This window comes from Manacus vitellinus, unplaced genomic scaffold (assembly GCF_001715985.3).
Source record: "Manacus vitellinus isolate BGI_N305 unplaced genomic scaffold, ASM171598v3 scaffold_1_pilon, whole genome shotgun sequence".
In the NCBI taxonomy this organism is placed as follows: domain Eukaryota; kingdom Metazoa; phylum Chordata; class Aves; order Passeriformes; family Pipridae; genus Manacus; species Manacus vitellinus.
The window spans coordinates 39,658,634-39,908,187 of NW_021939396.1; the positions used below are offsets into that span (position 1 = coordinate 39,658,634).

Genomic DNA, 249,554 nt, shown 5'->3' on the forward strand with positions numbered 1-249,554 from the left:
ATCTGAAAGACTTTTCTCTGAATAACTCTGGATGATATTGTACTTCTTGTCCTACAATCCTCGGGTATCTTTTTTTTTTAAACTAATGTAGCTTGATACTTTTTTTTAAAAGACTCAAAAGAATGATCATATTTCATCCCTCACTTAACACAAATGACTTTTTTGGGACTTTTGACAGGGAGTTCTAGAGTAGCTGTAACAGGCTGGAGAATCTGTCCTGATTTTTTTATGACTGTGCAGAGGTAGTGAGGGTAAGAATGCAATCTGCTTCCGAAAAAGAGCCACTTCCTCCTAAATAGCATTTCACTTCCTTCTCTCTCCAATGCCCACAAAATGCTTAGACATCTCAGGAGCTATCTTTACTGTAAAGTTACTTTTACAGAAATGCTTTAGTTCACCACAACAAAAAATCTACAAGAACATCAGAGAACAGAAAAAATTAAGCAGGCAGACCTTTTTGTTTTTCTCACAGCTTTAAGATATGAGCTTTTCCTAAGCAGATTTATGGGTGATTTTAATGGAATTTGTATATGTGTGGTTTATTTTGATCAACAAATTCACTTTTGAATCCAAAACTTAATCTTTGCAGCTTGTATTCATCTTCATATTAACATGCACCTCAGTTGCACAGTATTGCTAGTAATCATTTATTGTGCTTTACCTTAAAAAAGCATTATGAGAACAAGCTGCCTACTTTACCAAAAAACCCCCAAATTCTCTTTAATTCCATTTCAAGAGATGTGTGCCATTTATAAACAAAGACCTGGGGTTTAAATTTTAATCTCCTGGCAGTTCTTGGTTTCTCCTACATCCTTTCTGAAAGAAAAATCCACAATTGATTTACATTTATTCTTGTTTCATCATTTTTATCTTTCACTACTGTATGGACATGTTTTTAATTCACTACAATACTTTCTTCTCTTCTTGTTTCTCACTCTTCCATTTTACTCATTTATGATTGCTTGGTGTTTTCTTTTCATCTATTTCTAAAGATTCTATAACTTATTTTGAAGTGTCCCTTAAGGAACTTTGACTTAATACAAAGTTCAAAGTTCTACCCTCTCTTTTCTGTGACTTCTAACACCCTAATTATGTGGTTATCAGTACACTGTGATCATTACACAATGAGACAGGTTACTCTTGTTCCTGTTTATGACTTCAGGACAGTCATTACTGCATGTGACATAGGGTAATCAGAGTGACCTATGCCAAAACTAATACCCACAGTATAAATCTAAAGAGAGCTGGGAATTTTGATGGGTGAAGGTTGGAAGACATATTATCTGACTAGTTCCCTTCTGCCAATTAAAGTGGATATGTCTTATTCTGTCAGTCTTTCCCAGTAGCATTACTCAGAACATGGAGTTTCCACCCTCCCCCCCAAGTTATTTCCACTGAATGCTGTGTCAGTGATCATTTGCTCATAGCCAGCAGTACACTGGGACTTTAATAATGATTTTTTAACAAGCTTTGGGGAAGCAAACACTGAACACTTAATCCCGATCAATGCAAAACTCTTCATGCAAATAGCCTAGAAAGCAAATGAATGTTTCACCTGTTACATAAAGGAGTATTTCCTCATTCCTGATTGTCATAAATTTCATTGTATATTTAATCTGTTTTCCAAATCTACCAAGTGAATGGATCTCAGTACGTTCAGTATACACTGGCCCACTCTGGTCCTGATGTCCAGGCTTCCAAAATGTTCCTCTCTTTATCCTATAGGTTCATCTTCCATTCAAAGAGCCCCAGTGCTGAAAACTGGAAAGTTTGTTTGACCGGTATTCTCCTCCCAGTTGCATTCAAGACTATGCTTTTGACAGAAGTTTGCTCCATTAATGAAGTGTGCTGTTTCTTGGGCCAGTTTTCTCCCCCCAGTTTTAATTATAGGCCCCTCCCTTCCCCCACTACTGTAGAAATCCCTTTTAATACTTTCCTGCCTGTGACAAAATTAGAAAATTTCAGATTAAAAGTCTTTTCTAGCCTTTGATATTTCTCAGTAACTGAAACATTTGTCGCATTTCTCTGTTTATTGAGAGAATTATTGTGGTACCAGGGCACATATTTATGCTAAGTTTTGCTTGTGCTTATGTTTTTGTTGAGGATGCTGTGTAAAGCCTCTAATCTATCTCCTAACTTGTGACATCTTTTATTTGTGCTTGAGGTAAGCAAACACATAGATGCTTGCCTGAGGTAACACCAAGCTCTAAGTTGCTGGCAGCCTAGAGCTTTTACCAAAACAGGGGAAGCTATAATTTATTTTTCTTTATTGTGTTATTGCTTACTTTACATTTCATTAAAAATACACTCAGAATATCTGGTGGGGGTTATGCTTGTTCATGCAGGATCACCTAAATATTTGGGATTCTGCAATAATTTTAGAGATTAAAGATTACTTCCTATATTTTATCTGTATGGAAACACTATAAATGAAAACCTTTGAGAGTGGGAATGAGAGAGAGTGCAAAACATTTTAAATTTACTGTCTTCGTTTGAGATTTATTCCAACATTCCACCCACTAAAATAATAATGATGTTTTGATGCTCTCTTTATGTGTAAAATATATGCAGAGTTTGTATTCAATAGGACTAATAGACAGTAAATATAATCAGAACACTGGATTGAGGAGAAAGTAATACAGAATTTAAGATATTACTCTTCCAGTTCTGCTCTTTCATAGATGTCACTCTCACGAAAGTAAATGTTATTTTAATTCTATGACAAATTTGCATTATTTTTATAAGGAGAGTGCCTAAGATTCACAAAGTCAAGGTGCTGAAACTTGTTCCTGCACACATTCAACATAGAAGTGAAGCTCTCTTGTTAGGGAGAGCGAAAGTCATCCCACACTCAATCATCCAGACCACTTGAGACTTTAGCCACCAGAGCTCTGTAGTCCCACCATGGTGGGTGGCTCCACTGAACTGACAGGTGCCCCGTGTTGACTTCAGACACACACACTAGTGCAGATGTTTTCCCTTCTGGCTCGACCCTAGGTTTCCCTGAGCAGTGCCTCAGGCAGAACTTAACTAATTAATCTGTGACAAAATGCATCTCTGAGCAGGATGCCTCCAGAGAGGGACTCAGAACAAAGAAATGTGGCATTTGTACTCTTACAGTCCAAGTTTCGCGCCCCTCACTTGACAGTTCACACCAATAATTATATTAGGATCAGCAGTCTTCATGTTCTTTGTTGGATCTCTTCATTGTCTCTATGCAGGCTGTTTATTCTCTTATCTCTCAGGTGGCAGCTTCGACCTTCCTTGTTTCCTTATTTTCCGGTGTAAACCAGATTTGGAGCTGCCTTAAGTAGGTAAAAGTTCAGCATATCTGGGTGAAAGTTCACAGCTGGTGGCCCAAGGCTTCAACAGGTCTAGCTACTGGTGCTGTATTATGCAAAGTGACTAATTTCCTTTATTTTTTTTATATTTCTGAAAAGGGAAACTCTTCACATGGAGCCTTTTCCAGCATTATCAGTGGAGAAATTCCTGTTTACATAGATTTGATGTTAAACTGTAAGAGATAAGTCACTTCTAAATCCTTCTGAGCATTTGTAGATATTAGAGAAATTATTTTTGGTCTTATTTGTTAAACTCAATTTTATATTAGACTAGTTTTAGTCATGGCTTAATTAAAAAAAAATGATGAAGGCAATTCTAGTTAATGTTATATGAATTAGAATGTGTGAATGTATCTTTTTTCTCCATCTAGTTATGTTACTGTATAATCATATGATGTGCTTCACTGTTGTTTAAGTTCTGGTGTAGACCAGTTCGGACATAAACAAAATTCCCCAAAACAGAATATGTGAGACAGGAATTTTGTGCTAATTGACAAACAGACATGGACACTGAAACCAGGCAGCTGAAAGCAGCCTTAAAAAAATGCATTCAATATATGCAAAATAGCATTTTAGATTCACAGTTCATTAACCCTTTCCTCTGAAGAGTATAAAATAATCAAGATGGGCTTGACAAAAAAAGACAGTGTGAGGAAGTTCTGAGGAACATAAACCAAGAGGGTTTTCTGAAAGATTTCTATCTTACAAAAATCAAGTATTAAATCAAGTATTAACTGAACTGTTAAGATGTTAATTTCTAAAACATATTTCATATTGAATTTAAAATAATATCAAGGAGACATTTACATTTAATATTCAGATTTCAAAGTCCAGTTTTAAAGCAGTTTACAAGGATATGATCCCAAGAAGATGTCATGAATTTTATTTTCTATTTTCCCTGGAATATTTTAAAAAAATCATATAATTAAAAATCATTTAGCTTGGAAAAGACCCTTAAGATCATTGAGTTGAATAGAAAAACAATTTTTAATTAAGTAATATAAGTTTATTAGTACTGTGTCTACTTTCTGAAGATGTTTTCTCCAAAAGGCAACAGTTATTTGGGAGAAAATTCTCAGTAAGGAGTGAACTGCATTGAGGTATATAAGTTTTTGCAGAGCTGGAAGACTTGAAGTAAATAATAAAGATCACAAAGAGGAAGTGAATGCAAAGTAACCTGCAGGCAGTAAGTAAATCTGTGTACATTGGGGTGGAAGTTTTGAATATGAGTACATGAGAAAAGAAGAAGCTGCTGCTGAGGATAAAGTTGGTCACATGAGCTCAAAGTTTGTGGAAACTTGTGTGTCTGTGTAAGGGTCAGGTTTTAAGATCAGAGTTCTTCAAAAGTTTGTCACTATAAACTTCCCCCTTGCATAGTATCACCATGCCCTTGGAGCTGTTTTTCTAACTTCTAACAAGTAAGAGATTTTTTTCTTTTCTTTTTAAAAGAAAATAAATTTAGTGTGAAATGATGCTATTATAGGTGTTTAAAAGAAGGTGGGAGCCAGGGGAAAATGCTAAAGACAGAAAGGGAAAAGTTAATATGAAACTTAGCAACCTGGTGATTTTGTAATTATAAGATAGAAACTTTAACACTGTCTTTGAGTTTTGTAGATAATTGTAACTAAAAGCTGTTATGTAGATCCAGACAGGAAATTTTATGTTTACAGAATGAATGAGATCTGTTTTTTATTAGATAATAAAACATGAGCACATGACCTATGGTGCTGGAGTGGAAACTTCCTCTTTGGCTATAAATGAAAGAAAGCTGTACTTGTTTTCATTTTTAAGTTTGGTGGGAGGTAGTGATTCAGACAGTGTGAACTGAAATACAAAAGGATTTTCAAAAATGAAATTAATGACTTTACTTTTGTCAATATGCTGCAGTCCCACATGAAAATTTGTGAATACCTGAGGTGGGCAAGTTGCCTCCTAGTCTCCATTTCTTTCAAATGGTTTGAGAAATTAAAAAGATTTTTCTCACACTCAAGGTACAACTTTCATTTGTGGATACCTTCAGAAAAATGTCCAGAATGTCTCCCAGAGAAAACTATCCCATTGTCAAATCGCTTGTCATAAAGAGTATTTGTAGATTGTGCTCTCCTAATATTTTAATCAGCCTTCAGTAGAGTTATCAAAATTTTTTTTAAATATGTCATAGCAGGCAAATGATTGGAGCTATTGAGGAGCTCATTCTTATTATCACATGTCCAAAATATGAGGATGATGAATTTTCTTAGGAATGACTTACATGTGTCCAAAACACTTGTGAGTTCATGACTAGTACAGTACAGTATACTACAGTATCTGGGGACTTAGTGCTGTTAGTCACTTGTGTTGTATGTGTCTCTGTGTATAAATATACCAAAGAAAATATCCTACATATTTATAAACTACTGGACATAATAGCGTATGAAACCAACACAGTGTGTTTTCTATATCTCTTTATGTATTCTCACTGGCAGAAGGGCTTTTATTACCTGTCCATATTAATGTAAAAGGTCTTTGTAGTGTCTCAACTTCAAAGAAGTTTATCATAAGAAAAGAAAGCAGTAACAACTGTCATGAAATCCAGAAATCATTGCTAAGTCCTTTGAGGGTGAAATGTGAAGTGGTTACATTTGGCACTTGGTTTTGTTTTAAAGGATGTCATCTGTCTTGAGTTGCAATTGGGGGTCATGATAAAAAAGATGCTAATTCCCTCCCTCAGCTGTTATTCTTTACTTCAGCCCTAACCCCTTTCAAAGAATTTCATTACTCACTGACAGTAGTTTGTTTATTGGGAGTTATTACTAAGGCTCTAGTCACTGTCACAACCTGTCAGCTCAAAATTAAATTGACTCAGAGCTTCTGCATTAGCAGATACATATGGTAGATTCAACAGTCAATTTTGAAATTGTTATAACAGATTTATTAGTATCTACTAGTAGACTGGCTGACCATGATCAATAGTAAAGAGGTAAGACAGCTTTTCTCCCTCCACCCCCAAAGGGCACTAGAATCCTGCATTTTTATTTTGCTACTAAGACTGTAAGTCTGAGGGTTTTCACTTCTCTGTTGCAGAATGTGGGAGGTGGATGGACATGAATTCAGTTGATTCTTTGGAGTACTTCTTCAGAAATAAAAGTATCCACATCAGTTATAGAGTCTGCTCTACCCTACAGCTTTTTTTCTAATTCAAATAGGTTTTCCATATATGGATTATGTATTCATTTCAGATTTTAAATTTGTATACACATACATTTACTGGCCCTGAATATCTGAGAGATGATTTCTAAAACACTTGTAGTGTCTGATGGCATTTATTAGTTGAAAATACCCTTTCATTTTTTTTCTCCCTCTCCCCCCACACTGTTCTATCATTGGGTTATGCTTTAGTTCTTGTTACCTGTTTTCTTTTTTTCAATATTTTTCAGGGCTATGAGGGCAAAGAGTTGAGAGTTTTGCTGTGTGTTTTGAAGATGGCAAATTTCTGCTGAGTGAATGTTCAGAACTGACAGTCTTCTGGTAAGAAATTAAAACAGAGCGAGAGATCTGTAGTCAAGGTCAAGATCAGGTTTTATACTTGACCTTGGCAAGGAACACCACATCTTCTATCTTCACATCAAAAGACAAGATTGTCAAAGAGAACTGAGACAGAAGGTGGCCAAGGAGCCTGAAATTTCTGGGCAAGTCTGTTCAAGGTCTAAGATTTTGTGCTGACCACAGAAATGCTGCAGCATTTCCATTTCTAGTCTTTTGACTCAGCCTGGCATCATCCGTCCCGCAGTGTCAGGTCCCTTAACATTGTTGTCTTTTAACTAAATCAGTTTAGATATGTGCATGAAGCAGCTGAATCACATGTGAATCATTTAACACATGGATCTTGTCCAGAAATTCCGTTCAGTTTCTTCTCTTCACATAGGAAGTTATCATATAAAATTATCAACTCATGTGGTTTAAATCAAATCAGGATTTAAACATTTTCTGATAAATTAATGACATACAGTTAACTGGAAATCAATTGACTAATTCCAGCCTAATGCCAGCAGTACAGCAGACATGCCTCACTCTATAGTTACAAAACGTTAATGAATACTTAACAAAGTTCTAAATACCCTTTTTAAAAACAATGTCAAAAAATTTTAATCTTGCACATATTTCTTTCTCCCCTGTGTGTAAACCTTATATGAATCGTTACTGGCATGCTCACTATTTTTGGGTTCCCCTATTTGGCTGCCCTGGTGGAGATGAGTTTGCTCCAGCTTTCTGCAGTTCCCAACAACCTGGGGTCTGTGCACTGATGAGATAACAGCCCATGAGCTCATGAGTCCACGAGATAAAGACACTGAGATCCCTTACCTATTACTGTCATGAGCAAAACAGACATAACTTAGGAAAACTTTTAATTAATGAGTCTGTGATGATTAATTAATCAGTCTGCACTGAAAGCAAGCATTATAAATGTTTCATTCTTCTTTGTGTTCTCTCAGATCCAGATTTTGAAGAGACACATTTTGAGGAGGCCTCTGAAATTTTTTTTCAAGCTCAGAGGAAGAGGAAGGAAGCCAATGGCAGCTACAGCAGAAACCTGGAATCCACAGTCTAAAATACAGGTACAGTTGGGTAACAATTAAATTTACAAAAACTATGATAAACCCGCTAGCTAACCCTTCAAAACTGTGCTTTTGTCATGCCTTTTTTTCAGTATTCAATATGTTTCTATTTTTTTATTCCATTTCTTCTATTCAGATGAGCATATGTACTTGGTAGCTTCTTGGCAATAATGTTATATTTGGTTCCACTTGTGCTAATGATATGCTAAGGAAACCTTATGTGTTATTAGCTCCTAATTGTAGATTGAAGGATTTCTACCTTAGTGCTTCTGCAGGTGAGGAAAGGCTCAGAGATTTTGTGTAGAATAAAGTTGTAGGTTGGAAGGAAGTTGGAAAGGAATATGAAGTGACTCTTTCTAGTGAAATGAACCACTGATAAATTTAAGGGTGACCTATGAATTTGAAACTATATTATGGAAACCAAGCTAAACATACTGTGGAAAACATAGCCAAACCCAACATATTTAGGTTCTTCATAAAGAAATAAAAGGGATTTCTAGGATCAGTAGGGGATTAATGTTATACAAAAGGGTTAATATCTATTTCATGAAACTTCTCTTTCAAGAAAAATGCTGTGTTTTTATTTATTCACAGTTCTTCCCTTCATTCTGTCACATCTTAGAGAGGTTGTGTTTGACACTTGCAATAAGTGTCAATACTCTATGGCAGTAAAACAGTAAGAAAAAATATTGAAATGAATGGAACAGTCATTAGGGATTATGGATATAATTTGTCTGTAATATCTATCTATTGACCTCAAAAACACAGTGAATTTAAATTCACTGCTTTTCTCAGATTATAATGCTCTATTTTTTTTCCTTTTTAGAGGCAGTATGCATTTGTGAAACTCACACTCAAATTTAAGTTATGCAGAACCTTAGGCTTTTGGCCATAACCCATCTTTCCTCTCTCTTTTAGTCTGAAATAAATTCTGTATTCTTTGTAATTACCATTGTAATGTCCACCTTGTAGTGTTTTCACTGCATTGTTTACACTACTTTAAACTCTAGAAGTAATTTCTACACTACAAGTGTAGTGTTTAGAAAGTGAAATCTTTTTACAAAACTTTCAGAAATATCTTATTGTTTGTATTTCAGGGCTTCACCTTATTTGTCAGATTCTCTAGCACAATAACATAGTAAGTATATACCTGCAAAAGCATTGTAGAGCTAGTCTGAAACAATTTTTATCACATCAGTATTTCAAGTTTATAATGTAAAAAAATCTTTATTACAAATAGAGATATTGAAAACATATTAAATGAAGTAATTTTCTCTGCACTCTTTACCATTTTTGACTTCAGTTTCAAAATGAAGTGTTTCAGTGGTTTCAAAACCAATCACTCCCATTAAACAAAAGCTGGTCCTGGTGGGGCTCCACTGTGTTGTTTTCTTTCTCCCCTTCCTCTTAATGTATTTCTGTCAAGACAAAACATTATCATATTCAGCCCTCTGAGTAACTTAAAGTCAGCTTTGAACAATTATTGGTTGCTTCAAAATGCATTGCAAAAATACTACATATCCTGGTGTGTAAATATCTCAGCATTCTGCAAGGATTTCAAGAGGCTAATTTATTTGTCTGTTAACAAATGTTTTTGCAAGGCAGAGAAACATATTATGTTAAAGGCCTCTGAGAACAAGTTGAACAACTCCAGAGTTTGTGTCCCCTCTTAAAGAAACACAGATCTATTCCATCTGACCTATAAAATTAAGAGGGGTTTCTGTATTGAAATAATATGCAAGACAAAGTGATTTTTGTTATGTCTTCAAACATAAAATTATTGACCATTTTCCAGTGTTATCTGTGTACTGATTTTTATAGAGAACTTCATTCTCTTGAAGAATTGGAGAATATAAAATAATTTTTAGATTGTTAAGCTCAACATGGTGACTACAGGGAAGTTTCTGAATAATTCAAATCCACAGTGCTTGTTTTACTTTCTATCTTTTCTGCTTTCTGTCTTGCATTCTTCTTTCTTTCCTGTATTGTTCAGTTTAGTTTATTAGAAATTACACAGATATTAGTTTCAGCAGCAGCCAGAGCAAGTACAATCTCTGGTTCACCCTTGTCAAGTGTCAATGCTGAATTAATTGGTCGAGTTCATGTGTTGCTGTCAACACAGCTGTCCAACTCTCCAGTGTTTCCTTACCTTAGATACTGGTTTGCAAATGCTTCAAGATGTAGTGCACCTTTTAGTCCATTCTGTGAAGTATTTAACCAAACTGAGCTACACTGCAGTGCTGGAGAACAAATAATGCTAAAGTTTATTTGACTTTCAGCTCAGAGCAGCTGCAAAAGTGGTGGAGAAATGAATTTTGAGGCATTGCTCTGAGCCAACCCAAATTTATAAATATCCACACATCAAGTGGATGTTCTTTATTCTTGAACATTGTAAGTTGTTCTGTTAACAGAAGTTTATGTACAAATGACTAATTATGAAATTTGGTATCTGTACTAACACAAAACACCGTCATCCTTCTAGCTGATTTTCTTTCATTTTAAAGTTCTAGAAGCATTCTTTCTTATCATGGCAGCTAAAAATACCTTCCCTTAAATAAAATGCTGGTCCCATAACTAACCTAATTTATACAACAGCAAGATTAATTTAGTGGGAACTAAATCATCTTTTCCACTTCTAATTTCCTAGGACAGACTCTTCTTCTCAGAGAAAAGCTTAGAAGTTCAGCATTTGTATTATCTCCTTGGAAGGTTACTTAGGATTTTCTTGCATATTTTCTTCCTTCTACATCAATGAAAGCCTAATATCCCTGAATTTTAACTCTTTTTTCTATAATGTGGTGTGGAGTAGAAACTCCTCTATGCCAGCCTGCTCATTTCCAGAACTAGTATTATATACATGAGAGAGCAAATGGGCTCTTCTTCCTGAGATAAGTAATTTACAGGATGTTAGTCTTTTGCTTCATTTTAAATGAAGAAATTATGTGCCTGTGTCTCCCTCTTGTGGCATGAAGATACTTTGACCAGAAATTGTTAATCATAACAGAACCATTGGAAAAGAGCACAGCATTTTGTGGTTTCAGATTTTTCCATTGCTATAAATTTTCTTATGTTCCATTTGTGTGCTCTTTTAATCGAACTGTTAAGAATTCTCCTTGAGGTGCAGTGAAAGTTTTAAGTTAAAATTTTGGCCAGATTTCTTAAGAAATCACTGCTACATAGTTGACTATAAAGAGTGCCCAAAAGAAATCAAATGTTTGCAAGCGCAAAGTTAATTGATCTGTTGTGCAACAGGAATTATAGTTCAGAGGCAAGTGAAGACACAGACTTGTCATTCAAGCATGAGGCTGGTAAGCATGAACAGAACTTAACAGCAGCAAACTCTTATAGCCTTATATTCTTATATTCTGTAACCTGACACAGAAAGGATGCTCCTGGGAACCTCTTCTGACTTTGAGGCGTTGTGTTTTGTTTTTTTTTCAACTACATGAGATAAGCGGCAACCCCTGAAAAAGGAAAGATGGGCTTCAAAACACCTTATTACAACAGAAACAAGAGTTTGAAGTTTCTGTGTCTCAGGTGAATGCCTTAACCCCACAGCTTTAAAGTAGACAGATGTCATCTTGTCATTATCATAAATAGGATAGCTTTTAACAGAAGAGGCTACTAATGAGCAAGTACAGGATTTCTAGTCTGGTAGTTAGAGGCATTTCAGAAGTCTAAGCAACACTTTCTCTAAGTCAGATTAAGTACAGGTTTGGAAACAAGAGTAAAGGCTTCAAGGAAAATGATCTTATTTGCAGTCATACATAAAGGATTTGCACACCTGTCAGACAAAGAGGGGGAAAAAATTTCCAAATTTCCAGAAACTTTCTGTAAAATCTGACATACCTGGTCAGAGAACTGGGATTACTGTGATTTGGTAGTGTAGGTGTGAGAGACAGAGTAATATCTAAATTAGCATGAGGCCATGGAGTAGTTGTGACTTATGCTGTGAGCAGTTTAGGTGTTTTGGGATCAGAACTCTCCGCTTTTGAGGATACTATACTCATCTCAGTGCTTTTGCAAGCCTGAATACTCAACAGCTATTATAAGCATTCTTATGATAGCTTATAATCTTTTTTCTCATCTATAAAATATGTGAAAAAATATTTTTGTTATGAGAGGTCAAAATCTAAATCAAAGTAAACATTTTTAATACTTTTTGTGAGAAAAAGTTTTCAATATTATTGCTTTTTTCCCCATTCACAGCTTGGTAAGAGATAAGTTCTTTTATTTTGTCCCTGATAAGTTCCACTTTCTGATTCTTGTATACAAGGAGGATGTTTGAAATACTATTTGAAATGCTTAAAAATAAAACCAGTCAGAAAGTGGTCTTATGCTAATTCTTGGAGCATAGCAAAATACCAGATTGGAGTTAATAGAGAAAAAAATTATATAGCACCTATATAAGTCAGTGTACCTGTTGAACTGTGACTAATTTTTGCTTGTCAATACAGGGGATTAACATTTCTTTCATATCTGTCCTGACAAGGTCAGATTTAGATGTTTTAAAGGAATTTCCTCTGTTCTTGCTGTATATTTCTATAGTACATATTTTGCTAGTAAAATTACATTACAGTGATCCCGCCTGTGTAAAAGCCATATATTACGTCATAAATAGCAATAAGAATGCCAAATAAAATGTAGAATAAAAATTATGTTATGGTTGAAAAAATAATATAAAAAGTATTTTGCATAATTTCTTTAGGAAGTTTACTCAACAATCAGTTTTTACCCTACAGAAACTACTACTGCAGATATGCAAGGCAAAATTTCAGTCTGACTCTAAGATTCTAGGCTGGCATCTAGAAAAGTCATGTTTGAACTTCTAGATGGAATATATTGATCCAGAATAACTGATGGGCACTAAGAAATAACATCATTAAGGTGTTCCTTTTTCTACTATTGGAGAGCTAGAGAGCTGACTGTCCTACTGTGACTGGGAAGCTAAATCAGTACAAAATTTGTACCTGTCTCCACTGGGTGGCAGCCCAAGCTTTTCTCAAACCCAAAAGGGAGGGATTTCTCTTTAGCTGAAAAAACCAGCATCACTCAGCACTTTGTAAAACTCATGAGACTTTTCTGTACATCTAGTGGGTCAGGTATTGGGCCCTTCATCTTCAGGGAGTCTCCAATTACTTCATAGCAAGATGGTCTCTCTTCTGCTAATGGCACTTCTAAAGGCAGTTTCTATATTGTATTTAATTAGATTGTGATTAGTTCACACAAACTGTTTATTTAAAATGAGGATTCTGAAATTAACATCTTCACCTTGAACACTCCCAGAATTCACTGGAGATATCTAATGGATTTAAGTAGCCTGTCTGAAAATTATGGGGAAAACCATGCACTGTGTTCTCCACACAGCCTTATACTTTAAAGAATACTGAAGCACCACTGAACAAAGTGAATCTTTACAGCATTGAGATAGCACTTTTGATCCTCTATTCTAGGAGGCTCATGGTTGTGATTGCAGTCATTACTGTTGTCTGTTCAGCTGTATAGTCTTTCTAAGTCTCTCCAGTGGTGTTCCTCTCCTGCTCTGCCTCCTGTGACGCTGGTGAGAGATGCATTGCTAGGATTCCTTCCTTCCAGCTGGCAAGAAACAAAGGTCACAACAGCTTCAGGTGACAAGGATCCCATTGCTTTTTCAGGATGGTGAAAAGAAATTGTAGTGTCCTGGCCATGCTTTATAAAATGTAAATTTCCTTTAGGGACTGGAAGTTGTTCTTTATTTTCTGCTGGATGCAGCTTCATTTTTCTCTCTTTTCACTAATTTTAATGGATTTTAAAAAGAGTTTCTTGGCCTCACACCATATATCACAATTTACTCAGTCTTTCGCAAAAAAACAGCATGGTATAAGAAAGAAAATTTTACATGACTCTGGTGTACAAACCATCTTCTTTTAAATAGGTTAGTTTAACCTTGGATTATTTCAGACACTTTCAAAGATTCCTTTAGGAAATATTACAGTGTACATATAAGGTAATGGTCCTTTTTTTTCTATGGACAATCCCAGTAAACTATTTCACTGAAATAAGACACCAGCTTTGGAGTTTGTCCTGGTTTTATCTCAGAACTGAGATCTGTGCTAACAGCTTCAGAGCTGTGTCATGCAAAAAGATGCATTGTACACGACTTTTCAAAATCTTTTGCTTCTCCTGTACTGAAACATAGGACCTGAAAGATTTACAAAATCAAATCTAGGCAAAAATAACCTGTTAATGAAAAGAATAATCTCTGAAGAATTTATCGGCACCTTAATCTATAGGATTTAGGTTACAAGTTAGTGCCTCGGTTTGAGAACCTAAGAGTTCTTGTAAATGTGTTCAGCAGAGTTTATTTGGAAATTCTTACTGAAATGAGTGTTTCGTACCAGAAGACGTATGAAGGACAATTAAAGTTATTTTTAGTTTCACAGGATGAAATTTCAGTTCTGAAACAGAGGTGTTTCTAATAAACCTGTCCTTGGGAGTTGGATTTGGGTTTTTTTGTTGCTTCCAAGCTACAATGAAAACATCCTCTTGCATTAGTTTCTTTCTTGCTCTTAACAGATGGGAAGTTGTGATGCAGGCTGCCTCAGAGCCCAGTGGCTCTGATAGTGCAACCTGATGTAGCTGATTGTAGCCCACCAGAGAAGGTTAAGCTCTTCACACTCATTCCTTAACTGCACAGGAATTTCTCATAGCCGAAACAGAGATACATCATTCTTAATTTCCAGGAGTGGCTTCATGAGCTGTGGAAAAAATCCAGTCAGAACAAACTACAGACCATCCTCTAGCACCAGAGGTCACCGTGGACATGCCACCAGTGGCAACTGTACCGAGCCCCTACTGTGAATGCAGAAGCTCATTTTGCAGCTTTTACTCAGATTTGCATGAGTTACCTGGGGGTTTTGTGATCACATCTGTGATCACATGCTGACAGCATTTTGAGAGAACAGGCTTTCAAACAATAGCAGTTTTTGGAGGAATGTTTTTAAGAGTGAGACCTGGACTGTAATATTTGCTTCTAAGAAAAAGGAGAGTGAACAAGGACCTCAGCTTTATCTCCAGATATTTTGACTGCACTTGACATGTCTTCCACCCAGACAAATTACTTAGTGCCTACAATGAAATAATGCATCGTACCAAGAGGTAGACTAACCTTTCTGTGCCTGTTGCTTTGCAACATGGTATGCTGCCAAAGAGTCTTCTGGTCTTCTGGAAACAACCTGGTCTCTGCCTGCATGTAAGTCAGTCTGTGTGTCTCACCTACCTCATGAAAGAGGGCTTTCACAGTTAATTTCTGTGAAGTGCTTCACAATTACTATCTGACAGATGCCTAAATACAGACCATGGTTAGTATGATAGAGTAACTAAAACGACCTTTACAAAACCATTTTTGCTTTAAAAACCTCTCCTCTCTCTCAGTGCTCTCTGTTTTAATGTTACCTCCTCTTCTTTCCATTTAATTCTCATCTCATACCTTTTGTTTCTTTTCACTGGCCCTTCTGGACAACTGTTTTTGGGAAAGCCTTTTTATATATCTCTCTTTCCCTTCTCTCTCTAATAGATACCATCATCTTTTAAAGAGCAGGCACTCCCTCCCTCAGCTAAGTACTATCTTGGCAGGCAACTGTGGAGGAGGAGTCTTCTTTAAAAGGCTCTGAAATTGTGTTGTTAAAAAAAATATATAAATAAAGCAACAAACCTTTTAATATGGCTTTGAACAATCATCCCTTTCATTCCCTTATGGCCTATTGTGCTTCTGGCTTTTTTATTATTTAGTGTGCTTCAAAAAAAAAAAAAAATCTAAATGTTTTATGTTAAGCCATTAAGAGTTTATTTGGGTTGAAAATAAATAAATAAATGTGGTGCTAGCAGTTGGGACCGTAAGCACATAAACAGTTGCCTGGCAAAGGCAACCTATAGGAGGCACATCAGAAGGCCAGAATAAGCTTTAGTAAAAGACCAGAACAAAAGCATCACCAGCATTTGTTTCTGTTAAAGTACTTTTGCATGAACCTGACTACTGGAGTGGCTTACCCAGCTTTTATCTTTTTCAAATTCACCTCACTTCCCCCACCCCTCTCTACAGCATCACTCCAAACTGTAACTCATGGTAATTATGTGGAAAAGAAGGAAACATGGGATTTTTTTGAATCTTCTTTTGTTTTATTTTTTTTAAACCACCTGATGGGAGCATGTGACTGGTTGGTATCCAACATTGCTCCTGGAGTTATTGTTCACCTAACTAAATGTTTTTTCCATGACCTCCCTGAATTTCTTTCTTTTGTGTATTTAATTTATTTTTTAAAATGTTGGGTGTATGTTGCAAATAGCCAGAAAAAGTGTTTTGTTCCTTTCTTTCTTTATAACCCCTTCCATTTTTGTTTGCTTGTGATCCCCAGAGAATTCTGTATCAGACTGGTGACTGCAGCTAGGTCTCCTCTGTGTGCATAATTGGTATCTTGCTTCGTCTCAGTTCCCTAGTGGAGCTGTTGGGGAGAGAGAGAAGAGTCTTTGCCATTAAATGCATTATTAGGTTCACATTTTAGCTCCCATGTGACCTAGATTTGGCAAATCAACATCACAACTTAAACTTTCTAACCCTCTTTCTCCATGAGATTGAACTATATAGTAGTTTTTGAAAAGCACACATATAGACTGCAGCTGATTTCATTAAATTAGTAGATTGCAAGAGGTAGATAGGAGGAACTTCTGAGAATCTGAGCTTGATTTTACTGTCTTATTTTTGAGACTCCTTGTGAAGTTGAATGGAGTCACTAACAGTCCAGATCTTAAAAATTAAGAGCACAGGTGTCTGTCACTAGTCAGGCTCCAAAGGAAACACAATACCTTCAATTAGTGCCATTTTATGTGTGGGACATAGAATGTCAGGTTGCAAATGACAAAAAGAGTTTCTAGCACACATAATCTCAGGTGCAGAAATCCACAGCACAAAACAAGAGAACATGAAACTGTCTTTATAATACAGTGACATTTTCATTTTTTCCTCTCTTGTAACAGTATTGCTGATTTTTATAGAATCATAGAATATCCTGAGTTGAAAGGGACCCACAAGGATCATCAAAGTAAAAAAACAAAAGTTCTCTTGTAATAATAGGAAATAAGGAGAGTGATCTGAACACAATTTTAATTGCTAAATTCCTTTGACTCACATAGTTTGGTAGATTTCCCTGTAAAAGCAAGGTGTACCTTTCAAAATTTTGTTACTGGATCAATAACAGAGAAGAAAAAGTCAGTCAGATATTTGGACTTATGAAACTCGGTGTTTTATAGACCTGGCTCTTGTGTACAGTCTTATGTACACAAGACCTTGTGTACACTTGACCTATTCAAAAATAGGTACCAGGGCTCAGAAAATGCTTAAGAGGAAGACCTAACTCAGGTTTTCCCAGTACATAAACAGGGATTATAAACTTTCTGACCTCATAGTCATACTGTGAAAATAATCAACCTACTGTATACTGCAGTATTTTAGTAGGCAGAGTATGTGTTCCTGAGATACAGATAATTAAGTGGAAAAATGAGGTTATTGGGAAAAAGGAAGAATATATATACTGTTCTATAATGTACTACTAATTTTAATGAGATGAGAAGAACTTGTAAGATAAACTTGGACTAAAAATTTAAAAAATATATACAAAAATCAGTGGAAAACTTCCTATTGGTTTCAGTGTTATTTAAAGTCTACATTAAAAAGTAATAGCAACTGGTGTGGTATGTGATTGCTTTTGAAGAATGGTAATGCTTGACAAAGCACAACAGCAGCCTCTGACCAAAGACTGGTTGTTTGTTGACTACTGAGAAACAATCATATTTGTTTTAAAAATCCTGTGTTAGACGATTTTTCTTGCAAGTTCACTCACTATTCCCATTTTAAAGGCATTGTTTTCAACTATTGATAAAAGAAATGTAGCTAAGTGTTTTAAGGTTTTGTGTATTTCTAGAAACCTTTTACATTTTAAAAGCTATACTTTTGCCATCCAGTTATTGATCATGAACCATTCAGCTGTTGAAATATATCAGCAGTTGATTGTGCTTTATGTCATACCTGGAATGATCCCTATTCCTGCAATATAGGTTTGGGAGAATCTACATCACAAACCTGTGAAAGCTTATAAAGGTGCAGATCCAGACCACACAAAAGGAAATGCAAACTCATGTTTATTTTACAACATAATGACACCATGTCTAGTATTTTCTTCTCGCAAACATACACCACAGGTGTTTTATAACACCCATCTTTTAGACCTCTGAAAACATAAGAAAAACTATTTACTAGGGAATTGTTAAGGGAAAAAAAAATCAAGCGTGGGAGGGGCTGCCTTGTAGATAAGAAGTGGGGATGGTTTGGATTGTGTGACAGAAAGAGGATTCTGATGATGGTCTGACAGTTAAAGAATGAAATTACAAGGAGAATAACAAGAGCAATTCTTATCTTTCCAAACCTGGAAAGAGTTGTTTGGGATTTGTTGTGAGTATAAAGAAAAGCACTGGAGTGGCTTGGTGTGAGTAGAGGCCAGTGGTCAGTACTGGGAGTGCTGGGTCTATACAGTGATTCTTTTCCCATAGGGACCTGAAAAAGACATCTACTTCTCTGACAAGGTGTGGCTTTGTAACTAGTGGGATAAGAGATTATAAAGAATAGACAAGTTCAAAATAATGAAAGTGGGTGTAGGGGGTTTATGATTTTGGGAACACTTGAAATTACCAAACTGAAATAGTGAAGTTCCTCTGATATTTAGAGCAATCCCAAATTGGTTTAGGAATTTGGTTGTTCAATGAAGCAAAGTAATAAAGTTGGGTCAGAATTCCCACTTTGAGTTATAGGAATACTGAACACTTGAATCTTGTGTATGGCTTTTATAACTGAGAATTATTTCTTTACAAATTAATGCAAAGGGTGTGACACGTGTTTTGAAATTTGTTGGGCATTTGTTGGGAAGTAGAGTAAGTCATGGATTTTCTCTCTGTTTCTGTGATGAGTCTGGAAGAGTCTGAACTAGCTTCTGCTGCTTAACCTTGCTGCAGGTTTCCAAATCTGGATCCTGCACAAATTCCAAGTGTTCGTTTTAGATCCCTTCTAGAAGAATATAAATGTTATAGTGAGGGAAATCTTGTGCAAGGACTATAGAAAATACACCCAGTAGACTAAGCAAGACTGAAGTTCTGCTTCAACATGATAAAGCTAATAAAGCATAATGTTAAGACAGAGAAAAAGTAACACCCGCCGCCTCCTCCTCCTCCTCTGCACACACACAACTTGTTTACAAAAGTGCCTTGTAGTGACTGCTGGTGGTGTCACTCCGTCCCATGCCCCAGAGCTATCACCGGGCCTCATGGGAGATGTGACTACAGCATCGGACATGGGACTGTTTGTTCACTCACTTTCTGTGAAGAGAGTTTTGAACTGTGTTTTGAATAGACAGCATTTTCTTTGTGTGGTTGGTAAATAACACTGAGCAAAGTTAGTCAGCAAGTTGCATAGCTTCTGCATTCTGATTCTTTGGAGCCCTTTTGTACCAAGCTTGACAGGATGTTTTTAACAGAATGTGACCTCACTGGGATACCAGAGGTAAGGAAAAAAGTTATTGGGGTTGTTGTGGAATATTTTGCACAGAGCTGACTGAAAGCACTGCTTTAAAATGTGTCTTGGAAAGAAGATGGTTTCATGATGATCCAATCAACACCTTGTTCAGTGAAAGTGTCTTTCACTACTTTGTAAGTTATAGGAAGCCTTAGCAAGATTTTCTATTTCCCACTTACGGAAAAAGATGCTGATTTGCAGATCTCAGACATATATGTATTTGCTCATTGAGCAAAGGCCCAGTTCTAGTGACAGAACATCAAAATGTTTTCTTTCTAACACAGAACAAAATAAGCAGATCAGATCCAGTTGTTCATCCAAGTCCTAGAAGCAGCAGTGTGAGAGTCGGAGCAGTGGCAAGACCAGGCGACAGCAACCTTGTGGACACCCATCCTCAATCACTGGGTGAAGGTAAGAAGTAAAAAAGACAAAAAGCAGTATCATTGCGCTTTCTGGGTAGGAGCAGGTGTGGGTTTTCATCACAGACATTGAAGCTGAGGCTGCCGCTTGTCGTTGTGCTTGGAGGTAGAGCAGAGGGGGCTGCGGTGCCCTGGGGGATGCGGGGTGGTTCGGGCACCCCCTCTCCTCCCTCTGCTGGCCAGTGCCGGGGAGGAGCGGGGCGGGCGCGGGGGGACCGGCACCTCTCTGCCGCGGCTGCCTGGGGGGAGCCCTGAGCGACAGGGGCTCTCCAGGGCTTCCCTGGAATGCACTGACAGACTTAGGATGGAGTGATGTGAGGTTCAGCTGTGGTAAAAGAAAGGAGAGATATATGAGTGTTCCACAAGTCAGAAAAGATGATTTAAAATAAAATAAAATAAAATAAAATGTCAGATTCAGATATTTATTTATAAAGTATAAAATATTATAGATTCATGCTGAATATCTGAGTAATTCTTTTATATTCAGGATCTAAAGAGGTTTTCATGAAAAATGAAAGAAAAATGCATTATTACACAAAATAGCTTAATGAATAATAGACATCTTGCTATTCTGAAGTTGAATTAAAAATTTGTGATCTCCTTTACTATCTATACCAACAGATTCATTGTTTTTGTGGTCAACAATCATTGTTTTTTTCCAGCCGGTACAGATGACTTTAAAAAAAAATTAAAAAACTTGTTTGGAGTAGTGCAGTGAGAGGAAATGAAATTCTCATGATATGTAAAACTGTTATTCATACTTAAAGACTTGCATAACAAAGAAATCTAAAAATATGCTTTTAAAATTGGAAAGTTTTGGGTGTTGCTGACAACGAAAGTTCTTTGGTAAAGGAGGATGGAAAAGTTTGCTCATTTACTTCTGACTAACTAGAGTTGCTTTTTACTGTAAGGCACAAAAAGAACTGGTTTTTATTGTGATCAGCTAGAAAATGGATGGTTTGAACTGCATTTAGTGGTATAAAATATGTGATGAGTGCATCACTGATCTCAGCAAGACAGGGTGATGACTTTGGTTTGACAAAACATTTACAGTGATACTTTCATAATGTCAAACTTGCTACTGTATTTGATTCACTGGTGTGGGGTAAAAAGCTGCAAGCTCTATCCTAATTAAAGAAAATATTTCTGAAGAACCTTCTAGAGAGAAGTGTGTTCTGTGAAGCAGAAGTCTGTCAAATGGGGATGATTGAATATGGTAAAATCATATTCACAGCTTTGGTATTTGTGTTGCACTAATACTTCTGCTCAGATGCTTGGTGTTGTACAATACATAACAAGATTTTATAAAGCACACATCTAATGTGACATGAAACATAAGACAGCAGTTGAATAAAAAATGAGACACATTAGTCATAATAAGAAATGTGTTGAGAGTTTTCTGATTTTAATGTCTTTCTACAGCTGTATATGTATTGTTAGGTGTTTTTTTTTAACATATTATTTTTCATAGTGTCTAGTCCACTACAGATAAACTGCCACCAATAGCTAGAAGCTTGCCTGTTTTTTGGCCTCCAGTCAGACAGAAGTTAGCAGGGTTGTATACAGTTTACTTTATCCCTGAATTTGAAGAAAAGAGTGCAAAAGTTTAATAAAAATGGGTTGTTTAATATTTATGAAAGCTACAATAGAGAAACCAGTAGAGGTCAGTGCAGAGTGCTGAAATGGAAGCAGAGTGCCAAAGCTTTGTGTATTTATGCTCTGTACTTTTGATCTTTAACTTTTCCTTTAAAATGGGGTAAAGGCTCACGGTGTCTTACAGTCAATATTCCTGTCTTATTGAAAGATAGGTTAAACATACTTGTGATAATATGATAATGTTACACTGCTTAAACAGAGCAATTGAAGCAACAACATACATTTCATTGCATGTTATGGCTTGCAGAGATATTGAAAACCTTATTTTGTGGAATCATTATTGAAACCCATATGTAATACTTATTACATATATTTCAGTGGTAAATACATCTACCTAATGGCTATGTAACAAAAGAAATCATAGAAGAAAGGATAATTTTTAGGAAACAGGTTTTCAGATACTTAAAGTAACAACCAATTTTTTGTCATTTTTACTAACAACTTTGGATAATTATCAGTATGTGTTGTTTTAAAAGTATTTTCTTTGTGTTATACACATATATGCAGGGTAGGGAGGCAAACAAACTCTGTATATAAAGTTGAATTATCTTTTGTTTCACTTTTTAAAGCCATTGTTTGCTCGTGGTTTCCTTTTGTGATTTAAAGCAAGGAAAAGAATCACCCTGTATAGTCTGCACATGAAAAGATCCTCCAACATATATTAGCTGCAAAAGCTCTCTGAAAAGCTTCTGTTCAAGCTACTTTCTATGAATCTAGAAAGAGCCTGTCCCCATTCTGTTTCTTTGCACTTTAACTAAGTACTTTGAAAAGTAGCTTGCTATTAAATTGCGATTGTCGAATATTAAGGAATTGAAAAAAATTATCACCAGATAAAAGGGATCATGTTCTATTTTGATTTTAGTACTAACTTACATCTGCTGTCAATGAGTTTAGGGAGAAGTTTCCCATACCTTTAGAGAGAATAGAGTTATACAGATAGTAAATATGATTGGAAGTCCTCTTCACTTGTTCTCCTTACCTTTCATGTACTTCTTTAAATTGATTATAGAGGGATTGGAGAGAATCCATCACCTCTGAAAATCATACTTCCTTTCCATTTCCTTTATCATGCTCTTAAAAGTGACAAGAACTAGACAGAGACTCTGCAACCCTTTCTCCCAGGCACTTGTTCTGTGGAGTCACTAGAGTCAGATGGGTAAGTGTGAAGGAAGCTCCAAGGGCTTTAAAGGGAGGATTCCTGCAGGGGAGGGATTCCCCAATAACTGTAGTCAGTATTAATTCAGGAGGGAAGGAGACAGATGTTATAAACTGCTGTTACATATCTGACCCATCGTGCATTTTTGCTTTACTTCTGTCTCTGTGATACCACACATATGTCTTTCAATGCAGTACAGCCAGATTTTCATGCAAATAACTCCCCTTATACATGTAGCATAAAGCCCTGAATTTGGTGAAGCCAATGAAGTCCTGATGTTTGAATCAGTGGTGAGGTGAGGAGCTCTACAAGCTTGTTTCAACATTTTTTTTTCCCTAGGACATAAGAAACTTAGAAATAATCTCATTTGTTTCATAACACAAGATTCAATCTAATAATGTGGCATACAAATGATGGCATGTTAAATGGCAATTTCCATTATGAGTCCAAATTTTTACCAAAAGCTTGGACTCAATTCCATTCAGTTTAGTTCAGTTCTTCATTTAAATTGGAGAAACGAGACTCAGTACTGATTTCACCACCAACTTTGATTGTGTTTTGAAAAATAGGCTTGAATTCAAAACTAAAATCTGCTTTCTTTCCCCATGTAAACTTCTATTGTCCATATTATTTTGTCATGCAATATTTTCCAATTCCCTTTTACATATTGTTCTCATTTTTTGTTGGTTAAAAAGGATGTGAGAAGTTGTGTTTAGCTGAGCCACAGTGGAAGTGCTCATTTACTGTAACTGATTTTCTTCATTAGCTGGTGTTGGGAGGGAACCCTCCTCCTCAAATGCTTTTCCTGAAAATTAGTGTAAAGTTAGAAGTTAAAGTGCTTTTATAATACTCAGTGCTCTGGTTTTAGCCAGTCAATATTGAAGTCCACGAGTCTAAGTATTTCTCCTGCTTCAATTAAGTTTGCTTGAGTGTTAAACTCCACTAACATCTGGTCTGCCTTTTTTTTTCTTTTGCTTTTCCGTCCCCAGTAACGTGTTAAATGCAAACCTCCAAAATTCAGAGACCAAAATAATATTGCTGGAAATGTGTAGCTTAGTCAAGTATAAAGCTACGCTAGAAGTTTGCTCTTCTTATCTGTATCCTGACCAAAGACACAAGATTGTAGCAGAGCTGTTCATGACTAAGAAGCAGAGGGCATATCTTATCACTGAAGTTCCTGATCTCTCGTAGATTAATGTTTCATATTTCCTTGACTGTGGTATTACATTCATACACACTGGTATAATAACATTATGTTCTCATTTTGTCCTTTGGATGTTTTTGATAACATTTTTTTTTGCTGGTTTATAAAAATTATTCCCTACAAAGTAGGGTTGGTTAAATTATCCTGCCACTATATAGCTATATTTTTTGTTTGTTTAATTCGGGGATAATTTTTTTCATTCTCAGTGTATATATGTGCAGGGGTGATTTCCAATATTTTTATGTTACCTGATATGAAGGTGTATGTCATTTGTCTATAAAGCTGTGTATTCTGTTTAAGCAGGGATCAAAAATTGTAAGCTTGTGTCCAGATGGGAATAGTACTGCTTCAGTCAGTGGTGATCAATGATCAGTGACTGAGATAGCAGCACTAGTGAAAATCTCTTCATATAAACAGTGAAACTGTGGCATTTGCATCAGCAATTAAACAAATTCAGACTCCTTGCCAGTTATCAATCTGTAGATAATTATGTTATCAATCTATAGATTGCAAAATAAACTTAAAAAAATAAGAATCAATAAATTAGAATGATAAATGTAGACAAATAAGTTGTAATTTCAAACATTCAATAGATAGAAAAAATACAGATTCCTTCACCCATTTTGGGAATTAAGGGGTCTAAGGAATTCATATAATTCTGGAAATTTTGGACATACATCACAAGAAAACATCAATATAACAGTTTCGATTTTGGTGGTTCTATCATTTTACTGAAACATATCTACAGAGGCAATTTTACTTCTCATGTGCTTTAGGGATCAGAAATGGTGATTTTCCCTGACTGTATTAGATTGGACAATATAGATGGGTTTGGGTGTTTTTCATTTTTTTCTGGAGTTCTGTTGGGAGTTTGCTGCCTGTCCTTTTCACTGCGTAGCTCAAGTCAAGGCTCTTTTTCACTTTCTTACTTTTTCATATGTCAAGAATAAACTTTAGACTCCAATTTCTTCTTGATAGTCTTTGCCTCCCACTGACATCAATAGGGTGCTGATACAAGTCTTGAGTGTCTTACATATCCTGGGAACAGAAAAAAATACAACCAATATGGCTAAAGCTGAGGAACTGTAGCCTTAATGATATCAACATTAAACCTGAGGTATATGTGGTGTTAAGGCTTTCTAGAAACTCTGAAAATCACTTCTTTTTCCTAGAAAATATCTCAGTTTTTTCCTCTTACACCTATGTTTTTCTAAGAGGTAAATATTCACATTAACAACTGTAAATGAAATAAATGTGTATTCAGTTTTTGTAGTGCATATTCATCTCTGTGTTTACAAGCAAAATCACTTCAGAACATCTTTATGCTTTTAACAAGTCTCTTCTAAAATTAAATCTTACATTTGACTTTACTGTACAGAATAACTCTTCTATGAACACTTTGTAACACATCAAGATCTTCTGTAGTATACATTTGTCATCAATCAACATAGTGCAAGGGGTTATTAAGAATAGACTTCACAGAATATAAAATATTGAACAAGTAAAAAGTTTTACTTTTTCCTTTTTTACTTTAAGGGCACATCTCAGTTTCAACTGTAAACTGTAAAAATAAAATGAATAGCAATGCTATTTGAATACATTATTTGACCATTCTTTGGGGGTTTTATGTCGGTCCAGAAAAAAAAAAAAGTGCTTTTCTGAAATCTTTTTATCTATTTTTATACACATTGTATTTTTATTGACACCCTCATATTTTATATCTATATATGTATATGAATTTTACAGAACATTATGAAATTTCTGCATAAAAAATTATTAAGAGCTCATTAATAAATTTTATGATCTCAACAAGTTAATGTGGACATTAATTTTTCCCAGGAATTAAGATGTTAAACTTCACAAAATATTTAATTAAAATTAGATGAAATATAGATAAAAGTCTGAAAAAAATACTAACTGCAGCTTTAAATGGCACAAAACTGAAACATGTTACCCATGAACCTGACTCACAGAAATATTTCATCTATTTTTCTCAGTAATAATTTTATTAACAGTGCTTCTATAGATGTGTTAATCATGTGATTGCATGTGTCAAAAATATTCCATTTTGCTAGCAGATTTGTGCTACTTCAGAGAAAATATATGAGTAAAGATTTTCTGGTAGCTTAATGTTTGTGGTAAAGATAACCACAGAGAATATGAATGCTTTTACCTGGTATGCTTATACCAAATTCTCTTACAAAAAAGTGATCTGGAGTGGCATGGGTTTTAATTCTTTACCAACGTGGTAACATTCTACAATGAGATGACTGGGTTGACTGGATTCATACATGTTTAAAGGGAACAGGGGATGTCATCTGCTTTGACTTAAGCAAGTTTTTCATCACAGTCTCCCACAACATCCTCATATTGATGCAGTGTACTTCTGGACTAGATGGATAGACTGGTACGTGAGTAGAAAACTGGATGGATCATCGAACTCCAGGGGTAGTGGCTAGACTTTCATACTCTGCCTTGTCTGATTTCCTTAGTGGACTGTCCAGAAACTGGTCCTGTTCAATAACTTCCCGTGTGTCTTGGTGGACTGTGGGTTAAACAGTGTATGCTGACAGTGACAAAGGGTAACAAAGCACTGGGCTGTGTCCACTAGTAGTAGATCAGAGAAAGCTGAGATTTTTTTTTACTTGGTACTAATTAGGCCACATCTAGAAAATTCCAGTTCTGGTTACCTCCACACAAGTAGATGTTGATCAACTGGAGCAAGTTCAGCAGAGAGCTTGGAAGCAGGAGCATATGCCCTGTGAAGAAATTCTGAGAAATCAGGCCTTAATTAATTTGGTGAAGTGATGCTTGCAGGTAAAAAAATATTTTTTAGGCAGAGCAATCCTGAGAAAATAATAGCATTGCAACTTGTAAAGTAACATTTTCCTTGTAAATGAATAGTGCCTCCTGCTTCCTAAGGAGGATCACCCATCCATATGCATCAGATGAGCTTAGGTTAAGGAGCTCTAATGAATCCCTAAATATTGCAAGAGATTTCTCTGAAGTTAGGCAGTAGATGTAGTGCTTTACTACTTCGTAAGGGCAAAGTATTGTTTTCATATGAGTAATAATGAAAAATATAAAGAGTTGGCATTCTAGATTTAATCTATGGGCTTATCCAGGTCTCTAAACCTCCTAGGTTTGCTGGAAGGATTCCTCCTGCAGAGTAGTTCTTGGTGTTGCTTCTGGAATGTTGGAAATTTACTGAGCACAGGTGTTTGGCCAGGGTGGTGAATGCTGTTGCTAGGGAAGCGATGGCCTATGGATTCTGAATGGTGCCTTGGTTTGATTTCATTCTGCTTATGTCCTGTTTTTGTTATTTTCCCCTGAGAATATTTTTGCTTAAGGAGAAAGAACTGTGTCATGCCAAATGCATAAGAAATCTGATGCATTTTGCTTGAAAGTGAAAATAGTACAGCCAAGGGAGTGATTAACAGATATTTGTAAGTCTACCTTTTCCTAATACCAAATCAACATGACCAATAGTGAGGACTGGGAGCTAAAAGTAAAAGGAAAGGAACCACTAGCTCTCTTGGGTTGTTGGTAGAAAACACTCTACATGGGAATGTAGAATACATTGTAATCAGTCTTTTACTGTATGGATATCTGTATGGATATCTGAAAGATATTAGGAAGTGCTTGGTAAGATACCAAAGTAATCAGTTCTGGAGTTGTGCCAGAATGTTCGATCTGCCCCATCCGGATGTTCTCTTGTTAGGCCAGGGAAAATACCTCTGCCCCACTTGGTTCCTCCTTATTGCAGAAGGAAGTTTGATATGTGCATTGCATGTTTACAAGTTTGTTTTGTAGTCCTGACTCACGCTGGGCTGATCAAATGCAGGACTACCCAGCAGGCAGCACTGCTCACAGGACTTGTATGAATTCTCATAATTTTTTCTATTTCTTATCTTTTTCCCCTTCTATTTTTGGATGTTCCTTTTCACCTCTCTGGTTAACTGTTTTCTGCTTCAGTCTCCTCCCAAAAAAAACCTGCCCCAACTTCTTTCTCCCCACTGATTCCAGGTTTGCTAGATCACTTTGCCAGTTCGGTATTTCTCAAACCATTGCTAATTCCACAGCCTTGCATGGAATTTCTTCTTCAGTTCCCTGGTCACTGTTGGCCTTGCATGACTGCACTAACCAGAAGGTCCCCAGTGGTGCCCTTCACCCCTCTGTGGAGTCTGGCCAATGATCACATAAATTCACTACTGCCTGTGAAATCCAGCCATTCTTCACTGCCTTATCTATACAGTTTATTAGCTCCTCACCTTGTTATCTCTCAATAGTTTCTTATTTTTTGTTCATGTTTACATAGATGGTTGCAGTATGTCCTGTTCAGTTAGTTTAACTCCAGGTGAGGCCCAGGCAGAAACCTCACTGCTTTCCTGAGCCCTAACACCAAGAGAATGCTCTTGGTGTTGCCATTGGTGCACAGTAGCACAAAAGGAGATCAGGAAATAAGGGCATGGGCAATAATGGCTAGTGATGGATGGTTGAAACATCTTTAGGTTCATTCCATACATCTTGGCACAGGAACACATCCGTCAGGGCTACTTCGGAGTTACAGTGCGTGAATGGAAATAGGAGCAAACTCTGCCTAATTTCTGAGCTAATAGGAAATGAGTAATTTAATACTCTGTGTATCCCCACAGTGACCACGATAAGTAAGCCTTGTTGGAAGGTTGGGTATGGTGTCACATTTATTTATTTCTGTGGTGGCTGTACGAGACTTGGCTGGCTTGATATATGGCAGAGCAAGGTCTCATCTGCTCACAGTTGCACCAGCAGACCTTGTCAATGAGAGAGGACCTTTCTTCTTGTCACTGCTGGTCATTCCCCCTGAGGACAGGGGGAAGCAGAGCAGATAGGAGCAACTGTAGTCAAAGCTGTCAATGCAACATTAGTGTGGGAATAAACACTTAGATGGATGCTGTAAAAGTCTCTAGTTCTAATTCATGGCTAACCCAGACAACTTCAGACAGTCAGCTGTTAATCAAATGGGAATGTGCTCTGGTTATGAGACTCTGGACCCCACCACAGCTGGAAGGCAAAACCCAGAACTGAAATAGTATAGTCATCTGGTATTCGGTAAAGAAACAGATTTTAAAAGTCACTGTTTACACTTTTTGATCTTAAAAAACAAACAAACAAATAAACAAAAACAAAAACCCAAACCAAAACAAAAAAAACCCTTTTCTGAACTGTTTTAATTTGAGACTTTAGGAAAATGACCTTGATACTGTCCATTGTTATCTCTTGCAGATATCATAGCCAAACCCTTGTTTAGTGAGTATGTACCTCTTAAAAACTGTACAACTCAGGATTTTTTTTGAATGATTATTTGATATTTTGGAAATAACAATCAGTTGACTCATTTCTGTATTATTAGATCTTTACAGTACTTGGCTGCAAGTACAACAAAGAAACAGCGTGCGTAATCATTTCTGTGATCATAGCGTCTGCTACCCACTTACAAAAACTGTCCAGAAGAAAGAGAAAATGCAGCACAGCCTATTCACCTGCTTGTACAACTTTATAGCTAGTGCTATTGCAAAGGCATCAGGGTTTGTTTTCATTGATTCTGGAGGTCAGATTTCATGAGCAAAGTGAACGAGGCACAATGGACAATGCTGACTAGGATGGGAAGATAACACTTATTCTCGTGGCAAGGAAAAGTTCAGGAGATTTTAGTATCGACAAAAGTACTTGTGTTTTTGAAACAAATGAATTGCCAAGAATTTCAATGGCATTAAACAGTTGGAATATGATAATATTCTTGGATGGGTATTGTTTCTTTGTTAAACACTAACCAACAGCCCATCAAAGATACAAGCATTTGGTTGTGGTTTTAGAACTCTTTTGTACGTGCTGCTGAAGAATTGGCATCCTTCCTTTAATCATCTAACAACTTGAGAAGTGCTTGTACAAGTTTTACAGCATCATGGCTAGGCGTTGCGAACGAAGATTTGGGAAAGGCTCTAACCACATTTGTTACAAGCACACTGGTGGCTAATAAGGCCAATACAAGTTTTACAACTGCATCAAAGAATGGTTGAAAAGAACAAACTTGAAATTATGACTTCCATAGGTTTGAGATGCAGTTGATTTGATAGGTAAAGACAAATTCCTGAAGTGCCGGTGTTTAGTGCTTATTTCACTTGGATAGGCTGTCCTTAGAACCCTTTTTTGTTGTTCTGTTCCCATTTAGCCCCAGATATTTGATTACTAGCCTGTGGTAATTGTGAAAGAAGAAAACGATGAAAAGTTAAACTCTACTATAAGGTGTGTTCTGTGGTGTGTAGCCACTATTATGCACATAATCTACAGAGTAGTGAATGTATTAAAAATACTTCAGTGTGCTTTTCAGAACTTCACAATATGTAACTTTCCTTTTGGTTTTTCTGGACTATGAGAGAGGGAAGCACACTGTCCTGCTTTTTGTTATGCTTTTTAGTATGGGAACATTCCTCAAACAGGATATACTTGAAGCCTAACATTCCATCTCCAAAGGGAAAACACATTCTATTCTCAACACACTAGAATGAAGAACTGAATCTTGCTTTAAACTATTTCCCTTTTTGCCAAAATAACTGGTAGGTCTATTTAACTGAATAAAAAAATGAACCTGAATGCTCAAAGTATTTCTGTGAAATAAAATGTATGTACAATGACAGCGGGAAAGGAGGAAGCAGAGACTGCCAAGGACATTCTGAGAACATTTATTGATTGGAAAAAAAAATCATTGGATTTTTTTGTTTTGTTTTGTTTTGTTTTGCTGGATTGTTTTTTTCTTCTCCATATTATGTGAAGTGGTCTCTATCTGGGTGTAATTTTTACTTTTTAGTGCCATCTGCACCTGTGGCCTTTGGACTTAATGTTTATGACAGATGGACTGGACTGTGTTTGCACCATTTAGTGTATAATCCTTCTGTACGTATCTATGCCATGCTAGGCAGTGGCACTGGCCCAATGGGCATATTTATTAGTGCAGACTTCCTGTCTGCTTCCATTGTTCTGTTGCAGTGTCCTTTGAGCCTAATGGACCTTGCTTTGTGCTGGGCCCACCTACAAAATATTGTTTCTGATTCATGCCAGATTATCTGTTGCAGACTCTGATTTCTTTTTTTTTCCTAACACATTTGCCAGATAGAATGCTTAAAATGGATCAATTCCATATTGTAAATGTTCTTCCTCTTCTTTCAGCCTGTAAGCTTCATTTTGGAACAAGCTTGCTAGCTTTGTTTGCTAGTATCAACATACTTGATAAAAAAGGATAACCATTTCCACTGAAAAATATCACATCTCTCACTCCCTGAGCTCCTGTTCTTCCTACTAGAAGTAGAAGTTGTTCCCAGTGAAGCAATGACCCCTGTAAAACGGGATGCAATAAACATAGCCTTAGCCACAGAAGGCTGATGGCTGGCCCATGGCCTGCAGCCTGGAGCTGGGTGGCACATCCCATTCCTGCTGACTTCATCGGCTTTGTGTGATGTCGGAAAAAGGACAGACTACTGATGAGAAAGAAATTTTGCCTTCTGTATCAACAGGGCAGCAAAACAAATGCAACATTAGGGCACTTGCAATATTTTAAGTCCTCTGAACATTTGTGGACCTAACAATCCACAGATGTGATATCATGAAAACAAAGAACATTCAGGATTCATCATTTATCTCATGAAATCATGAGATTGCCTCTCTCAAACTTGTGGGCCTGCTACAGAAAACCATGAAATGAACCTCACAGTTTAGTTGTAGTCACATCAAAATTAGTGGCAAATTTCAAAGAGACATTTGAGAATCAAACCCACCTTTTTCTGAAAATATATCTTTTTTCAACATATATAATCTTAACAGTTTAAAAGCATGTTTTTAAGTATTTTTGTAGAAAGTAATCATGCCCTTGTAAACCCTCTATGGAAAAATAGATCACCTATATTACTTATCACATAGCAAGAGTATGCAGTCTGTGCTCATATTATCATGATCATGAAAAAAGGAAACATATTCTGCATCAGACACTTGGGATAACAGGGATAGATAGTTTCCAGCATGGATATACTTGCCAATCAGATTTCTGTAAGATGAGAATGAAGGTCTGGGAGGGAGAATTTATCATTTCATAAATAGAAAAGAAATTATCAGCAACAGTTTCATGACTAGAAAAGGCTTCTTCATAATTCTGAAGTAAATCTGTATAGTAAAAAAGAAAAGAAATTATGATGGTGTATTCATGATTGAGAAGTAAGCAGAATTTTATTTTTTGATTCAGCCACTTTAAAGCTGGCATTTCTGGTTTGCTGTAAAAATGCAAACCATAAAATATACATCCTGAATATATTAGTTGTGAGTTTGGGCTTGAGAAGAAAGTATGTAGAAGTCTATATACAAATACTGATGTGTGGTTTGTATGTCTGCCTTTTTTTGGTATATTAGCTTTAATTCGGTTGAATACTTACCACTTTTGAAGATCAAGTACCTGAATTGCAATGGTGAAACTCCATATAGGCATTTGTTGAGAAGGAATGTATTTATTTTCAACTCTGAATTTAACACTAAAACACGATTGAAATTTGAAAATCTCATGGCAGCATATTTTGCAATCATCTTTCACACCCCAAGCAACTTATATTTCTTTCTTTTTGTGATATTGGGAAGAGTTTCATCAATTTAACCTTGTAGTTGCGTATCTTGAAAGAATATTTTCAAGAATGCAGTGTAAAAAATGTGCAGGCTAGTTGTGGGCAAATCCTGTTTAATACCCTTCAATTTTAATTAGCTGTGTGACAGTTCTGAATGTTTTCCCTCCATTTGCTGTAGCAGTATCACAATTTGTTGCTAATAGATTATTGCTCACCTACCCTATGAAAAAGCAGTTTTTTTAGCTGCTCTTCACTGCTGCCAGTCATTGTGATGATGAAGTATCTTCTCAAAACTACCATAAAAGCTTTAGTATCTCTTTATTTGTAAAAGACTCTTTATAACTTTTAAGGTGAGAACAGAAACTGGTGCAGAGGATAGTACAGAGGTATATCAAAGAGGAGATAGGATATTATTAAGTACTTATTTTTATTTGTTTTTTCTTTTGCTTTATGGAGTTCATAGACAAAGTTCAAGACAATAATAGAGATATTATCCAAGTTTTCCAGAACAGAGAAGTAATCTTCTCCCACTAAAGTCTGTTCGTTACATGATAAGATTAGCTTTAAGGTTATTGCAGTGTTTGAGTTTCTGATTGGAGCCCTCTGCAAATAATGACCTGAGGGGCTGTGTCATCATGTAGACAAGCTACATGACCATTCAGCTGTGATTATCCTAACTTCAGTGCCAGTAATGTACAGTGCCCCAGAACTGTGGAGCTAGGTATCATGTCCTGCAAATGGAATTATTCAGTTAATCACGGAAGAGCCTGGGGACTGAGCTGATGGAAGCACATAATAGCAAGGTTATGCCTATCAAGGATATGCAGCCTAAATCTCTCGACTGTGAGGCACAGTAGAGACAAGTGTTATGTGACGGCCCTCCCTTGTGGATCATCATCATATCCCTTCCCTAGACAGTACCTGGTTACTAGCCAAGCCAATATACCAAACTGTCATCATCTACCCTGGCATCTGCAGGGTTGCATCTGAAATGCACACAACCAAGGGGATTTTTCATTACCCTGAACGTTACAGTCAGCCTTAGCCGGCCTTGACTGAATTCACAGTTCTGCTGGAGGTACTGCAAGCCTGAAAAGCTTGCAGAACTTTCAAACTGGGCAATAACTACCTACATGTCCCTGGGGACATGAGGCAGGAGATTGTGGTCATGTGCAAGAAGATAAACTGGTTTTCCTTATCCATGACTTTTCAGGGTCTGACCAATGAAATTAGCCACTAACTTCCTGATGTCTCTAAGTGTGTTTGACTTTGATCTTTAGGAAGACCAATCCCATGACCCCTAACCCGCTGGGGGATTCCACTGATGTCATTCATTGTCAAGACCCCGCAGGAAAAAGACCCTTCAGATTACTGTGAGTCACACCTGGCATCTCCTGGAGTGATCCTGAGCACTGACTGATGGGTGAACTGCAGCTTTCTGCTTCTCCACCAGTTTTCTTTTCTAGTATATCTGCACATATTATTTAATGCCATTACATTGTTCTGTCTTTGCAAGTTATTTTTATTGTTAATGCATTTCTGATGCTTTATACCTAGATGTTGAAATGACTTGGTCTCATTTGTGTTGCAATTGAATCAGTCTTCATATCTGCTCCTTACAAAATCAAAGAATTTCTCCAATGTTGAACAGTAAAAAAAAGGATATGATGATAAATTCATAAAATGAGGTAGGCACAATACAGCTCAAATGGATTTTTTACAAATATAAAGTAGTGCTGCAGTTGCTTTATTTCAAAAGTAAATCTGTTTGTGCACTCCGGAAGCATACTTAAATTCTGAAAAACAGTTCCTAGTTGAAATAGAAATTAAAAATTGTATTTCATTTATGAGTAAACAGTGTAAGACAAAGTCATTTGTGCCCCTTTTTACTTTTTTTGGAAATAATATATTTTGTTTTTTCTATTTTATTCTTTTTCCTTATGGACTGGTATACACAGATGACAATATATATAAAAAATATTCAAATTATAATGAAATCATTTGAAAAATTAGAGAAGCAAATATCAAAAACCTGCAAATACTGGACTAACAAATGTTAAGAGAGTAAAATTAATGTATTTATAGAAAGCTTTTGTTAGAGGTTTGCTTAGTGTTATTTTGGGTTTTTTAAAGGTCTTTCTATTTAAAGACCTCAAGTTTTCATTGGTTCTGTTTCTCATTTTGTTAAATATCGTCAGGTCCTGCCTAAAAAGAAACCAACTCTCTGCACATACAAATCTCCCATGTTTACATTCTTTCCTTACAAACGGTGGTGAGCTCAAGCATTGAATAACGTGGAGTGGGAGCCTATGAACTAGTTGGAATCACTTATTTCTCTTTACTGGGGTTTCGTAGGCAGAGTTTGATTAGTTTCTTTAGTCAAACCAACCCAGTAAGAAGTCCAACAACTTATTTTAAAATCTGTTCTTGTGGTAGTCTTCAGTGCTAGGAAAAGCAGTTTTTCAAGTATTTGACAGTCTCACATGTGAACCTTACAGCACAGCTTTTGCATGTGACTCAGATCAGTATGGCCAGCAATGGACTCGGTGTGGGATTATTTCATTTGTCCCCCTCACTACTCTGAATCTTTTCCTTCTGTCATTTGTATTCCCATTCCACCAGTTAATACTGCGATCAGTGAGAATGAGAGAGTAATTCACCCTTTGTACAGGTTTTACGTCTTTCTCCCATCTACCTACATGTTTTCTCTAAACCCTGTGATTCCTCTGGAACTAGCAACAGAGACAGATGGAGGTTGTCACACCTACATGCAAATGATGAAGAGATGATGGCTGTTGGCCATTGACTTGCAGTGACAGACGCATCTTTAACTTGTACATCAAAGGAGCCCTTTCTAAGGATAATCTCACTATCACCAGTTGCTGAAAATGGAAAAACAGATCCTCAGCTGTCATCTACTCTTCCATTGATTCACTGTGTTACAACAGCAAGACATTTACACAACAAAACTATTGCTAAGCCGAGAAAAATGTGTGAGACTAGGGAGGTGCTTAGTACATATTGAAAGTGTCTTGTGACATCTAATACTAATATAGAAATCTGAAATAAAACATACATTTCAAGTGAGATAAATTTTAAGGCATTCATTGCTATATATTTGTATTACTTAAAATCTGACTTTGAGAATAAATGACTACCTAATGTTTCCTTAACTGAGGCTGATATGAAAGTCAAACTCTTTGTAACATTACTGACAAATTTTATGAGGATCTAGATAATTCAGTGAAGATGTCTTCACAAAATGATAGGCTAAACTTGTAGATAAAGATGTAACTGTATTTGTGTAACATAAAAAACCACAGCTGATCTGGTCGCTGCAAGGACTAGCGGACCAAAGCATTAATAAAAGGTCCAGAATTGACTGCTCGTATTTATGTTAAGTAGTATCTTCATAGATTAATAGTTACTTCCATTTAAAATGTTAGCTGTATTATGTTTTCACTTCATTAATGTAAAAAAAAAAAGGTGTACTTGGGGGAAAGGGAGGGAAGGGACCATCTAAGACTTAGAATTTCCTTTAATTAATCAACTTCATTATAGAAAAATAATGGGTGAAATAGCATGCAAAATAAGATTTGTGTGTATGTGTGTGAAATAAATGCAAATGTATTAAAAGACTGATTAATGCTAAGTTCCCAGTGGTTAATACTACTCTCTCTCTTTGGTACTATGATATTTGAGTTTATAGAACATACATTCTCTTCCTTCTGACTACTCTGTAGTAATTTCTGTTAATTATCATCTGAAAGACTATGTAGTCCACTTCTTAGTGACATAAAAATGCAGTAACTCTCAGAAATTGTCCCACTGATGCCTATGAAGCTATTTGCAAAAGAAACTGCTGGCCAGAATAAGCAAGGGCTCCATTAAGAGGTTCAAATGGAAGTTAAATTTTTGTTTACTTGATATATTCTCATTCTCTAACATTCATTTTGTTTAAATCCTTATTTCTTCTTCTACTTATATTTCTAACTCCTAACTCTTTCTCTGTTTCTTCCTTTTTCTTTTTCTTTTTCCTCTTTCCTCCTCCTAATATTCCATTTTAACAAGATTTTGTGAGTCACACTGATTCCAGGCAAACAAGCTGCTGTACTGTAAAATAAATAGCCTTGAAATGCTACAAAGTAAATCACTTGCCTTCAAGATTAAGCTTAAATGTTTGCTTCAGCTTCATGTCAGAACATCCTTCCACTTAACCAGATGATAGCAGACTTTTTGCCAACAAAACATATCTTTACTAAACCAGGGCCATCTTTCAATAAGAGCAGAGCAGTATGATGCCCTCTGCCATCAAAACATGCCTCTAGCCCTATTTATTTATGAGGAGCTTTGTACTGGATACAAACTGATCATGAATGTTATCCAGCTTTATATAAGACATCACATGGTATTGGTAATCTGATACAGGGTTTTAAATGGATAGCTACACTGCCAGTTTTAAGTGCCAGCATTTTTTTCCCTTTTGCTATCAAATGCATGTACTGCTAAGAAATAGTCAAGCTTTCTCTAAGTTTATGTTTCCTGTCGGAAAATTGCTACGTCTTTATTTTGCCTTTTATTCTTCTAAATGAAATAAACTATTAAGTATTCTCCATAGAGCATTATGGAAATGTATTGTTTTAGAAAGAATAATCTATGTTTTACTCCTTGCACTCAGATGCATTTTTCACAAGCTTGTGTTTCAGCATCTGTTTGTTGTATGTTTATTAACATAGTTATATTTTACTGTTATAGATCTGGAGAGTCTTAAGAAACAGATATGGTTTCAGACAAGAAATGTTGACTTTTCTTGGTGTTTATTCTCACAGAATTCTATTTGATCACATATACTTGTTATTGCAAATCTAGAGAATCAGCTTTATATGTGGATTAAATATATAATTGACATTCGCTCCATGCAGGCATGGAAAAATCTAACCTGGTGTGAGAAACCTGAAGTGTGACTAACATCCTGAATTTTTGCTTTGCAACATAATCTAGAGAATGGATGAGCATTAACATGGAAAATCTAGGCTTTTCTTCCCAGAGGGCACCTTTGCATTATTGTAGCTGAAATGCTTTGTGTACTGTATCACTTTGATCTGAAAGCAAAAATCTGATGAACAGTTGTTTTAGTGTTTTAAGACTAAAGTTAGTAGCTTTGATCAGTCCCTTGAATCCCTAGTTTAGATCGTTTTAAGACAATTTAAAGTAAGATTCTGGAGCTGGTCTGTGCATGCTTAAGGGAAGGAAAATTGGCTAATTTGCACTTGACTTACTAGAAAACAGGTATGGGAAAGAATATGGCAGAGGAAACATCTAAAAAAGTGAAGAGAACCTAACTGAAAATTACGTAAGCAATTAGATGGTAGTATAGATAAAGGTGTCTCAAACTGGCATTTCAGTACCCAATTATTTAGCAAATATTCATTTGCAATTGAAATAGCTTAAGTAGAGATGTGACTGGGGGTGGGGGATGGAACCTGTAAGGAGAATTGCATGCTTAGTATTTGTATATATGCTTCTTCTACCATGAGAGAAAGACCTGTAGTTTTGTATGCTTCCCTAAGTTTGCGCATTAGAGAAACTGAAAAGCATGACTGAGTTTAAAAGGGGTGACATTAATGTGAAGTCTAAGGATTCTTTATGTGCATAAAACCATGATGGTTCGCTCCATTAACAGCTGCTAGCCAATAAGCCCTTTAAAAAGCCTTTTGGAGGTGACACTGAAAATCAAGAGCTCACACTCTCACTGCAGGATTTGTACACTGAATTTTCAAAAATAGGGCATCTCCAAATACATGTTAAAGGGCAATCTAAATGCCTCTTTGGGACCTAATAGGATATTAATTGTATATCCAACTGATGTAGTTTAACCCCAGCCAGCAACTTAGCCCCACATGACCACTTACTCTCTCCCCTCGACTGGCACTGGGGAGAAAATCAGAACAGTAAAAGTGAGAAAACTCATTGGTTGAATTGAAGACAATGTAACAGATAAAGTAAAAGCCACACATGCAAGCAAGGGAAAACAAAGAATTAATTCACCACTTTCTATTGGCGTTGAGCCATTCCCAGGAAAGCTGGGCTCCATCATGTGTAACAGTGACCTGGGAACACAAATGCCAACACTCAAGTATCCTCTCCTTTCCTCCTTCTTCTCCCAACTCTACAAGCTGAGCATGACACCATGTGGTATGGAATATCCATGTAGTCAATTGGGGTCACCTGTCCCAGCTGTTTCCCCTCCCAACTGGCTGTGCACCCCCAGCCTACTCACTGGTGGGGTGGGTTGAGAAGCCAAAAAGGCCTTTGACACTGTGCAAGCCCTGTTCAGCAATAACAAAAACATCCCTGTGGTATCAACACTGTTTTCAGCGTAAATCCAAAACCTAGTCCCCATACCAGATACTGTGAAGAAAATTAACACCCTCCCAGCCAAAACCAGCACACCAACATACCTTTGAAATTACATCTTTACTCAGTACCTAATAGAGAAGTTGTACAGTTTTAAATGTATTTAAACATAATTAGAGGTCTTCGAAACTGCTTTGAGTTGATCATTTAATCATCCAAATTTACATCTGAGTGAATCTGTCTATTCAGTTTTTTTATTCTAGACTTTGTGCAGGCTGCAGAACTATCACTGTTTCAACAAGCACAGAATGATGCATGTAATCGCTGAAGCCCACTAGCGAAACTATGTTAAAACTTCTACCAAAAACCTTCCACTGAGCTATTTATGTTGAGGTTATGCTGTAAGTGTTTTGGGGGAGACTCTTCATTTATACTCTACCTGCACAGTGGTTCTGATTAGTGATTAGAGCTATGCTATAAAAATTAAATAATAAAATTTATCGATTTGCTTGTACTTTGGGCAATTGCTGAAGATTCCCCAGTAGCACTTCTTTTCTCCACTGAGAGAAGCTTAGATATTAAAAATGTGGTCGTGATAATCCAGAGGAAAACAGATACAGCCTATTTATAATGTATATAACTACAGAAATACAGAATAGAAAAATGAAAGTAAAATGTTAAAAAGCTTCCTCCTCTCTTTCTCTGTTGCAAAATTTTCTAGGAGCTAAAGGATGGGGGTGCTAGTTGCAAGCCACCGCAAGTGTTGAATGGTGGTGGAACTGTCCATAGAAAGGAACATTACATTTGAAGGTTTCTGACCTTGTACATTCAACACTGAAGATTAAGAAGAACATATATTAATTAAGAGTTTAATTATGGAGAGATGAGTGAAAGCTGGCAAAGCTACTACAACCACATGACCATTGTACAAATATAAACATAATCAACATTTATCTATACCTAAGCAAGATATTTCAAAATGTGTTTCATTTTTTATTAAGTTAAATCTATTTAAATTGTAGGGGTTGTGGGACCGGTGTCCTACATGTCCTGAGCAATGTATGGGAAGAAAAATTATATTTCACTTTAACGAAATTATAAAACATTTCCTTGAGATCTGATCCTGTTGCTTAATAACATTGTCTCATTTCATGGACAACTTAGCTAATGGTGTAATCAGAGATGGCTGTTGTAGCATGAGTTGGAAATACATCATTAAGAATGCAACAGCTGCAACTTTTGTTTAAAGTTTGTTTATTATGTCTTGAAGTATAAACCTTCAAAATACAGTTTAAAAGAGAATAGAAACTTTAGCTAAGTGACTTTCACCACTGAAATAGAATTAATAATGGTGCATATACAACTTCGATTGAACTGACAGACTCTGTTATACAAACAGCTTTGTGCTGCACATTAGAAATTTGTCCCATTGAGTTTGATGACTATAGTTATCAAGGCAGGAGAGAAGATCTTTAATCACAGGCTTAAAATATATTTTGTGTTTCCTTTTGCATACTTGATTTGGCTCTTGTATGCAAATATATTTGTTCCATATTTGAAAATGTGTCTTATTAATCTGCATCGATCTTATTTTCTTTAGCAGATTGACTAACTTGCTTTGTGCAAGTTACACTGTAAGGACAGCTTTAATAGTTGAATTAGTGGGTCTGTTCACTTTTTACAGTACATTTTATTAGACTAAATGTACTATAGGCTTAAAACCAATACCTACAGGTATCTTTTCAGCAGAGTGCTCAGGAAATTAACCATGGAGCTCTCATTAGCATTAATGGGTGCTTAGTGGTTAATTTACTGTGCATCACTCTAAAAACATACCCCCTAGGGTGCTTACCAGGCTGTGTGGGAGATTTCTCCATGCTGATGGTACTGTAATTGTATTTTATTAGATCAAGTTGCAAATGAAAGATTTTGATTTCTATTACATCTATGGCTGACTCTGATTCAAAGGCAAAACACACACACACCTGTCTTCACTATGAGCCAGCTCTGACAACAAGATAATCCCTCAAGGAGTTCTTGTAGTAAGATACAGTAGAAAAAAAAATGTCCTATCAGTACTTCCAATTTCTTGTAAACAAGGAAAGTTACAGCTAATGTCTTAATTTTATGACAGATATTAAACATTAAAAGTGTAAACTTTCTAAATAACTATTCATAAATTTGGAGTGGCTCTTGAAATTTTAGCTTAGCCCTATTACACACGTGTTTTCAATTACAAAGGGAAAACTTAAAGGAATTGAGATAAATCAACTGAAATCAAGAGTTTAGGAACTTACGTCTCTAAGAAGTCAGTTTTCTCAATGGTGCAAAAACTCCCAGGAATTCACTCTCCAGTTCAAAACAAAAAACTGTTGGGAATGCTCCCAAATTCTATTCTGGATAATGAATTTTAAAAGAGCAGTAAGCTTAAGCAGAAAACTATAAGAAATGAGAGAAAGAGAAAACAAAAAAAGAATCCTGTGCTTCAGTGGGATAAAGCAAGACTTAAAGTCAACCTGTGTCTTTGCTCTAGAAAGAAGATTCTTCATTTCTTAACAAAAAAGGCAGATGGTTGCCATGTGTTTGAAATTATCTTTTACCCAGAACAGATTCAAAATTATATGTGTTTCACTTATTAATGGGACCAATCCTGAGTACAAAAGCAAAGGCAGGCCTCCTAAGACAGATCTCACTAATCTTAACATATGTTGTATGCAGGAGACGGGGAGAGAAAAAGATTACGTCCTTCCCAAAATATTGTTACATAAAATCTCAATCACACAAAAGGTGTTAAGAAATATGACTGGCAAAATAAAATTGTGGAGTAATATATATGCTAACAATATTTAAGACAAGAAAGAAAATAGGTAACAGATTAATAAGGATTTTTAAGTGTGACTCAGTCAGGAGAAAAGTTAGAAAATATTGACAATACAAAAGAAATGAAAGCAAACAGCATAAAACAAAGGGCTCATAGATCATGTCAGATCAATCTCAGGTAAGAAAATTAATTTTTTTGTTAAGAGAACTAGAAGTCAATCTAATTTATCTGGACTTCAGAGAAGTACTGGTTACATTGAGAAAACTAGGGATTTGTAGGGAACCCTGGAGTGAGTAAGGAATTGTCTAGAAAAGAGATTAATAGATTTTGCTTTAATAGTAATACATTGCTTTTGTATTGCTGCCTGTCTGAAAATATAGATTTCTAAATGTTATTTATCTCACAGCTAATTGGCCACTGTTTTTTTTAAGATCTTTTTTCTTTACCTTTGTCTATAATGCTGAACTAAAGAGCACCTGCTACATTGTTTGCCACTTAAACTTATGTCATGAGTGTCACAGATTCTCATAATAGTAGTATCATTCTTGTACAATACAGGCTTTAGCATCACTAGTCTGTGATGCCCAACTGTTATTACTTTTTTTACAGTAACCTTCTTGCTCATTATTGCACAGATACGTTGCCAGTGTTATGTGACCTGTTTATTCCCTGTGTCAGCCTCACATCAAAAAGGTACATCAAAAACATTCAGGACAGTGCTTTGCATTCTAATAGCTTCTAGGAAAGTTATGAGTGAAACTGAGCTTAGGTAGCCTTTTTAAGACAGGGAAAGTGGTTGCCTCCAGAAAAAAGGTCTTTCATTTGTTTCACATATGTTTACAGAATATCTTTGTAAACTGTGAAATTATATTTAAAGTGGGTATCTGCCCCAGGATAACTAATAGATATATTACATTCTCCAGTTGTGGGTGAACAGCAAAAAATGCAATGAAGTGAGTGGTGCAGGAAAAGCACAGGATAAAATATGATATATCACAGTTGGAAGGCTAATGTTTTTTCTTTTCATGAAAGAAAAAGTAGTTCACATGTTCACGCATGTAGTAGTTCACAACAAGAAAGGTAAACATGGTTTCACTTGAAAAGGGTGATTCCAAACCAGCTTTTCTGGGCTGGGAATAAATCAGTTCTAGTGATATAGAAATCTGCAGGTCTTGCCTACCTTTCCCTCCCCTAATGTAACATTTGTTGCTGTGGTGTAGGTGATCACAGTCATCTGTTTCAAAATTTTTCAAAAGAAAATGATACAGTGTAACTATCCACTGTGTTTTATGCTTGCTATAAAAATGCTGAGAAAGAAACTTCTACCTCTTATTTTCAGAAGTGTCTGTTATTTAAACACTGCCAACCTATCAATGAATGTTGCTTTGCAGAACTGAGCCAAACTTTTGCACAGGGAAAAATTATGACAAAATATATTAACTATTTTAGAAGGTTTGTGCTTGTGCTACTCAAGAATTTAGTTTCCATCTCTGTATTCTTCAGTATTAGCAGTTTTTTAAATTTATTTCTTTTTATCTTGAGGGAAGATTGAAAAGCTTTGTGAGTGAGTGAGACCTCAAGCAAATAGCACCTTTACGAAAGGTTAGCGGGAAACAACCTGTTCTTAAACAGCACAGGAGGAAATTAAAAGTGCTACATTCACCACTATTATAAAAGACCTGAAAAGAACAGACTATCAAGAGAGGCTCCAAAAATTGCAAAATAGTTTCATTATATCTGAAAAGACTTATGTATGGCAAGATGACTAAAACTGTTTTCCAGGAGGGAGGCAATCCTGGAGTAGACTCTGTACAAAGGGGCATCTCTAGCTCCTGGAATATGTCCTTCCTTGTTCCCACTAGATGAACAGGTCCTGTCCTTCACCAGATGTAAAAATCAAGTTCTATGAAAGGCCATAGGAAGGCTTAGATGCTTCTGGAAAAAATAATAATTCCAAAAGTCCATAGGAAAAAATCCCAATCCCACTGAAGGATATGGAAACCTAACCACTGGCAGCTGTAAAGTCTGATTTTTCTCATTAGCAAAAAATCAACTGAAAATGCAGATAGGACTTGATTCACTTCTTGAGACAGACCTAGTTGTTTTCAGCTTTTAAAGAAAGTGAAGACTGCACTGTTTGCCATAAAAATCAATCCTTAACTGTGCAAGGTGTTGGACATGAGATGATACAACTAATGATATACAGAAGGGTGTAGTATTAGTCAGCATAGTTTTTACATTCACTTTGATGATGAGGAATCCTAAGGATCAAAAAAACATTTAATGAATCTAGCATTCTTATACTTAATAATTGCAAATACAACTCTGTGATATACTTTCATCTTTTACCGAGATACAAGAGTTCTGATGAGTTTAGAATCTATTAGAAAAAAAATTCAAATATTTTTCCAGCAGAAGCTGTTCATTTAGTGAAATTGAGGCATATTGTGGGGATGGACAGATACATGCCAACTAAGTTTCTCTAATTCAAGACATTGAATTGCACCTACACAGTATTTTTTTTTCCAGATTGCTTGATAGTACTTCACAAAAAAAAAGCCAAAATAGTTAATTGTAATGAAAAAGTCTATTTTCATATTTTTTACATTTTCCTTATGTTATTGGTTTTGACTTTGCCTCCTCTTTCTCTTTTAGTTTCTCCTAATTAGATTTCTGTTGTTTCTGGCTGTGTTGACTTAAAAGGAAACTACCAGTTTTCTGATAACCCAGTTTCTGAGTCTTAAGAGTTCTCAGTGTCTCTCTTAGAAGACTGTATTGAACCTACTTTCTGTGAATGCAGGCATTCATCTTTGTTTTAATTCGTGGACCTTCAGCTAGAACATAAGATTGAGTAAACTTTGTGGTTTTGACATAGGGTGTGCCCTTGTTGTACCACAACTGCTAAAAATTGTTTTCCAGTTTCCTAACAATTGCATTTTTTTATGTTCAGTGATAACCTAAAGAAGAATTCTTTACCTGATCTCATCAGTGCCTGATATATCTAGAATACAGAGGTTGTTGCTTGGGAAACATGCATGATAATGGGACGGCTTCTGTACTGGAAACACCCATAAATGTTCAGTGGGCCCCTTAATCCTTTTTTAAAATGCCTTCATGACATACTGCTATCCTACATGAAACTGCCAAAACTTTCTCATAATAGAATCTGGACTGAATATGAGCTGCCCTATACTAGTGTGACTGATGACAGCTGATAACTGTGTTCACGTTTTTTCATGTACCTGCTGGTTATACCCTCATTTACAGTTTCCATATCTAACTCAGGCACATCAGTGAACTGTAAAATATGTGTAAGTTCATACTGCAACACGTTCCTGTACCAATTGCCAGCACACAGATGCCTACGTCTCAAATGCTTCTGCACCTTGGAGCACCTTGACTCAGGTGATAGTTTTCAGATGTCCCTGAAAAGTCTCTGTAACTTAAAGACTGTTGCAGTCAGGCAACATAAACCTATGCAAAATTTCCTTTTTATTCTTACTCCCCTTTAGCCCTCTCTACACCACAAAATGGATAGTAGGTGCTATCTTACAGCAGTCAAAAGGAAAAGGCAGGCAATATCATGTCCATATATCTTATGTGTGGTATATGGGCTATATAGTCTCTTAAAATTTTCTAGTCTAATTTTCTGCATAAAGCTGTGCATCTTTTACACATAACCATAGATTTGTGGTATTCTTTCCAATGAACATGTGAACAGTGTTTTTTCTACTTATATAATCTAAGTGATGCTGTAGCTGCATGGTATGACACAAATGTATCTCTTGTATATTTACAGGAATACAGTCTAGTTTAATTATGCAAAAATATTTATCTCTCCCTTATTACCATATCTGAAAAGTGTATTTCCCACTCCCACAGTTAAATGTATCCTCATATCAATTTCTCATATGTACTGCTTAGCACAGTGCTTTACATTTTCAAAGTGCTTTAGAAACATTAACTAATTAACTAATGCATGTCATTATAGGCCTGTGAATCTTGGATGTCAAAAGGCAAAAGACAAGGCAACCAGAGTGAATTAAATAAAACACAGATTAAATTGCCGGCATAGCATCCCCCAACATGGCAAATTTCTCTACCCTGTGCAAAACTCTCTGACCTGCACTGCTGTTTCTTGCTTCTTTCTTCTGGTGTGAGATAACAGATAATCCTTCCCTTCAGTTTAGGTCCCATAATTCATGGGGTCAGTCTCAACCACATGGCACTTGTCTGTTCCTGCTTTAATACATATAAGCATAAAATTTTACTGTCCTTGAGATATGGTTAAGATAACGTTTTTTCCAAGACATGCTCATTGCACAGTCTTAGAATAGAAGTTAATATAAATGCAGCAATCTTGTCTTCTAATTCATAAAAAATCCCATTTATCAATTTTACTTAGAGTCAGTCTAAAAGTAAGACCTAAATATGCAACAATGATAGGGGATATTTATGTCCTTTGATACAGCTCTGATATCTAAAATATTGTCTGTATGGAAATTCTGTTTCTTGGAAGAATGTCCCTCCTATTCTGAATACAGGCCACTAGAAAATAAAAAATTCATTTGTCTCACAGCTTATTAATCATTATTCTCTTTCCTTGGATCTCTTCAGATAGGGACAGAGAGTCAATTGTTGTCTAGATGAACCTTTATGTCTGTTTGCTTCTGGCCTCCTTTTTCCAAAGTTCTTTATGCCTTCCCCTACACATGAATGTAGGGTATGTTCCTCATGTGACCCAGCTACATGCTCTTTATTCAAAGAAGAGTTCCTGATATGTAGTGGTTCTGTGTTGTCATGACTGGAACCATGTTATTCGATATGCAACTGAATGCAACCTTCATTTGACCAAAACACAGACCCTTTTTACAGTGTCACTGGACATACTCTCTTTCAGTAATAACACTGAGTAACAACATTTTGTCCAAAGATTGATGAATTCATATTCGTATGACAGGTGAAAAGCTTGAGCATTCAATGCCTTCATAGGATACAGTGGAGCCATTCTGCTTCAGGAGATAGGTGGATTGTTCAGCACGATTCCACAACATTGTGTTCCTCCTCTGCAAGAAGCATAAAACATCAGGTCTTACATGGTAAACTGATTCCAGAAAATCAGTTTGTATATTGTTCACTAGATTTCACTTACCAGTATAAAAGACCCTAAGAGCTCCAGTAAAGGAGAGAGCTGCAAAGGGAGAAGGAAAAATAGCAGAACAGTGCAGAGAATAGGTGTAGCCACCGGGACAATCACAGGAGTCCTCTCTGTCTTTGGTAAGGACTAGACAGGCAGGTTTGCTGAACTGATGTGAGTTTGTAATATAAAAGGGTTGAGAATTAGTTGCTGTAGTTATTCTTACATTTTCTGGAAAATTAGAATTTACTTCACTGGTTTTATCCTCTTTCATTCAATATCCTCAAGCCTAACTTTTCAGTACTCTTAGGGGGCAAATAAAAGTTGTAGGTAAAAGGCATCTTAATAACTGCTGGATAATAACAAAATCTGACAATTTAAATTGATTTTGTACCTCAGTATTAATAACTGCACAGCCATTATACAGCTATTAATGATGATACAGCTATTATAATTACAGCTATTGTAATAAATGAGGAAATGATTTCACTGGCTTAAGCAGAAACATTATAGTATAATCTATATGAAATGGCAGTTTTCCCCCTCCTGCAGATACTTCATTAGCACAATCATACTTCTCTAGTAGTAGCACCTAAGAGTCCCTTATTGGTATGAAAGAATTCCTGATGGCAGTGCCAAGTTGCCTTACAGTTAATGCGAAGAGGCCTGAACTATAAATATTTTCGTGACCTTTATGAATGCAACCAGATTGCTAATTTTAAATGATAAGTATTTAAACAGGTTGGAAAAGCTGGACTGTACTGCTGAAAATTTGCTATTAACACTTTTTTTCCCCAGAAATGTATGTTCAAATGATTAATTACTTCATGTTACACTTGTCATGAATCTCCCTGGTGCACAGTGCTCCCCCATCTGTCTGTCTCATCGCCACAATATCTCTTGCTCTAGGTGTAAGTATAATTCCATCTTCCCCAGATATGCAGTTAGATAGTGCAGTGGGTTGACCCTGGCTGGATGCCAGGTACTCACTAAAGCCACTCTCTCACTCCCCTCTGCAACTGGACAGAGAGAGAGGATATAACGATGGATTAATGAGTTGAGATAAGGACCAGGAGAGACCACTTACTGATCACCATCCCAGGCAAAAAGACTCCAAGTGGGGATATTAATTAAATTTATTACTAACAGAATCAGAACGAGAGAATGAGAAGTAAAATAAATCTTAAAAACACCTTCCCTCCACCCCTCCCTTCTTCCAAGTTCTACCTCCTTGTCCCAAGTGGCGCAGGGAGGCGTGGAATGAGGATTAAGGTCAGTTCATCAAAGGTTGCTTCTGCTACTGGTCAGAGAGAGAAGTCCTTCCCCTGCTGCAGCGTGGGGTCCTTCCCACGGGAGACAGCCCTCCATAAACTTCTCCAGTGTTAGTCCATCCCACAGGAAACAATTCTTCACAAACTGTTGCCACATGGGTCACTTTTCCACGGGATGCAGTCCTTCAGGCACAGGCTGCTCCAGTGTGGGTCCCCCACAGGGCCAGAAGTCCTACCAGGGAAACCTGCTCTAGTGTGGGCTCCTCTCCCCACAGGTCAGCAGGTCCCTGCCAGGACCCTACTCCAGCATGGGCCTTCCACGGGGTCACAGCCTTCTTCAGGTATCCATCTGCTCCAGTGTAGGTCTCCCCCGCTGGGCTGTGGGTGGATCTCTGCACTCCCATGGTCCTCCATGGGCTGCAGGGACACAGCTGCCTCACCATGGTCTGTACCACAGGCTGCTGTGGAACCTCAGCTCTGGCGCCTGGAGCACCTCTTTCCCCTCCTTCTCCACTGACCTTGGTATCTTCAGAGTTGTTCACATGTTCTCACTCTGCTCTTCTCTGGCAGCAGTCTTCATCTATACAATAACTTTTTTATCATTCTTGAATATGTTATCATGGAGACATTACTATCATTCCTGATTGTGTTGGCCTTGGCCAGCGGCGGGTCCATCATGGAGCCGGCTGGCATTGGCTCTGCTGGACATGGGGGAAGCTTCCAGCAGCTTCTCACAGAAGCCACCCTTGTAGCCCCCCCACTATTTAACCTGACCACAGAAACCCAATACAGATAGGCATCCAGAAAGACTTCATAGAAAACAGAGAGAAAATCTTCATCAGAGTACAATGTGGTGTTGATGGGGTTGTTACACAACAAACTTTTAGTGACAGGGATTGTCTTTTAATGGTGTGCACAGTGCCTCATTAAATGAGCTTCGCTCAGACTCATCACTCTCAGTGAGTTCTCTAATCTCTACCACAATCGAAAAATAACTGTATTCAGTTCCTGGTTTTAATATGTCTAATAACAGTTGATAGATCAAATCTGCCCTTTACATTATGGTTAATAAATAGTGTCCTAGTACAGAGGTACTAAATAAGTTATTTTGCCTGCTAAGGTGGAGACACTTTCTCTAGAGCTAATGAAACTTTTATTAAGCTGGATTGGTCCCTGTCTATCAGATCTTGGGGGAGAATTTTATAAAGTCTTAACGATATAAATGTCTGTGGTTGGTACATTCAAGGACATCTTTCGCAGCTTTGTGAATAAAAGATATTATCACCTCATATAAAGTAGGAAAGAGAGATGATGTGCATGGACCTGAACTATCCATCTGGGGCTAGTTTGAGCCATGGTGCTCTGTAAAACATGATAGTAAAACTAGACTTCCCTAAAGCTTTATTTGGCAGTTTAAAAGAAAAAAGGTTGTTTCACTTCTTCATATAATATATCCACATCTAGTATGTATCCCTAGGCCAATGCTAGATGGAGGGACTTAATTAAGTGGAAACAGTTTGAGATTCTTACAATAACTTTTATCTTAGAAGCACATGGGTAGATGTACTATTAAGCAGATACCTACTTATTAAAAAACAAGCACCATGTTGTACTCCTACTGCAAGCAACTAGTGCCTTCACAGTGCCTTAAGCTCTTAAATTCATAGCTAAGCAGTGATTTTGTCTTTTTGGTCTTGTACAGATCAGCAAAACTAGATTTTTCAACTAGTGCATGCTTGAGTATACAAACACTTCCTGCATACTGCTTGAAAATGAGGGCTCTTTCTCATGGTTCATGTCATAATTCTCTGGCAGCCACTATTTTTCTGTTCCTGTCCTAAAAAAAACCACACACACAGAGAAAAAAAACCAAACAAAGAACAAAACCAAGAAAAAACCAGAAAAAACAAAAAAAAATCTGTGGTACAGTCTGAAGAGGGAAATCATTTGCAATAATGGCAACATACACACAAAGATCTATGTTTCCCATGTTATATTTCTACTTTGTTCCATTTAAGTGAGCATGAAACATATAGTTTTTTCCATTTTCTCCCTAGAAATAGTCATTCTTATTTAACTATACAGTACATATTGAAATGAAGTATGTGTAAATAAGTCTTAATGAAAGCTCTGTTCATAAAAAGATTAAAATGGGATACCAAATGTTTAGTAAATTGTTAGTCTCTTTCATTAGATTCAGGTTGTTATTTTCCTGAATTAATATAATTCTGACAGTTTCCTGTTTGCTTATAGTGTATGTTGCTTGCATTTATATTGTAATTTGCAATATAATCTTAAGGAAACATCAAATGTTTCCTTGATATATAAGGTCCCCTACAGTTAGATTTCCAAAAGTCAAGCTCAAATAAACCATTTGGATTTAAGCAAAGCAAGGAAATTAATAAAAGGAACTTTTTTAAGGAACTTCATAACTTTGAGAAGAAAATCTTTGAAGTCTGTGTTGAACACACCCACAGCTCAATATAACATCCCTCATAATTATGGTTTTGACAACTTACTATGTAGCATTTAAAACAAGGAATTCTGTCATTGACTAGATTGGGGCAAGGTCAACAACTGACTCCACTGGGTCTTCACCTGAATCACGATCTCTCACCACAAAGTTCATTGAACATTAGCAGGACCATACCTAGACATCATCAGGACTTCTCAAGAATGCATTAACTGGCAGACAGGGATTTGATGTTACCAAAATTTCTACTGTGAGGAAAATTTATAAATATCTTTGTCAGAAATGGAAAGTGGCAATGCAGCAGATACTCCACCTGAAATACCTAACTCCCCCAAATTAACAAGTTCCTTATGAGTGTGTAGTACCAGGTTTAGGCTGCCCTTTTGGCTGATTTTGACTGGGGACTGGAACATGGGTAGTTCTGTGTTTCAAGCATGTTATTGACAGGGAATTTTAGTATACCTATGTAAAAAGGTATAAAAGATGAGAGCTCCTCTGCTTGTTTGCTAATGTATGAGTGAAGATATAATCATTCTAGCTCTATAGAGAGCTATGATAGCACTGAAATTCCTAAGACAAACATTTGTCTGCATATATTCGTGTAGAAATGTCCTGTATGCCTGTGTCAGAAATATCTACTCTGCCACCCTCCCACTCCTCACCACCAAGCTAGAGGTATAAATGTGATAAAAATACTTAAATATCCAGTCACTCAGAGAGAAGCCTTCTAGGAAGTGTGCTTAATGCCTGGCCTGTAAAAGACATGGTTTCAATTTGTTGGCCCAAATCAGATAGAAGTTTCAGGTTTCCCAAAATATTTTCTTGTTTTCTCTGTCTATCTCCTTTCCAAATCTTTTTTTCTTCTTTGATTCTTTGTCTGGTTGAAAATAATAACATAATATCCTTAGATACTAAAGATAATTTTGATTTTCCAGGTAGACAATACCAAATATAGTGTTCATACTACATTATGCAAGGCATAAGAACTGCTTCAAGTCACCTTCCAGAGTCTGACCACTCTTCAGTAGTTGCTTGGGGAAGGGCAACTCTATTTTGAAGTTCAGAGCACTTGATGAATCTAGGTTAAATGTGAATACCTTCCTACCGCAAAGTGTAAGAGGTGAACAGTGAGCTGCTATAGGACAATAGGATGGCCTACAATGCAGGCTGAGCTAAAGCAGGAACTCAAAATCAGAAGAAAGAAAGACAGCACTATATATGAAGCACTGTGATTTTAGAGAGGCTTGAACAAAAACCAGGTAGCATCTAAGAACACTGCAGGAAAAATAAAGAACTGGAACTCCTGGGATATTTCTGTGTACATTTGCTGTTTGAGGAGCTTTTGCTTTTGGAATTTTACAAATTATTAAATGCATTATTTTTGCTTTATGATTTCCATTGCAGGAGCATGTGTTGGATGTCTGCCTACTTGTAGCTCCTTTCAGACAGCCATTTCCCTCCTATTTACCGGCTTTTTATCATTTTAATTACATGACAAATGCTACAGATTACAGATTTTTTTCCTGATTAATGTTGCTACTGAGACATTCACTCTTGGAATACAGTTACAAGAAAAATATGTATTTATTCAATCCTTAGGATTGTTTAAATAATAAAAAAAACTTGTCACTTTGTAAATCTCCTCGAAAAACATTTTTTTTGCCAGATCTTATGTTTCATACAGACGGCATGCACCATGCTAACAGTCAAAATACAGTATTACTGTAATATCAATATTTTATACACAGTCATTTCATAAGCAATAACCTTGCAACTTAAAACAATGATTCTCTGTCATAATAAAGATAATTAGGGATGAGCATCCCCATTCTGTTCATTTTTGATCTCCTCCTAATCTCTGTAAGTAAGAATATTAAACTCCAGTAATCCATAGATAATATGGTGGGAGTGACCCACCACAGTTGTGTACTGTGATCAAATTAGTTACCTCAGAGGCATTTCTTTTCCTGCAAATGAGAAAGACAATCCAGAAAAGGAAAATAAAATATCTGCTTTGTTTCCCCTCTGGGCCCCCACAGTCTTTTTGAAAAACAGCTATTTGTAACAAAAAAATAAGTGCAGTTCTGAATTTTATTTGGGCATTTAAATTAATTCCATCACAAAGGAGAAATCAATAGATTGTAGAATTTTGATGAGTCAAAAGCAAAATAAAAACTACTTGGGCACTTTTATTATCATCTATTGAGTACCTAAGTGGGATTTTTTTTGGTGGACCTCATACAATATGTAGAGAAGGGTTTAGGAGATATGCCATGTAACCTTGTAGCTATGAACCTACACATCAAAGACCTGCACTGAAGCTCTGAGGGTATTTTCTCACATAATGCCTGTAAAACTCCATGAAACAACCTACGTTCTCTGAAATTTCTCACTTGTCAAGATAAGCAAACTCAGTTTCTCCAGTCTTTATTTCTAAATCTTGTTTTCTAAACCTAATTCGTTACTGTTCCTTTCCTCTGGACTGTTTCCAGTTGATTCACATCTTCCTGCCAAAAACTCCATGTGATACAGCCAGAACCAAGTAGAGTGGAAGGATGACTTCACGAATCTAACATGACACTCCTATTTGTACACTGTCTCTCCATTGTTGTATTTATATATCACAGTATGATGTTTGCTTTTTCTTCACACTATTGAGGTGCTTTTAAAAACCTGTTCATCTCTTACGCTCCCAACACTTACTCACATGCTTAAATTGACTTGAGTTTAAGGGGGCAATTAAGGTGTTTAAAGCAATGCATATATTTAAGCATTTTAAGGGTCGAGGCCAGATATTCCTGTCAAGGAGTTATTATAAAACAAATTGAAGAGCTGACTTGAGTCAAACACACACACTAAGCCAATAGAAAAGTTCTTTAATGTAATTAAATCTTTTCTGATCTGCACTTATATGGAATCCCATTGTACCATGGTTCGAAGAAGTAAAAACTGTAATAATAATATTCTGCATCCCAGATCTACTGTTAATTCATGGAAAGGAGGAGGAATTATCTCATTTCCAATCCAGTTGCAGTTTACTTTTTAAGTAACTGGAATATATTTTGATTCACTGGCTTGTAAGGTTTTATTAAGATAGTAGCCAGAGTGAAAACAGTCTAGCAATTAAAAAATTTACAGAAATGCTTCTCATATTCTTTTAATAGATTAAGCAACAATGGATTGTTCAAATAAAATGTGTTTATTTCAAATATGTTTCAGAAAAAAAGTCAAAATAATATCTGGTGATCAGTTTACTTTGATTTTGTCACAATTCAATTCAGTAGGTAATTGAAACTAGATAGCATCATTCATGCTATTTCAGGTGTTGCTTCTTTTTTCTTAGTAAATATCATGTTATCATTTTTAGAAACACTGTCAAGAAGATTTTCTTTTCATCACTGATTTGAAGAATATTTAATTCAAAATGTCTTTTAAAATGATATTGATTTTGTTAAAAAATTATTTGTACATTTTTACCTATGTGATTATGTAAATAAACATTTAGTTAAAGATACCATTATTGAACTGCTTTTAAGGATGTTCGGTACACAACAGCTGACCCATCATGATGTGATTACTCATGTTGCCTTCATTTTCATTTCAACCAGAATGCAGGGTTTTCTTGGTCCTATTGTAAGAGCAGAAAAACAATTATTTTATGCATGACTGATGATAGTGATAGAGACTCTATATGGGACACAGCAGGAAGCTGAGAACTGCTTGATGCTTCAAAATACTGTGTACTTACAGCACGTTCAGATGTTGTGAACCATAAGTATTCAGCTTAATTTTATTTTTAACTTTAGAATTTCTAATCCTCTGTATATATATATATTTAATTCTAATGGCGTGCTGAAAAAATATTACTTTTCAAAAAATGTATAATGCTTCAGTTTTAAAGCATAAATGAGTTCTGACTAAGTGGATGCTTTACCAGGCAAACTGGTGTTAGAAGTTAATTGGGTTTGACTAGCAAGTCCAGTTATTGGCACAATTTATAAGCTTTTGCAGAATTGTGACCATTCTGCTATCATACAGTAATATGCACAATGTGAGACCTGACAGTAAGTGCTTGCTGTCTGACAGTAAATAATGAATACAAGTAAAAAATATCCTTATAAAATAGACCCCCTTTTGAAACGAAATGTAGTACAACACTATTTTTCAGGATGCTTAAACATTTATTACATTGGCATGTAATTAACTTTTCATTGTGTTTGTGTTCTGTGCCAAATCTGTTACAGGAATGGTCAGTTGTTGCTTCTTGGTGGAGCAAAAAGCTTCCTGGTGAAGAAAAGATTTTTTAGAAAATATTATTTTATAACTGTAATAATCATTCTTTAATTGGGGAGACTTCTTTGTTCTTTTTGAAACACAGTGCTCTAACTTTAAATCCTAAAGTAGCATTTCATAAATCCTACAGATCTCTTGCAATATAATATTTTTGCTGAAATTTTTGCAAATGTTTAGACATGAAACTGATTTAATCACTTCAGTAGTTCCTTTGGCATCTATCATAAATTTGAAATCACCAAAGAAAATCATTCATATGCAAAGTGCTGTGTGATACATTTTGGTTTTATTTAGTATTGAACTAATCTGAAGAAGAATTTAACCACTGTAGATGTAAACATGACCATGAAGTGCATAAAGTTTTGCAATTAAATGCAGTTTTGTCTAGGAGAAAAATCACTTAATTTACCACTACCTATGTGATGACAATGTTTTTAATTTTGCCTGGGCATTGTGACTATTAGAGGTTGGTAATATATCTATCTCCCACTATTTTTCCTTCAATTATCTGAAGCCTGGAAAAACCTATCTCCCTTGAGAGCTTAACTGTTGTTAAAATCCCTGCTTTCCTGCAGGATAACCAACTCCTGGCAATTGCCCTGGAGCCCAGAGTTTGCCTTTGCAGGCTCATGCGTGCACATCACACCACCCGTCTCTTCCCCTGACTGCCAATTCCATCCCAATGAGCTGGCAGGGTGCTCAAATTCACATCAATTCTGTTCCATGATATTTTCATCAAATTGCCAAGCCTTAATTGCATAAGTGGGCTACATGGGTTTTTTTGTGCTTGCACACCATTGTAAATAGGGCTAGCTACATGGAGCCGTCAGTAGGATATTTTACATTTCCAGCTTCTCATTTTTTTCCTGCGGTATCACTTTCTGTTCACCCCTTCTTAGGATGCTTTTCTAGGTTTCTCCCTCATATTTCACCCAGGGTGTTTAGTTTGTGCTTGATATTACACCTCAGATAGCTATTTTGTTACTTTATCAGAGAGTTCAGACAATTCTCAGGAAATCTGCAGAAGTTCTATTACTTTACTGTGTTATTTCACTGGCACCAAATGCTCTTCTAGAATGGTCCTGATTCACTATTTGCAGCTGTACCTGGAATTGTGGTCTGACATCTCTTTTCCTGTATGTACTCAAGCCTGAAATCAGCTCCTAAGGTGATGCCAACAGCAGTTTTGGTACCACTTCAAGGCAAACCCAAAAGGTTTGAGAAGGAGGAGGGGGCTGGGACATGTCTGTGTGTGCTAACTGCTTAATGGGAGAGACTTAAGAACTAGGGATATATCTTTTTCTGTTTGGCCTCCTAGTTCCAACACTGTTGTTATGAAGTTTGTTACTGAGATTTTTCTTCGGCTCAACATTTCTACAGCAGTAAGGCTAATAACCATGTTGCTGTTACAGTTTATGTGAAGGCAAAATTAGACCTGCAAATTCTGATATTGGTGTTGAAGATGAATTCAAAGACAGAGTTTGCATTTATTTTAATGCAAATAATAGACATTTAATAGAACTTCAGTGTAAAGTTCTGAAGTAGAATTATGTGTAGTCATCTTTAGAAAAGTACAGGCAGAGGTGACTCCATGTTACACATAACTGTAATAAAATGGTGGAGGATTTATTTGGATGCTGATCTAATAGCAAGAATTCAAGAGAGTAGCTTATATAAAACTTAAACACAAGGCTTGTTTGTTCAAAAGTTTTCTGATTCCATTATCCTGAAAATATATCACTACAGGCCTGTCAGACCTTGGCGCCAGGGAAGGTCATGGAGCAAATCATCTGGAGTGCCATCACACGGCCTGTGCAGGAAAACCAAGAGATCAGGCCCAGACAACATAAATTTATGGGTCCTGCTTGACCAACCTGATCTTCTTCTATGACATGGTGACCTGACTAGTGAATGAGGGAAAAGCTGTGGATGTTGTCTACCTGGACTTAGAAAAGCCTTTGACACCACTTCCCACAGCATTCTCCTGGAGAAAATAGCTGTTCATGTCTTGGACAGGTACACTTCTCATCAGGTAAAAAAACTGACTGGCCCAGAAAGTGGTGGTGAAAGGAATTACATCCAATTGGCAGACAGTCACTAGTGGTGTTCCCCAGGGCTCAGTATTGGGGCCGGTCCTGTTTAATATCTTTATTGACAATATGGATGAGGGGATCAAATTCAACCTCAGTCAGTTCACAAAGGCACCAAGTTGGGTGGGAATGTTGAACTGCTGGAGGGCAGGAAGGCTCTGCAGAAGGATTTGGACAGGCTGGATCGATGGGCTGAGGCCAGTTGTATGGGGTTCAACAAGGTAAAGTGCCAGGTCCTGCACTCAGGTCACAATAATCCCATGCAGTGCTACAGGTTTCAGGATGAGTGGCTGGAAACCTGCCCAGCAGAAAAGGACCTGGGGCTAGTGGTCAACAGTTGACTGAACATGAGCCAGCAGCGTGCCCAGGTGGCCAAGAAGGCCAATGGCATCCTGGCCTGTGTCAGAAATGGTGTGGCCAGCAGGACCAGGGCAGGGATCATCCCCCTGTACTCAGCGTTAGTGAGGTTGCACATGGAATCCTGTGTTCAGGCCCCTCACTACAGGAAAGACAGATGATAGAGTGTGTCCAGAGAAGGGCAACGAAACTGGGGAAGAGTCTGGAGCACAAGAGTTATGAGGAGCAGCTGAGGGAGATGGGGTTCTTTAGCCTGGAGAAAACGAGGCTCAGGGGGTATCTTAGCACTCTCTACAACCACCTGCACTGAGGTTGTAGCGAGGTGGAGATTGTTCTCTTCTCCCAAGTAACAAGCGATAGGACAAGAGGAAATGCCCTCAAGTTGTACCACAAGAGGCTTAGATTAAATATCAGGAAAAATTTCTTCATAGAAAGGGTTGTGAAGTATTGGAACAGACTGCCCAGGGAAGTGGTGGAGTCACTATCCTTGAAGGTATTTAAAGACATGTGGATATGGTAGTTAGGGATATGCTTTAGTGGTGGATTTGGCAGTGCTGGGTTAATGGTTGGACTCAATGATCTTAGAGGTTTTTTTCCAATCTAAGCAATTCCATGATTCTATGATTCTGAATAGATAAAATCTAGCTATTATCCACTGGCTGCAGCTGTCTGTAGGCGAAGAAGCTGCTGCTGCCCTGTTATCTCTGGTTACCTATCACTAGCTTTGTAGGTGAATGTTGTTACAGCACCTCAAATGAAATATTGACTTATTAGCAATAGGCAGCTAAATGGAATGAATTGTTGAGCTGAAACATATGCTCTTATGCTGCGTATTGATTTTTAGCTGCAAGAAATTGTTAGTCTGTTTCCACAACAATATGCAATAGCAACTGATAACTTTTCAGTGTTTAGTAACTGTTTTCCTTTGTATTTCTACATTTCCCTGAAGATTTAACTGCTGCACACAGTTCAGTGTTTCCAGTCCATTCATCACTGGGTAGTTTACAAGTCCTAAGACCAGGCAACTGGCTCGTTTAGACAGTGGTACTAAACACCTCATGAGAAGACCATCTCTCCCAAGATACTCCAGGACTGTAAAGAAACGCTCAGTGACTTCAAGAAGTCTAAAAAAATACCATTCATTTCATTTTCTGCTTTTATTCACTCCTTAACAAATACTTTATGAACCACATTCAAAGGCAACACTATCCTTAAAAAAAAATCAAAAATATTGATCTCACAAATATATAGCCAGTTTATTTTCTTCTTATAATTCCCATCTTTGCTCTTGGAGATGTATTTTGAAAACTTACTATATGGAAATTTTTAGCATTATATTCTGAGTCCTGCATAGAGAACTCAGTGCCTCTGGAAATCTGAATGTGTTCAGAAAATCAAGTGTGTTAAAAGGACAAGACAAAGAAATTAGACTGAAGAACGCAACTTGACAGGGTAATTCTTTTTTCCTTTGCAGTCACTGAGAAAACAAGGCGTTATACAAACCAGGAAATGCTCTCTTTACTTGGTCATGTTTTAAAACAATTATTGACTTTTGTCATGCTGATGTTTAGGTGGGGACTATATTTTCTGTACTGTGTTTCTATGGTGCAGAAGTCCTTTTCATGAAAAATCAACTGTTAACCTCTGCAGTGTTGTGAAGATAGAAGCCCATCCTAGCAGTGGCAACAGCTTTGAATAAATAGTTCATTCATTTGGATGGAATATCAAAATGTACAGTAACCTATACATCCACCTGCATCAGTCAAATACATTTCACATGCCCATCGGGTATATCATATAGCACTGAAATGATCAGAGAGACAACCACTGCCTTTATCACTTGTACTACCGTCAAATGAATGTACTCAGATTAGTCAATAATTTAGTTTGGGGGTTCAGATAGCATATAATAGTATATACTCATGCTATAGAAGGTGTGTACTAAAAGGTATAATTATACCCCTTTAAGGTAGTGTTGTTAGTGTAATGAACTACGGCTCTGAGTCAAGTAAAAATGTCAACAGCAGCCACAGTTCAAACCTTAAGTAAACTCTATGTTGCCTTAGTGTTTTATCATGAATTTCATGGGTGGCAATAGTACTAAATGTTTATGTGATTCTTGCGTAACTAGTCAGGGAGCAGCATTTAGGATTTTTTCAGGAGTGAAGTCCTGGCTGGCTGCCCAGCCTTCTCTCTCTTTTCCTGGGGGTTGGAACTGTCAGGGGATTCCCCAATAACAATCAATGACCTGCTGGCTCTTCTGGCAGCATGCCACCAAGTTGTGAAACTGCTGAGAATTACATGTCCTGATTCACCCTCACATATGCCAGGGAGCTTCCAGCCAGGAGATATTCTAACCTGTTAAACAAAGATAATGCACATATTCTACCTCTAGTCAACCATTTTTCCCCCTTTTTAACACAGGGCAAAATACATGTTTTGTCTGTTGGACTCTTGTGCAGGCATATCCTGAGGTCTCCTTTCATGTTGGTTTTTACTGATTCAATAGGGGTTTTATGTAATATCGTTCACACCATTTTTTTCTTTAATTTTCATGTGAATACCAAGAAAATCTAAATTCGTGCTCCAGGTTTTTGTGTTTGTGTTAATGCTAAACAGTTTTTAATAGGTGTAATCAAAGATGATCATAATGGTTGCAGCTATTTTACCTCATCCTTCATTTCTCACTTTACCTATTACCTTCAACTGTCTTCAGGCTACAAATGCCAACTTACTCACTCTGTATACAGCACTTCTTTGCACTTAATTTTTAGGCTACTTTTTCAGTGGAATATTGGGTCAAATAATGACCATCTTGTACTTATCTAGCCTTTTTCTGAAGAAATTTAATTCATGTAAGGGTTGTAGGATTATCCTTTATGGAAATGAGAGTATAATGAAATGTTTTCAGAAACATTGAGGAACAGGAGAACCCACCTGAAAAACATGTGGCCTAAAGGCTGGTGTCATTGGTGGAATTTTGGCTTTTCCTACTGGAAGATAGGAAGACTCTGCAGAGGGATCTGGACAGGCTGGATTGATGGGCTAAGACCAGTGGTATGAGCTTCAACAAGGCCGAGTCCTGCACTTGGGTCACAACAACCATGGGTGATGCTACAGGTTTGGGGATGAGTGGCTGGAAAGAAGCCCTGCAGAAAAGGACCTTGGAATGTTGGTTGTCAGCCAGCTGAACATGTCAGAAGCGTGACCAATTGGCAAAGAAGTCCAAGGGAATCCTGACTTGTAGGAAGAATAGTGTGGCCAGCAGGACCAGGGAATGAGTGTCCCCCTGTACTCAGCACTGGTGAGGCCATGCCTTGAATTCTGTGTTCAGTTCTGGGCCTCTCACTTCAAAAAAGACATTGAGATGATGGAGCATGTCCAGAGAAGGGCAACAAAGCTGGTGGAAGGTCTGGAGCACAGGTCTTATGAGAAGCAGGTGAGGGAGCTGGGGTTGTTAAGCCTGGAGTAAAGGAGGCTCAAAGAGGGAAGGACCTTTTCACTCTCTACCACTGTGTGAAAGGACGTCAGTCTCTTCTCTGAGGCAGCCAGGCGGGCCAACTGTGTCCTGGGGGGCATCAGGCAAAGCATTGCCAGCTGGTTGAGGGAGGCGATTGTCCTGCTCTGATCTGCACTGGTGCAGCCTCACCTTGAATATTGTGTGCAGTTTTGGGCACCACAATCTAAAAAAAATATTAAGCTATTAGAGAGCACTCAAAGGAGGGCTACAAAGATGATGAAGGGCCTTGAGGGGAAGCCATATGAGGAGCAGGGGAGGCCCCTTGGTTTATTCAGCTGGAGCAGACTGAGAGGAAACCTCATTTCAGCATACCTCTTCTTCATGAGAGCAAGCAAAGGAGCAGACACGGATATCTTCTCCCTAGTGATCAGTTAAAGGACCTGAGGGAATGGTATGTAGCTGTGTCAGGGGAAGTTTAGATTAGAAAATTTATTATGAAATATTATTACAAATATTACGAAATTTTTTTCATACAGAGGGTGGTTGGGCGCTGGAATGGGCTCCCCACAGAAGTGGTCACAGCACCAAACCTGACAGAGTTAAAGAAACACTTGAACAATGCTCTCAGGCACATGGTGTGATTCTTGGGGCTGTCCTGTGCAGGTCAGGAGTTGGACTTCGAGGATCCTGATGAGTCCCTTTCAACTCAGGATATTCTATGATTCTATGAATTAGCAACAGGACAAGAGGAAATGGCCTCATGCTGTGCCAGAGGAGGTTGCAGCTGGATATCAGGAAGAATTATTTCACTGAAAGGGTGTTCAAGCATTTGAGTATGCTGCCCAGGTAGGTGATGGAGTCAGCATGAAATGACTGGACATGGCACTTTGTGTTGTGGTTTAGTTGGCATGGTGGTATTGAGTCAAAGGTTGGACTCAATGGTCTTGGAGGTCTTTTCTAACCTTAATGATTCTATGATTTTATGATTCTGTGGTTTTACTGGAACTAGGACTATGATTCCTCTAAAACCCGGTGTGAAACCCTATGTGGCATGTGTTCTGTGAAAGAGGTCTAAGAGAATACTGAGTTGTTCATAGAGATTTAATGACACTTTTTGCTGTGGAAGTTCATGTAGTAGCTTGGAGTTAATAGTTTCTTATCCTTTAGTTTCTGTAGCTTTAGGTACTTCATGAGGGTTCAAAAAGATTTTCCTCAATTTTTTTTTTTACATCTTCCAGAAGAAAAATTATAGAAATCTTTGAGCCCTTTTATGTGACCCTAGAGGTCACAAATAAAACAGGGTGTCATATATCAGTAGATCAATACTTTAGTCTCATACAATCAGTCACACATATCTTGTGCTATTTTTTTAGAACAAATGATTCTGCGCAGAATTGCATTTAACCCTGCCAAATAATTCCTTGAAAAATCCCTTAGAATGAAAATTCTCCACATATTTTATTATGGTTTCATTTCTGGTATAATTTTGTGTTTTAATGTACAGGTTAAAATTTTTATGGCTTTTTAAATTAATGCCAACTGAAAAAAAACCTTCAAAAATCACATGTAAAGCAGTTACCACCTGCTTAAAAATCATTGTACCAGAATTTATAATGTACAATTTAAAACTCATCTAGCAGCAAGTAACAGGTGATCTTACACTTTTGGTGTATAAAAGATGATTCACTTTGAAATTAATTTGAGCCTCTCTAAGGGTGAAGCTACCTAAAGGTGGGTGAACAAGACATATGTGTAACCACGTTTCCTTCTAAACCAGCAGAACGATTAATTTCCCCTTTAAAAAGAGAGAAGATACTAAAGGAAGTGTTTGTTCAAAGTAATTCAAAAGCTTTCAAGACACTTAAGTGATTTCACTAGTCTTTCAGGGTTGTTGTTTGGTTTTTTTCTGTAAATATGTATTTTAAAAGTGTGTTTTGCCTTTTTATGAGTGAAGAAAACTGTATTTCATACTTTTAAGGAAATGAAGGTAGCTATAATCAAAGTGACCACTTTTATTATTCTAACCTATCCAAAATCCTTACGAAAAATCTATAAAAAACACAGATTAAAATGTTGAAACCCCACAAACTGTGTTTCTATGTGGTGATAAAAAATGTGGATGTGGACTCTGCAAGGAGTTTTCTTCAAAACCTTACAGTCTCATTATGCTAGATTTTGGCCAGTCATATAGTGAAAATATAGGTTTGTAAAATCCAAAGCTCTTCTAACTTCCTGATTCATGTTGCAGATATCAGACTGTGTCTTGAACACAGGAGGAAGAGCAAATAGTGTACTCTGCACCATATGTTTTCCCACTGGCCTACACTTTATTCCACCACGAAGTGTTTACCTGTGAGTACTGAGGTCTGTGACTGCATTCTTCTCCATATGGCAGAGTTGATCAGAATTATACAGCAACAGGCCTTTACAAGTTGCCAGCCTTTTTTGTCCCCATACATGCATGGCTGGGCGGGGAATTGTGACTCCATTGAGTCATACCTCCTTTCTGGTGCTGTTCCTCACATTCAGATTTGCCTGAGATGATCTCATATTGGAAAATTCACTGGAGAAATGTTCTTAAAGACACCTCTTACTTAAAGCAGGAAAGCAAGTGGCATCTACCTTTTTTTTCTTTTATTATTATTCTGGCAAATATTCTCACACACAAATGAGATTCACATTTGAATTGAGATTTCATGTATCTGCTTTGGGAACAAAGCAAATGATTAAGATCACCTTGCAACACACTGAAAAGAGAAAACTTAATGAAAATTCTGAACTACTCTAATGTACTGTGACACACACTACATTGGAATAATTGGGTGTGTGAACAAACTGAATGCAACTGTATTGCTGTTTTGCTGTCAATAACAAAGATGGCATTAAATACCTCGGCAGCTTTACACATCTTATCTCTGTTACTAATACTAATGATATCTAGACAGCAGTCCAGAAACATAATTACTTTACTGTCACCACTCCCATTATACTATATGAAAGAAAAACCAGGCCCTAGCTTTTCTACTTTCCAGGTATCACAATACTATGAACATGAAGCATAACTGTGGAACTGAGAAAACATATTGAACGGAATACAAATCAAGAGCTCAATGACATAAGCACAGCTCCTTCATGTGCCGACGAGGATGTCCTCTGTGGTGACTTGCACATGATCTGAGAAAAACACACTTTTATTTTCAAACTCACTTTGCCCAGCAACACAGATGTGAACGGGACTGACTGTGATAATCTGCAGGTATGTGATATTTAGTGATGTATCATAGATATTGCCCATCTAGCTTGGAAAAAAATTTAACATTTTTGAAATATCTACCCTAGTACATTTACTAACTCTGTCATATTACTCTGAAAATATGCTATTACCTATTTCAAAAGCACATGCATGCCCATTGACTAACATCCCAAGTCACACAGCAAGGCTGCCTAGCAGTTATAATGGTAGGGCACACACTTTGTTGTTTACATTCAGACGCGTAATTTCTCTTGACCTCACTGGGCATTCTGTATGCATGACACTTGATGTAACTTTTTCTGCCATTGTAAAAGATCATATTTGCTGCTCAGTAATAATACCTTTGCACTTTGTATTTTTGTATGTGAGTGTGAAACACAATCTGCCTCAAAAATTCAACTGAGAGTTTCTTTTTCTGCACAGGAGATAGTATAGGTGCAATACAACATAATACAGCATACAGCATAGCATGCTGTTCATAGTAGAATTGGATATCAGCCATTTTAGAAGTCAATGCTAATTAAGCAAATTGATCATATTTGCAGTTAACTACTGTAAATGCTCAAAAAAACCCCACCAAGAAAGCATTTTATTCCCCCCTCCACCTTTTTTTTTTTTTTAAGTAAAGAATAAATGATATTTCTGGTTCAGATACCGCAGTGACAAGGACTGTCGAGCTGCATTTCTTCAGTTATCACGAGCCCAGGTGTTAAACATGGCACATGACACCGGTAGGCACCATGCAGTGAGGCAGGGGCACTGTATGCTGACAGAGAATCAATAATGAAGTGGAAAAGACAATGACACTCTATGGCATTGTCTCTCTTCCTGACAGATCTGTTCAGCCCCAAAAGTATTAATTCAATTGCTTCAGTAGCATCAGACTCTTTGATTTCATTCAGAAGTCAGCACTCATGGGGATATTGAGAGCAGCCTTTATCATGCATAAATATGTTTCATGGTTCTTTGTTTGTAAATACTTAGTTATCTAAATTGCTGTTACAACTTTTGAAGCTACAATGTATTCCAATCTTTTCTTCTCAATTATAACCTTTTCTACAGCAGAAATACGATTTTAAGTCAGAGCTCCCCTTGGCTTGACTCCATATTTGGGTATTTTAGGGAGAATCTAGTGACAAATATAGTTAAAATTTAATGAATTCAGTTTAGACAAAAGAACTGTGTAACTAATAGCTATATAACAACAAAGTAAGTTGCATTTGTTAATTTTTCTCTTTACTCTCTCTATTGACTGTAATGACCACTGGGAATGTACAATGCTTTCTATTTTTGTTTAACACTACGAATACAGTCACACTCAATATTAGTAGACTTCCATGTCCTTGTTTCTCACAAAATGACAGACAGCATCCATGTACGGAGAAGTCTCAATCATCAAACCCAAAGCAGGGAAGAGCTGAGTAATATGCTAGTAAAACACATCTGAAGCATACAGGCTGCAAAACTTAGGCAACTTCTTCAATCTACAGATAAATAGAGAACTTGATTGTACTATTTTTTATAGTCTGCACAACTTTCACAAATTGATGTTAATTACTTCAGTTTTAGGTCAAAGTACCTAAACTACATTTAATTTTCATTCATTGAATTTTCGTTATTTGTAATGGACATCGCATGCTTTTAGCATTTTTTTTTCCAAATTAAGCTATTCACACAGATTACTTGATCTTTACTTGTGTGTCTGGCATTTAAGGGTTATTCTCTGAATATTTAGGCCTCTATTTTTGTGTAGGTATGGACAGAGAAATGAGAATGGTGAATTTAGACTACTTCCATATCATCCGATCTGGTAGTGCTTGTGTAATCACAGTGGGCTTCAGCTCTACCATCCATCTTCCTGGATCAGTTTCTATAGAAGGCCATACCAGATATTGTTGCTTCAACATTAGAAAGTAAAAAAAAATATTAGTATTAGAATTGTATCTTAGGATGTATACTCACATAGAAACTTCTAGAAATAATCTGGAATATAAATGCAATTTGTGAAGCATACAGGGCATTCATATTCTTCGCTTGAGGTTTTGTTTTTCGTTTATCTAAATTCTGAAAGCCAAAATTGATGAAAAGGTGTACAAAACCAGCATACCTATCAGTACAAAATAAATCTGAAAAATGTACTTGAATCAACATCTGCTGAAGAGTTTAGGGAGGGAATATGAGTTTCAACCAGTCTTAGTAACTTTATTCAAAAGTTAAAAGGACACGCTAGGGTTCTATAGGTAACTTAAGATCCTGTCTAATTGCTGCTTCAATTTTAGTTGAGTATACTTTTTATTGAAAATATATCCTAACGTGGAAAGAGAATGTCCACAGAGGGATCTGGTTGGAAATAGTATTTCCATTAAAGTTATTGTTGGATGTTTCTCTGAGTGAAACTGTCTTAATGAAGCCTTATTATGTAAGAATTCAGAGCTCTTAAAACCTATAATTCTTTCTCTTGGTAAATCAGGAACTCTACAAGATGTGCTAAAGTAAGAAACCACTTTGAAACCTGACTGAGTATGAAAGGTGGATGTTTCTATAATTTTGTGAACGTGACTCTATTTAATGGAGGAAACCCAGATCACTTTTCACATCAGTAACTCCTTTTTTAAAAATCATTTTGCCTTTATTCACTTTAAAAGGAATCTCAAAAAATGCCCGCAGCGTGACCCACTGATAGGAAGAATTAAGATCACATTGGAAACTGGGAAAGAGAGAAAAGAAGCAGGGAAAAAGTGTGAGCTACTATAATTTTCCTCTTGAATAGACAGTTCTTTTTTCAATCTGTATTCATATCTTTAACGCTTAAATTATTGAAAACTTGTAGATACCTTAGGAGTATCCATGTGCAATCTTAATTCTTGTAATAGAGAAACAAATATTGCTTACAGCATCTGAAGGCTGGGTGTTGCTCTGACAAGGGTTTCATGTCAAACTGAGGAAATTGCATTGTCCCAAATTTTCTCCAACAAGACATCACAATAGATTATCTAGCTGCCACCACTCATCAGGCTGCAGCTGCTACCCTGCTCTGCTTTTCTGTACTGGCTCCCTGTATCTCTGCTGAAGTCAGACGGTGCAGACCATGCTCAGAAGCAGGCTGGATTAGCAATAATAAGTCAGACTGTGTCACCAATAAAGAGTCAAACATGAGTGGTGGTGCAAATCCACAGTCACTCAGCCTTTTGTTTGGTGCTTTGGTACAAGGATTTGTGGGTTTACCCATCACAGCATTAAAAAAAACCCAACAAAACAACAACATAAAAGGGAAAGTACTTTGATGGTCTTGACCTTAACATTATCCCTTTGGTTTAACTTTGTCCTCCTAATTTTGCACCCAAGGGGTGAGGTACTGCTAAAACATGCCAAGAATTGAGAATGTAGGGAGCACTAACAAGAATTTTGTGGCAATGTGTAGAAACAGTGTGTTGCTGGAGACTCTCTCTCTTCAAAAGGTTTCATAATTCTGTAGCTGTATACAAATGATCCATTTTGTTAATCTGAATTCCTAGTGTCATTAAAATTTTTTCTCTCCTCTCTGAAGTAGTTTATTACTTTGAGAGAAAAAAATCAGCTTAAAGCCAGGTAAGGAGGAAAGCTGACAAAAACATAAATTAGAGGAAGAACTTAATTTAAAAAGTGTCAAAAAGGATAGATAGTCTTAGTTCAATAATAAAGCCTGGTTCAAGAGCCTTCTATCTTTAAATAAGGCATTTGAGCACTCTATTACCTGTATACAACCAATCTTTGATTTCCAATCTAAGCCTATTTTTGCTTCTTATGTGATTAGCATACAAATGCAACAAAAAAATATGTAGCTACCCTGATGACACCTAGGATGGGTTTTTGACTTTCACGCCAGTGTTAGTGAGAGATTCTGTTATTTTGAAGGTGAGTCTTTAATTAAAAACTCTTGTTTCTCTTGAATCAAAATATCATCACGACTGAGTTGCGTTATGTTTATACTTCCTGGAATATTTCATGTTGTGCTTTGTGCTCCGTTAAGGAGACACCAAAGAATGTTTAGGAATTTGACCTTTTCTGGGCTACCATATTGTGAGTATTGTGAATGTGAATATCTATTTAAGTCACACATATGCAAACAAGGCAACTGTACTTGGAGAATAGAAACACTATCCAGAATTGCATAAACAACTATTGTTTTCCATAGGATTTAATGCTTCCTGGAGTTCTCACTCATAGAATATCTCTCAGGATAGTACCGGTAAGCTACGGTCCATTATGGCACTCTTGTTTCGAGGTACTGTATTTAAATATAATCAAAGCAACATGCTGTAAACTTGAGGAGAGAGCTGTACTTTGCATTATTTTCTGATAAACTTTTGCTGCATCTGATATTAAAGACTAAGCCTGATTTTGGCTCCCAAGCCAAAGATTGGTTGTAGCCTGTAGAGCCAGTCATCATAACTACTGTGCCATCATAACTACAAATTTTGGGTAACTGTTGGAGTCTGTTGATTTTCTTTGAATATATATTGATTTGCAATGAGATCATTTGTTACTCGGTAACATCTTCGTATTCAAAATAAGGAAAGTAATCCTTTTTGTAATTCCACAACTTGATGTAGAGAGACTACTAACAGAAAAACAAGTCAGTGCAAGCAGTGAGAATTGTGAATTCTTTCTCCGTGATCCATGCCATCAGCTTGCTTTTCACATAGTGGGACCAATTGTAAGGAGGAGAAGTGCATAATTACATCTCTATGGTTTCTTTTGGCTTTTTACAGAGATTGAGACAAAGATGCCTGTTACGATGGTGAGATTTGTGAAGTCTGTCATGCTTCGCAACTGGGCTAAGACAGCAAATATGTTTCACGTAGACTATGCATTCAGATTTTTTCTTTCTCAGTGATGAGAGCAGTGGGGTCTGAGGAGTTTGCAAATAACTCTAATCTTCAAGTCTCTCAAGAAAAACCCTTAAAATTAAAGTTGTTGGTTATTTGGTTATTTAATTATCTTTATAGCAACAGCTGCATCATTTACAAACACTCAAATCTGATTAAAATTAAAGATACTGTATTTACTAGCCAAATATTTCAGACTAAGGATCACTGAAATGGCAGTTAGCCAAAATATTTAACAATTTAATTTCTGGTAGTGCATGCTGTTTGAGCTCTCTGGGATCCACAGTCTCACTTATATTTCATTTATGGTGAGTTTCTGAGTAGCTATGTTACAACACCATGAATCTGGTTCTGGTTACTCTACATTTTTTCTCATAAAGGAAAATGTCTCTTGGGGTTTGATAATTGACTACTTGAGTTGTTGTCTGAGGATACTGAAGGTCTTAAAAGTTCTTTATAACTGTCTTTTGTGTCTCTAATTTTTGCTGTTCTAAGACAAGCTGAGTGTCCAAATGGACCTGTACCTGTGCTCTCAAGATGTTCAGATGCAGTGAGATGACAGCCCTCTTGAGGGAATGCTGAAACCCACTCTTCAGAAACAACTTTTGGTAGGGGCGTACTTGCTCACTTTATCTCTAGACCATCTCATTAGGAAATGTAACTGAGAATGTGATTGCCTTCTACACATACATAGGTAAAAATAGTTTGCAAATGTTCTAAGTTTTTTTTAGGTGGCTGTATTATTGTTACTGTCTGCCTTTGTCGGGCTGCATCACTTTGTTTTCCACAGTTTTATTCTTTCTTTTGCTTTGACTATCTCTTAGTTCCTTAGATCAGGAAATTTGTGTGTTTTTCTGTATGTTGTAAACAGATTTACTGACATTATAAGATGCTCTCATATAGAGATAAATAGATGTTATTAATATAAAAGTCCAAATTATGAATAATGACCTACTTACTTTCTCTCTTCAATCCTTTCATTACTTCACACGTTATTTCATTTATCACATAGTTGCATTTTCGGATATCATGTTTTTTAACATCGATGGTTTTTTTGTTTGTACTATAGCGCACCATGATAATTTTGTTTGAAGGAACTGGTGCTGGCAGATGCACAACCATAAGAAAATGTTCTGTATTTGCAGTGGCAATATACCAAACACATCTGTGTTTTTATATAGGCAGAGTTGTGCTTGTACCTTGAAAGCACCGTGTTGCTTGTACTGGAAGTAAGATCTTTGAGGATTATCAGATTCTGACATGATATTTATGCTGCAGTATGCTTATCTAGACTTTTCTTTACGTGTCCAGTTCTGGTTTCATTGTTCTTATATTTTAAAAGCCTTGTAAAATCTCCATGTGAGGAGAAAGGAAGAGAAATGGAAAGAAAAGAGCACATATAAAGCCAGTAAGAGAAATTTTTAGTGTGTTTTTTTTTCTCCAGTATAATTGGGTGGAGATACTACTTTTACTCTGCTCTGTTCTTACCCAGTTTATAGTGAGCGTTATGCTTACTCTTGACAATTGCACTACTTGTTTGGGGTTGGGAAGAAATGTTTCCCTCAGTGCTGAATTTGTAGATGTGAATGAGTCTCCTCTTTTCAGTAGGGCTTAGCTGTGTGAATGATGAAGTTAAGTTCAGAATAGTAGGTGACAATGATTAGCAGAGATGCTTGTTCCTTTCTCTATAATGCCGTTAAAAAAAAACAACCAAAACCAAAAAACAAAACCATAAGTAAGCTTTCCCTGTAGCACCAGCTCACGAGGCATTACCTGATACAGCAGCTACGTGGCTGTGCACTTCATGCCTTCCATCTAGTCATACCAACCTGTCTAACTCTGAAATTTCCCTCTCTCCAGTATCTTATAAACCAAAGTCAAAAAAGTCCCAAAATCCTTTTGGACTCTGAGAGGCCAGTTAAGGAAATAATGTCTTGGAGGGTACCGATGACATCTGGGTGGCCTTTCCAGATGCATTACTAAATGTATAGCTTCAATAAGCCATATTCTTGGCATCTAAAGGTGCTGCATGGTCAGGTTTCCTGTTGCTAGTATCTTGTAGGATCCTGTGTTGTTTGTGGAGGCACCATCACTTTTTACTACACAATAGCTTCATCTCTATATTAATTAAAAATGAAAAATAAACATGTCCATGTTCTTGAGAGTGAAATGTTTTAAGCAGAATAAGATCTTACTTTAAGTCTGGACATCTAAGTTTTGTACTGAATGCATAGTTAATAATATTAATTTCTGCATTTGCAGTAAATAAGGAAGTTTGTAAATATGATAACCCACCACATGAATACAATACTGCCATGAATAGAGTGTAGAACAGAAAAGAGGGTTAATAAGGCAGACATTACAATAAGTGTATTTTTACGTGTAAATCAAAAGATCTAAAATGTAAAATATTACCATGCACGAGAATTGGCAGTAGAAACAACAAAGCTTTAATCTAAAGTGCACTAATGCAGCTCAAGTATGATCAGGGTTGAATAAATATTCATCATCTGCACTATATTATACTGTACTCTGAAGAGGAAGATACAGAAAAAAAGTACAGGTCCGTATTAGAATTCAGTTTTTGGCTTTGCAAGCTTGTTCAAGTCATTAATTAATATGCAGCTTTATAGCTAAGGGCTGACCAGTATTGCTGCTCAGAGAATGTGCAGTTCTGCCAAAGTCAAAATATTTCACTGAAGTGGCCAGTTTTGCATGAATTCTGTTTGAAAGGGAAAGGTGTAGGGCGAAATTTCATTTCTGTCAGAACAAAAAAGGTTAAAACATTAAGCTGATTTTTCTTGTTGACATTTGGTATTGTGCCTCAATACAAAATAACACGATTGCTACTGAATTCTGAATAATCAGAAATTAGCATTTGAGTTTTTGATTGTGTTAGCCTTTGCTTTGGTTTGAAAAAGAGCTATACTTGCAGTCTTAAATTTGTTTACATAGTTTTAGAGTCCTTTTCAGATTAAAATTAACAGATATCTGACCTTACAAAGATAAAATTAGACTCTTTCTCAAGGCCTGAGAAACAATTTTTTTACTTTTATTATTTTACAATATTACCCTTTTCTTAATTCTGGTTTCCTGCTGTGGTACCAGTATCCTGTTTCTGTTGAGTAAGAGCAGATGCCTTGGACCTTTTAAGTCTGCTTTCTGCTGAGGAGCAGAGAACACAGACAATAGAATTGAGGTTGGTGAAGTGAATCAGCCAAAGATTCTTTATAAAATTCAGTACTATACCAGCTGTCTAATAATAATTAGAGATGAAGCACAGAGAGAAGAGCCGAATGTTGCTCATCTGGGGTGAAGTTGCCCACTGCTTTCCAAGAGACTACAGATACTGTAATGAAAGCACACTGCGTCTTCCAAAGACTGGTGTTGTGTCATAGATAAGGACATTGGGAACTTGACATTTTCGATAAACTGAGATTCCTGATGAAAGGGATGTATTCATCACCTCAGCCCCTGCACTGGTTAAGTGAACTTGAATACTGCATAAATCACCAGTTGCAGGTGGTTTTTCACAGTTTTATGTTTGTGCTTCCAACTGCTTTGTTTTCATGTGTTTCAGGCAGATTATTTTTTTAAAGTGTCAAGTAACATCAGCAATGATAGTTATTCACACTTAATCATTGATTTCACTGACTGATGAAAGATCCCCTCACAGGAACCCTTTAGGAAGCTGAAGTGAGACACCTTGTAAGAATAATGTTTCTTTCGAGCATTCTATTCTTCTGAGCCTCAGTTAATTATACCCATGTTAGTACAGTTGCCCTAACTCAAAGGTAGTTAAAGCTACTTGGTTATTCACTGGACTGTGAATAAAGCTCATAGCTTTGCCTTAGGTGAAAGTAATTAGCTCAGAGACAAGTAATTTCCAGCTAGAGAGGTGAAAATCCTGTGAAAATAATTGATGATAAGACTAAGAGTAGAAAACAGGTCATCTAGTTCTTGGTCCTGTACCTAAAATATGAGATTATTCTTCCTTCTGTGCTTTGAAGTGTCGTCCCATTCATCAAGTTAAATATACAGTGGATTAATGATACCAGTGTGTTCTAGCCAAATTATTTCCTTTTTGAGGTTCTATTATTGTAAATGACAATATTATTTCAGTAAGCTTTCACATTCTTTGTAACAATAACAGAAATTTGGACAATATTACAGATATTCACCACATCCTTTTAATGTAGGTCTGATTTGCAAATTGTTTGTTTCCTTTCTTCTATACTAGATGAATGTGTTACTGGTGAATAAATGTTTCCATTATTCAATTAGTTGTATAAATAGTCAAATAATGTTTAATTATGTGACCTATTCACATTTTTACGTCAATTGACAGTAAAATACTCATAAGTAATTACTTTCATTATTCAACCAACTTTTTAAATGATTAAATAATATTTTTAAGTTAAATTCAATTACTATCAGCAAATAATGCAACCAGTATTAGCGTATTGTTTCTCATTATTTGCTTCAATGCGTTTACCTATGCCATGAACCTGCTTTGAAATGTTTCCCATAAAAATAAAATGTTTTGTGTGTTCACATGTACCACTAATATAAACTCAGACTGAGGAGTGAACCTAATGTACTGGAGAAGTACTGTAGTCCTCACTTCTCCACTGTTGGTATGGAGGTTGGTCGTTTCCCCTGAACCGTGATTCTGTCAGTGGTTTAGCTTTTTTATTTCTCCCATATGAAGAACTATAGACAATTATTTCAATAAATACACTCTCAATATTTGTATTTTAGTGATGTTAATGTTGTTAGTTGGAATTCATTGTTCAGTCTGAAGACAGATTCATTTGAAATTTACAGTCTTTTTTTCTTTCCAAACCAGTTTTGGATTTTTATAACACTATTTTTATTTGGAATATTTTGAATTCAGTCTGATGTGGTGTTCAAAAGCCACTGCTATAAATATGAAAGAATATTAGTGTAAGCACAAGAACTGCAGTGCACTTGACAGATGGAAAAGGTTTACAGTGAATCTATCATTGCCCTATGGTGGAGAACAACTCTATTCATAGATTAATGTTCATTTTATTACCATCGTATCTTACCCTCAATCTGTGTGTAGAAGACTCTCTGAAGTCATTGTGATCTGTATGCATCAATCAAGGGCAGTATGACACTCAGGACCATATTTTCAAATGTCAGTACTTGGCATCTGGTAACCCTATATCTTGTATGTCCAAAATATTTATTTTTATGTGTAAATATTGATGGTTACAGGAAGTTTTTGTAAGATAGCTAATCTGATGGGTTTGAAAAATTCACTGATTAACTATTTGAGTTAAATCGAGGCACAGGCTTAAACCAGGTGAGCTGATTTAAATCAGTTCCACTACTATTCAATTCACAACTACGCTGATAGCAATTTCCACCTGTCTGTATCATTTTACTAATGCAGTACAATCCCCTAGCTGTTTAGGTCAGGATAATACCTATTAAATTAATTATTGAATCTATTAACCCAGTTAGCAATATCACAGTTCTGAACAAAGTATTTGGGCCTTCTGAAGGCTTATACTAACAATTATTTCCAGAGAGTTTTGTAAAATTTGAGAATCTAACAATTTACATTGTTCAGATGTAAGCAACTGCTGTTTATCACCACTGCTGATGTCATATGGTAGAATAAGCATATTATCACCATATGCTGATAATATTGGTAGAAAAGGGGTCCCTGAAACAAGTCTGGGATAATTCATACTTTATAGCATACAGTCAAATGGAAAATCACTTTTGTCCACGCTTGCTCAGTATGACCTCTGCACTTAGTGAAATCTGCAATGACATAGATTGTATTCTTCTAAATTGATATTATTAGAAAAGTCCTCTAACTGTTGAGATTTGAGAGAAATAATTTACCGTCAATATAATTTCCCGTGTCTCCCTTTGTGATGCTGTAATGAAGTTATTATAGTTTGGCCCTTCAGCCTATGACAGATTGAATTTTCCATGACTTGATGATGTGACAAAGTCATTGCTCAAAGGCAAATATACTTTGTAACTGATAAACTAATGCAAATTAATTTATACTTCAAGTGAACTTTATAAAAAGACAGTTTATTTTTAAACTCAAATTAAAAACCAGGCACTATCATAATTTAGTGGTCTCAAGAAAGCAATAAGTACAAACTGTGATGTGAAAAGAAGTATTACTACAGGATTAGGGAAGTTTCAGAACTTAAATCTTTTATTTTCTATACTGTTGGACTATGATGATGACCAGTGTCCTTTTAAAAAACTTAAGCTGTATCACAGGCTGATTTAGGACAGAAGGAAGAACTGGATGTAAAAGTAATTTTCACTTGTCATGTTCATACAAAGAATATGTGAATTATTGCTCTCAACAACAAAAGCTTTACCCAGATTGTCAATTCACTTATTTCATTGCCTTTAGGCCAGAACTCTGGACAAGGGTTTGGTGCTGTCACATATCCTTTTCCATCTCATTTAAGTGATCTGGCCTCTGTTTTGGGAATGCATTTTAATTGTACTGTTAAGCCCTGTATCCCATACATGAATATTTCATATATCTAAGTGCTTTCACTGAATATATTAGCCCCTGGTTTCCTCTATCTCTCTTTTTTTTTTTCCTTGTTTTTTTGGTCATGCCTGTTGCCACAAATAAAATGGTAAGTGTGGCCTAAATATACATAAATAATCCTTTATGGAATAGGAATTTTCAGATGCCAATAATAGCTACTTTGTCAGGTTTTGGCTGGGCTATTGAAAATGTTTAAACAAAATCTGTCCGTCATATTACGTAAGCATTTTTCTATTTATATCTGCCTTTACCAGTCCACAACAAACATAATGAGCAATAAATGAAGCAGTGGCCAAAAGACACATTTATGACTCATGCAGATGCCAAGGGACCATCCCAATATGGGCACTGCTTGGCATTTCTGCTAGCAACAGATCAGAGTGTAACTCTTATTTGACAGTATTTTTTAAGTTTACAGTTAAAGCCCATAGACTTTTCTAACCTTAATGTAAAGTAATGTTTAAGTTACAACAGACTTATTCCACTTAATACAAGAGATAGCAAGAGGCAGGAACACTGGCATAGTAGAAACAAGAACAAAATTTGTCCTGTAGTGTGGTAAAAGGAAAACACATAAGTGTGCCCATTTGCCACTATTCAGACACACCTAAACTGAATTAACATTGGAATTCAATCCCACCTATTTTCTAAGAAATAAGCTTGGCTTCGATAACGGCAAAGATTCATAACACCATTTCACCTATTCTTGTGATGACTAGAATATTTCCCTACAGTGAATCTGCTGATAGTTTATGCAGATTGCATCTATAGAGCTGAAAATGTACGTGCACCTCCCACAAGTGATTTTGAGATAAAGATGGAAATGGAGAAAAGAATGAGTTACTAAAAGGGCAAGAAGGATAACATATCATGTTAGAGATGGATGATCTATGTTTTGGGCCTATGTAGAAACTTCCTTCCCTGGTATTCTAACCAAAGGTTTAAAAAGAATATGCTAGGGGACTTTCAACTCTGTTTTTTCTCCCATTTATCACTGTAATGATGAGCACCTGCTCCAAGAGACGTTGTTGGGACTCTTTGGACCTGGAACACCTGACAGATGAATAGCTATACATACACTTTCTATCCCATTAGACATTTCTTATTTCCTAAGCATAGTAACGTATCCTTTTACTGTATAAAGGGGGCAGTCTCCATCTTCAGAACATGCTGCAGGAACCACTTCACCATTATTTAACATCATGGTAGTCTTCCCTGTAAAATGAAAGCTGTATGTGCAGGGCTTAGAAGTAATACAATGATCTTACCCGTGTGCAGCTCTGAAACAGCCTATTTCTTGGATGCAGAGAAGAAAGCTATGCTGACATTCTGAGCTCTCTTCTGTTGGTACAGGACAGCTTCAGGAGAAGTCAGTTATAATACTTCTGTTTGACAGATAAAATGCTTTATTTAAAGTCCACTTATGCTGATACAAACTGCTTGATTGATTCCCTGTACAATCAAGCAGACTAATCTCCTTTATTCCACAAGTAAACTCCTTCAGCAAGAAGTTTACATGAAGGTGTACCCTAGAATGTGATCTTTTGTTAGACAGGGAGTCAAAGAAGTAGAGATTTTTCCCAAAGAAGGGCTCGCATATTTACCAGCATGCATGTTTGGAATTTATTGACATCTCTGCTTCAGACTGGAGTCTTGCCACCAATTTATACCAAAAGCTTGAAGCATTCTGAGTTCCACAGAACCTTTTTTCATTAAAACCTTGGTGCTGTGTCTCAAGCTCTAAGGTGTCTATTTGTTGACTTTTCAGAAATAAACATGTTAAAAACCTGTTTAAAGGATGAGAAAAGGCTCCATATCACCAAATGAAGTTTTTGTCTATATGTTGTATTTTGTATTTATTTTTCAGTCATCTTCATCTTAACATCTGATTAGCAATTGCTTGTTTAAGAGAGCATATCAGGTTATCTGGCTGGAGATAACAAAGCATGTTTTCCATAGAGGCTTTCAGACTAGAGGCTACACAGATGTGCCTGAGTTAAAAGCATCTCACTGTCTACTTTGAGAAGTGTAGCTGGCTTCTGTGTTTAGAGAAAACTCATCTGAAGCATCATAAAATAAAATGTACGGAAAATATAATATTCCATAATTAAGATTTCTAATGAATTGCCTTGTTAATCCATACAGTGTATGCATGTTGCAAAATTTTCCTGGCTTAATTAGTGCACTTGCTGATTACGTTTATTTCCTGATGTACACACTGATTAAGCATTGTCCACACACTGAGGCTTGAAGCGGGATCAGTCTACAAAATAGTACCTAGTCATTTAACTGGAGACTCAGAATGCAAATAGATCAACTTATGTAAAATTAAATTAGTTCTAATAGAACCCATTTTGACTGAGCAGCTGGTGACACATTATAAACAGAATTCTCTTGTTATATGAGATAAAGGGCTTCTGCTAACAGATGCTTATATACTTTTAAGCCACAAAAATTGTCATATTATGTTTAAGGTCTTAAAGTTAATGAAAGAAGATAAATTCTGAGCTTGTTAGGTTATGGTTCTGCACTGGGTCTCAGCATTGCTATCTGAATAGTGTGTAAGGTCAGGTAACCCTTTGCAATGCTCCATGTAGGAACTTAGAAGTGAACAACCACTAAATCATATAGTCTCACAGCTAGCACACTAAACCTAGTCTCTTTAACAAACAGTGGCTATCAGCTGATTTTTGGGGAAAAAAAAGCTATTAAGATTTGGTACTGTCTTAATTATTTTGTTCTTTTAATAGAAGTGACTACTTTGTGTTTATTACTCTTTGGGAACATAATTTCAGACTGTTTATAGCACTCAAACTAGCCATTGAGAACTAGTGATGTGCCGTTCCTGCTCAATATCTGCCAATGAATTGCACTTTTTTTCCCAGGAATGCTGTCAGACACACTGGTATTTTTGAAGTCCCAGTGACAGGCCTTTTCTTAGTGATGGAAGGTCTGGTGGTTTGTATGACTGGGTTTGGTGTGTCTTAAACTCCTGGATGTACTGTTTATTTATGGAAAGTTTGAGCCTCCAAGGCAAAGAACAAAATAACTTCAACAGAAGTACATAATTAAGCAAGTGAGTAATATATTAAAGGCCTAAATTTCAATTTTCTGGCTTTAGTAGATTTAACTCTGATCATGGATTTATTTTAAGATGACTTTTTGTGAAGAAGACATTATACTGGGACCTACAGGCTCCTTGGTTCTTGTCCTGTGTTTGACAATGCTTACTCTACCAAAATTTCTGTCCTTAACTGACTTTCTAGATGCAGCAGTGTGCAAGTTAATGCATAATGCTTTAAAACATCATAAAATTAGTCATATCTTTGGCAAGTTAATTAGGAAAACAATCAAATGTGTTATTTTTACTACATTCCTGGTGCATTTGTGATTGCATTTTGGTTTTCAGTCAATGGCACCTACTAAGCAGAATTAAAAATATCAGTTGATCCATTCACAGTTTGGTGTTTTTTCCTGGCCTTACTCAGTTTTAATTTAATGCCAGTGGATTCTACGGAGTTAGAGGTCTACAGAGTTTATATCATAATATTTTAGTCAACTCTTGCAGAACCCAGATGAGTAGAGACAGCTGCAAATCATAGCGATTTAAATATCTAATTCTTACTATCATTTGACTAAATGAGCAATAAAGATTAATTCAAAGAATTTAATTTTTACTTATTTTCTTAATGCAAGTTTGAACTATAAAGATGTGGATTTTCAACTAGCATGAGTCATACCACATTTGCTACTTCTTTTTGACAACCTGGAAAATAAACTAGCTTCACATTTGAATAAAATCCTCTGAATGTACATTTCTTCAATTACCTGTTTTGTGTATTTTGTTTGAAAAGGGAAAATTACATTTTTTATTTAAGGGACTTAAATTTTAACTCTTATAATTTGGGTCACTCTTTCTGTGTGGAAATGGGAATTTGATGTGGTATGTATACAATCAGAGATTGCTTTTACATTTGCTACACAAAATTATGGTTTAGATACATTATAACAAGTGCTGAAACATTCTACATTTAGAACTGACTTGTAAAACAAAAAAAGGTATTATGTGGTCCACACGTACTTTGTTTTATGAGCAGTAAATGGTCTTTCACATGTTTTTTCACACATAGACTTGAAGAGAAAAAAAGTGTTATTGATTCTTCAAGACTTCATAATTAATTTTTTTTCCACTTTGAGTCCAGAAAGAAAATATTCTTCCTGGATACCCAAAAAAGCATGATTCCAGTTTTCTCTTCTATTAATATAATAATACTCTTCTCAAGTGTGAAATGTCACACTCTTGTTTTATGGATAATATTTTTGAAAAACAATATTACTGTTTTCATTAATATTTGGAAAAGATAATTTTAACATGAAAGACTACTCATGAATACACAGTAACTAAATACATGGAATATGCTTAGGCAGTAATATTAGGAGACATTTTGTAAATGTGAAATGTAAATTCTGTCTTTAAATACAGTTCTTTATTTCATCATTTCAATTAATAAGTGAGTATGAGAATTAAATTTTTAAACTAATTTCCTCCATAGTCACTGAAGATTTTAATACTGGAGAAAAGAATTAAAATGCATAAATCTTTTAGCAATGCTCGTTGGTACCTTATAGTTCTGCTCCAAAGAGTTTTCAATCTGTGAGGAAAAAACCCTCTTTTGTAAAAGTGAAGTTTTTTGCCTACTGTCTCTAAAAATGTGAGAACCTTTATACCCAGGAGGAGTGCTAGGAAGTGTGGTAGGCTCTTAAATTACACACCTTATGCCCTAATGCAAGGCTCCAATTTAGAAGATGCTCTGACCTATCACCATAATGAAAATATTTAAAAATGTTGGGTTCACTAATCATAGACATAACACAAACACTAGCTCAATGTTTTTTTGCAGATATTAGTAGCAATAGAGCAATAGATAGGAATGGAATTCAATCTGCATCAAAGTTTTGGAGACCAGACCATATGTCTGGATTTAAATGCACCTAAATATTTCCTCCAAGGACATCCTCTTTTGCGGTCCCTTGAAGACATTGAAAAAAACCACACACCAATTTGACTTGTAATTCTTATAAAACAATCCAAACTTATGTTTGCATAAAATCATTCTTTTACTTGCTATTTGTTGGTTTTCAGCAACCTTTAACTGTGGTGAAGCATCCACACGACTGAAAAAATTAATTCTAGTCAAACCTTTGTGCAATAGAAACTGATGCTAATAATCTCATACCTGGGCACTGGTTACTATGATCACAGTTTGCATTCCTGACACCATCTCTGTGGTCTCCCCAATTTTATGCCCAGAAAAAATCAGAACTACCAGCACACATTCCAGACTGAAATTTAAACAGCCAAAAATCATTCTACCATTAAGCAAGAAGACAATACAACACAAGGAAACTAAATCCAAATACGTTTAAATTGCTGCTTTAGCCTCCACAGCCTTTTCATATGATTCATACCAAACCAAAATAAAAAAAAGAAAAAAAAAAAGAAACTAAACCCCCAAACTAAATTGAGATCACAGCTCTGAAAAAGTGCAAAGCTTCATATTTTTCCCTATTTCTAAAATGTGTCAACTGCAAAATGCCAGTGTGTTAGATCAAAATTAAAACCACATGAAGTGAAATATCAAACTTCATGCTCAAAAGAACTAAGAAAGTTCTCAAGACACAACCTCAATTTAAAGAAACAAAATTACAAGAAGTCATGCAGAGCAGTATTCTCCTCCCCTCACTGGAAATGTGCAGCTCTTTATTATGGAAAGGCAGTAGCCTCTCTGTAGTAAGGGTTGCAATCAACTTCCATTATAAAGCCCTATTTTAGCCCCCTGTAACTTTGGCTTGAAAAACTGGAATACAAATTGCCATATTTTCTCCAAAAGAGAAGAAGAGTAGCTGAGGATTTTTCTGTTTATATGGGGAGATGGGGAGATTAGGATTTTTTGGGGGGTTGTTTGTTTGTTTGTTTTGTTTTGAGTGGTGTTTTTGGGGGGGGCAATTTGAGGAAAAATAGTGTGACTGTTACAAAGTTTAAGTCAGTGAGGAAAAAATATCCTGTTTAAATTTTTACTTAGTTTTTTGGTGTTGGTGTTGCCATATCTGCCCTTATTTGTTGAAATTATTTTCAAATAATTTAATAAACCTGACCCATTCCTTTCTCAGTTAGGAGGGATGGAACTAATTTTTTCTGCATATGATAACAGTAAGAATATTTTGCTGATGACTTTAATAAATATAGGATTAGGCAATCTGGTCAATATTTTCAAAAGCAAATCACATCTGGGAGTGTGGTGTGGATCTCAAAGTGAAGTATAAGGCACATGTTGATCTACCTGGAGTTTTTGACATGTGATAAGTTTCCGGACCTCTTTGCATCATATTGGTTGGAATTTTCATCACAGAGGGAATGACTAAGTATTAAATTAAAAGACTGCTTTCAGAAATGCCAGAAGAAAACATATACTTAGTTACTGAGGGCTAGTGACTTTAATCTAGAGACTGCCTAATGACACTGTGGTTTACACTGGCCACTCCCAGCATTCAGCCTTATTTATCACGCCTGGCTCATTTCCTAGGATTAGGTCCAGAATATCCCTTGGCCATATAGGCTCTTCAGCAAACTGTGTAAGAAAAGAAAGCAAGCCTAGTCCATGGAAACATAATTCCCTCTTTTTTCAGGTAGTTGTTATCCCTGTCTGTATCTAAGCATTTTAAATTCTTTATGATTAAAGACCTGGAATTCCTGTAGATTTCATCGATTCACTGAGGGGAAAAAAAAAATGACAAAACGCCCCATATATGGCTCTCCTTTACTTTTGTGTAAACTCTTTAGAAAAGGTTTATAGTACTATTTCCATTCTATTAAAATTATCTCTTTGGTGTTAGAAAGAAGACTTTTTTGCCCTGAAGGCTTAATCATATTATGTATAAAAAGTTGCATATATATGTTTACATGTTAATATAAAATATGCATTTCCATAGAGATACTTGAAACCAGAGATTATTTTACATATTTACACCTATTTATACAGGTTTGGAGAGTCAAAGTTTGTCATGTACTTTGTTATAACAATAAGTATTGTAATTGTTTGTTGCATTAGTATGGTATTTTAAAGTCCCGACAAGATGCATCAGAATATAAAATTAGATGCTATTGTGATCATATACACACAATATTGCATACATGGATGAATCTGACTTTGGATTATTTTCATGTAATGCTTAAGATGCCCTTGTGAGATCACTGTGTCTTATAGTATAACTTAACTCTTTGAATATACTACAGTAAAGTTATTCAAAGTTCAGCAATATTATTCTAATGTTATTAAAAAAACCACTACAAATTTAGAGGTTTTAACAAAAAATGTCATCTGAAAGGTTTTAAAAATATAATAGAAACCTCTCTACTAGAAAGATGGTTCTACTGAACAAATCAGAGTGGTTTTAGTAGGATATACCTGTAAAATAAATCCTAAAAATTTAGAAGCAGAAGGAAAACTATTAATCCTGTGCCAAAATACTGGAAAGCAGGGAAAAGATGCCGATATTTTTTCTCTTTATAGCCATATAAGATAATTTTTTTAATTCTTCTTTTAACTGGCTGTTTTCATTGTGATAATTAAAGTTGAGACCCATTTGAATTTTCTTTCACCATTCAGAGTCCTTAAAACCCAGGAATGCTAATATCACTGTTTATACAATGTCATTAGGGTTTTCTTTGGATAATAAGTGTGTTCTTCACATAAGCAGCAAGGAGAAAAGAAAATTGTGTGCACAATTCCCCTGAAGGAAGCAGCTGTCAGGGATCAGGTAAGGCATTTCTGGCAATAGCTGTTGGAGTTTTGTGTGTGTTGCTGAGAGAGCAGCAGAAAAGTTTACCTAGGCACTTTCTCAAGACATGACTATGGACTAAAAAAACTCTAAAGAACCACAGCTGGAAGCCTAGGAAGATCTGAGGACAAGCATTAGGCTGAAAGAAAGGTGTTCAGCAGATGAGTGTTTACCTGTTGATTTCTCTAATCTAGAAAACTGTGGATTGTCGGCTACAGAAATAAAATCAAACTCTTGCCTTCAGGCAAGTCCAAATCAAAGAAGGAATGTTTCCCAAACAGAAACTGTAATTCTCCTGCTTGGATAGCCATAGGTAGGCTTCAGGAAAAAAATATGTAAGGAAAAACATGAAGGCAATTGAAGGAAAGATGCAGTTGTCAGAGCTCAGATATTTGTACAACTTTGTTGAGTTTTGTACTTCTCAAGACTATGTGGAGTGTGAGATTAGGTGAACTTTGTGTGAATATTTTCAGGGTTAATTTGCTCTGTCTAAAATAATTAGTTTCCCAAACAAGATTTAATCTGATGCTGCAAATACTCATGATGAAATTTTCAGAGGCTAATGCTGAAGGTATTAGAAGTGTCAACCCTACTTCTTACAACATTTGTGATGGTCTGAGAAAGGTAGGAATGGCACACATAGAGACAAATGCTTAAAATAGTAAACAGATCAATAATTTAGAAGTCAAAAGTTCACTAAAGTTGATATAAACAGAATATTTTTGCTTTTTGGATCAAGACTTTAAAACTACTGATTTATGATATGATCCAATATTGTGACTCAAAAAAATTTTTCCAGCTGATCAGTTATCTAAATTGCAAATGAAAATCTGGTAGTATCTATGATAGAAAGTTAAAGATTATTGGTTTTTTATTTATGCATTTAATAATACAATGATTGGGAGAAAAATGTGTTTGAGGTTTTTTTTAATTAGCAGCAAGAGATGAGAATATTAGTTACTCAATATTTAGCCTTATTATGAGAGTTTTTGGAAGGCTTAATCCATATTTGACATCACCTACACCTAATTTTCTGTGCTTATTAAATAACTGCTTTCGGTTACTTATTAAGGCTATATATTAAAGTAAATAAGACTGCAAAGAGACAAATATCTTTTTTCCCCAGTTTTAGATCAGCCTCAATTTCATAGAACTGTCATTCAAATTACAATATTCTACTCTCGCTTTCAGTGAGGTACGAGCCCAACCAAAAGCCCCATTAAAGATTACTTTTTTACATCCTTTGCATGGAGAGTTTTCCACAGTCCTTTGAGTATTTTCATAGAAAGACTAATAGAATTGGGTGCATGCCTGCACTCAGAGGCTTCAAGAAACTCACCTGAAATAGTTTCCAACTTTCTGTTGCAGAATTTTTTGGCAGGAAAGGAGTACTTCAAAATTTGCTGGCTTTCTCTAGGATACTGTTGAGTAAACATTTAAGAAAGAAATTGGCTAGAGAGAAGATGAAATCTTCCTGTTATTTCAGTTAATGAAGTATTTCAGAGAGAACATGCTGAAAACCTTAATATTCCCATGAGCCAATATATAATTTTAATAGGATAATTGTTCCCTTGTTAATATTAGTTCAGGTATCCTTTCTTCTTCCTCCTTTTTTATTCCTTTAGACTGACACTTTTGAAGTAACATGTTGTACAAATATTTCCTAAATGTCATTTCTAAGTTGAATGCATAATGATTTGTAGTTTTTCTGCTATGTATATATCTGGCAGCTTTCCTCAGCATAAGCCAGCTAACATAACTCACTCCAGGCTGATTTATTATTTTATTCAACCAGGTGCTTCCTGGGTTTGGCAACTTTGGCATTGTTGTTGTCTATAATGACTTTACCCTTGGTGCTTGATGATGCCAATGTGTGCAATGAATTTACTGGCACCAGCAGAGAATATTTCATTCCCTTATCTCTTTGTGAAGAATCAAGCTTCGTCTTGCATATTGCTTGCTATTCAATACATCTCATGTAATCTCTCTGATTTCTTTGATACCTCGTCATTTCCAGAATGTTTAGTTATGATTCTTCTGAGCTAATAGCTGTTCAGAGAAGTAGAAATATATCTTATATATATCTCATGTTGAAGTTTCTTTATAATTATTGTCACTGTTTATTTTTTCTCTCATGATGTCTTTCTTTGGTCATCTCTGGTTTTTTTCAGGAGATTGTATCATGTTTTGTCTTTTTAAAATAGATCTGGAATATCATTTGGTAAGATTCAGGAATACACAAAGTACCTCTATTTCTGCAGAGGAAGGAAAACTCTTTTTTTTTTCTTATTTACTGTATCAGTGTCTCCTTTGTAATTGTGAAGATAAACTAAATTCAAGTGAAAAGACTGGAAATTCTATTACTATTTAATAGATGTTATTTATTTAAAGTGCAGTTTCTGAAGTTTTCCCTGAACTTGAATAGCAGTCAGGTAACTGCTGTGCAGTCTACAAGAAAGCTTTCTTTGTCAGTCTGGTTTATCAGATATAGTGCCACAATTTGGTCTATGGTGTTTAAAGGGTATTTTATTTATCAGTTGATGACTATTAAGTCTTGTACCTGAGCATTCATATTAGACCTGCGCAATTTCTTGCTAAGACAAGTCTGAATAGTAGTTGCTGCGTATTGGAATATATTTATTTCATTTTTGTTTCTGCAAAAAGACATTGTTCTCCTATTAGATTTCATGTTTCCCTGAGTAGTAGTTTAAGAAACAGTTTAACTTTTTTTACCTTTTTCTTATTATTCTTGTAAACTTTGAACCTCCTGTTGCTTAGAGGATTAAAATAGGATGACTATTGCAACCTAAAGTTTTGCTAACTTTTGAGCACTTATATCCTAAGTACATATTTGTGTTTTTTAAAGGGATTCTCATTACAATCCAATCTTTGCCAATTTTTCATTACTTACTGGATTGCAAACCATGCAAAATGCAATTTTGCATGTTAAAATGCATGTTAAATCTGAATTTAGGATTGATTTAATGGCAAAGATTTTTTCTTTCTTACTTATGTGTCTCAGTGGAAGACAAACCCTTTTTTAAGTAAAGAGTTTTCAATATACATGGCACTACAACTACAACTATATATACAGTAATCATACAGGAAACAATAATCTGTATCTACAAATTTTACTTATCCTCTCATCCCATGTTCTTCCCATGATTGAGAGGATCGGAATAGCTTTGATAAACAAGCTGCCCCTTTAAGATAAATGAGATGGTTCAAAACCCAGGACTATACTTAACAGAGGAAAAAATAAAGACAGTGACCTAAATAACAATCTCACTCTATGGTCAATTAAGGCCATACACAGCAGATCATAAAAAAAAGAAAAAAAAAGACTTGTAAAAAAGCTCCATCTGGTTCAGAAGACAGTGGCCAGTCCCATAAATAACACAAGCTGTCAGGAAAACATCATTCCTATAGTACTCTGTGTATTGGCTTTTTGTCCAACTACAGATCCACTAAAAGGAGCTTCAGAGCTTTGCATAGGCTTGGACCAAACTTATTTCTTCATCTCGCCACAAGTGACACATTCATGAGTTGTTACCAAATTAACAAGGTGGAGAATAAAATGTACAGAAGTAAAGAATATCGACATATAAAATTCTAGAATCCTATTGCACATGCACACATACACAGACTCACACACACACACAAAAAACTCACACAAAAAAAAGAAAAATTCTGAGTTTTCATTTCAACCGAGCTTTTCTGAAACCAGAAAACAAAACTCTTCAGCAACATTATATTTGGAAAATGTAGTTGCAAACTCCATGCCACAGTGTGAGGTAAAAGAGGAACAACTAGTTTTACTTTACAATTGTATTTTAAATAATTCCGTTGGGAGCTAATAAATAGTTGGCAATACTAAAGACAGAAAGGAAATGCTTCCTGCTTTTACTGGGTTAAAAAAACCATTCATTTTTTCACATTCAGAAGATGTTTTTCATATTGGAAAAGGAGAGGTCATTCAGTACTGAACATTTGGTAGCATCTGTTACTAGGTCAGAAGGTGAGAGTGCTGGGTGCTGTACAGTCGTATGATAAATAAATAAATAAATGTTCTGGAAGTTTATGAAATTGGTACTCGACAGAATGTGCCTGTGAATTTTCTAGATGGAAGTTAAATTTCTTAAAATTGATGATTGGAAATGCTAATACAGAACAATCAACAATGCTGAGGTGATGTTGAGCCCTGACAAAACAGGAGAAGGATCCACAGGCCCAGAACTGCCTCTGGAGTTTCCTATCACTTGCTTCAAGAAAGCATTTTGCATTCCACTTCTCCTCCAGGTAGTGCCACTTGGTGTTTTCTCTCTGGTTTTGAATTTGAGGCTCAGGATGTGTGGTCTCCTACGAGAGGATTGAAAATTACTTTCAATGATCTTACCAATTTTGAGAAATTCACTCCTGTGAGGGTAGCAAGCTTTCTTGGTCCAACCCTGCACTAAATCTCTAGCACATGATGGAGCCACCACTTTACCAGAGTGTTTCATCAGGTTTACTTAAACATCCTCCCCTCTACCACAGAGGGAGACAAAGGATTCTCCATTTTTCTACGGTCTTCCCTAAGGAAAAGAACAAAAGACATACAGTTTGTATATTTTCTTAGTTATATAGTTCAGAGCTGAACTTTGTTTCTGAGAAATCAAATGGTTACTCCAACACTCAAAATATTAAAGCACATGAAAGTTATGACATCAGTGGAGTAAAGATATTTTGTGGATATTTTGCTTGCTCAGAGGTAAAATGGTGATCCATTATTTCTTCACTCTGCTTTGCATTCAGAAGAAAACACATAGAAAATTCACTTTGAAACATTTCCTTAAAGGTGCAAGATCAATCCCTAGAGAAATTCACAGCCTGGAGAGAGCCTTGTGCTTGAGTTTGATAGTGACAGATAGCAATGGAGTGCAGTACTTAGTGCTCAGAACTAAGAGACCATTATGTGTACAACTCATAGTGAGATCATGGCAGAATAAAGCTTTCCCCAGCCCCACCCAGAAGTGTGGCTGGCTTTGTAATTTTAATTGGTCTATGTTTGTGGAGTGGGGCCTCTATTTACTTATGGCTTGGGGCTTGTGTTTACCAAGCCTGGTGGAGGCCAAGTGTCATATCACTGAAGCTTAGTTCCTGCAAGCTCTCCTGCTATATCTTGAGGCACTTTTCTTTTCAGTATCTGTGCCTGTCTAATTCACGAGCTTCTGTGAAACAAGCACAGGAGGGTACAAGGCCTACAGGGAGGAATTACACCTAATTACTCAAATAATTGCTAGGCTGTTGCCTTCTTAGTCACTGAAAATAATTTCCAGGTCCCTGGCTTTTATAGATAGTCTTCTAGAGGCAGGAGGACACAGCCCCCTTTTTAACTCAGCCCATTCACTCACAAAATCAGAACACTCGAGCCTGCAAAATTAATAAGCACCACTTCCATTACATATATTTTAGGTTGTTGTTGCCGTGGCGATAAAGTCAGGGACATTGAATCTCCTCTGTTGAGCCATTGTTATCATCCCTGGCCATCTGCTGCAGAGGAGTGATATTCCATCTCATTTGCATGATGACTGATATATGGGAGGTTTGGAAGGACATATGCCACAGCAATCATGTGATGAAAATTAAAGTGAAAGTTTTGGGCCCAGAGCCGAAAAAAATCTGTGTATGCGCATGAGGCTGTTGATGTGCAAATGTGAATCATATTGAGAAGGTTTGAATAGGGAGGTGTGACGTAAAGAGGGGACACAAACGCAGGTGCTTATCTCTAGGCAGTCAAAGGCGCTGGATGTCATATCATGGGAACTACCTTTCAAAGACACAGCTTTAGTGCACAGTTCAGCACACAAGGGAGGAGAAACATATAAGTTTTGGAAACAAAAATAAAGTAAGTTTAACAACTTTTTCACACTACTCTGAACCCATTGATGTTTAAGCAACTTGTACTGTTAGTAACTTTCTGTCTTTTTTCTTGTTTGTGCTTTTAGTTTGCAAAAAGCAAAAAATCCTGTCCATATATTGATGTTGAAAGCTTGAGAGATTTGTATTAAGAAGTTTGAGGGGGTTTAATCCGTGTTTAAAATGCTCTCTGCAAACTTTTCTTTTTCGTTTAAATGACACTAATGCTGTTTCTTCTACAATGTATGCTTGGTCATTATCTTAAATGCTATTTTGGGCCTCAATTAAAAAATAGCTACTTGTAACTGCTTTCAGAAAGCTTTCTGAATAAAATGTCATGGTGTAATTGCATTTATACTGCCTCAGTAAAGCCTTTGTTCATATACATTTTACAATTGTGCAAATTTGCAGCTCTAGCTATTTGATTTGAGGAAATGATCACAAGGATACTTTTCCTCTCATTTTGAAAAGTTACTGAACTTAAATACTAGCTTTTAAAAAAAGAGAGAGAAAATAATGAGGCGGGAGAGGGAGAGAGTGGGACCAGTGTATTTGTAGGAACTGTTCGATAGAAGCAGGTTCACTTGCAGTTGTGTATTACAGACCAAAGAGCTTTCTCATGATTTTTTGAATGCTTTAAAATCATGCATAAGGTTTTTGAAATTAAGATTATTGATCAAGATATTTATTAGCTTTACTCTACAGGAAATAAGAGTCTTTCAAAGCATGGAATTTCAGTCCTTTAAATTATTTGGGATTCAGAGAGTGAATTGAGAGCTTCTGATTAAAAAAGCGAATACTGTACTTCAGAATGCAGAATGAATATATGTGTCAGGAAAATCTTTAGAAAGTTAAATCACAGTAATATCAGGAAAGGTTGAAGAGTGAAATGGACCTTCTGGGACAACATTTTGCAGGAGGATAATTTTTATGAAATAGCATTTGATGCTAGAGAAAGTCTGTTTAACACTCTGATCAGCAATCTCTCTCTCTCTCTCTGACTTTCTTTTGTCTTTAACAAAGCACTTAGTTCAGATGTTTGTCTTCCTTCATATGTAAATAGCAAGACAATCTTGTGCAAGGTGCTGTGAATTTTTCATTTAAGAGATTAAAAGCACAAATCCCAGATTTTGTCCTTAAACTGTAAAACTGTATGGGATGAACTTTGTCAGCTAAGGATCTTTGTAGGATTCAAAATGACCATTTATTACCTCTTTTCTCAATTAAATTAGTTAAGTTAATTGTGTAGATGTGTCTTCTTTGGTTTGGTTGTGCCATGGTTTTGTAATTCTTGGGGAAAATTACAGCACTTGTGATGAAAGCTTTCTCTGAGACAATAATATATTTCTGCGACAAGGTGACTAGCAAATAATACAGATTTGGAATCAGGAATTTCTAAATATAGGCTTTGCCTTTTAACTTCCCACTTTGGAGCATTTTATTTTGACTTGTAAATATCATCTGTGTATTACAGTACTTTCATGCCTGCAGGCTAAGATTACCAGTCTTCCTTTTTTCCTCCTCCTTCTAAATATTCAATTACTCAATGGTAATTATTATTATGTGGCCTTCTTGGCTTACTGCATTATTAGATTAATATAGATTTCTTGTGCCAAATTAGCGGAAATCACTGTTATACACAACAACGAATCACTTTTTTTCTTTTAAGTTTTATTTACTTTGTTGAATAACAGGAAGACTTTGACATTATGAGATTTTATTCTTAAGACTTTTAATATATCTTTGAAAGCTGAGCGGGAGAGTGTACCTTTTTGTTTTGCTTTTTCTTTTGTAGATTTCTAATAAGTAGAAACTTTGGTTAAATTACAGATTAATTCATTCAGATGTCTATGAATAGGGACCTTTGTGAACGAAATTGCAGTTCAACCCCCTGATCTCTGGTTATCGTGACAGAGGTGTGTAGCAGAGGTGAGAAAACCGAAAATGAAAGACGGGGAGCTGTCCAGGGTACTGCAGCTGACCAATATTTCCTATTACTGCACCGAAAAAAATCTTTGCTGAAGTGCTCACAAAACTGCCACCATTTGTTACTTCTTGTTTTCCTCTCAAAACCAGAAAAGAACCCCCAACCTTATAATGAAGTTAACTATAAAAGACGTGTATGGAAAACTTGACTCAGGAGCATGTCATCTTTCTGTTAATCGGAAATACACCCTCATATCACAGTAGCTTTCAAAAATTGTTTATTAAGATTACATTTTTAGTCAAAGTTTTTTGTCAAAGTTACAGGCAATAAAACTTTTCTGGTCTAAATTAATCCATGTGCATAACACAAACGGTTTCTATGGTAGTGCTGTAATGTAAACAAAACAAACAACAACAACAAAAAAAAAAACCAGATCCCAATCTTGCATTACTTGATTGCTTTTGAAATGAATTCTTGTCCTTATGTGACCTGAAATGTGTGGTTATAAAGCTATAGAAATCCAAACGCTCATATTTGTTTGATATGAAATGAAAAAAAATAGTTAAATTGAAAGTTTAACATCATGAAATTCAAAATCCCAAGCGGTATATAAACATTAAAAGAAACTTTGGACTGCTAATCCTAGGAAATGAGTTTTATGGATTGAATTCAACAAGGCTTCAGAAATGGTTCCATCTGCTGCCTAGCAGCTGGTGAAAGGATAAATTTAATTCATTAATTCATTTGGAAAAAAGGATCCAAGTAGTAAAGACTGCACTGCTCATAATGCACATAGGTGAAAATCAAAACTGAAATTAGGTCCAGTTGATCATCTCTGATAATGAGGGACATTTTCTTTGTAATTGTTATAATTATCCTGATCAGGCAGTTGACAGTATATTGATATATGCTGTTTGCCAGTATTTGTATGTCTCAAAAAGTTGAGAACAGTTCTGAAAGAAGAACTCCTCTTCTGGGAGGAATATCCCTACTTTGTGAGTTACAGATTGTGTAGTTTAAATACTCAGGTTGTTTCACTGAAACAATATTTCTGTCTTTCTATGAATCTTTGCAACTTCTTTCCTATTAACTCAGTTTAAGAACACAAAATACTTCACCACTGAAATTATAAAACAGACTTATGCACAGTTAAGTCACCGTAATAATCCAAATCCAGAACGTTAAATGTAAAGAGTTTAATACTTCACTTTTATGTTAGGGTTACAAGTTTCATCTTTTCTTTCCTGTTTTCACCCATTTTCTTTTTATGGTAAACACTAAAAACTTGGAGTATGAGTGAAAAATATAAGTTAACAACTGAGAAATGGTGATTTTTAAAGATCCAAAGTTTTAAACGCAAAATTGGACAAATTCTTCAGTAATAAATTGACATTTAAATTCTAACTATAAAGTTATCCAGATTGTCACTACCTCCAGATAATTTTTTTAAAAGTTTTTTAAAGGTTGCCTTTACTGACTTTAATCTAAATCACAAGCAGTGAGTGCAGAGTTAGTTAAAGCTTTTGAACAGTGAGGTGGTCAAGCGGTAAAGGCTCCTGTTCATCTTATATCAGGCACACAGGTAAACCTGTGCCTCATTACTTGCTGATGAATACATAGGACTGATGAACCTGTTATCCTGAAACCAGCTAAATGTCTGCCAATGCCTATTTTCAATGTTTCTGCTTGAGATGGTGATTTCATGAATGATATTTGGCTTTTCCCATTTCCTCTGTAGCCCATAGCTCACTGTGGTGGGTTTGTTGGATTTACTATAAAGGTTCTGTTCGCACCCTGTGGGTTGGGTTAAGAATTAGGATTTATGCATTTACTTCTACTGTTGCTTTGTTTATACAGCTTTGGTTTAGTTTTGATCCCTTTTTTTTTGCCTTTGAGGCTCTTCCACAGTGTCAGCTGCTGACTGATAGTAGGAGAACGGCCTCGTGGTGTGAATGAAAGGGACCTAGCGGTTGGTAAACAGAGATAAGGAATAAATAGAGCACAGGCAAAAGGAGATAGTTCTGTGGGAGCCCAGATTGCCGCCAGTCTGTTCAAGTGAGATGCAGTGCCTGTCCTTTTCCCAGATTAAATTAGTGTGCGAAATCTCCAGTGACCTCCTCCCCTTCTCCCCATACTCTTTAGCCAAGCTGAACAGCCTCTGCTGTAAAGTATTCATTTTATCCAGGGACAAGTTGGACAATAGAACTCTCCCTGTTACTTATGGACAGCTGTCGTGATTCATAGGGCTTTTCAGCATTTCATTTTTCATAAGAGTTAAAAGGGTTTTACCTTGTAACTGACGAGAGGTTAGAAATGCAAAGATGCCAGCCCTGAGGTTGCCTGTAGTAAAGAAGTTAATAAATAAATATCACACACACACACACACACACACACACACATGCACAAACACATCCCCTCTCCGGTGTGCGAAAGGCTGTGTTTTTTGTTAGTGCTGCTCTTCTTATTTACAGGGGTTTAATTGTGATAACATGATTACACTGAAGCATGAACTGCATGGAGAAATTAACAAGCAGAGACACAGTGATATGCAGGGCCCCCAAGGTTCCCTAAATTAAAGGTGACCAGTGTAAACTCAGTGAGTGCCCTTTTCTATTCTTTGCCCTTGCTTTTGCCTACAACTCCTATCACTTTATTACCTGCAAATAACTCCCAGGAAAGAGTAAACACTCATGAGATACCTCTGTGGTCTCGTATTTTTTTTTAGTGATTTACTGCAAATATATTCAGCATTTTGACTGATTAAATAGACCTTCGGCAACCTTGAGGGTCACTGTGTAGAGTATGTACATAGAAAATGCATCAGCCCATTGTACCCTGGCAGCTAATGAGATTGGTCGTTAAGTAAATGACACAAAGCCTACAAAAAAAGCTTAGCAGCTCACTAGAGTATCACAGAGTGTCCCTGCACACCACACAACGACACAAACAGTGGACTAACCTAGCCCACCCCTGCTTTATTCTACATCACTGCTTCCCTGATGTCAGCGTGAGAGGCAGAACAAAGGCTAAAAGGCACACGGTAAGTCAGTCTGACAATTATGCCCTAGGGAGAAAGTAGAGCAAATCTTAGCCTAACCATGGGGTTGAAAGTCCTTTTCTAGACAAGTAGGTCATAATGAAGGGATTTTTTTTCCCCCCCGTCACTTCATGAAGGGGAGAAAAATGTCTCTGGAATCAAGGTTGGGTTTGTTTCTTGTTTGTTTGTTTCCTTTTCTCTCAGCCTGATTTGCCAGCTTTCAAAAGTTTCTGGAATTCCGAAAGTAAGGTGAAACAGTATGTTTTGTGAACTGGATATTTCAGTTATAATCTAGTGAAATAAATATTCTTTGTAGGAACTGCCACACAGTGAGCATTGACTCAGATGTACATTATGTCAGATGAACTTTACAGACAGAAAGTTTCTTTTTGCTTCTCTGTAAAAATGTGCTGAAAATGTGTTATATATATGAATACACATTTCAAGCCACTAGCCAGCTACTCTACACCCCTAAATGCTTGGTACAGTTTTTACAATGAAGTTGCTACTATAATTTTGGGATGTTTTTTAAAACAGATTTTTACATCGTGTCTTTCTCAGTGTTGTCTTTTACATGAGCTGAAATTAAAAGAGTTGAAGACTGCTGTTAAGCAGTTGCACAGTCATTACTTATTTTATTTGCACAGCAGCAAATTATTCAGCTGATATCATGGAATAGCAGGTGCCTGCCTGTGTAACCAATGATAAAATCTTTTCTAGCAGTGTTTCAGTTTAGTACCTCAGGACCCTTTATTTTGCTGAAAAATGGCAACAGGAAGTTGCCGGAAAGTCTTGTTTGCATTGCTAAAATGTTTCTGTCTGCTTTGCACTTTGGAGGCTCAGGGGATGTTAGGCTCAAAACAACATGATATTATTGCAAGATGCCTGTGTGAATTAAGTAATGCTTCTCCTCTTCTCCCCACAAAACCACTGAAAACCATATGTTTTAAGAATGTTTTCTCAAATACAGATGGTTAAAGAAGTAGGGTTTAGATATCAGTGTGCATTACAGTTGCTCTCTTATTGGGTCTTTCGGTTGTTTTTCTTTCTGTTTGTTTGTTTGTTTCGCTTTGGGACAGTTATTTAATTTAGAAAAAAACCCTTGTTAATATCTGTGTATTTAGGCATATCAGGATAACCTGTTAACTTAATTAAAACTCTTTCACAGGTTACAGAAGTCAGTTCATTACGATATGTCACTTACCCAGGGACATCCTTTTTTACTGCATGGGCAATAGAATTATCACTTCAGCTTACAGAAGGAGAAAATGTGACATTTGAACATATACATTTGATGATTCCTTGCAAAGGGGTATGTGCACATGCATGTATACAAATCCGTGTGTGCATATTTATATAAAAAGTGTACATGTGCAAAAAACTGTGTTCACCTATATAGCATCCCAGTTTGCTGAAACTCAATATATATTAGGTATATCTGCAGTTATATCTGCTTCTGCATTTCCCAATAATTCCAACTTAGAGAATGTAATAGGGAAGTAAACAAACTCAAGTAAAATTTAGTATTTTATATTTTTTTTCCATATTTTTAAAGTTATATGCGTCTCAGCAATGTTTTCCCTATGCTACCTCAGCAAATATGAGATATGCAGGCATCAGAAAGCAAGCTTTCTTTCTGAGTTAAGTCCTGTAATTCAAACCTAAATGCTAGATCAGCAGAGATTCAGTAAGCTACAGCATTACAACACAATTTTGCTTTGAAATTTGGTAATTGATATAAAGTTTTAAGTTTATTTTAACAGAAAAGATTCGAAGATATTTGATGTTCAGGGGCATCTCTGCAGCTTTTAAAAATTAGCATATCCCTATCACAGACTCACCATGCTTTTTACATACCTACATGAACAAGACTAAAGGGTATGTGAAATTTCAGCATTCACACAGTAAGTTCCACTGTTTATACTACTGAAAGTAGAGAGTGATTTCACAAGGGTAATGCACATGCAGCAGTTACAAAAATCATACTGCTACTGTGATCTGACAGGTTGAGTCTTAGTAAGTTTTAGTAGTTTTTCACAGCTTCTTTTTTTTCTCTTCTCTGTAATTTCCTTGATGCACCTGAGAGAAAAGACAAAGAAAACTTGATTTCTGACAATTAATGTCATTTATCTGATCTCCCGGATAAGCTGTAGCACACCAGATTTCCAGAAACTACTTTTCTGACTTTTTGGACCTTATAATCCAATGAGGACTTTGTCCTTATCTTGATGCACAGTTCCAGTGGACAACAATATGATCTGAAAAACTTTAAGGCATTACATAGCTAATTTTAATAATTCTAATTCAGTTTTTTTGCGTGTTTATAGATTTTCAGGCCAATAATCCCAAGATATCTGATACTCCTGTCAAGCAAGTATCTCCAAAGTCACTGACAATCCTCACAGAAGCCTGGTTCTGTGGCTCCAAAATAAAATGTAGCAGACAATATGTAGAGTAAACTTTATATTCTATTATATCCATATGAATATAGAGCATCTAGATAAAAATCTCTTACTGACCTGATTAATTTTGGAAGTATATATGTGTACCTGGGACTGAGTCACTTCCTTGTAGTTATTGTACGCGTAGTTGTGGATGTTTGAAAACCAAATAAACAGGATCAGTGCTTCTGGATTTTAATTATCCTGAACGATTTCAGACTAAAGACACTGCTTAATTAGAAATAAAAAAGGTTATCTTCTTCTTAACTTTTTTTAGTACTTACATAAAATGTCTTTGTAGGAGAATTACTCTCTTTTATGTTCTGGAAGACTTTTAATGATATAACAATTTTTACCTTTCTAAATAACAGGTTTCTAAAAAAGGTGATAACCTAACAGCAAAAGTTACTTTACAATAAAAAACAGAGTTTACCTTCTTGGATAGATGAACACTGACAAAAACATTTGTACACTTGAGTGATTCCACTGATGTGAGGTTGATGGCTCTCTTTAATAGAGTAAAGCAGGTGGGTAAGTGTTTTGAAGATGAGGGATTATTGATTTGCTTAGGAGATTCAAGTAACATCTAACACATTTTTCAGGTTTGGTTTCATATGTGAACTTTTCCCTCCACTAAGGAATTTTGGTTAAAAAGAGCTAGATTTTCATTTAAACACATGTATTTAAATTCTGCTCCGTGAGGCATTAGATTATAAAAAATGCTTTAGGACTTTTCCAAAACACAATTTCAAGTGAGGACCAGAGATCCCAATTCTTCTTAATGGTATTTTTCCAAGTGGTAGAGTCACTAGGTCAGTTCCCTAAATCTCACAAGAAAATTTGACACTTTCAATGCCTTTCCTGCCCCCAAGTTAGAGTACATGTGCAGCATCTGGATTGGCACAACAAAGTAGTAATGGCTCCAAAGGCACCGTTATGGACTATCAGGTCAATAATCCTTATGCTAAGAAGGATTTACATGATACAGAGTAATGGCTCTGTTGTTTCTGAAGTAAAAATCCACCTTTTAATGAGCATCAAAATATTGGTTTTCACTCTTCACATTGGCAATACTAAGGTAGCTAATAACACTAACACATGCAACTTCCTCATATAAAGGTTTTCATTTAAATGCTTGCATAAAATAAATGTTAAAATAAATGTAGGTAGGTAACTGCAGAATGCCAAACCGAGACTTTTTTGAAAATGTACTTATTATTGTTCTCAACTTTTTTTTCCTTCCCATATTAGAAGAGTTATAGGGTATGTACATCCTATTTTCTAGAATTTTTGTGATGTAGCCTAGAAATAGATTAGGTTTAGGGGCCCTTTTTTTTTGTTTTGTTCAATTTTTCTACTGGGTGACTTTCTCCTACTTCAGGCAGAAGTTTGACACATTCTAACACACATGATCTTGTTACAAAAGCAAGTTTGAAAGTAAAATCGGCTGTCAAAGAAATCCACAGCTGTGAATTTTTTATTTCCTATGGTTTAATTTCTTGTGATAAAAAACTCCCCAACAAAACCTTTCTTAAATTTAACACATTTGGTGAAAAAGTATTTTCTTCCCTAAGAATGTGGTTAACTCAGGCTCTATACAAGGTACGGAAAGCCACCAAAACCTAAAGAGAAGGAACGAGCACTGTGACAAAAATGAAGAGACTAAGTACACATGACATTCAACATTTAGTGAACAGAGTGCAACTGAACACATAAATCACACTAAACAGCACTAACACTTGGTCAAAGGAAACATTTATTTATGGTTCAAGTGTATGCTCAAGCTACTCTATGGAGAACCTTCCCATTATTTCTGTGAGAAACAGTACTGCCTACAAAAAGGGTTAAAGAAAATGCATTCTGTTGCATCTGCTTACTAAATCCCTTACTTTAGTAGAAATTCAAATTTTGTAAAGATTATTCGTTTTATTGATGCATATAATTATAATCACAAGCCATCTGCTGATTTGGCAGGCATGGTTAAAATTCTCTAACTCTCATAACCTTTCAAGTACAGTGCCCTTGGGACTCTATTTCACTTTTATATTTTGGAAAACATGTAGGGACAAACAAGAGAGGTCATCTGCCGAAAGTCAGACCTGTAAAACATTAAAAGAATATAGATCATGATGACTGCCCTTGTTTTAATAGAAAAAAAAAGTATTTTCTGTTTTATTTCTCACTTCAGGAAGGATTATACAGGTTTTCATCGTACACTTTGGGAATTTGAATTTTTTTCTATGGATTAAAGCTCTCTCCTAGCACCTCTGGGATCTGGGTTCCAAGTCTAAACTAAAAGAACAAATATTGTTCAGTTTGCTTGCCACAGGTGAATTAAACATATTTAACCTTGGTCTTAATTTTTCTTTTTACACAATTCTCATTGCATTTCTATTTGAAATGTTTTAACAAACACTATTCTCAGGGGTTTTTTTTAATTATTTACTGAGTTCCACTGAGAGACACCTATCACATATTTAGCTTTTTCCTGTGGAGCTCAAAAGAGCATTTTCATGACTAACATTCTTCACCACAGTCCTTTAGAAACAAATGCCTTTATTTATATTAGCATACCATTGACTAGTGGTTAGACACAGTTGCAAACGTTTGGGCTTTTGGTTCGGGAGCAGTTTAGTTCTCCATTTTCACCATGTGTAGCCAAACTACTTTATACTTGAGAGTTCTTTCTTTTTTTAAAAATCTTTGTTGTTGTTGGCATTGTGTTTCATGTGGTGTTACTCTGCTGCTTCTAGCAGAAAACAACCACAAGGGGAAAAAAACCCAAAAAACCTCTAATGTTCTCTCTGTCAATAAAAAACCAAAAATTATCCCATTTCAATGAGTTTTTTGATATTGCCAATGCTCTGATTTAGGACAAGGGGTGTTTTTGAGAAAAAATGCATGAAGGTAGAAAAACTTGGTGTGGAATGGGATAGTCCAGTGACTTCCTGATATTAGCAGAAGGCAAAGGCAGTTACCCTTCAACAGAGCTGTCTTGGCTAATGCTGTATTGATGTGTATCTCTCAGGAATAAAAGATGCAGCTCTCACTTCTGTTTAATTAGTGTATCTTAAGGCCTGTATGCACCATGCATGCTGCTTTACTCCTTTCGAAGGTTTGATTCTCACCCCACACCCTCATTATGACAAGCAGGAGGGAAATGCACATGTTTGAAAGTGTCTTCACAGCTGAAACTAGGGAAACAGGCCGAGAGTAGCTCTGGTTTATTTCACAACCAATTAAGTATGACATCTGTTGAAACTCGGGAAATAAGTCTCCCTTCCCCCTGTTCATATACTTACTTAAGCTGCCAGTCTTTTGTTTGGATATGATTAATTTTACTAACAAGACTTTTTTTCTTTGGAGTAAATACACAAAATAAAAATAATAAAAAAAAAGACATTAAACTTTTTGTTGGTTTTTTTGTTTGTTTTTAAACTGCATTTCTTTTAGTGCACTGGACACAGCTCTGTCTGACATTCCTAAATCAAGCAAAGAATTGTGATAATAATTATTTGCCTAAAGATTCACCTTTACATTCTGAAAAAAGTGTATGTTTGTGGCAGGCAATGTAGGTACGATAACATTTTCATTTCTGAAAATTTGGCTCTTATAGCTCCCAAGGGTCAGCAAAAGTTGCTAGAAGGAATTTGGGTTTTTTAATTTATTTACTTTTATGGTTGAAAACTTGGCACAGAAGAGAAGACACAAAATAAAACAGGGCATGTGGAATTATGTATGGTTCAAACAAACCAATAAAAAAGAATTAAATGCAGATCCACTGTCACTGGTGACATCAGGTTTCTCAAGTATGCAACAGTTCATAGTAAATCAAGCGAGAAACACAGATAAGCTTTAACAGCAAACTTTATTCATATCAGACAACAATAGCTGAAGCTGAGACACACTTCCCATTTATCAGACACTAATCCAGTGATGCATTTACTTATCAGGACAACATTTATTCCTTCACAAAATATTGTCCAATGCAAATACTAAAATGATGATATTCCAGTCCATAGCAACTCTTAGAGTTCAGTTTCCCTCTGTTGTGCTTAGAACTTGATTGTCTTCTTTCTGCTATATCTAGATAAGAAATATTTGCCCTATCATGCTGACCTTTTTTCTTTGCCTCTTGGCACTGGGTTCTCCTGTGACTCTGAGGCCACACTGCTCATGTCAAAGCTGTGGCTAACTCCACATTTCTGTAAGTTACCCCATCCACTAGTGCTCCCTTTTATTTGTTCATCACTTTCGTTTTGCTTGCCAGTTCTTTCCTACGAGGACTGGCACTGCCTTCGTTCCTGGAGGATGGTTTCCTACTCTGTTTCTCTTGCCTTCTCAACCTTATTTTACAGTACAGCTCAGAGCCACATATCATGCATGTTATTTAATCTATAAGATGCTGCTCAGCGATTGCCGTAGGTTCCATGGTTAGAAATCCTTTGGTGAAATGTCAGTGTGCACAGTGGAAGTGTCCAGACCTGAGCCAGTCATACAGATTCGCTTTGGAGTCAGTGGAAAGAGGCATCTCTTGGATGTCATTCCTCTCATCCTGAAGTAGAGTATGAAAAGAATCACACATGTACATAGCATCAGAAATGCCTGCAGGTTGCCCACAGAGACTGTGGGAATCCAGCATTTACGGACTCAGAAATAAGGATTTGCATTTCAGGCATGTAAAGTTATGAGGATGAATCTTGTTATTTCCATCCAGCCTACAAACTGGACTTTATTTCATCTTATATCTTCTCTACAGAAAAACATACTAGTCCTCATTTTTTCATACAAGACAGTGATATGAATAATATCATATATCTTAGACCAAAAGTCTCCTTTTGCATATATGTGACACTGATGAAAATCTGTGTCTGTTCAGATATTAATGGAGAGCCAAATAACAAAACTGAATATTGTTGTACAACTCAGAGAACCAAATTTTGCCCCTGAAATGTGATTTTTACAAAAGGGAAGGTGTCAGCTACCTGCTTTCTTTTTAGAAGGCATTGTGTTTCCTTTAAGGAAAGTCTTTTTCTTCTCAAAACTAATTCTTAAAACAAAAATTAAAAAGAAAACTGTAAAGTTTTAACAATATCCATTAATTTCAAAATACAGTGAATATTTCTACCTTAAATCAGTTGGCTTTTTTTTAAACATTGGTGATAGAAGTATTTCCATTTTCCTGTTGGTCACTACCCAGAGTCCGTAGGCACTTTTAGGGGTGATTTTTTCTCTTTCCTCAGGCTTTCAAGATTCTGTTTCTCAAGCTTCAAGGTAATAGAAGGATAGATTTGATTATGGTTTTGTACTCTTTCAGTGGATGATTATAGTGATTCAGTATTTCCCATGCTATCATAAAAACTATAAGCAAGCTTTCAGATAAAAATTTTATTTGCTGTACATACTATTTTCTTTCATTTTTTAAGAGATTTGATGACAAGAATTTTGAATTTTACAGAATTATTTTTCATCCCCATGATTTTAGCACATAGATGTGTGGTAAACAAATCTTCATCTTTTGAATCTCTAGGGAGAGGTTCTCAAAATGTCTTCAGACCAAGGCAAAGTTCTTAAATTCTGTTTCTAGGTGGTCAACTCTAAATTCCTTTAGGGTTCAGAACGGCATGGAACTCCACAAATCTGTGCTACCTTATGTAGTGAATGGTCCCTATGGAACAGCATGTGGAACAGTGCTATCCTAACCCATACCATGGAAGGCACAGGTTGTCCTTGGAAGCAGGGAGCCATAGTCAGGTCTCTGACAGTGCTTTGCCTTTTCAGACTCTTTCCTTGAGGGCAGGATAGCCAGAGTAGTAAATTCTGCTGTAAGATAATGCTCAGCTTGATCTAATTTTGAAACAATGAATTTTACAAAAGGGTTAGTAACTAAGTAACTATGTGTTGTCTTCAGTAGCACTTTCACAGGGGAAACTCAAAATCAGTAAAAATAATGCCCGAAATTGTGGTAATGCAGAGTTCATTATGGTATAAGTTGACACCAGTTCAATAAACATAACCCTTGATAATGTTGTAACATTTATCCTGAAAAGCTTAACCAGCTCACATATAATCTCTGAGTTTTCTTCCCCAAAATCAACCCTTCAGTGGCTGTCATTAAAAAGTGTCTCCTTACATATCTCTAACTAATTCTAAATAGTGTGAGAGACTTAATAATTCTAAATAGCATGAGAGCTTTAGCCCTGAATGTTTTGGGCTCAGTATTATTTATAGCAACAATGTTAGCATTACCACTTATTGTTATTAATGTGAATAATGTGTTACTATTTTGTGATCATTGAAGAAGTGCTGCCTTCAAACAGAAAGCTCAGCATGCAGACACCCTCCAGGTCACACAGGTTACTTCCCTATTTATTCTGGGGTGATAGGAATCTATTTATCAGTTGCAATTTAGATAAAACTTTAGGAATAAAGAAGTTAAGTTTATAAGTAAGTGGGCACAATGTGGAAGACATAATGATTTTTGGCACTACATTTTTCTCCTCCTTCCTCCTGAATCTCCAGTAGAGATTCCTCCCAGTAGTAGGACTATCATCAGCCCAATAAGCTCTTTAGAAAAGCTGCCTTCTAGTACTGCAGTTGCTTCTGTGTACAGCGTGAACTCTACTTCTAGTAGAGAGCTAGTAAGTCTGGCTACTGACAGAGGTCAAGTTAAGCAGACCAAATCTCAGGAAAGGATGAAACTCATCCCAAGTCATTGGGGTTTTCTATTCACTAAGGGAAGAGGACTTTTTCCCTATTTCTTGCCTGTGGATAAAGAAGGAATAATGTTCTTGAGAACTCAGGAAACCTAAGACAAGCTAGTAACATGTGAAGACTTTGACTGGGTGAAGAATGGCCATGCTATCCCTGAGAATGTATTTTTTAACATCAGCAGTGAGTGAGATACAGTGTGTTGGAAGAAGGAATAGTCTTCTGGTGAGGGGAAGAATCTGAGACAAAGTGGACATTACATAAAACAGTTTTCCCTGGCCTGACCTGAGTGATCCAAGGTTTCTTTGAATCCTTAAGCCCAACTAATGCACCTTCAGGAAATTCACTTTCACTTAAAATTACAAAACCAAGCAGGAGAATTGCTTCTAATAGAGCAATAAATAAATATCTGTCTATTAAAAGAGCATAATCACACAGCTCACATTTTCTCTCTGCTTGGAGTGTTCAAGCTGTCAATACAGCTTGCACAACCTCAAGTGCCTGACAGACAGAGGTGGATCATTACAGTAATGTTTAAAGGAAAGTACACTACTAATTTTCCAGATGACCATTCAAGTGATCCCTTGGAATGCTGTGGTGCTTTTGCTTTGGTATTTTCAAAAGGAAATTTATTGTGGTTTTGAGCTACCAGTCCTGCAAGTTTAACCTGGAGCGGGAAGCTTATGTTTCTTCTTCCATCATCATATTAACATGACTGTATTCCTGTCTTAAATTTGTCAATTATCATTATCTCATGTGACAGCAAGGAATTCAGACTCAAATAATATCTTCATGAACAGGCCTGTTGCAGATAAAACTGCAGGTAGCTGAGCTCATTCTCACATGATGTGTACTGCGTGTTGTCCCTTTGGTGTCTGGTGAAAATTTACTTTCTCTGCTAACATCTGCAGATCTTACAACAAGGAAAGCTGCTCAGATCAGGGCAACCTCTGTACAGATATTTTCAGCATAAAATCATGCTTCGAAGACAGTGCTAACTTGGAGTTCTACACTTGGTTATATGAAAACCAAACATTTTCTGAATGTTTACCCAAACAGGACTTGAGTTTTGGAAGAGCGCTCACAATACCCATCTTTAACCATAGTCTTTGTAGCCTCCCACGAGAAAGCTGAAATAACCACTAGTGATTAACTGTAGGTTCTCACTAGCTGTGCCCTTACTTTCCTGAAAAAAAAATGGAATTTAGGTGTGAATCGCTTCCCTGTTACCCCCAAAGTTTTATATAGTCCATAAAGAGGACATATGAAAATGATGCATGAGGATCATTCTTGATCTTATATGGTTATAAAGAATACATCCTGTTTACCCCAACCAGAAGATGACGTGTTCTATTTATTTGCTATTGAATTACCTGCTAGAATTACGTAGAAACATTAGCAGATTACTGAAAGTCTTAAATCATTGCCTCATTAGAGTTTGCCATAAAAAATAGTACAAACTCTTTCCTTAAGTGTATTATTTTTTCTGCTATTATCCTTTATACTGCTTAAAACCATATTTTATTAAGAAGTTTTCTATGTCCTAGACTAGCAAGCTATAAATAAACATCCTCACTTATCAATCAGGTAAGACAAGCTAGATGGCTACAGGGATCTAACCTTCCTTATATAAACTATTATACAATATTGCAAAAAAAACCATTTTCATTAGCTTTTGTGTCCTTAGATTTCTACCCCTGTTGGCTAATTTAGTAACCTAGAGAACATGGTGATGGTCTTAAAAATACTGCTGTTTCCATGAAAAGAGACATGGGAATGGAAGGAGTTTTAAGTATTTTTTTTTTAAATTGCTTTGCAAATTCTTTGCACAACAAACCTCGCCAATATGTAAACAGGGCTCTAGCTACTGTGTTTGTCCACAGCTAGAGCTACAGATGAACACAGTGTAGTTGTGTGATGACAGGAACAGCTGACTCATTAGTAGAGAGCAGTGAAAGGTAATTAACCCTGGGAAAAGTACAGCTGCCATACGAGCTGTTCCTTTCTGTAGGATCTGATTAGAAATTAGTGTTAAACCACTGATTCTTTTAAAAAAATGTCATTGATAATTCACTTTCTCTCTCAGGTGTAGCCCCTGAAGGGGGCCTAGGATAGAACTAGTGTACAAAAGGTCTTCTATCTAAAAAGATCTTTTTTCGGAGAAGTGCCCACCTGTTTGGCTGCTTCTGGACTTTTCTTAACCATGGATATTGTCCCAGCTTTCAGTGTTTTGAGGACACCCTCCAAGTCTATGGGCAGTGCAAAGAATGCGCTGTCAAAATGATTTAAGGTAGAACACTGTTGGTTGCCATAATGGAGTCTTTAGTGAGGATGATTATTTAAAAGTTACAGCTATTACTTCTTGTATCAGGACACAGTTCTGATGCAAGATGATGCAGACCTCTTCAAAATAAAACAAAAATCTGTCTCCTGGTTAGGTGAGCACAGCCTATGAAAAAAAAAAAAAGGATTACAGCCTGAGCACAAAAGCCACTCATCACCCCACCCCTTTTCCTGAACACATTTTGGTGTTTGAGGTTCCAACATAAGAGACAGAACCCATGATTTAATGTGACATCCAAACAACAAGCCAGACTATTACATAGATATTCAGACACCTGATAGAGTCCTGTTTATCAAGAATGACATAACTATCACCTAAAATAATAGAATTTCATTAATGTGCTGTTGGAATTTTTAAACTGCTGTTTATTATTTACAGTTGCTACATGCAAAATTGTTTTGGATCGCCTTACTTTGTAAGATCTTCTGACCAGGACTGTATTTTTGTATACCTGTGTGGCTTAACACCAAATGTATGTAAGTGCTTTCACATACAAATAACATGTATTATTGAGGTCCACGAGAGTGTTCTGGTTGTTTTCCATGCAACCAGGCTTACAATAGGGAGTCTGAAGGGTAACTCTGTATAAAGGGACAAAGTTTGTAAGATATCTCTCCATAGGATGATTTTTTTCATCTTGCTGTAGTCATATTTGCTGCAATAGTATTATTATTATTATATCAATGCAAAGTAGTATTACAAATATATGTTTCTGTAGTGTTATTTTCAACTCACTAGTGTTTAGTGGTATCTTGGGTCATTTTCTTACCACACATCTAAGATGTTCACATTGAAAGAAACCTTCCTCTTTCACTTCCTTTTAAAATAAACACAGTACTTGCTGTGTGCAATATTTGAAATTAATGTTACCACAAACATATGTATATATATTTGCACACACATAAATATATGTATATAAGCATAAATATATGCATATATATATATACACCTTACTGACATTTTCAACACCAGGAGCAAAAACAATTAAAAGGAAAACAGTTAAAGATATTTTCTTAGAGAATGTTTCTCTGTATAGGAAAACAAGTGAAACAGATTTTTAAGATAAACATCAAACATGTCAAGAGTATGGTTACCTCCAGATTGCCTACTACATTAGGACAAAAGAGAATGGAAATGTGTTTTCAATTATTTTGTCATTCACCATGTATTAGTTCGTACCTATCCTCCTCAGTATTGTCCTTTTTTGTTTGTTCAAATTTAGTTTTAGTAAAAAAACTTGCAGAGAAAGAGGAAAGATTTTTTTCTTGGAAATCTCAAGTCATACCCTTGAAGTATCAGACTGAGTTTCAGAAGCAGTGAAAGCATGACCAAGCTACTAAACTGACAAATGCATGCTGATAAAAATAATATTCACTACCTTAAAGTATGGTTAGAAATGCACAAAAGCACTCTATGTTTTTATTCTCATTTAGCTGAAAGGTGAACAAACTTGATGAAGGGTACAGAATAGATTAGTGGCAGAGGCAGGAAGAGAGTTCCACAATCTCTTTTTTTCCAGATACTTGCTCAATCATGGTGACTTCTATTTATGTCTGTGACAGAAGACAGGTGCCATTTTAGGAAATAATCTTTCCCCCACTTTAGAATCATAAAAGGCTCTGAGAAGAGTATTTAAACCACCATTCCTGGTGCTGCTGACCTCTCAACATAACTTTGAACAAACTAAACACACTTTTCCTTGCTCCACTTACCTGACCCAAACATATGATGAGCGAAACCTTTCAAAAAAGAAGTCTGTCCTGGGGAACACTGGGTTGGTATCTGACAGTTATTAGTCAAATTTTTGGATAGTCTTCACTACTTTGATTTTCGAGGTGGTATTTTTTGTACTTGGGTTGTTTTTTTCCTGTGCTCTTCAGCATGTTACTAAGATCTTCAGGGCAGTGCAGTACTGCAAGCAAGCCCCATTATCTCTAGCAGTTAGGGTCATTACAAGTCTTTTAAATGGTGGCAGACTGTACTTCACATGGCACTCTTGAAGTTAATGAACGTATGTGATTTGCATGTTGAGGGAAGGCACACTTCTTCCCTTTGTGTGACTTTCCCTTTCTTGGGACATGTCTGTCATGCTTAATGAAGAGAGCCTTGTTGTTCAGAAAGGGCAAGATGAATGCATAGGATAACAGAATGGCAGTTATATTTCTTTTCACAAAAAAAGTTTGTATTTTTAGGTTTATTGTTTCTTTTGACTCCATGTCAGAAAATTCAATGAGCTAATTAGCCATGGGTTTTGTCTAGCATAAGTATTGTGATGTCCTAATTTTAACTATTAATCCATTAAAAAAAAATATGTCTGGAACAGTCAGAAATCACAGAGAAGGAATACAGTAACCTAGATAAGGCTGTAAGTATTTGAGAAGTGACCACTTTTCGAACCTAATCAGCTTCAGTACATCAATAGAAATTCAGTGCAACCATAACAGCACCCCCACAAAATTGCCCTTCAAACCCATCAATTCCGAACTAACTTGCTGAAAGTAAATCACAGGACAAAGACTAATAATGGTGGCTAAACAGCAGGTATGTAGCAACATCAGAGCCAGACCAGGATTTTCCTGATACTGAAGGAAGCTGTAACAGAGTAATTAAAGCAACACAATTTCACTGTTCTTAGTTATACTGATCTGTGTACTCAGGCATCTCCTGCTGGCCTCAATCCTGCAACTACTGAGCATCCCTTCGATGAGCAGAGCATGGTCATCGCTTGTTGAGGTCAGCAGTGATCCCCCCCCCAATAGTACCTCACAAGAGAGATGACTCCACACAGTAAAAGTGATCCTGGCTTTCAGAGTAAACATGTTTTAAAAGGAAACGAACCCTGTGTTCCAGAGTCAATGACGCATGCTCTTTGAACTTTCTTTTAAAATTGCTCTGAAATCATAAGGTTGTTATAGTGTGGTTTTACTCAAAATAATGCATATCATTGTAACACAAGCCTTGAAGTTAAGTGGTTACTTTAATGAAACATAGTTACCATAGTTACCAGAAGGAGAACAGAGAATAACTTTTAGTTCTTTTGAAGCTATGAATTACTTTAAAAAAGAGGAAAAGGAATAAACAAGCATGGAAAAGTTTATTATGCAGTGTTTCATGCCTGATCAACTCTAAAAAAGGCAAACTCTCCCTAGACCAGGGCATTAACATTTTCCAGCTGAAATCTCTAATTGCCCATCAACAAACACAGAAATTACTTTTCAACTCCCTACTTTGTCTGTTTTCATGTTTTCCCCCCTTTTTTTTTTCCTGAAGAAGCAGATTTTTCAAAAGTTCTGCTTTCAGCAGTTTGTTAAGAACTGTCATTTTACATCACCTATGTTGCTCTACAGTACTGTTCTAAAGGCAATAATATATTGCTTAGCACTACTCATGAAATCTGTGGTCTAGCTCTATTATTCGTTATAAACACTATCTTAAAACTGATGAGAGGGAAACAAGAATTTATCATAGTGAAGATGTCTTCTAGGACGAGCTTCATTGTTTTTCAGTTTAGCATTGAGATGTACTCTATCCCTGAAGTGTTAATGGAGGTCACTGCTGTTGCTCTACTTTGCTATGTCAAAGGAAAAGAGTTCCTGCACAGTTGACTATTGAGAAACAAAATGTTCTTTCCAGTATATCACCTTCAGCTTGTGAGCCTCTAGAGCAGCGGTGATTAACAGGACTTTTACAAAGTTTCTGTGTAGTTACAAGGACAGCTTCAATCTTCTGTCATTTTTTTGCATTAGCTATGATTATGCTTTTACCACCAAAATGCATTTATTTTAAAGGTAACAATACAGACTCAGAGAATAGCTTATGTTTCATCTATATTTATCAGCACTCGCTGTACATTTGTGTCTTCATTACCAGGAAATATTAAGGGACATTGTGCCATCTATTCCTGTTTACAGTTTATTATGCAGAGATAGGAAACACTTAGCATGTAAAATGAATGTAGAAATTATTCCTGGATAGAAACACGGACATTTCCCACTCGTTGGCTCTTTCTCCTCCATCACCGGATCAGAGTGTAATTGTCAGTAATCAGGCCTGCTTGCTGCTGATAAAACCACTCTGAATGCTAGCAGCCTTCTTTGTGTGATGACTCAATTATTCCAGAAGTGCCTCATCAAATCTGCCCCATCAGCTGGGCTAATAAATAAGGAGAAGAAACTGGCCCCCCAAAGCAAATTATAAATCCATTTGCATTAACCATTTCGCTGGTCCATGATCTAGGCAGAAATAAGCATGGCAGATTGCGTTAAGCTTATTTGAATATGTTTATAATGTTTACAGCTTGCAACCTTTTTTCTTTTTTTTCACAAGGTGTTGGAATTATCGGTCATGAGTAGCATCTAAATGCAGTTATGTTAATTACAGCAAAGCCTCTGGCTTCTTTGAGGGATAGTTTGTTGCTTAAATCAGGTGAAAGTTAAACTCTTCTGCTAGGTGAAATATGATCTTGCACATGTCACTGGAATTACTGCTCTGTTTAAAAGAGAGGATGAGTGGAAGTGAAGTTCTTTTTACGGGTTCTAGAAAGACAACTGCTTGTATTACCAGCCTGTCTCACACTGCTAATGTGACCTCTATTTATTGCAGGGAAGAAGTAAATAAAATAAAGTTTAGCCTTATAGCTGGGAAAGAAGATTCAATAGTTGAAACAGTAATAATTCTGTTTCCTGTATACTCTGCACTGAATAAAACAAGTGCAAAGAAAAGTACCCTGCCCCAAGGAAACTCCTTTCCGAAGCTCAAATTACAAAAACTATGTTTCCAAGCAGAGTCCTTCAGATTTCCAAGGCTGCCCATGCAGTGAGGCTGTAGGACAAATGAAATTCGTTTACTCATGTGTTGAATGTTATATATTCACTCCAAGATCTCACTGAGGTTTATGCAGAACTTCAGGTGTAAATTTACATACTCCAGCCTGTGCAGGATAAAGATCTGACTGCAGTAAGGAGCTAAATATATTTTTATATACTGTAATGGTAATTTTTGCTTTCACATTTTTTTTCTCGTTTACTAAATATGTTGCATTACTTTGTCTCGAGAAAGAGAAATCACTGTCACTGTAGAAACACAAGAAATGTTTAGGGATCATAATGGTGAGCTCATTGAACTTTGTTTCCTTTGCTATTACTTCTATTCTGAGTTAACAAATCACAAACTGTAGTAATTTTTAATTTCCATATTTGCAATATATCAACTAGTGATGTGGTAAATGAGAGAAAATCAAATCAATCTGTTGGAAAATGAATGTATTATGCTCAAAAAAGCTTTTGGGGTCTCTTACAGATGTAGTACAACTTTGAGTATTGAAATTCTGACAGAGAAAACAATTTCAGACTTCAGTTGAGATAATTTGCGGCTGTACAATATGTCTTTTCTCATAATTAAATTGTCAGGAACTCTAGTAATCTGACCTGAATGAGTGGACTTTTACCCATAGACAATGGGTCAACAAAAAAGGTTGTTTGAAGGGATTTGTCACACACATTTGATGTTGAGGATCAGGACCTAAACTGTGATTCACATCAGTATCCTAGTATGACTCATGGATCTCAGTAGGATGGCACTTCAGAGTCAGTACAAAATCATGTTGCACTGGAAATGGCTATAAACCAAAGAATGAATTGCAAAGGTTCCAGGTGACTTAACTGAACAATTACATTGACAAATAAAGCAACTCATACATTCTATCTTTGTGGTTTTATAAAATTTATAATTTTAGTTGGATTGAGATGTTGGTTGAAAAGGGTGAAAGTCTTCTTTGCAGACAGGCAAGCTTCACCTTCTAGAATAAAAAATATGGTTCAGACACATAGGAAGTTGAAATATAAGAATAATTTGCTGTCTTTAATTCCATTTGAATTCTTTACTAAAAAAGACAAAATGCAAGTTATGAATAGATTGGGCCAAATGAAGATACATGTGGACTCAAGGGGAGTGACCCCACCAAAGAACCTCGACTAACAAATAAGTAAGTTAGCTCTGCTTGATTTCCATCAACAATGATCTTATCATCTAAGTCACCAGTAACCTAGTTAGATGTTCTTCGTGGGCTCTTGAGGCTGAGATATTATTTTTTTCCAGTTGGCATTGCACACTTTTATGTGCACTTGCAATAGCTCAAAATTTGGCCCATGGTCAATATTATAATTCATAAAACTTAATAAAATAAAGAGTTTCTCAATAACTTTAGTGTTAGACCCTGATCATTCTTTGAAATCAGCACTAACCCTTGTTTGCTACCTGAGCTATCAGATCCCAACACTTATATTTGAAATGTAACTTTCCTTTTGCAGTGTGGACAGGTGTGACACATAGTTTATATTCTATCAGGGGTACGTCACATCCCATGACACAGAATAATCCTACACACACTGTTTATAGCATGACAGATACATGACATTGTATTAGACTTTTTATGAAACACCATACCTTCAAATGTGGGTACTCAGCCATGAATCAGCTGTATGGCAGCCAGCACCCTGTTATGTGAAAGAAATCGAAAATAGCACATTTAAACTTACTAACCAGTAACTTCTGTTGTGATTAAACACAGCAGAGGGGTCCAGGTTTTGCACTTAATATTGTCTTGCTTTTGTCCTACTATAACACTTTCTGCCTCATGAAGTTATCTGATGGTGTCGCATGCAAGGCAGATGGGAGTAAAATAGAAAATGCACTGTTGCATGTAGGTTTTCAGTAAAATTTTAAAACCTACTCTCCAGACCTGACCCAGCCCTAACTCCTTTTCAGTGTACTGGTTTATTTTGTAAAGTTAAACGTGAAAAGTTTTGTATATTTTTTCTTGTCCTTTGTGCACTTTTCCAAGTGGATCTCAGCTGTGCTGTCTTAACTCTCGGTCCCTTAGGATGAGAGAGACAGCAGATGGGGTTGGGGCAGAGGGCTGATACTTCTGACAGCAAACGGCCTGGTTGCTGAGTGGAAGCTGTGAGCGTCAGGAAGCTTCTTTTCCCCAGAGAACCAACTAACCACTGAAGAAAGTTGAAAATGAGCCCTTTGAGAAACGCTATTAAAAGTAGTAAAAAATTGCAATTGTGCAGATGATGTGCTGCTGTGTGGTTATTCGGATGCTAATGAGTTTGACATTAGGGAACTCAGAGGGTTTACAGCTACTCCCTTATGTGATTTAGTTCTTTATTGGCAATCTTAAAGAAAATAAATGAAAAAATATATTGTTAATAAATACTTAAAATGATAGAATTTTAGACAAAAATCTGGTAAGTTTTAGGCTTTAGAAAGAGCTTTGCTCACCATTGTAGTTTTCTCAGAGATCTTTTGTTTTAGGTTAGTGTCTTTTGAACAAAGAGGAAGAGGCAGGTAGAAGGCTTTGAGACTCCTTTTGTTTTTTTCATGAATGTTGAAATAGAATAACAGAAAAAGAGGCCTTTGAGGATAAACAGCACCTCTTTCCAGCAACATATTGGCTAGAAAAGTGCTTAAAAAATCTTAACGGTATTGGGATGTTTTGTTCTGGGTTTTCTCCCTTCTTTGTCATCTTAAATCTGTTGTCTATTTCACTATTTGATAAAAGCTTATTTATTTTAAGTAAAAATTATCAATGGGATGTAACTAATATCTACTGGGACATGAGCAAAAATTAGTCATTCAATAAACTCTAGCTTCCCTGAGAATCTGTTTAGAATGAACCTTACCAATTTCAGAAATGTAACATTACAAAATATCATCAGATATCATTAAATGAACAGTTAAAGTTCCAAAAGTTTATCTGCAAACTTTGTCATGATTGGAATAAGTTCAATGAATAGATCTATTTTACAAAATACACTGGATAATATGTGAAACAGAGCTCTGAATTTGCAAGTGATAGCAAAATTTTTATGTTTTGATCACTGGTGCCAGTAGTTATGCCAAAATGAAACTTGTTTTTAATAACTTCTCATCATCAGGTGCTCCCAGGTTGCAAGTGCCTGCAACTTTAAATGTTAGAAAGGTTTGGGTATTCAGTATTTCTGAATACAAGGATCTCAGTCTTGTGCACTCAGATGTAAACTTCTGCAACTCTACTTCCTTCACTGGTACTGTTGATTTAGCGTAAGGTCCCTCACAGAAAAGAATAAAAATAGAGAATGGAGAAACGTCAAGAATTTCCTTCGGTTGGCATGTGCTGAGAACACTATCAGCCTGCCAAAATTTTAACTCCAGTATTCAAAATCAGAAAAAATAAAACTGAGGGATTTTCTTCTGTTTTTAAAATATTTCAGAATGCTTCTCATTTATTTTACAGCATGTACTGAACCATACTACTTCATCAAAGAGGTTCCGATGCAATTAAAATATTTGACTAAGGATTTCTACATATAGAAACCGTGGATTTTTACTCATTGAAGAAGAAAAACTTTCCTTAGTGAAGATCTATTTCATAAGTTATTGAAATGGGCATTAACAATATAAAGAAAATATCATAAGGAAAGAAAAAAATGTTATTCTTTGTGCCTTTCAGAATCATAACTTATGCCTCTATAGCCTATCTTTGTGAAACCTCAGAAGAAAATATTGCACCTGGATTATTTACCCATTTGATTTAAAGAGTGTCTTGTTTCATCTATATTTTATTTAGTATAGCTGGTTTTTGGTTTTCTTTAGTTGTTTTGTTTGTTGTTGGTTTCCTTTTTTCCAGAGAATGAATTTGAAGGTTTTCTGTTAAACCAGTCAAGGCATCTTGGGCTGAGTGACGAATTTGGTCCTTTGGAATCTGCACATATTTTCACCTGGAAACACACAAAGGTGGGATAATTTATTCACAAAAATGAATTTGAATAGAATACTATGTGGTTTTGTGTGTAATGTCTTATGCACTAAGACTACCTTTCTCACATAACATCTGCTGTTTCAAGAACAGTGGTCTTCAACAGTCAAGTATAGTAATATTGAAAAGATGAAAATGTTTGTAAATATGTAGAAATTCTAATTTTTAAGTTTGCAAATTATACTCTGTTAGCCTTACATACTGTCAGTAACACAACTATCTTTGAATCTATATGACTTCTGGAGGGAGAATATACTTCATAATGCACTGCTTAAATTTAATCTTTGATGGAAAGCTTATTTGTGATTTTTTTTAAAAATATGTAATGTTTATTGTTTGATTTTTTTTAAACCATATATCAGTTGGGTGGGTAAACAGTTAAGCGTATTTAAAAAGATCCCAAGGCATCAAAGTATTTTTTTATGAATATTGACACTTTCTTTCTTTTAAAAAATTATATTTAATATATAGTAGCCCGGGAAATAGTGAAAAGACATAGAACTACATCAAAAATAATAATCTGGGGGAAAAAAAGCCTCCAGAAACAAGCCTGTATTGAGATGCATTTCAGTGTAGTTTGCTATATAATTTTTCTCTGAATTTAAAAAAGCTAGCTGTTGCCCCTTGATTTCATAAAGCTGTGACTCTGCCCTCTAAAGCCTTGGTAAAGAAGACTAATAGAAATACTTGGCACACGTTGATTACCTAAGGGAATAATAGAACTATTTGCTGTAGTCGTTTGGCAAAAGGACATAAACATATGGCTTTGGTTTATATTCAGCACTGCCAGTTGTGCAAAGTTGCATGGATGAAGTATACAACAGCAGTGACAACTCAGAAATCAGAAGTGAGAATCAAAATAAATCATCCTCCTTACAAAGCTATTCAAGCTTGCCTCTGATTTAAGGCTTATTTTATCACTGCGTGTTTTCAAGTAGTGGCTTCAACATAAAAAAATCTACTTCTCAAAAATGTCTTCACCATTAAATCACACTATAAAATGCCAAATTGTTGATGATTTATGTGTGTTATAAACATGCTTTAAAGTCTTCATTTAGTAGATGTACTTATTTTAATTCCTGAAAAATTAATACAGCTGAACCAATTATTTCCATGTCATTCAACTTTTTCCTGGAGGAATCAGGCATACCACTGGGCAAACTAAAGCAAAATATTCAATTCAAATTTTCTTTCCGGCCATGAATATGTTATTAAAAAAAAAAAAAAAGAAAAAAGAAGAGCAAGAAACTTTAACCACACTGAAAGCAATGTTCCTAAAAATTTTGTCTTTGGATTTTGGGTTATTTTTACTGCCAGTAATCAAAATTTCCAAGCTTTGTCTAGAAGTTACTATATGTCTTCTTTGCATTTCTTTCTCTTACCGTACTTCTCACTGTCAATCTGTAATTAATACTTCATATTAAACAAATTAACGTAGACTAAGAGAAAGATGCAGTCAGCACACATATACACCAATAGCCAAACAGTGATCTGTACTTCTGGGCAGTCTATAGGAAATCTTGGTTTCAGATTTATTAATATTTTTCTTCATGAAATTATTCTCTTTTCATGCGCTAGAATCTTAAATGAGTTATTGAAAAGAAACATTAAAGTATGAGTACCAAAACCACTGAAAAGCTTGCTCTGAGTATATTATTTATTGTAGGGAGAAGAACACAGAATGTCATGTCTCTGTGGAGCACAGTACAGCACAGTCCTGTTTGTAGTGTTTAGCAGTGTCTGACTTCAAATTTGAAGTTTGTGGCTTGTATATGAGACTTGAGAATGGATTTATGTGCTTTAAAAATCATCAGGGTTTGTTTTTTTTTCTGGCTGAGTTCACTAGGCTAGTGACAGTGGGCTAGAGACTTTTGTCTCTATACAAACTTCAGTAGTTCGCAAATTAAGATAGTAGAGAAAAACTATTCTTTTTCCAAACTTCTCAAAATCAGATAAAGTTTGTCTTAGAGAAATTGTTTGCCAGATTTTGTTTTGAAAATCAGACGTAACTTCTAGTTGAAAAATCACAATGCAATGTTAAAGCTTATACTCTAGATAGTGATTTCTTTTCCTCTAGCTAGTTATGCGAAAGGAAACAGATCGACACTTCAGTAGTGTGAAACCCATCCCGGGAAAGTCAGGTTTATGTGAAGATTACAATGGAAATTACAAAGTGCATAGTTCTTACATTAGCTCTTTCCAGGAGATGCATTTCACTTTTACCTACATCAGCAACACTGGCTTCCCTGTGTCATAGTTTATTTCACTGTAGTGTGCTGTAAACTATCTTACCAAGATAGTAGTATCAAATTAGTTTCTGAAATCCAAATTTAAAAATGTGCAAATAAACTGAAATAGTTACTACTATTATTATTATTGTTATTGTCATTATTGTAATTTATTGCCCATGCCCTTTTTCAGCTGTTAGTCATTTTCTTGTATCCTATTATAACATCAGTACATGCACATGTGCAGAGACAGACTCTAGGCAGACAAAAAACCAAACTCAGAGCCAAATCCTGATTCTCTCACTCAGGGAAGTATTTCCAGGTGGTGCTCTCGAGTCTGTTATCTACAGTGGGATGGTACAAACAGAAGAAGTAACATTTAGTTTTTGCAGCCAGCAACTCTGAATTAGTTTGCTCACAAAGTACGATTGCTGCTATTCCACCAGTAAGTTAATAGAGAGAAACGCAAATACCCTGTAGGAGTCAAATAACAAATTACTACAGTTTCAGCCAGCAGAATTTGTGGTACTGTGACTCCAATCAGTTTTCTGTGATCTAGTTATTGAATTCCTCTTAAGTCTCAACCAATATTGACGGAAAAGTAGAGGGAGGATCAGACTGAAATTCACAAAGTCAGACAGAGAGCATTCATAAACCTAGGGAGATTTGTTGCAACATGGTTTCAGAAAATAATTCAACAAGCACATCCTCAGTAAATTCTGAGATCACAGAAATAGAGTGTAACTGAAGCAGTATTTATTTCTTAGCCTACTTCTTTAACTATTTGGAATGGCATGGCTGCTACCTCTATATCATTGTGTTTCTCATTGTCTATCTCCCACTAATTCCTTTAGAGTCCATTAGCTAGCTTCAAGTAATTTTGAAAGGAAAATGTTTAGATGAGTTTTAAATCCATCAAATCAGAGAATCTAGGTATAAGACACAAAGATTAAGTGGACTTAATTCCACTATTCACTTGCCATTATTTTTGTGGAGCTTACCCTTAAAAAATATGGGACTATAAATTTTCCTGGCAAATACTTTATTATTCCTATGGTCTTGATGGCTAAAAAAATTAGTAGTGAAACACTGTGTGAGGATTTTGTGCAGACATTTTATTTACCTCTTATGGATTCTTCTCTCAAGACAACAAACATATCTAGTGGGAGGGAGAGCTGAGATCCCCCAGCTTTGACAGCAAGAAGCACCTTTCAGTATCCATCCAACCTTTACAGCAAATAACAGTAACAATATATGTCTCAACACCTTCATAACAATTACTTCTAAAAATTGGATAGAATTTCTCAGAATTTCATTCTTGTGTTGTTACATGGGTGATTTGAAAGTTTGAATGCTTCTTGCTGACCATCCTTGGCTGTAATTTGAAGTAAAATTATTGCTATGTAGATAAAAAATGGAAATTAAATACTTCATTCACTTTTTATCAGTATCAGGTAATCTCTGAAAGAATTACCAAACCCCAAAGATGTTGTATTTAAATTTTGAGCAAGAGAGTTCCTTTTGATGACACAATTAAGAGACTTCATTTTTATTAAGTTACTTTTGTGTATTTTTCAAGTTAATGTATGGAACTTTTTTTGTAAGTTAAAGTGGTTTTTATGCAACACAGACATGATGATTATTTTGATGTATGTATGCATCAGAATAAAGTGTCCTATAAATTTTATGTTTGAGTTGATAAAAACATCTCTCATACTTTGAAACTTTTACAAGGAAAGAAAATGAATTGAAAAATCACCTGCATTGATTTTATCATTGTTTTTCACTCTTTGTATGTCTTTTAAATATTCATCACAATGCAACCTGCTGTTTAGACCAAAGTAACTGCTGTTCAGTAGAAGCAGTGGACACTTTTTGTTTCATAATTAAAAGAGCAGCAGTGTGATTGGTGTGGTATTTATTATGAAATGATGACAAAGGAGTACCAGTGGTTTTAATAGTTTTAGCTTACCGGAGCTGTTGTTAATTTTGTCTGTAGAGTTGCAGGTGAAATAATGCACAGTGGATAAATAGTCTATATTGGTTTAACTGAACATAATATATAGTGTGTTCTGGAGTTGTTTGTCTCAATAGACTATAGTAATCAAAAGTAATGAACCTATTATGTGCAGGACCTTGGAGAGCATAGAATGGCAGTAAAAGTGTGGCACATAAAAGGTTTATTAAAGGAAATTAAAGTCCATCATTGCCACACCTGCTCCCCTATTATAAGTCTATGGCAGGTCAGTGCCTTCAATCACAACTCAGCATCAGAGAACAGAGCCATGTTTCCCATTACCATTGCAGTCACATTGTGAAAACTCGTTCTCCATGTTTTGAGGATAGTAACAAGTAAAGACTGCCATCAGCCCTACTACATAAACACAAGACCCTCATGTTCCTTCCCTGCTAATGATCAATATCAGATGTAAATTTAAACAGAGAAAAGATATCACTGTCTGGCTTTGATGATTTCCATCAATTTATACTTTCATTTCAGATATCATTAACGTGTGTTCTAGAATTAGATTTCTTTGAGTCCATGAATACCCTTTTGAAATGGTTGTATTCTCTCCTGCTAATAGGTATTTTAATTCCAATAGCTGTTTATAATGTTCAAACATATATAAAAACAAACAAAAAAAAGACTTCAGGAAATTAGAAAAAATACTTTTTATTCCCTAGAAAGGCTGACTTTACTCTTTTTGTTTCTCAGGTCAATTTTGTCATATTCTGTAATGTTCTTTCTAATAAGACCTTCAAAACATCTCAGTTATTTGAGTCATATAAAGCTAAAAATAAAGCATACTCAAATCTCCAAACTCTATAAATGGAAAAAGGCACAAAGAGATCTTCTTGCATCTTCCCTCAGTTCAGTTCACCTGATCCTCAGAAAGCAAGAGTGAAATAACAGACAGGATCTTCTGTTGACATTGATATTTATCTTGGAGCCTTTTGCAGGGATGCCAGAAAACTTCTGGTATCCACATCTACCTGTCACCCAACACAGATTTATAAATCATATGCTGGTGTCTGCAAATGGATCTGCAGAGGTTCATGGGAGTTGCTTTGTCTAGAGTATACTTGATCACTGCCGTTATACAAACAGGGAAACTGAGATTCAAAGCAAAGACAGGTAGTAAGATTCCCTCAGAGACTGAATAAAAAGAATTCCAGAGTTCCTAATATTTTGCCTAGACAAACATTCCTGATTTGAGAGTCTTCCTTACATAAAAATTAAGTGTTACTTATAGAAAGAAGAGTTTGCCTCCCTGGACATGATCAAAATTGCACTGTTGTACAATCTGCTATATGTCACTGCAGTTCTCCACACCATAACATGAAATCTTAATCCCTTTGAATTTCAGGGGTTTGCAATAAAATCCATGGATTGAAAGCCTGCCCCTACAATTATGTGTCTGGGACACATCCAAGACCAGAAGGTGCATATTTCCAGTGCTGGTTTAGATGTAGCCAAAAGTGTCGTGAGAACAGCTGATCTTGAAAGGACTCTCTTATTTCAGTTAGAAATCTTATGACAACAGCTGAGTTTGGGGGGGGGGGGCATCTGAGCTTTTAAATTTTAGGGTGTTTTGGGTTTTAGTTTTAATTCGGTTTTTCTTTTTTTAATGTGAAATACAAGCCTGGGCACTACATTCTCACAAAAACTCATATAAATCCATAACTCACTGTCTCTAAGCAAAACTTAAAGAAGTAGTTGATTAAGTGGTGAGATATTTCAAAGCTGTACATGTGTAATTATGCACTGTCAAGCAAGAAGCTTTCACATTTTAAGGATGAAGTTGTCAGAAATGCAGGTTCCAACACAGCTATATAGCTGTGCCTCAGTTACAACAAAAATGTAGAGTTCCTGTAGGCACTACTGCTTTCTGGGACCTTTTCTTTCAGGAGGTGGATGCTGAAAGCAGCACTCATGAAACATTACTCTTTTTAACCTTATGCCTTCAGCTAGCACCTGTAGACCTTGTCATTAAACCTTACAGAGTCACTCATAGCCATCACTTTATTAAACAAATCTGTATCATTAAAGGTCTCTCCTAGGTATTTACTAGATATTCACAGATGGCTTTTTGTCTCTTTGACAAGATTAATAAGGCATGATTATTCTTTTTTCTATTACTGTCTAGCCTTTGGAAATGTAAAAAAAAATAAAATAAAAATGGAGTATCTTTTTTTCTCAATGGCAAAAGGTATGAATTAAAGACCCTGTGTTAATATTACAGATGGATGCAGATGGGGAAAATAAAAAGCTGCGCACACGCTCAAAAGGAACCAAGGGTGAGTTAGCAAGCATGCTCCACGACCCTGTGCCCAGAACACCATGAAATATGATAGTTCCTGTGCACAGTCCCTAATGTGCAGTAAGAGAGTGTGTAGCTTCCTTAAGGCTGCTTTTTTAATCAAGGCAGGACACAGACTAGTGGCATTAAGAGGCATGATGTTATGAGCTATGGTTTAAAGAAAAGCCAAAAAAACCTACCGTATGCTATTTTCTTTGAGTTATTTTTCAAAGAAAATAAGGGCTATGCTTTTTATCATGCAAAATAAAGATTCTCCATAGGGAGTAGAACTAGACAATATTGAATGGATGATTCCAAAGTAATGTACCAAAACTTTGTCTCAGCCACCTGAATGTTTTTCTGTCTATTACCGTTAATTATCTGTAAATCAGCTACATAAATGGTCCAGAAGTATATTTACTTTAATCAAAAGGTGCAGGTGTATGTTGCAGAGGAGAATTTTGTGCTTTTTTTTAAGCACTGGTGCTCATGTTTCATTTGCAAAGTTATGGCATAGTGTTGTTTCCCAGAAATTCCTCTCTTTTTGTAAGGAACAGATGGAAATGCAGTACTGAGAGATAAACAGGCCCTTAATGATCTCTACATCTGGAAAACATGATTGACTAGCAATACAATCCTTCCAGTAAAATAACTTTTTATTTTAATTCATACCACTTTTTGTGACTCCTGATAACAAGTGAAAAATGGATATACTTAAAAATAAAGGTCTAAGTTTTGCCTGCCCTGTGAAAATTTTTGCTTATGACTATTTTCAGAGGTGCAAAGTACTCATCCTTCGTTCTGATTTTAATGAGAATTCTATACTCTCAGCATTGTGCAAAACAGACTACTTCAATTCATTGTCACAACTCAGTAGTTCTGGATTTTTAATATTGTGCCTTTAAGTTATAGTCAGAATGAAAAATTAAAGTCTAGTTTGCTTCTCTATTTTCAAATGATCAAAAACATTAAAAGTGCTAGACTTCACTTAGGAAGAGACAGAGGAAGAAGGCTGAATACCACAGACTGACTTCAGACAAGAGGGGATAAATAGAGAAAAAACATTCTAAAAAACATAATCACTGTCATATCAAAACTTCTGTAATATTCTCTGAAATTAATATAAAATTCACGTATATTTCAAAAGCACTAAACCCGAGGGAATAACTCACTGAATAGGGAAGTTATTCACACCTCAGCTTTAGTGTATGTCTTCTCAGTTGGTCAGGCTTGTGAGTTAAAATAGTTTGGCTGGCTTAACAAAAATTGATTGTATTTACCCTTTCACTCAAAAAGCTAATAACACAATTTTAAAACTCATGGATTTTCTCCCTATATATTTTACACTCATGTACACACAAGTATAGCAATTAATATATAAGAATATTTTTCCAGAAATGGAAACAAGAGAAGTTGCCTCTGCAATATGAGTAGTTCTTAGAGACACCTGTTGGCCTTGTCAATAGGCTGTATATCACTTTGTGGATAGGTATTTGTAAGCACCAGCCTTTGGCATTCCAAAATTGAATTTATATTCTGAAAAAGCAGAGATTTGTCTTTCTGTGTTCAGTAAAAGGGTCTCTTCTTTTACTTTTATTTTTTTATTATTATTTTCCTTATTGTTCCTCTGAACACCATACTCCAGGTTTTATGCATTCTAAAATAACTGTGAGAATTATATGTTCGGTTAACATTTGTCACTAGTAGCTACAATCCTGTGGTTAGCATGAAATAACCACCTGTGTTTTGATAGCCACTCCTCTGTCATTACAGATAGGCAGGTGCAAGGTTGCAGAAAGCACAAGCCTGGAAGTGTAAACTAATTAATTCTTTCCTGCTTTTATTAACAGTTCAAGTGGACTCTATAGCTCAAGAGCTCAGGTAAGAACTCATGTTTATTTTTTCAGTTTTATGTTCTGATTATATTGATAAATTCATACCACTGGTATTGCTATAAAATGAAGAATCCAGCAAATGATGTATTATGTAATGATTTAGCACAGACCTGAAAAAGGGTACTTGATGCAGATACACTTTTTAGATATACCAAAAATTAAAGCAAAATGTTAGAGATAACTATACAAGCATAATCAAAAGTAACTGGAAGTGGGCAGAATTCAGGTATGCTGTCTTTACCTTCAACCTGTATCAGGGATACAACAAAAGAATTTCTGGTTGATCTTCAGATCTTTAGTCTTCCTTTTCCTGTAATATGTGTTATAGTATCTCAATATCTGAATACTCTAAGAGATGCTAATACATTTTGCCAAATGGCTTTTAAAAAAAATGAGCTGTAAACTACTGTAAATTCTACATGCATTAATGGCTCATTCTTCCTTAAGTTTTTGTTGAGGTTTCATAGTGTTTGGAAGTAGCAGATTTGCAAATTTGCACAATGTATTGTAGTACCTTCCAAACCGTAAACTACACAAGGATATTCCAGATCACAAATATTCTAATAAAATTTCAACGTTACTACCTTAATCTACCAATGTGTGCCTCAAATCCTAACAACTGATCCTAGAATTTAGAACAAACTCGGGAAAGACTGACAGATTATTCAGTAACAAATCTCCAAGAAAACAAGTATTTACAGGTAGCTGCAAATTCCTAGAGCTATTAATCAAAATTACAATTCACTACAGCTGCAATATAAATACTGAAAACATTTTTGCAGAAAGTTCTTCAGAGTTTTTTTTTTAAATTAACTTATTTTCCCTACACTCACTTTTCATCACATGCTACTGAGCTGCTTGTTTAATCACAGCACGCATCCAAAATATGTGCTTGTGGGTTCATCCATCTCGGGAACAGAAACATCATCATGTGATTTATTTGATCAACCAAAATGCCACTACCTCTTAAGATAGGACATGAAACATTTACAGGAAGTTATTTTGCAGTCAAGACACACAATATTTTAAGGTTTTGTTTTATAATAAAACTGAGGAAATTATAAGCTTCTTATAGATATTCCATGAACAGAAGTGTAGGCTAACTTTTTGGATAAATTATTCATGGTGAGTCACTCATTCAGCTCTACTCTGAATCTCATTTTTCTGTATGGCTTCAGTTTCCTGAGATTTAGTGCTTCTCCTTTTTCCTCTCTGCATCCCTAATTTATACACCAGAAGGATGTATTAATCCGAAGAGGCAGCCGTCCAAAAATGAGGATGGTCCATGTGTTCCTAAGAGAAAAATGTTTGAAAAATAGAGGATGTACAAGTTTCTGCAACATCAGGGAAGCTGTAATTTATGTATTATCAATTGCTACAGCTTTTCCCAAGCAACTTTGTTTTTCCCTGTGAAACACATGCTGTCTTAGCAATTACTCTGTCAGAGATGTGGACTACCTCCATAAGGAAACATACATCGGTTTAAAATAGTGAACTAAACAGCATATAAAGGCGTTGTCCAGTCCTTAACTTGGTATTTCTAATTTCTACAGTACCAAATTCCTCATGGGGTATCTCTGCAGTCAAGGGATTTTACTGGCATACCAGTCAGGTGATCAACTTCTATGAATCTATTTGTCCATGAAAAAGTAGAGGGAGAGAGGCGGGGGCTGCCTTTTGGAAACATAGCTGATGGACTGCATTCCTATTAGTCATATCCATACTAGTGTGGAAAAACCATTAAACATTCCTCAAGAATTAAAGAGTGAAATAGTCTGTTATGTTCCCTGGATACAGATATTGAAACCACTGTGTTTTCTGACCAAGGTTCTAAATGCTGTGTTGGCTGAGAAATTTAAATCCATGCTTAATTAATTTCCCCTTTTCCCCTGGCTTATCCTATCTGACAAAGCACTTTTGCACTCCTTATTGAGTTTCTGTTACGAAGTGCCTTGGGATACTTCTATATAAAAGGCACTACATAAGCTTACATGCTCATATTGTATTATTATTAATTTCATAACATTGATTGGTTCTAGAGCATTTGTTAGCCTTTTCTTATTCTGTAACTTATGTTTCACAAAAGTAGAGAATGAAATAAAAAGCAAAACAAAGAGTTTCAATCACTGATTAAATTCAATAATGCATGAAAATTTCTCTCTTCTAAATTTCAGGCATTGAAATCTTGCTTAAAAGAATTAAATGCCAAAAAAGTCTCTTGGTTTCAAGAAAGCCAAGATTTCACCAAGAAAACTGGCTAATGTTGTTGTTATCATCCACCTTCTTCTGAGAAATAGGACCACCTTTCTGCATAAAAAGTATATTTTTAGAAAAACATTACCTTAAGGGGCAATCTGGGTTTTGGGGTTTTGGTTTGTTTGTTCTTTGTTTGTTTGTTTTTATTGCTTAATAAAATAACTAAAAATTTTCTTGCACTGCAGTGCAAGGAGGAGGACAGTACTTTTCTTCCAGATACTGACCACTTATACACAACTATTTATGTATCATAGTTGCACTGATTTCATCTAATTATATGTCTTAAGGAATCCCAGCTTTCAATATTATAAAAATAATTTTTTCATGCATGAATACTGCTAACACTACTGTGTTATTTGTTCAGATTTATTAGGGTTATTTTACTGTATCTACTACATACCCTGTAATGTTGAAGCATAATATGCTAAATGTCCTTCAAAACAGAACTCTTTCTTCTTTAAGTCTTAGTTATTTACTTATTAAGAACATGGTTCTATTTTTTATTTAGGAAAGTAGTGCTTTGGTGATTTCATTGGTAGTTAAACTACATTAAGCAAAGATGAGCCTTTTTATCACATGCTAAACATAGCAAACAACAATATGTGGTAGAAGCGAGTGCTGGAGCCAGGAGATCTCTGTCCCATACATTCAAGTTTGAAGCTGACACCTTTTGGGCATAGAAGCTCCATTGTATCCATCTTCTGCAAGAAGCAGAATGAAGAGGTCTTCTCTTAGATGATTTAGTCATGGACCACTGAAAGGACCAGGACCTTCAGCTGTGTTCAGGATTAGAATGGAAACTAAAGGAAAGTGAAGAATATTGGAGTGATGTATTCTCATTACTGTGTTTTATTTAACAGATGGGATACAGTACAATGAACCATCTGTAGGTTATGAAGTGGCATCTGGGTCAGACCAAGGAAGAGCAAACTGGATTGATCCAAGCACAGCATTGCAAAAGCATAGATTGGTTTGGCTAAGTCCATATCTGAATAGAAAGGGTATCGTTTCTGAGTTAGATACAGGTGAAAACAAGTGTTTCTGGCTTCTGTCACTAATGATTAATGAAGACTTCCTACTGGTGTTTCAAGTTGTGGAGAGTAGCCCTGCTCTTTAGTGGGAATAGTTGCACATCCCCTTACTCTTTGAAGCATTTCATCACTTCTTCAAAAGTAAGGACAGTCACTTTTTTTATCTAGAACTATTGTTCCAGGTGGTGTGAGAGATTTTAGGTATTCAGAGAAGAACTGTTCGGTGTGAGTGTATAGAGTTATGAGTATCTGCTTTGGCAGAGAGGGAAGTAATAGAGCAGAGCTGTCTGGATGTCTCCTTGTTAGAAGGAGTAAGTGAATACTTCACCCTTTCCTTGCTGTCTATTGATTAGGAAGGTGAGAAGCCAGCAAAGCTACCCTGCAAGCAAAGGTACTGAAGCATTTCAGAAGGTCTGTGTTACTAAAATGTATTCCTTAACTTTACCTGTAATGTTTTAAGAGATATGTCAATATATATGACAGTATACAAGTATGACAGCCTACTAAAAACATTTTTCTAAGTGAAGTGGTTATTCCTTACTCTACAGTGTTGAATATTTTGCTGTTTTTCTTTCAGAACTAGTAAATTATCTGGTTGCAATTATATCTGAACTCTGTTTCAGACAGTAGTGGAAGGGAGGTAGAGAGTTTGGTAGATAGAAGATAATTTGGCCACTCAGGAAAAGTTCATGGCATGAAAGAATGTGTATGCCTAGCTGCATTTAGAAAGGAATGATTCATTGTTAACTCTTTTTCTGAGCTTCATAAAGCAAGCAGATTTTTAAGTACTTGTATGAAAAGGAAGTAGTAGCATGGCAGATGACTGGAGAAGGAGGTGAAAGTGATACTTAGATGATAGAAGAAGTGGGCACATGAAACAAAATCACATGAAAAGACTCAAAGATATTCCTCAGTAAGAGCAGAGATTATGGTTGATTTGTGTAGCTATCATCTTCATAGTACTCTTCATAGAACTGCCTAGAAGAGAGACAGAGACTGAAAGAGCTGTTCCTAGTCCGTACCTGGAAAAACTGTCAGGTTTGTCCTTTGGTCTTGGCTTCTGTTTCCACAGGAGTTGGTCATAGACTGATTTTCTGAAAACTGCTGTGGTAAAGCACATTTGTCATAATCCTGAATAAGCACATTTGGAATAGAAACTGAGGTGGACTCTTGCATTTCCCGTTATCTCATCTGTCTCCCACTGACAGAGAGTGTGGGACCCTCTTAATGTGCTTTGCTGAAACAAGTTGTGTCTCTGAACTCAAATAGACTTAGTAGTAAATGTTAAATGAAGATGGTCAATATTTATAGCTACTGCCAGACATGTTTGAGCTTCACAAAAAAATAATTATTTTTTTTTGCAATTGAAGATTTAGTGTTGATGGCATACACTCCCATCTCTCCTCCTCGGTGTTCCCCATGATGGTAACTGACCGGGGCAGAGTTGTGCCACTTTGGCATTTAAATACTTCTCCACGACACATTAGATTAGGCATTTCACCTGAGTCAAAGATCTGTATCATGCTGTTTCTACTGAAAATTGATCTTCAATTAAACAATGGGCATTAATCTTAAGAGTACCTATTCTCAAGGTCTCTTAAAAGGATGAGTTAAGAGTATCTACTGCTTGCTCTTTAGCTTGGAAAAGGAACTTCCTCCCTTCCCTAGCCATTGTGGAAATGGAAATGGTTATGGGGCTTTGAAAATATTAACCCATGCCTCTTACTCTATGGTTTCTGGTATAAGCAAGTCTGTCATATTGTCATGAATCACACTTTCTTAAATTCCCATTAAATCTTGTTCATTTACTATTCTTTTCTGACAATGCTGTTAAGTTTCTGAGAAACTTTTTCTGGTGTGCTAGTCATTATTACTTTCCTCAAAGAATCTGCTAAAATCTGTTTTTTGCTAAGGAAAAGTGATTTTGTAGTTGATGTTCAATAAAAAACATTGAACATTCAAGCATAAACAAACACCGAACAATCACTATGCCTTTCTTTGAATGTAAGGTAACAAGAACCTCCACACTGTTTCAAGAAATGATAACATATATTTTGGATGACCACAAATAACGGCTTTTAACATTTTGCAGGTTACCCTGAGGTTGACAGGGTATTTTCCTATGTTTTAAAGTAGAACAAGCCACAGTATTATTTAGGTATTTAGTGAACTGTTCTGAATAACCACTAAGATGTTTGAAATAAGAACTGTATCTCATAATCCTTCTGAAACAACTGAGGTTGGAGTTGTTAATTATGATGCATAATTTGCTTGTTTCCTGTACATGTTCAGACCTTTTGATCTATGTACTGTGACCTCTACCTTTTCTTCCTGGATTTATTTAGAACATTTAAAGGTTGTGTTTCGTGTACAGATTTCCATTTTAGTTTAGCTTTAGAGGATACTTCATGTACATTTGCTTAATAGGTGACTTTTATACCTCTATTCAACAAGTGCACTAGATACATTTCTAGCATGTCGTAGGCCTCTTTTGATGTTCATTTCTAGCAACCACCAGCAGTCTCAGTGTCTCTTTTCTCTTTGCTATTACATTTGATTGTGGTTTTACATTTTTTCTACTTAAAGACTCCATTTAATATTAAAAAAATTATTATTATTTCATTTCAATATATGTTTTTCTGTAAGAATTTTATACTATATGTCAAATCCATATCACTCTATTGTGGCTGCCAGACCGACAGATATTTATTTTCAGTTTCTTTCTACCTGAGAGCTTGTTGCAACCTAGAATATTCCTTGCCTTGAACTAAAATTTTTATATTATTAATTATATTACAGGAGTCTAGTCTTCCCCATCACAACTTCTGTGTTTATCAGCACTCAGTAAATATTATCCTCCCAACCCTACACAGAAATTTAGAGTTGCATATGCCCTCATGCCTTCTGCTGCATGACAGAATGCATCAGAACATTATAGCCCCAAATGGTTGTTTCCTCTTATGGCAGACCTTTTCTCTGTAGATGACCGCAAGCCATATAGAGATGGAAACGCCAACCAGTAACTTCTGCCTCATATATATCAATCATGAGTTAAATATTATGGCTGGCTGAATTGCTGCATCTGACTGATGTTAAGGGTGGATTCAGCCAAGCAAAAGCAAGCTGAAACAGACTGTGTACAGCCTGGAGATAGCAAAGAAAGGAAAAGAATGTAGCCATGGGACCCCCTGCTACATTAAAGGGAGGTACTGCTTCCTGACAATGGACTGTTTACAGTCCTATTGTCTGTTGTCAAAAAAGCCCCACAAAGCTTATCTTCTTTATGTCTTCTTTAACCAGACTGTAGTTACCAATATGCTTTTTATTTAAGCAGTTACTGGCGTTAGCAGGCTGACCACTCATGTGCAAGGCTTTCTGGATGCAAAGGTTGTGTGGATGATCTGTAGATTTGCCTAGAAACTTAATCCATTCTAAGCCAAATTCTTGGCTTGGGTCCCACTGGAATTTATTGACCTACTGAACCTGGACAGATTGAGTGAGTAAATGAAAAAGAGGCTAGGGAGGCTGGATTTGGCCCAGATCTTAAGCATTCATTCATATTAGTGAGTTTAAGAACTTGAGCTTCACACAATAAAAGGTAAGCTTCCTCTAAACTGACTCTTGTTAAAAATAACTTACCTGATAGAAAAGGGTCCAACTATGCAACTTTAACCATGTAGAGTTCTTAATTTATGAGCTATATAATGACACTGGGAAGAAGTCATCCTCTTCATTAACATAGCATTTCAATTTGAGGGTTTATATGCATTATTTTTTATGTAATCTGGATATCCTTATGATCCTACAAGTTTGTAAACTGAAAACAAGAAAATCAGAGAAGTTGAATCTCTGCTGTCCTCCTCTCAGTTGTCTTTCCTTTAGGGAGAATCCTGTTAAAAATAGTAACCTAGAGTTTTTAAAAAAAAATAATAAAATATGCTTAAAAAAAAAAAAAAGCCATTTCATGACCCTATTGCAGCCTGAAATTTTTGTCCTAGACCCTCAGGCATCACAGAGACATGAGCTTGAGGCATGGTATATTTCACCATAACTGCATGCCTTTTCCTATATTATTGCTGACTTACCATTGCTCCACTCTTTTACGTGCTTCCTTGCATTTGTTCAATCATTTCACAGTCCAGTTGTTCTTTTTGGTCAGGTGGCCTATAACATTTAGTTTAGTGTCTGAAACACCTCCAAGCTCAGTACATAATGATTCAACACCATTACCCATTTCTCTCCAGTCTCTTCTTACGGGGTCTAATAGATCCTCTTTCACAAACAAGGCTATGACAGATCCTTTCTTATATGTCTTTTTCAAAGAAAATATATCTTTTAATATCTTGCTTCAGCCAGTTTTCAGGTATGTTATCATATTTTCTCCACATTGTTATCTGTCCAATTCTGTTCCTTTTTCCCTAGATAAACCTTTCATTTTTGAATATAGAAGACAATTTAATACCCTCAAGTTACTATTCTTATTTTGCTCTATATTAGTGTTCATAAATATGAATTTCCCTTTTATATTTTTCCCATCTATACCTCATATGCATTCCTTTTTTCTTGCTCCAGCACTGGACTGAACTTCTCAAAACTCTGGCATTTTAGAAAACAGAGCATTACCTGTGTATGGCAGTAAACTTCTCTAGTTGGAGAAGGTCCTTTAACCGTAGAGGCACAGGAAAAGCCTCTGTCCCTTTCACAGATACAACTTGGAAGCCAAGTGTATGAGTTTGTTGTAAAGGGACATGAATTTTTTGTGTTGTGTGTGATGTCTAAAAATGAGAATCAATCAGATTTTCTTTAATTATCTTTGAAGTAAGTCCTGATAGTTCCAAGCTTCATTACAGTCAATTCTCTGTGTCTAAATGAAGAGCAATTTTTTTTCAACACATTTATATTGCTTTAAGTTCTTACCATTTTAATCCTTCAAAATGGAAGGAAACTATTTTTACCTGATGAATTCTTTCACAAATGTATTTTTCAGGAATTCCCAGCTGGAGTTCTTTTCCGGACTGTTTTTCACCTCCTAGTCTGAATCAGTGAAATAAAACACACTCAGTCATGGAGTCCAAATGTTATAAATTATCTAAAAGTACTGTGGCTTAGTTTACTTTATAACATAGAAAAAATCATTAATGTCAATAGCTCTGATCCCAGATTAGCAATCAGGACAAATACATTTTTAACTTCTTGTAAGGGAAAAGAACACAGTGGTCCTTCCCAGGACTAGCCTCCAAAATTTAATTTGTAAAAACTTGTACCAGAGTTCTGTTAACAAATGTCCTTCTTTAATATTTTCACATAAAGCCATATGTTTTCATTTGCATAATTTTGAATGTATTTTAATAATTATAATTACTTAAAATAATTATGAAGAAAACTTTTTTCTGATTTAACTCAGACTGACAACAAATTGTAGCTCAACCCTTGATTACAATTTTCTCAGTTGCAGTCTTACTCCTTGAAGTTCTTCAGCTAGTGTGTGTTGCCACCTATAACTTGCAAAGCAAGATGTTGCTTCTGGACATGCAATCTTCCCACACCTGACAAATCACGCATCTTACTTTTACTTTTCCTAAGTAGGTAAAATGGTGATTTCTTTTATCCCAGCATGTTCTACTATTCAGGGATAAATTCATGGACTTGTAAAACATCTGTAAGCATAGTTTCATATCCCACTGAGTAGAAGAATGTTTGGAAATGGTGAGTGCATTGCAGGATGGAACATCAGAATACAGTGCTGTCGAAATCCTAATGTATTAATTAACATATTAATCCATACTGCAGACAAGATAGAAAGTTTGTAAAGGATCCTTCTGAGATTGAGGGTAGCGGGGTACAGAATTGGATTGAAGTCATTACAGCCTTTTCTTGAACTGCCATTCTCACTGATGAAAAGTATCTCATTGAGTATCTTTCTTAAAAAAAAAAAAAGGATTGATCAAAAAAGTCCTTCTTTAGTACACAAGTAATTTTCTTTATGTGCTTTGTGAGAACTTGTTTAGTTCTGCATCCAGACCCTATATGGATTTTAGAATGGAATAGAGTAAACAGAAATACTGTTTAGCTGTCGTTTTTTTCAAGGACATAAACCTTGTAAATTTTATATTCTAGTATCCATGATCCTAAGTGATGCCATTTACTTTCTTCCTTGTAGAAAACATTCTTTTCTCTCTACATATATATATATAAAATCTATGACTAATTCATGTGTCTTAAAGTCACTTCTATCTAGTTTTCTGAATGTAAGATTTGGGTTTGTTAGATTTTGTGAATTCTTTCATATTCAGTAAATAATTTCATGGCATTGGAAAAATCATCTTAGTCCCTGGCAGCTGAAATGTTCTTGCAGACCTAATGTTGTGAATTTTCAGTCTTTCTGTGGAGAGTTCAACTTCTAGCTATGATGAGACTGTTAATACCAGCTTTCTGTCTGTTATCCCTTTTAGAGCAACTTGAGTGAGAACACGATCAATCTCACTTTCTCTGAGCTACAAAATTTACATACACTCTTCACAAATAATGAGAGTTCATTAAGAAAAGGGAACATAAATCTGACTGGTTTAACCTGAAGAAAAGTCACAGTCATAGTTACACTCCACCTTCCTCCCCAGCCTCTGTTGTCCACCCGAAGTTACTGTAATTATCAACATCCATTTGGGTTTCAATTGCAGTGATGAGACTACCAACACTCTTTCTTTAGATTCTGACATTCCAGCTCATTTTTTTGAACCTCTGGCATTCATGGTTGATGTAAACAGTATCATCAATGTAACTTGAACTGACACGCAATCCATCTTAGGAGCAGATCATCCCCTTTCTGTATCCAGTGTTAGTAAATTCCCCTGATCATCATTTTATGAGGAACTCAAGATTTTTCTGTGATGTTTGGTGATCAGACATTTCCACAGCTATAGTCTAAACCTTTGGAAGCCATTGTGTTAGAGAGTTAGCCATAAAAGAGTACTAAGATGGGGCGATGTTCAGAATTTCTGTTCCTCTTAGGTACCTCTGATTCAGTATCATATATCATATGATAAAATTCAGTATCATATAATCATATGTTAAAATTCTTAGAATAAAGCCCAACCATGACAGACATTTTTTAGTTACTAGTTCATCTTAGAGTGGCAAGTGTCCCTGAATTTTCAAATGCCAGCTCTTCCCTCCTGTAAGGAAAATGCAGTATTTGACTTCTACAGTGTCCTAGGGCATCTGAAAGTTTGTGAAAAAAACCTGATCAAGGTGAAAAGCGTCTGGTAATATCTTTAATCACAATATGATTAAGGAGTGGTAAAACTAACCTTCTCCTTGTAACTACTATAAAGTTAAATGCTTCTGCACATTAGAAGATGATGTCTCCTTTAATTGCAATTCAATTGTTAGGCAAACAGTCAAAATGCAATTCAGGTTAAGAATTTAAAATTATTTTCTCCACAACTAAAATGTATCATGAATTATTCTCGCATGAAATCACATGAGGAGTGAGATTCTCAGATAGCATTAGTGCCTTGATATTCAAAGGCATTCATTTTCTCTCTTGAATCTAAGGAGTGTACACGAGCTGCAGTGTGTTCAGGTTTTATTATTTTACATGGCATCTATTGCAAGCATTAGTAAACACCAGTTTTCAGGCTGAATGTACCCCTGGTTTTACCCACTCTGGCAATTCTTTGCTCTGTTATCATGCTTTACCAACCTGCAGGCTGCTATGAATAAGGAAAAAATCCCCAGAGATCTGGAGGTCTTGCCAGCAGATTGACTGCGACAAATCCTTGCTGGATTTTAACCACCACAAAGTGGTTAAAGGTCGGGTTGAAGGCTTGACAGGCGTATCACTTAAATGAACCAATTACAAAAAAAAAAAATGACAATTTTTAAGAAAATCTCTGTGTAGTTGGGACTGCTTAAAACCTCTCTCTTATTTCTGAGACATTGCTTTGTTGCGAAGAGCCAATGCACAGTACTGCCTGCATACAACCAGTGTCTACAAGATATGATCTGAGAAGAAATAAAGGAAAGAGAAAGACCCAGTAAATTCCCCCCCAAAGAGGGATTTAGGTATGAAATATATACAAAAGGTTCATCATGGGTGTTTTTTTAGTGCTAATGCATCTGGTCCTAAGTGTCTTAGATTTTAACTTATTGACTCACACTATGATAACTGACACAAGACTGGTTTTGGTAACTGAATCATTGACTAAAAGAAATAATTATAAAAAATTTTCTCATTGTAGATAGTATAAAAAATGATTTGTTATTCATGAAATTTAAGTACAGTTAGATTGGGAAAAAAACCACAAAACATGTATTGGCTTTGGGCTCATAACAAAAAGAGCTTCTCCTGTTTTATGAGCCTCAGATTACCAAATAACCTTGACAGCTGAATCAGCGTTCCATGACAACAAGCAGGCCATTGATAAATAGCAACAAAACTATTAGACATTGAATTTAAGAGATGAGTAATAGAGAAACTAAATTATAGGTTTACCATTTGACAAACTACAGCTTGACAAATCTGTGATACCCTACATGTGTGTCTATGTATGAATGCACATAAGAAAAACAGAAATAGAAACTTTTAAAGGCAAAGGTGAAATTGGCATGACGTGAATGTAACAGAGGCATAAATAGATTCTTTTCATAGTACGTAAATTCCCATAGTCCATTATCAAATCTTTAACAAATCATGTGTAAGTACTTAAAAAAGCTACCACTTGAGAAGTTTTTTTTTCTGGTTTTACTTTCATTTTTAATTTTAAACACTGTAAGAAGGTAGAAAAGGAGAGGAATTGCTGATATATTACTGGTCTTTAAACTGGTTTTTGCAAACTAATATATTCCAGTTAAAGCTCAAAACCAGCACTTAAAAAGCCACAAGCAAAAAACAAGAGCTGAAAAATTTCTTCCTGGAGTAAGGAGAGCAATTTGAACTTCCTAGGAAACAAGTGACAACTGTATTTTGTCATCTCCCTGTAACTGGAGTGGAAGGTGTCAGGAATGATTTTTACTAGAATTTGAATCTCATGTATTCACTTCTTTTAAAATGATGGTAACTATAGAGATCTGGATGAGAGGCCACGCATGTACAGAAAAAGATACAATAAGGACAAGTTAATGCAGCCCTTGATTTACTGCTGTAAACTGTGGTGGTTACAGCCTGGTGGGATTCTTGTGCTCACATTTCCCAGAACGGATCTGCAGGTGGCAGGTGGCAGCAGTGCTCCCACACTGGTCTTGATCGTGGTCTGCTGACATCTGAGTTTATCTTTTCCAGTTGTGGTGAAAAAACCACGTGTTTAATAACTGTCATGCCAGTCCACAGGGTGGGGCTTGTAACAGTATGCTACTAGAAAAAGATTGTACTCAGTGAGAAAGAATATTACAATGACTTTACCAGATTACTATGTTTTCTCTTAACTTGACTGGGTTAGTCAAGTCTTGACAATTGGCAGACAAATTACAGGATAAAGGCTGAAGAACTCCAGGAAGTTCTGTGACCTGGATTTCACAGGATGGCATAATACATGATCTAATTGGATCTTCTTTTCCAAAAATCTGTTGATTATGCTCATGTAAGAAACAGCTGTAGATTTGTCAAAGCGGAATTAAACACTGGAAACTCATCATGTCCTAAAAAAGCTCACAGTATCTACTGGAGGGAAACTTGGAGCTTGGCAAACAAATAAGAAAGATCAAAAGCAAACCTAGGGAAGGTTTTGGTTGATAAAAACAATTGTGCATGAAAGGTTTTCAAACTTTTGCCATTTATTCAATTTTCCTGGAACAACGTGCCTGGTTTAGAAAAAAAATATACGTATTTTTCCACACTACATCCATCTCTGATATCTCTTATATGGGCATTATTTCCAGTGAGATACTGATACCACTGTGATTCTGATTTTTAATATGATATTCATGTTAATGTCTATTCATAAACAGAGAAATAACATAGAAACTATATTATATTCAACTACAGCATGTGTTTAGCATCCAGTATTCCCGATACCCATAGCATTTTAACTTTCAGAAGATCAAGCATATCCAGTGTTTGAGATGTGTATGGTGGAATTTTAACAGTCCCCCTAAAATGCAGATTTTTGTATTTCCATATCCTTTATGTTTGCAATGATGGATGCCAAAAAGATGCTTAGCCAAATTTTTTTTTTTAACAAAAAGCTGAAGTTAGCCATACGCTTTCATCCAAAACAATCAGAACCTGAGCCACTTTAGTGCATATAAGATACCTTGTAAGGATTAATTTATGCTGTTGAGCTTGTAATATGTGTAACCAATAGGAGTTCTCTTCATACATGGCGCTTTTTTTTTTTTTTTTGCAAATCTTGCAGCTAAGTCAGTGAGCCAAATGCAAAATCCAACACCTAAGGGCGTTATGTAGATTTGTAATGCACCCTGGGGGTACATAAGGTCGAGAAACCATTGAGTGGATTACACAGATCCCTATGTGTAGTTTTTTCATCTCTGACAGATATAATATGAGCACTATTATTCATACTACATAAATTTCCTAGTATACTGTGTGTGAGAGAAAAATTAAATCATGCCAAATCACTTCCATGAAAAATTGTTAAGAAAAGAGGGTTGAAGGTTCAGGCCTCTTTAGTGACGCGTCATATGTTGTAACATCTATATGCCATACAGATCAACTGCATGATGACAAAGGCTTGGCTAAATATCTGTAGAAACAAATTAACGTGCAGATCAAGATGTGGGTCTGTTAGGAGATTAAAGAAGTATCCTAAACCTACTAAAAGTCTTCCTCTTTAAAATCCTGCCATTTCTTCTTATGTCAGTGATCTGAAAGTTAGGCACCTGGACTGAGTAAGACCTTTCCCAGGGAATGGCTCCCCCTCTTTATCATATTGATCTAATTTAAAGTGAGGTGAGTACCCTTTGGTAGGAACCTTTTCCAAGAGCCTATACAGAGTAGAGCTGAGTAGAGCTTAAACCAGGCGTTTATGACTGGAATTAATGAAATGAAACCAATGCTTGGGACTAGAACTGAGAGAGGGACCTGTATTGCAAAACGTTATCAAGGTACAGTGTGTTTCACGCAGGTTTTATGCTGTTGAACTCTAAGTGTCTGATTGGATATCCATGTTGATATAAACGAAATGAACCCAAAGGCTCAAGATGTTGTAGTATTACCACAACTGGTGGTATAATTTTCCCCTTAGCTGTTTTTTAGGACTATCAACCCAGACTGCAATTTTGTTCATCCTTGCTCTAAGGCTGTTGGGTTATGGTTTCCTTTGGTTTTGTCTTCTGCCTCATTCCCCTATCTCCAAACAGACTTTAGCAGTAGTGAAAAGAAATGGGACTTGACTGTGCCCTGAATTTTCAGTACATGAGCTAAAATTAAATATTCACTAGATAAAACTTGCTGAAACTGCAAGTGAACTAATATTTTCTCAGTCCTCACTTTTTAACTTAGAACTAAACTAAAGGGTGGTGTTACTTTTTAAACAATTTACCCCTCACTTCTCCCATTTTTTTCTCTATTGTTGGCAATTGGTAATTGCAGTGCCTACAAATGCTCCATGGCTAAGAAGAGAAAAGCCGAAGACCAGATATCAGGCGTTCCTGTCAACAAAAGGAAGTCCCTGCTAATGAAACCCCGCCACTACAGCCCCAGCTTGGATTGCAAAGAAGAAAATGAAGACAGGACAGAGTTACAGGAAGAGATCAGTGTCGTTAAAAGCAGCTCAACTCAAGGTAGTTGCTTGAACTCCACTTAAACTTGAATTCCACAGGAAGGGATAAGAAATGGTATTTTCAGACAGGATGCAGGATGTATTTGACTTCTAAGAGAGTTGGAATGGTGCCTTTCTGTCCAGTTTTAACCATCATACTTCCATTTATTTTGTACAATAACTCCTCCTGGGGTCTAGTAAATGCTTTGTAGGTCACACAGAGAGACAACTACTGCAGCAGGTCAGATATGGAGCAGCACCTGCTTCTCCACTATCTCTGTCAAAGAACAAGCTTAAGCCCACGATTGAGAAAAACACATTTATGAAGAACAGATTTTCACTGGAATATATAGAACTCCGAGGAAGAAAAAAAAATAAAAAATGCTTAGCAAAATATTGTTGACTTTAACATTTAGCAAAGCAATTTCATCTGTGTGACTACTGTGTGTGTTCTGTTTAACACGATTATTAGACTCAGCACTTTTATACTTGTTATTCCAACTCTGCTAAGCCAAACAAATCCAACAACTTATAGAAACTTCTACAATGTGCATGCTAGAAAATATCGATGAGGAAGGGGAGACAGAAAGATATAGCTAACACTATGCTTTTATTACTCTTCCTTTCTAATATATTTTTCATATATTTGAGTTGAACAAAAAATAAAAATAAAAATATCAAAAAAAAAATAAAAATTGGTTTCACATATTTGTTTAAGAATATTCTGCCAAAATAGTTAATTAGAAAAGTGAGAAGATATCAGTGGAAGATATCAGGATAGGACCTTAGGAGTCGTCTGTAGACAACAAATTTCAAGATAAAAGCAATGTGATCTGGCACTGGGAAATAAGTAATCATAGATAACATGTAAACATATGAAGAATAAACTTAAATGCCACTTAGTTGTTGATTGCTAGGGGAGTTTAAAGGTATTTTATTTTCCCCTCAGATTCTTCTTACCAAATATTTCTGAAGGACAAGGTGGTAGGTAATCTTATCTAGGGTCTCTTCCCCACAAAAGTTTACACCGAATAGTCTTTCAAGGTCCCTTCCAATCTGGGCTGTTCTGTGATTCTAAGATAAACTGAGATTAGTAGTTTATGTATTTATCCATTCTAAATTGAATTTCCTTAAAACAAAACAACTCTCCCCAAATTTTCTATATGTGAATACTATAAATCACATAAAAGAGGAAGAATGTCTTTCAGATTAAAGAGTTAAATCCTGATTCTACCAAAATCACTGGAAGTCTTTGTGGCACTTCTATACAGCAAAGTTTTCAGTCAGCTGTCACTTGTAAATCTTCTAGGAGTTTCTTCCAAAAATCACTGCGAAAGCCCACACTGTAAAGCCCATCTTCAAAGAGAACATTAATTAGCAAGGTGATACACAATGTCTCCCTCTGTTGGGTGACATTGCAAAGGAAAATTCATCAAGAAAAAAGTTTCAAGGCTCTCAGTGCCTCTTCAGCCTTCAAGGAGTGTTTCTATCTCTTGACACCAGAAGGGAATCTGTTGGAGTAAGACTTGGTGCGTTTGGAGGGGAGGATTGTTGTTTGTTTGGAATTTTCTTTTTTAGATATATGAATTTTAGCAAATTTTTATTGTATTGATTCAACCTGGTTCCTGACTATCCAGAGTTGCCCTCAGTAATATGTTTTTCTTTTCCTTTGTCTGTCCTCTGCACAGCTTGAAGAACTCAATGAAGGGAAAGTACTATGATGGGTGTAAAGGTAGACTCTGTGCCATATACAGATGAACCTAAGTTACTTAACTGATTTTTTTTCAAAAAAAGGGCAAGTGTTAGGCCAGATCCATTGATATAAATGTAGAGCAACTCTATTTGCACCATGCCCTTCAGACAAAACAAAAAAATCCATTTTATTTCAAAAAGATTTATTTGATACCAATATGATATCTCCCAACTGTTTGTGTAAATGATAATACAACCTACTCCCTTTTGCATTAATTTTGCCAGCTACAAAACAAATTTCAGCTAAAGCATACAGTTGGTCTGGCCATGTAGGCTAATTTGTAATCTCTTAGTTTAACAATATTGTTCATTTTATTGTGAACTCATGATTCTTGTCTGTTGATTAGTTAATGCTTCAGTTCATGGATTGATGCAACTGTAAACTAAACTGAGTTTTGATTATTTTTAAAGTAAATTTACAGCCTGTAGATGTAAAAAGCAAAGCTGAGACAGCTGAACCATTAAGACTGATTCAACAACAGATTTTTAAACACAGCGTTTTAAGAATTGCTGATTATTTAAGGAACAAAAATCTGTTATTATTTTTTATCTTTCACACAGAAAAATAACTGAGAAGACCTGTTACCATTAAAATGTTTTCTTTGTTTTGTTTTGAAGGGTGGGATATTTCTATTTAGCTGAATCTTGTTACTTTTTGAAATGACCCATTGATGGGATCCTGTTCTTTTCCAAATAGCAGAAGACCAAATAATAAAAATCCATTTGACTAAAGTTGGTTATAGAGCCATATCACCATCCTTACTTGTTGAGATGTGAAAAGACAGCAGACTTTACCCAGAATACTGCAATGTGTGTGGTACTAGACCAGCTGCTAAAAAGTTACAATAAGGTTTACAGACATTTTTTTTTAAAATACAACTTTATGCACACAGTGCACAAGGCCACCTCTCCCTGCATGAGTCCAATTTTCTGAAGAAGAATAAGAATTAATCAATATTTTCTTTTAACATATAACAAACAGTTGAACCAAACAATTATGTAAACTGGAAATGACCCAAAATGCTAACAGTTTGGCAGCAGTAAAGTGAAATGCATTGTGGTGCACATGTGCATTTTTGTCCCCCTTTTCCCCTCCACAATAATCTGCACTTAATAGGAATATTTTAAACTATGTAGCTAAGCAACAGAGGTAATTGTTGCTTTCTAGAGCTTTTGTTAGGCACTCTAACACAGCCCAAATATGCATAATTAGGTATAATGTCTATAAATCATTATTGTACACATGTGGGTAGTTAAGTGGATTGAGAGAATAGTTCAATGAATTGGACATATTCACTGAAAATGCTTTTTATTTGTTTTCTGTAGTTCATAATACTTTAAAATTATCATAACCCTTTACACTTTCTCTTAATAGCTCACTGTGTTATTGAGAGAAACTTCATTTGCATTTTAGACTATGCTTAATTTATTATTTAAACCTGGAGTTCTTCTGATTCAGGAAAGGACAGACACGTCTTATAAAATACTCTGTGCTTGTTTATTCATCCTCCTTTCTAGGAAGTAAAATGTTAAATTTTTCAGTTTATGTTGAATAGATCCCAACAAAAGAATGTACCCTATAATCAGCATTATTGAAGGGGCTAGTGTTGTGACTAAATTCTTCCCTTCATCCAAAAATGCTTTTAGTTACTATGGCAATATTTACTTGATCCTGGCAAAACCAGTGTTGATTTTAGAGAGATAATTACCAGAAAGGAAGATGATGGAGATGTATTTTTGAGTGTCCTTGTCAGAGGAAATGTTTATAAAAAATTAAATGAGATACAAAAGGCATACTGTCTTCCACACCGACGACCTCTCCTGCATGCAGCCTTTATTACCTGCTGGTTGCTGGTTTTCTTCTGAAGAAAGATGTTTATAAAGACAGGATGCACTTCAGTGGTGTCTTTAACAAGTCCTTCATGAGTCTGTACATAACAACCATTTCTGTTTGCCTGTGCATGACCTGATCTATCATTTAACATGGCAATTTCAGTGGTGACCAGGAGCTTGCCCTTTGTGAAGTATTAAGAATTTTTCCATCAAGGTTTTTCATGGGATCTGGAGTGACTAGGAAAGTAATTAGGGTCCATTTTGAGAAAATATTTGGGAATCTTAGATGAAGGAGAAGTAAAAACAGATTAGAGGAATTTTAAAATGTGTGTGCCTGTATATATATATGCATATATTATATAGATTATGTGTATATATGTAGTATCTATCTACATGAATGTATATGAGAATGTGCATGTGTGTTCTAAGATAATATAGGTCTTCACCATCAGTGAGAAATGGTGATATTTATTTCCCTTATAGTGTTGGAGCTACAATATAAAGTAGGTAAAGCTTCAGGCTTTTCCTGAAGCTACACAGTCATTCCAAACACAGCCTTGGTGTGAGTTCAATCACTTCAGGGCACCTTTGAGTAAAGAAATGGCAATTGGTACGTAAATATCTTCATATCACTTCTACAAGATACAACAAGCAGCTATTCTTAACATATTTCTCTTGCTTTTTTCTCATGCAGAGGAGAGTACTCCAAAATCATCTGAAGAAACCCCTCATTTGGGTGGGCAAGAAAATTCCAGTCAAAGACAAAACAACTACTCCAGCTATCAAGATGCCATGGCCAAATCTTTGATGAACATGGGAAAATTAGCAAAAGATGCACCCAGTCAAACAGTGGCAGAAAATCTAAACGATAGTGGCATTCAATCCTTAAAAACAGAAAGTGATGACACTGACGAATGTTACCTGATTAACTCAGCTGAAGGAAAGGAAAAGACTGTTATTTCTGACCCAAAATACTGTTCATCTGAGGAAAATGAAAGTAACTCTGAAATTATGGACAATGAGTGGGATAGCTCCTCAAATTTCTCAGAAGAAACTAGTGTAAAGCCCCATGTAACTCAGAAGTTTTTTGTAGAGTGTAATCAACCCAGCATCCTGGAAGTCCCAGAAATCAAGAAGGAAGAAGTCGAATATGGTCCTTGTGAAACACTTTGTGATTCAGAAACAGAGCTGAAAGCACCCCAGGAGTCTCACCCAGATCCTTTTGAGAAGAGAATTCAGAATCCCTTCCCTGAAAGCGAAGAAGATGACAACGAGTGCCTGTCAGAAACCACAGATGTGTCGGTTGAGCTGGACAAAACAAAAGGGAACTTGAGTTTGCTAGAGCAAGCAATCGCTCTGCAGGCAGAGCAAGGGCATGTGTTTCACAGCACTTACAAGGAACTGGACAGGTTTCTTCTGGAGCATCTAGCAGGGGAAAGGAGACAAACCAAAGTGATTGACATTGGTGGGAGACAGATATTTAACAACAAACGTAAGGAAGTATTTTTGGCTGTTCTTACTGGCTTAAGCATTTATCCTGTGACTGATAGAGTATTCTGAGCTGGGTTTTATAGCAACGGTAAAGAATCTGGAATTTAGCTGGTAATTTTGTTAATTATGTACCTTCACACTAGTGCCTTATGTCTAACCAGGTTAAACGCTAGGTACTTGGCTTTGTGCCAAACTGCTATGTGAAATGATCAGTAATGGGTACTAAAAGGGCTGTGTAGCTGGCACTGACAGTCCTTCTCCTCCTTTTCCTCCTCCTCTACTTCCTCCTCCATAAGGCACTAATACATACCTCCAAAATTTCAGCAGCCAAAAGAGAAGGCATTAAAATGGTGCACAAGGGCAAGGTTAGGGTGAAAAATTGGCCTCTTCCAAAGATGCCACCTAATCCCTAAGCCATGCATTTTCTGAGTTCTGTCTGCTTCATGTATCAGCATTACATTTTGCTACAGCCAGTACTTCTGAGCCAGGAAAGCACAAGCCATGCTCTTCTGCCCCATTCGCCATCAGCAGAAATACCATTAAGTTCCAAAATCCTTATTGTTTCTGAGAGTTTGAGGCATTCTACAAACCTGTAGGAACATCACTGCATTTTCAGCACTTAAAGTGGAGATTTAAAAGATTTAGGTTTGATTTGTAAACTGGGCTGTCTTGTATGCAACTCCTCAATTAAGGATAATTACAGAACATCAAGAGATGTCATTTTATAAGCACACTCCCTGCTGTACTAAGTAACAATACATTCATCTGCCCTTTGGTTTTTCCTTTTGGCTTTCCGAACACACTGAGTTCACCCCAGAATTGATGCAATTTCTGATTTTGATAAATGATTTACTTTGATGTTTCTAATGTTACTTTAGAGTAGTCCCTGTGGACTGCAAATATTAAAGTAATTTAGTTATCAAAAGTATTTAGAGTGAAAGATAACCGACAGGTTTTTTTAGGGGTTGCAACTGTAAAATATTTCCAGTTGTATTTGGAAAGAAAATGCATGCATCTCAGTTTTGTGTCTCAAGCAGTCTTTTCATTAGCATGTCTTAAGTTGTGCATGCATGGTATTAGTGTACCTTCTTGCTAAACTACATGAACCTTTATTTACTCAGATGACAATGGCATATGCAGGAACTTTATAGATATCCTTTCTTATCCTGAGAGCATCTGTGTTCACCAAGTTCACATTGGTGTCAGTGTGACTTTCTTACAGTACACACAGGAAAGAGCAATGATGTAAGAATGGCAGAATCTGTCCCTTCCTGATTTGTCTCATATTATAATTATCTGTAGTTTCCAGATGAGTTCAGAGGTAACACTCATGGAGAAACACTCTGGGCTTTGTTCAGATTGCATAAACACCATATGACTGCAGTCAATGTTGTATCATGCACACAATTTTTTCACTTTATATAATTAACTGCTTTTATTTCTAAGCAATCCAGCATCAAATCCATCAGCTCTTAATTTTAATTCTTGGATACTAGATTAGAAAAAAATGGCTTAAGTTTATACTTATCCATCTATTTAATGATAAACCTTTTCAATTACCGAGGGGAATGCTAAATCATATTTCAGGATCCCTCTTTATTTCCTCTTCACTATTGCAGCACTTTTTATTTGCAGTGATTGTAAAAAGCTTATGGTATCCTGATGATGTTCAGTCTATTTTCTTTCCTCCCTATTTATTTATTTTATTTTTTACCTAAACACTTGCCAGGAAGTTTAACCCTCAACTGTTTCTGGTGATTCTATCCCTAAGCACGTCCTACCTCACAGTCCAAAAAAATGAGCTTGAAGGAGACTGTGCTGGCTGCAGCTGTTTTCTCCCTCAGCACGAAATGCTGTTGGCAGCCAATCACAGATGTAGCTAAAACCATCCTCAGCAATTTATGCTGCCACTTCCTCCAGATTTCTCACAAGAGAATTTCTGGACCAAAAATCATTTCTTTCCAAATGCAGAATCTTTTGATTCTGCATTGGAAATCAAATAAAGGTTTTCTGACCAGTGCTTCTTGCACAATTCTAGGTGCTTGAAACAAAAAAAGGGGAATGCACTGTGGCCATTACAGAGTGGTAGCTGTGGGTCTGGGCTGAGACCTCACTTTTGAAAGGGTATCGGCTGCTCCATGTTTTGTCTGTCTTTGTGGGCTGCTCCACAAAGCGGCATTGCCATGTGTACCAGAGGGAGCTGCTTGCCTTGCCTCTCAAATGTAAAGTGGCATGTATTCAGTTTCCTAACAAAGAACCTACAGCCTAGAGATCTGTGATATTTAAGGAATGGCTTCTGGTTGAAATGCTTTTTTTGTTTGTTTGTTTGTTTCACACCTCAGCTTTTATTTGGTTGTCCCAGCTTCCTGGAGTCTGACATTAACAGAGCAAAAGATTGTTTCTGCTTTTTTTATTTATTCCTTTATAGATCTTGCTGTTGGCTGACACTGCCAGTTTTCCAGCTTATTGGATTGTGGCTTCTGTCCTGTTTTAGGATCTGAATGGAATAAATGACGCTGCAATCCTAAAGCTATATGGTTTAGCACATAAGTGGCGTATTGGGAGGGGGGAGTAATTGTTTAAAGGACACAGTGTGAAAACCTAAAGTGATGTTTAAGTTGTGTGTCTGTGTTAAAACTTTGCATCGGAATTAAATCTGAAGTACAAAATAGAGAATATCACACTGCTAGGATCACTCAGCTGAGTGCAGACAGGGGCTAAAACCAAACAAAACCTTGTCTGATTTCTCTGCAGATTCACCCAGGCCTGAAAAGAGAGAAACCAAATGCCCCATCCCAGGATGTGATGGCACAGGGCACGTGACTGGGCTGTACCCTCACCACCGCAGTCTCTCAGGCTGTCCACACAAAGTTAGAGTGCCACTAGAAAGTGAGTATCATCACCCTGCAGTTCAGAATAACAGCTGGATCTGGCTCAGTATTGTGGATAGTGTTTTCTTATGCTGGAAAAGAACCCCTTTTTTCTGGGTAAGATTGAAGAATGAGACTGAGAGAGAAGCCATCACACCTTCTTTGCCCTCCAGCTCATAGCTGTAGTTCTACTTTCCACACTTGTGCAGCTCAAGTACTCAGCAGTAGCATTACAAACAGCAGTAGGCTCCCCAGGAGACCTGGGAAGAAAAAGATCAGAGCCCAGCTATTCCCACCCTTCCAGCAGACCCGCACACTGTAATCTCATGAATCTTCAAGATCTTTCTTGCTCATGCCTGTGCTAAGGCATGCATCACACGACAGCACATGCTTGTTTCAGAGCTGTGGCCTCATTTGCCACAATCACATACCGAGGCTGCTGATTTTCATTGCCAACAGCTGAGAGGCCTGGACATGCTTGTGCAGAGATGTTTCCAGTGTCCCCCTTACCACTGAGCTCAAAAAGGTTACTTCCATCAGTACATCCCAGAGCTGGTCCACGGCAGGTCCCTCTCTTATGACAGTATCACACTAATCCTTTTACGTCCAGTCTAGCCTGAAATTCCCTGCTTATTTCTAACTGTGCTGCTCTGATTACATCAGTAAATTTAATGTGAAACTATCCACTTAAACAACCTGGTTAGTCAGATTGTTCATTGTGGTGGTATGCATAACAACAAATTAAAAGCATATTTGCACTTTACCAACATCCTCTTCCTAACTGTACCTCTACATTTTTTAAAATGTAGTACTAAACTAGTACTAAACTATATTTATGGAAACATCTGCTGAGTTAAGCAGGGTGCTGCATTTGGAAGGCCTTCACAACATCACCTTTCTAAAAAGTTAAAATTAGCAAGTCCTTGTTAATTATCACACTTCCAATCACATGTGTTCTGTCCTGCTAGGGGAAAAAAAAAAAAAAAGTTATAATTTTGTTCCTGACAGAACAAACCAGCTGACTGAACAGTCAGCTTTTGTGAAACACGGACATATGTCAGTCTTAGTAAAGATGATCCATGTCAAAGGCATAACAAATGTACATGCCATTGCAGTCACCACTAGGAGTGTAAGCCGCTGCTTGGAAGCACGACCAATTGGTCACAGGTAGTTTCAGCACAGCTCAGAGGATCAGAAGGTGTAAGGGTTCAAAGGGGACATACTCAGATCCTCTGATGAAATGCATAAGCAGCCTTCCTGTGCTTGAGGGTTTGGCCTCCCTGAGACAGAGAGGGACTGCAGCTATATGTAGCATGACCATGTGACCTAGGGCTCCTCTATCACCTGCCTTTTCTAGTCGATTGTGTTAGTGGTGTATGAATCAAAGGAAAAAGCATGTCATGATGTAACATCTTTGCTAACTTACATCTGCGTTCTTTAAAGTTTGTAGAAACAATGATGTGCATGTGAGAAGACAAGTTACAGTAATATAAACTGGTATATGCTAGAGGCACCACACTCACTGTGTTGTAGGTCTTTTTCTTGTCCTCCTCTTCTGTGGTTAGAATGTGACAGAATTGAGAATCTGGGTCCAAAGAGGAAACGTTAATTTTTTTTTAATTATATGTATTTTTATTTGATGTGTGTTAGTATCAATCTTTTTTTTTATTCCTGTTTAGTTCTTGCCATGCATGAAAATGTTTTAAAGTGCCCCACCCCAGGATGTACTGGAAGAGGACATGTCAACAGCAATCGCAACACGCATCGAAGGTAGATCAGAAAAGTTGCCGTCCACTTAAAATTGAGTAGGAGTAAATTGATGGGCACATCTTGGAATTAGATGATATGTACTACTCTGCAGACTGTTTATGAACTGCAAGGGTAGCCTGTGTTATTTATAACAAAAAAATTGTGTTTAATTCCATTATCTAAAAAATGGCTGCAACACTGAGAATGGCAAATTCCACTAGTATTTTTCAGATATGTGATTTAAAGCTATATATTCTTCACAATCTTCACAATGAAAAGTCATCATGTACAAGAGGTAGGAATGAACAAATATATTATTATTGCTACAACTGGGAAACCCAGTGGAAACCAAAAGCTGTTTGTTTTGCATCACATACGTGGCAGTCCTCGGCAGGAACTTCTGATCAAGGCACATTGCCTTTTAGCAAAACAGAAAATTTTAAGTGGAATGTTTTAGAATCCATTTAAAAGCTCCATTTATTACCCTCAGAAATACCATCTTCCTGCTTGGAACATTCCTGTCCGTTTAACCTGCTGCCTGCAGGGAGAAAGTAAAATTGAGAAAAGCCTTCCAGACAGGCAGTTGGGGAATCACAGCTGGACAGCAGGTGAGGCAGAGAGTCAACGCACTCTGTGTCCAGCAAGCCACTGCTGTCAGCACAACTCTTGTCAGTAATGCTTTCTGCTGGAAGCCAGTAAGCCAAAATATTCCATATACTGCTTCTGGAAAAATACAACATCAGTCTTACAAACAAACTTGGGACATAAAAAATTCAAAACCAACTTTCTTTGTTGAACTGAATTTTTGGAGGATTTGGTTTTGTTTTTGCTGCTTGATTGATTGGTTATTGTATGAGGGCACAGAAACTGAGGATTATCATACTATATTACTAATCTTTAGTATAAAAAGTCAGTTTTTTCCAGAGATATGACAAGCTTGTCTACAAGAATATATAAGGAACACCAAATATTTAGTCTTTGTCTTTCTTGTTTTAAATCCCCAGTCATCTTTGAAGCACATCAACTGTATCATAAGCAACCCATAAATAGGATAAGAAAACATGTTCTAATCTAATAAAGCAAACAGAAAAAATAAGCTAGCACAACTTGAAATGACAAAATGTGTTCTTTGGTAGCAGTCACTCACATATCCCTGTTTTTTTCCCAAATTCACTTTCATTTTAATCAGTAGGAGGCTTATATGCATGGTTTAACTGATAAAGTAAATGTCATTTGTCAAAAAATTTACTAGTGACTTGCCAGACGCAAAACATCAAAGCTGAACTGCGGAAAACTCCTACATGATTCAGTTTACAGATATATCACCTAAAATACAAAGATTTCACAGTTTTGCATTAAGGATTGAAAACTAGATGAGTCTGGTCTATAGCAGCAGCAATTCCCATAGATGCACAGAACATCAGAGAAGTTCAAAGTCACTGGATTCCAGAGAACACATTTCTTTTACTTAAGAATTAATTTTAACATTGGTTTTTTTTTTCCTTTTCTTCACCTTTGCTTTTCAACAGCCTCTCTGGTTGTCCAATTGCTGCAGCTGAAAAGTTGGCAATGTCCCAGGAAAAGAACCATCTCGAGTCTCCAAAAGCTGGGCAGTGCCATGATCAGACTCATAGGTAGGAGTGCTTGCAAACCAGCCTCTCCAAAGTATTTATGCGCAAACTCTATTGATTGGTCCTCAGGTCTTTCACCTATTTCAGCTTTCAGTTGCAGTGGTAGCTTGGTTTTCCAAAATGAACCTCTACAAAGCTAAATAACTTGACTGTATCTCAAAATAAACAACCGTCTTTCTGCTAGTTCTTTTGCATGTGGCTGACATTAAGTACAATAGACCTATCTTTTGACAAGCAATCAAATATATTCTACTAAATCTTACTTTCACACAAGTAACCTGATCAGAACAATTCATAGAGTTTCTTAATTTTAAGTTTATTGGTTTAATTAGTTGAATTGTATAATGACATCAAAAAATAGAAACACTTTTTATTGCAATTGTATTTTGTTTGAGTTATATGGACCCTACAGACATGCATAATTTGTACATCATTGGCACCACGACCATTACAACCTATTATATTCAGGTCTATTTGGGGACACTTTAATTTGTGGATTATTGACATGATCAGCTCTAATGGTTCCTTCAGAGCCATTACAGAATATTATGTCCATGTGTCTGCCAACTGCACGTGCCTTAACTCTACATATGAAAAGTCCTTAGGAAATTGCTAAAGACAAGTAGTTACTGAACATTAACTAAACAGAATAACATACCATAAATCATTCATTTCTCCCAAATAGCACAAGCAATTATTTCAGATCATCTTATATTATATTTATACCACACTCATTCACAGTAAAGTGGGAACAATAGTGATTAAAAAAACCTGAAAGTCCTTTAACTAGAAAAAATCAAGACAATTTTTATAAATAAAGGGAGCCCCATCCTACAGAGGTAACCTAGTAGTAAGTTGGTAACTGTCTTGTAAATATCCCAAACCATTAGAAAAGAATACTAAATTTTTTTATGTCCTCATCTTTGCATTTTGAAGTAGTCAAAGTACTCTGACTAGTAGGTCAGCCACCATATTTATGTTGTTTATATCTTGTATACACCTACCAGTAAGTTTTACATGTGACAATAGCACATTTTTTTAATTGACATGGAACCATATGCTTTACCATGTATTTTTTGTCAAAAGGTTTTTTAAAGATATTCCTGTCTTTCTCCTTCATTCTTTTTCTTCTTTCTGTAGGACAAATTTAGCAAAGCAGCCTGAGGTATCTCAGTACAGTTACAGAACTTCACAGCCGGTCACCTCCTCCAGAGGCACCTTGGCAAAGGAACAGGAGAAGTTTGGGAAAGTACCATTTGATTATGCCAGTTTTGATGCACAAGTCTTTGGGAAACGCACAACAGCACCTGTGACACAAGGAAGAAAAACACCTCAGTTTCTTGAATGTAAGCTTGAAATTCAGTTCTCTCTTGGAAAAGGGGCAGAATGTCAGACTTTTTTTTTTCTTTTTGTTTGTTCTACTTTCCAACTTCTAGAATTCTAAAAAGCTCTGTAGGAAGCATTTTTAATCACTTGTGGCCAGAATGGTAAATAGAATTACTAGTTGGTTACATCATCACTACAAGGTTTACTATTTTGATGCTTCTTTTAAAAGCAATTATCAGGGGAAAAGTGGAGTAAAAAGGAATACTTTATGTTTTATCTGTTACATTCCTCTTTGGCTAAATTGTAATATCTTTATGTGATAGGATGTTGTCATGAGAAGTCCCATGGAATGTGTCTTTATAGGACATAATGAACTGTAGTACAAAGAAATCCAAGTTAGGTTTCAAAGGCACTTTGAGTACCTTTTAGATGCATCCATACAGATATTATTCCTCCTAGATGAGCATATGCCTCAGCTGCTTTAATTCCAGGCCTGGACTGAATTTATTTTGCTATCTTATATTACTGTACTACATCATATTTTAGTGCAGACATATCCAATGCATCAAACTGTTATCAAGATTCTCCTGCTTGCATCACTTACAGATCTGCTGAGGTACTACTCTGTAAAAATGAGATACCGCAGTGTGGACACTGATTATTTACTGCTGATTCTCTTCACAGTCTGCATGGGAAACTTCAGCAAGATTCTGTCATTGTGTTGACCATTATAAAATATTTTTTAGTTCAAAGAAACAAATAATTCTGTTGCCATGAGGGAAATGGAAAAGAAAGGTTTCATTGCACCATAATTGGGTTCATAAGAAAATAGATCCAGAACAATGTGACAAAAGACTCTTTAGTTGGCTTTTGTTTTGTTAATTGCAAACAAAATAATAAAGTAAAATAAAATAGGAAAAAAAATATCCCAAATATCCTAACAAAGGAAAACATTCATAGTAAGGTGAACAGAAAAGCAAAAATTTTATATATTCATAAATACATATATAAGATAATTAAATATAGCTCTAATACTATAAAATATTATATGTTTTATATATTTATAAAATTTGTATTAATTTATGTTTATTTGTGTATGTGTCCAAGTACACACAAACACACATATATATGTTTGTAGGTATCTGTTTTGTATGTGTATATATATATATATATATATAAATACTCTGTTTAAAATTGCAAATGAAAAGTAGATATTTATCTGGCCTGGAAAATAGGCTTGTTCAAATGAAAGCAAATATGTGCATTGCCAGCTTCTTGGGTGGCAGATTTTCCAATTTTGTTTGTAAAATTGAATATTCCCTATTAGCCATCTCTTTGCACAGATGTATGTCTATTTCACAGGTTCATTTCAGAGAAAAAATGATTGAAATGTTTTTATACAAATGCAAATACATACATATGCAATTTATGTATGAAGTATATCAGGGCTGAAGTTTACAGCCTGTTGTTCTTGCAAAGATTGCAGTGTGCAGCTATTATTTTAATGGAAAGGTGAAAGTAAAAGAACTGGTGAGTGCTTTAACTATGCAGGTATACAGAAGTTGGCAATAAGAAGCTGATGATGTAGTGACTGATTCAGAGTCCTATGTAAATACATAGCTAGCTGAAAGCCCATCATTAGCACTTTGTGGATTCTGCACTTGTAAACTTGTTTTGTTAACAAAGCATGCACCCTTTATAGCCTGAGGGGTTTTTGTTTGGTTGGTTGGTTGGTTGATTTTTTTATCTTTTAAGGTGGGTAATGGAAAATGTATTTTTCTGCTCTTTAAATACAATTTGAATTTCACTGTAGTAAGTGCTAAAAAATTTAGACTCTCTTGCTTGCACTATAGTATTAAAACAGGGCAGATAAATCCTTTTTAATTTGCACTGGAGAAAGGGAGTACTGAATCATGAGGCTTTCATGTATTGCTCTACTGCGATGCCTCCAGTGCTTAGAAAAATGAAGTATGGCGTTCAGCTACAGTCAAAGCACTTAAACAAGCATTTCTTTTAGAGCATCCCAAGTTTGAGGAAAGATGAGTCCTTCAAAGCCTTGTGTAGCTCCTAGCATTAAAATGCACTCAGCCAAAGCTCTACATCCAAAGGGATCAGAGCCTTGGGGCTCAGATCTTCAGGGAGCGAGCAGATGGCCATATGCAGAAATGTTCTTGGTGTATCTGGGTGTAGGCTGAGAAATCGGATTTTGCTTAGTTTATCTTTGTAGGGCGCTGTGAGAGCTACAGACAAAAGAAGTGATTATTGCTTCCTTAGAGCTGAAATCATGGTGTTGTGTTTTCCCTGTAACAGTCTATGACATCTCAAGCTTCAAAATCCAGAACAGAGAGCAGAGTTCTCTCTACCTGTTTTCGAGTAAGTGCTGCTGATGGAGAAGAAAACAAAGAATGACACATACCACTTTTGCCTGTGAAAGTGCTTTTCTGTTCACCTATTAGTATTTCATTCCAAATATAGCCAACAAAAGACTAAGTCAAGATCATTGGAGTCTTCATTGCCATTATTTTTTAATTGATTGAAGGACAGACTGAAATTTCTAAAAATTTCCACAAAATTAGTACTGAATGTTCCTTACAGGTATTGTTTTTATTTGATTACTCTGATTCATTCAAGGGCCAGGTCTTGTTCTCCTAAGAAAAGCTATTTAAATAACAGACTTATTAATCTAAGTAGGGTAAGCAGTGTTGTTTTAGCTAAGACTGGACAAGTCACTGTTGTTTTTTTTACACAATAGAGCTCTAAGAGGAAGCCTCTATAAGAATACACTTACAATTGCATTTACCCACTCGTGTGGTCAAATCATGATGGATAACATGCTAATGCTTGTTCAGTCTTTCCTTGGACATCATTATTTTTAATGCCTGAGTTAGGGATAAGTAAAATATGAGTAAAAACCTCAGTTGATTGTTAAAAAATGTGTATTTCTTCAAGTAAAAATTAAATTATCGTGTTTTTGAAGCCATTTTTACTGCAAACCCTTACTGGCAATAGGAAAAGGATTGTTTTAAATGTAATCTTTGAATATTTTTATGTATGAAATTGTAGTCTGAGAAACAAAACTATTTAATGGGAAAAATTTCATACATGCAATTGCTAATCAAATCTCTCTTCAACAGCAAAGCATTTTTCAAATCCAGTGAAATTTTCTAATCGACTGCCTAGTGCTAGCGCCCACACACAGAGCCCTTGCCATGCCAACTCTTATAGCTACGGTCAATGTAGTGAAGACACCCACATAGCAGCAGCTGCTGCTATCCTGAACCTTTCCACCCGCTGCAGGGAAGCAGCAGAGATCCTCTCCAACAAACCACAGAGTCTGTCTGCCAAGGTAGGGTAGTCCAAGAACCTGGAGGGTGTGCTAGCTACTGAACTGTGTGAATAAACTGTCTTTCATGTTAATGACTGCATTAAATCCCCCAAAAGGAGGCTTCTGTTTGCATGCTCTTTTGAAGAGAGACAGAGAATAAATCAGTAATGCAGTGACCAGTTCTGATAAAACTAAATAAATAGCAGGAATTATGTTGTTAATTCTTTTCATAATTGAGCCCTAATTGCAAGGGGGGAGTTTTCTGGGAGGAAAAAAGAAAAAGGTTATTTGAAATCCAGCAACAATCTGTGGTGGATAATGCGTTAGATATGTTTTAAGATGAAATGTTTCTCCCTCTGAAACCTGCCATTAGTGATCATTTTGGAGACTGATTTAAAAAAAATATAAAAATCATATGATTAATCAGAGTGATATTTTGCTAGCAATGGAACAGCACTACACCTATGGAGTCTGTTGTGTTTGGAGCTCCTAACAGTTTGGCAAGGCAGAGAGGGGGGAATAACAACTGACTTTGGTAAAATTCCCCTTTCTGCTGGCAAGAGTGGAGAATCAGGCCCACTGCGCTTGGAGATAGATAATTTGGGCAAGTCTGTCATAATGGAAAGCTGCCTAATTTTGTAGATGTTTGTGTGGCTTTCGTGTTTTGATTTCTGCTCTGCGTTTCCTCACAGATCTTTATGATATACAAGTGGTACTGTGTGAACTATGAGCCTTATTTTCTGTGCCATTACCTAATATTATAATGCTGATGAAAATAGACAAGATTTTCTTCTGATGACAGTGGTGTGGGAGCACTGTTGTTTATTATTTGTATTAAAGTCACACATGTTCCATTGCGAAGAAACTTTTGAAAGCTCTATGTAGATGAGAGGGTGTCATCCCAAGATCTTGAGGAGAAATCATTTGGAAGTAAAAAGAGGTACATTTGTCAAAATACAGCGTAGCAGATTCGCTTCTGCTGTGGGCTCTCAGTACTGATGTGTGCTCTAAAAGAGAGATGACTTGTTTCTCTACAAGTCAGTGTCACTCTACCTTATTTGTTTTAGCACCAGGTTCAGTCTGGCTAGAGGTGTCTTCCAGAGCTGTTGATCTACAATTAGGTTGAGTGTTCATTCACCATTGCTAAGAGGTTAGTTGTTATTTTTTGAGTGGAACCATTAATTTTACCACCTGCATAACACCTTGTTAGGTATTCTGAGTCTTGTGCCTTTGCAGGGTGGTATCCCCTACTTTACTGCTTTTGATTTCTACTTGTGAAGTTTTGGACCTTGAAATCAATGTTGAGAGATGCCACAGGGTAGACTCTTTGGAATATGTCCACATGCATTTCCTGTAACTCAGACATTATCTGCCCCAAAGACTGCTCACAGAACATTTCACTATGACAGATCTATCCCTGATATCTGCTGTAAAACACTCCTTCCACCAGTCTTCAATAGAGACTTCTTCTAGTGGGGAAATGGAAACTGATGCCAATGGTTGGATTAAATTGCTGCAGCAGCCTTTGGCTGACCTCAGCAATAGACCTTTGTTGCCAGAGACAAGCAGTAAAGGGACCAGGCATAACCCAAAGATTTTCTCCTATGTACCTGCTTTACAGTTGCCAAATCACGGGGAAGGATTGAATGGAAGTGAACATAACAGTAACGATATGGAGGGACACTTGGGGCACATAGCTTACTCATTTTTCACAGCCAGGAATCCAGCCTAAAAGAAAATCACCTGCATACCTTGCTATCTGCCTGCCTCCACTTTTGCCAGACTTTCTGGAGGGCATATTGCTACAAAACATCTGACAGAAGAATCAGAATTAGCTTCTGGCCAAAACACAGACAAGTAAGCCCCAAACAGATTTAGTGTCCAAAACCACACAAAACCTATTTTTATTTGGTTTTGGATATTTATTACGTTTATCATATAGGATTCAAACAAAAAAAAATTGTGGGATTAGGTTGCCAGGCTCTCTTCAGTGAAGATGCTTTCTAATTTTAAAATATGAAGCAATAAAATAAGGCTACTTGTAAAGAGACTACTATTTATCAGTGTTTCTGAATTGACCAAAAATGTAAATGTTTATTTGCTAGAATACCTTACAAATTTTTATATTTAAAAAAAATCTCTTTAAAGACTTTATTTGTGTTTGAAAGCAAATAATGCAGCACATTACTACAGAGTTAATTATTTCTTTCTTCTACTCCACAGCACACACATTCACCAGGTTTGAAAATACCTGTGTGGAGTGGCTGTGTTCAGAGCCCCACAGTATTAGACCTCTCAGCCCTGCCCCTTGCCACATTTTTTGTTCCTTTGTCTAAGAAAACCTAGTTAGCATCGTCCGTACTTTAGCAGATCAAAGCTCCTGACTTGTAAAGGTATTTGTTGTTCTTTGAGCGTCAGTCAGCCTCCCAGCAATCCAAGCCATAATACTTCGCAGATGGGAGGCTGAGTGGTGTTAGACCAAGGACATGTGAGACTGCAGAGGACTTCTTAGGCTTGCTGGAAATCCTTTGCAAGTTGCACAATTGTCAGAGATGTAAAAATATTGTGCTTCTATTTTTTAAAAGCAGAACTTAAACTTCAAACGTTTCAAGCAAGTGGCATTTTCTTGTATTTGCTCAAGGTGTGCGTATGTTGTCGTGCTTAAACAAGTGAGGAAAACACCAAAACACTTTTTAGCACAAGTGTGTTTCCAAAGTAATTTTTTTTTCTTTCTGTCTCTTAAATTTTATTTCTTGACCTCCAGAGTGTTGTCTCTCTCTTAGAAAGAGAACATTATGCTGAATGTTCACCACTGTCCTGTATAAATAGCTAACACTAAAATGATAAATAAATGTTTTTTACAACACACTTCCAAATTTCAATAATTTAATGGATTTTCAAATATGTATCTCTCCTTCTCTACATATCAGTTCCAAAAGGAAACTCTAAGACAACAAAAGTAAAAGCAAAGGGTAGCAAGGATAGAGAAGTCAGATTATATATTAACAGTATCATTGGTAAGCAAAACTTCCAAAGAGACCTAATGTACAAGGGGATCTGACAAATATCCCAAGCTTAAAAATTATGGTTTAAAATTGAAGCAATTTAAAGCATAAATTTATTCTGAAATGAGCAGCAAAATGAATCCTAAAGCTTCGTTAATTATCTATCAGTTGCATAAAAAATACTAAGACCACCAGATACCTTGATGATATTTTTTTCAAAAATAATGAATACCACATTAATGTTACATTGTCTGAGCCATTCAACCTCCACCTGGGGATGCAGCAAACTGCTCCCCTGACTATAATCCCGATCAGTCAATTCTCATGCAGTCAGTACCCCAAGCCAGTCTCCTGGTTGCATTTAATTTGTAGTTGATGTAGGTTCCTTCAGGTCCCTTAGAAGTCAACAAAAGGGCTCCCCTAGAAGGCTTAGCCTGCAGCTTCTAGCATGTGCAAGAGTCTACATCATCATAACTCCCAGGGATCTCCCCTGTTTACAACCCTTACCACACACGTCTCACAGAGGTAGCTGCAAGCAGTACAGCTTATCTGTATCCTCATCAATACTGCTTGCCAAATATTTTGTTGACTGTTTTGGTGTTTTTCCCACCTGTTTAGACAAAATGGCATATGCACACTATGCCTTGAAAGAAAACAAAAAAATGACACTTGCTAAAAACGTTTAAAGTTCAAAGTCTGTTTCTGAACAAAATTATGTCATCTCTCAACTCTTGGATATTGATGATGGTGATAATTCCATCAATTATTTAAAAATTGTAGTTAGTACTCAGCATGTTTGTCAGGCAGTACTTTACTCCAAATACCTTAAAGCCTAAATACAGGATGAAAAATCATTCAAGGTACCATCCTGTAATAGTGCTGTGCGTATTGCTCTCTGAGTACCTTCTTGGCTAGCTTTTTTTAATTTGTGAACTGCTTTGGGCTGAAATTGAGACTCCGTTCCTGTCTCAGATGTTGCTGGGCTGTTACAAGTTTTCTTGTTTTGACTCAAATTAGTGTTTTAATTTGCTGCAGAAGGACTAAATTGCTTAAATTAAAGTGTGAAGAGCTGAGGACCAGGTGGACATGTTTTTGTTGGCTGGGAATAGAAAAGATTGTACTCTTTTGGATGGACTTGCATTAAGAATAGTATTCACTATATACTATTCACTATTTACTATATTCACAGTATACACAGGGCAAGATACAAGTCTCAAAGTTACTCCCAATACCAGAACTTAAGAGCTTTTTTGAGCTTTCCAAACCAGACTGAACTGCTGAGGGGAATGTGAAATCATTGATCGTGTTGTTTCTTTGGACTTACTTAGTATTAAATTGTATGGCTGATGCCAACCAAATACATACAATCCCTTAAATTCATGATACAATCTCCCTAATGTCACAGGTTTGAAATAAGATCCATGCAGACACAATAATTTACTCTTTCTGATCCAGCTATGAGATAAAGCTTAACTTCTAATCATTACTGGAGACACACTGGAGAATATTAAAAGTTGTGAGTGATCAGATGGACCAAAAGCATATGGAAAAATTCAGGAGAAATTTAGCACAAAACCCCACAATCTTTATTGTCCTAGCGGTTGTAGTACATTCCTAAGTACAAGACTTAATGAAGTACTAGAAAATATTCTGTAATATTTATTTCATGAAATAAAGGAGGCTGAGAAAGACTGACTTTAAAGTACAAAACACTTGTAGTGGATAGAGACCGTGTATCGTCTTACACTCACTGATTTTTCTTCATTGCTTCAGTGGATATTTTCCTGCCTTATGCTAGCGTAAATGTAAATGTAAATAAGAACAAAATTAGGGTCCAAAGATTTACACAGTTGCAACCTAATATTAGTTAGGAAATAATAAGACACACTTGCATCTTTGTTTTGCTTATATTTTTAAGGAAGAGTCAGAACAGTTTACATTGTTTTGGTAGCTATATTTTAAATATGTCATGATAAATGGATAAATATAGGCCTGTTCACACATGCACAAGAGTCAACAGTAATAAGATCTTGCCTCCACTGAGAACACAGCCTTTACAAGCCTGAGCTAAGCATAGCGAGTGCCATTTTCTGTCAGTGTGTCATAACACTGCTCTAGCATTTTTTCCATTTGTCATTTTTGTCTTTTTGGTTCCATTTTAAAATTAATATAAAAATAAATGTGGTAAAACAAGCAAAGGAGACATACTGAGAGGAGGGTAGGATGAGAGTAGGAATACAAACTGGAGCAGTAACTCTGACTTCCTTCTTTTTGCTCTGCCATTTGGAGTTTGCTATGAAGGCAGCAAAGCAATAGCTCTTTTATATCATTCTGAATAAAAAGCCATGCTGTAAACGTGTGATCCATCCTGCAATGGGCAAAGGGGGATATTTTTCCCATGACTTTATTTAATTGTTGTGTGCATCTGTGAGCTCACTTAAACCCCATCTGCACGCTACTTCACAAACACACAACCCAGCTTTCTCTGATTAGAATTAGGTATGTGTTGGACAACCCAACTTCTACATGAATTTCAGGCAAGTGTTGAGAAAGCTTTAAATATCCATGTTAGGAAATGTTCTGCTTATCAGCCAGAGCTCCTTGTGGAGGATAATGGTATCTTTTTCTCAGAGACAATGATTTTCTGATATTGTTCTGTGATAAGTTGCATTGAGGAAGGGACCTTGATTGGTTTTTGTCCTTTTTTGTTGTTGCTGTTGCCTTCCGAGTAGTTGATATTTTGTCAGTGACAGAGAATCTGCACTATTTATTGGTTTTGCACTATAAAACTACCACAGCCCAGTCACATGGCTTCCTTTCCTAAGCCATCTGTCACAGAGGTCTGGAATTTTATGTGAATGTTGGTTGTGCAGACTTAACCCAAGTTTTTTTATTATGAAAAATGTCAGCAACTACGATATTTAGCATTTTACTTTACATTGGTCATTAAACTTGATTACTGTAGCTCTGTTTCATTGCTATAGTTACATGTCAGCTATGAAGCCAAAAAACACTAGGGTGATCATGGCAGAGCTATATTGTCAGATCCTGGAGTGTGCACTTGGCACTGATATAGTTAATATCTTGGATTTTTGTAACTAAGGTTTATTAATGCTGGTATAAAAATGTATTTGATATTATACAGATGGCATAAGATGTTGTGGTTAGTAAGTTATTATCCAGGATAAGCTGCACTGTCAAATTCAGGGCTTAAAACTATCACAGGAGATTAAACTATTTACTAAAAAGGGGTAGAAAGATATAACCAAAGCGTCTTAGTATGAACATATTAGAAGTGTATTTACTTCCCATAAATATAATAAAACATCTCTCTTTTTAAGCTGTGTGATTGAAAATGGGAACTTTGTTATGCAGGAGAAGCAAACATAAGAGGTGCCTGAGTTTCTGAACCAGGGGCAAGCAGATGGCTTGGTAGCGCTTCGGTCTAGGTGGGCATCTGTGTTGGGCTCCTGGATACAAAATGGAGTCAGGCTGTCTGAGGGAGGAGAAGTTGTTGGACCCTAAACTGTTATCTTCTACCAGAATTTTCCTTCTGATTAAAAAGATTTATCTTTAAATGAGTCCTCACTGGTTGTGATAAAAGATAGGAGGGCTGCATGAAGAAAGCTTACACCCGTAGTCCAACTACAGTGACCATGTCACACTTTCAGCACAGGGGGAGAATTCCCTGTTTCAGCACAACTGTTTTTAAGATCCTTGAGCAAGGATAAGTTTCACTGTCCTATCTTTAACCACTAGATGGTTAACTAATCATTAAACCCCAGCAATATTTATTGGGAAGAAAGAGAAAGAGACTCTTTCTGCCAGTGTCTTCCTGAGGAAGAGGTCTAGGAAAGATGGAAAAACTTACCCCCGGACATACCTGTCTCTTTTCTGTTTGCAACACAACTTCTAGGTGATTCACTTACACTATTAGTTTACTTTTAAATTTCTTAAGATAGGAAATCTTGTTTATATAACTGTCTCCTACAGTTATACAGCACCTACCATATCTAGCCCCAAATTCCCAAGTGCTATCTGAGCTTTGTGGTGATACAAATGAAAAATAGTAGTGATGGCAATAACAGGAAGGCAAAGAGCAGTGTTAATTAAAGCATTCTATGTGTAGATGTAGGACACTGCTATTTATCTCCGTGGTCTTTAAATGTTTTCCACCTTATTCAGGGCAACACACTGAACTAGACTACCGAGTACTCATCTAGAAGCCACCTTTTATCTCTTCCCCTACTTAACTTCAGTAATTGTTGGCAACAGCAAGGACTAGTCTTGTATTCATCCCTATATAAAAAAAATCTGTCAATATACAGCATAACATATTGAGCATGTAGGGAAATTTTTTGTTGCTTCCATTAGTAAGCCACACTTTCCGCAGCTTTTTATCATTCCAAGAGGAGATTGTCATCTTTTTCTGGGATCAGGCAGGGTGAGGCAGGATAGTGAGGTTTCCTTTTCTTGTTCTTGTACAGCCAAGCATCACTTGCCCCTTGTTGTGAGCAGAAGCTGCTCTGAAAGCTGATATAAGAGCTTCTGACAGACTGGAAAGAGAAATTGTGTCTCTCCCCAAACTGCACACACCTCTGCAATTAGAGGCTGCTCTTTGCTGTACTTTCCAGGTAGCAAAGGCTTTGTTAACTCATGCAGATAGTCTCCGTCAGGGAGAACCTCCTCAAGATCCTCCTGTACCTCTCACTCAAGTGATCTCAGTACATACCTGTGCCTTAGTGGCCTAGTCAAATTATGATGAAGGCAATATGTTATCTAAAGTGATGTAGAAAACCCTAGTGAAAATTTCTCCTATTGTGTTACTTTTAGACATATTTCTTCCCCCCTCCTTTTCCCCCCATGATGCAGATGTTGTAAGGTTTCCAGGGTGTGGGGGAAGGGAGGATATATAATAGTAATGCTGTTGATGACCTAAACAATGCATTAATGCTTTTAACTGTGAATTGGGGTCATAGTTCTCTGTAAGAGTGAAAAGATCAAGAAGATTTAAAGCTAAACTTTTTTTAAATAAAACTAGATTTAGGGTGTATAGGTTATGGTTTAAGGCATCTTATTTAAATTCTACTTACTGTGTTTAAGCTGAGATGCAGGACACCATTACTGAAGCTACCCTTAAGTCTGCCTAAGAGTTGGACATTAACTGACATAAATCGAAAAGCTGGGTTTAGATTCAGATAAATTTAAATAAAAGCGTGCATTTATATTTATCCTTTAAAAGCACCACATGGTTATTTTACAGCCTTACCATGTCCATATCTAAACATGTCTCTATTTCCTGTTGCATGTCAGGGAGCTGAGATAGAAGTGGATGAAAATGGCACTCTGGATTTGAGCATGAAAAAGAATCGCAGCCAAGACAAAGTTATGCCTCTCACTTCTTCCAGCACAGCACTTCCCACTCCTTCCTCTTCTCCTTTCAAAGCAAGCAGCATTCTGGTAAACGCAGCCTTCTACCAGGCTCTTTGTGAACAGGAAGGCTGGGATACACCAATCAACTACAGCAAGACCCATGGCAGGAAAGAAGAAGAAAAAGAGGTATTTTTTTAGTTTCTGAATGACTTTTTCCCTTGAATGAGGGACCATATGATGGTCTTAGGGACCATCTAGTGCATTTAAAGGGAATCAATTTCCGCAGGTAGAGGCTTGCGAACACTGAGCTGGTTTAATCGTCTCTTGGATATGGCACAAAAAATCATTACTCACTTTGAAAAATCTCTCAGAGCCAGCTTGTTAATGTCTATAAGTCTCTAAGATAAGGGAATCAAAAGTATCCATCATTAGAGGTTGCTTTTTAAATTTTGTTTCCAATGGCTCAGTCCTGTAGCGCATACACCCAAATGGACTAGGGATTACTGGGTAAAAAAGAAAAACAAACCAAAAATAACCCCAACAAACAAAATCAAACCAAGGCAGTTCTTTCATGCTGAAACAAAAAGCAGTTTTTCCACACCAACTCTTCATAATTCTAGATAACTCATAATCTAAGCATGTAAAACACGTGCTTAGAAATTTGCCTGCCATATTCTTTCAGTGGAAAACTTTTTATTTACATTTAACATACTTCAAGAAATCTCTTCTAGTAAGCCTTAGATCTCCAACTTGAAACTTCTATGACTAATCTTCTAGAGTGCCACTTCCAATTCAATAACTGTCTTGATTTTGGTTTTGTTTCTGTTTTGCTCTTACATATCTGTTTACCCTGTGTTGAAACAAAGCAGCATAATCTACTTCAGTCTTTCCTTCGTATTCCTCTATCCTGCTAGCAAGTTTGGATTTATTAATTTCTCTTGAGCTTGACTGTCAGAATATGGACTGCTTGCATTTTTGTTAAATCAGGAAGAGACCACCAGATCTTTAAAAACCTAATAAGATAAAATCCTGGTAATTAACATGGACAAGCCTATGTTATAGCTTTCTGAAACAGACTAAAAGATGTCCAGTTAGGAGGTTTTATACAGCCTCAAATACTTTACTCCCCATTTGGTTTTATATACAAAAGAATAGCATTTGAACATTATATTTATTATGAAATTACCTTTTGTTGAAATATCAAAACTGACACTAGCTTTTAGTATTTAGGGCTGAGATTAGGGGATCCAGGCCTTAATTCCAAAACCACACGAAATTAGAAGATAATTCAGTTGTGTGAAGAAAAAGTCAATCAGCACTGGGTAGTCTGTTACAATGTGACTGCTAAAAAAGCTTACACTTCTTGAAGGCTAGGTTGTCTTGAAAAGCCCTTTGCAGTCTCTTCTTTGGGGCTAATGATGGTTCTTAGCTCACCAATGAGAGCACAATCCCTATATCAGGGTTTTGGAATGGGTTTGACATGAGGTAGGAGGCTGGGGACTCAGGCTCTTCCCCATTCATGCTGGTAAAGGAGCAAGCTTTGAAAGGACTGACTGCCTTGCTGCAGGGGATCAATAGGTGTCACAGACTTGGCAGGGGGCCTGTCATGACACTCTTTCTCCCTGCTGCCACCACAGCTCAGCAGAAGAGCCAAGGCAGGAGCACCTCCACATGCCCCCCACCCATGCTTGGCTTTTGGAAGGCTGTGATGGGTGTCTGGCTGTTTTCCTGCCCAGCACAGGGAGCTGGAGGCAACTAAACAACGTGATAGGACATAATGGCCTGATACACTCAGGCTCTGCTGCCCCTTGCACTCAGTGCTTTGACACTGTGTAGTTTGTCCCTAATTGAAGATCTGGCCCCAGATCTCTGCTGTGAGCTTCTGCCATCCCAGGGAGCCTTGATATGTCCAGTGATGTCAGGGCCAGAGGCTCTGTTTTCAAAATCAAGACTGGCAGTTATCCTCATGCAAAGAAAATGACTGATGATATCTATTTCTAATTCATTGTTATCTGGTTCATATGCACAACAGTTGCTTAATTTTGGTGGTAATTTCCAGAAAATATTGTCTCTCTCCTTCTCAGCAAAATAGCCTGTCCAGATGCCCCCTTAAAAAAAAAAAAAATCTGAATTTGGAAAAAGCTCAAAATCTCTCCAAAAGGAAAGCGCCGAGAAATAACTAGAGCTGTCAGTTAGTTCAACTGTCAGTTCTCCAAAGATTTCAGGGCTTAAAAATGTTAAAAGTGCCAGATGCTATTATCTGTTATTCATGTTACCATTATGTTCTGGTCTTTGCTGAAATCAATATAAACTTCCATCTGTACATTAATGGAGTATCATTGCTTGCTTTCTTTGGTGTGCATGCATGGATATACACATGCTCTTTGCAGGAAATAGTGGTGTTTGGACTAATGGGTCTGGTTCTGATTTTTCTTTAGTCGAGAATTTGTTAGATTTTTGATAGCATTTAACTATAAATCCATTCAAATGGGAAACGAAAAAATTATATATACAGTTGGACTTGACTAGCTGTGACAACCATCACCTAATACACCAGAAAGTGGAAGATGCTAAAGGTGTTTTCCCAAAGGATTATCTAAGCTAAGTAGCTGGAGAAGCACATAAGCCAAGACATGATGCTCTACTCTCAGTCTTAAGTGCAGAGGATCAAGAAATATTTGATCTTTATTTCTGATCTTCTGTGTTTCAGAGATGCAACCCCTTTTGGGCCACATTTAATGATGTAAGGTCCTAGAAAGGCAGAATTTTGGCATTTTTTGCCTACATTTCCTTTGCACTGTGCTACTTTTGCAGCTTCTACATATCTGAAGATTTCATGCTGTTGAGTGATATCAAGTGGTCCCCAAGATGCTAAGACTGTGCTGAAGAAGTCACCTGTTTAAATGTCTATATACCTCTTTCATTCTGGGAAATATACTAAGGGTTGTTAACTAGGAAAAAAACTGTATTCACACTTTGTTCCTTATTAGATTTTTTATTTTTCAAAAGAGGAGTTACCGTAAAACTATTGATGCTTATGTATGTATGTATGTATGTGCATATAGCTATCCATTTAAAAAAATTACAAATCTTAATAACTTAATTCAGGAAATTTACTATTAAGATTTGAAAAAGAAATCAGTATAGAAAATGAAAATACTTCAATTCTAAACCCTCTAGTGTCACTTATACTCGTGGCTGTAGTACAAATGTTAGTTTTCATTGTGAAATCTTATTTTTGTTAAATGACTCAGTGAAACATCATTAAATGAATCTGTGAACTGCAATACTGTAGCATTTTGTCAAGCCTTGATATACATAATTCATAGTCTAGTCTGTGCAACGGGTATCAAACAGTGACATGATGAAAAACTCAAACAAATGCAAGTTCCTGGTCCATCACCAGCAAAAGATCAAGAGATATCTTTCATGTGAGATAAAGAACACAAGTTACATACATGAAAATATTAATATATCCTGCAGTCCAAACAGTTGTGGCTACTCTGGTGTGCTGCAGGTGCCTTCTGAGGTCCATCACACAGCTCAGGATTGCAGTGGAGTGTCAGAGGGGTCTTTCCACCACCACCTACTCCAGACTTCTCTCAGTTCTACATCTGAGTAGCGGAAGAGGCTGTTGTGGGCCCCAGTTTTGATAAGCAGTTAGGATCCAGCCAAGGCATGCGTTGAATTTTTAGAAACACAGCATTGGTCTTCAGTTCAGTGATACAGATATAGCCTGTCAGTTAGTTGTTAGACAGGAAACCGATAAGGTAGCCTTCTTCAACCTCCATTGAATTAAGAGGAAACCATTTTACCTGTGTTTTTTGGAGTTATTTTGACATCTGATCCCTTCCAGCTGGCAACAGAGGGTTACCATTTTGTTTTTTCTTTGGGGAGGTTTTGATTTTACAGTAACTTATACTGGTGATGATCCCTGCTTGCAATTATGTGTTTGTAAGAAAGGTAGGTCAGAACTTGTGGACAGCAGTAGTCAGGAGTTCAAATCCACATTTTGTGGCTTGCAGGGGCAAAACCACCACCATACGTCACTGGAACCAAGATTTAACTCAACTTTGGAAAAGTGTCTTTGACGTTTCTTGAATCTTGAACAAAGCTGACATGCATTTTTCCAGTTTTGTATTTTAGCATTTTAGTTTCCATGTTTGGAGGACTTTCAACCATTTATTATTTCTGTACTAACATTTTGTCAAGACCTTTCATAGTTTTTTTCTCTAATGCTCCTTATATGAAGTTTTCCTTTAGAAATAAAATTCTAAAAGCCTGAGACATATGAGGGGTTTTCTATTTATCTAAAATAATTACTAGATAATTACCGTGAAAGAGTGTTTAGAAAAGCTGAACATATCTATTTTTACTTTCTATATTTGTAGCAGATTAAATTATTCCCAAGCAAACTAACCCCACAAATGTGGTTGCAAAAATCAGTAGTAATCGATGTAGCAATAATATGGCATTGTTTCTATATGTATGGATAGTGTGAGTTTCAGTAGACTGTAGGTAGCCAATAGCAGAAAGCAGAAGGAAGTCATATTGAGGATCCAGCCTCCAAACAGGCAAAGATGAGCTGCCAGAATTGAGGACCATATGGAAGCTTTATCAGAAGAAACACCCCTGCAGAGCTTACAAGTCCCATTAGGCAGTATCTCCATTTTCAGTCCAGATTCTATTCAGCCCTCCACTCTGTGTTAACAGCTCTGCAGACATCCCTGTCCCTCTGTCCTGGCACATTTGTCAGCTGCACAAGCCCAGAGCATCAGCCCCATGAGTTTAGCAGGAGCTGGGACCTTCTCCTTTCAACCACAGGCAGCAGTTTCTGCTCCCACAGATGGTAATCTCTGGGCAATACCTATCTGGGTATTGGAATGGAATCACAAAACCAGCATGAAGTCCCAGAAGGGATTAATAGAGGTTTGATAATTGATGCTATAGGATTTAGAGAACTCTTGAATGATAAAATAGCCACACAGCATCCCTCCAGAAAGGAAATACTTATCTTTCATAAGAATAATGATAATTGAAGGCATTAAGTCTCAAAACAGTATAAACCAAGCTATTTTGAAGTGATCAAAGAGATTTTTCAGAAAATAAAAATGTAATTTCCTTTCAGGACTCCAAATTCCCAAAATGCCTTCCCAAGGGAGTGAACGCTCATGGTTCATACCATTCACCAAACAGTCCAGCAGCAGTGATAATTTTGATATACAACTAGTAGAAATCAAGAACTACCCTTAGCAGCCTCCTACTAAGAAAACTTCAAAGTGGTTTTGTTCTCATGATTTTTATTTTAACAAGAATCTGCTCTCTGAATAAGATAACAAGCCATTCCGTTCTACGGATCTAAAAAGCTTTGCATTTACATATGCTTACGTAAAACAGTAATTTCTTTAAAATTTATGGTTGCAGTTTTATAATTCACAGTACAACAGTCCTCATATCAACTGTATACAAAACTCAGTGATGTTCTTACACAGAAAAAAAACAAGAACATACTTGCCAAAGTCTTGTTTGCCTCTATATATTCAACAACCAGTTTTATTTTCTCTATGTACTTCTCTTTAGCCTTTATCACCATTTTATAAATTGAAACTCAGTTTTCCCTATGTACAGCTTAAACCAGCATTTGCCTTCAGAAATCCTTTCACAACATTTTTAGAAGTCAACCTATTAGAACCTGAAACTATGATGTACTAAGCTTTCTTAATTTCTCTCCATCATTTCTTTTTAATTTCTCTTTAATTTTTTTTTTTAAGTTTTACAAGAGGTTTTCTTCTTGCCATGGCAAATTATTTCTTGAACGCGTGGGACGACTTGAAGAGAGAAACCTTTTGTCACATTCTCATCTAATATTTCAGAAAGATCCAGTGAACTCTCCAGAAAATATGGAGGAAAAGAAGTATCCAGGAGACGTCTCCATACCAAGCCCTAAACCCAAGCTCCATTCAAGAGATCTCAAAAAGGAACTCATCACGTGAGTCACAAAAAGTGCCACATTTTCCTTTGCCTTGGTAAAGACTGACTACACGGTTGTTCTGACTTCTGGTTTGGAGCAGATTTGTAGGAGCTGAGCGGGGAGACTTGCACAGTTCCCTGCAGGTACTTAGTTCCACATTTCAGGTGTGCAACTGGATAGACGTGAGATTTGGAGCTGAGGCAAGCCAGGGTATGCCTGGAGGTCTGGACAGATTCATGACTGACATTATACTGAGTGCCACTAATTCTTCGGATAGATAAGTAACAAGTGGGGTCCTTCTACAAAATACACAGTTTCATAGCATGTTACAGATTGACTCTGTTTATGCTGACATAATTAAATAAACTTTAATTGAGCAATTATCACTACAGATCCGTTGGTAAGCGCTTGCGTCGAAGTGGTCAGGACTCCTCAGACAGGAAACATGTAGAGTTCATAAAAAGACAAAATACAAGATAGAAACTGTCCCAGGTTTTTTTCTAACATGTAGGAAATCTATGTTTATGTCCTTCATCTGTTACCTTCAAAGAAGAGTTAGTTATTCTGTCCTACCGAAAATCCAGTGGATGTCCAAATTCGCACTCCAGGAGAATAGGTTAATACTCTCTTTTCCCAAGTACTGAGATGCATTTGTTCTGTGTTAATTACCAAAATTTTCCTATCTAAAACTGAAAATAAATTCTATCAAATCTTTCTGCATGCAACACCTTGTTTCAGTTTAAATTGTTCACTAAAATTGTTCCAAGCTAAATTGTTCATAAAATTGACCCTAACACTGGCCACTTTTTAAAATCTCATCTAGGCTCTTCAGAAAATCCCTTTTGGTTCATGTCAACTTCATTTTGATATCAATGCAGAGTTTTCACTGTACTAGTCAACTAGGACTCAACAACCATTTTTAGTACATTTTGTCCCAAACTAGAATAGGTCTCTTCAGAAAAGTGAGGTCTGCATCACTTAGTAATGATAGTCTATAACATATCACTGCAGGCTCACCCGTAAATAAACAAGTCACATTCCAGCAACTTGTGTCCTGCTCTCCAGACTCAATGGCACTGAAACAGTTAGATCTGACCATGTCTCTAGAATTTACATTTCCCTGGGGCAAGCTGCTGTGAAGAGTGATTCTTTCACCTCATGTCATGCAGTCTGCATGTTGTCTACTCACCACATTATATCTGCAGTTGTAGTTCATGACCTAAATTGCTACAGGTCAGGTTTGTTTTGCCTCTTCTTCTAAAACAAATGCATACAAAAATCACTGAGAGTTTATTTGCTGGAGACTAATGGCTTTTCTTTTGGAATATTTATTCCTTTGTGATATTGACCTGTTTTGAGATGTCTGTAAAATACTTTTCTACTCTCCTCAATAATAACATACTAGGGCATTGATCAGCTTACAGTGGTTTTACTATATTATTTTCAAACAGTGAGTAGAAATAGGTATTGAAAATGTAGTTGTGCAGAAAATTAAAGAAGTAATTTTAATTTATCAGAAGAATCCATAGGTAATATAGGGATCAGACTGTGTTTCTATGACCCCATTGAGCTCAGAAATCGTACAGAACAATTCAGTACAGCTGGCTCCATCATGAGGAAGTTTTTAAAATGACATAAGCACTTACAGAGAAAAATTTTCTAACATGGTTAGCTCAGTTGCAGTGAACTGTTGTTCGATACCTCCTTCTAGCATTGCTTTCTATTTTTACATGTTAATTCTGTTGCCCATAACTGCATTGCTCAGGTTGAAATGGGCTGTGAAAATGAGGATGATGTCTTCCTAAGGCTTTTTTACAGATTTGAAAAACCTCCTAACATTCTGCCACTCAGAGAAAATAGCCAGGTGAGCTTCTCAGGCACCCCTTGTTCATTAGCATGGAGCACTAGCTAACATTTTTTGTACAGCACCTGCTTGCCCTTTTTATCCATATGCCCAGTGAAATAAAACCATTCTTATAAGCATTAGTGTTAGGATGTTCTAAAGTACTGTGCAAAGGTATATTTAATTCACCTCACCCTCCATGTACAAGTTGCATTTCTTGATATCTTTGCCCTTTTGCAGAGAACTGTATTCCAATTTGATAAATGAATTCAGTGTTATGACTGAAGAAGGGCTGAGGAAAAACAGAAGCTCTAACATCTTCTCCAGGTCAAGCATACCTCCAACTCTTGGCATCTGTTCTGCTAAACGTACATCACTGTCCTGGTTCCGGCCAGGACAGGGTTAATTTTGGCAGTAGCCAGGAGAAGGCATGGTTAGGATCTGGAGGTTATTCTATACCACCTCACATCATTGCCAGGGGCAGGAGAAAGGAAGACACTCCTGAGGAGAAAGGATTCCTTCTGGTAGAGTGTGGTTCAGGGAACAGGGGAATAATGCCAGTTCTGAGCAACCCTGTGTGACTTGTTGACCTATCTTGTACATTTTGTTATTAGTATTGTTGCTGTTACTGTTAGTTTTCTTATCTCATTGCTGTTTTCAGTAAATTGTTCTTATCTCAACCTATGCACCTTTTGTGCCTCCAGTTCTCCTCTCCAGCTCACTGTAAGGGGAGGGGAAAGGGGTGGGGTTGGTGTATCAAGTGAGTAGCACATGGTTTGGAGAGTCTCAATGGGAGCACTGAATTGGGGAGTACCATTCCTAAACCACAACAACCACCTTTGTATCACTTCTCAGTTCAGATCTGAAACACCTTGAAAAACTTATGTGCTCATTCTGAACTTCACCTGTGTCAGCTTGAGGTGCTTTCCGTTCTGCAAGCAACCGTAACACCAAATTTCTCACTTGTATCAGCAAATAAATATTGGATGTGTTTCTAAAGAGGGTCCCTTATTTTAGTCAGAAGTCAAGGAATTATTTTGAATATTACTGTCATCTGACCTGTGTTATACAGGAGGTTAGATCAGAAACTTCAGCACTAACGTTATGAATTGCTGTCAAAATTTCTTAACAATAATGAACTTGTCTTTTTAATAACCCACATTGTAACCAAAATATCTATCCAAAGCATGGTGGTTTAACACGGCATTGATAAAAAATAAGGTTTTGACTTGTTTGCATTGTGGAAATAGGAAAAATTCTTTTAATCTATGCTTCAAGTAATATTTAAAAAATAGAAGTGAAGTTTTGCTAGTTTTTTGCAGTGTCATGATAGTGTTGAAATGTGTAATGACGAACGTGATCGCCCTAAGGATCATTACATAATTCACTGCTGTGTATGGTGAGCTATGTGGTGTATTATACATACTCTAATTTCTCATTGCTTCTTCTTTGCATAGCTGTCCAACTCCAGGATGTGATGGTAGCGGTCATGTAACAGGAAACTACGCCTCACACCGCAGGTAAGAAACAACAGGAAGCCTAGAACAGGAAATAGAGCTGCTTTTAGCTAATGTATCTTTGAATGTTTTTATACTAACCATAGATAAGTATTCAAAAGTAATTTGCAGAAAGTAATCCATACAGAAATGTGGCTGTTTTTCCTGATTTTGTTATATTTGTGAACATTTGGACTCAAACCACTGATGCAGAGTTAAGCAGTATATGCTTATCAGTGTAGCTGCATTTCTTAACTGAGACTTGCAGATAAGTCCTTTAGTAAAGTTTGCATTTCCCTAAGTGTACAAGCAGTCTCTACACAGATGCTGTTGCATGTGATTATAAATGAGGTTTATGCATCTCTCTCTCTGAATGGCTTTGAAATTCATAGATCTGCTATTATAACCTGAGGATGTTAAATATTTTCCTCAGAATAAATAGCCTACTGTCAACCTAGGGGTTGCAACAATAATTTCCTTCTTTTCCTTTGGGAGCAGCATGGAAACATTTTCTGTCTTTACCAACCACGTGGACCAGATCCTCTACCTGTCCTTCATGTACGAAACATAAAAGATGGACTCTGTGTACCATTACCTCCACATGCTAAGTTTTACAGGGGCTAAAAATCTTTGTCCCTAACTAGATAATTTTTTCCAGTTATTTAAGAACCACAGTCTTATATTGGGTGCTCCTCTTTTGCATATATTAGAGAGTATCTTTTTACACATTACAAGTCATAGATTGTCTGGAGGTTGATGTTTTAGGAAAAAACAGATGTTTTGGTTTAGTAAAATATTACACATAGAATTTTCTTTTCAGTGTTTCTGGGTGCCCATTAGCTGACAAGACATTAAAATCCCTTATGGCTGCTAATTCTCAGGAGCTCAAGTAAGTATTGAAAATTGCACAAATGTTATTGTTTTTTACCTTCAATCAATATGTTCCCTATGTTATTTGAAATGCTCTGAGAGCAATGTCAAATGTTTGTCTGAAATGTGAAGTGAATTGGTTTGAAAGCTTTTGAGTGAAATAAAGTTTACTTTTCTCCATTTGTTGTTCTTCATTCTTGTACCCCTTCATTTTCATGAATTAACCAGGACCTGGGGGAAAAAATTGTAAACACTAGGAGAGATGCAGCTCTCCCAGTACTTCTGAATCAGAGAGAAATAGAAGATATCTAACATGTAAGAGTGATCTGGCAAACAACTCAGCCTGATCCAGATAGAATAAATTGGAATTATTTAGTTAGAAATAAATCTATTTAGAATAAATCTAAAAATGAGACTAGAATTACTGCAAATAATTTTTTTATTATTCACTACCCTATACTATGAGTTTAATGTCACTGAAGCAGACATCAAGTCATATGATTTTGTACTGGCATAATTCTCACCATGAAATGTCACTTACAAAAGGACTGTGCAGGCTCTGCTATATAGACAGATGTATAGGGACATATGAATATTTCAAAAATCTGTAGTCAAGAGAGGCACTGGCAACCAGTCATCTAGTTATGAATTGGCTTCGTCAATAAGGATGTGGGGAAAAGGAAAGGGTAATTAGAGTTCTTTCATAGCTTTCCCTCTGCAACTTGTAAATTGGACCCCATAATAGATGGCTTGGAAAAACTCATGAATGCATGAAAAAAGGGAGAATCCCATGACTGTCCTTTCTGTCCTTTATGTTCATCCCTAGTCCAGATATAACATAAATCTGATCATGGCACTATTATGCTTTTTAATGGTGTTAATAGCAGGAGTAACTACATTTAGATTTGACTCAGTGTTTATCTTCCCCAGATCGAATGTTAGTGGTCTTATTCCTTAGTCTGACAACTTGAATTATAAATGAAATGCTGAACTGATGGTATCTATGGAATTGGATGTACAGGAGATGCAGCAAACTGGCAAAGAAAGGCCATTTATACAGAAAACTGTCCAAAGCAGTTCCCAAAGCCAGTAGGTAAACTGGCAGATTGACACAATGCTTCATTTTTTGACACGACTGATTCAAAAGGTATAAAATTGAGGTTCAGTTTGTTTCCTAAGAGCAGAACAAGAAGCAAGGAACTGACTTGTAAAAATGCTGACAAATTTGAAGTAATTTGCTGAGTCATATATATTTGTCCCTGCTTTTGTTGGCTTTCTGCCATACAGAGACACTCACACAAATATTTTGAATAGTTGCTCCTCATGCACCACCACCCCCCCTCCATTCATGTGTGAATAAGTAAATTTGCATACCAATATGGTTATTTTTCCACTAAAGCTTCTAGAGTTTTGGTCATGCCATAAGGAAAGAGGAGCAACAGCATATGACTTAAATGACAAACTGCACACTGTACGCCATGTATAATAAGTGAGTTGTGAAAGACAAAGTCAAAGTTCATGGACATTTCACAGACAGAAATATGTTGCATAACGCACTTAGCATTTAATTTCAATTAACTAGAAAAAGAGCAAAAATCAAAATCTGTTCACAGACAATTCGCAAAAGGAAAAAGTGCTAAATAAAATTATTTTCCACAAATGTACCACCTTATTTTAGCTTCTTGGAAACATAGTTCAGGTGAAATTTTGAACAAAACTCTGCTTTTGGCTAAAAGAAATCTTATGCCAAAACCTGCAGTCATGCTTGCACTGTATAGAATACTACAGTGATATCAATAGTTAATTTCAGTATTGCTTTGTGAGCAGAGGGCATAAATGCTCATAGAATCAGGCCAGGAAAGTACCCTCATGTAGTTAAGCATGAATATGAAAAAGCTGTGTATTTTTTTCCAAATGTTATTCATGTTTAATTTGCCAGTATCAAGATATGATTTTGGCTTTAATTATGAATCTCTATGCCAGCAAAGATACAAGGCTTGCATGTGATCCACAGTTTGGAAATAAGGAAGATCTGCTCAGAAAGTGGGCCTTTGAGTCAGATTCAAGAAAATTTTATCTGAGGATTCTTACTGCTTAGAGCAATCTGAGGTGGTCAATTTAAAACATACTGAACTTGATGATGACTCAGATTTTAAAGCTATAAGGGATAATCGTGGCTGACATCCTATTTCACCAAAGGCTAATCAAGCCTTTAAGAATCTTAATGTGTACTTTTAGAGAGATATTTACTTACGGTTCAGAAACTTTGAGAAATAGGTGGTCAGTCCTATCCTTTTACAGTGGTTAAATGTCAATTTTTAGGAGACATTCTAGCGGTTCTTCTAGAAAGGTTTCACAGAAAACATTGACACTGATACATATTCCATAGGCAGCATGATGTATTTCAGTTAATGGTTTTCTCAGCTGATCTCAATGGGTTTGCCTTAACTACAGTTCATACCCTGTGAGCTTTTGAGGGATCAAAAGAACCAGACATGCTCCTAGATCTGCAGCACAGTATTTAAATTTTACATGTAGTTGTAGTTCATCTTCCTAAAGATAAAACAGACCTCTGGGACAAGGGGACAAAATAGCAGGCACTCAATGCCTATTTGCAATATGAATATGAAATCACTGAGAGATTTATTTTTGAAGAACAAATTTGGAAGAATTGTAAAAGAATTTGTAACCTACACCCACTTGAGAGTTGACATCTTTTATTTTGACCTCCTGAGGCCTCTGGCCCTTCAACATAAATCTGATTTTCTTGGCTTTGCACAGGAATCCATAACAGAGTACGACTCCCTAAGCTGGGGCACCAGTTCAAACTCATCAGCCAGTTAAAAGCTGATGAAGATCAAGAGTATTACTGACTGTAAGGCAATACGTTGTTGATGTATCTTGTGCTGTGGAATTTCACAATCGATACAAAGATATAACCAATATTTGGAAAACCCAACCCAGTGGTCAAGCTTAAGAGTCTTGCTAATGAAGCTTTTTACTGATTTGTCAGTAGTCCACCTGAAATATCACCTTATAATTCCATCAGTATTTGTAATATCTCAGACTCAAATCTTTAATGACCTCAAGAATAGCTTGTATTCCAATCTGGTTGTGAAATGTGTCTGCTGCCAAAAGTGGTAAATACAGATGGGTGATTTAAAATTTAGTTCAGTGTCTTTTTTTAAGTCCACAACTCTTAGACTCTCAGATCTGAATGTCTCACACAAAGAGCTTTTACTGAATTAAAGTCCACCTCCAGTGTATGCAAACAGCTCTTCTATCTGTGATCATCTGATAAAACAAGTAGCCAAAATTAATATCCATGGTATTTGGCAGGTGTTCTGGATTTACTTGTGAGCATTCACACTCTCCAGACATCTGCCCTTGCTGCCTGCTCCACTGACATTGTGCCCAGTCCTTGTCCCACACTCAGATAGGTCAACATTCAGTGCTATACAGTCGAGCAAATCTGGCACTCTGCAACCCACACCCTTACCTTTGCTGTCAGTGCAAGGCATGTCATTCTGCCAAAATATTTTGTTCACAAAATGTCATCATGAAATGTTTTGACATTATCTTTTAAAAAAAAGTCACCCCTTTCTTCATTTGAAATTATTTGCTGAATTCTGCTTGAATCAATGCATAAATTTGTTCATGTCCAAAAGAAATCAGATTTTTGACAAATTAATTGTTCACAGAAAACTAGTTTTAAATAATCTGTGAAGAGATGCACCTGCATACTCAGATGTGCTATTACAATTCTGTTTGTAGGTGTTTTCCATGGCAGCCTACCAATGACTAGATGAAATCACTCATCACTTTAAGTCAGGAAAGATTCAGTAACAACTGAGGCCCTTAAGAGCATATTGAAAAATGAAAGTTTCCTTAATGGTTCAGTACAATATTATTTGGCGCAACTCTTTCTGTAACTCTGATACTCTGTAAAAATCAGAGCATTTCAAAGTCCCTTAGGGGTACTTAGTATAAGAACTTTGTGCTGTATAATTCAGAAGCATGGAAAAGACTGACATATCTTATAAAGTTAAATATTTTTGGTGCTGCTTTGTATGCTGAGGTGTGTTTCTCTTCTCTGAAAAAAACCCAAATCAAACCACCTCACAAACATACAATAGCCTAAATGAAAAAAAAAATGAAAAAAATCTCTGAACTTCTGAGATAGAAAGTGTTACCAGTAAGGTCCTGCTCCAGAAGTTAGTGTTAAGACCTACTGACTCCAGTTGGCTTTTGGAGCATGTTCTTCATGTATGAACAGCAAGCAAGAAGCCCACCCTGCCAGACCACTGGTAAAAACACAGTAACGGGCAGCTTTTGCTTCTTTTTATTGTGTGGATGTTTCAGTATTAAACATTCATACTTGGAAAGACTTGTTTGTTGCACACACACACAGAAACCCCTGAACTATGAGACATAAGCATAATCCAATTGCCCAGCTGAAAACTCAATTGAATCATGTGCTAGATAGAGATGGTCCCATGGTATGCTTACAGTGCTAGAACATACAAATTATTAAATTCAAATTCTGGCTATCATCTGATGCTCAAAAGTAAAACTGCTTCTCTGCTTCCATTTTCCTTTCTGTAAATAGTGGCAAAGTGCTTATTTATATCTGTACCTGAAAACATCATAAAAATAGCAAACAAACAAACACATAGCAGTAAATTTACAAATCTATCAATATCAAGTTGCATTTTTTTCTTTTTGTAACTTTGATTCTGTACAAGGAAAAATGTTTGATGCAAACAGTGTTATAAACTATTCAAATTTACAAATTATATGCAATATATTTCACATTCCTTACTAAAGCTGTTATAAAAAAAAAAAGGCAAAAAAAAAGAAAGCCCCCCCAAAAAAGAATCTGCTCATTTAAAAAAAAATAATCTTCGAGGCCATATTTTGTAAGCTTCCTGTATTGTTCCATAGGTGCCCAACACCTGGCTGTGATGGTTCTGGCCACGTAACAGGGAACTATGCATCCCACAGAAGGTAAAACCCGTCCCATCACATGGGGATGCAGTGCTCAGGGTTCTCGGCTAGCAGCAGGTGGCTTTTATTCTGTGTGCTTCTTTCAGCTTATCTGGTTGTCCTCGTGCCAGGAAAGGAGGTATCAAAGTGACTCCTACCAAGGAAGAAAAAGAAGATCCTGAACTTAAGTGAGTACGGAAACAATGATCCACCACCAGTGGAGGGGGGAAAATAGCCCGTAAAAGTTCAGGACGAGGGATGATAGGGAGATATCCCAGTTAATCTGAACCATGTGAGAATAGTGCCTAGAGCTGGAATGAAACCAAGTGTTTCTGCTTCTAGTGAAGCAGGTGGAGTCCATCACTGAGGAGACTGAACAGTGAGGAAGGATTGCTATATCTGTTTGCATTGGCCCAATTATTTTAAAGAATATTTTAAATATGAAAGTACCACCCAGTTGAAAAAAATTGGCAAAATGAAGGAAAATTATTACTGCCTGAGGTGAAACATGTCAGTTAATTAAATCAGAGTGATACTTTCAAAATATATCCCAGATGACTTAAATATATGTAAGTCTCATGTCTTTATGTATAAATTAGAATTTCACTTAAAGTGGAAATTCAACAGAGATTCACTACATCCTCAGCTTGAATGCACATTCCATTAAAATCTGTAAATGATAACTACCAGAATATAAATGTGAAGACTAAGTTGCTTGCAATGTTGTCCTTAATACTTGCTAATGAAATATGAGAAACTGCATAAATGCTGACAGAACAGCACAAAAAATCCATATCCTTTCTTTGCAAATATTTGCATGGGTTTGCATACAAATTTTCCAGGTACAGAACCCACCCTCTGCTTCATACCAGAAACCTAGAGAGAGAGGAGAGACTGTTGACCTTCCATACAGTTGAAGAAGTGTGATTTATTGCCTGTAATAGAATTTTGATTTTTTTTCTAGTAAAAAACTATCTAAATGAATGTTTTATTTTCTTAGTCTCCACAACTGTATTTTAAATTGCCCTATCTTAAGATCAACTGAACCTCCATAGCTCATTTTGTCAGGAATTGGATGCTCGGGTACAGTGTGCCACCAGGGACCAAGTCTTAAATCCATTAATGCAAAGTAGCAGAGGCAGCTGGAATTATTTTCTCAGACTTTCTTGAGACTGTCTTCGTCTGCTCTCTCCAGCAAAAACAGGGATTCTTTTGCTGTGTTTCTGTAGATGTCCAGTGATAGGCTGTGATGGCCAAGGTCACATATCAGGTAAATACACTTCTCATCGCACTGCTTCTGGTTGTCCTTTGGCTGCCAAGAGACAGAAGGAGAGTCCTGTCAATGGGTCTTCACTATCCTGGAAACTGAACAAACAAGAGCTGCCACACTGTCCTTTGCCAGGCTGCAACGGGCTGGGTCATGTTAATAATGTTTTTGTCACCCACAGAAGGTATAACTTTGTGTTTTCTCTTCTCATTTTTCCTTAACAATCCACTGTTGAATTGGCAACGTGTAAGGTTAGAGCCAGAATAAACTGCGTTGAAGTCTTTTAAATAGCAACATGGTTTACATTGCAGCTAGAGTGATACAAAACAGAATTACTTTGAGAGACTGAAACTTTTATGTCTTTTTCTATGTTCCCATTGCAGCATGACTTTCCTAGGTCTTCAGATTAGCACAGTGCCTACACAGTTTAAAATTAAAGAGAGTTCTTTCCTAGGGAAATATAGATTTGTATCTGCACATCTTTAAAAGAAAATGGAAATATCATTTAAATGTCACCAGAAAAGTTTTAGCCTAACGGCATTCATTTCATGTTGTTTTCATAAACTTTGTATTTAAACAGCTAGAGACACACATAAAAAAAATTAAGCATGCAGAACTCATATGGATTTAAAAAGTTTGAAGTTATGACAATCTTACAAAGAAAATTAACCTTACAAAGAAGGAGTCACACATATAACCAATGACAAGAAACACCAGCTATCACTGTGACAACACTACTATAACCTGACTGTATTCAATCAATATTACTCAAAGAATCTGGCTATAATATCTGAATTAATATCTGCCAAGTTTAGTTTTCTATCTTTAACAGGAATTAAGTCTACATTCTCTATCTCCTTTGCTTTCTTCGTAACACTCTGAACCAACTTTTGCAATACAAGAATGTCTAAGGTGACTTGAATAAATTCTGTCAAGAGTCCAATGTTATCCTAATTTTATGATCTACATCCCCTGTTAAAGTCTTTACATCAGGACACTAGTGTAAATTTTAGCTAATTAAGCAAGTAGCATAAATAGTATTTTAGTTGGCTGCAACTCAGAGTACAGATGACTTCTGTCCTACATAAGGCTGAATAACACTCAAGATGTTACAAGCAAATATAGCTTTGTGATATGATATCCTTTCCTAGGACATTTGAAACCTAACAAGTAACTCATGGCTTTGAGACAATCTTCCAGTTAGCTATCTGCTCTGGGCAGAGATAATAAGCAGTAATTTAGAGCTGAAGAACTAGCATCTTTGCCTGTATAGTTTTTAGCTAAGCCAACAAAAGCTTGCTTGCTTTTGAATTATTTTTTTTTCTGTGTGGAAATGCCATGTCTGTTAGGATTTTTGTTTTCAATTTTTATACACACACACACACACACACACACACACACAAATCAACCATTTTCTTGTGGAACAAAATTTTCCTTCACTCCTTACTTGGCTACATCTGAATACAAATCCTTCTGCCAGTTCTTCAGCATATGGGTATTTCTTCCTTGTTATTTATATAGATAGTATTAAGGCAGTGCAATTCATCTTAGCCCTTTAGTGGGCTATAAAAATTGCCTCAGATAATTACCAGCTGATGAAATTGTAAGCTTTGAAATAGCAAAATGTAATTTAACGTGAACAGTGGTTAAAAAGCAAACTGACTATATAATAGAACCATTCTAAAAAGCTATTACAGCCTACAGGGTATATCCAGAGTTATTATTGTATTGATCATTATTATGTATCAACAAAATGATCCAATAATTATGCACCATGGCAATCATCCTATTAATTAAATTTTTTTAGGATAGTAAACTTGCCGTTTCATAGGACCATACTGTCCCTCTCCTCTGGAGCACAATCCCTCAATAAAAACAATTCATAAGTGTTGGAACTTCAAGAATTCTGTAAATGCATCTTCACATAACTGTAGCTGCCATTGTTATTTTGATTATTTTGAAATATGCTTAAGAGTTGTTTACTTATAGGTTGAGATTTCTGTACCAATTTTCAAGCTGCAATATACAGTTAAATGGCTCTTTATGAGTTATGTCATTCCCCAAAGCTATGCTATAATGGAGATACTGATGTGACCTTAGGTACAGAGGTCTGTCCAAGTGCATGATAATATCGCCTGAAAGGATTGTTGCCATTTTCAAGTGGGTGCTAATGTTTTTTTTCCTATCCGTTTCAGCCTGTCTGGTTGTCCTCTGAATGCACAAACCATAAAAAAGGGCAAAATTTCAGAAGAATTAATGACTATCAAGCTTAAAGCAAGTGGCGGTAAGGAGATTTGTAAAAGACGATGACATTTATTTAGATAGAAGGGCCCTGACTCCCATTTATGCTTATGCCCCTTTATGCCATTCTGGCATTAATTCTCACTACTTTCAGTTGTCTCTAGTAATAAAAAATCTTAAATAACAAAAATCTTTGCATGAGAGATTAAAAAATTATTCTCATTTACGTCATGATAAACCAACGTTGAGGGTATTCTCTTGTCTGAGAGCATTATTTTTTTTTATTTGGATGTGCTTTCAATACTGTTGCTATTAATAAATTATTAGTTACAGATTAGGAGGACTTGGCTAGCTAATGACTAAGGTGAGAAGGGAGAAATATTGTGGTCAGAAGTTGGCTCATCTCCCTAACTTGAATACTACCTGGTTTAGTATCTACACAGTGCTTAGGTAATTTTGCTAACCCAAGTGCAAAGCAACAATTACCAAATAGTTACAGGGGGAAATGTGCAGGAGTCTCCTTTCTTATACAATGTGCTTTAGAAAGTTGAGGATTGAACCAGGATTCAGGAAACTTAGTCTTTAGCCTCCAACTGCTGAGCAAAACGGCTGTGTTATTGCTTACACATTTCCCAAGCTGGCTCCCCAGCAGACTCAGTTCAGGGTTCTAGGTTTTAACAACTGTGGCACAAATCTCCAGGCAGAGTTCGTCTCAGAGTGATCCTAAGCAGAAAGAGCAACATGTATTGCCAGTAGCTGTAACTGCTCTGTATTTTTCAGGACAAGACTTTGATTAAAGAGCTGAATTTTTTATTTTTTTTTTCTATCTAACTTGGTGGAATGTAAAAATCTACCTTCCTTTTTTTTTTTTTCTATAATGCTTGTTAGCTTTCTGATAATTTTGTTTTTGCTGTTACTTAAACTTCACTATTTATCAGATATAACTAAGGCTCTGGTTATTGAAGTTATTCTGCACAGAGGTTTGGCCCCACAGAAATTCTTGCAAGATCAGAAGCAAGTACAGATGAGCTTATTAAAGTCAGCAATTATACCAGTGAAGATGTTATCCTGGAGTGTTTTCTGAAAGAGAAGGGTTGCTGTTATGTTTTTTTAAAACAAACAAAAAAACCAACCCAAGGTCCATACCCAAACACTGCAAAAATGCCCTTATATTTTATGATAAACTTTCCTCTTTCTGGGCAATTTTGCCTTTCTGCACCCTTCAGCTTGTAATTGCATGTTGCAATGGGAAAATAAAAGGAATTGTGAAACTCAAGGATTAAGATAGCCTCTTCTGTGTTTCAGGTCCTATAGATCTTTTACAGGTAGGACACAATTTTGACAGTAAAAGCAAAGTAAAAGACAATTTAAGGATCAAACATTTGATGAAATACTTGTTATCTTCTCCTTGTTCAGTAACAGGTAATGTAGTTTGTTAGTCATACATCCATTTACATATGAACACTTTAAATCTGACATTGTTATTTTCAACTATTTACAGGTATTGAAAGTGATGAAGAAATAAGACACTTGGATGAGGAAATAAAAGAACTGAATGAATCCAACCTTAAAATTGAAGCTGACATGATGAAACTTCAGACTCAGGTATGACATTAATGTGAAAGTTTTACCTTTTCTTATGCTATGTTTAAGCATGATAAATAAATTAGATACTGTGTAAATGCTATGTTTAAACACACCTAGTCTCCCTTGCACTAGTTTTTCCATCGTTCCGTGGAACTTATAAGTACCAAAAATCCTACATGCTTTTTTGTCAAGCTCTTGCTTGCTTGTTTTCTGTAAATCAGCAGCAGGTTCCTGGCTATTGTCTTAAAGATCTGGTGAATGACAAATTCAGGGCAGCTGGGAGCTAATCTTGGCAAGCAGAAAAAAACATATTTACAAAACAAAACATTCATTTTCCTTTGTTGATCAAACGTTTGTTGACCAAACCATGCAGATCTTATGACTTGAGTTTTTAGGGAGGATATTGCCTCTTACTAGCACACTCCAACTCTTAATGCAAGTTGACTTTGTTCTTAGGTGTACCTAGGAAAATCTGCCTAGTTCACTGTCAGTTATCCAAATAGTTTGAATTTTGCCTACAGGCAACACCTGGTAAAGAATGTATGCCTTTTGCTAATTTGTGTAGCAGAGGAGTTTGATGGGAGTTAGAGGAGTTATTCTCTTTCATTATTTTGTATACTGGAGAGGTTAAATTACCTTTAAGATGCTGATAGTGGTTCTATGGAGTGAGCTGTGTAGGTTCATCCCTACAGAGACTCCTACATGCACCTGGAAGCTAACCTAGGTGGACTGTGTAAAAGCAAGAGCAGAAACTTGCTCAATATTTTTTGAATAAGAGTTTAAGTGAGATCTGGGAACTGAATATAAGTCTAAACTGATCTAAACCAAACTGAGTGTAACCACACCCCACTGTATTTGTACCACATTGGAATGCATAGTGTTGATTCGTGCTGGTTTTGTAAAAAACACTACATGTATGGTCTAAATAAAGGAGAAGTCTATGCCACTTTTACTGGATCTAAACTGAAACCGCTATGGGGATATCCATCTCAAATTGCACTGCAGGAGGGCTGTGCTCTGTGCCGCAGGACACTTAGTTCTCTCTGGTGATCACTGTGCTGTTTGTACGGAGATTGCCCAATTTATGCAGTCAGATTTCTTCTCCCCAGACTTGCTCCCTGGTGAAGGCAGTCTGACCAGCAAAGCCTGAACTGAACTACAACAGAAGCAATAACACCCCTACCTCCTTTTAATCCATCCCAGCCAGGTGTTGGGCTGCTATGAACACCCTCCAGAGGAGAGGTTGTGGTGGATGGCAGGCAGGCAGGCAAAAAGGGGTTTCTCACACTGGGGAGTTTTGCTGTGTGTGAGGAAAGAAAATAAAGTGGCCACAGCAGGAGGCAATTAAGTAGTGCAAAGAGGTGCATACTAATAAGGATAGGGTGGGCATAACAATCATGGATGTTACTGCACCCTTATGTGAGTTGCAGAGCTGTGGCTGGGCACAGGGATGCCAGCCCTTGGTTTGGCCCTGTCCCACTGCCTGTTCCCAGGGAAAGGAGAAGGGCAGGAGGAAACCAGGCCCTGCAGTTGCTGTTTATGTTTTTTCAGCACTGCTTTGACATATAAGCCTTCAGAGCTGAATATATTCCAGAGCTCTCACTTTAAAAAGATACCATTTTTCTTCTACCTTGGCTGCTTTTTCTTGCTCTTTTCGAAACCCTTTCGGTTCTGTTGATCAGAGATCATCTTTGTGATGATCGCTGTGCACTCAACCTCTCATATCAGTTTCCTTTCCACTCTATTTTTCTCTTATTGTTTCCAGTGCCAGCCCTGCTGCTAATCCCAGCCAGCCCACAGCTCACCCAGGAGCAGGGCGGGAAAGCAGCACAACAGCTAATACCCGTGCCCTTCCTATTGTGGTCGATCAGCAGGGATGCTGTAAGAGCAGGACAGCAATGTAAACATCAACCCCCTTTCTCCTTCCCTCTGCCGGCCCTGCGGCGCACTCTCCATCCCAGCTCCACAATGACCTTCCCCCCGAGCTGAATTCCCTCCTCCTGCTGTGGGCCACCCTCCAGTGCCTTCCTGCCACAAAGTTTCTCCATGAACAAGCAGCAAAGTCCATTGATTCAGAGCAAATACAACCTCTTCTTTGCCTTGAATATTTGGGGGAGTAGTTATGTCTCTCCTAAAAAAATATAGCTGAGTTTCGGATCTGTTGTAGCCCCTCTTGTAATCACTCAACTTACATTTTGAGTTCAAACTGGAGTTACAATGCTGCCAAGGGTCTGCTTGTCTGTGTGTTTGTGCGTGCCTGTCTTTTAGATTACATCTATGGAGAGCAATTTGAAAACAATAGAAGAAGAGAACAAACTCATAGAGCAGAACAACGAGAGCCTGTTGAAGGAGTTAGCTGGCTTAAGCCAAGCCCTTATCTCCAGTCTCGCTGACATTCAGCTTCCACAGATGGTAAGACCACAGCCAGCAGCTTTGCACCTTCTTTGAGACTGTCTTGCCAGCGCTTGAAGCAGATGAGCAAGCTCAGGGACCAGCAGGAGCACTGAAGCTACAGTAGCAGAGAGCTCTTTTAGCCTGATTTACTTTGCAGAGATGCTGGATCATGAAATCTGTGTGATGGCAGGCACAGTTGCTTCCAGGACTGAGCCAGCACTGGTATCTTTACCCTATACCACACTGTGCAAAGCAGGCTTTTTCCCCGTCTCTCCCTATCTGAACATCCACCCTGCACAAAGAGTGAAAATTTCACACTGAGAATCCTTATTTACTCTGCTTCCAAATCAAAACTTTAAACTGTTTAATACAGGTGATTTTTCTGAAGCCAAAAAAGCTCTACCTTCTCAAAAATTTCACACCTTGCTTGCAAACACAGGCCAAATCCACAGAGGTACTTGGGTTTCCAGTCCCCTTTCCAAATGTCAAGAGTGCCACTGAAAGATTAAGTAAGGACGGTTAGGGGGAATGTCAGCCACAATCTCAGAGCCAAATAAGCAACAACAAAAAAAAGCTACAGTAATCATAATATCTCCAACTCCTTTGCTTGCTTGGAAAGTGCGTGGATCCCCCCAGCACTGCAACTCCTGTCATTTCCACAACCCCTCCATTAATACAGATGGTTGCCCTGTTTATGACTTCTCCCCAGTTGCCATATCGCTACTTTTCCATGCTTTGGGGTTGGGTGTTTGGGTTTTTTTGGCCTAATTTTATCTCTTACAATTATAATCTGTTTTGTCTTCATTTAGGGGCCAATCAGTGAGCAGAATTTCGAAGCATATGTAAATACACTCACAGACATGTACAGCAATCTGGAACGGGACTATTCCCCCGAATGCAAAGCTCTGCTGGAAAGTATCAAACAGGCAGTGAAGGGCATCCATGTGTAGGATGTGAAAGCTGCTGGGCAACAGAAATTACTTAACAGCAGTAAACTCCAGATGGATCTGTTAGGAGTTCATGTACTGCTAAGGGGTGTAGGTTGCCATGCTGCATTTACAATTGCAACATTGCACTAATTTTTTCCCAGCTGACATAAAAAAAAAGAATAAAACCACAACAGACTATTTGTATTAACAGCAATGCACTCTGTTAGTATATTGTATTTATTTCAGTACAATTTCTTTTTTTTTTCTTCTTTTGCACTCAGTTTTTGTAAAGTGAATGTAAAAAGTGTGTGCAACTATTTTTTATATTTTTTATTTATTTCTAATCAAAGAGTTGGTTTTTTTATCTTTTAACAGCATTTTTGCAGCCTGCCATATTTTTACAAATGTGTTTATTAATTTATTTTCCAACAAGATTTTAAATAGACTGAAAGTTATACTGTAAATTAAATAACTTGCTGGGTTTGTACAGGAAGATAAAAAAAACCTATGAAAGTAACAAATGACTGAACCGTGGTTCTAGTTTTATTTTCCTCACATCCTGCTTTTTTATAATGGCTTTGTATCAGAAATGGGTTTGCAGTAACACGAGATGTGAAGATGCACGGAATGAGAAGACAAATGGTGCCCACTAGTGGGGAACTTGGGCTCTTAAAAGCACAGTATGCTGGAAAACAGTGTGTTAAAGAATACGTTAGCAATAATGAAATATAGCAATCAGCAAAGCACTTGACTTGGCTGTGTGATTTAGCCTATGAGAATGATTATTTAAAATGTTTCAAGAGAACTTCAGATTTATTTTACCACTGCAGTTTTTGTTCAGAGTTAGCTCATGAAGGGAAATGACAATTATCTCTAAACAAGAAGGGTAATTAGGCAGGTACTGGTACTTTTTTAGTATGAGACGTTGAGGTTTTACCCAAGTGACCAGTATTGCTATGGAATTGGATTTGGATTTGAAAAACGCAAGCACATCCCAAGCTAAAGGCTTTTTGCATAACGAGTCGAACACATCTCCCCTGAAATGGCATTTAATACTGGTTTGAACTTAACGGCAGCTGAGAAGGCAGCGGACTGGAGGGGAATAATACTCCTCTGGCCTGACGGTGGTTGCTTGTCTCTTGGAATGACTGGTAGCAACGCCGTGACTGGTTTCTCCTATCTTTCTTCACTAAGACTAGGCTGATACTGAGTTTGTTACCAGTCTCTTGGTAGGATACCAAGTGCTACAGAGTGTAAGACAGGTGGAGGTGTGGACAGACGAGCACTTGCACAGAGGTGCCAGCGTGCACCTCGGTATCTGGTTAGCCTGGGTATGGAATTTCTGAGTCCGTCAGAAACTAGCGGTTGCTATAACAGAGGCAATGTCTATTTCAGGGATTGTAAGTAATTAAGCATTGTTTCAAAAGTTTTTTTTATATTTATTTTTTTTAAGAAAAAGGTATAAACAACCAGCTAAACTGCCTTTTTTGTATGCACACACACCTCATGTGCATATGTGCCTCAGTGTAAATGTATACATGGATCTAGCGTGTGTTTAATTTTTCCGTGCTATAATGAAAGTGTTTATTTTTATTAGCCGCATTTATATTTAGATTGAATATGATGGCATTCACAGGCTTGACATATACAATTATATTATTACTGTTTCTGCACAAAAGTACTATTCAGAAGTGATTCAACTCTCATGCACTGTGGTCACTGTTCTGCATTAGGTGGGGCTTGCTTTTTGTTGGGAGGTTGATTCAACTCTCCGATCTTAGTTTAGACAGGGGAAAATGTATGTTCTTAGGAGCTGTGTTTATTTTTAAATTGATTTTTCAAAAGCTACCATACGTGCTGTCTAATATAAATAGGAGAACACCAAACAAAAATTTGTTATTAAAGTTATTGTTCTTGCTAAAAACACAAAAAGCAAACATTTGTTATACTTGTTAAATGCATACAAAATGAGTTCACTCATTACAAAGACTAAAATTTAATTTACTAAATATTTTAACAAATTTGTTATATATTTTATTTAAGTAAAAAAAATCTCTTACTGACCTATGTATTTATTATTATGATTTACTATGGCTTCAGGTTAATTTATCTGTGTTTGGTTGTTTGCTCAGGATGTTCTGTGAAGTATGTTTGTATTTATTTGCCTCCCTTGTACTTGATGTGTTTTGTAATGTGCACTGTTTTTTTTTCTTTCAGTTTTCCTTTTATTTGTGTTTAAATGCATTGATGAGCTATACTGTAAATTAGACCTTTTGTAAAGAGCAATGATGTATGCATTTTTTTAATTTGGAGTAGTTTGTATACTGTTTCTTCATACAATTAATATTTCTTACATCAAAACAACAAAATTGTGTTCTGTGCTGTACATTTGGTGTATGGTAGAAAATAAAATTGATAATGAAATATTGCAGCAAGTTTTTTGGGTTTTTTATCCTCTAGATGTTGACTTATATTTTACTTTCTTAACTGCACCTGGCACTATACAATGTGTCAGATGTTTCACTTGCTTTGTGTACAAAATGTGTCATCCCTGTAAGTAAATGTCTGATATAAATAATTTAATTAGTGTTTTACTTTGTCAATTTGAAATAAGAAGGAGAAAAATAGAACCGTTTAAGAGGTCCTTTTCACTTCCGAAGGGAAAAAAATCAAGATGATAATCACTGCATTATTTAATGCATTCTTTTCTTGGCAGTTGTAGACTTCATTTATACTGATAAAGTACAGGATTTGTGCTGACCTTTAACAGCTGCTAAATGATGTTTAAACATAAAAGCCATTGTAAAGTTTCCAGCAATTCGGAACCGCCCACTGTTCCAGTGCAATTTTCTGCGGAGAATTGCAGTGCTTAGATGTTGCACAAATAAAAATCTGCTGGTTTTAGAAAGACAATATTTCCACCTAATGGACTTTCTTTTTTCACTGCTCGTTGTAGCGAAAACAGGCCAGTTTTATGTAGGATGCATGCTAATGGCTTCAGGAGCATTTCTTGTCTCAGATTCCAACTTTCCACGGATAGAGAATAATTTTCACTTAGAAAATAAGGCAAATTTAAATCCCATAAAGTAACTGGTAATTGTTTATTTGAATAGACATATTTAGATAAACCAAAATGGACCCTGACACTGAAAAGCTATGTCCTGAATTTAAATAGAATAGAATTTCAAAATTTGCATCACATGAATCCTGGATGTTCACAAATCTTGATGAGTTTGGACTCTAGAGTTAGCAAAAGGCTGGGATGGAGACAGATCTGTCCTGGGAAGCTCTGCTCCACTGGGGTTCAGAGTTTTCTTTGTTCTAGGACACTTACCCAAAGACAGCATGAACTGGTTCTTAGTTAATTATTAGTTACTTACATAATGTTTTAATGAATATAAATAATATTTTTAAGGGTTCTTAAAATTACTTTCACTTGGACCTTCAGATAAGCAGACATTAAAGGGGCAGTGTCTTCTCCCACATCACAGATGAAGCAGAAACAGGTTTACTTTAGCAATGTGCCCTAATGCTAAACACATAAAGACTTCAGCCAAGATTTTCATTTTGTCTGACTGCCTAAATTCAAATCACAAATTTAGAAGGCCTTATTGTCAGATAGGCAACTCTTCACATCTCATTTTTCAAAGATTTATACTAAATCTGATCATCTGCTATTTACAAGACTGGGGAAAGACAGTGGTATGAGGCTGTTAGGCTCTAGGTACATGTTAAGAAAACTATGCTGTATTCTCAAATATTTCCAGCAATCTGAGAGGGAATGTGAGCAGAAAAATACTTTTCCTAGTGGTTTTGGATGGGAAATACGATATTCACAGTTAATTGATTACATTATTATTATTATCTAAAGACTATCTTATCTACATTCATCTTTAAACAACTTGCTCTGATAATATTTCAGTATTGAAATTACGGCCTTTCTCCAATAAAAAGGAATAGTGTAAATACTTAAGCCATATTCATTATTTAACTTATATAAGCTGCGGAGTCAGGAGTATCCCAAAAAGAACAAAACATGTTGTGCTTGAAACAACCTTTAAAACCATTTTTGTCTTCTGAAGTTTCCATTTTTTAACAATAGTTCTGAATCTATCCCTATAGAAAGGGAAAAAGTACTTGATTCGGAAAAAATACATAAATTCCAATTATTGAATTAACTTGAATGGAATTGAAGTTTTAAATATTAAGGAGATGGAAGGGGAGCAAGAACAGTTAACATTTGTTGTCCTGACAGATCAGGAAGCCTATCCTGCTTCTTAAATAATCACAACAAAGATTTTTGAGTCCGTGTTGTAGAAAACAAATTCTGTAGAAAACAGATTCTATTTTATTCTATTAGAACCAGAATTTTATATAGAATTCTATATTTTATATAGAATTTTGTTTCTATGTACTAATTAAGCATCTCTTGTCTCCTTCTGACTTAGTATATCCATCTAACTATGTCGTGGCTTTTCTACTCAATGCCCCTTCATTCTACTTACATCGTACTTTTAATAAGTCACGGGATTTCTTGATGGGAATTTGCTATCATGCAATCATACAGAGTTGTGACAGAAGTCATCTCCTTGGTTTCTCCCTGTGTTCCAACAGTGCAATACATTCTACCTGTTTTACCGTTTCTGCTACGCTTAGTTTTTCTATGACTTGTGCAGCTGTATAACTTGGACACTGCCAGGAGATCTGTACGAGATGAAGTCCTTTGTTCAACTTGCTCAGGATACCGTGAGATGATAGAACTCCATTTAGCTTTTGTGTAATGTAGGACAGTGACCTAGTTTCAGTACCTTTCAATATCTCATTCTGGCTTCGTTTTCTTCTGTCTCTTTTGGTCTAGTAAGTCTTAGACAGCCAAGCTTACACATAATTGCATCAAGGATTAGTCTGATTTCCTGTCTGACTTCATGGTACAAATTGCTTCAACTGCATTTCATTCTTAACGAATGTTCCCAGGGACATTGTCTAAGTAAATCTCAGGACTTTTCAGTTATGTGATAACAATTACTATTTAGGTGGCTGCTGCCTGCTCCTGAAACTGTTACTGCATGGGATTTTTTCAAACCAGCTTTTGGTGCCCAGCACCAGATTTTGGTGCCCAGCTTCACATCGTTTGAAGTGGCCTCATTTTTAGACGCTAAATGCACAGCTGTTTTTGCCAAGCAGGGCCTTTTCAAAATTCTCTTCTCTGGCCAATCCAAATTACTAGCTAATAAGTTTTCATATTATTATTTCATAGCATTGTTTTATATATATATATATATATATATATATATGCACCATCAAATTCCATACTTGTACCCATCCCAGGTATTGAAGAAAACATAATTTATATTGCATCAAGCTTAACTCTGACTCACACCAAACTCCTCTTTTACTGTTTGTGCACACCTTTTTTATCTTATTTTCTGACAGAAAATAAAATAAGAAGAAAAAACAAAGGACTGAATGTCATTTTTTATCTAACTGAAGATATCATCTGTTCAACCAGTTCCCTGAAGCTTGGGCAAGGGTTTAATGTATGTGGCCTGAAATATTCCTTAAATACATGTACCATCTCATGTGCACCCTCTGCATACTTCTAAAATAAACAAAATCTGGATTAGGAATCAGGTTCTATACTGATTTCAAAATTACTGGGATGAAATTGATGTGATCCTTTAGCAGCATGATGAGCTTAGTTCCCTTGGGAGGGAAGTGCCTAGAATTGTGAGACAGTTTATTTAATCCTGATGTATGATCAAAAAGACCTCAGGAAAGGAATGAAGGTTTATAAAACTCATCTTACCAGAAAAACGTGTATAAATTGATTTCCTTCAGAGAAAGTACAGTGCAATTTCCATAGACTGAAGAACTGAGCTCTTTGCACTGACACATGGCAGAGACATCACATGTAGAGCATCAGTGCTGAAGACTGTGAGGGGATGCCTTGTGTTTCCCAGTTGGCAAGAGACAAAATGGAACCCCAGGAAGCCCAGCTTTAGGCCTTACTCAGGCTTATGGATAACCCTGAGCAAGACACTTGATTCTAGCTCTGTTTTAACATCTGGGAAACAAAAACGACTTTGAAGTGCATTAGGAATGAGCAACATCAGTCTTACAACAGGGCATGTGATACATGTGTGTGTATACAATAAGAAAGGAAGAGCCTTAGCACATGTGTAAGGGCACATAGCAGCTATTACTATGTGACAGGCAGTACAGTATCAGTTTCACAACAGCAATTGCTGTGCTTGATGAGAGATACCTGAAATACTGCACTACATATTACATGCCTTGAGGGCAGTCATAACTCTGATGCAACCACTTTGTTCCCCGCATTTTAGGGTCACTGCATGGTCCCAGCTAAGGCATTCAGATCTGCTGCCTCTGGTTTGGTTCCTACACCTGTTAGAACCATCTCCACTCTATATACCCCAAGTTCACTAGAAATCTCTACTCTTCCTCTTTCAAACACTATCAGCTCTCACACAAAGCCCATCATGTAGGTTTAGCTCTTTTTTTTTCCTTCTGAGGCATCATTACAGTCTTCATTTTATTGCTATGCTTCTTACATTGTTCCCCTTGAAAATATTTTCTAGTTAGTGCTGCTGGTCAGTCTCAAACTAAATTTTCAAAATGCAGAAGCTAAATTTTAAAACAACAGAAGAAAAGGCTATAAAAGAAGAAGCATTTTTACTGAGATAATGGAGCTCCTAGAGATTTTGTGAAAAATCAGCTGATTGCTATGAAAGCAAAATTATGATTCATGGGAAGAGAGAAGAGGAGGGAGGTTCAGCTGTTACAGATTCTGTTTGGCAAGGACTGGCTCCAGATCAGTGTGATGTACAACTCAGACTAGCAGCAAGAGTTAGTGCAAGGTTGGCCAAAGAACTGTACCCTTGTGCTTGGTGCAGTGTCAAAGGACGTACACAATACAAATATTATGCGTAAGTATAAATATTTGAGCAAGAAAGCAGATAAACAAGCAGTGACTATAGCCCCCGTGTTAATAGTGACACTGACAGGGTCAGGGGCACAGGGCAGAAAACCACAGAACTCCATTGGGTGCCCTACTACATCAGCTCCACCCAGTGCAGAACAGGTCTGTTTTCCAAATGCGGGTCTTTACCAATTTTGTCACACTAAATACCCCCTCAGCCTGCTATAGTATCATCATGAAGAGTGTTACTACCTTTCCTTCTTGGGGAAGCACACACTACCTCTGAGCTCTAGCTCACCCCACGGTGAGTTTACGTCTGGAAGAATGAAGACATTTCCCAGCATCAGCTGAGCAGGCAAAGCCTTGCTGGGGAAAAAATCAGCAGTGCAAAACTCCAACAGCCAGCATGTCTGCTTTCTCAGGCTGAGGTTTGGTGGGGGTGGCTGGTGGCAGGGAGGAACCAAGGTGCTGGCTGTGTGCCTTTTCTCCTCTGCGTGTTGGCAGCTTCCCAGGTGCTGCCATTTCCAAGCAGGTAGTGGCTGGAGGCCGCTGGCTGGCTGGAGGCCGCTGGAGGCCTCCAGACTGGAGGCAACCCTTTTTTTTTTTCTGCAAGAGGCTTAAATCTCCTTTCACCATCTTGGGAGCATAGCGTGACTGCAGACATCACTGGCTGGCCCGGCTGCCACTGTTCATGATGCCCTTTTTATTACCAGATTAGAGGACATTGTCGTGACGCGTATGAGGCCTTTCAGATAAGGCGCTGTACAAGTTCCAGTAGGTTCCAAATACAACAGCACGGCTTTCGTATCCAGCCTACAGGATCAGAGTTTATTTCCCCAATGCAGACAGCTTTGCACTGCCTTCCTGTTAATTAAAGTAGTGATTACAATACTGCACTGTTTACATGCAAGATTTTGCATGGTCTTGGCCATTCACGTGCAAATGAACTTGTAAGCCTTTCTGTGCCCTAAAATCTGCTGATGTCAGTCTTCCAATTCTAAGTCCACGTTGTAGGACATGTGGCTTTCTATAGCTTAGCTTTGATGCCCCCAAGTCATATTATCTTGTTTCTGAGCTTCATTATGATAAATCTTTCACTGGTTTTAAATAAAAAACTTTAATTGTACCGTTCTTATTCAGCTTAGGTTTTGGCTCCTGAAGGCAGCAGTTTTAATTGCATCATTTGTATAGTGGCCCAATATGTTTTGGTGTGAAAAGTGCATTATCACGTTTAATTTTGCATTATTTTCCCCATATGTTTTAGTTACACTAAAACTTCATATGGGAAGTGATGAGGCTTTCCCACGGCTCCCTCATTCTCTCCTCAGTGATTTTTAATGAGCTAAGACCACACTATTTTCTTTTGTTCTCATCAGTTGAGGTTTTAGGGAGATGTTTATTTGTAGGGTAATTCTTCTATTTATGTAGAGCAAGGCATTAGACATTTTTATCCTCTACTTATTAACAAGCCAGATGGTACCGGCTGCTACCCACACAATTCCAATTATCAGATGGCAAACTGAAATATACGTGGGGCAAATGAGAAGATGTATATTAAAGAAACATCATGAAGAATTGGCTTCTCAGAGATGTTGATTCACAAAGGGGTACTAGCAATTAGGTATGACAGCCTGCTGCTGAACGTACAGTGTTGGCCTGGGGGTGCAAGCATTCAGCCTCCAAAATTTTAATACTATCTCTCTCTTTCCCCTATAGTATGAATACATATCTTGGAGATCTAATTCATGTCTTTCATCCTTTGGATTTCTTGTCCACTTCAGAGTGATATGTAATATTAAAGCCAATCAGCAAGTTAAAATACCCCAGAAAGAAACCGAAGAGCTGAAAATTAGCATGAAGTTTGTGAATCACATTTCCTAATACACTCTCATGCACTTCCTGGTATGTACCTCTCCAACATCAAAATGAGGATCTAACAAAGTATTGCTATTCCAGGTCTCAAACTGACCTAGAAATTACAATTTATGCGTGGATTTTTGCTTAAGGGCAACTCTCAACTTCGGGCTTAAATATAAGGAGGTCTGGTCATGCTTATTACGGTTGGCTTCACGGTCTTTTAAAACAACTTTTGTAAATTCAGGACCTAGACCCAGTCCTTAGTTAGGGATTCACTCTACATCGTTGACACATATCGGTATTAAAGAACGAGTGTTTTAATGGCAGGTTTTATGTTGCTTTGCTGTGTTTTTTTTTTTTTCTGGCCAGAAGACACACCATCTATAGGAAAAGTTTTGGGGTAAAAACTGTGCATTTGTGCCTTCTTTATTTTGACACAAAAGTAAAACACACACAAGTTGGCTGTGAAGATGGTGAATTATTTGTGAAGCTTTTGTGTAACATTTCTATTCCTTTTCCCCCCCAGCTGAAGCTAAAAGTGTTAACCCAAATCAAACTGTGAAGAAATTGATGTCCTCAGGTCAGATCAGCTAGAGCAAAAAGTTATTTATGCTAAAGTAATGGGTTTTTAAAGTCCTTCAGTCATTCTTATAGGCTATTAGGAGGTTAATCATCTATATGAGCGGATTTTGCAAAAGTTGTATTGTGAAGCGTTTCAGGCTGTTTCTAGTTTCTGTTTATAGTACCCAATGAAGTGAACACCTTCTCTTTTAACAGCTGCTCTCACAATGCCAGGGAAAAGGTACTCTCCTCGCAGCTGTTCCTGGCTCTAACACATAGAACTTACAGATCTTGGGGATGTCTTAACAGGATCTTTGAAAAACAAGTCTGCATGGTTTAAACACCATCTACACTTCAAACAGTTGACTATGAGCAAATGGCACATGTGAAAATTCTCACTCCTGTTCATGGAGAAGTGAAAGATGTATGCAGGCATTTGTCTGCCGTTTGGTTACACAAGTAAATGCTACTTCTTCGTTCTCACCTTCCATCTGTGAAATGGGGTGACTAATAACATTCTTTTCCTCTAGATGTTAGCAGTAAATTTGAGCAAGATCTGCAGTGGTCTCTAGGATTCTCTAAGTGAGATCCTAATTGTAAAGTGGCAGTACAGCCGGTCACACAGTTTTCGGGAGTTCAGACAGAGCTTTTGTACCTGGCTTAACAGGTACAAAAACCCCAAAACAAACCCAAAACATTGTCCAGTGCTTGTTCATTCCAGTGAAAGCAGCCAATTGCCTAGTTTATGGTAGAGATAAAGGTTAGGCAAAGTAGAGAGATTCAAAATAAGCATCTCCTTGTACATCCAAGGTGCAACTGCCAGTCTTTCTGAGTTTACACAATTGTCATAGAGGTTCACTTTTTTGCTTTAATGCCCTAAAATCCACCAGGCCAAAGTTTAATTTGATTTCTCAAAATAAGGAAGCCAACACTGGATCAGATGCTTGGAGATCACTGACATCCTATTTATTGTCAGGTCTGGATTGCAAAGAAGTGATTCAATAGCTGAACATCTGTGTACTTGCTCACATAGAGTTGCTGTTTCACCCACAAGCAGCTGTGGAGTAGACAGGCAAAATTCTCTACATGGTGATAATTACAGTGTGCATTACAAAGGAGGCATAGACATAAGAGCATGCAATCAGATTGGTTTTTTTAACTTTGGAACAGAGAAACACTGCTAAATCCAAGGCTAATATACATAAAATAGGTTTCTCAGTCAAAGGAGAGGAACGTTTAGTCAGATCTGAACAAGATTAGGAATTTCACTTACTAAGCAGGAAACTTTCTCCAGTCTCGGTTTTGCTTCTGTAGAAGCAGTGGTTAAGAGCAACGTCAGGCACACAAAGTCTTCCAGAGACTAAAATACAATTGATTGTCTGTGGATCTGCATTTTGCTTTAATATGCTTTTTTTGCTTGCTACACATGCCTGCCTGCTCTGTCCTAAGCAGTGGCATTAGCCATTATATTATTATTACTGACCACTGCTGTAGTGGTGACAGCTGGGTATCTTTATCAAAGATCGCGATCTTTTCATTTCTCATCTTATGCTTTTTCAGCCTTTTGGTCACATCTTTACATGAATGTTATTGCAGGCCCAGAAAAAAAAAAAAAGTGAATGAAATCTTTCTCACACCTGAGGCAAGCAGCTATGCACTGCAGAAACACTATAAAGTAGAGTTTAAATGAAATAAAATAGGATTTCATTAATGCATGATCTTTGTGTACAGGACAGCCTTTTCCCTGCATTCTGGATCTATAAGCTCAACTTGCTTTTTCATTGCTAGGAGCTGAAAGGGATTCAAGAAACAGTGCCTTCCTTGGGTTAATTCTGACACTGAATTCACTGTTTAAATGTTCACATGAGAGTATGAGTGTGCTAGTGTGACCTTTTGGGAATCACTGCCCACACAGCAAGAGAGAACAGTCTCACCCCAGGTAAACAGAGCAGCCTGGACTGTGGCAGGAGTGAACATATCATAAAATAAAAAAATTATGCCAAAACAAGAAGATGAAATGATGTCAGGAGTCCAAGACTGTATCTTATTTTAAAATGGTCATATTTTATTATCATAGGGGTTTCTAGTACAGTAATACTACACAGCAAATTCCTTTTCTAAGCAGTAGTTTGGTCCATATGTTTACATTAAATTTATGGTGAAGAAAAATAAAAACCAAGTTGTGTTTTTTACCAACAGGAAGTCTTGGTTTTGCACCTGAAACATTCGGGAACTGTATTTCTTTCATTGTCTAAACTGGTTCCATAATTTCACAGTTTTTTCTCTGAGGGAAGATACTAGTCACAGCAAGATTTCTGATGGGGGAAAAAAAAAAGATAGGTCATTCTATGAAAGCAAACCAGCTGTCAAGGTTTTGGTTGTTCCTCTAATAGGTAGCTGTGGAAAAGCATTGTTTGGATAGAATAATTGCAAATCTGGGATTGTTGCATTCCATAGTGTGCACAGGAGGAAAATAAGGAAACGGAAGATTTAATTTGAAGTAAAAAATTTAATTTAAGGGAAAACCCCTTGGAGAGGAAGAGATATGAAAGGTGGTAATGGGAGCGCCACTGCTGCCTGCAGTCAGGGCTGGGCACTGACTGAGTAGAATTGTGTCTTTGCTGAGACCTATTACAATTTTCTAACATACCTGGAACAAAGGTGTGTGGTCAACGAGTGCCTGTCAATGACTTTAGATGCCTAAAGTGCAGAGTATCTGGTATTGATGATGTTATGGGTCTCCCACCAGGAAAACCCTATGGGGTGGCTGCAGGTAGCCCCTGGCTCTGGTGAAATCCCTGTCTGGGTTTGCTGGCACAGGAACAGATCTGCAGTGCCCAGATTCGGCCCAGGTGTAAACTCCATTGCTTAAAGCCTGCAGAGAAGTGTTCGTCCATCGTTTGCCTGTGTCCCCAAGTACTATTTGACACTCTTACATCAGCAGTGCCCAGGGGGCTTGTAACAACTTATACTAGCTGGGGCTCATCCTCCTGTATTTTATATCCCACAGAGGAGAACAAAAATTCAGCAACATGCTTAAATGTGTTAGTGTGAGTTGAACACAGTTGTTCTGCTGACCTTAATGGTCCTATTCATATGCTTAAAGCAGGGCCTGCACTCAAGTACACTGCTGAATCAGCTCTTATGTGTGTACTGAAATATAACAGTGATTTCTGCAATCAAGGCCAGTGCCAAGCTCTGGTACATCCCTGCCTAGAGTCAAGATATTAGACCATTGCTGCTGTGTGTAGTAGCTGGCATTGCAGCTCCTCTTCCCCAGGCCTGCTGAAGATGAGCAGGAAGCATCCACACAAATTGGCTCATGCTGCTTCTTTAATAATTCATGTATTTTTGCTCTCTTCTATAGTTAATGAACCTCCCCCACTCTCACCCTCGTTCTCTCTCCCTCTCCCATTCAGTCAGTTTGTTGTGGTTTCATGTATCTAATCCATCTGTCACTCGATTATAGCTATCGAGCACCTGTTATGGATTTCTAGAGTTTCATTCAAGCTGTTGACAAGTTATTCACAAATTGGCCCTTGTCACACTGTCATCGTGTGGAGTGCACTTTAGTGAATTCTTTTGGGTACACAAAATAATGAACAGAAGACAGCAAGGCTTGTGAATTAAGCAGTTTCCTATTCCCAATATTTAAAGAATGGTTAGCTAATTGGAAGTTTCTTCTTGGTGATATATTTTTTTAAGCCCTTTTCTTAAAATATTTTGTCTTCTCCATGCAGACCCTTTTGCATGAATATGCACAACACAACTTGATTGAGCTGTCAGGGCAAGCTATGTTGACAATGATGCTTTATTTTATACAGTCTATGTTGCAGCTGTGACAAGTTGATCATTGCTTCCTCTGTACAGTGCTACTTGCCTACGCTGCTTTGATACTAGCGGGGAAAGCAGAGGGCTGGCTGACTGACTAACCTTCAGAAGCTGCAAAACTCCTCTCCTCAGGTGGTTATTTGTTTTATTTTTCTCTGAAGGACACCAGGCAGAAATGAGGTATCAGAGGAGACAAAGGTCACTACCCAAGAGTGAAGCATCTCCTGAACAAAGCCTTAAAAAAGTTAAGGCTAAAAGTAGGTTCAGCTATGTCTTGAAAAATCCTCACTTTCATAACAAAATTTCAAATATCTCAGTACTAGAAAGTCTAGAAATAAATTTTTTCACTCAGTTTTTATTTCTGCTTCCATACAGTTGTTACTTAGACTTTTACCCCACACTGCTCACATAACTCCTAACTTCTGACTGTGCTCTGCTGTCACTCCCCAAATACTCTTGATATTATAACCAGCTTTTAGTGTTGTAGTAAGGACCTTGAAAGTAATGTGGTATGAGGATAACATAAGCTAAAAGAGGATTCCAATATATTCTCCCAGTGCAGTATGTTAGTGGTGTAGAAGAAGGCATTTGCAAATACAGGCAGTGATTGATCTGTTTGCAGCTATGAAATAAGTTATTTATGCACAACTTGGCTCAAAACAAGTAAATGTAGTGCATGCGTATCTGTATATTTAAAATCTATTTTGCATCAATGAACATATGTACATTTTCCTAGTGTAGTCTGTGAATCCTTTGAATAAGATTCCAGGGCTTCGGTGTTTTGATCTTTGAAGAGGATTTTTTTTCTAAATTCAAAAGGACAGAAACTAAACTTTAGCAATTGCCTCGTCCATATGGGGTGCAAACACAGCACTAGAAAATTATCTGGCAATTGCAAAAGGGCTAAATTACTTCTGCTCACTTGTTAGATTTCTTAATGCTGAGCGGCTTGATGTTGTTAAGATCCGTTTTACTCTGTGGTTTCACAGGGAGAAATCCAGCCGGCCTGATCATTGCTCTGACAAACCAATAGGTGGCAGGACTTCAAAGCAAACTGTGAAATAATAAAGCCATTATAAAGAACTTTAAAATAGAAAGTGCCGTTGTCCCAATAGTTAATAGCTTAACAGTTAACTCAGAAGATGTTATTTTTAGAGTTTTTTGAATATGTTTATAATCATTTAATGCTCAAATCTGTAAACTGCAGTTCAGATACTCAAAACAACTTCCTTTCAGTCAAACAAAACAGAGTTTCAGGCTGTTTGTAAGGACGTTTAGGTATTAGAGGATGCTGATAGGCATCCGTGATTTTTAAGGCACATAATATTCATATTCACACAAATATTTAGATATCTAAATATTTAGTTACTTATGCTGTGTGATACTGTGAAACTGATCTTTCAGTTCAGGAAACCTTTAGGGATACCAGTATAAAGAAGTTATGATAATAAATTCCATTTTCAAAAACAATTTCCCTTGGGCCAGATCATACACTCAAGCTGAAGAGGCTTCACCAAGAGTTTTAAAACTAGATCACAGTGAATCCATCAGTGCAAATCAGTAATGGCAACTTCTCACCTGCTGCTATCCAACACACTCAAATGAGCCTAATCTCAACTTCAGCACCACGGTATTGAGCTGCTCTGCCTCAAACAGAGACTCCAGAAGCCCTGACATCAGGGTTTTAGCCTGGATACCTATCCCATCTTTTTATTAGTACCCATCCAGCAGTGTTCTCAGCATGCCTGAGGCATGCTGTTTCCCAGCACCATGGCAGAAAAATAAATATAGGCCACCTCTAGATGGAAGGAAAGCCAACTCCAGACTACATGACAGCTAAGGGATAATGAGAATAATAGGATAAGTGCAGCAGAGATGGCCTTCAAGACAGGCAGAAGTTTTGACAACTAGGGCACAGGCTGCTTAAGTAGTTGACTTGGCTGTGGTGCCCATGTCCAGCAGAGAGCTTGCAGCCAAGGATCCTGTGTGAGGGGAGCCACCTCTAAACTGGCATCACATCAGTTGCTTAGATGCATAAGCCCCATTCTTCAGCTTTGCACTATTGGCTAATTTAGGCAGCTTCCCTGCTCAGCTGTTTGCCTTAAAAAGCTGAAAATCCCTTTCTTACAAGCTTAGCAATTCCCATATAGGGATCCCAAGCTGCAAACAGACACTCAAGTTGATGCTGAAATTACAAGCTGTGAGCAGTCGAGGAGTTGTGTTGTGCATCTCTGCCAAACAATGCTGAAAACCATCTATATAAATCCCTTCAAATCCTAAATCTTGCTGGCTGTGACGAAACTAGGCTAGGGGGGCTTAAATCACTTTTGAAAATTAATGTAGGATCCTAAGTCACTTATGTGCCTTTGAAAAATTTATCCTTAAAAGTTGGATGCTCAAAAGTGATTTTGCTTCACAAGAACTACTGCTAAGTTTCAGAAATTATTCCTGAAGTGTGCATGAATAAAAAATTATTCATAGAAATAAGGGTATCACCATCTGTCTAAATAAAAGTAAAGCATAAAACAGGCACAAAAACATATTGGTGTTTGAGCTTTTTTAGTTCATCACTTTGAAATGAGTTGGTTTTCATTGGCTTTAAAAAAAAAACTACAATGTGTTCCTTCTAATTTTTTTTAACACATAAACCCAAATGTTTTCCAAGTATCTCTGATGGGTGGTGTGGGCATTTAATTACAGGATCCTGGTAATGAGGATATCTTGGCCCTTTGAATTGTTTTCTTGGGTGAAGCCAAAAAGAAGTCTCAGGTGTTTTATAACTGCTGAAGCATTGTACTGTAAGGAACTCACAGCACCACATAAGACCACAAGTCTTATTTTTGCATAAGAAAAATAAGGTCTGTAAAAATTACATGTTTTACCTTCATTTCAGTTTTGTTAGTCTTCTGTCTTTAGTGTAATTTAGAGGTATTCCTTCCTACTCTGAAATGGTTCAAGGAGTGAATAGCTTTGAAGAAAAGAAGTAAGTATGGACAGAAGCAGCTGTTGAAGATCATTGACAGAACTGTATAAATTTGGGCTAGATTCAGGTGTTGGTTACACCAATGAAAAATCAGCACAAATCTCACTTCTATATATGCTTCTGATGTTGCTGCATTTCCATAATATGCACCTGTAGTGAGACATGAGGCTGAGCAGAACACCTTGTCTTAGTATTTCTGTTGCCTGCTCTCTTGAGCAAAAGCAGCCTTTGTATATCTACTCATTTCCTTTAAATGCTTCTCTTCTCAGCAGCTCTCAAACATTTTAAAAATGGGCTTCTTTTCTTTGATAATTTGGGCACCCCTTATAGTCATGCATGGGAAGATTCTACACGTATTTCCATCTCTAGCATGCCCCAAACTTTACATCCCAACCTCCTTCTCATTTCCCATTTTCATGGTGTCTGCTCCCCGTAAAATATTTTTTTTCAATACTTTAGTAAAGCCATCAAGGTGTTCTGTTGTCTCCTGCAGCCCACGTGGCTCTCAGCAACCCAATCAAGTGCTCCTCTGGAGAAGGGAAATCTGTAAGTACATTGTTAGTACAGAACATGTAGGTGAAGTGAACCAAGAAAAAGAAACCCCAAACAAACAAACAAATAAAACCCCCCAAAAACCAAGGAAAACTTCTGTTAGATCTTATCCTGCTCTGAAGATTTATCGAGTCTTTCCTGTACATCACCATTTCAAGCACGACTGGTTTGAGCTGTTGTCTCCTTGAGCCATACAGGCAGTCGTGGGGTTGAGGTGGCTTTGTGGCAGATAGTTGTGTAATTTCTTCTACTTGATAAGTATAATCTCCTGCCATGTCTTTTTCCATTTGCTTCTCTTGTTACTGAAGAAATGCTCAGTTTCATAAAAGCTGACATGCCCTGAGAAATTCTATGTACTCTTTCTTTTACAGAGCCTGTGCATGTAGATCTCTGAAGGCATATAGGAGATGTTTGACTTTGCATAGAACAAAGGCTCCCAAATTCATTGTTAGGGAATGCCTGTGGGGGGAAGAAAAACACCAACAAAACCCAACCTACTTGCCTTTTGACATGTACTATAAAAAGACTGAGTTGGTGAGAAATAGCTTATGTGCACAAAATAAAAATGTACTGTATCTGCCTTTTTCTTTGGGGATTAGCAGAAAGAAAATTGATTTATTTTTGGTGGCGTTTCCTCCCCTGGGCCTAGAGAAAATCAGAATTCTAGATTATGACCAGGTAAGGTTTTTAAAAAATGTATAATTGTGTAAATTTTTTCCCCTAGTTAATATTGCTAAATTTAAACCTTGCATTAACTAATTGCTAAGACTTAAATGTGGACTACTTGCTCATAAATATTGATTAAACTATTAAAAATCTTATTATCATAAATAAACATTGAAAGAAATGTTTGCTATAGTGCTTATTTTACCTTCTTTCATTCATCTGTCAACCACAGTCTTAGATGGAGAGGTTAATAATAATTCAAAAATGTAGCAGCTGAGGACTAGAACTATTTCTATGCAGATGGCAGGGTGAATGGCTTCTTACAAATACATCTATATAAGTATGTATATATCAGTTGAGCAACTATCATATATATATATTAGTTAGGTAGTTTCATAGCTTTGTATATGAATATAAATATATATATTTTGATTTTGATGAGAATTACTTTGATTACCACTCTATCTTAGACAGTTGTCAATAGTTGCACAGATAGGACTAGATCAGAGTGGTTAATTCTTGCCTGCTCTGCATAAAGGTGTATAAACAATATCAAAACCCACACAGGAGTGATGAATCAGGCTTGTCACAGGAATTTTTACTCATTAGTGGACCAAGTATACAGGAGGATGAGTGCATGTTTTTAACAAAAAACTGGTGCCATTTAAAAGCCACTATTTAAAGTATTTATTCTAACTCAGTTGCATAAAAGCACAATATTAAAATCAGTCAGGTAACAGTAAGATTTTCTTTCAATGACTTCTCACAGCAAAAGGCTTTCACTGTTTCTACGCATCGACCTTTCAGCAAACATAGGGTGAGTTGCCATTAAAGGTTTTTTAGGACATTATTGGTGTGATTTTTTTTTTACTTTAATTTTCATGCTACTTTGCTTTTGACTATGCACCAGGGATATTTTTAGATTATTGATGACTGCACCATCTGGCTGTATTCTATTAATACCAGTGTAACTGAGTTTTGCAAACTCTCTCCTTCAGTTCAAACCCTTCAGCAACACATCTTTCCACAGCTACAGCAGGTAGTCTAGAGTGAATGACCTTGGTTGCATTAAGCAATAGAAAGTACTTCCTCATGTTTTAAGCAGTATTTCTACCTGTATTTTCTGGCAGTTGTAAATGTGGGACTTCAAAGTCAGAGGATGGAAACAGATTTCAAGCTTAATTATCTCATATCCTCAATTCTGAATCCATCTGGATTTTGCTGAATGCAGAAACTTGATGGCTTGGGGGTGTTGTCAGCGGTGTCATGGTCTAAAGAAACACTGAAGGACTTTGCCTGGTATGAATTGCTGCAAGAGGGCCCTCACCAAGGGAGTGGAAGTTCAGCGTCATATTTGTGGTAGAGCTGGACCTGGAGAAATTCTAATATTTTTGACCCTGGAAAAATTTCTGCTAGGTCTTAAATAGGTTGATATGAAAGCAGTGCAGAGAATCTGGATTGAGGTTTTTGTAAGCTCTTTTCCTCATGGTTTCCAACCACCACCTTAAGAGAAAAAATCAAATATTTCAGCATTCATGGCTTTGCTTTTAACAACAGTTTTGTCTGGCCTGCATGATTAATTTTTAAGTTCCGGCTATACTACATGATATTTTCAGTGCTTCCATATTTTTTTTTTTTAAAAAGCATAGTAATTCACAGAATTCACTAGAATAATGGATTAAGCACTTCACAGCCTAGTTATACCAAACGCTGTACTTGGTTTTCACTCATAATAATGCAAACGTTTAACCATATTTTTATAATCCTTAGAATTTTGACTTTTCCTGAGTTTTTATTCTGAGATTTGAAAAGCAAAAATTTGTTGACACAAGGGGTTTTGATACTACACTGCTGAATATCCATGAAGCTAAAAACAAATGTTAGTCACAGAGATAAAATTAATTGCAAATAGAGAATGTCCTGCTTCTGTTGCTCCTCATATTCTATGGATTATTTTAAAAACATTATTAAGAAAAAACCCCACATAATCTTTTGTGTGAAATTTTTTAAGAGAGAAAATTTTTATTACTGATATTTTTTTTAAAGTGTCAAGCTCAACTCAGAATAAAACCCAGCCTGGTAGTGGTATTGTCACCTGGATATATGCCTGTGTATTAAGATACCTAGATAGACAGAGAGCAATCCTTTTTAGGATGGTGACAACAGGACTTGAAACAAGGATATTTCTGCTCTGTGAGCTGCAGAACAAAGTCTTTTATGTGAGAGAAGGGCTTTACCAACTTCTATTCAGCCACACTGGAGAAACAGTTGGCTGAAAACATAGTATACAATCTTTGTGTTGGTTATAAGCCCCTGACGATAATTCTTATGGAAATTATTTTTATCTTCTCCAAAGGGAAAATGTTTTGGAAACTCCCTGTGGGTTTCTCAGGCTGTTGGTTCATTACATGGATTACTCCTGCAGTGTTTCAGGCTTCCACACTCTGGAGTGAGTTGTGATTCTATATCTATCTGCATTTCTTTCTTTTGCTGCCTTTTTCTTTCTCCAACCCACATTTTTTCCCACTGGGAAATAAATTGTTTCATATTTTTCATTTGAAGCTAAGGCTCCTTGAATGACTTCCATTGAGTTTTTCCAAATCAGGTTCCATTAGCAGAACAAAAATGAAAACAATTCCTGCTGTGGTGAGCCTTAAGAAATGGGTCGTGTAATGAACCAAGACAATGGGTGATTGACAGTCAAGAATTTATTTGGCTTTAGCCCGTTTAATGAAGCCAGGATAGATTCAAAAAAACCCTCACTAATGAATAGACTCCCACGTCTTTCCTAATGTCAGCAAACAGTCAACCTTATATACCAAGGTAAATAAATACTCAGGTTTAAAGATTTTGATAGTATATGTCTCCAACAATGAAAAAACATGGTTAATAATCTTTCTTGGGGTTAAAGAAGCAATATTAACTTAAGAGCTACCATTGCCAGCTCTGTGATTGTGGACTAAGACATAAGGAGTAATAGAATGGGGGTAGAGCTAATATGGATATTGCTAAAAGCACAAGGAACCATAGACTGCTAATATAGAATTATAATAGCAGAACAGCAGAATACCAGGAAGAGTAGAAGTCCCCAAGAATTTCTGGGAAAGAAAATGGCACGGTGCCAGCTGGGATCTTTAGTGCTGGCTCACTGCCAGCATTTCAGGATACCAGAGCCACTTTGGTGTGTGGTTCCCGTATCAGCCAACACTTTATCTTCCAGGGTAGACTGACAGGTGTTATTGAAGCACAGCACCAGCACAAGGAGGAATTTCAAATCACGTGCTGTCCTGAACAATATAATCCCACCAATAATATGTCTCATGACGGACTGTAGTGTTAAGAAAAATCAAAGGCACTTCAGGAACTGGGCTTAATCCAGTAGAAATTATGTAGTTTGATAAAACTCATCCTACTAGCTCTAGCAAGTCACCAGTGACAGCACACAGGGTGACTCTACAGAGAACGACTCTAATGTGTCACACAGGGCTCCCTACAGCATTAGCATCTCGTTCTGCATGTCTTTCTTGGATGTTCATGCACCCAGATCTGGAACAGTGTAAAACGTGAGGAGAAACAATAATTTTGTGAGTTATCAGCAGGAGTCTACTGCAACCAGAAAGTAAACATTACTAGACCATGTGTTCAAATGATGCCATGTGAAATAGTGAGTACACCTCATCACTGTGGTGATTATTGGAGGAATGCCTTAGGAATCTCATTGAAAATGTTCTTGGGTAACCCATTTTAAGTAAAGTAATCCATTTGAAACATATTTGACTTCATAGGATGGTAGAATGGCCTGAGTTGGAAGGGACCTTAAATATTATAAACACCCTGCCAGGGGTAGGGACACCTTCCACTAGACCAGGTTGCTCAGAACTCCATCCAACCTGGCCTTGAACACCTCCAGGGATGAGGCATCCACAGCTCCTCTGGGCAACCTGTGTCAGTGCCTCACCACCCTCACAGTAAAGAATTTCTCCCTAAAACTAAACCAACCCTCTCTCAGTTTGAATCCATTCCTCCTGTACTGTTACTACATGTTCTTGTAAGTAGATTCTCTTCATCTTTATTTTAGGCTCCCTTCAGGTACTGGAAGGCTGCAATTATGACACCCCAAAGCCTTCTCTTCTCCAGGCTGAACAATCTCAATTCTCTCAGCCTTTCAGTCTTCTTAGATAAAAGGTTGCCATTTTCTGAAAGTCTGTCTTTGACATGCTTCAGATGGTCACTTAAAACCTGGGGTGGTAATGTCTACTAGATGACTGAAAAATGTTGAACAGAGTTTAAGAATATACATTGCAAGTGGAAATTAGTATTTGAATAGGAAAGAAATGATATTTAGAAGGAGTGTATAGACTTTTTGGTCCAGAGGGTTCACACTTGGTATAAAATCAATTATACTATCCCACAAAATGTTCTCATGGAAATCTCAGAGTATGATACCATAGGCCCATTTATCTTTTGTAGGCAGTGAACACTTGCAACTGCCACAGACTTCGGGGAAGAAGAAAGTCTGCAGCATTTCATGTAACAAGTCCTTTCATTTGCATTTTTTCCACTCTGAAGTGTATAAACCATTATCTGCTGTGTTTTGGTTTCTGGTCACTGGACTCCTTGGGATTCCATCTCAAAATCTGGAGACACTCAGATCTTAGCACTCAAAGTCAGCTTTTAATTACAGGCAAGGAGGAGAGGAGAAGTCTGATCTGCACTGAAAACTACTTGTTTTCTGCTTTGCGGTATTTTTTATTTTAGATTAATAAGTGACTTTTTTAAGCCTCTTCCAGCATGTTTTTTTGACTAAAGTAAGATGAAAACGTTCTGACCTGGGAAAGACCCATGAAGTTGCTGTGCCATGAGCTGATGTGGAGGGAAACTGTTTTCTGGTTAGTCCTGTGACACATTTTGTGTTGACAGGACTTCTGTATAGCTCTGTTTTGGACAGATACAACACAATGTCTCTATCTGGAAAAAACAAGTGTTTTCCTCCCTTGCCTTTCTCTTTCAAAGTAGAAAATAGGTTGGGTTGATAATCTTTAATAAAATAGAAGTATTGCTACGTGCTATGGATACCAGCATTTGTTCTTAGTCTGGAGGTTGTGACCTCAAAGAAAGCTGCAGCACCTACTTCTTAGCCATCTATGGTAATTTGATAGAAACCAAGACAATCATAAGTAGAATTGCAAAAGCAAAACATTTGGGGACCACCAACCTAGATAATTGAAACATTTTTACATAAATTTTATAATCAGCCTCAGAATCTTCTGTTTTGGTAGCTGCCTTCTTAAAGAAAGACTAATGAGTAGTTCATGTGCATAAAGTTTTGGATTAATGCTACAAGAGAAGTCATAAACCAACCATGTTTCCACTCCCCACTTGAGGTGTGTCTCAGGGAATGCAGGAGCGCATTAGTTTTTTTGAGTCCTAACAGTTCACACTTATTTCATTGTCAGGGTAACTAATGCTGCAGAATATACCCTTGTCCACCACAACTGCGTTTTATTCAGATCACTGGACTACTACAGCTTTTCACAGGGAACTACTCCACAATCCAGTAGTGCTATTAGAAAACATTTGATAAGCAGCCCTTCTCTTTCCTTGCTCCATTTTATTTCATTATGTTTTATATGAAATTCTTTTGTCTGTATTTGCCCTTTAAAAGTTTACATCCATATAGATATTTGGAAGAAGTCAGGCAACTGCGATAGTTAGGGAATCTTGAGCATAAATGATGGAAGAATTGGGCTGTGATTGAAAGGAAAGCCTAACCAGCAGGGAGGAAATTCTTGTCCTTATGAACACAATGTATCTGGACCACTTCAACCACTTTGATCCACACCTCTTACCTGTGGCCGGACTGGAGGAAAAAGTTTTTATCCTTGTAATACCATGGGAGGGGATGGTTCTCTGCAAAGAGGGTGTGCACCTACAGAGATGCTCTAACCTCTAAGCCTTGGCACAGCTTTCACCACAACCTCCCCTTTGCTACATAAAGTGATTACTGGCTTTGTAGGTACATCCCACATGTGAGACTTTGTGAGAAACCCAGTCAGGCTGGCAAAAACAGGGTGCAGTGGAGTCAAACAATTTATTTCTATGGACTACAAGTAGAGCTCTAGTTGCCTTGAAAACTTTCACGGGAAACAAGGTTGAGCTGTCAAATATAAATATCTCCATGATTAGAGAGGACTATTTTAAGTCTCAGTTTGGGATTTGGGAATTCTTCATTCTAGCCAAGTCTTTCTGGAGGATATCCTAAACTTCATAGCAGGTAATTATTTCAACTAATTACAGACAATCTGTTCTGGAGAAAATGAGTATTAGTACAGGACTGAAATGTAATAGAACTCACGTATGAGTGTCTATGCAACATTCCCACTTCCAAAAAGCATCAGAAATTTTTGTTAATTTTTTAAAAAGGAATCTCAAGTCACCTGCCAATATAAGTAGCCCTTCCCCCAAACCTCAAAAGCCACAAAAACGCTAGGCTTCTGGCCCTCAGCAAGTTGTTCCTTTCAACAATTTTCTATAATTCTTTTTCTGCTGATAAATATCAGCTCACAGAATGAAAACAAGGCAGCCATGAGAGTGCTCCTATTTCAAGTGGAAAGAGCAATCATGTGCATCCTGAAAATTTCAGGTTGTAGTGTAGGATCTATAAAAAGCCCATCCAATGGATATGAAGGAGCTGGCCTAATTAAACACATCATGACTTGTGCTTCTGTGCAGGTGTGCCTGGATACAAACTGCTAATATTTTTTATGTCTACACTCCACAAAGTTAGAAAAAAATGATTGTGATGAAAATAAGAAGACTAAAATACTACTTGCTCTTGAAAAAAATCTATTGAAAATTCATTTTAATGAATTAACTCGAATAATTTTGGCTAAGTTAAACACAAACTAAGCATTGTTGAGACCCCACCTCGAGTGCTGCATCCAGCTCTGGGGTCCCCAGCACAGGAAGGACATCAACCTGTTGGAGTGAGTCCACAGGAGGGCCACCAAGATGATCAGAGGGATGGAGCACTTCTCCTAAGAGGAAAGGCTGAGAGAATTGGGATTGTTCAGGTTGGAGAAGAGCTTTGAGGTGACCTAATTGCAGCCTTCCAGTACCTGAAGGGAGCCTACAGGAAAGATGGGGAGAGACTTTTTACAAGAGCATGTAGTGGACAAGAGGGAATGGATTCAAACTAAGAGTAGGTTTAGACTAGATATTAGGGAGAAATTCTTTACTGTGAGAGTGGTAAGGCAGTGGAACAGGTTGCCCAGAGAAGTTGTGGATGCCCCATCCCTGGAAGTGTTCAAGGTCAGGCTGGATGGAGCTCTGAGCAATCTGGTCTAGTGGAAGATGCTCTTGCCCATGGTAGGGGGTTTGGAACTAGCTCATCTTTAAGGTCCCTCCTATGACCATTCTATGAGTGTAAGGAAAGAGATCCAAAATGAAGTCACAGACTAGTGTGTGACTAGATAAATAGCATTTTATTAATCTTGCAGTTGTAGCATATTTCATGAAATGTCAAAAAAATTATTAAAGGTAACAGTTAAATACAGCATCCTAATAAAACTTCAGGACTAAATTTTAAGGAATCTTTACAAATCTCATCAGAGCACATACTGTAATGCATTACATAAAATCCTTTTCAGACTAGGCAATTTAAAAGCACAAATAATTACTTTGAAGGAAGTGAAGCAATGAAGTTTAAATCACCAGATCTAGGAACACTATTGTTTCCTCAGGCAGGCTGGTACTAAAGGCTCTTAATCCTTACGATAACGATGTACCACAGACTGCCACAAGTATTGACAATATAAGGATTACATCTGACATAAAATTCTGAAATGTAAAGCACAATCTCCATTTTGCCTTCCATCTTTCATTCTGAACTTGTTCTCTTTAGTATACTAAATAGAATTATTCTGCTTTAGGGAGATCCGAATTGTTTGTTTATAAAAAGAAATACTGAAATATCTACATGCTGTAATGCTAGGCCATGGTGCCCTTCATTTACTTTGTGCAGTGAAGGTATATCCATGTCAAAAGCACAATGCTAATAATCTAAGAACATTCATCCTAAAGCAGTCCAGGATGGATAAAGATGCATTTTACTACTAGACAGGAGGATTTCCTCAACATTCCTTGGCTGATTTGCAAAGTCCTTCATTGAAAGTTGCACAGAAGTTGTCATTTTACGTTTAATACAGATTCAGTCATTAAGTCAATTTTCTTTCTCTCTCTCTCTCTCTCTTTCTCTGTGTGTCTGTCTCTCTCTCCCTCTCATAAATATCCTGAAAATAACCTTCAGCTTCTTTAAAACATAAAGCTTTGGTGTTTTGGAGAAACTGTAATGAGCCAATAAACCCAATTTGGAGGCTGGTTAGTACCACATAAATTAATTTCCCTGCTAAATGATCAGAGTCACATCCACCTTTTTCACTACCATCTGCCTCACAACAAAGTTGGCACTGTACTCCTTTGAGAGGTGGATTGCAAAAGTGTCATTTAGGAAAGGCTTATTAACAAAATCCTTTCTAAGTTCCAATTTTCCTGTTCCAGGGTAATGATCACAGGCAGCATATATATACCATTAGCAGGAAACCCTCAAATGTCCATATGGCATGCACTTAAAAAAAAAATTAAAAAAAAAAAAAGTAAATGGAATATGTGTATGGATCTATACAAATATTCACCTTCATTTTTAGGGATTTTCCTATGTATATGATTATGACAATTCTGCTAGTTGTTTGTACTGCCTGTGAAGGAACATTCTCGGCCAGCTGGGGTATTTCAACAAGCACTTTGTCACACCTTTAAAAGGGCAATGGAACAAACCACTTTTCCCGAGCTTTCTCTTGATTCTGCCACTCCTTGCACCCCCCTCCCCCTAGGTGTGTGACAGACATTTCAAGTCACTCACTCGGCCTCATTTAATTCCTCAGTTGCTGAGTACCCTGGCTCGGGCTGGAGCTGCTCCTAACCTCCTGGGACTCTGGAGCAACAGCTGCAGATAGCAGGGATAGGGCAGGCTGTGCTCGCTCTCAGAGGAAGATAATACACAGAAGGGTCCCTGAAACCTATTTAGATGTCTAGTGCTCCTACTACTCCTGTTTGAGTTTGTTATTTCCTGCCTATTTTCTTCCTCTTGACACACAAACGCTTTTCCTTCCTCCCTATGTGATGTGGAGAAGCAAGCTGGCTTTGTAGTTTGCAAAAGCCACACAATTTCTCTGAATTTACTTAGCCCTCATGTTTACCAACTGTTGTAAAGCAGGTTACCATCCAAATGTTGTTCTTAAATTCTGATTAAAAATATTTTTTTTTAATTTTCTACTTGTTGTGGGTAAATGTACATGGAGGTTAAGATTTTCTTTATATTGAGAAGCCTGCAGTGAAGACAAGGAAGTTCTAAATTTAGACAGGGTCTTTGATTTTGTTTTTCCACTTAGGGAAAAAATGCAGTGACAAGATTGATTCATTGGACAGTGGGGTAATATGTTTTTCCATGTGAAGGAAAAGAAGAAGTTGAATACTCAAGTTAAAATATATACATATGTGTTTTGCTTTTATGTAGCAGAGTCAAAATTAAACAGTCCCACCAAATGGAATTTTATTAGTGTCATTTATTTTGCAATGAATTTTACTGGCCCTTCCTGGGCCGAGGTGTCACTGGGCCATGAGATTTCAGACAGGGGACCAATACCAATGTGACATACAAGCAATTGTGTTATGTTGTTCTCTTTCACAACAACATGCTATTGTTCACTACAGCATGCTGTTGTTCCACAATATACAGAGAGTAGCTTTGGCTTATTTTCAGAAATAAAATGTATTTTTTTTCTCCAAATTCTTAAAATCTCCATTTTCCCCCTCTTAAAACTAGCCCTAAATACTGAAGTAGTAATAGGAATTACTTGTGTTTCAATGTTCTCTTCTTTCTAAACAACTGGAAAAGACATAATTGGGACAGTTTCTATAATTTTTTATCTTATTAAGTATAATTAGATTCTTTAGTATTATTTTTCTCTCTTAATACTTATTTAATCTGTTTTGGTTTTGTAGGTGTTGTAGGCAGGACTAGGTTTCAAGAAATTATTTTCAATAAATCTACTTAGGAAATTCTTCAGACAGTTTGAGCAACAAAACCAGTAGCAGTAACCACATGAGTCAAATTTCACTTCAAAGAAGCTTTTGAAACCATACTGTGGATTTCTGATCTGTTCTCTGTCCTCAAAATTGAATCCAAATGACTTGAATGTAAACTAAAAATAGCAAACTATGTGACCGTAGAGTTCAAAACCTACACCACAGAATTACTAACAGTCTTTCTTTCACATCTATTGTCTTCTTAAATTTAGAAAGAATTGAAAGCTTCCTTCTTCTCCACTAAAAATTAGCACTACACTAGAACATCTAGAAAACGTACTATATGAAATCCTTAATTCACTTTTCTCAAGGTCATTATCATCTCAAAATGATACTAGAAACTCCAGAGTACATGCATGTTGCAAGACAACACCAACACTAGGTAACAACAAAAACAACCTATCTTCATGTCTCAGGTGCAGTAGACTGAAGAGGCAGAAGCTTCTGTTTGCTCCTGTCAGTAGCTCAGGAGGTTCTTCTCTATTTCATCGTTCTGGAGGTCAGTGCAGGTTTTCCTTTCAGTATGGGAGAACATTCTTGTTCTTTCCCTGTTCTTTGACTGCAACCTGCCTCTCAGATCCTGAAAACATGCATATGCCTATTTTGAGCAAGAGTGGTTGCTCAAAAATCATCACTGGCACTATCAGCTAAACTGTGCTCTGGGACTGGGGTGACCACCTTAAAGTCTCTTCAGTTTGGATAAGTCTGAGAACTGGCAAATTAATTCCAAATAATTTCTATGTGAATGAGGTTTAACTGAAATCTCTGGACTCCCCACAGCTAGTTTCTGTTTCTCCACCTGAATTACAGAGTCTTCCAACTCCAAAAAAAAAGGAAATTTCTGGGGAAGAAAATTCTGGGTAGATTTCTGCCCAAACACATGAAAAATGTGAAAAGTGCTTTCAAGTAACAAAAGGTAGCTTCCTTACAGCAGGAAGCATAGCCGGCCTATCCCTTCATTGCAGCCTCTTTGTTAGCTGCTGGGTGGTTCAGAGAGCTCCTCCCTAGCTGGCAGCAGTCTAGCTGCCTTGCACAAAGCTGCTGAGCCAGATTCCTTCCCCTAGGAAACAGGGCACATTGCATTTCTTAAGAAAGTTTAAACATACGTTTTCCTGGGGTTTGTGGTTGAGTTTGAGTACAGGAAGCATTCTAGCAATGCTTCAAAATTACTGATTGCCTTTCTCTTATTTCCATCCTCAACATCCTACAAATACAGCCTATGTTTCATTTCCGTTTTACAGGTTCAGAGGCATTTCACTGCCAGCTAAAAACACAGGATTTGTTTACACTGGTCCTTAAAACACCAATTGGTGTACCTGAAATCTCAGTTTGTCATGAGAACATTAATCTGGTCAATTTGCCACCATGTATATGATCACGAAAAGCAGAATTCTACTAGTCCTTCATGCAAATAAGATTATGTGCACAAGGCACAGTGTTAGTATTATCACTGGAGGCATACTGTGCATTCATATACGGCTATTTTAATGTGTTTCTGGTGTATCAAACGTTTATATAGACATGGTTGTTGATTTTAAAACAAAGCCATTTTTGTTAGCTTGCTAAAAAATAAACCTAAAGCTTGGAAACATAGCTACCATTTCTGTGTACATATTTTTGGCACAAATACAATTTTTTTTAGGGTACATTACTTGCTATTCTACAGATGAAAACGAGCCTGGTCACTGTGTTTTTTCAGCTGACTGGATGCAAATCTTTGAAGATGCAGAAGCTACATAACAATATCTAAGATGACATTGTGCTTGAGGTAGCAAGTCCTGCTCAAGCACAACAACATACTATTTGGAAAGCTTGCAAGATTTATTAACCTGACCACAGCACCATGTAAAATGTGGCTCTGACATTTCTTATTTTGTTCTGAGCATATCCAGACATAAGACTCCCTGGACAGCTACATTTTGAACTCCAACTGTGAATGCACAATGCTCAGCTAGGAGGAAGGTGTAAGCAAGCCAACTACAGGTCAAGTTGTTGCCTGATCAGTTTCTACAGTCGACTGACTTCAGCAAAAGGAGCAGCAGGACGAAGCTGCAGAACCTGAACCCGTGCCCTCCTTCTGGAGCACAGTGAAATGCTGCAGTGACCGCTACCAAGAAGTACATTCCAAAGATGTACTTTGGAACTCTTTAGATGCTCATCTTGAATAAGCCAAAATATAAGGTAGATGTGTATAAATCTCATTTTTGGAAGTAATCACTCCCAGAATAATAAAAAGTTGGGTTTTTTATATATAGAATTTGTTCTCCTTTCTACAAATTTTACAATTAGAAACCAGTTTATTTCAGAACAGATACTAGAAGAGCATACTTCTAAATCTGAGAAAACTCAAAATGAAAAGGGAAGACAGAAGAGAATTTGAGGGTCTTCCAGTCCCAAGTATCATAGCAGAGCCAGCCTTCACATTCAGTCTTGCTTTCCAACTAACAACTCAGTGACTTCCCAAGTGGCCGCACTGCCATCTCTCAAACCTTAGGGGAGGGTGATTTTTTCCTTCTCTCCTGTTTTGGCTGTGATTTTGATGGTGCTCTCCTCAGGAGTCACCGACCCATGTTTGCTGTGCTGTTCCCTTGCTGGATCTTCCATTTCCCTTCTGTCTGCTCTGTCCTTCAGTTGTGAATCTTCCCTCCTCGGATCATGTCCAGGAGCTTCTGGGGAAGACAGCATCTCCAGGAGGCAGAGGAGGACCCAGGGTGCTGTAGCGAGGATGAGGCAAGAAGACTTCCTTTCCACTGACCTGCCACACACTTTTGAAAGAAATTAACTGATAAACTTCATACTCCCCCTACATCCTAAAAATCCCCCAAAATCTTATCATAATGCACCTTTAAAACTAAAACTAACTAAATAAAAGAAGACATCTAAGACATAGAATTACACCAAAGCCTAATGTAGCTGAGCAAATCTGCCATGACAGTACGTACAGGTACATCGGAGAGATTCTTTCTCAGCTGGAGCACAGAATAAAGGGAATGAATAGGCAAACAGAAAAAGCGAAAGATAACTCCTTCCCAAGCATCTTTATAGTCCTCTTTCCCCCACACATGTGCACTCTAAAGCAGTGTTTCCTGGGCTGTGCTCATGTCAGGCTCTGCAGGTCTTTAAGCTTGCACGTCTGTGGGTCTCATGCAAGATACCAAGTCCCTGGTGCACGGGGTGTTTCATATGTGCCACATTCAGCATTTCAGTGGTGCCTACTCAGCATTTTGACATGTTAGTACCCTGCTGAGTGCTCTGTTCATGCAGTCTGGAGCAAGAACTGGGTCATACCATCAGGGCAAGTCATCTCCCCTGAGCCCTACTGCTCTTGGCCTCAGCCCAAGGCAAAAAAAAAAAAACAACTGCTAAAACCTTCAAACCTATTGGAAACCAGGAAACCAGCTCAGCTTTACCAGGTGTAAGGACACAGTCTTAAGAGCTAACAATAATATTCCATGAATAGAAGAGAGCTCACCTGTTAAACAGCTGTGTTTGAGAAAACTTCTTGGTTAACTGTGTGACTGGGGACCATGTCTGAGAAGAGACTGAGGTCCTGCTTTGCACATCCAGGTGCATTTTCTCCACCTGTACTCTGACCAAACCAAGTCCATCCAGTACTGAAAATCACAAACCTGCAGGTATCCACACACACATACCTGCCTGGCTTCAGGTCCAAATCTGCTGCGGGTTCAGCTGCCTTCTGGCACCGAGTACAAACACCACTGACTGCTCCCTGTCAGTCACACCTGAAAAGAATTTGGCTTGTTTAATGTAGACTAACAAAGGCCAAGAGAACATTTATCTTCTAAATATATAAACTGTGTAAACTCTAGGGACAAACATCTGTTCAAGTTTAAAATTAACTTTTGATTGGAGACAGGCATAGACTGGGCTTAGATAAACTTGGGTATGAACAGGTGAACTGTGAGGGTCTGAACCAGCCTTTTGATGGGAATTGCAGGCAGTTGTGGAGGGGAAGGCAGGAGAGCAGAAGAGGAGGACAAAGCTGTATTAAAGCTGTTTATGGACCGTAGTTAAGGGTGAATCAAGAACTGTTAAAGAAAAAAAAGCTGAACAACCCAAACCAACCATAAAACCAAGAAGAGAGTAAAAAGATGGTAATAGCAAAGCCGATAGAACACCGGACTATAAGCCATTTACATTCTGCCTGCTGTAATCAATAGATATGTTTTGCTGGGATTGGAAGGCTGAAGTCAGAGTGACAAAAAAAAGATGAATGTAAAAACATCCGTCTGTGTAAGAGTGTGAAGTACCAATAACTGTTCAGGGAACAAGTTACTCAAATTCTGCTGCCACTCAGATGCTGCTGCCACTCAGATGTTGCTGCCACTCAGGAAAAAATAAAGCATATTTGCCTAAGATGTAAAGATGGTGTTTTCTGTGTACGCACAATGGTACCAACTATTGCACTATTCTAAAATACTTCTTTTCTTTGGTTACTCAGGGCTTCATTGCCTTGAAAAGTTACAGTAGTTTGCAAATACTCCGTTTGTGGGGTTTTTTTGTTTGGTTTCGATTGGGTTGAGTGGAGGTTTTTTTGGTGGTTTGTTTTTGGTTTTAGGTGAAAGCTTGAATTTTATTGTGTGAGGGAAAGAAATCAGAGCGAAGGCAACAGCACAGCTACTCTGACAGTCTTGTTCTCCTTTTTAGTTTTGGGGAGCAGTCAGGATTATCATCATCTCTCCCCCAAAGACATAGGACACACACAGAGAAAGAAATTCAGTGGGGATAAAGGTGAGGAAGGGATTCACTTGGGTTAGGGGTTTACTTGTTTTGGACTTATTTTTGCTGGGAGTGAGTTCTGGGATTTGCTGTTTGAGTTTTTCTTCATTTGTTTGTCTTCTTGATGCAACTCCAGCTAGGGAGTGGCAGCCTTTCCCGTTGCTCACTGGCACCCAGCTGCTCTTTCTGCAATCTATCATTGTGCTGCTGCTTTACAGAGAAACACTGTCTAAACTGACAAGACGACTAGACCATCACAATTGTTTTGAAGAGCCAGTGGAAGCTTGTAAGTGGGTGGAGGCACTTGGTATGGGCACATTGATCATTTTATGTCAGATACCACACTTTTTGAAGGAGCCTTAAGATACATAATGACATCACCGGACTAGCACAGTGACAAACCTGTCAAGAATTTGGGAAAAGTATGTGAGATGCTTCTCAGTTTAGACTGAGAAATGTGACCTTTGAGAGTGCAGGTGGGATCTGTCTGAAACAACAAAGAGGGAGAACTGGAAATAGGGTGAAAAAACGCCAACAAACATAAAAAAATTTTTTTGTCTTTTGCCAAATTGTTTGACAGTTTGTAATATGTCTATGAATGATGAAGTGCTTGGAAAGATGTTGCTGACCTCTTTCAAGTCCCTCAAAAAAGGAGTGAAGGAGTTACCTCTGTCGGTGCTGAAGGCCTTCAGGGCATTGAAATAATCCACCTTTAGCAGGGATAGAGATCCTCAGTGAAGTACACTCTTTTTGGCCCTTCTGTGCTGGAAAGAGGAACACTCAGTCAGTCCTGCTGACTTCTGCAGTAAAGCTGGTGCTTATAGATGGTAGTGTTATCTTTTTCCTGAAATATATTGCCATTATTTATGCCTGTGATAAAAAATATTATCCTTGACTGGTTAAGTGGTTCTCTCTGATTCTCCATATAGATCTATTCTGACATTAAACAACCAGGTACTGAAGGTGTGGTGCTTAGATATTAGAGTGGTAGGGAACTTAAACATCTAGAAAGATCCATGATAAATGATACACTCTGCAGATAAACCTCTGCCAAATTCTATTCAAACAGCAAAGGGATAATGTGAATATGACTCTAATGAAGGAAGGCTAGAGTTGCCATAATGCATGCAGGTGCAATTGCTCCAAATCACTCTTAAAATCTATTTTCCTGCCAGTGCTCATTCTTCCTTTAAACAGAAGTTAATACTCTGCTGACATTACTGAACTCCATCATGCTCATTATCTCAGGCTAGCATTTAGATCAGGTTTTTGGAGGTGAAAGACCAATTCATTAACTCTATTGTGTCACTCAATGACTTCCTGTGGAGAGATCATAAGTCAGATGGGGGGTGTCACTGCTGGAAGATAAAAGACAGCTATAAATTAGGAAGACAACTGGTATAATTCGCAAAAATGAGGAAAAAATTACTCTATAGGCTTTAATTTCTATTCATAGTTCAGGTTTTAAGTATGTTATTTAGACAACAGTGCGTTTGAGGGATTTTTGTTATGAATTTCAGACAGGGAATGGAAGAGGTTATTGGTTGGTTATTTGTTGTTGATCTAAAGGGGAAAATTAGTATAGGTAACAAATAACACAGTCATTCCTGCAAAAAATGAATAAAAATTGCGTGCTCCAAAGCCAGATGTGTTAAAATGCCCACAAATACTAATTTGTCTTGGCTTAAAGAGGAAAAATAAGAATGTTTGGAAAATTTTTACTTTGTCAAAAAGAGAATTTTATGAAGCTGCTTGAATTGTTAAAGAAAAAAAACATCTGCCAGGAATCAAAATCCACCTATTTGATTAAAACAAAATTCCCCATTGTTTCCAGGAGGTAGAGAAAATGTTTATTCTTAGAATACTCTTCGAAGTATTCTAAAAGAATTCTTTTCCCTGAAAGGAAGAAAAATTCTCTCTGAAAGAATTTTTTAGGACTTTTAAATAGAAAGTGGGTTCCTACTGTTACTGGTTATGACTGAACATGAAGTTTCTCAGTTTGCACATAGGAAATAAACAAGTAAAAAATATTTTTTTCGCTGGTAATTGAGTTTTTCTAAGAAATTTTTCAAATACGGGTCTTTGCAAGTGTAATGGACAATTTCTTAAGAACCAGTGTCAAATAAGTAATGCCTCTGCCAGACAGCTTGGTAGCTTCCCTCTACCTGTTGTTCAGTGAAACTATGGGACATCACGGAATCATAGAATGGTTTGGATTAGATCGGACCCTAAAGATTATCTAGATACAACCCCCTTGATGGGGGCAGGGATACCTCCCATTAGATCAGGTTGCTCAAAGCCCTGTCCAGCCTGGCATTGAACACCTCCAGGGATGGAGTATCCACAACTTCTCTGGGCAACTTGTTCCAGTGCCTCACCACCCTCACAGTAAAGAATTTATTTCTGATATCTATCTATATATCCATATTCCTACTCAGTTTAAAGCCATTATCCCTTGTCCTGTCACTTCATACGGTTGTAAAAGTCCTTCTCCAGCTCTCTTGTAGCCCTCTTTAGGTATTGGAAGCCTCCTTGGAGCCTTCTCCAAGCTGAACAACCCCAGCTCTCTCAGCCTTTCCTCACGGGAGATCGGTTGCGCGACTCTATCCCCCCTAAACTGCAAAAAAGCATCGCGAGGGGAGCGGACGGAGGACTGGGGGTGGGCGGGACGGGACGCGACTTTCCCAGTATGAAATCGGAGCGGGGCAGAGCGGCAGGGCGGGCGCCTGCAGTAGCCACCTTTGGCCAGCAGAGGGAGTGCCGCGCCGGCCACGGCGGCTGCTCCGCGGGTTGTTGCTGGGCGGAGCCGGCTGAATGTCCTGCTTACGGAAGAGCAGGAAAAGAGTCCTTGGAGAACAATGCCAATATGAAAACGTCTAAACATATTATAGCATGTTTTTTGTGCTTTGGTACCTTTAGGTAAGCTCCCTTCTTCAGTTGATGGCACGGGGATTTTTCCAGCAGGTAAGACTGCCCAAGGGCGGGGAGTAGACAGGAAACCAGCAGCTGTTTATCAGTCACAGCACAAAAAGCAACAGCACCACTCTTAAAACTTTCGAGGTCTTAAGCTATCAAAAAAAAAAACCCTACGACTTGGAAAGCCTGACATCATCTTCAGTTTCAGATCTATTCACAGAATCACAGCATCACAGACCTGGTCAGGCTGGAAGAGACCACAAGGGTCATCTGATCCAACCTCCCTGCTCAAGCAGGGTCATCATGGCACAGGATTGCACCCACACGGTTCTTGAATATCTCCAGTGCCAGAATCTCCACAACCTCTCTGGACAATCTGTTCCAGTGCTCAGTCACCTACACAGTAATGAAGTTCTTCCTCATATTCATGTGGAACTTCCTGTGCATCAGTTTCTGCCCATTACCTCTTGTCTTTATTGATTGGCACCACCAAGAAGAGTGTGACTCCATCCTCTTGTCACCCCCCATTCAGATACTCATATACAGTGATGAGGGTTAACCTTCTTCACAGACTTCACAGAATACTCTGATTATTCTATATTCTGAAGGGACTCACAAGGATCATCGAATCCCACTAGCACCATGCTCTAACCAACTGAGCTAATCTCTTATCCCAATAAATCTTGTTTTTTTCCCCCTCTTTGTTCCTTCATATTCATTAATGATAAAAATTAGTGCATTTTTCAAGCTACAGATGAAAGAAGTAAGTTTTCCTTTCTCCTAGCTGGTTTGGAAACAGCTACCTTCCCTTCCTCACTCTGCCCTTACTTCAGCTGACTCTCTTTAATGCTAAACTATTCCCACCTTAGATGAGAATCCCCTTCTCAGCTCCTTTCAAGACGAAAAGCACAACTGAAAGGAAACACAGAAAAAATGCTAAAGTGGTATCAATATCTTCTGTCCCCACTCCCCACATTCTGCAATTGCACTCACTTGCAATATTTTCTGCTATTAACAGACTGGTTGAATTTTTTGCATCAGGTAGCAGCTCTGTAGTTGGAGACCTAAGAGTCATTTGATATAAAGATCATTGAGAATCATAAAACATTTTCTTCATGACCTTTTCTACCAAAACATTAGCTTCTGAGTCAGCCTGCTTTGAAGCACAGAAGCACTACATATTGTCTTGTTGGTTTCTGACTTCAAGCAATTCTTTTCTTCCATTTCCTCCTATTTTTAGCATCTGAAGGCTGAAATTTTACAATATGCTATTGCTCTTTTATTTTTTTTCCTCAGGAACGAATGTCAGCACATCAAAAGCTCACTGCTTTTACTGTGTGTCACTTGAGATCACTGGGGAAAAAAATACTTCATAAATCTCCTTATTGAATCATTAACTGTGGGCACTACTATGAATAGGTTTCACAAAAGTTCTGGTATCAGTCATTTGAGCATCACTTCACTGCTAAGTAAAATCCATAAAAGCTCTCAGCACTGAACAGGGTGACTAAAAATAAACATTATCACAAAGGTGAATGGGTATGCAATCAAAATATTTCTCTTGTATGTAGCTTTTGTATGTGTTTTGATATATACCTTATATATCTTTTTATCGTTTGTAATGAAAATAACTGTACACACTCACATACACATATTCTTGCATTGCTTATCTTCTCTCTCTCTGTTTAGATGCCAGCCTTAAATCTTCCAGACCTGAAACACATTCTGCAGCAATCCAGTCCTCTCAGACAACCATACAGTAGTTGTTTGTTAGGAAAACAACTTTCAATTTCTAGGAAAATGGTTCATACCATCTTTGTGATATTGGGTTAGCAAGAAGAGGGGGATGTGGGATCACTGCTGACATATTTGGCAGATACAAAGGCCACAGTAGCTCCCCTGCTGCATTGGTTGCTGTCACAGAAATTCACCTTCAATGTATGCAGCTATGTGATGTGCATGTGGCTGTGGACAGGGTCAGTCTCCTCATAGCATATACAGCTACAACTCCTATACAGCCTGCAACACAAAGGATATATTAAAGAGTTAGAAGGACTCTTACTTTCTCATGATAATCAACCTTTCCTGCGACCTGGCCAGAGGTGTTTGCTGAGGTGTCCTATTTAATGCACCTCTGGGAAGGGTGTGATAAACAGACAGACCTCAACAGATTTGGCAGGAACAGCCAGTACATGTTTTCCAGAACTTTGTTCAGTTTGCCATTCAAGTTTGTGTCTAATGCAATAGGGAAATCAAATATATTAAACATTTAAAACAGGGCTGCTAAATTGCCACCTAGTGGTCTTGTAATGAAGCTAATGTCTCCAGCATGCTTATCTGGGAGAAAAAATATCAGTGTGAGTTATGTATTTTTGTCAAGGTGTTTACTGATGCCATGCACATAGCATGGTTGGAGTGGAAGGGTGGCAGGGCACAACTTCTGAGCCAATAAAAGACAGGACCATTGGGGCTGCTGGGGTACCCGGGGAAGCTTGTGCAACACTTAGACACTAAAAGAGAATTTCTGAGCCAGTCAGCCAGCCTGTGCATGGGGTGAAAAATGCTGCCAAATAGAAGCCTTAGTTTGTTACCTATACTACTTCTTAATCTTTCCTTTTTAACAAAAAAAAACCCCAAACAAACAAAAAAAAAGAAGGTAAATAATTTGATATAAAAGGAAATAAAAAGTTTTCTGTTTGTTGGTAAATGATTTTTATCTTTCTGAGGCTCAACCAGAGAGCTGGTTGTGGCCTTTCAGTAACTGAAGGGGGACTGCAAGAAAACTGGAGAGGGACTTTTTACAAGGGCATGGAGTGACAGAACAAGAGGCATTGGCTTTAAACTGAAAGATGGCAGGTTTAGATTGGATATTAGGAAGAAATTCTTTACTGTGAGGGTGGTGAGACACTGGAACACGTTGCCCAGAGAAGTTGTGGATGTCCCATCCTTGCAAGTTGGTTGGATGGGGCTCTGAGCTACCTGGTCCAGTGGCAGGTGTCCCTTCCCATGGCAGGGCGATTGGAAATAGACGATCTTAAGTCCCTTCCAACCCAGGCCATTCTATGATTCTATGATGATTCCAGTGTAGGAAGCACTTTGCTCTGCTGGGATATTCTCCCACCTTCTAGTCTCACTCTGGCTGAGCCATATGTTCAGCAGCATGTGCTGTGTACACAGAGCCAAGCAGATGAGAAACAATGAAGAAGCACGTGTGGGACAGTAAGTTTTGCAGTTGTGCTTTTGTGATTAGTCATGTGGGTCTGCCCAGAAGCTAGTACAAGAGACTAAAAATAACTTTCCATATGATGAACTGCAATAGCAGTCTCTGGGGATTAATGCATCCTCTATCATTTTACCAATAATCAGCTTGGGATGCACTGGATGGTGTGTTGACAAAGCTGATGCTCACAGAGGTGGAGGCGGTAGAGGCTTCCTGTTAGGAAGCAGTCCTGGAGTGGGGGCTGCAGGCTACATCTCTGGGAGGACACATCAGTTGTTTCAGAGATAAGTCAGAGATAATTCAGTCCATGGCAGCAGAATCCAAATGATTCATCTTCCTCCTCCATCCTTTCACCTGCTGGGACCTAGTGCAGTTAGTGAAGAAGAAACATCAGTCCTGGAAGACAGACTGAGAACCTTTATTGCATGTTTATTGAGGTCCTGGGTAGTGTAAGGTGTCACATGAGTATAGCATTGGTCCCAGGATGCTGCATAAACTGAAAGCTTAACCCTGCCCAAAAAAGACATCCCCTTGCAGACTGCTGTATCCTTGATTAAGGTATTGGCACTTCTTGTGCCTCTTCTCCCCTTGAGATGAACTGAAAGCCCTGTAAGCAAAGGTCATTGCTTCTCACAGAATATGAGATGAGACAGGTCAGGAAAGATGAAGAGAAAAAAAACCCCAGGACTAGGGCAAGGGATATCACTTGGGTAGCAATAAAATTCAATTGTTGATATGAATATTGTCTTCCTACACTTCAGATTTTGTGACTAAAGTACAACTCACCATATAGAGTACCACATATAGTTCTGTTTTCCTTTCATATCACTTTTGGCCTCGTTGACTTTAATCTGTTTTAAGATACAATCTGACTTTTGTTTGTGGGCATTTTTCCCATCTTTTTTTTTTTCTGTTTGTTTTGCATTCACCTGTTATTCTCTTAATTTGATTCACCTTGCACTTTTTTCTTGTTGAAGATTGATTCAGTGAAATTTGTACCTTGATTCTCTTTGTTTCAGACTTGATTTGCACAATGTTTTGTTTTAAACAAGTATCTATTGTTTCACTAGTGTCTGACCTCACTCCATTAACTTAATCATATTTTATTCAATTAAGTTCTCTGTAGAGTGAATAGCTATCTAAACTGATTAACTTTTTTTTTTTTTTGTAAGACCACCGCTTCCCTTCTTTTAGTTGTTATGGGAGCACAATAATAGAGGAAGCTGTTAACACATTCCACAAACTGATGTGCCACTACTCCAAAGTACCTAGTATAATAAAAAGGCATTCAACTGAAAGTCAGATTACTCCTTAATGTACTCTAGGTGATTTGATCTTTAAGGAGTATACAATAAAGTGGGAAAGGTAATCAATACAATACTGTCTGAGAAATTGCAGGTTTAACTGCGTACCTATTGTCAATAAAATTATCCAAGGATAGAATGCCCTATACATGCAACCAGCTTTTTCAAAAAATAAATGTCCTGTTCCAAACCTGAGAACTGGTAAGCCACAACAAAGATTTTAGATGGCAATTACTCATTTGAACTTTAATGTGTGCCATGAGCTTCCGTTTCCCCAGCCTCTCCCAAGTTAGTCTCTTCAGGGTTTATTAGGATTGGCTTTGACTAAGGGATTTACCATAAAGTCAATCTGTCACTATTCTGCTATCCCAGTAGCCTCCTGAGTTCTCAGATTCTGTTCAAATTGCCATGCCAAATGGCATCAACATAGTTCTGGAAGACATTTCATTTCTGGGGCCTCATGCCTGCCATAGGTAATACTGAATGCCTTCAAATACATCTCTTGACAACTTTTGCTGCTCTTTCCAGGTAAGAAGTTCTAGATCCTTCTGTCTTCATCCACACAAATAGCCACAGTAAATGGCTTTGAGCATGTTAGATGGGTCATTCAGTACATTTTTACTTGATGTTTATATATACATTTACAAAACCACCAAATGCTTCCAGTAGGAAGAAAGCATTGCAGTGTTACTGTGCCAGCATCAAGTAAGTAAAATAACTATTCAGCTGCCACACATAGAGAACATGTAGCAGGGAGAACTTACTTGCATTGGCTTCGAAATAGTATACTATTTCAGTCTTGTCTTTGTCTTATAGGGCTATGCAGTTTTTACTCAGTTCAGAGCAGTCAGACTGAACTTATGCCCCTCCTAAAAAACCAAACTGGTTGTCATACCTAAAGATGTGCTGTGAGGCAAAGTATCTACACTAACTGTTATGGCAGAAAGCTACCTTAAGGCTTTTAAAAATTGAAGTACAGTCAGGCACTTAAAAATGGACCATAGCTTTCTTGGCCAGTTGGAATATCAGAGGTTAACTGCCAAAACAGGGCTTTCACAGGAATTTCTTTGAGAAATCTTAAAGACGTGAGCGGGGTACTCACAGTAAAAGAACAGTTGTGATCCAAAATAAGATTGTTCTCTGAATATATAGGATGGTTCTCAGTCAAAGGGATGGGAAAGTTGAAGTAACCAGAATACTGGACGTTTTTAAAATAATTTTCAATAAAAATTTGTGTGAGTAAAACTAGATTGACCTTTTATAAGCAAGAGTTATTTTTATTTATTCATTGTTTATTTTCACTATGTGTGTGTGTGTCTCTCACCTCCAGGAATAAAAACACTGAAGTCAATTCCCTTCTGCCTTTCTTTATATGGAGCTGGTATTTATAATGAGCCTCCAGTCAGCTCTGTCATGTTAAAAAGAACTTTCTGAATTATTGTTCGCCTGATTTCACAATCAGCCCTTTGCAACCCACAACACTGTCACTAACAATCTAACCAAAGGCAAAAATTTCTTTAATGTCTAGATCAGTTTATGTTGAATAATCTCAACACCTTTCAGCAGCAGTAGTATTTAAATACAGCTGGAGTGCAACAAAACAGAACGTCTGAATTTTCAGAAAGTCTCATGCATCCACTCTTCTTTCTCCTCTGCTGGAATCCTGTAAGTTATAAATGATGTGGGCTCTTTTCCTTTTCTTTTTATGTCTTGCTAATATTTGGTATCTTGCCTTGGGTGTAAAGGTTAAAAACTTTTAAGATTGATGGTCTTTGACATAGGAAAGTGACTTCTCTGTTTGAAAGACATATTTAACAATTCTATATTTAACAATTTAGGTCAAGAAAAAATATCCATTTATCTAGCATCTATCTGCTGTCCTTTTGATAGATAGAGCATAAAACTATTGTTACATTACATGAATAAAATGGCCAGAGATGGTGCTTTTACTTGCAGCTTGAAGTCCATTTCCAGTTACCACTTCACATATATTTTACTTTAGTTTTTTTAATTAATAATTCTACTTAGAGTTTTTCAAAGAAAGACAGTATCAGGCAGATAGGACTGGGGGAGGGAGGGAGAGCAGGGTAGGGGAAGAGATTGCCTATGTCAATTCTCTATTCATCATCTTTTCAATCACCTTTTCATCCCCTGTTCTAAAAAAATTACAATGTTCACAAAACACTATCTGGTCCTCTTTGTGCAATGATACACTGGACTAAATCATGAAAAAGACATGTATTTTATTTCTAGTCCTATGACAGAGCAATTCAGAGTACAATCTGACTTAAGCTCTGCTTCAGCACTGGCAGGATTTTTTCCTATTCCAAGGGAGTACAGCTCGCTCATGACAGGGCTGCAAGAGCTTTATCCTCTTTGAAGCAGCTCTGAGTAAAGCCTCAACGGCTTGCCAAAAGAATTATCAAAACTGTAGATCGCAAGAAAAGCTCTGTGACTGAGCTATCTGAGGGAAAGAAAGGAAGAACACCCAACCGTTAATTCCCATTTTTCCAGTACTTTAACTTGCCATAAAGCTCGTGAACCACCAGAGGGCATTACATGCCTCAAAAAATGCAGATTGGTAAACAACTTGAAAGCAAGGGGAAATTCTTCTTCTAGCCTTCTTAGGATGTTAGACATTTCATATTACTAATCAAAAGCTTAATACAAACAGAACTATTCCAAGCACAGTGTCTATCGGGTATTTCTCAACTGCTCTTTCATTCCAGTAGTTCCTTTACTGGGAAAATAGTTCTCACTTGTAAACAAAGAGTGAAAATAAATTATGAAGACATATTTTCCCTTCTTGACAGCTGAATCTGAGGAAAAACTAAGAGCGTGTTGATTTTTCACCTATTAACTGCATAGTTTTAGGTTTCATTTGTCCTATGCCTTAGCTAACACACTGCAGACTTTTTCTACTTAGTGAGCCATGTGTTTACGGGGATTTTGCTTTCCTAGCATTAAGTAATACTGAAGTCCATCAGCTGAGGGGCCAGTCTTTTGCATATCATTACTTACAGAAATATGGCACAGCTGAGAGTACATTTGTACTTTAAAAATTATATTAGAAAAATATGCTTTCATTTTTGCAAGTCTGCAATCCTGTCTAAGGATTCTGAACACTTCTTTTCATGTCAAAGAGCTTAACATATAGACAGCCTCTAAATTTATACCTATGAATTGTAATTTTCTAGAAATCAAGAAAAATTAACCGTGTCACTTCTTCATCATGGCTGGGCTTCGTGAACGAAGATTTGGGAAAGGCTCTATCCACATTTGTTACAAGCACACTGGTGGCTTATGAGGCCAATATGAGATAGACATGTCCGATTGCAAAAGGCACAGCAGAAAGACTCCTTAGGTAGTATATTCTGTGTCACTTAAACTGAAAGAAAATAACCAGGGAAAAGACAAAGAAAACAGCATTTGTCATAATTCTGTGCACTTCTATGCAGCTTTGCATTGCATTGAATTAATGTTGGGGTTTTTCTTCCCAAAGTCTGAGAGTTTTAGCAGCACTTGGAATGAGCCCTTAGCTTCACATATAAAAAAACTTTATTGCCCATCTCAATATTCAAAACTAAGTTATGTAACAATATTTTTTTACCAAGTAATGTATTTTATTGTATTTCTGTTCTTCTGATAGAAATAGGGTCTTCAGGCAAAGAAATACAAAAGGTGAGTTCACGTCCTAATGCATCAATGCCTAATTATATGTTACCAGATAATCTAATATACACTCCTTCAGTGTAGCATACTAGCAATTTTCTAGAATGTTCTTAAATAAATAAATAAATAAATAAATAAATGTGTGTAAACAATTTTTTTTATTGAACCTAGCAGACAAAGTTTGGAATCATCTATATTTCTAAAATGCATAAAAACTAAAGATTACTGAATAAACTGTGTAAAATAATACATTTATTTTTACAAAAATACTGAATTGAAGTTGCTGATTAAACTTTGTTATGTAAGAAAAGAAAAAAATCTAAAATATGCATAAGTCATCAAATAGGAAGAATGGAAAGTAATTTCTTCAGTGGAACTTACTTTTACACAAGGATGTAAAGAATATAGCAGCTAAATCTTTTTATTATACAAAGCATCCAGCTTTCCAAGTTTGTAGATGACTGCTTAACTTTGTAATGACTGCTTAACTTAGAATGTAAACATAGCATAATAGTTATTTGTTTCTTTACAAGGCAGGGATGTGCAGTGACCTACATCTATTGCTTAGAGAGCAGAAGCCCATGTGGTCATTTTCAAGGTGTTTTCAGCATATCATTACCGGGTAGGATGTACTGACTTGCTTGTTCATCCATTGTGGGTTTGCTTCCTTATTTGAATACTGGCATATTTTATTAATATGTATATCATAAATCTAAGATTTAAAAGTACAGTGTTTGCATTTAAGTCCAGTCCTAAAATTAAAATACTATTTCCTTCAGCTTCAGTGGATTAGAGGAAAAATGCCTCTCAGAAAAGGAAAAATGCCCAGAGGCATGTCCACAAATGACTCACTGACACTTTGTGTACATTTTCCTTCTGCTTGTTTCAGAACTCAGCAAAACACTTTGTTGGTCATAGATGAGAGAAAGCCTTGTCCAGCTAATCCTAAAATGATCTCAACTTTCAGCATCATCTAGGCTGCTCTATGAACAGGACTGACTGTGCTAGGAAGTAAAGGCTAATTGGTCTTGAGAACAGCTGTCCTGATAGGTAGAAGATATATCAGTAAGAAACTATGGGGCAATATTAATTCAAACTCTAAGGCTAATAAGGACAGTATTTGAATTGTGAGTCTCTAATGCAAACAAAAACTGCTTTGAGTTTAAGCAGACTGTGACTTCTACCCACAAAGCCTGTAAGTCACTGAACTAGAACTTGGCTCAAAACCCACGTCTGGATATGGGCACTGCAGTCCCGTGCTATGCTGCTAAAAAAACTTATGCAGGTGCTCTGAAATTTGAGCTATCAAAGTCAAGGAGACTGCTCTCAGGAATAAGGAAAAATATCTTCTTTTTCATATTGGAAGGAAGAGATGGAGGAAGCCTTCAAAATATCTTTTATTTCTTACTGCTTTTGCTGACACTTGACCCTTTTTTCTCTTAATGTCAACTGCATATCAGAAAGCCAGGTGGCATAAAAAGAAGTTCATTTGCCTCATGTGAGCCAAAGTTTCTTATGTAAAAACTTCTGCAGAAATTATGAAGAAAGATTAAGTATGCATGTGGTAAATTTTCATTCATATCTAAATCAGTAATTAACTTATTGAAAAGTTATGCTCTCTAACCAAAAGGATGGCTTTCAACAAGTGTTTTGAATTGTTAATGTTACTACATGCTTATCAGGTCTATGACTCATGAATGTGTTTTGGGTGGTTATTTTTTGTTTGTTTTGCTTATGACACAATTGGGTTTTTTTCTTTAGATAAACAGTAGATAGAAGGGAGTGAATAACAGTCATCTCAGATTATAGCAAGAGAAATTTAGCCTAAGTCACATGGGGTAAAATATGCTCTCACTAATATTGGTGCAAAGAATAAGAAGTACTGGTCATAGGCAGCAACTGGAGGGAGTCAAAAAAAAAAGAGGTGAGAGGATAGGAGTCACTCTTCATGGTCAAGGAAGAGATGCCCCTGCATCAGCTTGTAAACAAGCACTTTAATCATGTTTGCTACTTCATTAGAATTTGAACAATTCATATTGAAATATGAAAGATGGTTTTATCTCCCTTCTCTTTTATGCAGGTCCTGGATGGCTTTAAGCAAAACACTTCTCATCTGAATTATGAGGATAACAATAATAACATTTCCCTGTCTCAAAGGGCTGATTATGAGAATAAATTAGATACTCAGATGTTATGGTAATGCATCCCAGTAAATTAAAAAATTTTCAAAACAAAATAACCACATTTACATTCTTTTTTAGATACCTACATTTCAAAAATCTCTTTTGGCAATCATAAGCTGTTTGTATGTAAACAAGGAATTTCTGGATGGTTAACCCCAGAAATGTGAAGAACACTTATTGGGAAATACTTCAGCTAGTTGACAGCAGAATTATATAAAGAGGAGACTATTAAATTATTAAATGACCTACACTACAGCTTCTTGTATGCAGTTTTGCAGCTGGAGGAGAAGTGACTATTAGGATGCTTAGTTTGGTCTCTTCAAAATGTCTACAGTGAGGATCTGGATTGAAAAGTGATTATGTAAAAATAGCACTTCCTACTCAGCAGATCTGTTCTTGTGCACTTTAGTGGGGAGAGAGAAAAAAGAAAAAGAAAAAATATCACTGCATATCTTCCCTGCTGAGCCACCATATCTCTGGGGGAAAGAAACTGCATTATACTCCAGTTTATGCAACTTCATCAAAATCACCAATTTAAAGCTATAATGTACCTAAGCAAAACCCATCATTTCAAAATTGTGCCCTTTGAAATCAGACCTGCATAACCTCATTACCTTCAGCTGAATGGAAATGAATGAAATGAAAGGAAATAAACCCTTCACACTGAAAAATCATGATTGGATTTCCTCCAGCTTCCTATCATCACCCAAACTAATCAAGCTATTTTCTCCCCAGGTGGAAAATGAATAGAAAGAGAGAGGTAATGATGATTCTTTTTTTAAATATTTGGCAGGTAGTCTCAGAGCATGGAGCCCATATAAGTTTCAAGAGGTTACATGAGGACTACAGAAGGCTAATACTATGATAACAGCTGCTAGCACAGGGATGTAAGCAATGCAAAAATCAGGTTCACGCCGTTTGGCCAGCCTGTTACCAGGATTGTCAGACTCCTAGGTGATGGAGTGGGCTTCGCCACTATCAGCTGCTTCCAAAGGATCAATATATCACAGCAAATGTTCCTCTTCCAGCTTTTCAAAAGAAGTCTTTGTCAGCATGATTTTTTTTTCCCCAGGGAGAGCAGATGAAGAAGCTCCTTTAAAAAGAAAAAAAAAAAATACAATTTTTAACACGGGAAGATGCATACTTAGTATCTGTCTAGAGATTTGAAAGGATACTTTGATCATTCTTGCCAATTACACACCTGTTAGAGGCGAGTATATTTACATATTTAATATTCAGCTAATCTCAAAACACTTCTTTGATCAAACAGACACGCCATTTATCCTCAAATGCTGTGCCAAAATCTCATCTCTAGATAGCCTTATGTGTGAAGTGATGAATTTGTTTTTAAGTCTTTTACAGAATGTCTTCCATTTTTCACTTCATATAAAACACCTACCCTTTTAACAAGTGTATTGCCTCTCTTGAACACTATCTTTAAATATAAAAGAAATCATACCAGAACGGTTCCCTCAGGGTTTTGCCTTTTGACATTTCTTTACTTAGAAAACTTCTGAGAAAGAAAATTAATGGCATTATGCTTGCAGACACAATCCTTTTCTAAATGAACAGAAATGTCTAGATATTTCTCCTTCCCATCTGTGACACATCCTAGTTTGCCTTGTAGACAAAGATGCTGAATGACCTTCACTAAGTCCCTGGAGCAGTGGACTTAGAAGCTTGACTAGCCCTAGGACTGCAAGTTCTGAGTTAGGGCTTGTGCACAAACTGAAAATGGAAAGATTACTGCATAAGTTTGCAGGAAAAACCTACATAGATTCTGACAGAAGCCAGTCCAGCAATAGAGGTTTTGCAACAGACTCTGGAGTCAGGTCTGTTACATTAGAGTTTGATATGACAAATCCCCCCCAAAAAAGCCTTTTTTTTTTTATTAAATTGTGTTCTTATAGAATAAATGCTTTCCAAGCAATGTGTAAGCTTGTAATGCTTTTCTTCTTTGTAACAAGCTTTGTTTTAAATCTCCTAAAAAACCTCTTTCCCAAAATAAGAATCCACGCAAGAGAGCTTTATTCCACAGAGATGCACACGCAGCATCACAATTCCTCTATGTATTAAGAATGCAGCATTGCTTTGAACTTCAGACTAGATCTTCGAGACCTTTCAAGCATGGTCTCTGTGTTTTCTAAAGTACCAGGCATTCTTCTCCTTACAGTACCAGGCATTCTAACAGCAGAGTGTTAAGACCTCAAGGCATGCAGTCTGCTAACAGAACTGTGATATATCTGGAGCCACTGGCAGAAAAGCACTACTTGCTTTTTTTTTACAGTCCTAAAATTGAACTACCAATTGAGGCTGAGGTCCACTCGTCACCAGTATGCCTCATTACTGGCATTTGGTGTTTGAAGGAATAACTGATTTTGACCAATTGTTTTCAGGGTGCAAGGTGCAACTGTATGGACTTACTTAAGCATGGACTACAGAGCTTGATAATCTATAAGATGCAAAATAGGCAGTGAAAATATTGGAGAGAAACAGAAGAAATTCTCTTTCAGAGAGTGTAGCAATCTTTTCATCCTCATCTATCACAAAAATATCCTGGAGGTCATAAATCATGTTTTCTTACCAACTATAAGGTCAGTAAACAGTAGAACTTACTACAAGGATACAAATAATAATCTTAAAAATTTACAAAGATAAAATTAAATACCCTTCAGCAAGAAGACTATTTTTCCTTCCACATCACTAGATTTTTTACTTTTTTCCTTTAGTCATAAGACTCATTTTCTTTGCAAATGTTTTTTTCTACCTGGGACAAATTTGTAGAAACTGATTTACTGAGAAGAATTCTGACACTTTCCTGGCAACTTGCAGTGATGGCTGGTGAAAGGAGCTAAATTTTGCTGTAGAAGATATTTGCAAAAACTCATGAAAACAGCTTTTGAACTCACCCAAATGTCATACCCCTAAAGACAAATCTAAGCAGAAATTGTTAATTTTTACTCACTTGAGGAACCCCATTTGGTATATTGTCTATACAGCTTAATATTAAAGTTATTTTGTTTTGTCTTGTTTTGTTTTCCCCAAAGGAAAAAAACACTGAATTTAAGCCTTATTTTTCTTGTAAAGTTGCCTAAACTGTATATCTATCATATAATTTTGCCAGGAGACTGTTTTGCTTCTAGCGATTTCACCCTGAAGTCTACAAAATCTGGTGAGATCCATCAAGAATTAAAAACCAAAAATGCTGGGTATCCCTGTTTTGCCCAACTCCCCATAGTCAGACACAAACAAGTATAAGAGGTTCCAAAGAAAAGCCAAGAGCTCTGTCCCTGCATGTCATGAATTACAGATCACTCTTCTTCACCTTGTAAAAAAATATAGGGCTTGTACTACAAAAGCTACCAGAGGACGCAACCAGTATTTCAGGTTCCCTACAGCAGCAGGGCATTTGTTCTGCTTAGAGGAACCCAGCAGTACCACAACCCAGCTATTTCTCCTATATCATGGCATTTTGGGTTTTGTTTTTGTAAGCGTTTCAGTCATGAAAAGAAAGTCCACAAGAAATTTGCATCCAACAAAGCAGTATGTCAAGAACTTTAAACTGTGTATATCTCACAAAACTCATCCTCAGTGCAATGCTTTTTCTATCGTCTGGCTTGAGAGTTAATTTCCTAAATAAACTTTAGAAGCCTTTCATTTAAATTCTTCACGGGTATAACTTGCTAAAGGTGATTCAGATGACAACTTAATAAAGGCTGATCTTGTGAAAACAGAATAGAACAAGATGACAAGAAATTAGAGTACTATTCTATAATAGAGTATTTTTTTCTAATTCTGAGAAATTTATTTAACCTTGCTGTACTTCATTGTACTCTAAGGATAATGATACATGTCTATTCTACAGAGATCTCTGAATATAATTATCTTTACATTTCAAAGCTATGGGAATGAAAAGTATCATTACTTCACTGTTATTTAATTGTATTAAAAATTATCCTTCAGCTTCCATTAAAGTCTTCGGTATTTAATAGAACAAAAGTGAGCCAAAATGATGAAGGCCATACACCTTTATTTTCTCTATGGGTAAAGGTGTTTACTTACATGAATTGATTGACAGAGCAAAGTCTTTTTAGAGAAACAGAGCCTATCTTCTTTTTGAAGGAGGAAGAACTCCTTTTGAAGGAACTCCTTTTGAAGGAGGAAGAACCCACAAACCCACCAGTTTGTGGGTTCTTCCCAGCCTTTTTGTAGTGTTTCAGGTCTGGGAGCTTTTGGGTTCTGTGAGCACTATAATGCTGCTGTATTACACTTCAAAGAAAAATAATCTAAAAATAATCTAAAGAAATCAAGCTCTCTGGTCTTAACATCCCAGATGGGAGAACAACAGTTGGATGCTGACTAAACACAAATCTCTCTGCAGCATTTTAATAAAATTTCCTCAATACTTTGCTGACATAAATAAGGTATTTCATAGAATTTGTTATTAAATATAAATATTCTGACAGATCTAAGAGCTCATTGAGAATTAATAACAATTATGAGTAGTGCAACATAACTCCTCCCTTCCTTTGCTCTAACCAATGAACTATGTTTCTGAAAGTAATTTTTTACCAAAATCAGAAGAGCTGTCAGCAGAAGGATGACTACATCACTAAGGTCAGAAACTATATAGGATGCAGTAATAAACCCATGTAATGACATCAGCCTTCTCTAAAGAATTTACATTCTGTGACTAGGCAGATGAAAAAATGAAGATATTTTGGATGTTATTGTACTTTGCACAAACACCATCTTTGGGTGTTACTGATCAGTGTGACTATCATAAAAAAAGTGTGCTAGAATAACCCTAAGAATATTTAGAGTGTGTTTAAATAATAGCCCTCAAGAAATAAATTTATCAGAGTTAATTTTTTCTCTCTCTATATATATATTTAAAGTTGTTATGGCTTCAGATAAAATGTATGTATTAAGTTGGTTTGAAATTTTGGAAACTGGTTATAGCAGATCAGATTTACATCCTAGCATGCTCAAAAGTTTACATCATGACTCACTAAGATGGCAACATTATTAGAATGCTGGGTCCTTACCTTTATGTTTCCATGTCTTTTCTTTTTTCTGTGAAATGAAGAGTGAAGAGTATATTTCATCCTCTAACTCTAAGTCTTCAGACATTACAGTCCCCTGCAGCTCTGAGTCACAAATCAAGTGCTTATTACAGTCTGGACTCTCAGTATCTACCCCTGCAGGGTAGAAAGTCAGAATAAAGAAAGGTAGTACACTGACTTTATTAATGTCAATGATAGTAAAGATAGCACCAAATGAAAGACCATGAAAAAAGCCTCAGGGTCACCTGACTAGATGAACTTGCAACAGCAGCATACCCACATTACACAAGGAATTGAAGCTACTCTGACAGTCAAGGTCTAAAGGGCCCAAAAGTTGCAAGCAAAAAGTTTCACAGAAATTTTTAAGGATCTGAGATAAAGTTGGATTAAGCAATGTCTAAAGCTGCTTCTGTGTCATAACAGAGAAGAAAAAATCCTAAACTAGAATCCAAGAAAGTATGACATTTGTAAAATTATTCAGAACAACTCTTAGATATCTATGATGCATCTTCCATTGTGGCTTTCTAAAATCTGTTCCTTGTGAATTATTCCAGCAAATAAGATGCTTCTACTCTCTCCTCTTCACAGCTGAGTGAAACTACTGTTACTTCTTTTTCTTTTATACACCTAAAAAGTAATCTAAAGATTCTGGCAACTTTTGGAAGGCAGAATAGGATCATAAAAGATACAAAAAGAATACTATCATAAAAGATACAAAAAGATACAAAAAAAGATACAAAGAGCAATGCAGTAGCCTTCATCTAATTTTTGTAATGTTAAAAGATGTATATGAACACAGTGGAGCGAGATCAAATAGTCTGAGTTGTGTGGGGTGTTTTTGTTTTGCCACTGCATGTACTGTATACCTATTTTTTACATATATATATCTATGGAATTTTACCCTTAATACAGATGTATTTGAAGAAACACCATGAACTCAGTTGTATACCAAATAATTTGTCATACAAGTTTTAGCTACGTGCTTATTTAGGTGCTTATTTACATGCTAGGTAGTGCCTAGTGGCTTCTGTGGCTCCAGAGATTTGAAACCATTTGGATGCTATTCTATTTATATTTTTAATCACTAAGTTTGTGTTCATTATGGGTTCAGTCTGCTATTATATGCCAAAAATTCAGGTTTATTCAGGTGAAAAAAAGTACATCAAGAAAAAGTATCAGTTACTTTCACAGAATGGGTCAGGTTGGGAGGGACCACTGGAGGTCATATAGTCCAACCTTTCTGCTCAAACAGGGTTCTCTCTAGCACGTTATACAGAATTGTGTGCAGACAGCTTTTGAACATCTCCAGAGGAGGATACTCCACAGCCTCTCTGGGTAACCTGTTCCTTTCTGCGCTTTCTCACAGAAAGGAAAGTCCTTGAGCTTCATTTTCTATTCTGCAGCATTCTTTCTAGAGAACAGCAGTGTTCAATCAGCAGAGCTCTGCAATTACCAACTACATGGAAGCCAAAGTGAGATTTAAGTGTAAACTTTGTTCACTGATCTAAGTTGATACTGGCACAATCTAAATATGCACATTTACCAGACACAGCTAGATTTAACTGTGATCTAGAATAAGCTTTGAGTTCTATTTTTTCAATAGGAAATGGTTATGTGAAGCTCTGAAACACCTAAAAATTACCTACAGGCTTTAAAAAAAAAAGGCAAATAGAAATAAATAGAGGGCATTATCTAATATTAACAAGTCATTTCCTATACACTGTATACATTTTTATGAGTGCAGATTCCAATTTATTATATCCCAGAATATGCAAAAAAGCACATCAATTCAGTTAAACACAGTTCATACCTTGGGGGAAGAAAACAAGGTTTATATTATCATTGCATTTTTGCCTGCTTCAGTAGCAGGCTATTAAGTCATACAGAGACAAATTTAACATATAAAAGAATTGTGTTCTCTTTCTTTAATATAATGAGATAATAATAATAATGAGATTTTAATTGTTCCAGAATCAGATTCTACCACTGTTATAATGTATAGCATACTGTTAGCAGAAAACATTTACACTTTTCTAACTCAGAGTCCACTGAACACTTTCTTGCCACTGAAGGGTCAAAGTGCACACAAGAAGAAATGCTGTGAATGACTTGTGTGTCAACCCATTGATTTCAGGCTATTATCTTACTTGAGAAGTTGTAGACTTAGCAGAGTAATTTTCACACTCTCATACCATGTTTTTTCAATGTACTTTTTTTTTTTCATGTAATTGTACGAAAAATTAGATATTGGGTAAAACAGTTAAAGGCAATAATCCCTATGAAACTTTACAGTTTTTTTGTTGCCAAATATTTGATTAGTTTTTTATTTCTTTAGGTTAGTAGAAAATTGAGAACTGCCATGTAATGGTCTGGGTTGGAAGGGAACTTATAGATCATCTAATCCAACTTCCCTGCCATGGGCAGGGACACCTTCCACTAGACCAGGTTGCCCAGAGCCCCATCCAACCTGGCCTTGAACACTTCCAGGGATGGGACATCCACAGCTTCTCTGGGCAGCTTCTTCCAGTATCTCACCATAATACAATCTTTCACATGATTTAAAGGGTGGAGATTTAGGAACTTACTCAGATATTTTGCAGTGCAAAATGCTCAATCCTGTAGCTGCATGCAAGAACAAGTTGGCTTTAACAAGATCTTCCACTATTAACAATATGCAGTAAGGAGAAAACACTGGTTTTTGGCATTTACTCAAAGCTTAACACAAGCACCAGTCTACTTACTTGGCCTTGTCTTGCACATTAAGATATATGCATTAGGCCAAATAAATGAGAGAGATCACAAACCTATTTCTTATCACAACAGTTAGACAAAGAATTTTTATTAGAGACCAAATGCCTACCTAAGGTCTTCTGAAACTATTAGACGTTTTTTAACTTGGCATACCTTAAACATGACTAATCAGTACAATATTAATCTGATTATTACACTCTGTACTCATGTATTCACTGCAAAGTTTGGTCTGCCAAGTTATGTCATTTAAGAGCTCCATTTGGGCTTGATCATTTGAAAAGCTCAGTATCATGGTTGAATGCACCAAGAGGCTGTAGTAGTCCTGGTAAGACTCCACATGAGCCCCTGACCTCAGAAGACTCATTTAGCCTCAGGCTGCTCTATCCTATAGGTGTTACCTACAATCCTCATCCTCACATCGCTGCTCTGGCTTGTTGCCTTGCTTTTGCCACATGGTCTCTTCATAAGATCTATTGCTATTACCACCCTGCTCTGCTTATTCAGCTCAGGTGCAATTGGACTGTGCCCTGGCAATGAGGGCACTGTTCATCCTGTGCTGTGGCTGCTCTCAGCTCCTGGCTCACTTTTAAGCTTGCAGTCCTGCTTTTGCTGCTCCCTGGCACTCAGTAGCCATCATTCCTGTCAAAAGTGAATCTCTTTTACAAGTGAGGCACCTGAAAGCATTCAGCATATCATGGAAACAGCTGTGCATGGAGCAGCTCAAGTATACCACTCGCTATTAGCATACTCAGTTACAAAACTTGCCTTCAATATCTTGTTCTTTTTTTCCCCACTTCAGCTGCTCTGCTTTTCAGAACTTTTCAAAATGTGCTAGTAATCTTCCAAGATGCACACACAAGGGTGCTCTGCCTAGAATGGGGTAAACCAACTCAAACGATGCCCTAATTGCAAAGCTACCAGTAGTAAATGAAGAAGGGGTTGTCATGCTGCTTTTGGTGTTGAATACTGCTGAAACCAATCTGGCTCATCAATCCCAAAGTTAGTCATCCTGATAGTGACATGAAGATGTGGTAGACCTGGTGAAGTATACAGATAAAGGAATAAACAAGCAATACTACTAAAAACTTATCTAAAGCTGCTAAGCTGACACAGCTGGCCTGGAGATATATGACTAACAGTACACTACTATAAAAGCCCAGTCCCAAATTTTAACGGTAGTGTCGTCCTGGAGTGTGTTGTACAGAGATTCCTCCCCTGAGTGGGGATGCCCTCAAGGTTACTCCCTGAGGCTGAGCAAAAGAGATTTGCCCACGGTCATTAGCATGGGTGAGTAACATCAATCTCTACTTATTAATTGTTTTTCTAGCTTTAATATGATAGTTTAAACTTAATTGCTTCAACATTTTTTCATAGTGTGCTATATTATAATAGTGCTATATTGTGTAGTACATAATTCTGATTGAGATCTTTTTGTCTAATCATTACCATAATAACGAATATATATGTTTATATATATATATATGGTTTGCCATCCTTAATCCTGCAGGATAAAGTTGTATAAAGGTTCAATTACACCTATGTAATCCTTTAGACATAAACTGTTGACAAAGTCTGGGGCTAAGATGGGATCCAGATGCACCCAGGCTTCTCTGAGAAGTAGTTTAGAAAGCAAGGGAGTCCTTTCTGCACCCTGTGACTGAGCAGCGGGAGGGCTTCTTTAATAAACTTTGTCTGAAGCTCCCACTCTGCCCACTACAAAGGGTCTAGCTGTGATTTGTATGAGAATAGCAGATGGCAGAAAACATCTTGCCATTAGTGGTAGTAGAAACAGCTGAAGAAATGGCCAAAGAGAGACTTGTGCAGTCAAAAAGAAAAATGCACATTGTTCCCCATAGCCATAGTCAATTAATTGATTTCCATGACATGAGTATCTTACCTAGGAAACATCTCAAAATTTTTATCTTTCTCACCACTACTCCAAGAGCCAGAGGAATAGAACAGGGGTGAATATTCAAGCCATTTAATTTTTTCTACTATATACTTAAACCTGTGGAGTGCAACCACAGATGAGGGACTCTAGGAAAGCACTCTAATTAATTGGTTGAGAACAGATCTGTTCCAGAGATGCTTTACATCTCTCCTAACAATCTATTTTCATATAACTTACTAAATAATGTGCACCTCAGACACAGTTATGAAGTTTCACTTTTACTGCCCCAGCCATCTGTACATATATCAAAGACTTAATAATAGTCAATTACATCATCCAAAAAGCAAAAACAAGCAAAAAAAAAAAAAAGCTGCTAAACCTCTGCCAAATTTGGAGAAAAATATCAATTGTTTTTTTTGGAAAGCATCAGGAGTTTGGAGGAGGCTAAAAGAAAAGATTACGTTCTGTTAGAAGACCTTTAAAGAGCAATCTGCATGCTGCATCTTAAGGACAAATCCTGGTAAGCCTTTGGATATAATGTATTATTTGTCCATTTCTCATAAAAATTACTTAAAATGTAGAATATTATATTATATGAACTTAAAAAAATACATCAATTTCAATCATTTCTGTAAAAGAAATTGTTTCCTTGTCTTTCTGATAGTCTGTTGATAAAGGATGGTTTTATACAGTCCAAAAGAAGACCAGCTTAATGTCTCCAACAACTCAATTCTATTAAGAGATTTAAATTCTCTTAGGAAAAAAAATATAGTTAACCTTCTCAATTTGCCACAATATTAAGTTTCTTAGAAACGAAACTACAAGCATTTTTTGACTCATTTACAGCATGCAGATAGCTTGCCTCATCTTTCCTACTTAAAGATAAAAGCCACATGTAAGAAAGAGCATTTAGAAACTATCAGGTATCTAAGTAAGAGTTGATCTTAAAAGCCTCTGAAATTATGACATGTAGGCCAGCTGACTATCAGTAACAGGACTAGTAATAGTGTATTATCAGCCCAAATAGAGAACAGAAGCTCTACAAGTTAAATTTTAATACATTATAAATTAAATTACATGTTCTTTCATGTTTGACTAACATAATCAGGCAAAATTGAAGTAAAAACATTTATTATTTTCAGAATAATTTTTTTGTTACTATTTAAAATACAAAATAGAGCAACTTCCTTTCAACATGACTCATTCAAGGGAAGCTCATAGACTGTCTTCAAACTAGTAATCATGGTTGCATATAATTTTTCTTGGTTCGAAGGACTATGTTCCTTATAAAAAAAGAACATTATAAATTTAGAAAAACACCCTACTGATTTAAGAAAAGGTTGACATAAAGAGTCTGTTGTTGACTCACTGTCAGCTACATCTAAAGACAAATCAACATATTTCCATGGAGAATGTCTCGTGCTTGCAGTTTACAATCGATGAGGAGGACAGAAGTGATAAGTAGAACACTTTCTACTTACATAATAATTTTGTACCCTAATATACATCTGAGAGAATTTACAAATGGTCAAAAGCAAAAATACTGAAGGAAGACATTTCTTTTCCCATCACAGGCCATGGAGAAAACAAAGAAGTAATACACATGAAACCTAAATGTCAGACACTTGTCTTAGTACCAAATTCTAAACAATTTAATATTTGATTGTGTGACTAGATTTTATAGTATGTCAACCATTATATAGATGTGCTCAGTTTGTTATATGTACAAACAACATTTGGTTATAAACTTAGCAGTGACTACAGGCCACTAGAATCTGTTGCTACAACCTCAGGCTTGTTCCTAACAGAAGAAAAAAACACGAAGGCGCACGCAGGAATTTGGAAAAGTAATCAGAAGGCCAAACAGCTGATCATGAGAGACACATCCTTAGGATCAATGTCTATGGCCACAGATGCCATTTAATTTCATTGTTCATTTCATTTACTTATTTGCATCTTTAAGTTAAAATCTGCGTTTCTTTGGTTTTGTTTTTTTCTTAGTATGTGCTTTCAGTGTTTTAAAAACTGAACTGAGGACAGCTTATGTTCTGACAACTAAAATACTAGCTTTGTGCCATGCTTTGTCCACAGCCAGGAGCACTCCCAACAACTGCTCCAGGGGTGCTGAGAGTTCTAACACCACCCTAGCAGAGGATTTTATGGCAAGAGGAAAAAGCCTCATGCACTCTCCTAACCAGATGCATGCAGGCATATCGGCTTTGGTGATTACAACTTCTTACTTGAGGCATCAAAAGATGTTTTTGCTACTGTTGTATCACATTTCTTTTAATAAAATTGATAAAAGTTGTGACCACTTAAATGGGGCATGAGAGGTGGGATGCACAGATAGATTACAGAAATCCCAAATAAATGTATGTAATTCAAACCCCAACACATTTTATTTGGAGCTGATATGATGTGCTTCGGAGGAGCACACTGTGACTGCGATGCACACCTTGTGTAACACTGTTCAATTACTTAATGCAAGTCATGTTTGCAAAGACTGTATTTCAAAATCTACAGCAATGAAAATCTCTAGTCCTAAAAACTCCAAATGCCTTAGTGAGGTTACAATAAACAACTGCCTCTCTGAAGGGGGCTACAGTGGGCTGATCTAAAAGAAAAAGTGGCAAGTAAGTCTTAAAGACCAGCAAGAATACTCTATGAAGTAATCTGGCATATAGACAAAGCCTGTAGTAAATGATGATTTACTCCTTTTAAAGATGCTTTTTTCAATCAACTAGCTCTGGAGCTTTTGGAAACATTATTTGGATTCAAAGCTTGATTAACGTACAACTACTTTTATCTAAGACATCTGTGCTGGTTTTGTTTATCCAAATTGCAGATTAACAAGGTTGAAGATGCAGAAGCACTACAGGTTGCATATGTAGATCTTACCAGTCTCAGAGGTGAAATCTTTCAAGTCTCACCTGTCAAAGCCAATTTTGCACCATGCAAATGTGGCTAAACTACTTCTACAGCCAGGCCACACGAGAAAGAAGTGCAGCTGCAGAGCTGCGTAGCCAGTTTCAGAGGTCCACATCAACAGCCTACAGAGCCAGGCTGATGTTTCACTACCCACTGGGACTGGAGGTTACAATCCAACATGTGACTGTGCAGTCAGACTAGTTAGTTCTTTACAGCTTAACTACAAGTGGATTCATTCTGTATGTGCAAGTGAAAGGACTCAGCTTGGGTTTGGAACTCTGTGAGGCATAATCCAGTTCCCTTCTTAACATAAAGCTTTGGAAATGGCATGATGACTGCTGGATACAGATGAGAGCCACAGAAGGTACACTCAAATATCTGGGAGTAAAGAATGTAAAAATAAAACATTTTAAAAATGACAGGTATGCCAAACATTAAGGACAAAACAGAAATTTTACCTTAGCTTTATGGATCTGGTTATCTATTTATATTTCCATGGCTTTTTGATTATAACCTATTCCACATTTGTTCATCTCTCTTTCACTGCTGTACTGGAGAATTTTTTTACATGGGCTTTCTGGACTACATGCAGACACAACATTACATCCTGCTTTTATTTTTTTTTTTATTCGATTTCCTGGCCTTCAGAAAGCATCAGTTTAAAAACTCAGGCAGAAGTAACTTCCAGCAAAGAAGATTCTGATTCTTTAGATCTCAGGGCCACCATCTTCTAATTTTTTCTCAAGCTGACTGAATCTCTATATAAATAGATACTAGTATGACAAATGTGGTTGAAGAAGTCAAGTGACATTCAAAACACGTCTTCAGATGTTTGTCAGCAGGGAAAATGAATGGCAAGTAACCCACAGAACAATAAATATCCATAATTAAAACAGCTACATTAGAATTTGTTTCTGTGCCTTTGCACACAGCGTCTTTTCATTCACCTAAAAAATAAAAGTCAAAGCAAAAAGGGAAAGACAGAATGAAAAACTGCCAGAAAAATCCGGTTTCATTTACTACAGAAAAAAAGCAGAATCAGAAAATGGTCACTGCTTCAAAATGACAGTGAGTTATGAGATTTAAGCTTTCTTAAATTAAGAAAATGGCATATATCTAAAAATAAATGTTAAAGAAAAATACTTGTTTTGTACATTTTCTGTAGCATTTGAAAATATTTGAAAACGGTTACTCAATACTACAGAAAGTAAAGTTGAAACTGACTCAAATCAAAGCACCCGAAATGCAATGATATGTAAATGGTTTTCACTAACTAAGGAGATGTGCAAAAAATATAAGCAGTGCAAATGACACATCAGTTGTTAGCTTTGTACTAACAGGATTGCATTCAAGGAATGTAACTTGCGCCACTCTGCTCTTAAGCTACTGCCATTATTAGGAAGGCCAATATGCTGTTTTAGTCTAAAGAACAATTTTTTGTACATAAATAAGAAATTAAATATACATAACTACTCAATATATATGACATGATCTTTATTTGAAATAGTTATTATAAATTGTTATGCATATCTAATTTTCTGCTCGTTAGGGTAACAGGTAAGTCCAAATACTTAACCTTAATGACCTCAATAGCAAATTTTAAATTTATCTAAAAAATGGCAGTCTTGAGTGCTTTTCTTACTAGACATCTGAATGTTACAACCTTCCCTAGGAGCAGAGAGTGAAGACACACTGGAGTCAGTTCAGACTTTCCTTATTTGAATTATGATGAGAAAATAATAAAGTATCAGGACAAAATACTGAAAAAGTAAATTATGCTTAAATTTGCAGAGACAATAAAACAACCCAAACTTGCAGAGAGTGATTAAGATTTGGGGGCACTTTAGCCTACACAGCCCATTGTTTTATGAGGATGAAGGAATGTTCCCTGTGCTTCAGTTAAGAGACAGGTTCCATTATTTCATTTCATTCAGTTAAGAAGTGGGAAACACAGGTTTTGAACTTAGTCAGTTTATACAGAGCTTAGATGGGCCTGTCACATAATACTTAAACTTTTTTTGAGAATATTAACTCACATTTAAATGAAAACAAACGTTTCCGAAATGATGCACATCTCAAATTTAAAATAATGTGACAATAAATATTTTTCACATGAAGATGCAGAAGTTACATACTGCATCAGAAAATACATACCTTACTTTTGTTTTGACAATGGATGACAGGAGTTAGAGCAGATCTGGAGAACTGTACATGCTTGAATAGAGTTTTCTGCTAGACCTGGATGATGAAGCTTCTTCTCAGCTCTGAAGAGAGATGGCAGAATGATCTTCCTAACTGGATATCCACGTCTACTGTAAATAGAAAAAAAAAAAAGGTATCAGTTCAAGCATAACATGGTAATTTGCAGAGAGAAAAAAAGCTATCTGAAAAATTCTCTTAAAACTGAATGAGGAAAATATGGCCATATATGTCTGTCCTGAGTAAATATTGATTAAGCACAAATCTTGTCTGACAGGTAATGAGTATGTGTTGGTCAGGCACAAGAATATTTAGGATGTGATGGAAAGAGAAGGAATGAAAAACAGGAAACCCTCATACATACAATACACAGGGAATTATACACACTTATTATATCTAACTAAGAATTCTTAATAGAAAAAATTCAATACTCAAGCCAGCAAAAGTTATTCAAGTTTACTATCTGAGGGCAAGGCACATTTCAATGTAAAAATGGAATTTGTTTATTCTTCCCCTACTCCTCTCATTCAAGGGGCCATCAGTAAGAGTGGCAATTTGAAGAACTAATTGAATTCCTTAGTCCAACTAACAAAAGACAATGCTTTCTCAGTCATAGCCTAACAGAAACTCCCCCTTATGTTACCAACTATCTCCACCTCAATTGCTGCCATCTACAACCATTGTGTGCTGCAGGTATTAACTAATTCCCTCCCCAAACAGAATAATACTCACTCCTGGCCTCTTACCAGCTATGCTTTCGTGTCCTTCATTTCTCAGGACTTTTATTTAGAAATCCTGTTCCACCAGTACTTAAACTTTGGCTAAAGCTCAAAACTTTATGCCTCTCAACTGTATTTCACAAGACACTCAATGCTTACACCATTCCAGAGTAAATTATTATTATAAATGTCACCAAGTTATCTAAATTACTGTATTAGTTTAACATCCACTCTAGATCTTCAGGTTTTCACATCCAGTAGCCTGAAATCCTTAAACACTACACCTTTTGCCTGATCATTCAGTGAATACAAACTTAGTGCTCCACAAGTGTGAATATCATCCCTTTTTTGATAGTGACCGCAGGCGTTTCTCATTCCTTTCCTCAATGAAAACAGATTAGCCAAGCTGCTACAAGTCCTGACACCTGCACAATTTCTAATTCTTCCAAACATCAGCAGAGCCTACTTTCCACACTGACTCCCCAAATCTCTAATCATTCCTCCAGGCCAAATCACGAGATGATGCCTGAGAAACCTCAGCTGAGATCAGGGCTCAGGATGACCCAACACTCTTCATCACCTTGGGCTTCTCTAGCCTGTACTAGGGCCTCACGCTGCCTCAACTTCCACTTACTCCCCGCCTATTCCATTCCACAGTATTTCTTCCTTTCCCAAATTCATAGAATATCCCAAGTCAGAAGGGACCCACAAGGATCATCAAAGTCCCACCTCCTAGGCCTTCACAGGACCACCTCGAGAATCACACTTTGGGCTTGAGAGCGTTATCCAAACACTTCTTGAACTCTGTCAGGCTTGGTGCCGTAATCACTCCCCTGTGGAGCCTGTTCCAATTCCCAACAAACCTCTAAGTGAAGAACCTTTCCCAAATATCCAACTTAAGCCTTCTGGTGACACAGCTTCGTGACATTCCCTTGGGTCCTTCACTCATTGTCAAATACCTCCAAAATCGTCGGGAATAAAAGAACCCTCTAACATAATCTTTTCAGTGTTAGAAAACAAGGCGTTACTTTATTTGCACCACTGGGTGTGCATGTGGCCAAGACAAATCCTGTGTCCATACAGATACACATTACTCTTTCACCTATTTATACATTCTTAACAAAGAAAGAAATTACTGTTGTTTCCAAATTACATTAATTAGTATTCTATCCACTACTGGTTATGAATCTCGCGTTGCTTATGCTATTTAGTTAATACTTTTAGTCTTTTTAGTATCTTTTTCTTCCGATAGGAATCTTCTGCCACAAATACCGAGCCTTTGTTAGTCTTGTTGTATGCTGCTTTCTGCAAATGGTCCTTTTTTCCAGATGTCCATCTTCAACAATACATCTTTCTCTCATGGGCTTTGTTCATTGAAGCATATCAAGGTTAACATTAAGAAAATGTACAATTTTAGTACATTTCCCAAGCTACGTCTCACAAAAGTTGCTTATGACAGTCTTTTGATATAGGCTGGCTAAAAGTAATTTAAGACCTAACACGCAACCTATGATTAATTAAAACAACTAATTAAAATGTTTAATTGAAAGCATTACAAAATATTAGAAAAGTTGTATCATTTCCAACAGAGAGATCAGTGCCTGCCCCTCCACTTCCCATGGGAAGTTGCAGACTGCTGTGAGGTGTCCCCTCGGTCTCCACTTCTCCCGGCTGAACAAACCAAGTGACCTCAGCTAGTCATGTGGCTTCCCCTCTAGACCCTTCACCACCTTTGTAACCCTCCTTTGGACATCTTCTAACATTTCTAGCTATTCCTCTGAGCTTTTCCTGTGATCTCTTCTGCCTTCATGTAGTTTTTCAAACTATCTTTCAGAGTATCGGCAACAACAAAGCCCGAGGCCCTCCCTCTCGGTACGAGGGAGGGAACTTTCCACCGCTCCCTGCGAGCGGCCCTACAAACTGGACTCTGCAGAGACACCGCATGGGGTCATCCGAGAAAGGCGAGAGCGGAGCTGTTCCGGGCGGGCACTAGGGGCACCTTGCGCATGTTGTTCAATCCGGGCCTCCGGCGCAGCCGCACGTCCCCTGCCGCCGCTCCGCCCCCCGCGGCTCGGCCCTCCCGCGCGACAGCACGGTGTTTTCCATCCTCAGCCGCCCACGGGAGACAAGTGGGCGGCGGCGACACAGGATTCGGCAGGGATTTCCAGGGACTTCCAGGGCTGCCCAGCCGGCGGGGGGGTCGGGGAGGCAGCGGCCGCGCCGGGCCCCGCCGCGCGCGCACGAGGCTCCCCCGTGCCCTCGCGCGGCCGGTGACGAGCTCCCCGAAGCCCTGGCCTGCCATTGGCTGTGGCCGTGGCCGCAACCGGCCAATCAGGGCCCGGGACGGAGCGGCGCAGCTCGCTCTCCCTCGCCTCGCGCGGCGGCCGCGAGCGGGGGGCGGCGTCACGTGACGCTGTGTTTACATCCTCTCAGCTGTCGGGCCCCGCCCCCTGTCCCGTCCATCGCACCGACACCGCGGCGGCACCGCAGAGCCCCGAGCCCCCGCCCGCG

The 249,554-nt window shown here is 37.0% G+C and overlaps 1 protein-coding gene and 1 long non-coding RNA gene across 4 annotated transcripts; one reads left to right on the plus strand and one right to left on the minus strand.

The window, feature by feature from the left end:
- Positions 1-19,272: 19,272 nt before the first annotated feature.
- On the plus strand, positions 19,273-188,287 carry ST18 (ST18 C2H2C-type zinc finger transcription factor). The gene is made up of 23 exons (XM_018080283.1): positions 19,273-19,520; positions 19,817-19,943; positions 114,423-114,529; positions 121,024-121,078; positions 122,931-122,961; positions 137,811-138,001; positions 142,259-143,056; positions 145,810-145,944; positions 147,605-147,695; positions 149,204-149,308; positions 150,446-150,651; positions 153,766-153,977; positions 162,275-162,520; positions 168,208-168,323; positions 171,606-171,668; positions 172,465-172,533; positions 177,459-177,521; positions 177,608-177,688; positions 178,730-178,951; positions 180,963-181,051; positions 182,510-182,613; positions 184,864-185,007; positions 185,799-188,287. Exons 1-23 carry the CDS (start codon positions 19,482-19,484, stop codon positions 185,937-185,939), a joined length of 3,435 nt encoding a protein of 1,144 aa, XP_017935772.1. The 5' UTR covers positions 19,273-19,481; the 3' UTR covers positions 185,940-188,287.
- Positions 188,288-232,250: 43,963 nt separating this feature from the next.
- On the minus strand, positions 232,251-249,295 carry LOC108641023. Of its 3 annotated transcripts, none has more exons than XR_001921682.2 (5): positions 249,043-249,295; positions 246,280-246,434; positions 244,584-245,072; positions 240,225-240,343; positions 232,251-232,582 (listed from the first exon to the last, which is right to left on the minus strand). It is a non-coding gene; the product is annotated as an uncharacterized LOC108641023 (long non-coding RNA). The 3 variants fall into 3 exon arrangements; XR_001921677.2 differs by having other exon boundaries at positions 246,280-246,437; XR_001921679.2 differs by lacking the exons at positions 240,225-240,343; positions 244,584-245,072 and adding an exon at positions 236,538-236,690 and having other exon boundaries at positions 246,280-246,437.
- Between the last annotated feature and the right edge of the window lie 259 nt (positions 249,296-249,554).

Coding starts and splice junctions, on each gene's coding strand:
- ST18 (XM_018080283.1), top strand. CDS start 19,482: ATGTTTTTAACAGAATGTGACCTCACTGGGATACCAGAG. Junction 150,652..153,765: donor AACACCTCAGTTTCTTGAAT/GTAAGCTTGAAA, acceptor TCTCTTCAACAG/CAAAGCATTTTTCAAATCCA. Junction 185,008..185,798: donor ACATTCAGCTTCCACAGATG/GTAAGACCACAG, acceptor GTCTTCATTTAG/GGGCCAATCAGTGAGCAGAA.